Source organism: Pinus tabuliformis, chromosome 6 (genome assembly GCF_031772625.1).
Source record: "Pinus tabuliformis cultivar Carrire ecotype Pingquan chromosome 6, CPIR1, whole genome shotgun sequence".
In the NCBI taxonomy this organism is placed as follows: Eukaryota; Viridiplantae; Streptophyta; class Pinopsida; order Pinales; family Pinaceae; genus Pinus; species Pinus tabuliformis.
The window spans coordinates 493348286-493636643 of NC_142292.1; the positions used below are offsets into that span (position 1 = coordinate 493348286).

The 288358-nt window shown below is 38.6% G+C and overlaps 1 pseudogene; it reads right to left on the minus strand.

The window, feature by feature from the left end:
- Positions 1 to 192237: 192237 nt before the first annotated feature.
- Positions 192238 to 195585, minus strand: LOC149259481 (pentatricopeptide repeat-containing protein At3g16610 pseudogene; annotated as a pseudogene).
- Positions 195586 to 288358: the final 92773 nt, after the last annotated feature.

Genomic DNA, 288358 nt, shown 5'->3' on the forward strand with positions numbered 1-288358 from the left:
TTCTTGATGACTTAAGGGACCGTGCTGGTTCATTCAATATCTCAACAAGGACTGCAGGTGGACCCCAAAAAAATAGCTATCATCCATAGGGTCCCACCTCTTCAAAAGTAGAGAGATGTCAGAAGTTTCCTAGGATTAGCTGGACACTGTCAAAGGTTCATAAAGGACTTCAGAAAGTTGGCCTCTCCTTTATTTGGGTTGTTGGCAAAGGACTCTGAGTTTATATGGTCAAAAATCTATCAAGAGGCCTTGGACATCCTGAAGGACAGTTAACCAATGCCCCAATTCTCCGAGGCCCAAATTGGACCCTTCCTTTTCACATTCATGTTGATGCCTTACAAAAAGCCATAGGAGCAGCCCTAGGTCATATAGATGAAAATTTTCCTTATGCCATTTACTTTATCAGTGAAAATCTGTCAAAGGCCGAACTGAACTACACGGTGATCGAAAAGGAGCTCCTAGATGTTGTGCATTCATTGAACAAATTTAGGCATTGTATTATAGGCTATCAAAATTTGTCCATACTCACTATGCCGCAATCAAATATTTAATGAATAAACCCGATGTGAATGCTTGTATTATAAGATGATTGCTTTTATTATAGCAATTTAATCTAACTATTGTTGATAAGCATGGTAAGGAAAATGTTGTTGCAGACTTTTTGTAACTTTTCCTGTAGGTGAAGAGGGAATGGTTGATGACTAGTTATCGAATGAGCACTTGTTCGCCATTTTAGTTCTCTCTCCATGGTTTGCTGACATAGAAAACTATTTGGTATCTGCACAGTTCCCGCCGAACTTGTCCTCCAAAGAGAAAAGAAAGATTATAAGGAAGAGCACCCCCTTCACTTGGATTGGGGGTAATATCTTCAAACTTGGCCCATATCAAATATTGAGAAGGTGTGTTAGGGAGGAGGAAGTCTTTGACATCCTTCTGACCTGTCATGATGGGCCTTGTGGAGGTCACTTTGCAGCAAAGAGGACAAAATTCAAAGTGTTACAAGCAGGCTATTATTGGCCCACTCTTCATCAGGATGTGAAAAGATATACTAGTCAGTGTGATCAGTGTCAAAGGATGGGAAAGCCTACTCCAAGGGATGAAATGCATCTGCAGCCTCAAGTGACTTTTGAGACATTTGACAAGTGGGGAATGGAATTCATTGGACCTATTGACCCTCCTTCCAAGCAAAAACAATAAATCATTGTGTGCATTGACTATTTGACTAAGTGGGCTAAAACCAAGGTAATTAAGGCAACAATAGAGGATAAGGTGGTTGACTTCTTAAGGGAGAATGCATTTTACAAATTTGGGTATGCTAGAGTACTAGTCACTGATCAAGGCAGCTAGTTTACCTCCAACATGATTGAAGACTTGCTCAGCTAGCACGAGATCAAGAATAGGACCTCCACTCCCTATCACCCATAAGTTAATGGGCAAGTGGAGGTGACAAATAGAGCACTAGGGGGCATTGTGAACAAAGTGGTTAACAACAGCAGGAAAAATTGGGCAGATAGACTAGTTGAGGCCACCTGGGCCTATAATACCACCTAGAAGACCACCACTGGATTCACACCCTATGAGATGGTTTATGAGAAAAATGCCCTATTGTCCATTGAGATTAAGTATAACACACTAAGGATGGCAGCCCAACTAGATCTAAATCTTAGCAGTGCACAAAAAGAGAGATTGCTGTAGTTAAATGGTTTAGATGAGTTTAGAATGCAGGCCCTCCTACACACATAGGTAACCCAACTTCATAGGAATATATGGCATGATAAAAACATCAAGGATAAACAATGTCAAGAAGGTGATTGGGCCTTGTTATATGATTCCAGATATAAATACTTTAATGGCAAGTTGAGGACAAGATGGCTAGGACCTTATGTTATAGAGAGATGTCATGATAATGGTTCAGTGCAGATCGGAACCATAGATGAAGAGGCCATTCCTTTACTAAAAAATGAAAATAAAAATATCCCTGGGTGAAAACCTCTCTTGAGGTGCCCAAGGAAAATAGCTAGGATGAAAACCTATCAGAGGCAGTCTAGTTGTTTTCAAAAAAAAAAAGAGAAAAAAAATCATAAAAAATTCCATTTGTAGGTCAGCACAGAGGATGATTAGAAAAAAAAAGGACCTATTTCACTCACATTTTTAGTTTTCCACTCATTTTCATTCATCACACCACCATTTCTTTCATTTTTTCACTCCTTTAGTTTACAAGGGGACTGTGTTTTCTACAGGATCCCTGTAAACCTACAGGATCCCCTGAAAAGCCTACAGGATGATCCTGTAGGAATCACGGTGGCTCGAGAATCCTATAGGAAGTGACCCTAGGGAAAAAAATGACCTGCTATGTCAAAGAAATAACACCCCTACATCACCATTTCATTACCATACCTATGTCCACTTTCATCACCCCTGCATTCACCATAAAAAAAAATCAATTTCAAAAGAAAAAATATTTGTCACAGTCTTCAAGAGAAAACACAAAAGAACATGAAACAGAGAGCAAAAGGGAGCAGCACCTGAGTATGTCTCATTTCTCCACATTCCTATTCTTCCTCTCAATCCATGTCACCATCCTAAAAATCCCAGTAGAGTGTATGATTAAGAGTTCTGAGGCAGAAGTAGCTACACGACATCCTGTAGGAAATCTTGTAGCAGCCTATCCCATAGAATACAAGTCATGATTGCAGCAAGCTTCCATCATAATGATCCAAGAGCAGAAGGACCTCCAAAGCAGCACCAGCACCAGCATCTTCAACACCAGGTGCCTACATTTCAAAGGAATCATCAAAGAGCAATAAAAAACAAAGGAAAAATAGCATGCAACCAACACACAAAAAGCACCTCTGGTCTTCAAAAACTACAATAAGGGTTAGCACCACATGTAAGTATCTCGCTCACTCTCTCATTTTCATAATGTATTCAAAAGATGTAAAGGTTACGTGTAAGTTGGTTTATAAGCGAAAGGTGGTCAGTTAACTTGGCCACCTTTGTTCAGTCGGGGAGACAAAACAATTGGTCCTCCCACAAGTGGCAACAATCAAGTCAAAAAAGGAGAAGAGCTAGACAAAAACAATTATGTCTACAGAGGCATGAACTGGGAGTTGATTACGAGGAGGGGGAAATGATGAGGTGGTATTGGGGACCAACTGTCAAAAAAATAGAAAATGTACCTCCGCTTCCAGCACACCACCTCACATAACTCGGCCATAAGAAGAAATATTCGTTGATCCCCATGCACTCATGCATGCATTTCCTCGAGGCTCACTCTTGAAAAAGTCACTCTCATACCCAGGCAACCTATAGAAGAGGAAAATTCCATCTGTCTCCTGCACAGGACTTCCTACAGGATTGCATAGGAAATCCTACAGGATCACACAAGAAACCTACAGGATACAGACAGACAGTCTACAGGATTGGCTGAGAGGAGTTTCAAAGGGGAAAACACGGGGGTTGGCTACAACAAACACTATGAAGAGGTAGGCTCTATAATTCCTTCCCTTTTTCAAAGAGAATTGAACAGAAAATCACTTAGTAGAGAGTGAATTTGGCAGTTTTGTAATGGAATTGTCTCCATAGTTCTTTCAGTTATTTACTTATGCATTCAAAAAAATTGTGTCAACCATCTCAGCTCCTCCAAATTCATCAACAAAATGACAGGGGGGTTTAATAGAAGGGATCCCATTAATACTGTGAGAATCCACCAACACCCTCAGGTGTTAGAAATCTTCACAAGACATAATTGGATGGGGTATTTTGAGAAATGAAGAGGGTGTGATGATGAAGTGGCCCAAGATTTTTCTCTCTCCCTCATACCACTTATTAGAATTCATGTCACTGTTGTGGTGAGAGGCCTCTCTATAGAGCTCACCCCTGAACTCATAAGCAGAATTACCACACTTCCCCTAGGAGTTCCTTGGAGAAAGGAAGACAAGGGAGATAGCCAGATTTCCAAGAAGAAGTTATTTTTAGAGGGAGAAGAGCCCATTGAGGACAAAAATGGAGTAAGGAGAGCAAGCCTACCATACCCCTGGAATGAGGTGAGCTACCACCTTATCAAATACATCTCATGTGAGGGTAGGTATAGTGTGGTTTATGGGTATCACTTTAGGCTTCTTGAAGAATTGAGGTTTGGAGCAAAAACACCTCCTCACCACAGGCTCAACATACCATACTTCCTTCTGCAATCACTGATAGACACAAGCATAAAAGTGTAGGAGGGAAACCACCAACAGTTAGCCCACCATGGGTTAATTAGAATCATCATAGAAGATGCCCTCCACAACCTCAGAATTCCTATCCAATGGGAAATTTTCAGATACATGCAGACAGAGGAGGATATAAAATCCCTCACATATGACATCATTCCTACTGTCAGTGAAAAGGATGAGGAAGAAACTGAAATAGAGGGAGAAGAAGAAGAGAGGGATAAAGACGAGACAGATGAGGAGGAAGAAGAGGAAAAAGAGAAGGAAGAGGATGAGGAAATAGAGGAAGATGACAAAGAGGAGACTAATAAACAAGATGAGGAGCTAGGAGGAGAAGAGAGGAAAAACAGAGAAGAAAAGGGTAATGAAAAAGAGGAGGCAGAAGAAAGGGAGGAGTCACCTAGGGTGTCTCTAGAGGCCACTGAGAGAGAAGAAAAAACTTCCCTCAATGTTCTTAGCACCCCTATCAAATAGAAAGGAAAAAGACAGAGGCAGGCCCCCTTATATTTGAGGACAAGGGATATCACAAGGATAAGGCAAGGGAAACCCCAAACACCAACCAAAATTTCCATTGTGATTGAGGACTCACCTAAACAGTAGGATAAAATGCCTCCTCCTACGTCTCCTATTACCTATGTCAAAAGGCCTATAGCTAGATCCATATCATCTAAAGGAAAATAAATCCTATAGGATACATTACAGGACCTACAGGAAGCTGAAGCAGTCCTAGAGGATACTCTATTAAACCTACAAGAGACTCAAAAACTGGATAAGGAGGGAAGCCTATAGCAATAAACTAAAGAAGAGTACCAAGAGTTAAAGGAACCAAGCCCCCAACCTAACCTAGACTCCTACTGGGGGCAGGGTCATTCCACAAAAAATTGTTATTCCACTATTCTTTGAGCTTGAGAAAGAGAGAGCCAGAACTCATCGATGGATGTAGATTTCCAAATCCAAGGGGGTAGAAGACATTGGTCACATGGAGGAGAAGCTCAAGGAGATGGGAAGATAATTAAGTAGCTTGAGAGATAAAGAGGCCATAATGAGAAATCAATTAGAGACAGAAAATGCATGGTTGAAATGACAATTGCAAGAAAGGGAGAACTAATTGGCATGTATGGCCAGTCTCTCTTTAGAAGCAATACAGTGTAGGATTCCAGCTAAATCCTATGCCCTATACCTCAAGGAACAATGGTTGTAGTTCTAGATCAAAATCCTAGCACAGAGAGGCACTGTGCCATTTTAGGATTATAGACAGTTCATTGATCTTTGTGATCAAAGTACATTGGAAGACAGGGCCAAGATGTCTGAGTTTTATTTGAATAGCATGGCCTCAATAGACATGAATGTATGGGACCCTAATGCCAAGCTAGGAGATTTACAATCGATGGCTTTGGCATCATGGATGAAATATGAGGAAGAAAGGGCTGCAGAAATGAAGAAGATATTGGAAAAAGAACAAATAGAGCCCCTAATGATGAGAGCTGAGGAGTCCAATCCAATGGCCCTCATCAGCAAACATAATTTAATTTCAAATGATCCTTAACTTGCACCTAGGTATCTTGTTGCCCAAGAGAAAGCAATTTCACATTTTGAGGACATGTTCAGGTTGTTAGGGGATGACAACATACATGCTTGCCTCAGAAGATGGAACACATTGCCATACAGTTTAAAGATAAGATAGTACCACTCTCCTCGAAGAATAAGATAAGCATTGAACAAGACACCCATGTACAAGCAATCCATGCAAAGGCTTAAAGTCAATTGGATTGGCTTGAAACTCAGTCCACCACTGCTCTTAGGAATGCTAGAAGGAAGAAGGAAGAAGAAGAAAAGAGGCAGTGGAAGGAGGTAGAAAAGAAAACAGGTTTCTATGAACAAGAAGAGAAAACCACAACAGAGGCATAGGATGTTAGGGAGGCCACTTGAGCTATGAAGTACATGGATATTGATTGAGTTTCTCAGAGGATGAGCAACACTTTCAATATGGGGGTGATGATGAGCCTCATCATTGGGTAATTATATGGGCCTTAATTCACCTCCTAGCTTAGTCAAACCAACTTTTCTCACAACTTATTACATGTTTTGATTATATTTTGTTTAATGAGATGAGTTAAAGTGAGATATTATGCCTAGTGGACTAATATGCATTGAATGCAGGTTTGGAAGAGAAAATCAAGGAATTTTGGCAAAGACTAAGGTTTGAAACTCGAAAGGGACAAGGGAGAGAGATTGTAGGAGGTAAATCCTCCTCATTTACTCCTTCCCCATTCAAATATTCCTTCATTAATCCCACCAGCTCAGAGTGCAAGCAGCCAAGCCATGAAGATTAGAAGGCAGCTGAGCAAGTGATAGACAAAGAGTAGTTCATCTCGAGTTTGGGAGCCGAGCCTCCCTAAATTTAAGGAAGTCATTGGAGACTTCAGTTGTATAAGTAGAGAGGCCTAGAGCCTCATTAGGATTCGAATTTTTGTTGTAAAACTCTAGCTATTTTCAAGCTCCAGACTTGTGGAAGACTTTTTGATGTAATTTTCTGTTTTGGCAATAAGAATGAGTTTGTTCTTGATTTAGTACTGAGTTAACTCAGAGGGATGAAGCTCTTGGGTTAGGGCCCAACCCTAGCAGCAAAGGATCCTCTTCTTGTATCTTTATGCTTAGCTTAGTTTCATAGATTCATGGTTAAACTATTGTTAGAAGTATTTCATTGCAAGTAGTGTAGATTTGATTAGAAGTTTATTAGTTTGCTTCCATTTGTGCCTCACTTCAGTAGTAGGTTAGAAGGGATAAAAGAGGCTCCATAAAGCTGTCAGTAGGTGTTTTGGCCTCACTTCTTCCTTTTGGGATCATGATTTGAGGAAAAGACCCTTATGTAGCCCAAAAAGACAGATCTCAATTTCTTTCATGATATTTAGAATTTGTTGTACTTAAGCTAGCATTTGATTAGTTTTCCAAAGTAGGATTTCATTTCCATCTATTATATCTTCATTCTTGCAGTAGATCTCATCCATGATTCCATGTTATTCAGCAATTTCTTCATGCATAAGGTAGACAACTAGTTCATCAAATTCTGCTTTTCTAGTTCATGAGAATTCTTCTTGTTTACATGACTTTTTGGAAATTACACATGTTTGATGCAGAGAGGAACTTCAAAAGTAGATAGAGATCTCATAGCAAGAAACCACTTTCCAACTTCATTCACCCATAATCATTCCTCGTTTTCATCAAAACCTTCACCAATTTCATCATTTTACATAGAAAATTCCTCAAGCATTTTGAGTGAATCCAACCATCTCCTAAACTTGGTTTTGGGTTCTGAGTGATCTTAGGCCTCTTCTCACTCCATTCCACCCACCAACCACCTCCCCTAAGCTTTCCATCACCTCCAAAACTCATCGTTTTTCTCACAGCTACATCTTGTAGAAATACAGGGAATCCTGTAGGTTTCTAGTACATCTTATAGGTTTTCCTGTAGTGGCCTGTTTTGAGGCCAAATTGAGAGAAAACCTATAGGAAGCCTCCTAAGGTCACCCAAGGGTCCCCCAAACCTTCCAAACATCTCATGTACTGATCCAGGTGGATGTTGGTGGCCACCCACCTATCCCATCTGGACCCCCACAACTGTCCCTTTCAGTTTTTCAGTTTCCTTAATGATAGCACAGTTTACTATTTTTAGCAGTTTTTCGGGTCCTAAACTTCCGGAGCCATTTTGAGGCCCTAAACGACGTTTTTTGGGAAATCTATCGCCAGCGATTTCTCCATCAAAAAATCGTCTTTTCTGTCGTATTCCTCGGAGAGATCTTTCCAACGGGCTATCATGCGCGTCAAATGGAGATAATACGACCAATTCGCGACCCCGGGGAATTTGATGTACCAACTTACCGAAAAACGGGGCCCACAATTCAGCGTTTCATCTTCTAGGGTTATGTTTTCGAATGTGAAGGGTTTTCCATTGTTTCTCAACAATAAATAGTCCTTCGAGCCTCATTGTAACACAATTCAGAACAGTTCAGAGGCATGTAGCCACCACATCTCTTCTCAGAGATAAGCTACCATCGCCCTAGCTGGTTTATTTCCATTGTTGTTTGTAAACATATTTTAGTATTTTACATTAATGAAATGAAGTATTATTTCTGTTGCATATATGTGTTATGGTTATCTCTTTAATTTGTTGTGTTCCTGTTTAAGTCCAGATCAGTGGTATCAGAGCGGTCTGCTTTTTCTCTGTTTTTTTCTTTGCATGTCCCAAACGAGGTCGAGATATAAGGAGTTAGGGCTTGAACTGGTCGAACCTTTGCAAGACCAGTCTCGCAAATCTCGATGACCTCCCATCGCGGATGAGAAGAAAGATGAGAGGGTAGGAGATCCTATCAAAATCTTTCTTGAAGAAGCCCTCTAGCGGCAAAGGAACGCGATGATGGATAGTTTTGCGCAGATCCTTCAGCGGCTACCCAGAGGCGACACATCAGCTTCCAACAGCTGCTTTGGGAACGCCACACCATTTAAGGTACAAGTTAATTTTGAAATCCCCATCTTCGAGGGTCAAATAGATGCAGATGCCATAGATAAATGGTTAAATTTTCTATATGGGTATTTTTTTGTTCATGAATTTTCAAGTCGGGAAAAGATTGTTTTCACTCTTCTCAAAGCAGCCCCCCACGTCAAGGACTAGTGGGAAACCTACTGCGAGCAGAAGGATGAAAGTACAGGCTCACTGTTTTCAGCCGAACCCACTTGGAATGACTTCCAGGATGCCATCAAGGAGAAATACTACCCTGTCAAAAGCTATGAGGACAAATACATCAAATGGACCACACTGCGGCAGGGACAAGACCAAGATGTGCCGAAGTTCACAAACATTTTTTATACCCTTCGCACACAGTTGGGTATCAAAGATTCTGAGCTACATCTGGTACTCAAATACCATGGCTGCCTACACAGATACATCCAGGAAGAGATGGAGTTCCTGAACATCTCCTCGCTCAGCACGGCGTACCGATACGCTGTCAAAATCGAGTAAAAGTTCAAATAGAAGAAGCGAGACTTTGGATCTGCAAATCCGAAGCCCAAAGGACAAAGCCAAGGCGGGGTGACCCAAGACAACCCGTCAAACCCACAAGAAAAGAACAACACCACGAAGCCGAAGAAGGACACAGGAAAGTGGTGTGAGTTTCACAAGAGTCCCACTCATAACACAAGTGAGTGTCGGACCAAGCAGTCGCTGGTGACCGAGTTGAAGGCTTCCGAATCAGATGCATGTTCTGACCCTGAGCCAGAACCTGACAAGGGGAATGGCAAAGTGAATTAGATCATTAATGCGGAGCCCAGCACCACTGTTGCCACCGCCAAGATCCAGAAAAATGAGCCCGAAGATCCAGAGGAGGGGGAATGTCTTTTCCACTCACAGATGTGGGTGAAAGGTTCGCCGCTGCAATTCATTGTCGACAATGGTAGCCAAAGGAACCTCATTTCAGCAGAGGTCGTGAAGCGGTTGGGCCTACCAACTACACCACACCCACAACCGTATAGTATCGGATGGCTTCACGAAGGACGAGATCTCAAAGTTCGCCAGCAGTGCCGCCTTCCCTACAACATCAAGCCCTTCACAGATGAGTTATTGTGTGATGTTACACCTTTGGATGTTTGTGATGTACTATTAGGCCAGCCATACTTGTGGAGGCGACACGCTGTGTATGAGTCAAGGCCTCGCGCTGTCATTATTTCTTTGGACAATTCATTATACAGGATACCGGAGGTAGCCCTGCCTACCGCCACCTCTTTGATCACTGCCAAGAAATGCAGCAAGCTCATCTCCCAGACTAGGAAATTCATTTTCTGTCTGGTTCGCTCCCAAAGTAAGGGGAAGATCGTTGCTACATCCATGACCCCCGCGAAGGGTTCCTCCACGCAGCAACAACAACGGAGGGATACGGTCATGACAGAACACAGGAACAACTTCTCCTCACCCACAGGGGTACCACACAAGTTTCAGGTGGGCAACAAAGTTTGGTTACATCTGCAGAAATAACGCCTTACCAGAACCCATCAGAAACTCAGACCACTCCGATATGGTTCTTACACTAGTACCAAGGCTACAGGAAACAATGCTTGGAAGCACATCTTTCCTCCATTCCTTCGCTTTCACCGAGTGTTCAATGTGGACCGTCTTCGACCATGCTTCCCACCATTTCTGGACACATCAGAGATTGCAGAACAGCTCACCAGAGACCCAGCTTAGCAGAAGCTTCCTCATCTCAGGAAGGAACTCAACGCAATGTGGACCATTGCTTCCTAAGGGGGGAGGAATGATCCAGGTGGATGTTGGTGGCCACCCACCTATCCCATCTGGACGCCCACAACTCTCCCTTTCAATTTTTCAGTTTCCTTAATTATAGCGCAGTTTACTATTTTTAGCAGTCTTTCGGGTCCTAAACTTCCGAAGCCATTTTGAGGCCCTAAATGACGTTTTTTTGGGAAATCTACCGCTAGCGATTTTTTTGTCAAAAAATCGCCTTTTCCGTCGTAGTCCTCGGAGAGATCTTTCCAACGGGCTATCATGTGCATCAAATGGAGATAATACGACCAATTCGCGACCCCGGGAAGTTGATGTACCAACTTACGGAAAACGGGGCCCACAATTCGGCGTTTCATCTTCTAGGGTTATGTTTTGGAATGTGAAGGGTTTTCCATTGTTTCTCAACAATAAATAGGCCTTCGAGCCTCATTGTAACACAATTCAGAACAGTTCAGTGGCATGTAGCCACCACATCTCTTCTCAGAGATAAGCTACCATCGCCCTAGCTGGTTTATTTCCATTGTTGTTTGTAAACATATTTCAGTATTTTACATTAATGAAATGAAGTATTATTTCCGTTGCATATCTGTGTTATGGTTATCTCTGTAATTTGTTGCGTTCCTGTTTAAATCTGGATCAGTGGTATGAGAGCGGTCTGCTTTTTCTCTGTTTTTTTCTTTGCATGTCCCCAACGATGTCGACATATAAGGAGTTAGGGCTTGAACTGGTTGAACCTTTGCAAGACCAGCCTCACAAATCTCGATGACCTCCCATGGCGGATGAGAAGAAAGACGAGAGGGCAAGAGATCCTATCAAAATCTTGCTTGAAGAAGCCCTCGAGCGGCAAAGGAATGCGATGATGGATAGTTTTGTGTAGATCCTTTAGCGGCTACCCAGAGGCGACACATCAGCTTCCAACAGCTGCTTTGGGAACACCACACCATTTAAGGTACAAGTTAATTTTGAAATCCCCATCTTCGAGGGTCAAATAGACGTAGATGCCGTAGATAAATGGTTAAATTTGCTATATGGGTATTTTTTTGTTCATGAATTTTCAAGTCGGGAAAAGATTGTTTTCGCTCTTCTTAAAGCAGCCCCCCACGTCAAGGACTGGTGGGAAACCTATTGCAAGCAGAAGGATGAAAGTACAAGCTCACTGTTTTTAGCCGCACCCACTTGGAATGACTTCCAGGATGCCATCAAGGAGCAATACTACCCTGTCAAAAGCTATGTGGACAAATACATCAAATGGACCACACTGCGGCAGGGATGAGACCAAGATGTGCCGGAGTTCACAAACATTTTTCATACCCTTCGCACACAGTTGGGTATCAAAGATTCTGAGCTGCATCTGGTACTCAAATACCGTGGCTGCATACATAGATACATCCAGGAAGAGATGGAGTTCTTGAACATTTCCTCGCTCGGCGCGGCGTACCGATACGCTGTCAAAATCGAGCAAAAGTTCAAATAGAAGAAGCGAGACTTTGGATCTGCAAATCCGAAGCCCAAAGGACAAAGCCAAGGCGAGGTGACCCAAGACAACCCGTCAAAGCTGCAAGAAAAGAACAACACCACGAAGCTGAAGAAGGACACATGAAAGTGGTGTGAGTTTCACAAGAGTCCCACTCATAACACAAGTGAGTGTCGGACCAAGCAGTCGCTGGTGGCCGAGTTGAAGGCTTCCGAATCAGATGCATGTTCCGACCCTGAGCCAAAACTTGACAAGGGGAATGGCAAAGTGAATCAAATCATTGATGCGGAGCCCACCACCACTGTTGCCATCGCCAAGATCCAGAAAAATGAGCCCGAAGATCCAGAGGATGGGGAACGCCTTTTCCACTCACAGATGTGGGTGAAGGGTTCGCCGCTGCAATTCATTGTCGACAGTGGTAGCCAAAAGAACCTCATTTCAGCAAAGGTCGTGAAGCGGTTGGGCCTACCAACTACACCACACCCATAGCCGTATAGTATCGGGTGGCTTCACGAAGGACAAGATCTCAAAGTTCGCCAGCAGTGTTGCCTTCCCTACAGCATCAAGCCCTTCACAGACGAGGTATTGTGTGTTGTTACACCTTTGGATGTTTGTGATGTACTATGAGGCCAGCCATACTTGTGTAGGTGCTATCATTATTTCTTTGGACAATTCATTATACAGGATACCGGAGGTAGCCCTGCCTACCGCCACCTCTTTGATCATTGCCAAGGAAGGCAACAAGCTCATCTCCCAGACTAGGAAATTCATTTTCTGTCTGGTTCGCTCCCAAAGTAAGGGGAAGATCATTGCTACATCCATGACCCCCGCGAAGGGTTCCTCCACGCAGCAACAACAACGGAGGGATACGGTCATGACAGAACACAGGAACAACTTCTCCTCACCCACAGGGGTACCACACAAATTTCAGGTGGGCAACAAAGTTTGGTTACATCTGCAGAAATAACGCCTTACCAGAACCCATCAGAAACTCAGACCACTCCGACATGGTTCTTACACTAGTACCAAGGCTACGGGAAACAATGCTTGGAAGCACAACTTTCCTCCATTCCTTCGCTTTCACCGAGTGTTCAATGTGGACCGTTGTCGACCATGCTTCCCACCATTTCTGGACACATTAGAGATTGCAGAACAGCTCACCAGAGACCCAGCTCAGCAGAAGCTTCCTCATCTCAGGGAGGAACACAACACAATGGGGACCATTGCTTCCTAAGGGGGGAGGAATGATCCAGGTGGATGTTGGTGGCCACCCACCTATCCCATCTGGACCCCCACAACTGTCCCTTTCAATTTTTCAGTTTCCTTAATTATAGCGCAGTTTACTATTTCTAGCAGTTTTTCGGGTCCTAAACTTCCAGAGCCATTTTGAGGCCCTAAACGCCGTTTTTTGGGAAATCTACCCCAACGATTTTTTTGTCAAAAAATCATCTTTTCCGTGGTAGTCCTCTGAGAGATCTTTCCAACAAGCTATCATGCGCGTCAAACGGAGATAATACGATTCGCAACCCCGGGAAGTTGATGTACCAACTTACCCAAAATGGGGCCCACAATTTAGTGTTTCATCTTCTAGGGTTAGGTTTTGGAATGTGAAGGGGTTTCCATTGTTTCTTAACAATAAATAGGCCTTCGAGCCTCTTTGTAACACAGTTCAGAACAATTCAGAGGCATGTAGCCACCACATCTCTTCTCAGAGATAAGCTACCATCGCCCTAGCTAGTTTATTTCGATTGCTGTTTGTAAACATATTTCAGTATTTTACATTAATGAAATGAAGTATTATTTCCACTGCATATTTGTGTTATGGTTATCTCTGTAATTTGTTGCATTCCTGTTTAAATCCGGATCATGTACCTTCCAGCCATCCATCAGCACCGCTAAGCCACCTGCCACATCACCAAAAGAGATTACTTTGCACACTTTATTTTTCATGAAAAACATAAAAAGACAAAATAGATTCCTTACAATCCTTTACATGCATAACATTTGTGTTTGATGTTCTTAGCTTCCATGCTTAGGATAGTAGCATTTTGTCCATGTTAATTTAGCATCATTGCAAAGCATAGCTCTTAGCAGTTAATTAGGAAATGATGTGCCCTAGCATTGAATTTCAGTCTCTTTCATTATTGCAGTATATCAGCTCTCTCATAGAGTAGATTTCTCTTTCTTTCATCAAGGAACCAAGATTCTTCTGAATCCATAGAATTTTGGCTTGCAAACCCTAATGGTCTCTCACTAGCTGAACAGTGACAAAAGGCAGAACCATCACTTTTACTTGTATATACAGCACTGTCACCTCCAAGTTTGTATGAACCTGAGTTGATAAAGTAAATTTGGTATCTCCAGGAGTTGCAGCATTCTTGCTGCAATACCGGTGCTCATCAACCTGCATAAATCTCTGACGGTTATGGTTAGCACTAATCACAGTTATTGCACTAATTGCGGATTAGTGGGCAATTAATCTTGGTTTAACCATTAATTAAACTCAAGTTTAAAATGGTGACATTTTGGAGGATTCTGCTAAGCCACATTTAGCGGCCCTAACCAGAGTCATTCCAATTTCGAAGAGATTTTCAAGGGAAAAATTATGAGAGGCATAACTGGAACAATTTTCGACCAAATTGAGCTCAAGAAAAGGCGTCCCTGGCTAATTTCAACATTCTGAACACATTGGTGCAGGTATTAGTAGATATAGAACTTTGCAAAACAACATTTTTCCATAATTGAGCTAATACAAAGGCCCAAGCCATGGAAGCTGGACCAAGGAGATGTAGCCCGAGAGGGGTGAACTCTTTCATCAAAACTCTATTTTATGTGTCTATCTGATGGTTTACTGTATTTTTCAATGTTTTTATTCAACATTGATTATTTAAGCTATTTTTCTCATGAATGTCATTTTAAAGTTAAGGAAATTTACCTATTTACATACACAAACAACTAATGAAAACTCAGTACAAGAAGCAATAAGCAAGCACATGTTTATAAATCTATAATTGATATTAGCACAACAAATACTAACAATAAAAAATAGATCACAAAACAGTTTCATAAATTTTTGGACTTCACTTCCACTTCTTACGATCAAATCACAAGAGATTGCTCGAGTTCTAGCGATTGAAGGAGCAGAGGTCATTGATACAACTGGTGAGAGGGATTTGTTTGCCAGTGGTTTTCTGGAGGCATATTGTTGTGCACAAAACTGTTGATATCAGTGTGGTAATGATGCAACCTATCCATACGTAATGGTCAAGTCACGTGGCAAGATTCATGATTCAACGCTGCCTAGTCAACCGATAGAAGACCAACTCATGAAAACTCTTTTCACTTCAATGATATATGTTCGACATTCTCATGGGCATAAAAAATGTTTTTCATTTCAACGCATCATATTTTAATTGATTATGATGAAATTTTTCTCCCAAATTCGATCTTGAGCAAATCGATTAATGAAAATGCTTCAACACATTTCACTTTTAACCACGTTTCACCACTGGATATAACCAACACTTTTCAACATGTTTCACACATGAAAACGAGGCCAAAAAAGCCACCTTCTTATCTTTCACCTTTCATTAATTTTTATATTGTAATTATATTGTATGTTTTATTGTTATTTTCCAAGAAAATTGCCATGAAAGATTGTCGTAAAAATTGATGTGAAATTCATTGACATTTAGCAAATTGAAAAACGAGTTGTTGGGATGGTTCACTCAAACACACTCATCGAAGCAAGAAACAAAAGAAAGAATTAGAAAACACGAGGCAAAAACAATTGAATAAAGGCACAATACCCCACTTAACTAAAATTAATTGCAAATTGAATTTTGTTAAGGTTGAATTTTTGCATTATCAAAATCATGGTCAAAATTTATCATTGGTTTTGTCTAATGGTTTTGTCTAATGTTATGTTTTCATGCATGATGTAGGGAAGAAGAACTATAAAGGCCACTTTATCTGCAGGGTTGATTGATGAATTTTTTACTGAAGATTGTTTTGCAGGAATCATTGAGCATTCGAAAAATAATATTTCTTTATCTTTATGAAATGATATGGTTCAAAACATAAATTGGGGAAATTGTGTAGATCGTCATTTTTTTAGAAATTGGATTTATTATCGCAATTGTGAAATTGGACTAACCATGATAATTTGAAACGAATACATGTCATGAAATTGTTTTACAAGCATTAATTATGCAATTTTTTTTTCATATGTACCGAGAGAAATTGATCACCTTCTCGTTGAACACACTTACGTTTTATTGCAATATTAGTGCCATGCTTGTTTTCAGGTTCCAGGACAATCGGAGAATTGAAGGAAGCCAATTTATGCATGATTGGTTTTCTACAACCAATTTCAAGAAACATGAACCACTTAAATCCATTTCTATCATCCATAAATACCATCATTTTTCATCTCCAAACTTGCAAACTATTCAAGCATTTTCGCTAAACATCATCATCACCATTTTCCTTGCAAGTGTCACATGTTTCCTTTACATTTTCCATAATTTCCATTTTCATTAGCCCATTAATAAAAACATTCAACTCGCTTACATGTTGATTAGTCATTTTTCTTTTCATTCACTTGTTTACCCTCTTGTCATTTTCCTTTCCATTAAATAAATCCTGCTCAATGAAAATTTTCCATCTATGGTCCTTCAAAATCATTATTTCATACTCACGTTAGATGATGGGGGATTCGTTAAAGCCTCCCTTCTAACAAGTCTTGGCCTATCGACATCAACACATCTATTCACACTTCGCAAGATGTACTTAGGTACCTTGGCACTCGTTGACATTAATGGCGATTTTACCTCACATTTGTTAACGAAATTCATTAAGGGCCGGTAATCCAATGACTTCTCTTCATGCTCGACATCAACACATTTATTTTCATGACTAGAATTGTACCATCGGGTTTTTTAACGATTGAAGACAACATAATTTCAGCAGTTTGCAGTAGGAATCAATTTGTAACAACAATAATATAGATCACAATCTTATCATCAACACAAAAAGAAAAAAGAAGCAAATTAAATTCCTTTGTTTACATACTCCATGATCCAACATCAGCAGCCACACTCTTCAGTAAACACAACTCATCCACATTGAAGGTAAGTGAAGGTATGTTGTTTTCTAATTTTTAGTCATGCAATTCCTTAAAATGCTAAAATAGTAATTTTGGAAAATTCCTCACTCCCTTTCTCATATTGTCATAAACTGAAAAACACCTTTAGTTGGGGGGAAGGGACATCAATTCATATTCACATTTCATACATCATCACACATTTTCATTTCATTCCAACTCGCATATTCTTCCCAGTCAACTATTGTTACAGTATGATTCCAAAAGATTATATCCTTTGCTAATTATCAATGTTCTCATGTACTTTCATACAAAAAAAAAATTAATAATAATAATAAAAATATTGTCACACAAGAACCAATGCTCAAAAATTTCGATTGTTACACAAGAACCAACCATCAATAATATATGTTGCAATCAAATGTATTAAACTTTGCAAAAGAGAATATGATAATGCAAAGTTCACAGAGAATACAAGCAAAAGCTCATAAAGAAGCAAAGCATTTTAAAAATATCAACTTATGGATAAATGAATCAATGCAATAGTTGCATGAGGACATGCAACAACTTCAGTTGGGGGGTATGTTGAGTCTCAAAATTGTCTTCCATCTTCATCCATATTTCCATCATTTCATAACCATTTAGCCCTCATTTCATAATTATCTAGCCTAAAACCCTACATCAAGTAATCATCTTCATGATCATATGGGTTAGAATAATCATTTTCCAAAGTTATTTATTTTATGTATTTTTAAGTGAATTTATGATTAAAAACTAGGAAATTAACATGGTTTCATTTATATATATATGTGTTATGAGTTTTGTGACATGTGTAGGCTTATTTGGAGGTTCTAGAAGGATCTTACTTGGCCTCCCAAGCACAAATTCGAATTTCAACTCAAGAGGTGGACCATATTCCAAGGAGAAAGATCATGGAGATCTTGATGTGTCATGGGATTTGTATCTAGTATTTAGGGATAAGTTGAGACAAGTATGGATCTAGTAGATATTTAAGGGATTTACATTTATTGAGAAGATATCCCTAATTCATGTATAAATAAGAGGAGAATCCTTCAAAGGAAGCCAACAGTTGTCAGTTATTCATTAGCATCATATTTATGATTGTTCATTCAACATGAATAATATCATTTTCCTGCAATTATGAGTTATGAATGTTGTTTGATTCTTAAGGAGTGATAGTTGTTCATGTGTGCTCATTGAGGAATGGACGAACCCCAATCAACCACAATTCGCATACATCTGTAACATAGTTTAATTTATGTTATTTCCTTTTGTTCATTCAACGTGAATAATATCATTTTCTTGCAATTATGAGTTATGAATGTTGTTTGATTCTTAAGGAGTGATAGTTGTTCATGTGTGCTCATTGAGGAATGGATGGATCCCCATCAACCACAATTCACATACATCTGTAACATAGTTTAATTTTTGTTATTTCCTTTCATGCAGGTGTGATTTACTTTCTGCAAGTGTGTTTTGTTATGTGAAGATTGATTTCCTCTCAGTAGCTAGTTTTTATGTGTGAAGGACAACCAAGACTCTTAAACAAGAGACTCTTCTCCATGAGCTAGACTGAATTGAAACAAGATTTACTTTCGTATATGCTTTCCTAGATTAAATTTATATGAAGATTGATTTCCTTTCAGTAGCTAGTTTTTATGTGAGAAGGACAACCAAGACTCTAGAACAAGAGACTCTTCTCAATGAGCTAAGAACTGAACTGAAAACAATATTTACTTGCTCTCATTTATATGCTTTCTTTCCTGCTTTGTTAGATGTTTGGAAATGTTATTATAGAAAGATTCTAGAAGGACAAAACAGGACTCTTGAACAAGAGACTCTTCTCTATCTTCTAAAGTAAACTAATTCCATTGATCAAACATTTTTATGCTTTCATAAAATAGATCTAAATCTTTCCTTTTCAAAATAGTTTAGATTTGTAATATGTATTTCCATTATTTGCATCTAAACAACTACTTCCTGCAGTAGTTTAATCTAAGGTTCCATATACTTTGGTTTTCTTCTAAGTTTACCAACCCGGATTGATAAATAAATGAATGCTCTAATTCACCTCAATAAATTAGACCAACATTTTGGTGTCGTTTTCGGGGAAGCAAACTTAGATGTAAGCTAGTTAGGAGGATTGTTTAGGAAGAATTTTTCATTTAGGGTTAACTACATTTAGGCATTTTCATTTAAGTTTATTTTGCATTTGCATATAGAAAACATAGAAATAAAACAAAACATCCACAAATCAAAAACCCCCATTCACTAAAAAATAAAAGAATAAAAACACAATAAAAATCCAATTGCAACAACAAGACTAAAGAGATTTGTGCTATGATAGATGAAGATCAAAAACCTAAAGGTCACATTCAAATTTTGTCTCAATTAGTCATTAGGCTACAATTTTTAACATCAAATCTTCATAATCATGTCCAAGAATTCACTAGGGTTTATTTTTCAAACTTAGATATGAGTTTACTCATGATCTTGTTATGCAAATGGATGCATTGAAAATTCTCTTATACTTAAGAGAATGTTCCATTTCTTTAGTAATATGACTAACAAATAAAAACAATTCTTTGCAATTTTTAGGATAAATTTGCAATTTTGTGGTGCAGTAAGAACAACTCATTTGCCAACTCGACAAAAAGATTTTCAATAATAAAAAAGGCATGTTTATAAAGAAGGAAAATTTGAAAATTTGAAATGCAAAATCAAATATATTCACTATGTTCTAATTTCCAAATTTTAATTTGTAAAAGAACTCACGGAAAATTGATTTCCAAATTTTAATTTGTAAAAGAACTCACGGAAAATTGATAAGTAGGCTCTCGTGCGACTTAGGAAGATTTTTTTTGAATGTGTTAGCTTAAAATCGAAATTCAAAATTCATCATAAAAGAAAGATTTTTTTCTTTGAATTTGATCTAATTTTCTACATATATGCCACACCAATGATTCACATGATTCCCATTCTGGTTCATTTTTGCGGAGCTGTAGAAAAGGCTCTCATTTCGGCAGCCAAGCCTGATTTGATCCATATCACCCACATGAGAGGCATCACAATCCGATAATCTTGGTGATCTATCACCAATATGTACTGAGAGAAAAGGCCACTTCAACGCTGGACCCGCACAAGACTTCGTTGTAGGATTTCTTGGTCGGAAAACTTTTCCTTTTTGTGTCTTACTTGGCCTAAACTACCATCTCTTCCTGCACTCACATCATGAATATTAGCCAAAGGAGACATTTGAAAGATTATACATAGTAATATATTGACACAATCTGATGGTATACTGAGGCAAGGAGTTGTTGTATTGATATCCATATTCAATACCAGTATCATTGTCGAGGGAAATCTAATCCTTGGCTTCTTCAATATAAAGATGCGTTGTGGGTGTGGTCAATTTCACAGGGATTTATAATCCAAGGGTGTTATGAGCAGCTTTTAAATCTGATGTTGTGCATCTGAGGGTGATTCAAAGGGTACCATGCATCCAAATGTTTATCCAGATGGCCACATTGCATTTTTATTCTTCATGCACCCGGGGATGATCCAAATGGCTATGAGCTGAAGCCGGACTTACTCATGCAGACTTCCGCTCATCCTCATCCATGCTTGGCGGTGGACATGGAAGATTGGATTGTGGTTGCCAATTGTGTGCACTTCGTAGCCCAGATCCGAATTCTTTTTGAGTGGAAACACTTCCATATATTTTTGGACTTCACCTCCACTTCTTACGATCAAATCATAGGAGATTGCTCGAGTTCCTGCGATTAAAGGAGCAAAGGTCATTGATACAACTGGTGACGGGGATTTGTTTGTCAGTGGTTTTCTAGAGAGATAATTTTGCGCACCAAATGCTGCTATCAGTGTGGTAATGATTCAACCTATCCATATGTAAGGGTCAAGTCACATGGCAAGATGAATGATTCAACGATGCCCAGTCAAGCCATAGAAGGCCAACGCATAAAAACACCTTTCACTTCAACGATATCCATTCGACATTCTCATGGGCATAAAAAATGTTTTTCATTTGAACGCGTCATATTTCGATTGATTATGATCAACCTTTTCTCCTAGATTCGATCTTGAGAAAATGGATTAATGAAAATGCTTCAACACGTTTCACTTTTCACCATGTTTCACCACTGGATATAACCAATGCTTTTCAACATATTTCACGCATGAAAACGAGGCCAGAAAAGCCACGTTCTTATCTTTCACATTCTTCACGGAAAATTTTGTATAAATTTCGATGTTGTGTTTTATTCATGTTCATGTTATGTGTTTTATTCGTATATAAATTTTGAGTGAAGTGTTGTTTACACATGTTTCATATGTATAATGTTTTATATCTTATGTTTCTTTTTATACATATGTTTTATAAGTTATGTTTTTGTTTGTGCATATGTTTTAATATTTTTTTATGTATATATATTTTATTTTTCTTAAGTTTTGTAAATATGTCATTAATTTTTATATTGTAATTATATTGTATGTTTTATTCTTATTTTTTAAGAAAAATGCCATGAAAGATTGCTATAAAAATTGATGTGAAATTCATTGACATTTAGAAAATTGAGAAAAGAGTTGTTGTGATGATTCACTCAAACACACTCGTCAAAAAAAGAAACAGAAGAAAGAATCAGAAAACACGAGACAAAAGCAATTGAATGAAGGCACAATACATCACTTAATTAAACTTGATTGCAAATTGAATTTTGTTAAGGTTGAATTTTTGCATTATTGAAATCACGGTCAAAATTTATCATTGGTTTTGTCTAATTTTATGTTTTCAAGCATGATGCAAGGAAGAAGAACTATAAAGGGTGCTTTATCTGTAGGGTTGATTAATGATTTTTTAACAGAAGATTGTTTTGCAGGAATCATTAAGAATTCGAAAAATAAAAATTCTTTATCGTTATGAAATGTTATGGTTCAAACATAAATTGAGGAAATTGTGCATATCGTCATTTTTTTAGAAATTGGATTTATTATCGCAATTGTGAAATTGGATTTATTATCACAATTGTGAAATTGGACTAACCATGATAATTTGAAATGAAGACACGTCATGAACATGTTTTACTAGCATTAATTATGCAATTTTTTTTGCGTATGTACTGAGAGAAATTGATCACTTCTTGTTGAACACACTTACGTTTTAATGCAATATTAGTTCCATGCTTGTTTTCAGGTTCTAGGACAATCGGAGAATTGAAGGAAGCCAATTTATGGATGATTGGTTTTCTACAACCAATTTCAAAAAACATGAGCCACTTAAATCCATCTCCATCATCCATAAATACCATCATTTTTCATCTCCAAACTCGCAAACTATTCAAGCATTTTCGCTAAACATCATCGTCACCATTTTCCTTGCAAGTGTCGCATGTTTCCTATACATTTTCCATTCACATTTTCCATAATTTCCATTTTCATTAACCCATTAATAAAAACATTCAACTCGCTTACATGCTGATTTTTCCTTTTGCTTTTCGTTCACTTGTTTACACTCTTGCCATTTTCATTTCCATTAAATAAATCTTGCTCGATGCAAATTTTCCATCTATGGTACTTCAAAATCATTATTTCATACTTGCGTTAGATGATGGAGGATTCATTAATGCCTCCCTTCTAACAAGTCCCGGCCTATCGACATCAACACATTATCTAGGTTTAAGGCTAGAGTCCTTATTAGTACCTTGAGGCTTGTATGCATTAATGACAAGTTCTCTTGCTGAAAATCATGGGAATACATCAATGTCCCTTGATCATTGGATCTTGCAAGTGGCTCGACATCAGCTCATCTATTCACACTTCGCAAGATGTACTTAGGTACCTTGGCACTCGTTGACATTAATGGCAAGTTTTCCTCGCATTCGTTAACGACATTCATTAATGGCCGGTAATCCAATGACTTCTCTTCATGCTCGACATCAACACATTTATTCGCATGACTAGAATTGTACCATCGGGTTTTGTAATGATTGAAGACTACATCATTTCAACAGTTTGCAGCAGGAATCAATTTGTAACAACAACAATAAAGATCACAATATTGTCATCAACACAAAGAGAACAAAGAAGCAGATCAAATTCCTTTGTTTACATACTCCATGATCCAACATCAGCAGCCACACTCTTCAGTAAACACAACTCATCCACATTGAAGGTAAGTGAAGGTATGTTGTTTTCTAATTTTTAGTCATGCAATTCCTTAAAATGCTAAAATAGTAATTTTGGAAAATTCCTCACTCCCTTTCTCATATTGTCATAAACTGAAAAACACCTTTAGTTGGGGGGAAGGGACATCAATTCATATTCACATTTCATACATCATCACACATTTTCATTTCATTCCAACTCGCATATTCTTCCCAATCAACTATTGTTGTAGTATGATTCCAAAAGATTATATGCTTTGATAATTATCAATGTTTTCATGTACTTTGATGCAAAAATAATAATAATAATAATAAAAGTATTGTTACACAAGAACCAATGCTCAAAAATTTCAGTTGTCACACAAGAACCAACCATCAAAAATATATGTTGCAATCAAATGTATTACACTTTGCAAAAGAGAATATGATAACACAAAGTTCGCAGAGAATCCATACAAGCAAAAGCTCATAAAGAAGAAAAGAATTTCAAAAATATCAACTTATGGATAAATGAATCAATGCAATAGTTGCATGAGGACATGCAACAACTTCAGTTGGGGGGTATGTTGAGTCTCAAAATTGTCTTCCATCTTCATCCATATTTCCATTATTTCATAACCATTTAGCCCTCATTTCATAATTATCTAGCCTAAAACCCTACATCAAGTAATCATCTTCATGATCATATGGGTTAGAATAATCATTTTCCAAAGTTATTTATTGTATGTATTTCAAGTGAATTTATGATTAAAAACAAGGAAATTAACATGGTTTCATTTATATATACATGTGTTATGAGTTTTGTGACATGTGTAGGCTTATTTGGAGGTTGTAGGAGGATTTTACTTGGCCTCCCAAGCACAAATTCGAATTTCAACTCAAAAGGTGGACCATATTCCAAGGAGAAAGATCATAGAGATCTTGATGTGTCATGGGATTTGTATCTAGTATTTAGGGATAAGTTGAGACAAGTATGGATCTAGTAGATATTTAATGGATTTACATTTATTGAGAATATATCCCTAATTCATGTATAAATAAGAGGAGAATCCTTCAAAGGAAGCCAACAGGGGTCAGTTATTCATTAGCATTAGATTTATGATTGTTCATTCAACGTGAATAATATCATTTTCTTGCAATTATGATTTATGAATGTTGCCTGATTCTTAAGGAGTGATAGTTGTTCATGTGTGCTCATTTAGGAATGGAATCCTCATCAACCACAATTCGCATTCATTTGTAGCATAGTTTAATTTCTGTTATTTCCTTTCATGCAGGTGTGATTTACTTTCCGCAAATGTGTTTTGTTATGTGAAGATTGATTTCCTTTCAGTAGCTAGTTTTTATGTGAGAAGGACAACTAGGACTCTTGAACAAGAGACTCTTCTCCATGAGCTAGACTGAACTAAAACAAGATTTACTTTCTTATATGCTTTCCTAGATTAAATTTATGTGAATATTGATTTCCTTTCAATAGCTAGTTTGTATGTGAGAAGGACAACTAGGACTCTTGAACAAGAGATTCTTCTCCATGAGCTAAGAACTGAACTGAAAAAAAATATTTACTTGCTTTCATTTATATGATTTATTTCCTGCTTTCTTAGATGTTTGGCAATGTTATTATAGAAAGATTGTAGAAGGACAAAACAAGACTCTTGAACAAGAGACTCTTCTCTATCTTCTAAAGTAAACTAATTCCATTGATCAAACATTTTTATGCTTTCATAAAATAGATCTGAATCTTTTCTTTTCAAAATAGTTTAGATTTGTAATATGCATTTCCATTATTTGCATCTAAACAACTACTTCCTACACTAGTTTAATCTAAGGTTCCATATACTTTGGTTTTCTTCTAAGTTTACCAACTCGGATTGATAAATAAATGAATGCTCTAATTCACCTCAATAAATTAAACCAACAGTGGGCCTCAGAAACAATTCTGCAAATCAAATATACTTTCTAGTGTGACCACTCCTTTAGGTATGGAGTTCCTCTTATGCTCATTCACCTCTTCTTGCAGGGACCTTTCATGTTCCTCTTTCTTAATTTCTACATCTTTAAACACCTTTGTGTTCGCCATGAAATCCAATATATGTTGGTCATCATTGAAAATGCATAAGTTAGTTACATTATCAGGGACAACAGGTTTATAAATAATTTCAATTGAAAATCCATCCCTAAGAGGTGTAAACCTAGCTACAACATTTTCCATAGTATCAGCAACAACATTATTGAATCTAAGAACATAATTAATATTGAAAGCTTTAAAAGAACCGATCAAACGCCATACCTCTTGCTAATAATTCTTCAAGTGTGGTGACAGGCAATGAATTGTGTTTTGTACCTATCTTGTAATGATTTTAGAGTCACCAATCACCTTCAAACATTATGCTTTCAAGTCAATAGCCTTCTTGAGACCGAGAATCAATGCTTCATATTTTATGGTGTTATTGGTGCATTGGAATTCTAACCTACAAGAAATTAAAATTATTTTTTTTGGTCCACGAGGATGCATCTTGCTTTGGCCCCATTGTGAGTCTTGGACCCATCATAATAGAGTGTCCAAATTTCATTGCTAAGTGTGTGTGGGTCTAGTGTATTGCACCTAAAGTAAAAATTTCATTTGCATTACCTAGGTGGTGTGACAGTAGTTCCAGTTGGGTGTCAAGTGAGATGGGTGATGGCCTGGCTTGATAACATGCCATCATTTCTTCTAGAAAACAAACTCCCATTTCTTCCTGAGAAAACTAATTGTCTCATTGGAACCTTCAAGGTTCGTGACCATATGTTTCATGAAAGGTTCACCGTTAACTCTGATTTGATTGTTATTTCATTTTCAAGGTAGCCACATGTGGGACCAATCGGTGGCGAAATAACCCTAGAGCTTACTTGAATATTCCCTGCTTAGAAGTAGCCCGTATGCTTTTGGGATGTCAACCACAATGATGTCAATGCACTGGTGTACTATAGAGTTAGAAGACAACCTAATCAACACGTTATTTAGTTCACCAATAGCAGGGAATTGAGACCTATCTACTTGAATGATCTTGAAATTTGTCTTCTCGGGTTGCATGTTTAAATTTTTGAATACTAACCATGGCATGACGTTGTTTGATGAGCCAGAGTTGACAAGGAAATTTTGAATATTGTATTTGACTATTTTGAAGGTTAAGAGGAACGGGGGAGTTGAGCCTCTCAAGTTTGAGTTTACAGCACTAATAATAGCTTAGAGGTCGATCACGGCTTGATATCGGCTGGGATAGTTAGATTTGGCCAAAGAGGTAATCTTTCCAATTAGTGATGAGGTGGTGAAGGCTTTGACAATTAGCTCGCATTGGCTAGCTAACTTGGCAAGCTCATAGAGTGAAATGTTGGCTTGCATCTTCTTCATATCTTCAATGATATTATATCCCAAGTTTGCAAGTGTGGTGCCTTCTAGGGATACCTGTGGGGATGGGGTGGTTTTGGTTGAGATTCCAGATGTGGATGCATTTCCTTTACCACTTTCCAAGGAATCCTTTGGGATTTGGCCAGATGAAACCTTAGGAGAGGGGGTGGATGGTCGGTTTAGGATATTAGGGGGGAGGATTCTCCTCAATAAAGCCCTTTTCTTTTCTTCTAGGGTAGATTTTGATACTATCCCTTTGCTTCTGAGGTTGTAAGTATTTCGAGGTTTAGAGGGAGGAGGGTCTCCTACATTAGCTTATTGAAGGGATTGGACCTCTCCCCTGCGAATGACTTCGAATGTTAGAACAATAGAAGGACCATCCTCATCGGGAGGGGTGGATTCCTCTTCTGGGTCATTTGACTCTTCCTCTCCTTCCCCTATGGATTGATATTCTAAAAGGTGGGTCATCACGTCAGTCATGTTGTGGAGCCATTTTGGGGAGGTCTTCTCATAATGAGAAGCTTTGTGGAAAGTGCAAAAATTGTATTTTCCTAGCTCTTCCACATTGAAATTTGTATTGGAACCTTGAGACGACTTCGTGGGTGGATTGTTGGTCTTTCAGAAGAAATGTTTGGCTGATTTACTCCTCAAGGAGGACTCATTAGTCTTTCTTTTCAACTCAGAAACCTCATTCGTCAATTTTTTCAAGGATTTAGGTAACCCCTCAAAATCGAAGGAATCCTTGTCTTTATCAGTAGACTTGCTAGTTGAGGCTTGATTTTTCTTGCCCAATAGGTTAGCTTCCTCTCAAATATCATGCTCAACGACACCTATGGATAGCATATATTTCTCTACCACAAGAGTTGTCATGAAATTCTCCATCAATGTGGCTTTATCTTCATGTTTGACAAGCAAGACAAAATCCCGTGGGAGGGCCCTAGTGTAATAGTCTACAGTAATAAAATCGTCTAGAGCCAAGTCTGTCAGGAATTTATTCAAGATGATGGTGAATCGCTAGTTGAAATCCTTCACCTTTTCCTTCTTATGACACTTCAACATACTCAACTCAATCAAGAGCATGGAAGGTGTCTTGTCTTCCTATTGGATCGATTTTGGATGACCCAGGTTCAATCTATATTATGCACCAACAAAACCCTTGATCACTGGCCCTTTCAACAACGACCTGTAAGTAGATCACAGTATCACCCGAAGTGACTATGGGAGGATGCAAAACCAGGTTTTTGCAACCTTGAGGGACTAGGAGATGTGTTATTATTATGTTATATTATTCTTAGCATTTATAAATCACTTTGCTGCATTATATTAATCGCTTAAACATGCCATATAAAACCATAAACCATCATTGTGCTAAATAAAAATGAAACTGTAATAACTGCTACTCTACAACAGATAATAAGAAAATATACACATCAAAACACCAATGTAACATGGTTCACCCCAGTGTAGGGCTATGTCCACAAGAACTGTTGCTTAATATAATGAATCTTTGAACAAGAACCAGTTCTTGGCCTGCGCACTAAGTTGCAGGCTATATGCGCACTCAGCTGCAGACTCTTCTCCATGTCTTTGCGCACGTAGATGCAGAGTCTCTTCTTTCCTACCAAATTACATATCACAATAATTCACCCATAATACTGATCCGGATGAAAACTAATTGATTTGATCGCTTTCTTTTCTTATTATTATACCCTATATATACTATTACATTATAGGGTTATATAATCAAAATACCATGGACTCCCTAAAACAAGAAACTGTGGCCCCAAAAACATTGATCCCTTACTAAATCGCGTGCTTTTATAAAAAGGAGGGGCTTTGACCCACCCCGAAGCCCTTACGACACCGTGAAGTATATTTAATTCTTCGAAATTCACTCCGCTACTCCACTACGCACTTCGCTCCATAAAATGTGGAATCTTTTCCAAAATTAGGCCAAGTTGGGTTGTGCCCAATAGGCCCACAATACTCATATGTGACTTGTCGCAAGTCACTCAGCCGATTTCCCTCTGATCTTCACTACAATTCTGTTGTAGGCGTTGTTGAATTGTTGTAGAATTTCTGTGACCTACATCTCTTTGCTACGCACTTCCTCCGACAACGCTTCTGTCACTGGTTCCATAACATTTTCCATCATTGATGTCTCTCTCTGTTAAAGCTCTTGAAGCTTCTCATCCACTGCTTGGGAAAATTGGAGAGCCTCACCCTTCCATGGTTGATTTCTCTCTGTCAGAGTCTACTCTTCCTTCCTCAGCTCCTCTATCTTCTTTTGGAGGGAATTTTCCTCATTGATCTTTGTGAGCTTTTATCAAATTGGTAAGGTTTTGATAGTTGCCCAAATCTCCTCCAGCTTTTGCTACTTCTACTAAATATCCTCTTGTAGTTTTTGCGCATTTGGATCTTCCTGCAGCAAAGTCCAAATCTGTAAGCTCTCATCCAATAGCTTCCCAAAATCTTCCACTATTTTGGAGATGCCATCCATTGCAGCCTTAAGGTCAGCCTCCCTTTGATCTCACACTTCCTTTAGTGTGGTTAGTTGTAGCTTCATATGTAGCTCATTGATCTTCATCTCATATGTAAATTGCACGTCCACGATCTTATCCTTGTATCCTTTTACTAGCTTCATGACCTTATCCACCACTGGTTCCCCTTCTCAGACCTCAATGTCTATAATCTCACAGCATGTTGCTTCGATCACCTCCTTCAGCTTCTGTTGCTATTGTAGTGCCTGATCCCTCTCCTAGATCGCCTAGTCGAGCTTATGCTTTAGTGAATCTCACTCTCTCTCTACCTATATGTTTAACTTCGAAGTGAGTTGTTCGTGTTGCTTCAACTCATCTATGATCTCTTCATGCAGCTTGTGTAATATCTAAAGTGGAACTGTTGTGATGTTCATGTTCATGTACCTCCACTCTTTGGCCTGCTATTATACCTTGACGGAGTCAAACTTCAAGGATCTGGCAGGTATCGGTGCTATCCATGCTGCAAGTGTAGGCTCTACTGGTATTTACTCTCCAAGCTTCTCCTCTTCCTGCGCTAGCTGTCTAACTGTCTATGCCAATGTATTCAGCTTTGGAATGCACTCTGTAACACTTGTTAGAAGTGTGGTGTAGAGATCCTCTAGCTTGTTCCATGATTCTGCCATTACTTCCTGAATTTTGTCCCCAATCTGATCCAAGTCCCCATCAGTGAGGGCCAATGGAATTATGTCCTTTGTCTTGTATGCCTTTTGCTTCTTTTTTCTTCTTTTGGTAGCCTTTGCGCATGCCTTCCTCTTCTCTATGATATTTGGGTATGTCTCTATCTTTTCACACTCTTTGTTCTGCTCATCACCTTTAGGAGGATCCCAGTGACCCTCATCATATTTCTCCTCTTGTTCTAACTCTTTCTCATCCTTATCCTTCCCACTCACTTCCCCGAAATGCGTCGTGTCCTCCTCTGTCGGATTATCCCCCATCTTTGTCTCCAATGTAGTGATCCACTCCACGGGACACTATTGTATATGTGCTAGGAGATCGTTTTCTATCACTAAATATGGCAGGGGATACCGTGTCTTCCTTGTATCCCTATGAGCCTGTATGTAAATTATGTGGAATTCAACCTTACACTTTGCAACAGAGCTGTACTTCTCGTATAGTGTTGGTGAAAGGCGAGAGTGTTGGTTCACCAATATGTGCAAGTCCATATGCTATAAAATGAAAAACATTCGGTTATCCCATTCTTGTGTCAGTTCAGTGGTATACCATAATGAGGCATATCGCACGACTTCACAAACATCTAAGGCAATCGGAGGGAACTATGAATCTTCTGGTTCTCTCCATGTAAGCATCAAAATTATTAGAATTAACCATGCGTAGTGAAATGAAGTACCTTTCTCCTAAGCCTTGCAGCAGTCGTCCAGAAACTCTTAGCATAGATATGCAACCATATTGTAGCAAAGCAACCCCTCTTACATCGAGACTCCTATGAACTTCAACATAATCCAAAATGTAGTGAAGTAACTTCCTACGTCAAAGATCTCTTTGCAACATAGTTTATAGTCCAGTTCCCACTTTCAACTGTAGGTGGCACTAAGACTTTCCTCCTTTCCTCAGAGTGAAGTTGAAGGAGAAGGGTTGTCCTTGTATAGCTTCAACCTATTGCTATTTACTCTTCCTTGAACCAATTCTCCATTTAAATTTTCTGATTGAACTGCGCCTCCATTAGTAATATGCTTGATAATGTATGGGCCCAACCAATGCATCTTGAATTTTCTTGGAAATTTTACAAACTTACTGTCATAAAGGAGAACAAGCTCTCCTACATGGAACTCTTCTACTTAATATGTTTGTCATGCTAGGACTTTTCTCATGCTTTATGTACCTGTTGATCGAATCCTACTATAAATCTATCTTCCTCCAAAGAAAACAACTATGGAATTCTTTCCTCCAACATATCAGGGTCTGCCATATTTGTAAAAGTTGCAATCCTCAACATAGGCACAATGTACTCCATGGGCGTCACAACTTCTTGCCCATAAACTAACCTGAAGGGTGTATGACCTGTCAACTTATGTGGTCCTATAAGCCCATAACACTGTTGGAATTCTATGGTCCCAGTCATCTCTATTCACATTGCGTACCTTAGTAAGTTCATTATCCAAAATCTTATTAAATGCTTCTACTGTTCCATTGGCCTGAGGGTGATAAGGGGTACTCTTCTAGTTATAAACTTGGAACCCCTCAGTCAATGCTTCAATAGTCTTATTTAGGAAGTGTAAACCTTGTTCACCCATCAAAATCTTCGGACATCCAAATCTAAAAAATATGTACTCAAAAATAAACTTTGGAACAGTCTCTACACTATAGTCCCTTACTGGTTGTACTTCGGCCCATCTTGTCAAGTAACCAGTCGATGTAATTATGTACCTTTCACCAGTCCTCTTTCTAGGTGGGTTGATGGGTCCAACAAAATCAATGGCCCACTTATCAAAGGCATGCAATGTAACTTGTGGTACCAATGGAATCTCATCTCTTTTGGAAGGCTTCCCTATTCTTTGACACACATCACATGCTCGGTAGTACTCCTTCACATCTTTATGTAGTGTAGGTCACCATAATCCTTCTCTCAAAATATTCTACGCAATATCTTTTCTTGCATATTGTCCACTAGTTGCGCCCCCATGAGCCTCTACTATAATAATCTATATTTCATGTTTAGGAACATATCTGCACAGTATCTCATCTGGTCCCATCTTATATAACTGTCCTTCTATTAATGAAAAGTGAGTTGTGTTAACCACTAATTCTTTCTTTTATTGTGTAGTATACTCTAAAGGAGCCATTCCTATGGTCAAACTGAATGATATATGCAAAATGGTAATCTTCCACTCTGATTACAAATAATTGTGCATCAGGGAGATTCTCCTCTATGTTGGTTTGTTCTTCCCCTGTTTCCAGCCTTGACAGATGGTCAAGTCCTGCATTAAGTCTCCCTGGTTTAACAATGATCTCAAAGTCATATTCCTGGAATAATAGTAACCATCTGTAAATATTTCCTCCTAATATAGGCTTATTAACAAAATATTTTAGTGTAGAATGATCTGTAAACATTTTAAAGTGTGACCCCAGCAAATAGTGCCTAAACTTCTGCAAAGCATACACCATGACAAGTCCTTCCCTTTTTGTAGTGGTGTAATTTTTTTTTTATTTTTTTCTGCTTTAGATAACTTTCTACTTGCAAAAGCTATAGGATGATCAATCTCTCCTACATTAGGTTGTACCAGTACCACTCCCAAATATATACAAGAGGCATCCACATGGACATGGAATTCCTTATTCCAATCAGGGAACACTAGTATAGGCACAACTACCATTTTTTCTTTCAATATGTCAAGGCTCTTCTGACATTATTCATTCCACTGAAAAGTTACATCCTTCTTCAACAATTTCTCCATAGGCACAGTGATCTGAGCATACCCCTTGATGAACTTCTTGTAATACCCAATATGTCCCAACGTAGTGTAAAGCTTTCTTACTGTCTTAGTTGGAGGCAAGTTCACAATGATAACAATCTTAGCAAGGTCCACCATTATTCCTTTCTTACAGACAATATGTCCCAACAATATGCCGAAAGGTACACAAAATATGCACTTCTTTAGGTTCAAAGAGATTTGATACTATCTACATGTGTCGAACATAAGTCTTAAACTTCCAACATATTTTCTCAACAATCCAAATGTTGTCTAATAATCAAAATATACCTCTAAAAACTTGTGGATGTATTCCTTAAAAGTCGTGACCACCACCCTAGAAAATATAGCAGGGGCATTTTTTAATCCAAAAGGCATTATTGTGTATTGATATGAGCCCCATTCTGTAGAAAATGTGGTCTTATGCCGATATTTGGGTGCAACCATCATCTGCTGATAACCTGAGAATCCATTTGTAATGAGTAAGCTTCCTAACCTCCTACATTGTCTAGCACTTCATTTGTAAAATAGGTAGGGGAGGGATCATGTAAATATGCATCATTCAACTTTCTCAAATCAACACAGATCCTAATTTCTCATTGATTCTTCTTCTCTTGCACTAGGAATCACCCATTTGGATTCTTCTACATGTTCAATAATTCTTGTTTCTATCATCTTATCAAGCTCTACTTTCACTTTCTCCTTATACTTCGGGTTCAGCCTGTAAGGTCTTTGTTTGACTGGCTTCACATCAGGCTTAAGGGGAATCTTCATGACTCCTAGATCTCCTATTATACCCTTCATCTCTAAAAACTTGGTGGGAAACAGTTCTTGATATTCATGAAGTAACTCTGTAACTTTACTGATTGTCTCCTCATCCCAATAGTCTCTTATTGTTGAAAACTTGGTTCCTTCTCTAATCCTATGTTCACCTTTTTGGTCTTAAGTGGCTTCGTTATGTCTGGTATCTCTAACTTAGGTCCAGTTACTTCGTGGTATCCTTTTGACTCTGCTATGTCGATGTTGCGAGGATCTTCTTCTTCATCTACAGTAAGGTTATAACACTCTAGTGCATTTTCTATCCATGGAGCCCAAACAGGTTGCTTTCATGTCAGTGGGGTTACATTCTCAAAGATCATATTCGTGACTATATGAAGGGCCAAATCTATGTGTGGTAAATCATCCTCAAATATTAATGTTAGTATGAAGCCATCAACCATGTCTGCCCATTTCACTGTACCATGTCGAAGCTCTGTTTCTAGGTACCAGTTCTTAGGGATTGTCTCTAATGTATGAATGAATCCATGTAACCATTCTTGTTGTGGAATCTCCTTCCATGTTGTAGTGCATATCTAGATATGTTTCCTAGGATTAGTTTCACCATCATATTTTATCTCCATCTTTGTATCTATATGTCCAAACCTTATCCCTATCAGCCTTCGACATTCTTGCCAACTTCCTATATTCTTCTTGTGTGCACTCCACCATCTAGTAGGGGTAGCTTTCATGGCTATATCCAATGTTGAAAACATTTGATTTGATGGAACTTGTTCGTCATAATCATTAATAAAAGTATTTACATCACCTAAGCCATCATAAGAAGGCAGGTTACATACCTTAGATATGATACATCAAACTGATTTGGTAATTTTTGCACAACTTCTTGTGGATACTTCATGCAGCCTATTTTTCCAATTCTCCAACTCTTCTTCTGAATCTAAGGTACAAGAACTATCACGCTCCCAACTCAACTTTCATTATGCATTAGGTTTAACATAATCATGTTCCTTCACTGTCATCTGATAGATATTGTCTATGTTAGTTGTGCATTATTCTTCTTTGACTGGGTTTTTATATATTGCTCCTTATGATGGATCAAAGGGAACAATTACTCTCATATTGTTTCATTCAAATATCATTTGTCTCTTCTTCAAATTAATTAAGGGCATATTGTCAAGTGTCTAGTCAATTCCAAGAAATATAGGACAAGGGTTATTGCCATTGACAATCTCTATTACTTCAAAATCAGCAGTAGTGCGAACTCCTTCAATATCCATTGTGACACCTGGTAGTATTCCCAGCGGGAAGATATTTTGTTAATTTTCCAATATTAACTGGATAGTTGACCAGTGTAGCTTAGGCATACCCATTAATTCCCATGTTTTCTTCGTCAAGACATTAGCATCAGATCCTAGATCTAGAATAATTTGATCCATATCATACTCTCCTATCTATGCACTAAGCCTCGTCTCTCTTCCATTTCTCTTCTGTCGATGAAAATTATTGATTGTGCACATCTTACTTCGTGGTGTTTCTTTGCATGCACAGGAATATATCAACTCCTGAAGCCATTCTATAACCTTTTGATCCCTTAACAATTTCATACAAGTATGCGGAAAAGATTTTAAAATACTTACTTGATTTGTTGAATCCTGGTATTGTGTCAAAGCTCGATCCTATGTCAAAGCTTGGTTTTGTATCGAATCTAATTACATGTCATAGTTAATTTTCTAATCGGGCTTTGGTTGTGCACTAGAGCTCGAAGCTCCAACATCCATAAAACTTCACTTTGCTTCCATAAATACTTCTTTTTCTTTATGAATATAAAAAATAGGAACTTTCTTAGTAGTCTTTCTAACCCATGCACTTTCAGATTCTTTCTTTTCATCTGCTTTATCACTACCGATCGCAGCTCCACTTCTAGTGACAATATTAATTCTAGGTTCATCGATCCTCCTTTTAGCAGTCATCATTTGAATATTTTGCATTGGATGTTGATTTATTTTTTCTTCCATTTTTTCCATAGGTACAGGATATTCCTCAATTACATGGTCAAAGGATTCACAGTACTTACATGTCGTTGTGGGGTTATGGAAGTCTCTCACAAAATGACTTGGATGGCCGCAATTATAGCAAATGATTTGTCCATGTCCTCAACCAGCTCCACCACCTCGACCATCACATTGTCCATTGTCCTAATGTCCATGTGATCCAGTTGGATGTTGGTGGCCACCCGCCTATTCCACCTAGACCCCCCAGTCAGTTTCATATATTTCCTTGTTCATTTTAGAATTTACTATTTTTAGCAATTTTTTGGGTCCTGAACTTCTGGAGCAATTTTGACCCCCTAAATAACGTTTTTTGGGCTCTGCCACAAGCTCATAACCATACGTAGGGGCTTGTGGCGATACTTGTAGTACTTGGAGAGACCTTTCCAACAAGGTATTGTGCATTTCAAACAGAGATAATAATACCAACTTACAACCCCGGGAAGTTGGCTGCCCAATTAACCCCAATGGGGCCCACAAATGCTTTGTGTTACAACTCTTGGGGTTAGGGGTTTGGTTGTTTAGGATTTTCTCACATTTTCCAATAATAAATAGGCCCTTAAGCCTCATTGTAACAAAGTTCAGAGGCATGTAGCCGCCACTTCTCTTCTCAGAGATAAGCTACCATCGCCTAAGCTATCTTATTTCCATTCTATTTGTAAGCATAGTTCAATAATGAAATGAAGTGTTTTTCTGTTGCATCTCTGTGTTTATGATTATATTTGTAAGTTGTTGCATTCATGTTTAAGTCCGAATCAGTGGTATCAGAGTGGTCTTATCTTTCTATGTTTTTCTTTGCATGTCCTTAATGAGGTCAGGGTATAAGGAGTTAGGGCTTGATTTGGTTGAACCATTGCAAGATTAGCCTTGCAAAACCTGACGACCTCTCATGGCGAAAGAAAATAAAGATGATGGGGCAGGAGATCCTTTCAAAATGTTGCTCGATGAAGCCCTCAAGCGACAAAGGGATGAGATGATGGATAACTTTTCCCAGATTATTCAACGACTACCCACAGTCGATGCATCTTCATCCAAAAGCCACTCTGGAGGTGCCACTCCTTTTAAGGTACAAGTTAACTTCAATATTCCCATATTCAAAGGCCTGATAGATGTAGACATTGTAGATAAATGGATAAATCTGTTGGAAGGATATTTTTCAGTTCATGACTTTTCCAATCGGGAAAATATTACTTTTGTACTTATCAAAGCCTCCCCATACGTCAAGGACTGGTGGGAAACCTACTGCGAACAAAAGGATGAGAGTGAATCCTCACTGTTTTCAGCTGCACCCACTTGGAATTCTTTTCGAGACGACATCATGGAACAATATTACCCTGTCGAGAGCTATAAAGACAAATACATAAAGTGGATCACTCTACGGCAGGGAAGGGACCAAGATGTGCCAGAGTTCACAAATATTTTCCATACCCTTTGCACGAAGCTGGGTATCAAGGATATTGAGTGGAATTTGGTGCTCAAGTATCATGGCTGTCTACACAAGTACATCTAGGATGAAATGAAGTTCTTGGACATTTCCTTGCTCAGCACGGTGTATCGGTACGCTATCAAGATTAAGCAAAAGTTTAAATAGGAGAAGCGGGACTTTGGATCTGCAAATCCAAAGCAAGGAAAAGGCACCCCCAAACCATAGAACAAAGGACCAAGCTAAGGTGGGGCTACCCATGACAGCCTTCCGAAGCCGCAAGCAAAGAACAACACCACAAAGACAAAAAACGACATGGGAAAATGGTGTGAGTTCCATAAGAGCTCCACTCACAATACAAGTGAGTGCCAGGAAAAGCAGTCACTGGTGGCCGAGCTGAAGGCTTTTGAAGCAGACATAAGTTCTGACTCTGAATCAGAACCTGATAAGGGAACTGACAAAGGGAAGTAGATCATTGATGTGGAGCCTTATGCCACCATAGCCACCACCAAAATCTAGAAGATTGAGCCTGAAGATCCAGAGGAGGGGGGACGCCTCTTCCACTCACAGATGTGGGTGAAGGGTTCTTCGTTGTAGTTCATTGTCGACAATGGGAGCCAAAATAACCTCATTTCAGTTGAGGTCATGAAGCATTTGGGCCTAAAGACTATAACACATCCACAGTTGTACACCATCGGGTGGCTTCACCAAGGACGAGATCTTCGCATCATCTAATAGTGTTTCCTTCCATACAACATCAAGCCCTTCACGGATGAGCTACTGTGTGACGTTGTTGCTCTTGAAGTTTGTGATGTATTGTTAGGACAACCAAACTTGTGGAAGTGGCATGCTATATATGAGTCTCGACCTCACTTTTAGATTATTACTTTGGCTAATAAGTTGTACAGGATACTGCAACGTAATGCAGTAAGATCATTTCCCAGACCATGAAATTTGTTTTCCTTATGATTCGCCCCCAGGGAAGGAAGGTTGTGGTCACAGCTTCCAGGCAAGGCTCCTCTGCACAACAACAGTAGATGGACAAGGTCATGGAGGAGTACAAGGATATTTTCGCCTCACCCACAGGGGTACCTCTTCACTGTCAGGTCAAGAACTCCATCGATCTGACCCGGGCGTGCTGCTACCCTATGGACCAATCTATCGATGCTTTGTTTTGGAGAACAATGAGATCAAGAGGTGGATTCAGGAACTATTGCAGAAAGGGCACATCAGGCCAAGCTCATCACCTTATGGGAGCCCGATTGTATTGGTACAGAAGAACGATTGGAGATAGAGGCTCTGTATTGACTATCGGGCGCTAAACAAGATCATTGTCTGGAATAGGTACCCAGTCCCACTGATTGATGCCCTTTTGGACCAGCTCAAGGGGGGCAAAATATTTCAACAAGATTGACTTGAAGTCAGGTTATCACCAGGTGCCTATCAATCTGTCTAATGTGTGGAAGACTACCTTCAAATACAAAGAGGGCCTTTTCAAATGGTTGGTCATGGTGTTTAGATTGACGAACACCCCTGCAACCTTCATGAGACTGATGGACAACATCTTGCGACCCTTCACCAATGCATTCGTGGTAGTGTATTTAGATGAAATCTTGATCTTCAACCAGAGTTGGGAAGAGCACCTCCACCATATTCGACAGGTCCTTCAAACCCTGCGACAACACAAGTTGTGTGCTAACTTGGAGAAATGCACCTTTGGCCTAACCCAGGTTCAATATTTGGGATACATCATTAATGAGCAGGGTGTACATGTGGACCCATCCAAGATATAAGGAATTTGGGGTTGTCCAGCCCCAACCACTCTAACAAAGTTCCGTAACTTTTTGGGTCTTGCCAATTTATACCGTAGGTTCATGTTGGGGATCTTTCATATCACTTGGCCTTTAAGTAAGGTCACCAAGGGTGGAGCGGAAGAAAAAAAAATTTGGTTGGAAACCCAAAAACAAGCGTTCTCTGAGTTGAAGAATCACCTCTATTTTGCACCAATGCTCACATTACCAGACCTGCAACAACCATTTGAGATTGAGATAGATGCCTCCGACTATGTTATTGGTGCGGTTCTTACTTAGCATGGGAATCTAGTGTTGGGTTGTGTTATATTCTTTCCACGACTAGCTCATGTAGTTAACCAGGGGGTTAGAGGGGGGGTAGAGTCCCCCCTTCATTGCGTTGATTGCGTAGCAGGGGAGGGAGGTCACAGGGGGTTTGAGGTGTACCCATAACCCCACTTTATGGGGTTCGGGGCAGCACCCCAAAATTTTTTGTTTTGGACCCTATGTTAGGTTGGGTGGACCCACCTATGTTTTTGTGCATGATTTTCGCACATGTTTTTTTGGACGCGATGGTTTTCATTCCATGGTATTGGACGCGATGGTTTTCGGTCCATGGTATTGGATGCTTCGGCATGTATAAATATGTATTATAACATTGAAAGGAACATAATGAAAAATCAAGCTAGTAGTCCCGGTTTTGGGATCCAGGGGAAAATCTTTGTGTATATGTGTTTTATGTGTTATGCTCTTGCATTGTTTATTTTCTGTGTTTTAGAATTTGTATGCAGGTAATTTCTGTACGAGGTTAAAACCTACATTTGGTATCAGAGCTTGTTTTGGCTTCAAAGGGATGCCTTTGTTGCTGAGGGGTTTCGCTCAGGCCTGTGGTAGACCCTATTCAGTGGGAGATCTGCGAGATCGATTCTGGTGGTGAAAGAAAATGGCAAGCAGTGGAAAGATAGAGATCGAGAAATTTGATGGTCAAAGTTTTGAGTTGTGGAAACTCAAGATGGAGGATCTGTTGGTGGATAAATATCAGTGGATCAGGGTAGATCTGGGTACTAAACCAACGGGAGTGTTCGATGAAGAATGGAAGAAGTTGGATTGGAAGGAAAAGAGCACAATATGATTGTGTGTCTCAGATTCAGTGTTGTTGAATGTATCAAGGGAAGGTACGGCGAAGGCTTTGTGGGACAAGTTAGGGACTTTGTACCAATCTAATTCTTTGGTGAATAAATTGTTCCTGTGGAAAAAGCTATATAACTTGAGGATGAAAGATGGAGACTCGGTGATAGAGCATCTAAATGCATTTAATACTGTGGTAAGTTAGTTAGCATCTGTTGATATTAAAATTTTAGATGAAGATAAGTGCATCAGTTTGTTGTGTTCTCTACCAGATTCATGGAATAGTCTAGTTATTGCAATAGGTAGCAATGAAACTGCCTTGTAGTTTGATGAAATAGTCTCATCCTTGCTGATGGAGGAGATGAGACGAAAAAATATGGAGAGCCAGAATGGTGATGCCTTGTCTGTACGAGGATGGTCCCAGAATAGAAACAAAAATAAGTCATCGAGTGGGAGATCTAAATCTAGAGGGAGATCTAAATCTCCAGGAAAACTTATAAAGGTGGTGTGTTGGAAATGCAGAAAGGAAGGGCACTACAAAAGGGACTATAAATCTAAAGCTCCTGATAAAGGAAAGGGATCTAATGATGCTCCTTCTACAGAGGCGAAAATCACCTCAGATGAAGGTGGGGATGTGTACTTGGCTTCTTCAAGTACACATGTAGATCATGAGGCATGGTTGATTGACTCAGGTGCATCCTTTCACTTCACTCCCCATAGAGAGTGGTTCTGTGAGTATGAGAAATATGATGGTGGTGATGTCTTCTTAGGGGATGATAGGAAGGATAGAATCATTGGTCGCAGAAAAGTAAAGTTGAAGTTGTAAGGTGGAAGGGTTAGAACACTTTTGAGTGTTCTGCATATTCCTACATTGGCTAGAAATTTGATTTTTGTAAGCAAGCTGGATGATGCAGGTGTAAAAACAGTGTTCAAGAAGGATACCTGCAAAATGGTTCAGGGAGAACTAGTATTGATGCGGGGAGTTTGAATTGGAACTCTGTACAAGCTGCAAGGTAGCACTGTTATTGATGGGTGCAACAATTATGTGGTTCCTGAAAGTGGAGCAGAAAATCTAGTGGTCTTTGGAGAGAAGACCATATTGTGGCATCAAAGGCTTGGACATAATGGAGAGAAGGGCCTTTGAATACTTCATGGTAAAGGTATGTTAGAAGGTATGAGTAATAGCTCTCTGGATTTTTATTTCTGTGAAAATTGTGTAAATGGGAAGCAGAATTGGGTGAGTTTCCCCTCTGGTGGTAAGAGGGCGAAACAGATATTAGAGCTTATGCATAGTGATGTGTTTGGACCTGTGAAGGTTCCATCACTGGGTAAGTTTGTGTACTATGTATCATTTATAGATGACTTATCAAGGAATACATGGATATATTTCCTTAGGGAGAAATCTAAAGTCTTTGACAGGTTTAAAGAATTTAAGGCTCTCGTGGAAAATCAGACAGATAATGGTGGAGAGTTTTGCAGCAAGGAATTTGAAGATTTTTGTAAGAAGTGTGGTATAGCACGACAGAATACTACTCCATATACACCTCAGCAAAATGGAGTTGTAGAAAGAATGCACAAGACGTTGATGGAAAGGGCAAGAAGAATGCTCAGTGGTGCCAGGTTAGGACAAGAATTTTGGGCAGAGGCGGTGGATACTGCATGTTACCTAGTCAACAGGTCACCTTCATCAGCGTTTGAGGATAAGATTCCACAAGAGGTATGGACTGGAAAGAAACCCTCTCTTTCAAATCTGAGGGTATTTGGAGGTGATGCATATGTACATGTTCCAAAGGATAAACGTACCAAATTGGATAGTAAATCTGAAAAGTGCATCTTTATTGGTTATAAGGATGGTTTAAAGGGTTATAAGCTTTGGAACTAGTCACGCGGAAGGTTGTGTACAGCCAAGATGTGGTGTTCAGAGAGGTAAAAGACGTTATTAAACATGAATTCCAACCAAAGGAACCTAAGAAGATATAGTTTGAGCTTAAGGAGGAAGAATCAAACTCTACAGTAGAGGAGGAATCAGAAGATGAAGAGCCACAAACTCCGGGTGTGAGAAGATCAGTTCGAGAAAGAAGGTAGCTAGAATGGTATAGTCCATCTACTTTCTATTCAAATTTTGCTTTATTTGTTACTGACGATGATCCCAGAACTGTGAAGGAAGTAGTAGATTTAGAGGATGGAAAAATCTGGAAAGAGGCCATGGTTGATGAAATGGAATCTTTGCACAAAAATGAGGCTTGGGATCTGGTGGAGTTGCCGGCTAGAAGGAAACCCATTGGCAGCAAATGGGTGTTCAAGAAGAAGAAAAATGCAAAAGGAAAGGTGGAGAAATACAAAGCTCTGTTGGTAGAAAAAGGTTATTCCCAGGTGCCGGGAATTCATTTTGGTGATATTTTTTCTCTTGTCACCAAGCTAACTTCTATTAGATTACTTTTATCTGTTGCTGCTGCTTTTGATTTTGAGGTGGAACAGATCGATGTGAAGGCATCATTTCTTCACGGGGATCTGGAAGAGGAAATATACATGAAGCAACCTAAAGGCTTTGTGGTGAAGGGTAAGAAAGAACTGGTACGCAAGTTAAAGAAGTCTCTGTATGGGTTAAAACAATCACCAAGGATGTGGTATCAGAAATTTGATACATTTATACGAGGACTTGGCTTCACCAGAAGCAAAGAAAATCACTATGTGTATTTTAAATTAATTGGTGACCGTGTTATTTATCTGGTCTTGTATGTGGATGATATGTTGCTGGTTGGAAATGACAAAGAAATTACCCACGATTTGAAGACCCAATTGTCCTTCAAATTCGAAATGAAAGATCTTGGTGCTGCACACTATATTTTGGGCATGGAAATTAAAAGAGATCAGGCAAAGAGGAAGCTTTGGTTAAACCAGAGGAAGTATGTTGAGACAATACTATAGAGGTTTAATATGGAGGATAGTAAACCGGTGAAGGTTCCTATTCCGGTAGGTGTGAGGTTATCTGTTGAACAGTGTCCCAAGACACAAGAATTGGAAGAGGACATGTCCCGTGTTCCATATGCAAGTGCAGTCGGTAGCCTGATGTATGCAATGGTCTGTACTAGACCAGACATTGCACATGCAGTGGGAGTATTGAGCAGGTTTATGTCAAAACTAGGGAAGGAGCACTGGACAATAGTGAAGCAGGTTTTCAGGTATTTGTGTGGCACTAGTGATTATGGTTTGTGCTACCAAGGAAGACTAGGATTGGAAAAAGTGTTGGATATTCATGGCTTTGTTGATGCAGACTGGGCTGGAGATCTAGATCAGGGAAGATCTACAAGTGGGTATGTGTTTAACCTATTTGGAGGTGCAGTCAGTTGGATGAGCTAGAAACAATCTGTAGTGGCACTATCAACTATAGAGGCAGAATACATGGCAGCCACTCGTGCAAGCAAGGAAGCAATTTGGTTACAGAGATTGTGTTCAAATGTGAGGTTAGTACTGGGAGCTATAAGGATAGACTGTGACAGTCAAAGTGCAATTTTCTTGGCAAAGAACCCTGCTTATCATTCAAAGACAAAGCACATTGATTTTCAGTATCACTTTGTGAGGGATATGATAGAAGACAAAAAGGTGTTGCTGGTAAAGGTGGACACTTTGAAGAATACTGCAGATGCATTGACAAAATATGTGAGCTCTGAGAAGTTCTCTTGGTGTAGAGAGACAATGGGCAATTCAGGGCTGGAAAAATGACAAAGCTCTCTTGTGGCCCCCTGTGGAAAGAAAACAACAAGTGGGAGAATGTTGGGTTGTGTTATATTCTTTCCACAACTATCCCATGTAGTTAACTAGGGGGTTAGAGGGGTGGCAGAGCCCCCTCTTGCGTTGCATTGATTGGGGTCCGGGGTAGCACCCCGAATTTTTTTTGTTTTGGACCCTATGTTACGTTGGGCGAACCCACCTATGGTTTTATGTATGATTTTTGCACATGGTTTTTGGACATGATGGCTTTCGGTCCATGGTATTGGATGCAATGGTTTTTGGTCCATGGTGTTGGATGCGATGGTTTTTGGTCCATGGTATTGGATGCTTCAGCATGTATAAATATGTATTATAACATTGAAAGGAACATAATGAAAAATCAAGTTGGTAGTCCCGGTTTTGGGACCCAGGGGAAAATATTTGTGTATATGTGTTTTATGTGTTATGCTCTTGCATTGTTTATTTTCTATGTTTTATAATTCGTATGCAGGTAATTTCTATGCAGGGTTAAAACCTACATCTAGTGGCTTATCATAGTGAGACACTTTCAAACAATGTTCGAAAGTACCCCACTTATGACAAATAAATGTATTCCATTGTGTAGGCCTACCGTCAATGCAATCATTACATTATGGGGAAGGAAACGGTCATCCACACAGACCATCGACCTCTACAGTTCATACAAATACAAGGGAAGTTCCACAATGATCACCATCAGAAATGGTCCACCTATTTTCAACAGTTCCATTTGAACATTAAGTATAAGAAGGGAAACACCAATAATGTCGTTGATTTTCTCAGCTAACCACCGGTCTTGGCGCTAATCACTGTGCTTGACTCCTGTGGACACAAGACATCGGGGTGGCCGCATATTTACAAGAGTGATCCATAATTTGGTAGCATATACCAGAAAGTCTTGGAAGGGAAGCAAGTTCCAAATCTTCACCTTCAGGATGCACTATTATGCCACTTGGGACACATATGTGTTCCTTCAAGTGAGTGTGCCAAGATGATTTGGGAGGCATAATACAATCAGGTTGTTGGACATTTAGGAGTAGAGAAAGCAATGTCATTATTGAAAAAGTATTTTTGTTGGCTGAAACTTCATCGGGATGTTGGGATGTACATTAGATCCTGCACCGCCTGTGCCATTGCCAAACCAACTATCAAGAAGCAAGGCATGTATACTCTACCTACTCCTAGCCGGCCTTGGGAAACTGTCTCCATAGATTACATGTCATACCTTCCTTCTACTAAGCATGAAAACGATTTTGTTTTCATGGTTGTCGATAGATTCTCTAAGATGGCCATCAAGGCGGCCTGCAAGAAGAGTTTCACAATAGAGGCCACTGCTAATATCTTATTTGAGCGAATGTGGGTATATTTTGGGATCCCACAGTCCATTATCTCAGATCGAGACAATATATTCCTGAGTGCATTTTGGTCAAGTCTCTGGTTGATGTTAGATACAAAACTTACTAAGTCCACGACTTTCCATCCCCAAACTGATGGCCAAACAGAGGTTTTCAATAGGATGATCATACACATTCTATGCATGTAAAACTCAAAGAATCCATGCATGTATTATGTGCCTGAGGAGAAACCGATAGTACTCAAATATACCTTTCCAACAGGGTATCATATGCACCAAACTGAGATAATATGACCAAGTTACAACCTCAAGAAGTTGGCTGCCTAACTAACCCCAACAGGGCCCACAAACTCTTGGTGTTACATCTCCTGGGGTTAGGGTTTTGGTTGTTTAGGTTTTTATCATGATTTCCAATAATAAATAGGCCCTTGAGCCTCATTGTAACATAGTTCAGAGGCATGTAGCTGCCACATCTCTTCTCACAGATAAGCTACCATCACCCAAGCTATCTTATTTCCATTATGTTTGTAAACATATTTCAATGTTTTTCTATTAATGAAATGAAGTGTTTTTTTGTTGGATTTCTATGATTATGATTATATATGTAAGTTGTTGTGTTCCTGTTTAATTTTGAATCACCCTGTTGGGTCCCTATAATACTAGTGATTACCCCATTACTATTGTAGTTATACCCCTTATTTATATTGTTGTGCCCCTATTACCCCCATATTATTATTTCTGTGCCCCATAGAATCCCTCTATTGTTATTTTTGTGGCTTTATATTATTATTGTTAGGTCGGCTGGATTATATTGTGACTCCTTAGACTCCTATATATAGAAAGGAGGTTTTGTCATTTGTATCATCCAAGAATTGTTCATTTATGTAATGTAAAGGAGGTTGCCCCCTCGAAGAGGCTGAATTCTAAGGCGTGGATCTCTCTTTTCTATCTTTTTGTGAGCTGGTTTCATAACATTTGGTATCAGAGCTTTGGATTCTAGGGTTTCGCTGCTCCAAACAGGTCATCGTGGCATTTTCGCTATAAAATTTTTTCTGTGACGTTTCAGAAGTCACAAAAAAAACCCATTTGAGAAGAATTGGCACTGAACCTTGGGTCCGAATTTCAGAGCTTTTCGCGCGATATTTTCGGAGATATGATCTGAGGAAGTTTACCTTTTTGCAGACTCCTGAATTACATTCAAAACAGGTGACCTGGGGAAAATCGTCATAACTCTCTCTCTGAGGATCGGATTGAAATTTCGTAAAAAGGTAAAGAAAGAGGACGGACTGTAGTTTCTTGTTTGTGTGTTTCAGATTCAAAGGTTGAAACAGTGACTCGTGGCACGTCGTACAAGTTCGCTCTACTGAACCAGTCTAAAAGCAAGTCACTGTGGGAGATTTCACATAACTCTTCCTTGGAGAATCCAATTTGGCTCAGACTTGTGGCATTGGAAAGAGGACACAGAAGGCTACTACAGGTAGCAATTTCAGAATTGGATGATCCGAAATTACAGAGATACATCAGATTCAATATCAGGCTTCTATAAAGTGAAAAAAGGTGTGTAGTTTTTTTTTTTATTTTTGTGTAAGCTTGGTTTAACGGAATTCAAAGGGCATAGTAAAGCATTATTATCGGTAACTGATGCCCCGAGGAAAGAAAATGCAAACACCTAGTAAGGAACCTGAAAGCTCTAGCATGACTCATGAAGAAGAGGAAGAAATGCTACATGATATATCAAAATTACAAGAACAAGTGCAACAAATGTCACGCTCACAAAAGCTAACAGAAGCTAAGATAAGTGGCGTGGAATCTAAGATAAATGGCGTGGAATCTAATATAAAGGGCATGGAAGCTAAGATGGAGGATTCGATGGAAGAATTGAAGAAGTTGCTACAAGAAAGGGTCACTAATGGTGAAAAGGTAGTAAAGGAAACTCATGATGAGAACAAAAGAAATGTTAATCATGATTCCATAGACGCTAATGTTGGATCGAAGAATCACCATATTCCAAAAATCGATATGAGGAAGTTTGATGGCAAGGATCCCGCCACATGGATATTACAGATGGAGCAATTCTTCGATCTCAATAATGTGCAAAACACACAAAAGGTACGTATGGCAACTTTATATTTGGAACCAAATCAGTTTGTATGGTATCAATGGCTTTGTTCTCGTAAACAATTTATCACTTGGGCAATTTTTACGGAAGAATTGATAGCACATTATGAGGATACAAAAAGCAACACTTTTTTTAGCCAATTGATAAGTCTCAAACAAAAGGGTTCAATAATGGAGCACATTGAGGAGTTCCAAAAATTGAACATAAGGGTAAAAGATATTCCAGAGGAGCATAGGATTGATGTGTTCATAGGGTCTTTAAAGGATAATATCCAACATGATGTGCGCCTTTGGGAACCTGATTCATTAGAGAAGGCATTCAGGTTAGCAAGAAAAATGGAAAGCAAAATTATGGCAACTAGGAAGCATACCATTCACAACTATAAAGACGGAAGTGTTGTTGCCCATAGTCTTCCACAACCTACAAGGTTGACACCACAACAATTGGAAGAAAAAAGAGCAAAAGGGCTTTGTTACAATTGTGATAGCAAATACACAAAAGGTCATAAGTGTGCTGAGAAGAAATTATTCTACATAGATTGTGAAGAGGAAGAAGAAAAGGAGCAAGAAAGGTCAAAAGAAGAGGATATATTCCAGGAACAAAGCCTAGATGAAGAACAAATAAATCCGACCATATCTTGTAATGCATTGGCGGGAATTACCACTCCTCAAACCATCAAGATAGAAGGACAAATCAAGAAGAAAAAGGTAATAGTGTTGATTGATTCAGGAAGCACCCACAATTTTATTCATTGTAGGGTAGCAAAAGAATTGAATTGCTTCCTATATCCAGCACCAGAGTGTCAAGTGATGATTGCAAATGGAGGAACAATAAATTGTTCTGGAAAGTGCCATAATATCAAGCTATCCATGGGAGAATATGTATTGACTAGCCCAATGCTTTCCATTCCAATGGGAGGTGCTGATGTTGTACTAGGAGTCCAATGGCTACAATCCTTGGGTACAATAGCTTTTAATTTTCAAGAACTTTTCATGAAATTTTCTGTGGAAGGAAAGGAAGTTGAATTAAGGGGTATTGCAGGGAAACCAGGAAAGATAATCAGCTCTAATGGCATGACAAAGCTTCTAAAAAAGGAGCAAAGAGGTGTAATTGCACAATTATGTTCGCTAGATGTTTCCACATTGGAATCATCTATTTCTCCAGATCTCCAAAAAGTCCTGGACAATCATTCCAAGGTATTTGAGACTCCCAAAGGTCTCCCACCTATGCGTGATCATGATCATGCTATTCATCTGATTCCAGGAAGTGTTCCTCCAAACATCAGGCCGTACAGATATCCCTATGTCCAAAAAAGTGAAATTGAACGTATGGTTGCAGAAATGCTAGAGGCTGGTATAATTCAACCGAGTCAAAGTTCTTTCTCAGCTCCAGTAGTATTGGTGCACAAGAAGGATGGATCATGGCGCATGTGTCCAGATTATAGGGAGCTCAACAAGCTCACTATTAAAGATAAGTTCCCCATTCCTGTCATTGATGAATTACTGGATGAATTGCATGGATCAATTTACTTCACCAAGTTGGATCTTCGTTCGGGATATCATCAAATCAGAATGAAGATTGAAGACATTCCGAAAACGGCATTTAGAACTCATGAGGGTCATTATGAATTTTTGGTCATGCCTTTTGGCCTTACCAATGCACCTTCAACATTTCAAGGTTTGATGAATTCAATTTTCAAACCATTCCTTAGAAAATTTGTGTTAGTATTTTTTGATGATATACTAATCTACAGCAAGTCTTGGAAGGATCATGTTGAACATGTTGACAAGGTGCTACAACTATTGGAGGAGAAACAATTATATGCAAAAAGATCCAAATGTTTCTTTGGAGTCCAGGAGGTGGAATATTTGGGTCATATTGTATCTCATGAAGGAGTTAAGGTAGACCCTAGCAAAATTAAAGCCATTAAGGAATGGAAAATCCCCACATCCATAAAGCATCTGCGAGGATTTCTTGGGTTGACAGGGTATTATCGCAAGTTTGTTAAGAATTATGGGAGAATAGCAGCACCTCTAACAACATTATTGAAGAAAGATTCATTTTCATGGACTTCGGAAGCAACAAAGGCCTTTGAACATCTTAAAGAGGCAATGTGCCAAGCACCGGTCTTAGCTACACCGGACTTCACAAAAACCTTTATTGTGGAATGTGATGCTTCAGGAAATGGAATTGGTGTTGTTCTAATGCAAGATGAAAGACCCATTGCTTTTGAAAGTCGTCCAATCAAGGGAAAGTTTTTAAGCAAAGCTATTTATGAGAAGGAAATGTTGGCAATACTCCATGCACTTAAGAAATGGCGACCCTACCTAATGGGAAGACACTTCAAGGTAAAAACGGATCATGATAGCCTTAAATACTTTTTAGAACAAAGATTATCCTCTGAAGAGCAACAAAAGTGGGTCACAAAGATGTTGGGTTATGACTTTGAAATCATCTACAAAAAAGGGAAGCAAAATGTGGTGGCAGATGCACTCTCAAGAAAGGATGAGGATGTGGAAGCATTGTTGTGTGCCATTTCTATTATCCAACCAGATTGGATAAACGAAGCAAAGGAGGAATGGAAGAATGACGAAGAAGTGTGGGCACTTATTCGAAAGCTACAACAAGATTCCAGTACTTCTGATACATTTAGCTGGCAAAATGATTCGTTATGGTACAAAGATCGCTTATACCTCTGTAAGAATTCCCAGCTAAAACAAAAGATTCTTATGGAATTGCACACTTCTCCCTTAGGAGGGCACTCAGGATTTTTAAAAACTTACCACAGGGTTAAGAAGGAATTTTTTTGGGATGGCCTTAAATCAGATATTCAAAAGTTTGTGGCGGAATGTTTGGTTTGCCAACAAAATAAAGTTGAAACAATTAAGACACCAGGTCTATTACAACCTTTATCCATTCCAAGCCAACGTTGGGAGGAGGTTTCAATGGATTTTATCACAGGTTTACCCAAGTCTGAGGGAAAGAGTGTCATCATGGTGGTAGTTGACAGACTTACCAAGTATGCACACTTTTGTGCATTATCACATCCATTTAAAGCCAGTACAGTTTCTACTGCATTTATGGAAACAGTTCAAAAGCTACATGGAAACCCAAAGATTATTGTAAGTGACAGAGATCCCATTTTCACTGGAAATTTTTGGACAGAATTATTTTCTTGTCTTGGTACTCAGTTAGCTCATAGCTCATCTTATCATCCTCAATCTGATGGGCAAACTGAGATAGTAAACAAATGTTTGGAAGGATATCTTCGTTGCTTTGTATCTGATAAACAGACACAATGGGTCAAATGGTTGCCTCTGGCTGAATGGTGGTATAACACTTCCTTCCATACAGCAACAAAAATGACCCCATTTATGGCACTTTATGGGTATCAACCACCATCCATCACATCATATTTAAGAGAAAATTCTAAGGTTCAGGCAGTGGAACATCACATCGAACATCAACAACAAGTCCTCCAACTCTTAAAGGATAACCTCGTGTTGGCACAAAATAGAATGAAACAACAGGCAGATCAACATCGCAGTGAAAGAAGTTTTGATGTAGGTGATTGGGTATTCCTACGGCTACAACCATATAAGCAAATGTCCCTAAAGCAAGCTAAGAAGGATAATAAATTATCACCAAAGTATTATGGTCCGTACAAGGTGTTGCAAAAGATTGGTACTATGGCATACAAATTGGAGCTTCCTGCAGCTTCTCGATTGCACCCAGTTTTCCATGTTTCATGTTTAAAGAAGGTTATAGGCGACAAGCTCCCAGTTCAAACAATATTGCCAGAACTTGACGAGGAAGGAAAAATTATATTGGAACCGGAAGCAGTCACAGAAACAAGAACTCGACAGCTACGAAATCGATCAATTTCAGAGTATCTTATCAAGTGGAAGAACTTATCCGCTGAAGATTCCACATGGGAGGATGAGAATTTTATGCAGAAGTATCCAGAACTACTCAAGCGTTGAGGACAACACTTTTTTGAAGGAGAGGGGCATGTTGGGTCCCTATAATACTAGTGATTACCCCATTACTATTGTAGTTATACCCCTTATTTATATTGTTGTGCCCCTATTACCCCCATATTGTTATTTCTGTGCCCCATAGAATCCCTCTATTGTTATTTTTGTGGCTTTATATTATTATTGTTAGGTCGGCTGGATTATATTGTGACTCCTTAGACTCCTATATATAGAAAGGAGGTTTTTTCATTTGTATCATCCAAGAATTGTTCATTTATGTAATGTAAAGGAGGTTGCCCCCTCGAAGAGGCTGAATTCTAAGGCGTGGATCTCTCTTTTCTATCTTTTTGTGAGCTGGTTTCATAACACACCCTGCCCTTCTACTTGCATTCTATAAGTGTCAGCACTGCATTCCATCATTAGTTTGTAATCCCAACAATTATTCTCATCGTGTCCTACTGATTTATAGAATTTGCAATATAGATTCCTTGGAGTCTGTACATATTTTTGTAACAAGTAACAATATTTTGAATGATGTTGGCCTCTAATATTACATATTTTTTACCATAGGCTGGATCCTGCATTCAAGGGATTCAATGCCCCACCATCCATGTAATCCTTGAAGATAGGGCATTGTTCTTTAGAATGGCCCTCCGATCTGCACTTGGTACACCATACTTCTTTTCTAACTTCTTTTATTTTCTTGATGTCTTGTATATGTAGGGTTAGGTTTTCCAGTTGATTCTAAATATGTTTCATTTCTGCATTAGTATCTCCTATAGGTGAAGCTTCCAATTTCATCGCAATCTATAGAGCTTTGTCTTGACTTTCTATCTTTTCTTGCATCAATAGAAACTTGATATGTAGTAGTAGCATAGCTATAAACCATTATTAATGTTGCTATAGAGATATTTCAAAGCTTACTTGAACTAATAACACTTTAAATCTCTGATCAAACACCCAAACAAAATCAGTAGGTTTCTATTTTATCTCTTTCAACTTGGTGATGCACTGTGACTCATATTTTGGCTTCTTAAATTATCTTATCAGTGTTGTTTTAGTATTTTCCAACGTTATGTTCTGATTGTGTGAATACTACATATACCATGTCAATGCTCTATCTCGGATCGTCATAACGAACTATGCTTTCTTTGTATTCTCATCATTGATCTGCTTTGCGGTCCATACAACTTCACATAAAAACCAAAACTATTTCAGATCCTCCAATCAAGTTCCTTTGAAAATGGGTAGCTTAATATCATCAACCATACTTCTTCTTGGTGGGGAGGGGGATGGGTGTAGGGGCGATTGGGGGGGTCAAAGGGTAGGAGGAGAGGAAAAGCCAAAAACACCTTGGATATTATTGGATTCTAACATCTGCAAACTCTTAGGATGGGAGGATGAATATTGTGAAGTTACCTGGGGGTTATCAGCGTGGCTTTCTTCTCTTTCACTTTTAGATCCACTCAAAAGAGGACTATAGTTAGTCTCTACAAAGGTCTTCGGGTCTTGTCCATGAGATCTCTTTCTGGTATCTACTCTATATCTCTTTCCACTTTGTGTTACTCCGATCTCTTGCTCAAATTTATTCTCTCTTCTTCCAAACATAAGTAAACTAGCAATCTGATTGCATCCATAAAACTCCATTTTCACACAGAAGCATCTTAATCCAAAGTTTCAAAGATTTTAAATAATTACTTCGCAGTCCTTTGAAGAATTGTCATTCCGTTGCACTGTAGGACAGTGTCGAGTCTACAGTGAACGTAGTAATGAATCCTCCCAAGATGCTATCAATCTAGAAATCGACAGCTTTTCAGATCCTGTTGTTAGTGTTCTTGAGTCATTGTATCAGTTCAGGAGTCCACACTTTAGGTTCTTCACCCTTAAAACAATTCTTCCTTTTGGTCAACCTCAATACCGACTCGTACAAGGGTTTATGTTTTCTTGATCTACAAATTCTCGCTCTTTTAGGTTTATCCAGTCTTGAATCTCCTTCTTCGACAGGTACCACATCCACATATCCCTCAAACAGATCCTATTCCCAACAATGGAACCATTTGTTGGCTCGATTTGGGTTGACCTAGGTTCAATCTATACTGCGCACCAACAAAACCCTTGGTCACTTACCCTATCAGCAATGACTTGCAAGAATATCATAGTCTCACCTGAAGTGACTATGGGAGGATGTAGAACAAGGTTTCCACAACCTTGAGGGACTAGGAGATGTGGTATTATTATGTTATGTTATTCTTATCATTTATAAATCACTTCACCGCATTAAATTAATCACTTCAACATGCCATATAAAGCCATAAACCATCACTATGCTGAAGTAAAATGCAACTGTAATAATTTTTATTCTACAACAGATAATAAGAAAATATGCACATCAAAACACCAATGTAAGGTGGTTCACCTCAGTGTAGGGCTACGTCCATAAGAATCGTTACTTAATATAATGAATCTTTGAACAACAACCAGTTCTTGGCCTGCACACTAAGCTGCAGGTTGTCTGCACACTCAGATGCATACTCTTCTCTAGGCCTCTGCACACTCAGTTGCAGAGCCTCTCCTTTGCTACCAAATTACATATCACAAAAATTCACCTATAACACTAATATTGATAAAAAGTGATTGATTTGATCGATTTCTCTTCTTATGATTTTACCCTATAGATATTATTACATTGTAGGGTTACATCGTCAAAATACCATGGACTCCCTAAAACAAGCAACTATGGCCCCAAAACCATTGATCCCTTACAAAATCATGCGCTTTTACAAAAAGGAGGGGGTTCGACCCACTTTGAAGCCCTTACGACACCGTGCGGTATATTTAATTCCTCAAAATGTGAATCACTACTCCACTATGCGCTCCACTCCACAAAATGCGGAGTCTTTGCCAAAATCTAGGGCAAGTTGTGCTGCGCCCAATGCTTCCGGTAACCTATCGAGGAATGTCTTCTGAAATTCTTCCCAAGTTTGAATGGATGCCACGAGAAGTGAGTGATACCAACTCACGACTTTATTCTAAAAAATGTGAGGGAAGAGACGGAAAGCCATGTCGTCGTGTTGCACTCTCATCATTTGTAAGGCTAGGTCAACATTGTTGATATGATCGTTAGTTGAGGTTCCCTTTTCGGGGTCAAACTTCAGGAGGTGCTTTTCAGGGTGGAAATGAATGTTGTGGATGGGGCCTCAGATACCCAGAGGGGACTGAGCCATCCAAGCCAAGAGTTGTCGTCGATTTCCTCTTGGCGGGGGAGGAAAAAGGGGTCAATTTACATTCCACTCAGAATCACTTTCCGTTCCTAACACCCCACTAGTGTGGGGAGGTTTTTTTCCATTGCCGCAGGGACCTCTAAAATTCCCTAAGTCTTGAAATTTTCTTGTATTTCTTAAATTCCCCACATTCCTAAGGAACCTGAAAAGCTGCTTATTGTTTAAAAATTAATGCAGTCTCTTAGATTGTCTTCATTCCCCTATCCTTGGGGTACCTCAATGTTCCCTCTCAAAGGTTGGTTGTTGACAGGGGTATATTCTGGGGGCAGTTGATTATTTCCATGTGTTTCCTCCCATCACAGTTGATTGTTTCCCCCTATGACTATGCTCTTAGGGCCTTCTCTTTCAGATGCTAAGGGACTTTCCAAACCCTCAATTGAGATCCTTTCAACAACATCTACATAATAATCCAAAATCATCCTAATTAAATGTGGTACATAATTAACAAGGATGCCTTAACGCATGTGATGAGGCCTGGAGGTGCACGAGTTAGGCAAGGAGTTGGTGGTGGGAATGCACTTCAGACCCCTGGAAAACTGACGAGTAATAGGGCGCAAGGCCCTCAACTGGTCATACATAACTTCAAAGAGAGGAGTTTCCTCTTCTACTAGGGTGTCTTCAAGTGGAGGAGGTTGGGAATCCCCAAGATGGAGCTTCCCAAAAGGTGAGCCAAAAGAGGGATGATAGGGTGTTTTAGGGGTAACAGGTCGGGGTTGATTACTAGCTTGATGGGAAGTTTCTATGTGAGGCTGTGTATTGGTACCAACCATCAGGCCCTCCTTCTAATGTTGAGATCTATTGACGGGCTGGAATTCTCTGCCAACAATAAGAGGATCTCCCTGGTGTAGAATCCCAACTAGATTTTGCACTGTTTTATTTAGGGATCCTGTTCGGTATGTAGACTCGACTGTTGTACAGTTGGTTTGAGTTCAATTTGGATAGAGGCGAGATACTGACTCAGTTGAACGTATGGACTTCAACAAACACAAGGAAATAACTGACGAATTTTTATAATATGAATACCATAAATAACAACATTATAACTTGACAACATGAATCTCACATAAAGTAATTGTTAGCAAAACTTCAAATAAGATCATGCCTATATAAAGAATACGCTTAACAACTATAAAGTAGTTCATAATAGCTAAGCATCAATATGCATAAGTAAATGCATAGTCAATGATAAAGTCATGCCAATATTAACAAAACAATTCGTCAATACAAGCACAAAGTTAGCATATCATATACCATCCATGTGTTGCAAAACAAGATTTATAGCACAGGAAGACACATGAGGAGACTACACATCAAATAACTCATAGGAACCTTCGATCCATTGAGCAAGTAATATCCATGGTATCACAGCACAAAGTACTCATCCAATCCAATAGTGGAAAACAATTATTACTCCTTGTATTTATTAGAAGAGCACAAGTACTCTCAAAATAATATGTCCCAAAAATAATTCTCGAGCTAAAATTCCTTTACAATATGCCATGAGGGTGTATTTATAAAAAGAGAGTGAATTTTGGTCTACCCTTGACTCTTGGACTTCCTCATGACCTTTCAACTACCTCATGACCTTTAGACTTCCTCATGACTCTTCATATTCTATTACTGTCCTATTCTATCCTAATTTTCTAATTACATAAAACAAGAAAACTATATCATATCAACTTGACAATAGATAGTTTTGGGATGTCTAGGTGGAGCTGCTCCACTAGATAAGTGCGCCAAAGCTTGTACTCAGTAGCTATGGGGGTTATCAATGGTTGTTCCTCGTCATGTCTATGCAGGCACTCGAGGGCGTCTAAGATGAGAGTGTTTCTTTTGGCATTCACCTGATTGGATAGGGTCACCAACTTTGTATACATTCTCACTGGTTCTGCCATGTACCATGTGATATTCTTCTTTGTCAATTGTAGGTAGTCTGAGTCGGCAACCTACCTGAATGTGTCGATGAATGCCTGAACTTCCTGTGATATATCTTCTTGCTTCTTCACTTACCCGATTTCCCCGATAAATGGAACCCCATGGTTTTCGATCATCAACTCCAAATCATTGAAAAGGTGGACTTTAGAATTTTGCGTAGTGATCCAATCTTTTTTTGGGATTACCTTCGGCACACCTGGATACTTGGTGGACCACTCATGCATTCTATCCAAAGATGCAACGAATTACTTTAGTATATCATACCTTTCCTTTTTGTTTGTTTGTATGACCAATATTGAGGCTACCATATGATGTAGTTTTGACATTTATTCATAGACCATAACCATGGCTCCACTAAGAGTTTCAGCCTCATCCTTGATTGCATCATGTAACACTTTTGTACTAGAGTGTACCAAGAGGAGGGCCGCATTTTATTTTTCTGCTTTCTTTCTATATTCTTATGCTCTAGCAGCCTTTTGCTTTGATGTTTAAATCTTGTTCTAGAGTTCCGCGATTTGTTTGCTCATTTTAGCAAAATTATGTTTATTCGCGGTCACAAAAGCAGTCCTAGATGAGGCAATCATCTTAGGGTTCACTATAGTGTTGGGAATAACTTCTTTCTTTGTGGTCACCGATAGGGGTTATGCAAGGTTTCTATCATAACACTTCCTTCTCTCTTGCATGATCTTGAAGCTAACTTGATCAAAAGTGAGCTTTTCCAGATCCAACATTTCATCTTCCACTTCCTCGGGAATGCCCAGCTCTTTGAGAGGAAGTTGGCCTCCTGTGAGGGGAGTGGACAGGGGAACATCCAATGGAGACAACTAAAATTTCTTGGATTCTTTTTGAGCTTCCTTATCAACCTCTTCTTGTTGTTTCTTTCATCGTTCCTTCTCTTCTCTGCTCTTTTCCTCCTCTTCTCTCTTCCTTTTCTCTTCCTCCAGCTTCTTCTTCTCTTTCTCTTCTTGCTCTTGCTTCCTCCTAAGTTCCTTGGCTTGCCTGCATATCTCTTCTTGTTCTCTTTCCTCCTGCTCCAACTCTTCTTATCTTCTTCTTCTTTGGCATTTTTATCTACCTCTTCAAACAATTGCTTCTCTTCTAGCTGCCTCTGCCTTTCTTCTTCTTCTTCCAATGACTTTCTTTTTTGAAGCTAGTCCTAAGAGTGTTGGCCACCTAAATCTTACGACCGCTTGAGCTCTTCTTCTCTCTTCCTCTTTATCTCTTTCTTCTTCCATGTCAGGGCTGCATTTCCCTGCTCAAATTTCTTGTCATCCCCGCTTGCCTCTTGGTCACTTGCGGAATCTTCTACCTCTTTCTCCTTGTGTTGTTTGAGTTTCCCATTTGCCTTTTGTTGCCGCTTCTTCTTCTTTATAGAATTTGATCTCTCTTGAAGGCTCAAGTTTTCCTGGGAATGTTCATGTTTCTCATCATATTTTTCTTATTGCTCACTGGGGCTAATATCCCTGGTGGCATTGTACCAATTTCTTATCCCGTCTTCATGATCATGCTTAGAATGTGGGTATGACCAGTTGAAATTGGCTCTTTTGCAATGAGCTTCTACTACTTTCTCGGGATCATATGTATGATGGTTCAAGGTCATGAAATGACATCCCTTTAATTCTTTGGCCTCTACCTCCACTTCCTTGAAATTTTTCACCATTTAGGCCCTAATAATAAGAGGGAATGCAGGCCAGGGCTTCTTCTTTCCCTTGCTCAGTGTTTTCAAGAAACCCTATGTCATTTGGTAGCACACTTCCTGCATGAGTACCCTATTTGTGTCAAACCGAGGAAGTGCATGTGGGGTTGTTGCGGGAACTAAAGAATCTGGTAAATGTCCCCTCTTGGATTGGGAATGAATGCGCCACCTTGACGACGGTTTCCATGTCCCTCTTTGACATACAAGGCGGTTCTTCCTCGAAAAGAAGCTGATATAATGGGGTGATAAATGACTCAGAGATAATATCGAGCATACCTTTGGAGCTGAGGTTTCAAAAGATCTTGGAATGATGGTGTACTAGGTCTGCTGTAGTTGTGGTCTAGTTGTAGCTCTAGTGGTCAAATTGACACTGTGCACAGACTGTGCCTAGGAGATATGAGGCCATATAGAATTTCAATGGTTGGTACAAGTCAGGATGTTTGGCTGCAACTATGTTTGTTCTTAGGCTTGAAATGAGGATGTTGGCACAGTTGAAGACTCTACCCTTGGTAACGATAGCGTACATGATAGGGACACATGTCCCATGGAAACATCACAATCTGCTCTTGCATACAACTGGTTCAACATGGAAGCAATCGGATAATAAACCTTCTTTATCCTATCCATCCTATATATCTGGTTAGTTCTAACCCGAAACTTGGATGGGTCTTGCGACCATTCTCTGATAATATCCTTGGTAGGGATTAAAAAACTGGAGAGTTTTCAGGTGTTGAAGAATTCCTCCTTCTCAGGAAATATGTAATATGCAACGATATCTAGAGAGGAGATAGTTGTGATCGGTGCACTAGCATGATCCTTTATCATCCATTGATCCATGTATGTTCTTTGCATGATCCAATCAATGGTCTCAATGCATGGGAATACTGGAGGATGTGATTGTTATGAGGAATTTGGTATCTATAGATAAATATTAATTCCCTAGGTACGTAGCTATACCTAGAACAATAGATTTAAAGCGCTTATCCTTTTTCTATAGACAATAAATAAGACAAAGGAATCAAAGGACCTACTTGTTCTTTTGCTTTCCTTTTGTCTCCTTTGTTTGACTCCCGTCGCTCCTTCTCGAACTTAACTCACTCAAAAAGTACCTGCAAGTATAAATGAAAGACAGAGAACCAATCAAAGAAAAAGATCTATCGAATATAAGTAAATGGAATCAAATACAGTCACACATATAAACATCATATATCAAGATAAGCATATGGAAAAAGGTCTAAACTACTTTATTAAGTCGAAGGAAGAATTACAACTGTGAAGTCTGATCCATTGTCACTCTTCCAGCTTGGGTTCCAACCAACATCACATCGATAGCACAGTACTTTGACAACATAACACTACTCACTTACAATCTCAATTCTCACTCCAACAATATCTCCTTACAAATTCTCAAAGTCCAGCCCCTGATCACTTAGATGAGTGCTTAATTTATAGGCAAAAGGAGGAGGTTTGGTCATGAATGAGGGTATTGAATGGCCTTCCAAACTTAGAGTTAGTTTCCATGGAGGAAGGGATGAGAGGATAGGAGGTTACTTAACTCATTCCCTATCCAATTTTGAGCTCATAGGAGATGATAAGTGTGGGAATCTTCTAGATGGCTCCATAAGATAAGAATATCCCTAGAACCCTATATGAATTTTTCTCAATCTCACCCAGCATAGGTCAAAGTGGGCTTAGGTGCTCTGCAGAGCACCCTAACATGGGCCTACCTACATTGAAGCACACTTACCCTTGTCCACGGCTACATTGATCCCTCGAGGAGGCAATTCTGGAGGGTTTCAGGCCAAAGAACTCTCAAGGAAGGAGGCATTCAAAATGATGACTTATCTAGGGCATGTATCAATTGAATTAGGGTTTGATGAGTCCCAATGATACTATTCTGAATGATGGGAGTGATGTGACCAAAAGGATCTATAACAGCTGCCCCCTAAAGCATGAAGTCAAAAATAATGATGTCGAGTGATATGCTTTACGATGTGATGATGAGGTTCCAAAGTGGTTGGTGACCTACATCGATTACAATTCATAATATCATGATATTTTTATTTTTTCTCATGAATCATTGAGCAAAGGCATACCCATGCTCAGCATATAAACTTTCATTACAAGTACATAGATAGTCATCTATAGATATAGACCCATGATCGGAATGACCATCAATGTAAAGCCATTGTACGAATGATTTGGTACATTTCCTGAAATCGCATCCCGGATGGATGAAACTAGATCCAAGGTCTTCTATCTCATTCAATAATTCTCTCAAGTACGAGTCTAACCATGCGAATATGTGATCTGAAGTTGAACATGGGAAGACATTGTCTGACTACCAGCCGATGATGTAAGTCATTAATCGATGCGAGAGAAATCATCGATAATGATAATGATAATGATCCGCAAGGTACTGCAATACGTTCTGCATGGTGTGAATGGATGTTTTTATGTCGAACACCATAAAAAGTATTTTGGTCGAAGGCCAGTGATGTCAAACTTTTTCCAGAAGTGAGAAACCTGCCATTGATGTATGCAAGCCTCAAGGTACTGGAAGGGTGTTTCTAAGTCAACTTCTTGGATAATGTGCTGAATTCGACAAGAAGTGACTTGTCGCAGGAGGGCCTTGATGTATCCCACATCAATGACATGAAATGAGTGTAATGATTTTGGAGACGCAATTGGACTAATGACACAAGGTTCAGGAATGGCGGTCATGAAAATGAAGGTTTATGAGTATTGCAAAGGATGAATTTTAACTGAGTGACTTCTCTTGAACATTTCGGTGACACTGAATGGATTGGTAGCATTGACCCAAAACAAAATTAATGGATGGTATGATTACCATCAAGAAGATAACCCAACCCAAATAGTCACAATGATGAAATGAAAGTGTTATGTTCAAGAGCGACCTGGTGCCATAAAGTGGTTTACCCCTTTTCCCATTTTCCCTAGTCATTGCTAACCAGTACCTCTTTAATTTTATCAAGCTTGAGGAGGATAACATATTCTTGTTGTATAATTCCACCCTTCAGGTGAATCCATCACTATGTGATGTTTTAACGAGTCTAGTGAAGGTGAAACTCAGTCTTGTCATGATGGACAAGTTTTTCACTATTTGATGTTTTAACGAGTCTAATGACAATGAGAACTCGATCCTTTTCATGTTTAGAGAGTTTGAAAAGGGACAAAAAGAAAACTCCACAAGTTTTTTTCGTATATTTGTCTCTCAAGTCCCAAAAAGTGTAAAACAATACAAGAGAGAACCTATTGACCATGTTCGGTCAATGTATTCCTTTTTCGTAAATAATCTATCTCATCTTGAAAAAGGGTTAAACTTATGCTAAGTAGATGTCATTTCTAATCCGTTAACGAGCTGAAAAAGACAAGTTCTCGACAATCTTTTCATATTTCGAGAGTCTGAAAAGAGCTTAAAGAGGACTCCACTTAGAGGAATGGGTGGTGTCTAGGACAGAAACTGGTTTCGGTGATTTTGGAACTTCTCAAAACATGTTGATTTATGTGAAGAGGCTAGCTAATAAGACCACTCATTGCAACTATTCCTCAAAAAGGGTAAAACAACCAAGTGAAAGTGTATGATCGGCCAAGCAGATAGTGACGATGGAAGGAGAAAAACCAAGGCTCATCTAATGGAAGAGGTTGATAGAATGGAAATCACGAGGGTTAAAATGGAGATGGGTTCATTTTTACACAAGCTTGAACCATAGGGAACTATGCTTGGATTCAGTTTCATGTTTACACAAGCTTGAAACGAAAAACTATGCTTGGATTCAGTTTCATGTTTACATAAGCTTGAAATGAAAAAATATGCTTGAGATTATTTTACATGCCCCCAGCATGATGACTCGATTCTAGGTGCATGCCCCCTAAGCTTCATTGCATTCACCTAAGTAGACTACTCATGGCTATGAGGTGGATGGAATGAAGGTTCATTTATGAGATCAAGTGAAAGACTCGACTGGGATTTTACGATATCTACTTAAAGACTCAAATTGGAACTTTGCTCCAGGAGACCTTGTTTCATTTTTTAATGAGCTTGACACAAGACAAGGAACTCTACTCGGGAACTTGTTTTATTTTTTAATGAGGTTGACACAGAAAAAGAACTATCCTCATATTCCGTGTTTCATTTTTTAACGAGCTTGACACAAGACAAGGAACTCTGCTCATATACCAGTTTCATTTTTTAATGAGGTTGACACAGTAAAAGAACTATCCTCATACTCCTTGTTTCATTTTTTAACGAGGTTAACACAAAACTAGGAACTATCCTCATATTCCTTGTTTCATTTTTTAATGAGCTTGACACAAGACAAGGAACTATGCTCATGGACATTTTTCATTTTTTTAATGAGGTTGACACAAGACGAGGAACTATCCTCATATTTCTTGTTTCATTTTTTAACGAGCTTGACGCAAGACAAGGAACTATGCTCATACCCTTTGTTTCATTTTTTAACGAGGTTGACACAAGACCAGGAACTAGTAATCTTTGGTCTGCGAAACCAGATATTCTTGGTTCGATCCCCAGTGGAGTCGCCAATTTGTTATGAGGAATTCAATATCTATGGATAAATACTAATTCGCTAGGTAGGTAGTTATACCTAGAACAACATATTTAAAGCACTTATCCTTTTTCTATAGATGATAAATAAGACAAAGGAATCAAAGGACCTACTTTTTCTTTCGCTCTCCTTTTGTCTCCTTTATTTGACTCCTGTCGCTCCTTCTCGAACTTAACTCACGCAAAAAGTACCTGCAAGCATAAAAAAAAGATAGAGAACCAATCAAAGAAAAATATCTATCAAATATAAGTAAATGGAATCATATACATTCACACATATAAACATCATATATCAATATAAGCATATGGAAAAGGGTATAAACTACTTTATTAAGTAGAAGGAAGAATTACAACCATGAAGTCCGATCCATTGTCACTCTTCTAGCTTGGGTTCCAACCAACATCACATCAATAGCACAGTACTCCGACAACATAACACTACTCACTTACAATCTCAATTCTCACTCCAACAGTATCTCCTTACAAATTCTCAAAGTCCAACCCTTGATCACTTAGATGAGTGCTCAATTTATAGGCAAAAGGAGGAGGTTTGATCATGAATGAGGGTATTAAATGGCCTTCCAAACTTAGAGTTAGTTTCCATGGAGGAAGGGATGAGAGGATAGGAGGTTACTTAACTCATTCCCTATCCAATTTCGAGCTCATAGGAGATGATAAGTGTGGGAATCTTCTAGATGGCTCCAGAAGATAAGAATATTCCCAGAACCCTATGTGAATTTCTCTCAATCTCACCCAACATACGTTAAAGTGGGCCTATATGCTCTGCAAAGCACCCTGACATGGGCCTACCTACACTGAAGTGCACTTACCCCTATCCAAGGCTGCGCTGGTCCCTCAAGGAGGTAATTCTGGAGGGTTTCAGGCCAAAGAACTCTCAGGGAAGGAGGCATTCAAAATGATGAATTTTCTAGGGCATGTAGCAATTGAATTAGGGTTTTATGAGCCCTAATGATACTGATATGAATGATGGGAGTGATGTGCCCAAATGGATCTATAACAGTGATGCCACCTTGTGAAGCCTTGACCTCTTGAAATTTATATACACCTAGAAATCCTTCCGATCTTCTGGGATATCCTGTTTGGAGAACTCTGCGTAGATGTCATACCAAGAGAGCCTGGTGCTTTTTTTGATGTTGGAAGCAGTATCCCTGTAGGTGGGGAGTAGTGGGTCCTGGTGAATTTCCTATGAGCTACTTCCAGAGCTCTTGCGAGTACCCTTTTCTACTATGAGTGCCATCTCATTTTCGAAGGAGGAGATCGGGATGCACTCGAGATTGACATCACCTTGCATATCGAACAAACAATCCCACAATGAAAGAGATGGAATGGAAAATAAATCTTAGTGACAAGTACATATTATAATTTCCAGATCCCAAGAGAAGGCTTCTTTGGAAGGTCTTAAGATCGCAGGATGAAGGGGTCGCTTATATCGTGAGGTTGAGTGTGTGACTTGGTGACTATTAGTCTATAAGTTAGGTCATTAGGGTCATAGGTCACGAGGTCACAAAATAGGAAAGGGTTGCAGGGTTGCTAATGAGGCAAGGTCATGGGGTCATGTTGGTCACGAGGTCGCGTGGGTCATGAGGTCGAGTGGGTCATGAGTTCATGGGGTCACGAGGTTGTGTGGGTCGCAACATCGCTTTGGTCGTGAGGTCGCGCTTGTTAACCTATTGGGTCTTTCATTCGTGCAACCAACTTCCTTGGGTGACTTTAGAGCGTGAAATGAGGCACAGGATGGGTCATTGGGGCCTCTTAGGAGTATATGGCTTGTTCCTTAGGGAATGTAGGACAAATTGGGATGATAATGACCATGGAAGATGTCCAGGGGGGATCATGAATAATAGAAAGACTTGTCAAATGTTTCTGGTAAAAATGGGGCTAGAACAGAGATAAAAACCCCCTACAGTGGAATATGCAGGGTCAGGGCAGAAGAAGGAGACAACTAGCGGAAAGAAATGATTACCGGAGTAGGGGAAGAATCACCTACCTAGCAGGGTCACGCACCTCTTGCAGTGTTGAGCTCTTATGTCCTTCATGCGACTTGAGTGAGTTGCTCAAATGACCAGTCGAGGCCAATATTTATAACTTCGGTCACACGTGCGGGGCTTGCAAGGGTCGCATGGGCATGGTTTCAAACATTTGCGACCTCACGACCTCGCGAACTCAGGGGGTCTCTAAGTCGTAGTAGTTGTCGGGTCGCAAGTGTGTGATTTTGAGACCTTTACGACCTTGCAACCTAACAACCTTTTAGGTCATGGGGGTCACAAAGTCACATAAGTTGCATGATGCACATGATATAACCCTTGCGACTTCGCGGCTTAGAGAGGTCACATAGTCACAAAGGTCACATGAGAGGCAATAAGTCGCAAATTTTCACTGCGAATTTGCGATTAAACTTTATCATAAATTTTGGTTAGGTCGTAGTGTCTATTCTTTGGCTTATGAGGCAATGATTCAGGATTTTGAAGCCTTTCAGGAGTTAATTTTGTGGGATGAAGGGGGCCTAAGGCTTCCGAACAAACTCTAATAACGGAGACAACTACAGGAATGGTATAGGGGCTCCGAAATTTTGAAGGGTCGAAAATTTTGGAGGGGTTGTTGCAATAGCTACAAGGGAGATTCAATTAGGTTGGATCCTAGAGTAGGTTGGAGCCTAGAGAAGGTTGGAGCCTACTCATTATCGAGGTTGGAGCCTCAATCACGTTGGAACCTAGAGCAAGTCGGAGCTTTCTCATTATTGAGGTTGGTGCCTCAATCAAGTTGTAGCCTATAGTGTGTAGTTGCTTGCATCTTTTGAGGTTGGTTCTTCAATCAAGTTGTAGCCTACCACAAGTGGAAACTTTCATATCTTGGGGATAGTTGCCTCTAGTAGGTTGTAGACTGCAAATATATGTAATGAATTTAAGATAAAGAAGAAGAATATTTGTGGTTTTCTCACATATGGGTTTCCATGTAAATTATTGTGTCTCTTTATGATGTGATGACTTCTTGATGTTTTGATGGTAGTTTGATGATACATTTCTATAGTTGATGATATAATGCTTAAGATTCATTGATATATGGTTGTTTGATTATAATAAATTGTGAAATAGTAAAATTGATCTCAGATTAATTCACTCCCCTTCGCAACATGACTTTTGGGCCAACAAATGGTATTAGAGTATATCATCTTCAAAAACAATTAAATACTGGAAGATGCATCAAAGAAATATGGGCTTAGATGCAACATCTATTATGATCCTGGAATTTGAGTTGGAGGAGGTCAGAAGGAAAAATGAAATCTTGACAAGGCAACATGATGAAGTCAAGAAGTCGCTAGGGGGAACTGAAAAAAATGTTAGAAGAGAAGAATGACATAATTTCCCATCTTGGGGAAGATGCAGATATGGAAATACAATTAGCTAAGAAAATTTAGGAAGATATTTAGATCAAAACAAGCAACAAAGGGCAACGCTCTAGGTACCATTATTCTTTTATGGTTATTTCTATCTATGTTATGCATTCGGTCATAAAAAAACCTATTGTAATTTTGGGAGAAATAGTTTACAAAGTCACATCAAATGCTTTATATGTCATTACTTTGGACATAATTCCATGAGCTTTAAGGTTACTTAAAAAGAAGGAAAATGTCCACTTAAAGTATGGAAGGAGAAAGAAGAAAAATATGGTCTTATATTATATGCCCAAAATCGAAAGGATAAGAAGTATGTCGACAATGGTTGATCAAGACACATGTTACGAGATTAAAGTAAGTTTATAAGCATCAAGCAGATAGATTGAGGTAAAGTAAATTTTGGAAACAATGTATCTGCTAAAAGCATTGGAAAAGACACAGTTACCATTGATAATGGAAGAACTAAAGCACAAGATGTCTTGTACATAGAAGGATTGAAGCATAACCTTTTGAGTGTCAGCTAAATATGTGATCAATGTTCTAATGTCATATTCAACTCCAAATGGTGTGAGATTCGAAATTCAAACACAAGATAATTAGTAGCAAAAGTTATTAGAATCAATAATAATATATACATACTTGATGAATCAAGGACCAATAAAATCCACGATAAAAAGATAAAATAGGATATTTTGTCTCCCATTTTCTTCAAATAGACAATGCCTCCATAGATGAAGAAGCCAAGTTTGTCCCAAAGTTGAAGAAAAGAACTGGTAAGTTCAAAGATAAACTTTCTTTCAAATTTTTTGAATACGGAAGAATTGGTCATTATGCATCTAAATGTACTTATTCCAAGATGAATGATAGTGATGATGAGTCAAGAATCAAACTCAAGTATCAAAAAAAGAATCAATCTAGTAAGAAAAATATTTTTTACTCCAAAGGACTAGAGTGACAATGAAAGCAATGAAAATGTGACCAATTAAGAAAGGGGTGACATATTATCCATTTCTAAGACTGAAGAACCTGAAGAAGAAGTTGATTATGAGGGAGAACTTAAAAGTGCATTAAAGGAAATAAGGATCCTTAGAAAGAAAGAAAGCCAATTAATGCATCACATTTAATACAAAATTATAAATGAAGACACCATTCTTGCTCTCAATATTGAACTAGAAAAAGAAAAAAGGGTAAAGGAGTTCTTGTCCTAAATTGCTAAATGAAAAAGAGAAAATATGTGAAAGATTAGAAGAGGAAGTCATTCTCTTCAGAGAAGAAATGGAGTATCTCAATTCAAAGTTCCACAAAGAGACTGAATCCCTAGATCACATAATAAACATGTATAGGTCACTGCTTACTAAGACATGTTTTGTTTATCAAGGAAATTGTGAGGAACCCAAGGACAATGACCCCTAAAGCTCGTCAAATGAAGATCACTCAAAGAGGCTTGATCAGAGATTCAACTCTCTTATGTATCGAAAGCAAGTATTAAATCAAACTAAGCATGTTCATTTCAATGACACCCAAGACAATTCTAGGAAGGGACTTAATACAAGCAACCATAATAAAGAGAAAAGATCCACAAACATAAATAATGAAAGTATTGAATATCAACGAATGAACATGGCTCATCAAAAATCATATACAAGCAATAATGGAGAAATTATTCGAAATCAAAAAATAAATATGGCTTCTTAGAAAGAATCCAAAAGAAAAGATCAAGTAGATGTTGATCAGTGAGCGAACATGGCTCCTCTAAGAAGTAAATTCAAAAGATCAAGATCTACTTCTATATCTAGGTACTAAAATACGTTTTTTGGTTATTGTTTCTTATGAAAAAAGTTTGGGCACAAAGCACAAGGTTGCAAAACCTATGATGTGGTTAGGTATAGAGGCAATGATTAGGTGCCTAGATGGAGATATGTGGAAAAAATAAAGAAAATTCCTTAGCCATTTCCACAAGTGTTGAAGCCCAATGTTGAGCATCACATTTGTCATAATAAAGGTCTTATGGCACAGTATTGCAGACTCAACTCAAGATGGTACAACAAAGAGGGACTTCCTATCTATGTTAGAAGATGGAGAATAGGTCAAGGAGGACCTCTATTAGGTTTAATTCCTTAGATCTAAGTCCTTGGTGAAAGCTTCTTCAAGACCATAATTTGTTGAATCAAAACTTGAATAATAAACTCCATGTATGAGGGAACTATGCATACTATTTCATTTAATTAGGATTATTTGATGATGATATCTCAGATGTAAAGAAATGAACAAGAATAAGAGAATGCATAAATGACAGGTAATTATCAATGAAGGAGAATGATATCAAGGGGAGAATTTTAAAGTACAACAACAAAAACGTAGTCTTAAGGGGAGACTCTATCAGAATGGTAGTATAGCAGTGGGAAGATAGTATGATTCATTCAGGTCCAAAAGATCATTAAGGAACATGTTATGGATTTTTGACATGTAATTATATAGGATCATCAACATGGTAGTTTCAATAGATATCCACGGACCATTTCCATTGATTTCAAAGGGGTAGAGATTTTAGACATTGATAAGACATTAATATAAACATTGGCATTTACCAAGGAAGGAATTTCAGCAAGGAGAGATTGTAGACAGTGGTATAGACATTACCATTGACCAAGGAAGGCATTTACACAAGGGGATTTTTTGATTTGTTGACATCGATGACCATAAATGTCTAATGATTTTTCCATAAATGAAAAATGGGGGTATTCTTTCACATAAAATTGTCATTGATCACAAAAATATGTCATTGATGTCAAAGGGGATGTCTAAGGATGTAGCCATATCACTCATGATGCCTAAAGGAAGTAGCAAGACTCTCTAAGAAGAAATATGATAGATAAATCTCTTACATGCTCTCATCAAGTGAAGCTAAAGGTGTTTGAAGTTATTTATTTTATTGCACTATTTATGATGTTTAAAAGATACTAAAAACAACATGGTTATGTAGGTCTCATCGATACCTTTCCAAGAATATATTATGCTCTAACAAATTCCTCCCAGATGAGAAGTTATGGTCATTTAAATATAAACACTAAATGGAGGCCCAAAACTATATAGAAACCCCACCCCCCCCCCCCCCCCCCCCAAACATTAATATGTTAAATAGTGTGCAACTATCTAAGGATACATGGTGGATAATGTCCAAACTAGCATGATGTTTAACAAGGTTAATATTCGTGCAAATCACCCAGATCTAGGGGTGGATTCACACCAACATGTGCACTCATTATCTAGTGTGGTCTTGTCATATCAACCAATCATATTATGACACGTGGGATGATCATGCCTAGGCCCAATGACCTTTAGTGCTCTATCACTTGAAAGATCACATGGGAGGCCCAAAGGCTCATAGAGAAAAGGTTAAAACCCTGGTAATGAGTTCATTCATATGAACTTACACCTAAGCACCAAAGGGTGTTGACCCAAGGATCAAGCTGTTTTTTATAGATAATAATAATAAATAAGTTGATGTTTCCATGGCACGGTTCCATCAAGCTAACACTGAAGGGTCACAGTGCAAGGTTTAAGGTGACGGGTATATGGTTAAGAAAATAATAAGACTATAGAGATATTTGGACATGGATCAGTTAGATGTCAGCTCATATGAACATGGGAGCACATCATTAATAATATATATATATATATATATATATATATATATATATATATATATATATATATATATATATATATATATGCAAACTATCAACCTACTTTGAGAAAGGAACCATTGATTGAATATCTTTTTCTTAAGTTCAATGTGTTTCATTGTTGATTTCATCGAGGAAAACTTTGTTTTTCGATTGATAATAGTGGTTGATTGAAGTTCATTCAAGCACTTACATATATGGCCCAAAGGCCATAACATTACAGTGAAACCAAGACAGAGAGTAAGTTGAGACAATGGTGAATAATGAAGCTGAAGATGTGATTGGTAAGATTGAGACAGTGGTAGACATGGTTTTATGAGACAATGGTATACATGGTTTTTTTTTTTTTTTTTTTTTGACACAATGGTACAACATAGTTTGTTTTCTTGATATAGTGGCAATGGTGAAGTCAAAACATCTATTATTTATTTATTTATGGCTCAAAGGAATGTGACAACACCAATTCAAGACAGTGAATAGTGAATTTGAAGTTTGGTTCAAGTCGAAATAGTGGTGACTGTGATATGGAGATATGGCCAAGAAGAGACAATGGTGACTGTAATGTCGAGACATGGTTTTGAGATAGTAGAAACATGGTTTCTTTGGTAAGCTAAGATGGTGGTAACTATGAATCCAAATACACGGTCTGTTTGGAAATCAAAGATTAGGTTATACACATGGTTCGTGTGTCAAGCTTTATAGTGGAGAAGAATCATAGCCTAAAGGCCAAAACTATAGTGGATAATCATAGCCCGAAGGTCATGAATACTAAGTTGAGAGTCAACACAAAATAAGGACTATGTGATAGTGAAGATCCAAGTTGAGACTGTGAATTATTAGGAACCATGGCAATATTTGATAGTGTAGATCATTGATACATTATTTTTGTAGGGTCGAATCCCCACAAGGGTTCTATTGGAAGCATGTGATGAGTCCAGCGAAAGCTTCAAGAGTTAAGAGAAATCAAGCCATAATGTTGGAGGCTTAGCATGATAGTGGCAATAACTTGATCGTAGATATATTGTTTCAAAGGTTCAAACCCCTATGGGGATCCTTTTTGAAGACTACAGTGGTCAAATCACCAAGAATTTTTATAAGATGGTGGTCAAGATTGATCTATCAAAATATTGTAGTTGGTTGGTCAAAGGATCAATCCTCATCGACATATGTTCTTGTTTTATATGGAGGCCAATTTTGTTAATGTTTAATGTGAACACTATCAATATATATGTTCCCGATCATTCTCCTCTATGAATCATTGCACAAGTCAGTTGGTTATGTATATTGATTTGGTTTGTGGAGGTCATGGGTTCGAGACTTGATCAAGTCATTTTGCAAGAGGTTTATTGGCATGCTTAGTCTATTCATTTTATCAATCAACTAGTGGAATATTTCATTGTGCAGCAAGGTCAACTTTGTATGATGTTTATATAGTTGCAAATGGTTTTTTATTTTGGATTTGCATGGAAGTCAAGGTTTGAAGATTTTGGGATTGTCTTTATGTGAGTAGATTTTTGAACGTGTTGGAAAAAGAGTTTGATCAAGGAATGAAAAGGGTTTGAATAGATGTGTTTGTAAAGAAGAGGTGGATCAAGTTTGAAAATAACATGAAATAGAGGTCCACAAGGAAGTTAAAGAATGAGGTTGGAGCCTAGAGTAGATTGGAACCCGCTCATTATCGTGGTTGGATCCTTAATAAAGTTGGAGCCTATAGCAGGTTAAAGCCCACTCATTATCAACTTTGGAGCCTATAGTAGTTAGGATCCTTCTCATTATTGAGGTTGGATCCTAGAGCAGGATGGATCCCACTCATTATCAAGGTTGGTGACTCAATTAGGTTGTAACCTACAATAAGCAGTTGCTTGCATCTTTTGAGGTTGTGCCTCAATTAGGTTGTAACCTACCATAAGTGGAAGCTTTCATGTATTGGGGGTAGTTACCTCCAACATATCATAGCTTGCAAATATATGTAATGAATTGAATATAAATAAGAAGACTATTTGTGGTTTTCTCCCATATGGGTTTCCACGTAAAAACTTGTGCCTCTTTATGATGTGATGACTTCTTAATGTGTTGATGATAGTTTGATGATGCATTATTATAGTTGATGATATGATGCTTATGATTCATTATTATATGGTTGTTTGATTTTAAGAAATTGTAAAATAGTAAAATTGATCTCACATTGATTCACCACCCCCCTCTTAGTGTGACTTTTGGGCCAAAAACTGAGTAGGTCCTCCCCCCATGTCACATACTTAAAGTGTCAAACATGACATGTGCCCTAATGTTGTCCCAGAATTCATACACATGTTCAATGAAAAAGTGGACGACAACTTCTTAAAATCAATTTTTTGCCTCACTCTCATGCATTTTAGTCATAGGTTTGGAGATCTCGGAGTTTTTGTAGTGCAACTATCAATGATTAAGGAATGTTAGAAGGGATTCCAAGTGTTGGTAAGTGGATATGTCCAAGCCCTACTAATGTTATGCAATTAATAGTAATTTTAAACATGAAATTTTCCCTTATCTTTCGTTTTAATCCTTTTCCTTAAAATTTTAACATTACCATTAATTATTTTAGGATGTTTGATAGTGGTTCCAACCTCATTGTATTTCATATGAGAAAAGTATAATTTTAGATCCCACTCAAAATCTAGTAGACTTAACATTTTTCAAGATTCTAGGATTTGAGAGATTGCAACATTTACATTTGATTCTATCATTTATGAGGGTATGGGAGTAGAATTTAATCAAGAGTACCAAGCCCTATATATAAGTCAATTTTTATGGAAATGATTGTTGACCTCCTTTTTCATGACCCTAGTATAAATGTATGCATCACTCAAACAAAAATCTTGATTTGACATGTTAAACTTTTTCTATCTTATTTTAAATCTTAGAGGGTAATACTAATGATGAGGAGGATCCCAATATAGGAAAATATTTTTAGGATATGTAGTTATTTGTTGTTGCATGATTTTTTTATTCTTTTTTTAATTCTAGAGTCCATTCAGAGCCTCTTTCTTGATGTATTTTTGGTTTAGATATGGACTGCACTTTTGTGCTATTTTGGTTATATGCACACAAGTTGTATGATTGAATTTGTATCATGTAAAATTGTAGTTTTTTAGTTTCTAAACTCTAAAGAGATTTGAATCTTCATCTATATTTAATTTTTGTATGTGTAATAATTCACTCATATATCTGTGTGTGTGTGTGTGTGTGTAACATGATCTATGTGTCCTATTTCTAGGCTCACTGTGTCCTATGTTAAACACTTGTATTTCCATGTCTCATGTCATTGTATTAGGTGACTTAGATATCACCAATTAATTGCAAACCCTAAAAATGAGTAAATACTATATGCATAATGAACTTGAATCTCTCATGTTGTAGAATTATATAAATAGAACCATGGATTTCTTTATGGGATAGATTGTTAGAGAAGGTGTGTGTGGAACTCATATGGACTCCATATTTTGCATCTATAAAGAGAGAGAGAGAGAGAGAGAGAGAGAGTTGGCACTTTAAATAGAAATCCTAGTGTTGACATGTTTGTAAAGAGAACAAGTGTAATCATGTTGAATTTTTACCACTATATGTTTGTTGTCTCTCTCTTTTCCTCTTCTTATGTGGGGTTAAATTTCCTTAATTTTAACATGATTCCAATTTTATTGGAATTTTATTGATGAGTTGTGAGCATCTATAGTGTTCAATTGTGAGCATGATGTGATATTATTAACTTAAGTAATTGATAACATTGTTTGAAGGAGCTTCAAGTCCTACAACATGATGTGATAACATTCACTTATGTAATTAATATTTTTGATAGTCCTTGGGCATTCCTTGAAAGAGCTAAAAGTCCTCATCCACATACGCATTTTTCACATACAATCCCTCTTATCATAACCACAATAAGTATGTTCAATATTATTAGGGGACTTCAAAAGGACACCTACTCCAACTCCATCACGAGAAAAAGAACCATCAAAATTCATCTACCATATCTTTGTTTATATCGTAGTTTCATCATACTATCTTCTTTATTTTCTACTCAATTGCAAGACTACATATGTACCAATAATAGAATGTACCATGCATGGTGCATCATAAGCACATCATAAAGTGTACCAAGAAATTATATAGGATGAATATGATTTGGCTCCCTAGGTATATGTATCATGTCATTTTAGTGAGGAACAATCATGTATGGATAATAATTATTAATGAAATTACCAAGATAATAAGTCCAAGACCTCCTCAAGATAAGACCATAAGCTTAAGAATGTTGAGAATGATTATATCAACAAAAGTAAGAAGTTGGACATAATGTACTGAGTTTGGTGTGAAATCCTTGATCGTCCCATAAATGGGGAAAACACAAGAATCAATTCTAAAAATTGGCATGGATTAGTCTATATGGTAAAAACCCAACTTCTATTAATAAATGAAATAGTGAAATACTATAGAACACAAGTTTTCTAGAATGGTTGTAGCTATCTCTGAACAGAGAGATGGTGGTTACGCGCATTCATAAAAAAATATTACAATAGGTTCAAAGAATGGCCTCTTAACATAAATAAAGAACCTTAGACATCCAAAAACCTAATCCTAGATGATAAAACACCGAAATATTTTCATGCCCTGAGGTGGTTAGTTGGCACATCAATTTCCTGGGGGTGAAAATTTAACATACAATATTTGTTTTGGGTACATGATAGCTCGTTAGAAAGAACTATTTGAGAACTACAACTTTTGAATAAGGCTAGGATATGCCATGGAAACCCTTAGCCCCTAAAATTTCTAGAAAACATCATTTATGGCCTCAAAATATATTTGGAAGTTTGGGACCCAAAAATAATTGAAAAATTACCAAGAAGATAGAGAAATATTGAAATCATGGAAATGGTGGGTGGCCACCAATATCCACCTAGATCACTATAGGTGGCCTTGGCTTTGGTGTTGTATCACTCACTTTTTTCTCAAATATAGTATGTTGGAAATAATACTGAGAGGGGGGGGTGAATCAGTATTATCAGATTAATCAAACTTTTCAAATGCCCAAAACATATACGCTACTTCAGCTAAGTGAACCAGCGTGTACACGCTACTGTGACGAAGTAAAACAGCGTATAAGCAGAAAACTCACAATTTAGTTGGCTTATTCTTCAATTAAGTGCATCAGGACATTATTCATCATATTAACAGTAAACATGTGCAGTATAACAGAACAGATAAAAAGCCACACACATGAACACCAAGATATAAGGTGGAAACCCAATGTGGGTGAAAACCACCTGCTGCAAGTTGTCTCTATCTTTCTTAATATGAAACTTCAGTTTACAATCTTTTGTACTGGTGCAGCCTTATACCAGTACGCAGGCTACAACCTGCAGAAGGCTTCAACCTTCTCTCGTTCTCCAAACTTCCTTGGAAGGGAGCTCCAACCCCCTTTTCTTTTGTACTAGCCAAAATACTAGTATGTAGGTGCTGACCTACAATCTTACTTCTTCCAGGTATCACTTTTCATACATTTTCAGACTTGGATATTCCTGAAGCACAACATTACAATCTGAAGACCACAATTCATTCAATTTTCACAACAGATCATTGAAGCATAAAACAACCAACTTTGAATCACTGAACCACTGAACCCTGTCAATCACCAGTTACCAGAACACAGAGCAGACTACAGAACTCTGTAAAAACAGTCAGATCCCACTGTAAACCCAAATCAAGCTTCAAAAGATATACGCTACTTTAATGAGCAGAAACCGCGTATACACGCGCTTTTACCGAAGCCAACCTGCGTACAGATCTAAAAATAAACTTTCTCAACTTGCAGCTGTACCAGATATTAGTTAGACTCAGAACGTAACATTGCGACAATATGCAGATCTAGAAATACGCATAATCAACATGATAGTGCATTTCAAACCATTTGATCCCGATCTCTCCTTAGATCTAGTTCATCATCAACCGATGAGATCTCTCCTTAGCTCAGATCAACCAACTCAGAACCTGCATATCAGATCTCTTTCTCTCTTAGATATTCATGCCTTGTCGAAAAAGATGTTTGCCTAATGATCTTCTTCTCCTTATATAGCCTTAGGCCTTTCTCAATACCAAGAGCCAAAACCATAGTAACACAATACCATCAACTTTAAAACTAGGGATCGACACGCCCGTCGAGACATAATGGTCCGAAATCATAGGCACAACTTCCAAGGTCTAACCACCATGAACCAAAGGAACCTTTCCACATACACGCGCTTTTTCTGAATCTAACTTGCGTGTACACGCGACTTGGGCTTAACGAAAGAGCGTGTATGAGCTTTCTTGCCATGCTGTACTGAGATCTGTCTTCTGATTGAGTTGCCATCACCTGTACTAACCTTTGAGCACCTGTACCATCCACTGAGTGAGTTGCCATCAAGGACAACACTTGAACCATAATGCCAACAATCTCCCCCTTTGGACTTGATGGCAACCACCACACACCACACCAAGTGTCACTCTCCCCCTTTGACATCAAGGGCAAAGGGAGGACCAAGATATTCTCTTCCTTGGTAATCCTTCTGCTGTCCATACTGCTGTCCATACTCCCCTGAGTACATGCTGAAATCTCCAAGTGTGCTCCCCCTTTGTGAATGCCAAAGAGTACCAATCTATCCATCCTGCTCACCAAGTGCTGTTCATGCTCCCCTTGACTGTAGGCAAGATCTGCAAAAGATGTTCTTCAAGAAGAACATGACTCTATACATCATAAAAGACCTTCCTATCACCAAAGACTCATACATACATCCATTTCTCAACTAAGTGAGGATATACAAAAAAAATGACTCATCCACCCAACCAAGTGGGGATACATCAATATTGACTCATCCACCTAACCATGATAATACATGAACATTTCATCATTCATCCCAGGCATAGTGGGGAAACCAACAAAGGCCGTTACATGACCTTGACACCATAAAAGAGACAAGAGAGATACATGACATAGAGACAACAGATCTAGACCAAGACTTAGGAAAGACATCAGCAGCATCTGATAAACATCTTGTTAGATCAGCAACTAGAATTTCTTTCTGAGCTCCTTCTCCTGAAACCAACAACCAAAAACATCTGAATGCCAACAATGCTTTATGAGACTTTTGAGCTGCTCCCCCTGAACCTGTGCCTGTTGCACTCCCTGAAACTGTGCCTGAATAATTCTGACATTCCTATTGCTGTTCAGAACTTCAGAGTTTTCCCTTGCTGTTCAGAACTTCATATACGCGTTTTCTCCTGTATAAAACAGCGTATGTACGCGGATATTCTTTCTGCAACAAGCGTCCAGCATACACGCGACTTTCCCACCATGAATCCGCGTGTATACGCTCATATTACTTCCGTAACCTGCGTATACCAACTTTTCTGTAGAACAAACAAATTTCAACAACAGGATGAAGCATCAACTACTCCCAGCTTTTGTCTGAGATATTCAAAAGTTTCCCTGGGCAGTGGTTTTGTGAGAATATCAGCAACTTGCTCCTTAGAAGGAACATACTCCAACTTGACCTTCTGTTCAAGCACTTGTTCCCGAAGAAAATGGTACTTGATTGGTATGTGCTTGGTCTTTGAGTGCATGACTGGATTCTTTGAAATGCTGATTGCACTTGTATTATCACATAAGATAGAGACAGGTGGAGTGCAAGTGATTTGAAAGTCCTGCAAGGTCTGCATCATCCAAAGAAGTTGTGTGCAACAAGATGCTGCAGCCACATATTCTGCTTCAGCTGTAGATAAGGCAATCGAACTTTGTTTCTTGCTGAACCAAGATACTAATCTGGAACCCATGAAGAAAGCACCTCCACTTGTGCTTTTCCTATCATCCACACTTCCAGCCCAATCTGCATCTGTGTAAGCATGAAGAGTGAGATCAGTATTTCTAGGATACCATAAGCCATAGTTTTGGGTCCCTTGAAGATATTTGAAGATTCTTTTGACTGCCTGAAGATGAGTTTCCTTTGGGTTGGCTTGAAATCTTCCAACCATTCCTACTGCATGTGTAATATCTGGTCGAGTACCTGTCAAATAAAGCAAACTCCCAATCATGGATCTATAAGTGGGTTGGTGGACTGCTGCTGATTCATCATTTGCACTGAGGCTGCATCCTGTAACCATGGGTGTACATACTGGTTTTGACTCTTCCATGCCATACTTCTTCAAGATCTGCTTGAGGTATTTGGTTTGAGACAAGAAGATACCTCCTTCATTTTGTTGGATTTGCAATCCAAGAAAATATGTCAATTCTCCAAGAAGTGACATTTCGAATTCTTTCTGCATAACCAAGGCAAAGTTTTGACTCATAGTCTCTTCATTGCTGCCAAAAATAATATCATCTACATAAACAACAAGAATTAGCAATTTGTTATTTTCAACTTTTATATAGAGATTGCTATCTGCTGATCCTTTTGAAAAGCCTTGTTGGTGAAGATATTTGTCCAACCGATAGTACCAAGCCCTTGGGGCTTGTTTGAGCCCATAGAGAGCCTTTTTCAATCTGCATACAAGGTTTGGATCATTCCCAAGAATGAACCCATCTGGCTGCTCAATATATACTTCTTCTTCTAAGTCTCCATTCAGGAAGGCTGATTTCACGTCCATTTGAAATACCTTGAAGTTTTGAAAGCTTGAGAGAGCAAGGAACATTCGGATGGCCTCTAGTCTTGCCACAGGAGCAAAGGTCTCTTCAAAATCTATTCCTTCTTGCTGTGCATACCCTTTACAAACAAGTCTGGCCTTGTTTCTAATTACTTCTCCATTTTCATTTAACTTATTCTTGAAGACCCATTTTGTTCCTATTACATTCTTATCTTTTGGTCTAGGAACCAATTCCCAAGTGTTGTTCCTTTCGATTTGCTCAAGTTCTTCATCCATTGCTTTGACCCAACATTCATCTTTGCATGCTTCTTTCACATTTTGTGGTTCAATGGAGGAGAGTAGAGCCAAGTAGCTTGAAGCTTCTGCAAGTGTCCTTCTTGTTTGTACTCCTGCTTCTTTCTGCCCCACAATCTGAGTTTCTGGATGATTCTTTTGGACATATCTGGATGGAGTCTTCTCTTCTATTCTTGTCTGCTCCTCTGGTTCTTCTTGAGATTCTTCTTCTTCTTGAGGTTCTTCTTCTTCATCATTTCGCCTTTGAGAGTAACCTTCATCTTCTTCATGATGAACTTGCCTAGGAATATATCCCTTCTCATCAACCACTATATCAATACTGTCAACAATTCTGCCAAGTCTTTTATTGTAGCACTTGTATGCTTTGCTATGTGGAGAATAACCAAGAAGAATGCCCTCATCTGCTCTAGGTTCAAGTTTGCCAAGTTGCTCATCAGTGTTCTTAATATAACATTTGCTCCCAAAGATTTTGAAATGCTTCACGGAAGGAGTTTTACCACTCCAAAGCTCATGAGGTGTTTGAGTGCTGTTTACTCGGACATTTGTTTTGTTAAGAATGATAACAGCAGCATGTGCGGCTTCTCCCCAGAAGGTTGCAGGAGTACCTGATTCATCGAGCATAGCACGAGCCATTTGTTGGATAGTTCTGTTCATTCTTTCCACAACCCCATTTTGCTGAGGAGTTCTAGCTGTAGAGAATTCTCTTCTTATCCCATGTTCATCGCAGAAATCAAAAAATTCATTTGATGTGAACTCCCCACCTCTGTCAGATCTGAGGCACTTGATTTTGTGTCCTGATTCATTTTCGGCCAATGCTTTGAAGGATTTGAATTTTTCGAATGCTTCATCTTTGTGCTTCATAAGCCCTAACCAAACAAACCTTGAGAAATCATCAATGAATAATATCAGATATTCTTCTCCTCGAGGTGACCTTTTCCTAAATGGACCACATACATCTGTATGGACTAGCTCAAGAGGCAAGCTAGCTGATCCTTCCTTCTCTGGAAAGTTAGTTCTGGTCTGCTTTCCAAACTGACAAGATTTGCATATGGTGTTGTCTGGAATTTTGATATCTGGAAGATCGCGAACTGCCTGATATTTGCATGCTTTCCTTATTTGTGAGAAGCTTAGATGTCCCAACCTTCGATGCCATAACCAGTGCTCTTCATCCTTGCTAAGATAGCATTGTTGTTGTTCTTCTTCAAATATGTACAGATTATTTGGAGTTCTTTTGCCTTTGAGAACTGTTTTACCTGTATCAAGATCACGAACAAGACATCCATTCGATCTGAAAATAACCTCTGTTTTTTGATCACACATCTGGCTGACACTTAGAAGATTATGTTTCAATCCATCAACATACAAAACATTTCCAGCCTTGACCTTTTCTTTTAAAGGAGCAATACCTTTTCCTTTTATAGTAGCAGGAGTATCATTTCCAAAAGAGACTTTCTTTCCCTTTTCTAAAGTAGAATAAGATTCAAGTTTTTCTTTATCACCTGTCATATGTTTCGAACATCCACTGTCAATGTACCATAGATTTTCCTGTCCTTCTGCATAAAATGCTATCCCACATCTTTCTGTTTGAGGTTCCTTTATTCTCCATGTTTTGGTGCTTGTGGCTTGTTCCTTTTTCTCCTGAAACCTGCTCCTGCATTCAGAGTCTTTATGACCAAAATTATTGCAAATAGAACATTCAACTTCATTTTCAAGCACCGAAAAGTTGTTATAGGTCCTTTTTGTAATCCCTGTCATACTTCTTTGTTTTTGAGCTTCCCTAGTCATGATTGTTTTATATGCAACACATTGAGCTGCTCTGTGACCAAAGTTGTGGCAAGAAAAGCATTGTCCATTGAAGAAGCTTCTGCGGTTATTGAATCTACCAGCCAACTGATTGTAATTTCTATTTTCATCTATTCTTGAGCCAAACTGAGAAGATTTTACCTGTGGTTGGTTGTAGCTTTTGTTCATCCTTAAGGAGGATTGTCCCTGATAGTTTCTGTTTGTAACTCGTCCCTGCTTTACCTGATTATCTTCATTGTTCTTCCGCTCATTTCTTTTGCTGCATCAAGATAACTTTTTGAGGTGGATGCTTGAGAGGTTTCTCCATTATAGCCCAAACCTGTTTTGTTTAGAGGAGACCGCTGCACACTAATAATCTCATCCAAGGTTTCAGATCCTTTGACAAATTTAAGATTAATAGTTTTTGTTTTCTCAATTTCTTTTCTGAGACCAACAATTTCACCTTCTAGTTTTTCAAGATGTTTTTCCTTTTCATCAATTTGAAATTGCAAAGTATCAATAATCACATTCCTTTCTTCTATGCTTCTCTTGAGTCTAGTGATTTCATTATAGAGATTATCCACATCTATAGCATCCTCATAATCATCATCTTCAAATGCCATTAACAGCTTATATTTATTACCTTGTTCATCTTCATCACTGTTTGATAAGCCATCACTATCTTCATGGGTGTAGTAGCTTTTCCTATTTGCACTTTGTTTCTTGTTCCATCTAGCAGGTTCTTTTCCTTTATCCTTATAAGGACATTTTGCAGCATAATGACCTACTTTCCCACAAGCAAAACATTTGAAAGGTAGCTTACCTCTGAACCTTCCAGAACCCCTTTGAAGATTTCTGACAAAATTTGATTCTTCTTCCTCTTCTTCTGGAACATGGCTTGCTTCATAGTAATCTTCTTTTCCTGATGCCTTAAAAGCAGCTTCCCTTCTGTCAGATGGACCTCCCTTTCTCATTTCATAAGCGGTTAGAATTCCATGTAGCTGAGACATAGTGAGAACACGGAGATTTTCTTTTTCTTCTATTGCAGATACTTTAGATTCAAACTTGGGGGATAAAGATCTTAGAACCTTTTGAACTACTATAGTTTCTCTTATTTCTTCACCCAAGTTTTTCATACAATTAACAATCTCATCTACCCGAGAAAATAATTAGCCACACTTTCATCATTATACATCCTGAGAGTCTCATATTGAATCCTGAGTGTTTGAAGTTTAGCTTCCTTTACCTGTTCATCTCCTTCATAGCTAGTGATCATTTTGTCCCATATTTCTTTTGCTGATTTGAAGTGCATGACCTTCATGAATTCTGTTTGAGATATACTTCCTAATAGGGTAGCAACTGCTTTTGCATTTGTTTCATATGCCTTTTTTCCATCTGGATCTGTAGGAGTAGCTGAAGGAAAAGCATAGCCTTTTTCTACAATGTCCCAAACTTCTGTACCAAGAGATTGAAGATATGCAGTAACTCTTACCTTCCAATAATTGAAATTTGTTCCATCAAAAACCGGTGGCCTGATTGATGCTTCTTTCTCGTAGTTGCTCATGATGAATGATCTTCCTTCAAGCGATCAAGCTTCTCTGAAGGACCTGCTCTGATACCAATTGTTGGAAATAATACTGAGAGGGGGGGGTGAATCAGTATTATCAGATTAATCAAACTTTTCAAATGCCCAAAACATATACGCTACTTCAGTTAAGTGAACCAGCGTGTACACGCTACTGTGACGAAGTAAAACAGCGTATAAGCAGAAAACTCACAATTTAGTTGGCTTATTCTTCAATTAAGTGCATCAGGACATTATTCATCATATTAACAGTAAACATGTGCAGTATAACAGAACAGATAAAAAGCCACACACATGAACACCAAGATATAAGGTGGAAACCCAATGTGGGTGAAAACCACCTGCTGCAAGTTGTCTCTATCTTTCTTAATATGAAACTTCAGTTTACAATCTTTTGTACTGGTGCAGCCTTATACCAGTACGCAGGCTACAACCTGCAGAAGGCTTCAACCTTCTCTCGTTCTCCAAACTTCCTTGGAAGGGAGCTCCAACCCCCTTTTCTTTTGTACTAGCCAAAATACTAGTATGTAGGTGCTGACCTACAATCTTACTTCTTCCAGGTATCACTTTTCATACATTTTCAGACTTGGATATTCCTGAAGCACAACATTACAATCTGAAGACCACAATTCATTCAATTTTCACAACAGATCATTGAAGCATAAAACAACCAACTTTGAATCACTGAACCACTGAACCCTGTCAATCACCAGTTACCAGAACACAGAGCAGACTACAGAACTCTGTAATAACAGTCAGATCCCACTGTAAACCCAAATCAAGCTTCAAAAGATATACGCTACTTTAATGAGCAGAAACCGCGTATACACGCGCTTTTACCGAAGCCAACCTGCGTACAGATCTAAAAATAAACTTTCTCAACTTGCAGCTGTACCAGATATTAGTTAGACTCAGAACGTAACATTGCGACAATATGCAGATCTAGAAATACGCATAATCAACATGATAGTGCATTTCAAACCATTTGATCCCGATCTCTCCTTAGATCTAGTTCACCATCACCCGATGAGATCTCTCCTTAGCTCAGATCAACCAACTCAGAACCTGCATATCAGATCTCTTTCTCTCTTAGATATTCATGCCTTGTCGAAAAAGATGTTTGCCTAATGATCTTCTTCTCCTTATATAGCCTTAGGCCTTTCTCAATACCAAGAGCCAAAACCATAGTAACACAATACCATCAACTTTAAAACTAGGGATCGACACGCCCGTCGAGACATAATGGTCCGAAATCATAGGCACAACTTCCAAGGTCTAACCACCATGAACCAAAGGAACCTTTCCACATACACGCGCTTTTTCTGAATCTAACTTGCGTGTACACGCGACTTGGGCTTAACGAAAGAGCGTGTATGAGCTTTCTTGCCATGCTGTACTGAGATCTGTCTTCTGATTGAGTTGCCATCACCTGTACTAACCTTTGAGCACCTGTACCATCCACTGAGTGAGTTGCCATCAAGGACAACACTTGAACCATAATGCCAACATAGTAGTCTCGCCATCAGCGACAAATTCACCCTTCCCAAGATCCTAGATTGTAGAGCTCAATGAGAGGATGACATGCCACATGGGATTTTTTTCATTTGGATGTGGCATTCTCAAGTTATCTTTAATCAAAGGAAATTAGCAGGGGCACACAACTTTCTAAGGGAAGAGAAACTAAAGCATTGCATCAATTTGGACACACATTACATCTAAAGTCATATATTTGCCAAGAGGAACAAAACAGGTCTCTAAAAATATTTATCCTCAGGGGGATTGCAGATCCAAGGTTTGACCCATTTATGTGGCAACACCTTGGACATTTTTGGGTGATTCAACATATGATGTGGTAGTAGGTGGAAAGAGGCAAAACAACATGGAATTCTTCACCCAATATGATAGGGCATTGGATATCTTTAGGAGGTGTAAAATTGACTCATTAATACATGAAAATTAAAGTAATATCATAAAATAGTTTTTAAAATGGTCAACTATCCATTAAAGTTGTAACAACCTTGGTGAAAATTCCATGTAATAAAGTTAAAAACAATAACCACAGATGACTGGGACACTTATTCCAAGTTGAATGTTGGGCAAGACATCTTGGGGGTGTTTATTTGGTTGTTTATGGCTAAGGAAATGGCTAAGGCATTAAAAGGCATTTTTGGCACAATTATTTATGAAAATAATGGAAATTAGGAGAAAAGGGAGGTGAAAGGTCACAGGCTGCATGTGAGGAGGAAAATGAAGGAAAATAATGGAAAATGAATAAAATAGAGGCCTCACTCCTAAAAAGGTTTCTAAGGATCAGTTGGTAACCTTTGGTCAATTCAGTGTTGAAGTTCTCTCTCTCTCTCATACTGTTGGATACTTATAGTTTTCTTGGAGCACTCTTGGAGGGTGTGCCATACTTGGATTATTGGATAAAGAAGGCAAAGGAAGATAAGGAAATAGAAAGAAGACATCGACATCAGCAACTACATCATATTTGCTTGTAGGTATCGAGTTGCATGTATGATTTCTAAACTAGTTTTGGCATGCATGGCATATGCATGTGGTTTCTTAGTTGTGATTTGTCATTGGCATGGAGGAATGCATGGATCGACATTGGATTCCCTAGCCTTGCCATTTCCTAGATAGCCATGGTGATTGTGGGTTTACTTTCATTGCTTTTTTTGTTGGTTCTCATGTTTCCTTAGCTTGAGTTGAGTTACTAGCCCTGGAGCCTTGTGTTATCACTTAAGAATTATAATACCAAAATTTCTCATACTAGTTTGATGATAAAGGTCGGTGCTAGTCTAAGTTTGATTTTTGTTTTCCTTAGAGTTTGAGTCTTAGGAGTCTTGAGTCAAATATGCATTCTCATTCATCACTGGTCATTCTCATTCATCACCGGTCTCATAGCCATGTGTCAGTTTTGTTTAAAAGTTACTATGTGCCACAAAGCCCTTTAGGTGATTTCGTAGCGCATGTAACCATTTTGAAGTGTTTTCGCAGCGCATAAATCCTTTTTAGCAGTTTCGCAGTGCAACAGGTTTTAGGTGATTTCGCAGCGCGATATGTTTTAGGTGATTTCGTAGTGCATAATTCAAAATTTACACTGACTGCGCTACGAAATCAGAGATTCATGCATTCCGCAGCGAATCTTTCCTAACTGTCAAATCTATCACGTTAAGTTATAGTTGCGTCATTCATTGTCAGTTTATGCACTCCACATATCATGTCCAACCGCTTATCTCCATCATTACATCCGCTAGGTACATTGGTACACACGGATTGCAAGTTCCAATAAAAGCCAGGTATTCACAATCTTAATGATGATTGTACTCGTTGCATGAGGAACAAGTCTGCAAGATTTCAATTTGAATACATTGTTATCAAGCGAGGCAGTTATCAAGTGAGGCAACCATTCAAGCAAGGCAGAGATTGAAGTTTGAGCAGCGACAGTGTTTCAAACCTTCATGGAGGGATCGGCAGAAAGAAAAGACCACAGATCAGGTAGATGTTTGAGAAACGAACCTGAAGGTTTAGACATAACCTTGAAGAATAGAGAAGTTGAGCATGAATTTAAACAAGCTGGATGTTGGAATTTTTGCAAGAAACTTCAAGGAGGTCATGCACAAGTCACCAAGGAATTTTCCCTGAATTTCACAGGACTAAACTCAAAGGTTGGTATGTTGGAATTGCAGGTCTCACCAGACATAATATCCACAGTTACGGAGATTCCAAGAGGGCAAGAAAGTTGGTTCAAGAATTTCAAATTTGATATGACCCCATGCAAAGAATTTCTAAAGCAGGAGTTCATTAACTCAGATTTAAGCAAGTCTGTTCCTAGAAGTTATGTCAAAGAATCATATGCCCATTTGCTTACTTGTATACAGAAGTACCTTACCTGTGAAGGGAGATATAATAAGGTGTATTCATATCATTTAAACTTTTGTTGCATTTCACAAGAAAGACATCTATTGATCTACCTTTTTACTTATTCTGCAGCTTAAGCAAAATGTGTGACAAGGTGCAGCGAAGAAAAGAAGCCTATGAGACTTCATTGTTCCACCATGGCTTGGTTAAGTTGATTGTTCTACATGAACTTCAGAGGGTAGGTAGGGACTATCACACATTCATTTTCATGTATGGTTTCAAGAACGAGACCGGTCTCAGCCCTCAAGCTGCAAAAGATCTTCCAACAACAACTGGTCATCAGGCAAAAACAAGATCCAAGAGGTTTTCAAAGTTAAAGGCAAGGAAACAAGTAAGAGAATCTACCAGGCCACTGACTATCCAGGATACACCCCAGCAGTCCTTTAAAGAGAAAAGTCAGGTTAAAGAAAGTGCACATGAATCAAGCACAGGTGAAGGAGTTCAAAGAAGAAGGACTAGGAGCCAGGTAGCTAAAGAGAAAGGCAAATCAGTGATTATTGAAGAAAGCCCTGTTTCAAAGGGAGACTTAAATGAGTTATTGCAAGCCATTGACATTGAAGAATCACCACTAGTTCAAACAGATTTGATAGAGTCAGGAAAAGACAAGGCTAAGAGAGTTAAAGCCTCAAAGAAACTCAAGTTTTATGATCAAGTTGATCAATTTGTCTTTAATCCCAGGAGACCCATAACGAGGAAGTTTAAACAAATACAGGAGGTACCACCAAGAGCAGATGAAACAGGGGAGGTGACACGGCCTCATGAAAGAAAGGATAAAGGCAAAACAGTTGCCATTCAAGAAAAAGTTAGTGTGGAAGACTTGAAAAGGAGATTGGAATTGGCCAACTTTGAAATTGCTAGACTGAAGAAAGCTGCCAGGAAATTTGCAGTTAAGGAGGCTTATTTTAACCAAATGCAAGTTCGGTGGGAGGACCAAACATTTCAAATTCCCAAGATGGTTGATTTTAGTGTTCAATTCCGTAGCTGGACTGTTCCTGCAATAAAGGAAGCTCAATTTATCAGAAAGGTCAATACAAACCTCAGATCTAGGATCAAGGTCATGAAGAAACAAATTGAAGACTTAAAGATACAGTTAAGCCAGCTGAAAGAATCTCCTTAAAGAAATCTCACTTCAAGTAAGGCTATGTTTCAAATTTTGATGGTTTTTCTTGGTATAATCTTTCTTGAAGAATCATACATTTCCATTCAGTTTTGAAAGGCCTTGGAGCAGTTGAAAGAATGTTTAAATAGCAAAAGGCTCAAAATAGCAAAATTTTGGTTGAAACTATGTTTTTTGGAATAACACAACAGTTTCGTAGCGCGCTACAAAACTGCTGAAGATGATGACTAACGCTTAGCAGTTTCATAGCGCGCTACGAAACTGCTGAAGCTACACAATCTAATCTCAGTCAACCGATTTTGAAATACAAGTGGAAATTTTGAAAAGGGAATATCTTCAAGGGATCATCTAAAGCTATCAACTTTCAACAAGGTCAAGACAGGTGGAGGAAACATGTATTCGAATCCAACTCTAAACTTTTTGTCATAAAGTGAGCACATTTACTACAGTCCAAGATATGTCAGACAGCTTGGAAGAGCTTTTGCCTTCACACATGAAAGAGGTTGACAACACATCAAGGACGTGGCAATCTGATATATTTTGGATAATCAAAGATGAAGGGCATGGTTCTTTGGATTCGAACATTTTTGAGGCAAACCAAAGGTCGATAAACAGGGGTAGTTTCCTATGTTTCAGGGGCAATGGAGAAGATGTGACATTGAAGACCAGTATGGAGCTTTGAACATCCACCACAGCCAAACTAAAAAAGGACCACATGTCAAAGAACGAGAATGATTGTAATTAAGGCTATTATTAGCATAATATGGAGTTAGACTCCTATTTGATTTAGATCTCTAGAAAGTCTAGTTGCAGTTTGTTACATTTAATAGGCAGTTAAAAGTTGAATAGGTGTCATTAGAAGTAGATTTCGAGTTCCCCTCATGCTTGAGGAGGAATCTCAGTCAGGTAGAAGAGCTCTATATATAGGAGAAAGAGAAATGTAATAAGGGTTGGAAATTTATGTAAAAAAGCTCTGATATTTGGCTTATGTAAAGACTCTGTTTTTTGGTAATACAGTACTGGCTTATTGCTTCTCAAGAATCATAGAGAGTTCAATGTATGAGTTTCATTTGTTGTCTTTTCATGTTATCCACAGTGTTATGAGTATTTGATTACTTAGAAATCACTTGCAGTGTTCTAATTTCCTTCACATACTCGTAGACTGTCTTCTTTGTGTTTGGTGTGCCCTACTTATATTGAAACCTGAATGCCTTGACTTTTATGCAAAGCCATCCTACTGTTAATACTAGATCATATATGACTCCATAAGCCCAATGGATACTTGTTAATTTTGTTTCCACCATTTTCATTTTTATTTGTTTCACAAAGAGTTAGCCATCTTGATCACAATCAAAAACCTTTAATCCTTTGAGAGAGCCCTCTCAGGCTAAGGAGGCTAAGCGTTAGCTAAAAGATTGGTTTGAAACAGTTACTTGAAGTCTTCCTGGTATGTAGCCTTCCGGGGCTTGATTTTGAGATAACACCTTGGTTGGACAAACACTCTAGAACCCTGTACCAACTTGGGTTGAGTTACTAGTCTTAGATTGGGAAAAATTTAAGGATGGAAATTTATCTTAACATTTAGAAACCTCTCACTAGTCCATGATATGCCATCTATAAAATGTTTGGTGGTATTTCTATAAAAATATTCAAATTTATAGAAGGTTAGAAAAATGCTATGGAGCCCTTGGTGGGTTGAATTACTAGTTTGGGATTCTTAGTTGGACAAATTCTCTAGAGCTCGGTAAAAGTTGTGGGTTGAGTTATTAGCCTTGGAGCCTTAGTTTGACAAATGTTATGGAGCCCTGGAAGGCTTGGATAGAGACCGATCTGATGATGGTTTTGTGATATCCGACTATGAGGTGGAATCAGTGTTTGATGGGTTGAGGTGGATGGCCTCTGGAAGCCCTGGATGATTTTTGATTGATTTGTTTTATGAGATCCCACAATCTTGCTTGGAATATGGCACAGGGGTGAATGGCTGAAGAGAGATTTGGCTCAGCCATTCTACGGTCAGGTGGAACGTGGTAGTCCCATCTCTAGTTGGTTCATTGCATTCATTAATGAGAAATCCTTTCCCTTGATTTCCATGTGTAAAGTTATTGATGTATTTATGGATTTGATGGTTGTCATGTTTATTGTATTTTTGTTCCTATTATGCTGGTTATATGCACATTTTATGACAACAGTTGTGTAAGTCTTTCCACATGTTTTTAGATGTATGTGAATGGATAATGTGTCTATGACCTAATAGATGATAATGTTGCAAATGGAATGAGGGAACAATGGTTCATAGCGATTCTCAGATAAGTATAAAATTTATAATAATTTTATCTAGTCTCTATATAAAATTTTAGCGAATTTTAAGGTAAAATAATTTTATACTATAAAATTTGGGTGAAACATTTTTAGAAAAAATGGAATTTAACGAATATGTTTTTTGGAAAAAACATGGAAAATTAGCCAACTTACAAATATTAGCCCCTAAAATTTTCCCTAGTCCTAGAGCCTTGATTGGAAAAATGCTCTGGAGCCCTTGGTGGGTTGAGTTACCAGTCTGGGAGCCTTGGTTGGACAAATTCTCTAGAGCCTAGTAAAAGTTGTGGGTTGAGTTACTAGTCCTAGAGTCTCAGTTGGACAAACACTATGGAGCCCTAGAAGGCTTGGATAAAGATCGATCTGGTGATGGTTTTGTGATGTCCGACTGTGAGGTGGAATGAATGTTTGATGGGTTGAGGTGGATGGCCTCTGGAAGCCCTGGATGAGTTTTGATTGATGTGTTTTATGAGATCCCACATTCATGCTTAGAATATGGCACAGGGGTGAATGGCTGAAGAGAGATTTGGCTCAGCCATTCTACAGTCAGGTGGAATGTGGTAGTCTCATCTCTAGTTGGTTCATTTCATTCATCAATGAGAAATCCTTTCCCTTTATTTCCATGTGTAAAGGTATTGATGTATTTATGGATTTGATGTTTGTCATGTTTATTGTATTATTGTTCCTATTATGTTGGTTATATGCACATTTTATGACAACAGTTGTGTAAGTCTTTCAGCATGTTTTTACTTGTATGTGAATGGATAATGTGTCTATGACCTAATAGATGATAATGTTGTAAATGGCATGAGGGAACAATGGTTCATAGCGATTCTCAGATAATTATGAGATCCCTACACTTAATTCTGTTGTTTACACCTGTAGCTTACATGTCGATGACATGTTTGACGAAATGCCTGTCATGGCTAGTAGGGATCCAATCATGGTCTTGAACAAGTATTTGCTTTAGTACCTTCATTTCCATGTTACTTTACTGATTTGAAGAGATGGATCAGTTTTGGGTAGTGTCCTGGGCTTTGGGCCTAAAAGGTGGCTCAAATCCCAGAGTCGCTGGCAAAACATTGACAATTTTGGTCCACAATGGTTAGCAGGAAGGCCTGTGAGAGCAAATTTAGGTTGCTCGTATCTCCCTTTCCCATAGCATGAGAGAGACTATGGCCCAAGAGACCTAAAACAATAGTGGGACCCAGGGACAGGTTATCTGAGTGGCCGAATTTTCCTTTGAGGGTTCTGTTGATGATTTTGGATGTCTGTATGGAGTGTTTCTATCAGTTCCACTTCCTTAAGGTGACTTAGGAGGTCAAATCATATCATAGTGGTCCCTTGTTGCATGTTTACCTCGACTTGCTGGTTGCTTGGGTAGATGTGGGAAGAGGGTGTTACAAAGTGGTATCACAACATGGTTCACCCCTCAAATTGAATGGGCTATCTTTTGGTCATGCATGCATGTCAGTTTCATGTGTGTCTCTTACACTTATATAATTGTTACATTTTCTTGATGATTTATTAGGGTTGTAGTATGGTTATCATGGAGAATTTGACATTGATTTCATGAAATACATTTCCATAAGTATGTGACTATCTGTGTATGGATTGTATGTCACTTACATGTTGATTTTATGATGCCTACATACATCCTTGTATGTTAGGTTACATTCTTGAATATTTGGAGTACATGTGTATGTCTTGTAGGTTGATTACAAAAACCTATCGATTATGTTCGACTACATGCGGTTATGTCTAGGTGTAGTTGATTTGGCATTGCTTATGCATACTATTGATTAAATGTGGCAATGTGTACAATGGAGTAATGGTTATTGTCATGCATGAGGTCATAGCATGCATTGTTGATATGGCCTTGCATTGATGACTGGATCCTAGTTAGAGTAATGTTTATGAGTTGATACATTTACTCGCGTATGTCTATATGTTGTTATGATTATGTTATACATGTATCACGCTGATTTGGTAATCTTGCAGACAAGTATCCTCCCTAAGCTATACTAAGGTACATTGGTTTATTGTGATTTGGTTTATCTGACATATTATTCCTTGTAGGAAGAAATATCAAATGGCTAGCAAGATGGTTGACTATAGAGACTCTCCCTACGAATACGAAGAGCAATATGGTGTTGGGAACCCCTCTGACTTGGAAATTACATTGAGACGTTTAAAGGAGAAGATAAGGAGTCGTAAGGTAGAATATAGAGAATCATACAATCACAGGAAAAGTTAGCAGAGGTGAATGGAGTAATACTTTAGAGCTTGTCGAATTAAGGACCACTACAGATCAATCACATTAGGGGAATTTTGAGGTCTAAAATGAGCTTCCTAAGGAAAATGTACAACCAAAATAAACTTTATAAGAATGAATAGGATTCAAGATGATGATGTCAACCATGGGGGATGATTTACCATTTTTGGAGTAAAAAGTAAAAATATTAAAAATTAATAAAATAATAAAACTAGTTTTTCAACTCGCATTTTAAACTTATCTCCCTAAGGTTTTATTCAAATTCAAAGAGGAAGTACTCGTTGGATACAAAATTTAATTCCTCATCCAATGAGTACCCATGTTGCATACTTTCGATGGAACTTGCTACATGAAAAAATGTGATTGCAATAACATTTTTCATGTATTTCTCATTTTTCGTGTAGAAAACACCAACGAAAGTATGCAACATGGGTACTCCTTGGATGAGAAATCAAATTTTGCATCCAACAAGGGTTGCCACTTGAAATTTGAGTAAATCCATAAGGAGATAAGTTGAAAATATGAGTTGAAAAAATAGTTTTTTCTTTTTTCCCTCTAAAATTTAATGATGTAATCTAATATTATTTTATTATTTCCAGTATTATTTTATAATTTCCTTAGGAGGCCCATTTTAGACCTCAAAAATCCCCTGATGTGAGCAAGAAGATAAAACTAATGGTGTCTATGGTAGTAGATCGCATGGTGGTCGTCGATCAGATAGAGATGATATAGTTAGAGATGGAAGATTGTTGGACACTCTGGAGAGGAGAAGGGATAGACACAGGTATGATTCTAGTTCTAATTCAGATAGGCACTATGATCATCATCGGTATCATCCTTACAAGAGGAGTGATAGGGGGTATTTTCCAGATGAATTTAAGAAGGAAAAGCCACCTACTTTTGATGGAGAGATAAAGAGATCACAAGATGTAGAGGCATGGCTGCTTGGTATGAAGAAATTCTTCAGGTTGCATGACTACTCAGAGAACATGAAATCTAGAGTGGCTACTTTCAGTCTTAAAGGTAAAGTAGACATCTGGTGGGAAGATGTGAAGAATGTCAGAGATATAGATGAGGAAGATCTGACTTGGAGTGAGTTTGAGTGGCTATTCAAGAAGAAGTATTTGTTGGAGAGATACTTCGATGACAGGGCAAAATAATTCTATGAACTAAAAATGGGATCCATGACAGATGATGAGTACACCAGTAAGTTCTTGGAACTGTTGAGGTATGTGCCTTACCTCAAGGAGGAGAAGGCTAAGATTCAAAGATTCATTAGTGGACTACCGGTTGCATTCAAATACAGGATTGAATTCGATGAGCCTAGATCATTGGAGGAGGCCATTTAAAAGCTAAAGCATTGCTATGAACAATTGAAGCATAGAACCGAGACTAAGCCAGACTAGAGAGGTAATGTAAAGAACAAAGGAAAATGGGATAAAAAGTGAGCAAGGCTATAGGATACAGATAGCAAGGATAATGGTGCACCACCTAAGAAGTTCAATGCATCAGATAGATTACAGGGACATCGGCCTCAAGAGTAGAGTAAGGATCCTGTGCGTTGTTGGACTTGTGGCAAAGATCACCTTAGGAGAGATTGTCTGCAACATCATAATGGTAGACCTTAGATATACAGTGCATAGGAGGCATAGACTATTGGAGATGTAGGGTAGATTATTCCTTGTATCTATGCAGCCATGGACAACAGGCAGGCAGAGCATCAAGCATATATCATTGATATGGACGGTAAGCTCTGTGATCAATTTATTTCTATTTTGATTGACCTTGGATCTAATTATAGCTATGTTAGTCCTGACTTGGTGGATAAACATGGTTTGAGTAAGGAATTGCATGTAGAGTCTTGATTAGTTCAGTTGGCTACAGGTATGAAGAAGCGAGTTCATCATGGGGTAAGAGCTTGCACATTTGACTTACATGGTATGCCTATAGCAGCACATTTGAATGTATTACCGTTTGGTTCATACAATATGTTATTGGGCATGGATTGGTTGTATCTACATAGAACCAAGATTGACTACTATGACAAGGCCATTGAATGTGTTGATGACAATGGAGAACCAAGAGTCTTGCAAGGTAAGAAGAAAGTCACATATGTTAGGATGGTGACAGCAATGCAAGCAAAGCATAGCCACACGAAAGGGTGAAAGCTATTTTCAATACATATTTCTAGTGATAAGGGTAAGGAGGTTGAGGATGCAGATGTGTTGAACAAATACCCAATTTTACAACAATTCAAGGATGTATTTCCTGAGGACATCACAAAGTTTCCACCACATAGGGAGGTAGGATTTTCTATTGAGCTAGTGTTAAGGGAAGCTCCAGCATCTAAAGCACCTTACAAGATGAGCACATATGAGTTCATTGAGTTAAAGTTGCAATTGAAGGAAATGTTGGACAAGGGGTACATTAGGCCAAGTGTATTACCTTGGGGCACACCGGTCATTTTTGTGAGGAAGAAAGATGGTACCCTCAGATTATGCATTGATTACAGGAAGTTGAACAAAGTTACTATCAAGAATAGATATCCTTTGCTGAGGATTGATGACTTGTTTGATCAGTTGAAGGGAGCAGCAATGTTCTTGAAGATTGACTTGAGATCTAGATACCATCAAGTATGCATCAAAGAGGAGGACATATACAAGACTGCGTTCAGGACCAGGTATGGGCATTATGAGTTTGTTGTTGTTCCATTTGGCTTGACGAATTCTCCAGATACATTCATGTGTTTGATGAATAGTGTGTTGCGTCCATATTTGGATAAGTTTGTTATTGTGTTCATTGATGATATATTGGTATATTCTAAAAATGAGGAAGAGCATGTCGAGCACTTAGCAGTAGTGTTGAGGTTGTTGAGAGAGCATAAGTTGTATGCTAAGCTCAGCGAATGTAGTTTCTTTCAAACTTATCTACATTACTTGGGACATGTTGTCTCCAAGGAGGGCATCCTAGTAGATCTAGAGAAGATAAGGACCATCATGGAGTGGGTAGCTCCTAAGAATGTGGATGAAGTGAGATATTTCATGGGTTTGGCAGGCTATTACAGGAGGTTCATCAAGAACTTCTCGCAGATTGCTTATCCCATTACATCCTTGCAGAGGAAAGGTAAGAAGTTCGAATGGACTAAGGAGTGTGAGGCTAGCTTGGAGCAGCTTAAGCAGTTGCTGACACATACACCAATACTACAAATTGCAGGTCTGACAAAAGAGTTTGTAGTATATACAGATGGTTTCAAGAGAGGGCTTGGTGGTGTCCTTATGCAAGATGGACATGTGGTTTGTTATGAGTCCCAGAAACTAAATGAGCATGAGCATAACTATCCCACACATGATCTCAATTTGACAGCGATTATACATGCATTGAAGATGTGGAGACACTATCTTCTTAGCAGACGGTTTGTGCTTATGAGTGATCACATTGGGTTAAGGTATTTGTTTGACCAGTTGAATCTAAATGCCAAGAAGGCTAGATGGTTGGCCATGATCAACAAGTTTGATTTTGAGATCAAGTACATCAAAGGCAAGGAAAACAGAGTGGAAAATGCTCTTATCAGGCGGGCACAGGTGAATCACTTAGAAGATATGAGCTTATAAGGGACATATTTTTGGCACAGGATCTTGGGGGCAGGACAGCAAGATGTCAGGTATATAGAGATTGTGAACAAGTTGCAGTAGGGTGCTAGTATAGGTACATGTGATATTACAGGTACAGGTCATCGTACAAGTGAAGGTGTAGGTACATGTGACAATACAGGTACAAGTATAGGTATAGGTGTAGGTGCACAAGATTTGAACTATTTTCTTGTAGCAGGTGGATTGGCCAAGTTCTGAGATAGGATATATGTACTAGATAACAGTGAGCTCAAGAAGGTGATCTTGAGGGAGTTTCATGCAAAACCATATTCAGGTCACCCAGGTTATCAGAAGACACTCACAGCGGTGAAGAGATATTACTATTGGTCGAATCTGAAGAGGGATTTAGTAGAATTTGTGGCTAGATGTTTCGACTGTCAATGAGTGAAAGGAGAGTGCAAACATCCAGGTGGACTGCTACAACTGATCTCTATTCTTGAGTGGAAATGGCAGGTCATTTCCATGGATTCATCACAGGGTTGCCGAAGACATTAAAGCAGCATGATTCCATCATTGTAATTGTCAACATGTTGAAAAATGTTGCACATTTTATTCCAATGAAGTCTACATATTCAGCTAGTGATGTGGCACATGTATTTATTAGAGATGTGGTTAGACTACATGGTTTCCCGGAGAATATTTTGTCAGACAGGGACACGAAGTTCACTTCCAAGTTTTGGAATGAGTTATTTGCAGGTTTGGGCACCGAGTTGGCCTTCAGCATAGGTTACCATGCGTAGACAGATGGACAGACAGAGAGGGTCAACAGGATATTAGAGGACATGTTGAGGATGTATGTAATGCATCGGCAAAGGAAGTGGGAAGAGTATCTCCCTTTGGTCGAGTTTGCATACAACAATGATTATCAGGAGTCATTGAGGATGAGTCATTTTGAGGCATTGTATGGGTGGAGTTGTAAAACTCCCATTAGTTGGAGTGATCCAGTTAGAAGAGTATTGATTGGACCAGATATGTTGGCAAACATGGAACAAGAGATGCAGGTGATCAAGAAGAATCTCAAGGAAGCACAGGATAGGCAGAAGAATTATGTAGACAAGAACAAGTTGTTCAAGGAGTTCCAGGTTGGAGGACAAGTGTATTTGCGCATCAAACCAAATAAGAGCTCCTTATGAATTGGATCATGTGCCAAGCTGGCACCATGGTTTTTTGGACCCTTCAGTATCATTGAGAGGATTGGGCCAGTAGCCTATCGACTTTCACTGCCTCCAATAGTGAAATTCCATTATGTTTTCCATGTCTCATTTCTTAAGAAGTATGTTAAAGATGTTGATCATGTGATTGACTACTCTATATTGCAGGTGGAACCAGATGGAGAATTCCAGCTAGAGCCTCATTGTATATTGCAGAAAAAGGTGCTCATGCTCCGGAACTGAGCAATATAGCAAGTTTAAGTGCAATGGAAGAAATTTGGGCCCGATGAAGCTACATGGGAGATGGCAGATCAGATGTAGACCATGTATCCTTCCTTGTTTCTCAATTGAGGCAAAGTAGCTTTGATATGGTGGCTTGGTTATTTCTTATGGTGGTTGGTAGTTTCTTTATGGTGGTTTCGTATTTTCTTATGATGGCTTGCTATGCTTCATGGTGTTTTAGTATTTGTTTTATGTTGGTTTAGTATATTCTTTATGGTCATCGATATATGCTTTGTGATGGTTGATATATGCTATATGATGCTTTGATATATATTCTTAGATATGATGTTAGTATATGTTTGATATATGTTTTGATATATAATTTGGCATATGTTTTGGTATATATATTTTTATGATGTTGTTATATGTACACTCGTGTATGGATGTAAATATCATAACGAGTTGTGTTATAAAGCTCCAATATGCGGTATGGATGTCATGTTATTATGATTATGTTGTGATGTTACTACGCTATCATGCAGTTATGTTATCATGATGTTATGATGTCATGTGGATTGGCACTCAGCAAAATGATCATTGCAAATACCATAATGATTTTTGTTATAAAGCTCCACTATGCGGTATGTTGTCATTTTGTCATGACATTTTGCTTTTGAGTAGATATTTCATTGTAAATACTAAATCAAGATGTGTTATAAAGCTCCATGAGTACTATGTCTTCTTTCAGTAGGATGTTGAGGTATATGTGTGGTTGAACACCGAGGACAGTGTCCCCCAAGGGGGAGGATTCTGTAAGAGCCCTGGTGAAAATTCCATGTAATAAAGTTAAAAACAATAACCACGGATGATTGGGACACTTATTCTAAGTGGAATGTTGGGCAAAATATCCTAGGGGGTGTTCATTTGGTTGTTTATGGCTAAGGAAATTGGCAAAGGCAATGGCTAAGGCATTAAAAGGCATTTTTTGCACAATTATTTATGAAAATAATGGAAATTGGGAGAAAAGGGAGGTGAAAGGTCACAGGTTGCATGTGAGGAGGAAAATGAAGGAAAATAATGGAAAATGATGAAAATAGAGGCCTCATTCAAAAAAAGGTTTGTGAGGATCAGTTGGTAACCTTCAGTCAGTTCAATGTTGGAGCTCTCTCATTTTCTTTCTCTCTCTCTCTCTCTCATACTCTTGGATACTTAGAGTTTTCTTGGATCACTCTTGGAGGGTGAAGCATACTTGGATTCTTGGAGCAAGAAGGCAAAGGAAGAGTAAGAAAGCGCAAGAAGGCATCGACATCAGTAGCTACATCATATTTTCTTGCAGGTACATATTTGCATGTATGATTTCTTCACTAGTTTTGGCATGCATGGCATATGCATGTGGTTTCTTGGTTGTGATTTGTCATTAGCATGGACGACATTGGATTGCCTAGGCTTTCCATTTCTTGGATAGCCATGGTGATTGTGGGTTTACTTTCATTGCTTGTTTTTGGCTGGTTCTCATGTTTCCTTAGCTTGGGTTGAGTTACTAGTCTTGGAGCCTTGGTTGGACAAACAATATAGAGCCCTATACTAGCTTGGGTTGAGTTACTACTCCTGGAGCCTTGGTTGGACAAATGCTCTGGAGCCCTTGGTGGTTTGAGTTACTAGTCCTGGAGCCTTGGTTGGACAAACGCTCTAAAGCCATGAAAGGCTTGGATAGAGACCTATCTAATAATGGTTTTGCGATCTGTGACCATGAGGTAGAATCAATGTTTGATGGGTTGAGGTGGACGGCCTCTGGAATCCCTAGATGATTTTTTATTGATGTGGTTTATGAGATCCCACATTCATGCTTGGAATATGGCACGGGGGTGAATGGTTGAAGAGAGATTTGGCTCATCCATTCTATGGTTGGGTGGAACGTGGTAGTCCCATCTACAGTTGGTTCATTGCATTCATTAATGAGAGATCCTTTCCCTTGATTTCCATGTGTAAAGGTACTGATGTATTTATGGATTTGATGGTTTTCATGTTTATTATATTTTTGTTCCTATTATGCTAGTTATATGCACATTTTATGACAATAGTTATGTATCACTTTCAGCCTATTTTTACTTATATGTGAATGGATAATGTGTTTATGACCTAATAGATGATAATTCAACAAATGACATGAGGAAACAATGGTTCATAGTGATTCTCATATAATTATGATATCCCTACACTTAATTATGTTTTTTACACCTATAGGCTACATGTCGATGATATGTTTGATGAAATCTTTGTCATGGCTAGTAGGGATCCAGTCAAGGTCTTGAACAAGTATTTTCTTTAGTACTTTAATTTCCATGTTGCTTTATTGATTTGAAGAGATGGATCAGTTTTGGCCAGTGTCCTGGGCTCTGGGCCTAAAAAAGTGGCTCAAATCCCGAAGTCGCTGGCACAACACTGACAATTTTGGTCCACATTCGCTAGTAGGCAGGCATGCGAGAGCGACTTTAGGTTGTTGGTCACTCCCTAGCCCATAACATGAGAGCGAATATGGCCCAAGAGACCTAAACTAGCAGTGGGACCCAAGGACAGGCTGTCTGAGTGGTTGACTTGTCCTCTGAGGGTTTTGTTAATGATGTTGGATGTCTGTATGGTGTGTTTCTATCGGTTCCACTTCCTTAAGGTGACTTAGGAGGTCTAATCATATCATAGTGGTATCTCTTTGCATGTTTACCTAGGTTGGCCGGTTGCTTGTGTAGATGTAGGAGGAGGGTGTTATAGAAGGTTATTGTTTCCTGGAAGATGCAGTTGTGGAAAAGAATGTAAGAGTTAAAATTCAAGTTGCTAGCCCTATCTCATGGAGAAAATTTCTAAGGATGATCACTCTTTTTCCCAAGAGAAGAAAAAATTGTGCATGAATAATGTTGAAGGCCTAGAGGTGGATCTTGGAGGACAAATCAACATTATTATTCATTGATTTGACTTCCAAACATTTTTTTTGTGGAACATTAGACTCTATGGGAGTGTGGAAGGAAATTTAACCCACTTGGTGAGAAAACTCAATGCTCTTTAATGTAATAAAATATTGTTTGTCCCATGAATCAACTTAGTCTATGAATTTATTATCAATGAAAAGCCAAATATTATTATTATTTTAAGGCGGGAGAGAACAAGTTGTTAGCAATGAAACTTTTAAATTGTTGGCTCCTACTTCCATTAGAGGTTGTTGACTACAAGATCATTTATGCTATAAAGTAAAAAACCACAATTTTGCAAAACACTATCTCTTGTGTATTGGATTGATTTTTCTAGGCTTTCTTTTCTTAGATTTAGCCTATAAGTTATGTTTAATATACTAACTTGTAGGTATAGTTTGGATATCAAAAACTTGTTGCAATGATCTATTGAGGGAAAAATAATCACACACAAGGGGAGATTCTCATCTCACTCTTAGTAAGCGCCAACAAGATACATATCTAAATGTTGGACAAGCCCTCTAGGGGGAATATTCAACCAAATTGTGGGATATTGATGGCACTATTTCTGCAACAAGTGGGGCATCTATAAGGAGTAAATACTCCTAGTGTGATCAAATTTATTACAGGTTATTCTATACTAGTTTGAGTGGGATAGTTTCACCCCTAACTCCTCATTCTCTCCTAGTCCTCAAGGTACAACTCACAAAAAGAGTTTCATGATCATAATTTGGCAAAGTGGTAAGACTAAACAAAGGTAAAGCCTTAACTTATCAACCATTTTTTAATAAAAATTCCAAAACATTTTCCTTGCATGTTTTATTTTACTAGCTTAATAAAAAAAATTATATATTTCTAGCTAGTTAATCATTGGACGAAAGTGCGTAATTTAAATCTAAACCGAGGGAATTCATAAGACTATTTTTTTTTTTTTTTTCAGTTTTTTTTTTCCTATTTTAAATAGTATATCTAGTGTTTTGTGTACATATCTATAACTAAAATGTTGCTTAGATTACATATTTTTGACAAAAAAGTTCTCAACAAGGATTCACACCTCAAATAAGTATATTATTATAGTCTTGTTTTAGCTCATATTTTATTATAGAGTTTAAATTTTACATCTATAACTTAAACTAAGTTATTTCATGCCTTTAAAATATTTATTACATGATGATTTTTTTTTGGGTGAATACCCAAGGAGTTTTTACCCCTATACCTCTAAAACTAAATTTTTCAGTTTACTGGAAATTCGATTTTAGCATAGGTCCAAGGCTTAAAGGTGGTCTAAATTAACCATCCTGTAGTCTCTTACTCTCTAGTATTTTATTGTAGTTGGTTTACCTTTCCATACTTCATAAGGTGTCTTGCTTTTCTTCACTCTAATTTGTGCTCTATTCAAAATGTGGATCATTGTGCTGATTGCTTCTCTCCAAAAGGTGTCTAGTAGTTTGGCTTCATTCAACATTGTTCTATTCATTTCATTTATAGTTTTATTCTTCCTTTCTGCAACTTTATTTTGTTGTGGAGTCCTTGTTATTGAAAGATGTATTTCGATTCCATGATTCTCACATAATTCATGAAAATCATTAGAGGTAAAATTACCTCCTCTATTTGAGCTCAAGCATTTTATTTTTAAATCAATCTCATTTTAAACTAGGGATTTGAATGCTTTAAACTTCTCAAATGCTTCATATTTTTTTTAAGAAATGTAACCTGTGTCATTCTTATGTAATCATCAATTAGCAACATAAAATAACTCCCACCTTTTAAGGTTTGTATTCTTGATGGCCCACAAAGGTATGTGTGTACAATTTCCAATGGCTTTGATGTTGAGTACTCCTTTGATTTGAAACTAAATCTTGTTTGCTTCCTGTGATTACATGTCTTACAAATATTTTCCATAGGTTTTGAAATCCTTGATATATCTCCTACTTCTTGTGTCTTGATGATTTTCATTATACTTCCAAAGTTTATATGACCCATCCTCCTATGTCATGACTAATTTTTATCTATGTGTCCCATACAATATTTTTCTCCTTTGAATTCATCAAGTACATATACATTTCTCGAGGTTATGTTTGCATTTGCTACTAATATTCTTAAACATGATTTCATAATGTTACATCCTTTAGAATAAAATGGAAGGTTGTGAACTTGATCACACATTTGACTAACACATAGAAGATTGTGTTTTAACCCTTCAACATATAAGTCATTCTTTGTTTTAGTCTTTCCATCATCAGGACCAACCATACCTTTTCCGCCTATCCTTGTAGACGCATTATCCCCAAAGGTAACACTTCTGTATTTTTCTTCCTTTAGGGTGAGAATTTTTTTCTAATCCCCTATCATGTGTTTTGAACATCCAATATCAATGTACCATTGGCTTGCTTTGTTTTGATTATATAATGCAAGTCCACATTTTTCATTCTTTGTTCTTCTTGCTTCTTTTTCAACACTTTTGTGTATTCTTCTCTATGCCTTGTAAGAACATATTCTTCCTTGTATTGTTTAGGATATTGCATTATGTTGTTTCTATAGCCATGTTCTTTGTGCCCATATTTATTGCACTTTTAACATCCAATATTGTAATCAAGTAGGGGAGAAAATGAATTGTAGTTTCTATCAACAAACCTATGAGAACCTTTAGTTTTGTTTCTCACAACCATTTTTTGAGGTATTATAAGATCATCTCTTTCTCACATGATCACTTCTTCCATAAGATCCATGATCTATTGCTTTATGGCCGAAATTATTGCAAGAAAACAATAGCCAAGGAAGAGATTTTAGTATTAGGTTGTGATAGGCCTTCTTGGTGGAACAACTCTTCTAAAGTCATTCTTGTTGTTATTGTGAGAAGAATATGGTCTATGTTGGTCCTTATTTCCTTTCTTGTTGTTGCTTTCATTGTTGGTGGATCCTTTCAAAATATTAGCATATATTTATACTTTTCTTCATTTTCCTTTTCTAATGGCTTTGTGACCTTAATGCTTGTATCAACCTAGGGGGTATTTGTTTATCGTTGTACCCAAGATTTGTCTTAATGAGTGGTGACATTTGGCAACTGAAATTATTATCTAAGGTTTTAACACTCTTTCCAAACTTCAAGCTTCTATATGTAGGTTTTAATGCCGTACAGAAATTACCTGCATACGAATTCTAAAACACAGAAAATAAACAATGCGAGAGCATAACACATAAAACACATATACACAGATATTTTCCCCTGGATCCAAAAACTGGCACTACCAGCTTGATTTTTCATTATTCCTTTCAATATTACAATACATATTTATACATGCCAAAGAATTCAATACCATGGACCTGTTGTGGCCAGCAACAACCCCCATTTTTATTTAGTATTAGTAATAACACTAAATAAATGGGGACCCTTCTAAAATAAAAAAAACTAGCACTTAGAATTCCCTTTTAATAAAAAGCACTATCATAAACTTAAGATTCTTATCTTTCCTCGCTTTGTGCACATTTAAATTTAAGTATTAAAGCTTCCCTATAAAGAATTGCAACGTTACCATAAATGCTAGGAAAAACATCTGCAAACGCAAAGTCTTAAGTATTATGAAAAGTCTCAAATAAAATCATTCTCTTAATGATGAACATCGCATCGCAAAAGGGTAATGGAGGGCATCATATATAAAGAAACTGTCGGAATTGCGAAAACGTGATGATGCGAGATCGCGAGCCACACAGATTCATCGCATATCACAGATCCCATATATCACAGTGCCACCTAAGATAAAACATCCCGATATTGCGAAATGCGATAAAGCATCTCACAAATCGCATCTCGCAGTCGCATAATGAAGCAAATGATTGTTAACAAAAAAGGATTAGTGATATTGCGAAGAAAATCGCAAAATCGCTTTATCATAGATCAAAAGGGCTCACAGTTCGATATTTCTCATCATTCGATACTGAGTTATGGGCATTAATGTCAACTTAGTGGTTTATTGATGGTTATTTATGAGAAATGATTTAGATCTGAGAAAAAGGGTTATTTCACACAAGGTGATATATTTGATGTGATTTTAAAATTAAGAGCTTTCCTGTCACCTTATTATTTACCATCATTCGTTATCTTTCTTATTGTGTCTTAGTTGTCTACTTGTGAACTTACAGGAGCGATATGTAGAACAATACACAGAGAAGTGGGCAGAACATGATGGGGAAGAAAGGAAAAGCTCTGGTATCTGAAAAATCAGAGATGACTCCATTATTCACAGACACCACCTGTACCAAAGAAGCAGGGATATCTACTTTGGAAGACATGTATAGACTGCTAGAGGAAGAAAACCCGAGAGTCATGGAGGTTACAACTATGGCAGATGGACTCGGGTCATCCGAAGCATCACTTACAGATCTTGCATGCTCATTCCTACACCGTATCGCAGCAAGGCCAAAAATATTTCCTTATACAGATATGGTCAAATGGGTGATAGACCATGCCAAGATAACGGACAGGAAATTCAAGACGCGGAACCAGGAAGTTATAGGGTCATTTACCGCATAGAATTTAAGACGCATGTATCATTTACCAGAGCTGCAGGCTAGCTATAACAAACCGTTTGTGGAGAAATTCGCCAAGGAGAACGAAGATTTGGCGGAATGCACCAAAATCTGGTCAGCGAAAAAAGAGTCGTTAAAGAAGGAAAAAAATGGTATGTACAACACTGGTTCCCTCTCTTCTCTGTATTGTTTCACTACTGCAATGTTATGTAGGCTATTCGGAAAACCTGATATCAATAAGTTTTCGCCCAAGTGGCTACCCCTACTGGATGCGGCCACCAACACCACTATAATGGACTGGGCCCAAATATTGTCTGATAACTTAGCCTCTGCTATTTGGAATTATCAGACTAAAAGGAGTTTTGCTCAGAGGTTTTATCCTCCCTTCTTTCTAGCTGCCTATGTCATGGATGCTATCTATTTTGTTTCTAAATTTCCTCTCATGGGTTGGAAATGGATGGTACAGAATCCCTTACCCATTCAAGTCTACCATAAGGAACTGTGGGATTCTAAGTTCACCCCATATTTTTATAAAATCTGCCATGGAGTTATGCTACCCATTCACAAGATGTTGTATAATACAGATGCCCCAAGATTTTCTCCTAAAGCCGAAATTGATATTCTCCCTATGGGAAGATGGTTCGGAGAAGAATTTTTCACTTATATTAGAGTATTCAGAAGCATTGCCTCTCCTCATATACTTCCCTTGTATGTTCATGAAAAATTGATGGCCCGAGAAATAGCCTACCAAACCTGTGGGGTTGGAGGAATGAGCAGAGAACTTTTGGACAAGAAAAAGGCAATCTGGCCACAAGTCCCTGTGGTCTGTGGAGCTTTTGCATTGTTTGATTTAGGTCACGCTTTCAGGGAAGTAGACAACATGTTGAGTCTACGATTTCCTAAGTCCCCAGGGAGACAGTTTGATCCCTTTGATGTGATAAAGAATTTTACCACGACAGTTAAAATAAAGGTTTTCACTAAGGAATATGATATCTTTGACGGCGTTTTCCACCAAAAGAGCACACTCAGAGACATCTTACACATGGCCCAAATCTAGTTTGGCCCAATAGAACTCCAAGATTTTAAACTCTACAGAGAACGAAGATTGGCAAATGTCCCAATTGGACAAATTTCATGTAGAACAAATGAGGGAACCCACTCCCAACATTAGCATGAGTGGAAGCTCAGGGCAAGACAAGTCTAAATCTAAGTCTGAAAGAGAATATCCAGAAAAGTCTAGACGATCAGAGAGTGATCACAACAAGAGTGAAGGATCAGTCAGGGATACTGCCCAATCCAAGGAGAATCCTGAGCAGCAAGTGTTGTTGCCAAAAAAGGTGGAAATTCCCACTCCCCTCATCCAGCCAACAAAGACATTAAGAATAGAGCTGGAGAAAGAATGGGAAAACTTTAATGAATTGATCAACACGGAGGAGCAAAACGTAGAGACACCAAAGAATCCAGCACAGACAACCACAGAAATGGTGATTGAAATAGTTGTCAATGCTCTAGAAACTGAGCACATTCCCATAGCTCTGTCATCTGAAATTATACTAAAGATAGAGGAAATCCCTCCTCTAGATGTGTTTTACAGTCCGCAGCACAAAGTTGTGGTCAGGAGATAGAGAAAGAAGTGAAAACTAGACAACATGCTCTCACCTGAAGCAAAGCCACTGGATGTCCTTTGGCAAGACCCTACCACTAATCCGACAGAGAACCTGACTAGATTATCCCAAATCGCAGGAGCTTATGCTTCTGCTACTATTGACAAAGCATCCAAAGTTCAACTATTGCTTAAAGATAAAGAGGATAAAATCCTATTTTTGCAGCAACAGTTACAGCAGGCCAGCGTTAGCCGGGAAGCAGAAGAAAAATTGGTAAAGTTACAACAAGACTTCTAGCAAATGCAGCTGGGTTATCAAAGCAGTCTGGCCAAAAAAAAACAACATTTACAGGCCACGTTAGAAATGCACAAAGATGACCCTAAAGTCACAGAATTTGTCACAGAAGCCCTTGCCTTGAATGATCAACTCTTGCAATAGTAGGAAATGCTTTGCCAAAGAATATCACAATGGAACTCTCACTGCAAAATGAGTGACAATATCACAAGTCAAGTCGTAGATTTGCGACTTGATTATGATTTAATTTATAAGAAAGTTTTTGACTATTTGAATTGGCAAGAATCAGAGGAAGGCAAGAAAGCAGGGTTTCCCAAGATCAATGAATCCCACGAAGAAATGATGTTTAATAAATGGGATGCACAGATCAAAAAAGCAAAACAGGTAGCGGAAGAAGAAGCGACAGCAGCAAGCAATATCATTGACTGTGTCAATGAAAATCTGCATAGAGCCAACCTAATATTGGAAACCGCTCCAAGATTTTTCCAAAAAACGCAACAACTACAAACGAGTTGGAGATAGAAAGCTGAAGAAAAGGCAGAGTCAATCAAAAAGTTAACTAAGTTAAAATGGGACACTTACTGGAAAAATTTGGTGAAACCACACAGTCAGTGTATGACTCTGAGGTGCCTTACAAATTTCGTCGAGAAGATAGCGCCAGCGCTTGCTGATTCCATTTTCATAGGACAATTAAAATCAAAGGTCAGCCAACTGACACTCCTAAAGCCGATGTTGGATACTTGCGACTTGAGAGAACAAATGCATAGTTGATCTTTAGATACAGTTTCAGTTTAATTACAATTTATTTTTGCTTTAGATGAGGATGGTCATTGTAACCTCCTCCTATATTTTTGTAATAACTATTTTTAGTCTTTAGTTAGTAGTATTTAAACCCCTCTCATGTATTTAGAGAGAGGTCCAGAAATTTATCATAAACAGTTCTTTAGAACATGCACTTTTTCCCCACTGAGGAGGTTTTGATAAATGAGTGGAACAAGATTTATTTATATCTGTGTTTAATTTCTGCTACTGAAATGCACTTCGGTACTCTTAGTAGATATTGAATTATGAGAAGATAAATCTATATTGTTGAATCTCATGAGTAGGACTTATTATCAATGGTACTTTTATCTCTTAATGATTTCTACTTATGCATCAAGTGATATGTTATTTTCAGTTGTTTATATATGAAGGCCTGAATGTTCAGTTATCATTTTTGCACTTTTGTACGGTGGTAACTATTCTTTTTATGCTGAGTGTATGAATAACTTATTATGTGATATGCTTATCATAATTGTTTTGGCTAATTTGTTATACGAAACAATTTACTTTTAATGGATTCTTTTCTCATAGCAATTGAATAATCTTTATTACCGATTATTGTTGGAAACTATTTTAGATCGCATAAGTGAAGAGTTAATCCTGGGATAGTTTTTTAGAATTAGATGTTTCCATTCATTAGAATAAAATTGCATGTGTTATATTAGATTTAGATTAAAAGCATTCTCTTTAGAAACTTTTAGGAAGGAAAACATCATTCCTTAGCATCATCACAAACAAATTGGGAAACTAGTCCCATTACCCCCAGTCGGAGCCACTATCCCAAATAGAAAAGGAGCTGCTATAAGGTCCGGACCGGGTGGTTATCACCCTTGTTATAGACTCAATTGAGTCTTTAAACCTTAAGCTAGAAGTTGAGAAAACAACAACCACTGTCGAAAACCTGAACATTTCAGATAAATCTACTATCGAACCCCCTGAAGTTCAGTCTTTGATCCATAAACTTCAAGGATTTTCCATATCACCGCAGAAATCTGAATTATCTCAAGGTAGTGTGACTTCGCAATATATTCCTTCTCATCCTCTTACCAGATTACAGAGTGAAAAGCTTGGTATTGAACCAACCAAATTACCTCTGCCTAAAAGGAAAAGAGTAAGGAAGACACCTCAAGGGTCTAATAGTGAGACTCTTTCATCATCATCATCCATTTCATCTTCTCCATTGCAAAGTCAACCATCCACTCCTCCACTTCATATCGTTGTTCAACAGAGTACTGGAACTTCGACATCTTCATCCCAACCACAAGGAACTTCATCTGCTCTTTCCTCTATTAGTAGTTCAATAATGGATCAAAACCCACAGAAAAATCCAGGGGCAGTCGCAATGCCTGTGCCCTTGAGTTAATTACCGGACCATCCTGAGAAATGGCTGCCCAAGTTTAATCCTGAAATAGGCATGCTAGCAGAAGAACACATAAATAACTTTATGTTATCAATAAATTTAAATGGAGTTACAGAAGAAGATGTTGTTGTTAGACTTTTTCCATATACTTTACAAGGAGCGGCTGGGTCCTGGTATTTTTCATTACCATCAGGATCCATTACTAGTTGGAACATTTTCCAAGAGCAATTCTTGACAAAGTTCGGCGATGATAGGTCTACAGCAACATTGATCAATGATCTATCAAATCTTAAGACCGAATCAAGAGAACCTATCAAAGATTTCAACTCGTGTTTCAACAAACTCTTGAATAAAATCCCTACCGCTTCCAAGCCTAGCAAAGAAGTTCGAAGTGAATGGTACATATCTGCTTTACCATCGAATATAGCAATCTTTGTTGATAGGGTTGCCAAGCCAACATTGGCCGAAAACATGAAGGAAGTGATAGTGGTAGAAAAGCATATCTTAGCTTTAGAAAAGAAAAACACTATTGATGAAAGAAAATCTAAGAAGGTTGCCTTTAGAGATGATCCTAAGAAAAAGCAATTAAAGGACCCATTTGATTTGGAAGGATTACAGAAAGTTTTAAAAACCATGTCTAACGAAATGGTTGACATTAAAAAACAAGTAGCAGAGACTTCTTCTAAGAAACCCTACAAGCCTTTTAGGAGAAACCCTTCAACTGATCCAAAGCCTCCCAATGCTATAACAAATGCAGAATCTGAAGGAGAAGAAGAAGAAGTTTCCAATGAAGAACCTATTGATGAAGATGAGGTTGTAGAACTACAAGGAATGTGGGACTTCATTCTTCCAGATGAAGAGGATCAAGAGGCATCACCAGTCAGTACCAGAAGTAGAAATCAACTTGATCCTCCACAGCCCAGTTCTAAATAGAAGAACACAAGCTTGGTTTCCAAGGATAAAGTCACAGGTAAGAAATCATCACCAAAAGCGACTCAAACAAACCCAGTCCAATCCAAGTCATCAACTCCATCTAAAACACCGATCGTTTCCGATGAGATGGAGTATAATATTGTTGAAGACATGAAGAAGACTAGGGCCAACATTATTTTTCATGAACTAAGTAAATTAAAGCATCAACAGAAACTACTTTTGAAATAGCTGCATGCAGTACCCATTGTACCTCTTCTTGTCGCTATAATCTCGCAAGTTTCTCATGAAATGGGAAGACCTCTAACTAGTATGGCAAATAAAGTTGACCCAAATGATATTGCTTTAATTGGAGGTAAGTCAAAATCCCATACTCCTCCATTCCTCCTTACTTTCGAAATTTTCAATAAAAATTTGCATAATTGTTTGGTAGATTCAGGTGCTTCATCCGTCCAACCTCAAAAATCTGCAGTATGCATAGTTCAGCTAGACTAGTCGCAAGTTGAAGTAATTGGTGAACTAAATCAAGTGACCATAAGGCTCTCATCAAATCCAAAGGTATGTCAATTCATTGATATTTTAGTTGTAGACATTCCTTAATTTTATGGTTTAATTCTTAGTAGGGATTGGTCTGAAAAGCTTCATGGATACTTTGCAACCGACTGGTCACATATGTGGCTCCCTTACAATGGTAAACCAAATCAGATAAAGGTTGAGCGAGAAATACACTAAAAATACACAGTGATAGAACTGGAAGGAGAAAATGAACCTATAGCGTACAACAACAATATAACTAGGAACTATTCTGTTGACTCTTTCCTTGGAAATTTTAATGCTCATACTTCGCCTTATTTAGAACATTCTTTTTTGTCTCAAGTAGAAAACTTTTCTCAAACAAACAATTTTAAATGCATTAATTTTGTAGATAGTCCTGTAAATAACTCTTTGTTTTGGAAATTATTTTTTGACAGTTCTAAATCTAATGATGGAGCAAGATCAGGATGTGTATTAATTAGTCTAAAAGGGAATAAAGCCATGCCTACCTGTAGACTCAAGTTCGATTGCACAAACAACACTGCAGAATACGAAGCTTTAGTGCAAGGGCTATACAAAGCAATCGGACTGGACATCAAGTATCTACAAGTCTTTGGAGATTCTGAGATTTTTATTAAATAGGTACGAAATACTATACATTGTCTATTAGGTCATTTAAAGCATTATCAATCTTTATTACAAGATCTGACTGCACATTTTATAGCATTCAATATTTCATCCATCCCCAGACTCCAAAATACTAGTGCTGACCTCCTGGCTAATGTAGCTTCCAATCTCATTCTCTTAGAAGACTATAGCCCAGACAGATTCTCAATCGAATTGATATTTAAGCCCTCCATCCCTGATAACGTTACCAACTAGAGAATTTTTAAAGATGACCCTGATATTGTAAGTTTCCTAACTTCAGAAGGATCTTACAGTAATCAGATAATTGACGAGGACCAACATGATAAGCAGTTACAACAAGAGAGCACCAATAATGCCATACCAAAATCTGTAGTCAAGTTATAAGACCTATATGATTTAAAAGACAAATTCAAAAGGTCTACCAATTCAAAACTTTAGAGTTCAACTCTGAAATATGAATTAGTAAATCTAGGAATAGATACTAAGCCGCAGAATATCAACTTAGGTCTTGGTCTAGCCCTAGAAGAAAAATTATCCTTTGTTCGACTCCTGAAGTAGTATAAAAATGTCTTTTCCTGGAATTACGATGACCTTAAGACTTACAACACTTCAATCATTCAGCATACTATCCCGATGATAGCTGATGAAAGACCAGTCTAGCAAAAGCTGAGGAAGATCCATCCTAATCTGGAAAGTCAGATTAAGTCTGAGCTCAATAAATTGTTGAAAGCCAAAATTATTTTTCCCATTTGACATTCTAGATGGGTTTCCAATCTAGTTCCAGTCAGAAAGAAAAACAAAGACATTCAAATTTGTATTGACTTTCAAAATATTAACAAAGCCTGCCAAAAGGATAATTTTCCCCTACCTCCTATGGAACAAATATTACAAGTAGTTGCGGGATCAGAATTGATGTCCTTTTTAGATGGTTTCTCCAACTACAACCAAGTCTTAGTCCATTCAGATGATCAGCTAAAAACCACATTCAGAACCAAATGGGGTACATATGCATATCAAAAGATGCCTTTTGGGTTGATTAACGCTGGCGCCACCTTTCAAAGAGCCATGGATATTTCGTTTAAGGGATTAGTTAACAAATAAGTGGCGATTTACTTAGATGACATAACAATATATTCTAAAAAACGTAGTAACCACCTTCGAGATTTAAAGCATATCTTTCAACATTGTCAAAGGTATGGGATTTCACTTAATCCAAAAAAGTCCTTTTTTGCATTAAGTGAAGGAAAACTTCTTGGATTTATAGTGTCTAAATATGGAATCCATATTGATCCAGATAGGATTAAGGAAATTTCTGAAATATCCTTACCACATAATAAGAAATCAATGCAATCCTTCCTTGGTCAAATTAATTTTGTTAAAAGATTTGTCCCAGACTTCTCAAGAATTGTGTCACCATTACAAGCAATGATCAAGAAAAAATCACTCTTTAAATGGGGTCAGGCAGAATATGAAGCATTCAATCTGATTAAGCAAGCGATTGTTAATGCCCCATCCCTAGCGACTCCAAATTTTTCTGATCCTTTCATTTTGTATACATTTGCCTCTGAGAAGTCATATGCTACAATACTCACGCAAGCCAATCAAGACAAAGCGGAAGCCCCAATTTCCTTCTTTAGTTCAAATTTGCAAGGGGCTGAATTAAATTATTCTGACGTTGAGAAACAAGCTTATGCTATTTTCAAAGCAATCAAACACTTTAGACCCTTTCTTCTTAAGACCCATACAAAGATAATAGTGCCATTTCCAACAGTAAGAAATCTATTGGTACAGAAAGATGTGGGTGAAAAGAGAGAAAATTGATCACTGCTCTACAAGAATACGACGCTAAGATTAAGCCAGCAAATATTGTAAAAGGTCAAGGATTTTGCAGAATGTTGGCTGGAGCATCGCTTATATCAGAAATATCATCTCCCAATCAAGAGGTACAAATGTGTGAGGTAAGCCTAAACGATATTGAATTGAGATATGTTGAATCATGTTTTATTTAAAAAATGGATATGCTCCTTCAAATCTGAATCATACAAAAAAAAGAGCCCTAAGATTGAAAGCTAAGCAATATCAACTTGTAAATGATGTATTTTTTAGGATGAATTATGATTCAGTTCTTCTTCGATCTTGAGAAATCTGAGGCTAAAAAAGTGTTGCAAAAACTCCATCATGGACCAGCAGGTGGACATTACGTAGGAGATGCAACAGCACACAAAATTTTGCGCGCAGGATACTATTGGCCTACTTTATTTAAATATGCACATAGCTATGTAAGTAAATGTCAAGTTTGTCAAACTGCTGCTGGAAGAAAGAAGAAACCATCATTGCCATTGCAACCAGTTAATATCGACCAATCATTTGAGCAATGGGGATTAGATATAATAGGTGAGATCGTTCCTCACTCTTCTAAATAACATAGGTACATCCCTACAGCTACATATTATTTTACTAAATGGGTAGAAGTAGTTCCTCTCAAGACAGCTAATGATGAACATATCATTGATTTCGTAGATTAGTTCATAATTACCAGGTTTGGCTTACCTTCTTCTTTAATGCTTGATAATGCATCATATTTTTCTGGAAATGCTATGACTGAATTTGAACTTAAAAGAGGTTTTAAACGTAAGTACTACCAATTATTACCCACAAGGGAATGGATTGGCTAAATTAACAAATAAAAACCTAATCAGAATCATTAAGCAAACTATTGATCAGAATCATAGAAATTGGCACAAATTTTTTATGTATGCTCTTTGGGCAGATCGAATAACTCAAAAGGCTTCCATTGGCACTTCTCCCTTTAATTTAGTTCATGGAAAAGAAGTAGGTCTCCCAACTCATCTAGCAATTCCTTCTTTAGCCTTAGTTCAATTTATTGAAGAAACACCTTCTTCATCTTTGCAACTAAGACAATTGTAGATCCTTAAGCTAGAAGAGCAATGAGAACAGGCCAAAATTACCCATGCACATCATCAAGCATTAGTAAAGGCTTCTTTCGATTCAAACATGGTATCCAAGAAGGATTTTCAAATTGGAGATTTAGTATTGAAATGGGATAAGGCTCACGAAGAAAAAGGCAAACATTCTAAATTCCAACGGATGTGGCTTGGACCATTCCAAATTGTTGAAATCATAGGTCCATCGACTTTCATGTTGCAAGATTTAGCAGGGAAAAGAGAACCTTTACCTATTAATGAGAAGATCCTTAAAAAATACTTTCCATAGAAGATGACCTCTTCTATTTTTGTAAATTATTATTTATAGCTTTATTTTGATAATAAAATAGGTTGTAAATGGTTACTTTTGGATTTGACGAAAAAGAATAGTCTCTTGTAAATTTTGTTTTTTTCGCTTGTATAAATGGAACTGATTTGGAAAATTAATCATTATTATTGAAAAATATAGTCAAGTGCTACAAGCCTGAAAATTTTACTAGTTTCAACCTTACAAATTTTTATTAAAAACAACCTTTAGTGGGAATTTGTTTTATATCGGTCATAAAAAGCATCAATAACAAACAAAGGTTCTCTATAGAAAAGTTGTCTTCAAAAACTCTATAATTGTCGTCCAGATCTATTCTTAAGGAACCAATTACTTCCTCCCCACTTAGGGAATTACAAGTTTCAAAGAGTAATCCACCTATGCACTATAAACTTAAAGAATAAGAGGTCTCGTCAAGAGCCGGCTTATCATGATCATAAAGATTATAACTAGCTGACATTGCCAAGCTGCATACCAAAACAGGGCAATGACTCAAGGTTGTTGCAATCAAAAGAAAGGGGGTCTCATCATGAGCCAGCTTGTTCAGTAAAGTTATAAATCAAGTGAATGGCATTGTCAAATTTGGCCGCCAAACCAAGACATTGTTCTTTAAGAATTAAAAGAAAATGACAGCAATAAGTGTGAATGTGAATTTATCTTTGAAAATTGTGTGCTTCTTAAAGTAGAATATTGGATCATCGCTGGGTAATAGGTCACCCTGTCGAGGCTATAAATGCCTGCTGGTAGCAGAGGCTCTACCTACGACAAATGAGCATACTTAAAACTGATCTACAAAGATGTCTTTGTTTTTATCCTTATAAACCAAGTAGTGACTGATGTAAATGCAATGACTAGCTTTGGGAAGAAAATAATTAGAATTAGCACGGAAGGAACAAACTATTGTTAATGGCAAAGAGCATTATGCACTTTATATTTCTGTAATAAAGTTTGATTTTCCAGAAAACTTTTCTGTTTTGGAAGTTTTAGAAAATTCAAAAGATAATCAGAGATAACTGGTTCTTTCAAGTGAATTGCCAATTGTTGTGGCTAGCAACAACCCCCCTTTTTATTTAGTATTAGTAATAACACTAAATAAATGGGGACCCTTCTAAAATAAAAAACTAGCACTTAGAATTCCCTTTTAATAAAACACACTATCATAAACTTAAGATTCTTATCTTTCCTCACTTTGTGCGCATTTAAATTTAAGTATTAAAGCTTCCCTATAAAGAATTGCAATGTTACCATAAAAGCTAGGAAAAACATCCGCAAATGCAAAGTCTTAAGTATTATGAAAAGTCTCAAATAAAATCGTTCTCTTAATGATGAACATCGCATCGCAAAAGGGTAACAGAGGGCATCATATATAAAGAAACTGTCGGAATTGCGAAAACGCAATGATGCGAGATCACGAGCCACACAGATTCATTGCATATCGCAGATCCCATATATCACAGCGCCTGATGAGACCCGGAAATGGGTAACTATATGGGCTCATTTTGCCTATTATTCTCATTTAATCCACCATTCTCCATAGTTTTATGCATGCTTTTGAATATATTTATGTTAATTGTGTGAATGGGAATAGTCACTTTACCACAAAGTCTAATATGTGCTTATTGCAGATTTTTGGACATTTTTGGACCAAGATCAGGCATTTATGAGCAGATTGGTAACCAAATACAAAGAAACAAGGCTGAGGATTTGTAGGAGGGGTGTCTCCTGCACTAAATGACCCCTTCCTCGAGTTCTCCACCATCAGCTCGGAGTTCAATAGCCCACCAAAGATGATTTCAAGGGGCAACCGAGCAGGTCTAGTGAAGTGGCTGATTAACTGCAGTTTTGGGCAGCCAAGCTCCTAAAGTTAAGGAGGACTATTGGGAGTCCTCGTTTGCATAGGTAGGAAGGATTCAAGCCTTAGGATTTTAGTCACTTTTTAGTCTATATTCGCACTTTGGCACAGCCCTGTATCAGCACATTTTCGAGCTTCTTCTTGTAGACAGTTTTTGGGATGTAACTATTATTTTTTTATCAATGAAGATGAATCCAGCTTTGCACCAGCTTTGATCTTTCTTAGGAGGCTGTATCTCTTGGGGTTGGGCCCAACCCAAGTGCCCAGTACCTCCTTTGCGTACTTTTATGTGTTTTTCTTGCATTCATAGAATAATTTAGGTTATTTAGGTTAAAATCTTGCTTTATTACTTAGGTTGTTTTTGATGATTAAGATAGTTGTTCATGCTTCAGATTGATTTTACAGTTTGGTAACAGAAAAGATCCATAAAAAGGCTGCCATGCAGTCCTTGATCTCATTTCTCCCTCCTTGGGACCATGAATTGAGACCAAGGCACACTTGCTGCCAAAAAAACACTGTTCTCGCCTCCCAATGAGATTGCTAGTGTTATATTTTGAGTTGGAAAAGTTGATATCAATTGTGTTTTCATATTTAGATCTATTCTTGCTCAATTTCCATAGCTCTGTTATATGATTTTCTGTCTATAAATTTCTGTTCATCACATTTATGAGTTTTAGGGCAGATTAGGTCAAAATAGATAAATCTTTGTTTTCTTAGTCTTTGTTTGAATCAGTTTTCGAAAGTAGTGTGCAGAGCACCTGTAAGACATCCCTACCTACCCTTTCTCCACCATACAACCTGCTCCAGTCCCTCACTCAAGATTTATTTCCTTCATTAGCCACACTTTCCCAACCTGCCCTAATTTCTACATTTTTGTGCAACATTGCTTTCTTCATCCTTGAACAAATCCAACCATATTCATCACTCCTGAACTTCATTTACCAGGTACTAAACCTCTTAACACCCTTATCCACCCTTAATTTCCACTTTCCCACCATTTTTCCACCATCAATCCTCTAAAAACCACTTTTGGCCTGTTCCTATAGAACTTCCTGTAGATCCCTCGCAACCTCTTGTAGAAGATAACGCGAGAGATTTTTCGAGATCTGAGCGTGGTGGAAATATCCAGAAGGGTGCTAGGAACCCCTTAGGTCCTTTCCACACCTTCCTAACCTCCTGCAAACCCCCACTTCACTTCATTTCGCCAGTGAACCTCTACACAATCAAAAATAGTTAAAACACATGCATAATAATTCTACATAAAATTGTTCACAAATACAAAAAGATGATTTTTCCATATTGTCCTTCAGAAGTAGCTTAAAAACATGTATTTTACCTCTGCAATAGTCCATGGCATCCATTTCAGTAGTTTTACATCTCTTTTCTTGCACAAGTAGGCTTAGTCGGTAAAACTAGGGTTTGCATTTCCTTTCAGCTTTCATCTTCTTTCTGAAAGTGGACTAGCCTCTTTTGAGTTAGCTTTCATCCATCATAGTTAAAAGCTTCTTCTAAGAACTCATAGAAGTTGGCTTAAGCTTCTAACGAACTTGTGCCAACTAATCAAGTGACAGCCTGCAGTAAGAAGTAGTACTTGTGCATATAGCATCGTCGCTTCCAAGTTTGTTACGAACTAACGGGTTGATAAAAGTAAAGTAGGAAGTCCTAGGAGTTGTAGCATCATTGCTGCAATAGTGGAGCTCACCATTTTTTTGGCGTCGTTTCCGGGGAAGCGTCAGAGTATTTTGTGATTACTGTTTTTCTTCTATTTTCTGCTGCAACTTTCCGCTAAGTAGTTTATTTCATCAAGAGTAGAGTAGTTGTTTCATTTCAATTCTGCAAAAGTAGATTAGTATTTCCTGCTTTCATTTCAATTCTACAATTTCATTTCAGCAAGTGTAGATTAGTATTTCTTGCTTTCATTTCAATTCTGCAATTTCATTTCAGCAACTGTAGATTAGTATTTCCTGCTTTCATTTCAATTCAGCAATTCCATTTCAGCAACATAGATTAGTCCTTTCCTGCTTTCATCTCAATTCTACATTTTCATTTCAGCAAGATAGATTTCAGTTAGTTGCAATTTGCAGTTCAATCTATTTCAATTTTTGCAGGTACAAGAAGAGAAAAAAACAACAAAAATCACCCAAAAAAGAGATTTCATTTCATGCCTCATAGGAACAGAGACAATTCAGGAAAATTCCCACCCAACACCCCCATCACATCACTGAGTCACCCTTCTCTATTCTTTGGTGGCAGTGATCCTGAAGAACCTATAGCTGAACCTCCTGAGATATACGAAGATCCTATAACAGAAGAAGAGCAAGAAACCATTCCTCCTGAGACCATGGCTGAAAACAGAAATAGTAGAGGAAATGGGGAGAGAGTAAAAGGTACCTTTCCCATCTAAGAGACCGATGGGGACACAAAAATGAAAAACATAAGTCCCTCAACCTTACCTCACTTCCATGGACTGACTACTGAAGACCTTGATACCTTCTTGTTTGAGTTTGTTGTCCTTTGTCAAACTTATGACTATGCAGAAGACGAGAAAAAGTTGAAACTCTTTCCTTCTACCCTCAAGGATGCAGCACTACACTGGTTCATGGGGCTACCTAGAAACAGTATCACAACTTGGGCTCAAATGCAGCAAGCCTTTAACAACAAATATCGGGACTACTGTAGGTCAAAGGATACAAAGGAAGAAATCTTTCGAATGACCATGGGAAGTGATGAATCTTTAGAAGACTATGAAGAGAGGTTTCAACTCAGTTATAAAAGGGCCAGGTGCACACTTGACCCCGAATCTCTGAAGTTGGTTCTGCTCAGAGGAGTCCCTGAAGACCTTCTAGATACCCTCCATTTTCTGGCCGAGGGAGACATCTACCAGCTACCTTATGATGACATAAAGACTGTGTTTAGAAACCATTCTAGGGCAGCCAGAAAGAGAGGTAGGGGAAGTCAACTCTCAGCCAATACCCCCTTATCTAGTTCATTCCTTAAAAACAAGTTTGCAAATTAGATGGAAGATTTCAAAAAAGAGATGAGACATACCATTTCCATCCAAATGGATACCTTTCGAATCCAAAAGAAGCAAGAGGAAGCCGAGAGGGTTTTGGCCATATTTTGTTCCAGGTGCACCAGAAAGCATCTTAGGAACATTGAACTCTGTAGAAGTGTGTTTTGTCTGTGAAAAAGACCATCCTACAAATTAGTGCCCTTCCTTGCCAGGATTTAAAGCTATGTACCAAGCGGCTGAAGGAGCCACTGAACCACTCTACTTCATGAACCAAAGGAGGCCACATGGACCTAGACCTTACCAGCAAGGAATGCAAGGGACATCCCAGACTTATTACAACCCCAATCAAGCCACTTCCATGCCTTCTTGGGGTCCCCCTGCTCATCCTTCCTGGTCCACACCCCCTCCTTGGTCGTATCCTCCTCAATACCATACTCAACCAACTGCTCACTCATTTCATTCTCACACTCAGCCACAACCTCAGTGGAATGCACCTCATCAGGGGTGGAGGCCCCAATACAACTCTCCTCCTGCTCTTTTGCCTCCACCACCTGCTCAACCACAACCATTACCTCCTACTCCTCCAAGACAACCCCAGATACCTGCTCAACCAAACCCGAACCCCAATAACAGACAGGCCCAGTAGATATATACTGGAGAAACAACATGCCCTACCTATGCTATGGAGATCCAGGAGATCAACCTACAATTTGGGAAGGTCCTCCCAGATAGCCAACCTCCTCTTAAGGAGGATGAGCAAGAGAAACAAGAAAGTGAACTCAAAGCCATTCCACCCTTTCCTGAGAGACTAACTAGAACCACGCAACCAAACCCAAAAGAAACTGAACTTCTGAGAGAACTTAAACAATTATGTGTGAAAATACCACTTCTCCAGGCCATAAAAGATGTACCAATCTACAATAAGTTGATCAAAGAGAAGTGTTTCAGGCACCCAGGCAGGCGCAAGAAAGATGCCCAATTATCAATGTCATAGGACAACTATCTGACCTGATGTTGGGACAGGTAATCTGTCCAAAATATCTAGACCCTGGGAGTCCTATAGTCGATGTCCACATAAATGGCACCATAATCCCCCACACTTTGATTGATCTAGGGGCTGCCATTAATGTAATGAGCAAGGACACTATGCTCAAACTCAACCTTCAGAGTTCTCTAATAAAGACCTCAACAGTACTGCAGTTGGTAGACCTCTCCACTGTGACTCTTGAGGGGATTGTGGAAGATGTCATGGTCTCCATTGATTCCTGGGAGTACCCTGCTGACTTCTTGGTCCTTCAGCCAAAGGCAAAACTCACTGGGTATCCCCTCATCTTGGAAAGGTCTTGGCTAGCTACTGCAGATACTTACATCAGTTGTCGAGCTGGGAGCATGACCATCAAGAATGGGCATATGTCCAAACAGTTAGTCCTATATCCTCCTACCCAACCTCTGCTAAAACATGACTTACCTCTCTAGTTGGAGGAGGAAGATGAGGATGAATTCTACTCTACCCCATTGTGCACAGTGGAAGCCACCAGGGGAGGTCCTCAAACTAAGGATGATCTTATTTAGAATTTGATTCAAAATCCACCCCGCAGTGTGCTACCATTAGAAGAGTTGGTGGAAGAAATCTAAGCTAGTGCTTTAGTTGATCTTTGTGTGGTTGATCTGACCTCTCTCCAAGTTAAGAATGTGGAATCTGGCCCTGAAAGAACCTTGAGATCAACTCATCCCTATCCACCTCTCAAGAGAAAGAGCTATGTATCTTATTGAACAACCATTTGGATGCTTTTGCTTGGAGTTATAAGGAGATGAAAGGAGTCCACCCTTTAGTCTGTACCCATCACATTTACATTAAAAAGGATTGTAAACCAGTCAGGCAGCCTCAAAGGAGGATGAATCTAGCCCTTAAGGACATTGTCAAAGAAGAACTGCAAAAGTTGTTGGATGCAGGATTCATCTACCCCATCTCTAACAGTGAATGGGTTTCTCCTTTGGTGCTTGTGCCCAAGAAAAACGGGAAGTGGAGAATTTGTGTATATTATTGAGAACTTAACAAAGCCACCAAGAAAGACCATTTCCCTTTGCCTTTCATAGATGAAGTGTTAGATGGCCTAGCAGGGAAGTGCTTTTCCTTCCTAGATGGGTTTAGCGGGTACAATCAGATCCAAATCAGCCCGGAAGACCAAGATAAGACCACTTTCACTTTTCCATGGGGTACCTTTCCCTACCAGGTCCTTCCCTTTGGGTTATGCAACACTCCTACGACTTTCCAGAGAGAAGTACTGAGTATATTCGATGAGCTGGTTCATGATTCAGTGGAAGTCTATATGGATGACTTTACCCCTTATGGTTCTTGGAAGTCTATATGGATGACTTTACCCCTTATGGTTCTAACTTTCAAGAAGCTCTGACTAACCTGAGGAAAGTTTTAGCCAAGTGTATTGAAATGAACCTGTCCCTTAGTCCTGATAAATGTGAATTCCTAATAACTGAAGGGACCGTGCCAGGCCATGCAATTTCTCAGCAAGGTTTACAGGTGGATCCCAACAAGATTGCTATCATCCAAAGGGTCGCGCCTCCTAAAAAGGTAAGAGATGTTCGGAGTTTTCTAGGCTTAGCAGGATATTATAGAAGATTCATTAAAGATTTCAGTAAGCTAGCCTCTCTATGGACTGACAACTGTCAAGAGGCTCTGGATGCTTTGAAAGGTAAGTTGATAACTGCCCCAATTTGAGAGGTCCAAACTGGGCCCTACCTTTCCATATTCACACAGATCCCTTGAACAAAGCCATAGGAGCAGCCTTAGGACAAGTTGAGGAGAAGCTACCGTATGCCATATATTTTGTTAGTAAAAACCTGTTCAAGGCAGAGTTAAACTATACTGTAACCAAGAAAGAGCTCTTGGCTATAGTCCATTCCCTAAACAAGTTCAGACACTACATCACTGGCTATCAAACATTCGTGCATAACAATCATGTTGCAATTAGGTATTTGATGAAAAAACCTAATGTAAAATCTCGTATCATTAGATGGTTACTTTTATTGCAGCAAATTGATTTGACAATTGTTGATAAGCCAGGTAAGGAAAATGTTGTTGCTGATTTTCTGTCTAGACTAGATTTGCCTGCAGGTGAAGAAGGGATGGTGGATGATCAAATGCCAGAAGAACATCTGTTTGCTATTTCAGTACTCTCTCCATGGTTTGCTGATATAGCAAATTATTTGGTTTCAGCACAGTTTCCGCCATACCTGTCCTCAAAAGAGAAGAGCAAGATCGTGAGGAAAAGTGCCCCATTCACTTGGATTGGGGGCAATCTTTTTAAACTTGGCCCAGATCAGATTTTGAGGCGGTGTGTCAGGGAGGAGGAAGTTTTTGAAATCCTCCTAACCTGTCATGATGGGCCCTGTGGAGGCCACTTTGCAGCAAAGAGAACCACCTTCAAAATTCTACAGGCAAGATACTATTGGCCCACTCTTCATCAAGATGTCAGGAGATACATTAGCCAATGTGACAGATGTCAAAGGATGGGGAAACCTACTCCAAAGGATGGGATGCCCTTGCAGCCTCAGGTGACTTTCAAGCCATTTGAGAAGTGGGGCATGAACTTTGTGAGTCCTATCAACCCTCCTTCAAAACAGAAGTCTTACATCATTGTGTGCACAGATTACCTAACAAAGTGGGCAGAAACAAAGGCAATCAAAATAGCAACAGAAGAAAAGGTAGATGAGTTTTTGAGGGAAAATATCTTCTACAAGTTTGGCTACCCAAGAGAATTAGTCACAAATCAAGGAATTCAATTTACCTCTAACCTGATTGAAGACCTACTCACTCATCACAAGATTAAGCACAGAACTTCCACCCCTTATCACCCACAAGAAAATGGACAGGTGGAAGTTACTAACAGAGCTTTGGAAGGGATTTTGACTAAGGTAGTGAGCAACAGCAGAAAAGATTGGGAAGATTGCTTGGTTGAGGCCACCTAGGCCTATAACACTACTTGGAAAACTACAACAGGTTTCACACCCTATGAGCTGGTCTACGGGAAGAAGGCTTTGTTGTCCATAGAATTTGAATATAACACATTGAGGTTGGAAACTCAGCTGGACCTAGATCTCAGCCATGCACAACAGGAAAGATTGCTTCAGCTGAATGGATTAGATGAATAGAGAATGCAGGCCCTTCTCCACTCAGAGGTAGTCCAACTGTTACACTAAAAAATGTCACCACGACTATTTGCAGTTAGTATGGCTCCATCCACTGTCATACTATCCTCCTTGGCAAGTCTCATGCCTCTGCTTTCCATGTCAAACTTCAAGAAGGAGAGAAAAGTCATTTAAAAGTCAATTATCTCTGGTACGCAGTTTCTCTTAGCCTCACCTGCGGGTACGCAACCCAAGTTCACAATACCTGCGTACTTGTACGCTCTGTATGTAAAGGGATGGGTGCGTAGTCCTGTAAAGGTCAAAAGGCGCAAGTTTCACTCCAAAAAAGTTACTTGTGGTCATTTCTAGATTCTTCTAGAAGCATGTTTGACGTGTATGAAGCGCCTCCAGATGGTTCATGTATCCCTACCAAAGAGGAACTTATCCCATCAATAGGGGAGCTATCCCATCCAAAGAGGGGCTTATCCCATTGATGGTGGACCTGAATAACTTCCTCTAGAGCACTATAAATACAGGCATTGGGCCAAAGGGAGGGGAGGTTGAAAACTGAACATTCCTAAGGGTAGATGCTGTTGGAATTAGGACTTCCTTGTAGAAGCTTGTGAGGAGAGATTACCATCTTTACTTGTTTCCATTAGGAGGTGGGTGAGCTGATCAGAGTAAGGGAGAACTCTTGTGGACCCTGGGAGGAGCTTGCACAACACCAAGGCTCAAGTTGTAATGGTTCCTTTTGTTACCTTTTAATACAAATTAGTCCATTCTTCTCAACAATTTGTTATTAATGAGTTGTTTCATATACTCCTTGGTCTATATGTTAAATATGTTTTATTTTATGTGATATTCAGGTGCTATTTAATCGTTTGATTGTTGGTGAATGCAGGTTTCGAAGGGAAGGAGGAGCTCATCCGGATCAACGAAGCTGGACTACTACAACAACGTTGGATTACAGGTAGGATCTAAACACTTGATTTCTCATATTGTAAAAGCATATTTAGGGAAGGATTGCTCTTATTTGTCTTGTTTGTCATTAGAGAGTCTTAGGCTTTCTAGGAAGGTCGGTTGTGTCCGCACTAACGACTCTTTCCGCGTGACAAAATGGCGACTCTACTGGGGACTCCATGAATGTGTTTGAGTTCTTTTTGATTTGATATTTTGGTCTGAGAAAAATTGCTTGTTTTCTGATTTTTGGTTGTCTAGCTGTGGATTTGGGTGGGTTAGCTTAGAGTCAATTTAGTTTTTTATTTTTCTTAGCTTTGCCAGCAGTATGCAGTCTCTGGGTCTAATACAGTGCGTACTTGTACGCACTGCGTCTTTGTGCACAGTGCGTACCCGCGCCTGTGTGAACAGATGACCTGCGTACCCCTGTCAATTTTGAGAAAATTTCAATTTTTGCTTTTTGCTCTTTTAGATTTTGCTTTTACTTTGTTTTTACTGCCCAGATCCATCAGTTTACTGTCAAAGATCTTCACCTGAACTTGTCCCGTTAGTGTCGAGGATTTTGGTGGAATTCATAGGGATTTTGCCTTAGGGTTTGATTTTTTAACTGGTCCTGTAGTGACTTTGGCGTTAGAGGTTGTCAAACTTTGGATCTCCCTGGTTTTGATCAGTCCTCTTAGGAGTCGGGCCTGTCATAGAAGTCACCCTAGTGAGAGACCTACCTTTGTGTCTTCTCTTTCCAAATCTCGAAAAGTTTGTTTGTTAAAGCCTTGAATTCCATTCTTGAGAAAAAAGAACAAAAAGATTTCGATTTTGTTTTTTGGTTAGTTTATGATTCTGCATGAACTGATCCTTAGTTGCGTTTTGACTAAGTAAAACATCCGGGAATCATCCTTGTAGGCTTTTTTCCTCGTTATTGTTACTTTTAGGTAAATTTGCTTTTGATTTGCTTTTGAATGAATTTGATTTGATTGTCTTAGATTTGTTGAATTCGATTTGATAAAATAGTTTTATATGCTTTATTAACATAGAAAAAACACAAAAATTCTTTTGGAAAAAGTTTGCTTTGGTAGCATTTGTAGATTTTGGAAGAAAAAGGAAATTTCGTAGAGTAATTAGTGGTCATGAGTTGTGTGTTTTGAAAAGATAAAGAGAATTGTTTCTTTGATTGTCTTTACTAAGAAAGTTGTTTTCTATAAAATTTGCATTTTCCAACTCTCTTAGTTAGGAGATTCATTGAAAAGGAAAAGTAGTGTAAATCATCTTAGGTGCATCTTTGTAGTGGTTGCGAGTCGAGTCTACACACCACCAGTTTCATCTCCATCACCTTTTGTCTTTAAGAAAAACCATAAAATCAACGTAGTAACTTTTATTTACTAGGGCTCCGAAACACCAATTTAGATCAGGCTAGTGTCTTGGAGTAGGAGAGTAATTAACTCTCCAAGACAACAAAACCAAACAAGTAGCTTATCTTGTGATAGAATAAATCCAATTGTCTCATTTGTACTCTGGGAAATCTCCTCTTAAAGGAGAAGCACGAGCTCGTGTCCGAACCAGTGAGGGGATCAATCCTCCCTCGTTGGGAACGACGCCTGACACGCACGTATTACAAACGGTAAACCTCGGATTAACCATTGTCGAGGAGCCAGGGGTCACTTGTTGGTAAACCTTGGATTATTTTCAAGGAACCGGCAAGGGGATTGAGCTTGATACTCTGCCCTTGTGTGCTGTCGGAGTGTAGACTGTTCCCCCAGGTGCATTTTTTGCGGTTGGTAACCTTAGTGACCATTATCTTTAGGATTCTACCGAGGTGACGGTGGAGGGAAGATCCCACTGTACCTGGAGCAGACGTCGGCTAGACTCACTTGGATTTTCTGGGGGGTTCACTTCACTCGAGACGGTTAAAGTGGAGGAACTTGTGCCGGTCTATTCATTAAACAGGTTGCCGGGGTAACTGTTCCACCCGCCACAATCCAGCAATGTTGGGTTTCATCTCCAACTAGCGTTTTCGGTCTGGAAGGCTACTGTTTGTGCTTGGTTTGATGCCCTAGATTCTTTAGGCGTATGATTCAAATTTGTTCTGTTCTTTAGAGACTTTAGGTGGTTTGTTTTGAGATTTTACTTTGTTTTCGTGTGCAGTAGTTAAAAGTTTTTAACTGTGGCGGAATTACCGAGACAGTCCCGTAGACTTCGGGGCAAGTCTCCTGAGGTTGTTTCTGTGGCCGAATTGTTGAGAAGATCCCGTAGACTTCGGGGTGAATCTCCTCAAGAGGTCCCAAGTCATTACGAAGGTTTAAAGGTCCTTGTAACTCCTCCTAGCGGCAGTAGAGTAGGTTCACCAGAAGAAGGAGAGTCTTCGTTGGTAGTCCATCAAGATTACCAAAGTCTAGAGACAGGTTATAATCCTGAAGCAGTTGAAGTTTCTGAGCTTGCTGGTAGTTTTTCATCTACTAGTGATATAGGCGAAGAACCTGAAATATCTGAACCTGTTACTCCAACTTCTAGTGTACCAGATTCACCTAGGGTAGAAAGAGTCATCACCGAAAATCTTCCTACTGGTTTGATAGCTATTGAAGAACTTGCTCCAGAGGAAGAATTAGGCGTATCTACCCTTGAAGATCAACCTACTATTGATCTCAGGGAGCGTGAATCTATCTTTTACAGTCCTCCTAGAAGTACTACTTGGTACCTTTCATTAACCAATTATTTAGACAACTCAGGGGTAGGTTTTTCTCCACCTCGTACTCCTTTTCCACCTGGAGGTATTTATACTCTTGTAAATATGTTTGTTCAGTCGTCCGTGTTTACTCAATCTCCTGAATTTTTCTTGCACGGCGGTCCTTCTGTTCCCACCGGGTATCAATCACTTTTTGGTACCTTTGCGGGGGCATCTCCTCAACCCATTGATCATGGGTTATTAGCTGGAAACAATGGTAACAAACCGTTGGGTGTAGGGGACATTTGTTGGCATTATGATTCAAGTGTTGTCCTTGATGGCAACTCACTCAGAGGTTGGTACAGATACTCAGAAGTTGGTTCAGGTGATGGCAACTTACTCAGAAGACAGATCCTAGTACAGCTTGCCAAGGAAGTTCATACACGCAGGTTTGTTAAGCCCAAGTCGCGTGTACACGCAGGTTGGCTTCAGAAAAAGCGCGTGTATGTGGAAAAGCACCTTTGGTCCATGGCGGTTAGTCCTTGGAAGTTGTGCCTATGGTTTCGGACCATTGTATCTCGACGGGCGTGTCGATCCCTAGTTTTGAAGTTGATGGTATTGTGTTTCTATGGTTTTGGCTCTTGGTATTGAACAAGGCCTAAGGCTATATAAGGAGAAGATCACTAGGCAAAGAGTAAGTGTGTGTGGGTGTCTGACGCAGTGAGAGGATCTGGTATTGCTGGTTATCTGTTCGGGACGCTTGGCAAGGGTCGGATCTGACAGCAAAGGCAGAAGTAATCATTTCTAGATCTGCACGCGGGTTGCCTTTGGAGAAAGCGCGTATACACGCGGTTTTGGTACAGTGAAGTAGCGTATGCATGATAAGGGTTGATATTTCAGGTTGTTGCTGATTCTGGTGGTTGTTGCAGAGTTCTAGATTCTGGTTTGGGTTCTGTGTTCTTGATGACAGGGTTTCAGTGATTCGGTATTGGGTTGTTTAATGAATTATGATGCAAGTATAAGTTGATGATTGTATTGCGGTAATGTTTGCTTTATACTCTTGGATCCAGTCTGAAAATTGATGAAACGTGGTCCCTGAAGGTTGTAGGGTCAGCACCTACGTACTAGTAAATGGATCAGCTAGTACAAGAGCTGAGGGGGTTGTAGCTCCCTTCCAAAAGTAGTTGGAAAACGAGAGAGAGGGTTGTAGCCCTCTGCAGGTTGTAGCCTGCATACTGGTAAAGGACTGCACCAGTATATTGTAAAAGAAGTTTCTCATTAAAGAAGAAAGAGACGAATTGCAGCAGGTGGTTTTCACCCACATTGGGTTTCCACCTTATATCATGGTGTTCATGTGTGTGGCTCTTGTGTGATGTTCTGTTCTGTTATACTGCACCTGTTTACTGCTAAATTGCTTAATAATGTTCTGATGCATTTACTGAAGATAAGATTAACTGAATCATAAGATATCTGCATATACGCTAGTTGCTTTAGACACAGTCGCGTGTACACGCGGGTTCACTTAACTGAAGTCGCGTATATGTTTCTGAGTATGAAATTGAAAAGGTTTTATTGATCTGATAATACTGATTCACCCCCCCCCCTCTCAGTATTATTTCCAACAATTGGTATCGGAGCAGGTCCTTCAGAGGAAGCTTGATCGCTTGAAGGAAAAGATCCATCAAAATGGCTAATCCAGAAAGAGAGGCACACATCAGGCCACCAGTCTTTGACGGGAACAATTTTACTCACTGGAAGATAAGAACCACTGCATATCTATAGTCTCTTGGAGCAGAAGTTTGGGGACTCATAGAAGGAGGATACAAATTCCCATCAGCAACTCCTACAGATCCAGCAGAGAAAAAGCAATATGAGCTCAATGCCAAAGTAGTTAATGTCTTATTGAGTACTTTGACTCAATCAGAATTTATGAAGATCATGCATCTCAAATCAGCTAAGGAAATATGGGACAAAATCGTTACAAGCTACGAAGGAGATGATCAGGTAAAAATAGCGAAGCTTCAAACTCTCAGAATCCGGTATGAAACTCTTAAGATGCGAAGTAATGAAAGCGTAGCTAATTATTTCCTGCGTATGGATGAGATTGTGAATTGTATGAGGGATCTGGGTGAAGAATTTGAGGAAGTTGTCTTAGTTCAAAAGGTTTTGAGATCTCTGTCTACTAAATTTGATTCTAAAGTATCTGCCATAGAAGAAAAGGAGAATGTGCGAAAAATTACCATGTCACAGCTTCACGGGATCTTAACTGCTTTTGAAATGCGACTAGAGGTACCACCAGAGGCCGCATTCGAAGTGTCAGAAGAAGAAGATGAGGTAAATTTTGTCAAGAATCTTGAACGGGGAACTGGACGGTTCAAAGATAAGCTGCCTTTCAAATGTTTTCTATGTGGTAGAGTTGGTCACTATGCTGCTAGATGTCCTCATAACAAAGAAAGGATATATGAAGAAGATGGTAGAAGCTATTATTCCCATATTAAAAGTTCATTTAATGATAGTGAAGATATTAGAAGTCTCATGGCGCACAAGAAGAAGAATGCTTCATCCAATGATAGCGAGGATATTAAAAGTCTCATGGCACATGAAGAGAAGAATGCAGAAACTGAAGAAGCTGCCAAATTAAAAGAACTATTGGAAACAGAAACCAGGGTAAGAGAGAAATTGCAGGATATAGCAAAAGATCAGAGCACAACTATTCAGAGACTTGAATCAAAGATCCTCTCTCTAAAAGAAGATCTTGAAGATCAAGAACATGAAGTGATCAAACTAAAGCGACAAGTAGAAGAAGGGAGAAAAGTTGAAGAAGACCTAAGGAAGCAGTATCTGAAAAAGGAAGAACAACATCAAGTTGAGGTAAATATCTTGAAAGGTAAACTAGAAGAAAAGGATAAGCTTTTACGATTTCAAGATAGTTCTAAAGTCTTGGATGATATTCTTAATAGTCAAAGATCTCCTGCTATCAAGACTGGTCTTGGTTTTCATGAATATGTTGAAGGTGAATCTAGTTCACAAGGTGAGACAAGAAACTCTAATGAGAAATCTGAAATGCTCAAGGAACAACCAAGAAAAGAAATTCCTCAAGGAAGATCCTTTACTCCTAACTATGGACGTGATAGACGATTATTTCCTCCGCTGAATAAAGATGAATGATGAATGTATGTTGAGTCTTTTGGTGATAGGAAGGTCTTCTATAATGTATAAGTCCTTGTTCTTCTTGAAGAACATCTTTTGCAGATCTTGCCTACAGTCAAGGGGAGCATGAACAGCACAATTCAGCAAGAGCAGGATGGATAGATTGGTACACTTTGGCATACACAAAGGGGGAGCATAGTTGGAGATTTCAGCAAGTACTCAGGGGGAGTATGGACAGCAGAAGGTATACCAAAGAAGAGAATATCTTGGTCCGCCCTTTGCCCTTGATGTCAAAGGGGGAGAGTGACTTGGTGTAGTGGTTGCCATCAAGTCCAAAGGGGGAGATTGTTGGCATTATGATTCAAGTGTTGTCCTTGATGGCAACTCACTCAGAGGTTGGTACAGATACTCAGAAGTTGGTTCAGGTGATGGCAACTTACTCAGAAGACAGATCCTAGTACAGCTTGCCAAGGAAGTTCATACACGCAGGTTTGTTAAGCCCAAGTCGCGTGTACACGCAGGTTGGCTTCAGAAAAAGCGCGTGTATGTGGAAAAGCACCTTTGGTCCATGGCGGTTAGTCCTTGGAAGTTGTGCCTATGGTTTCGGACCATTGTATCTCGACGGGCGTGTCGATCCCTAGTTTTGAAGTTGATGGTATTGTGTTTCTATGGTTTTGGCTCTTGGTATTGAACAAGGCCTAAGGCTATATAAGGAGAAGATCACTAGGCAAAGAGTAAGTGTGTGTGGGTGTCTGACGCAGTGAGAGGATCTGGTATTGCTGGTTATCTGTTCGGGACGCTTGGCAAGGGTCGGATCTGACAGCAAAGGCAGAAGTAATCATTTCTAGATCTGCACGCGGGTTGCCTTTGGAGAAAGCGCGTATACACGCGGTTTTGGTACAGTGAAGTAGCGTATGCATGATAAGGGTTGATATTTCAGGTTGTTGCTGATTCTGGTGGTTGTTGCAGAGTTCTAGATTCTGGTTTGGGTTCTGTGTTCTTGATGACAGGGTTTCAGTGATTCGGTATTGGGTTGTTTAATGAATTATGATGCAAGTATAAGTTGATGATTGTATTGCGGTAATGTTTGCTTTATACTCTTGGATCCAGTCTGAAAATTGATGAAACGTGGTCCCTGAAGGTTGTAGGGTCAGCACCTACGTACTAGTAAATGGATCAGCTAGTACAAGAGCTGAGGGGGTTGTAGCTCCCTTCCAAAAGTAGTTGGAAAACGAGAGAGAGGGTTGTAGCCCTCTGCAGGTTGTAGCCTGCATACTGGTAAAGGACTGCACCAGTATATTGTAAAAGAAGTTTCTCATTAAAGAAGAAAGAGACGAATTGCAGCAGGTGGTTTTCACCCACATTGGGTTTCCACCTTATATCATGGTGTTCATGTGTGTGGCTCTTGTGTGATGTTCTGTTCTGTTATACTGCACCTGTTTACTGCTAAATTGCTTAATAATGTTCTGATGCATTTACTGAAGATAAGATTAACTGAATCATAAGATATCTGCATATACGCTAGTTGCTTTAGACACAGTCGCGTGTACACGCGGGTTCACTTAACTGAAGTCGCGTATATGTTTCTGAGTATGAAATTGAAAAGGTTTTATTGATCTGATAATACTGATTCACCCCCCCCCCTCTCAGTATTATTTCCAACAACATTTACATGATGTCAGGTTCAGTTCCCGTTTCTCAACCTCAAGGTGGTCAATTACCGCCTGGGGGGCAGCCTCAATTAACGCCTGGGGGGCAACCTCAAGGTACACAAATTGTGTCTAGGGGGCAGCTTCAAGGTCAGTATGTACCTATGCTACAATACATGCCTCAAGGTCAACCCCAGCCTCAATATGTACCCCAGGGTCAACCTCGGTATCAATATTTACCTCAAGGGTATCAACCCCAAGGGTATCAACCTCAAGGGTATCAACCTCAAGGTTAAGGTCAACCCCAGTATCAGTATTTACCCCAAGGTTATCAACCTCAAGGTCAATACTCGAGTCAAAGTTATCAACCACCTCAAGGTCAGTCATATGTTCAAGGTATGGGAACTATGCCTTTCACTTATCAATCCTATCCTCAATCCGGTTATGGATCTCAGTATCCTCAACCTGTTACGGGTCAATACCCCGGAATGATAGTGTGGGATCCATCACAAGGTCAACAGGTGTTGCAGCCAAGTATACAGTTGGTACCTCAAACTGGACAACCCGTAGTTTCTGGTCCACCCCAGCAACCGCAACCTGTCCAGTCAAATGTTCAACCTTCTGTAACTTCAGTGGTTACTCAGCCGCCAATTGCACCTAGTACTCCATCTCAAACGGCTGTTGCAACTACCGCAACATCTACCGCACTTACTTCTAGAGTATCGACAGCTCCGGTTTCTACTGTCTCTGCAACCACTCCTCAGACATCTTTACCGTTGTCCGGATCTACGATTCAAACCACGGTCCAGATGCTTGTAGGGCAGCCTGGTTTAAGTACTGTTGTAACAACTCAACCTCAATTTACCCACCAACAGTACCAGGGACAGTACCAATTCGGTCCTGCTGTCCAACAACCGGTTTACCAGTATCAACCGTATCCTGGGTATACTTATCAACAACCTCAACAACCCCAGTACGGTCCGGTTAATCCTGGTTTTCCAGGAGGATATAATATCCCTAATGCGATTCCTGTTCCTAGTTATCCTGGATATCCTCCTCCTGGGACTGGCCTTGTGACCCAGAGTTTTAGCGATCCTAACCGGCAGTTACCGTTTATCGCAACTTTGGATTTACCAGACTTGACGCGCCTAACGAACGATCCAATTCAATATCTTCCGTTCTGGCCGCCAATGCCAAATAAGTTGCCCAGTGATATACCCAAGTTCGAAGGTAAGTCTGGAGAGGATCCGTCCAATCACGTGATGACTTACCACCTCTGGTGTGCTTCAAATTCTATCTCGGATGATTCGATCCGCTTACGTCTTTTCCAGCGTACGCTCATTGGTCTCGCGGCGAAGTGGTACATTGAGTTACCACGGGCCTCTTTTTACAATTTTAGCCAGTTAGCTACCTCGTTCCTAACTCATTTTCAGTTGCCGGTCAGATACGATAATGGCACGGAGCTATTAACTTCATTAAAACAGTCGACCTCCACTTATATTTCCGATCATATTCATGAATGGAGACGTCGAAGACGTTTAGTGAAAGTTTTTATCCTGGACCAAATCTTAGCTGAATGGTTTGTAAAATCATTATTACCGAAGATTACTGAAGATGTAGCTAAGGTCGGAGTAGTTACTGAGGAGCAAGTCATTGCTCAAGCCCAGTACCTTGACTTAGTTTACACTCAGTGGGGTACGTTGCACGAGAAGATCCCAGATCTTCCTAAATCGAATCAAATTGCTGCTGCTCCTTCGGGGTCTCATGTTGCTGATGGCATGATTGGTACAGTGAATACTAAAACTAAGAAGAAATCCTCAAAGAATTCTTCTCCAATAATAACCTTACCGGACTCCCCGACAGGAGAATCTTCTCCTGAAATTACTGCCGATATTCATGCTGTAGAGTCATCTACAGCTAAATCAAAAAACGGTGGTAAGAAGTGTTATCTCAAAATCAAGCCCTGGAAGGCTGCAACCCAGGAAGACTTCAAGTAACTATTTCACACCAATCTTTTGACTAAGGCTTAGCTTCCTTAGCCTGAGAGGGCTCTCTCAAAGGATTATTGATTTTGACTATCAGTAAGATGGCTAACTCTTGTGAATAACATTGACAAATAATGAAGGTTGGACAAACATTACATAAGCTTCCATTGGGCCTATGGAGTCAAACATACTACAGCAAACAATGATGATGCCTTACATAGAAGTCAGGGTACTTAGCATTTGGATGTTCAGAAAACCACTTATATAAAACCACAGTTTACAAAGGCATACAGGAAGTCAGAGTATGATCAATGAATTCTGAGTGATTATGCATTTGTACAACTGTAAAAGAACACTAAAGAAAATATACCATCACACATTCTGAACAAGTAAATCCTTTATGAATCCTGAGAAATAAAGCAGTCATTTATATTACTGAACTCTGTTTTTTACATAAGCCAAAACAGTCCTCTGTTTGTAAAATATCCAACCCCCATTACATAGATGTTCCAACTATATATAGAAAATCCTTATTCTAACTACTTTGAGCTTCCTCCTCCAACATGAGGGGAACTCGAATTCTGCCTATGATGACACCTATCTGCTTTACAACAAACTATTTAAATACAATTAATGCTAACTGGAGTTCTAAAGAGTTCTAATTTGATTATGACTCTAACTCTATCTTCTTCGTAGAATGATTCCTTCTTGTTCTTTGACACTTGGACTCCTTGCAGTTTGGCTGAGATGGCTGAGATGAGTATTCAATGTTCCATGCTGGCTTTGGATGCTGAGTGCTTTAATGGTTCAGTGATGTTAGGAGAAATCCCCTGTTTTTCGGTTCCAATCTTCCACCCCTTATTCGAATATGCAGCAGCATGTCTTTAGCTCTTTAATATCCCAAAAATATAGAGCACCACCATGTTCCTGATGTGTTGGAGGCTTCATTGATGGACAGGTGTGGAAGCCAAAACTCCTCGTATGCAGCTCCTTCCAAACCCTAATGACCGGTAATAAAGTGACTTTATAACAAAACTTTAAACCTGAGTCAAAACATTTCACTTTTTTAAAGGTACACCTGTCATAATCTGAATGGCTGTGATAGCTTCATTTGGTCTCTTATATGTCCCTTAGGTGTTTCCTTTGAAAATTTCCGATCATCTTATCAAACTGTTTGTCTGCGTTAAAAAACAACACCTACAGCAGTTTCGTAGCGCGCTACGAAACTGCTGAATTGTTTAAACAGCTTGTCTTTTCCCTGAGATATTTACCGCCCAGGCATTTGATTGCAAAAACTCCTTTTGACCTTAGATATATATAGCAGGGATCTACATGTCTTCAAAACAAATAAACTAAGCAAAATTTAACAAAATTTGGAACAAAACCTCAATTTCATTCAGCAGCTAACTGGCCTAGCTGTGCCTTCAAGTCTTCCACTTTCTTTCTCATAGCTTTATTCTCTGCTCTTAGATGCATGTTTATCTTCCTGAGGAGTTTGGCCTCTTTAATAGCAGGTACTGTCCATGTGTAAACATCAGCTACTGAATCCACCTGGTTTACTAGGTTTTCACTTCCTTTCAATACAGCTTTACGGTAATTTGCATACCTGACTGCAGACTCCCTAGTGGCATTCTTCATCTTAACAATCTCATGTTTAGCTGCTTCTAGCTGATTCTTTATAGCTATGATATTACCCCCTTGAGATATGATAACTGTTCTGTTGGTGTCTTTTTGCTTAATTTTCTCTGCCTCCTCTGTTCTAGGCAATTCCTCGGCTTCCTCTGTTCTGGGCAATTTCTCAGCTTCCTTCACTTGTTTCCTTGTAATAGGTCTTCTGGGTTTGAATATGAATTCCTCACCTGGTTCATCAAACTTCAGCCTTTTTGAGGCCTTAGGCTTCTTGGTACTTTCTGGTGATGACTGTGTCAAATCAATATGCACTGGTTCAATTTGCTCAAACTCAATGGCCTCTAATAAATCATGCAGGCTTGCCTTAGATGCTGGGCTTTCTTCAACAGCTATGGCCTTACCCTTTTCTTTACTTATTTGGCTTCTTGTCCTCACTCTGGAAACTACTTCAGCTCTACTTGTTTCAGCTACATTCTTCTTACCCTGAGTCTTTTCTTTTATTGCTTGTTGAGGTTGTTCTTTGATGATCAGTGGCTTCACTGGTCTTTTAAGCTGTGACTTGGTTTGCTTTTTAGCTCTAGCCTCCTTTTGAAGCTCAGCTATTGTGAGTTCTTTGACTGGTTGCTCTCTGACTGGTTGTGGAGTAAGGCCGGTTTTGCTTTGGAAACCAGCCATGAAGATGAACGAATTCCAGTCCCTGCCTATTTTCTGAAGGCCATCTAAAACTAACAATTTAATCAAACCATGGTGAAATAAAGAAGTTTCGCAATCTTCTTTTCTCAACTGCACCTTGTCACACATTTTACTTAGACTGCGAAATAAGTAAAAAGGAATATCTATGGAAGCCTTCCCAGTGAAATGTAAAAGCAACTTGAAATGATAAGAGTAGACCTTATTGTATCTTCCTTCACATGTCAAGTATTTCTGAATGCAGGTGAGAAGAAGGGCATAATGCTCCTTAACATAGTTTCTGGGCACTGCTTTTGTTAGGTCTTCATTCACATATGCCTCTTTTAAGAACTCTTTACATGGATTCATATCAAATTTAAAGTTCTTAAACCACTCTTGCTGCCCTCTTGGAATTTCTGTTACAGCAGCTATTGCCTCCGGAGATACTTGAACTTCCAACATAGCAATTTTTGAATTTAAACCGGTGAAGTTCAAAGCAAACTCTTTGGTTACCTGCGCATGTCCTCCTTGCAGCTTTTTACAGAAGTTCCAGCACCCGGCATCTTTGAATGCTTTCTTCACGCCTTCGTCCCTCAATGCTATGTCTAAACCTTCAGGTTCGGTCCTCTGGCATTTTCCAGATCTGTGTTCTTTCCTCTCCATTTGCTTTTTGAAATCTTTACACTCACAATGACCAACAGCTTCAGTTGAAATAGCGGTTCAGTTCTTTTTAACTCGGGCTCGCTTGTAATCAGGCTCGCTTGAAAACAGCCTCGCTTGAAAACTCAAATGCATCATCCGATAAGCTGGTCACTTATGTAACACTCACGATCATCATCAAGATCCATGCACGGTACAATTCATCGGAATGATATTTCTGTGCGTTTCATCAAATCTATTGGTGGAGTGATGACTAATGAGCGCTTAGACATGCTACGGGAGGTACACAAAAACTGACATGAGAGGACAGAATTGGTGACTCATTAACAGACTTGACACTTTAGAAAAGATTCGCTGCGAAATGCACGAATCCGCGATTTCGCAGTGCGCTTAGTTTAAAATTCTAATAATGCGCTGCGAAATGGCTTAATGACAACGCGCTGCGAAATGACTAAACAATGATTACGCTGTGAAACTGGCCAATAGGAGATTACGCTGCGAAATCACGAAAAGACTCGGGGAATAGGATAAGACAAGATATGGCTTATAACACAATGATGGTGGAGGAGAACCAATAGGATTAGAGTATAATTTAAAACAAATACCTTTAAAACTCCAAATCCTAAGTATGAAACATAAAACGAAAATCATATGACACAGACCTTTGACATTGAACTAGGACCAAGGACTATATGCATAAAAATTTTATTCTATGTGATAACAAGAAGAAAGGCAAGAAGAAAGATAAAGCAGACAAGGCTCCAAAGGAGAAAAAAGAGAAGTCGGAATCTAACGACGAAAAGCGCAAACCTCGCTATCCTTGTTTAATTTGTGAAGAAGATCATTTCACAAGAGATTGCCCTCATCGGGCAGAGGTTGTGAAAATCGTTAAGGGTTCCCCAACTCCTGCTGTTTTGAAAGATCCATTTCCAAAGCAGGAGAGTAAAATGATAGGTTCTTCCTCGAGTGCTAGTGAAGAGCCCATATTGATGATGTCTCATGTACGGATTGCGACTCGATCGCAAGATTATGGTAGTAAGAATCCTGTTGATGGTAAAGAAGCAGAATCTTCTCATTCTAATCCATCAACCTCAGCGCCCGGTTCCGATCCACTACAGATCGAGAAACCTAACCCGGACTTGATAATTAAACCGCCCGCCAAGGGTATACTTCGGAAGTCTGCTTTCAATCCACATGCGAGAGCAGCTCAGAATTATAACATTGTTGAGGATTTAGCTGTTTCACCCTCAGCAATGTCGGCTTTGGAAGTGCTGCAATCATGCCCAGCACAACGAAAATTACTCTTGTCGGCTATAGGAGCTGTTGATGTTCAGGACCCGAACCTGATAATCATTGATCTAGAAAATAGTACACCGCGTCTCCCTCATCAAATGGCTTTCCAGATTCCAGTGATAGTCAAAAACAGGCCTATTCATCGGACTGTAATTGATGAAGGAGCTTCTACGTGTATTATGTCGATTCAGTGTTGGAGATCGCTTGGTTCTCCTTCACTGAACCAATCCCCGACAATTATTAAGGCCTTTGATGGCCGTGGGTTCCATCCGTTTGGCATTCTACAGGACTTGCCTATAGGGGTTGAAGGAAAAACCGTTAGTCTGGATGTGGAAGTGGTTGATGCCCCTCTAGACTACAACCTTCTTTTGGGTCGCAGTTGGTCTTACGCTATGACAGCGGTTGTGTCATCGGTCTTCAGAGTTATAAAGTTCCCACATAATGGTAAGATCGTGACGATAGACCAGCTGGCTTACTTTTCATCCGACCCAGCCTCTTCAGAGAGTATCCAGCATGTCGGTAAAACGACTATCCCTTACAGGGATGTTGGTGTAGGATTGGTTAAAGATTCTGGTTTACTGGGAACTTTTCCCTTTCCTTCCATCAATGCAGACCCTTCATTCACATCCATTCATATGATTACTTCAGACACTATTATTTACGATGATCCTTGGATTGTCCCATCTGAATCTGAAATAGACTCCTTCGGTAATGCAATGCCTTTGAGTCCATATGAAATTGCTTATGAGGCCGTGCAGTCTTTTTCCAACTCTAGTTCAACCCAATTCGACCAAATGAATGTGGTCCGTGAGGAATCATTTTTCACGTCAACCTCGGAACAGATAACTTTTCCCGAAGTGGTGTCATCTGACGAACAACTTCGCGAAATCCTAAGTGTAGATGATCTACCATGGGAAGATCTTCATCATAGATCTTCGTCTTTACCTGAGGCTGATGACTTTGGAAATGATTTTTCATCAATTTTTACAGCTGAATATGTCAAGGACGCTTAGAATCCCATGAAACATCCTGATTCAGAGTTGAATTTGGGAAACATTTCCCAAACTATTGCCATTGACATTTCATTCAAAACCGGAGTTATTGAAAACATTCATATAGGTGCCTCGTGTACAGATAACGAAATTCAAACATACAAGGTCCTATTTCAAGAATTCCGCGACGTGTTTGCCTGGTCCTATGAGGAAATTCCAGGAATTGATCCCTCCATTGTTGTTCATGAAATCAAGACCTACCCGGATGCTAAACCCGTTCGGCAACGTCTGCGTCAGATACACCCTAGGAAAGCGGCTGCGATTAAAGCAGAAGTCGAGAAGCTGTTGAAAGCAGGTTTCATTTATCCGATCCCGTTAACGGATTGGGTATCGAATATTGTTCCGGTTAACAAGAAACAAGGAACAATAAGAATATGTATCGACTATAGGGATATAAATCGTGCTTGTCCAAAAGACAACTATCCTACACCCTATATCGATCAAATAATTGATGATTGTGCCGGCAGTGAAATATTTTCCTTTATGGACGGTTTTTCCGGTTACAACCAAATCAATATTCTACCTGCCGATCAACCAAAAACGGCTTTCATTTGTCCTTGGGGGGCATTTGCTTATTGCAAATTACCTTTCGGACTTAAGAATGTCGGAGCCACTTTCCAACGGGAAATGTCTTACGCGTTTCACGACATCAAGCACATTGTGCAACCGTATCTCGATGATTTGCCTACTCATTCTTTACATCGAGCTGATCACCTTGTCCACTTACGCGCTATTTTTATGAGGTGTCGGCATTATCGAATTCGGTTGAACCCACACAAATGTGTCTTCTGCATAGAAGTGGGACGATTGCTAGGATTTGTCGTTTCAAAAGCCGGTATCCGCGTCGATCCCTCGAAGGTCGAAGCCATCATCAAATTGCCTCCTCCTTCGAGTTTGCGCCAACTCCAAAGTTTGCAGGGGAAAGAAAACTTTTTACGTCGATTCATTCCTAACTATGCCGAGGTTACAAAGGGTTTCACCCAGTTGTTGAAACAAAACGCTCAATTTTCTTGGGATGAGATAGCTCAAAAATCTTTTGATGCACTTAAGCACGCGTTGACCCATGCACCTTTGCTGCATCCTCCCAACTACAACCAGGATTACTTTTTGTACCTCGCCGCCTCCCACTCCACCATTGGAATGGTCTTAGTTCAGGAAGATGAATTCGGAACGGAACATGTAATCTATTATCTTAGTAGGACGTTAAATCCCACTGAGCTAAAATATTCGCATGTGGAGAAATTGGCCCTGGCAGCTGTGCAGGCTATCCAGCGTTTTCGTCATTACATTCTTCTCCGTAAAACTACAGTGATTTTGGATTGCAACCCTATGATCTATATTTTGACAAAACAATTGCTAGGGGGCAAGTACTCCAAATGGATTGTTATCCTGCAAGAGTTCGATTTGGAATTCGAGAAGTCCACGTCTAAGAAATCCTTAGTTTTTGCGGAATTGATGTGTGACTTCCCGCGTGCTGACACGGAGACTGTGGCAGAGGAACCCATTGCGGACGAATCTCTATTTCTTATCAGCACTTTAGATCCTTGGTATGGGGATATAATCGTCTATCTCCAAACCCAATCCTTTCGGCCCGAAGCTTCAAAGTCAGAACGCCGGAAAATTCGATTCCAGTCCCAACAATACAGAATTATTGGAGATACTCTTTATCGTCGTGGGGCGGACTTGGTTTTTTGTCGTTGCTTAACTCATGAAGAGGCAGAAAGGGTTTTGAATGACTGTCATTCTGGAGCATGTGGCGGTCATATGTTTGGGTATGCCACAGCTCAGAAGGTGTTGCGTGCTGGCTATTTCTGGCCGTCCATTTTTAAAGATTGTATCATTGCGGTCCAAAAATGCCACAACTGCCAAGTGTTTGATCGCAAGATGCGCGCACCACCTGCTCCTCTCCACCCTATAATTGCCGCTGGTCCTTTTGCTAAATGGGGTATCGATTTTATTACTTGTAACCCTCACTCGGCCGGGGGGCATGCGTATATCATCCTTGCGGTTGATTATTTTACTAAATGGGCCGAGGCAATGCCTACATTCGAGGCAAGCGGCAAAACAGCAGCGATTTTTGTATTCAATCATATTATTGCTAGGTTTGGTGTCCCACAAGCGATAATCACTGACCATGGGTGCCATTTTTGAAACATTATGATGACAGAACTTACAAGCCAGCTTGGTTTACGCCATGATAGTTCTACTCCTTATTATCCTCAAGCAAACGGTTTGGTTGAATCCATCAACAAAGTTATAGTTATCATGATCCGACGAATCATTGGTATTCATCGGTCGAATTGGCACAACATGTTATTCTCAGCGCTTTGGGCATATCGAACCTCAGTAAAAACATCAACAGGGTTCACTCCTTTCCAGCTAGTTTATGGTTTGGAAGCAGTGTTGCCCATTGAATGCGAAATCCCATCACTTCAAATCGCTATCGAATTACTCCCAGCTACTTCCGAAGAGGAGAAGCATCTGTTATACTTAGCTAAATTAGATGAGACTCGACGTGATGCTGCTTTGGCAATCGAGACTCACACAAAAAGGATGAAAGCTCAGTATGATCGTAAAGTGACCCCTCGTAATTTTTCGGAAGGAGACCTAGTGCTATTATATGATCAAGCTAACGATAAATTAGGTGCTGGAAAATTCGTTCCCATGTGGCATGGGCCCTACATTGTCAAGCGAAAGCTGGCAAAAGGGGCCTATGAGCTGGTAGATTTTAATGGGGACTCTTTGGGTAAGCCCAGAAATGGACTTTACCTAAAGAGGTATTATGCTTAAATGGTGGGTATGGAGATTTAGTTAGTTCTAGTTAGGTTAAGTTTCTTTCTAGCTGGTATGTTTGCTTAGTTTAGGCTGTGTGCTTAGTTTAAAGAGTGTGTTTTTGTCATTATTCTGGCTTATCTTGGTTTTACTCTTGATATTGCAGATGTCGACGCCTCTACAAACATACATTGGATTTGCTGATGGTGCTTGTCGTAGTACACGGAATATCTCTTCCGCAGCTTGGGTTATCTATTCGCCCTCTGACGAGTTAGTTTCTATGCATGGGGTGAGCCTCGGTCAAACAACAAACAACATTGCAGAATACAGTGCAGTGATTGAATTATTATCTGAATCTATTTCATTTGGGATTCGGAGTTTGATAGTGAGGTTAGATTCTGAACTCGTTGTATTACAGCTTAATAGAGTCTATGCCATTAGAAATCCAGTGTTATTAAGATTGTTTTTGAGGGTGCGTCTCTTGGAACGTGAATTTGATTACATTGAATATCAGCATATTCCAAGGTCTTTAAATACATTAGCAGATGCAATGGCGTCTCGAATGTTAAATAGACATTTGTAACAATCATAAATGTAAATTTATAAACATTTCATCACGCATGTTTAACAAAATAAGCCGGTAATAATGATATATATAGATAGGAGTGTGTCAAAAATATACATCGTCTTCGATCATAGGTTGAAAAACACCTTATGATCGGCAAAAATGATAAGTACAAAAAACCAAAATGTCATATGTGTCTACAAAAGTGACTAGCCAATCACTGGTGGTGCTCTCTATACGAGACCACTGCCCGCGCTACCCTACACAAGAACCTCCTGAAAGGTCCTGGGACTGCGACCACATAGCACAGAAGTCGGATAGGAATGTCATCTATAGTGGTCTCTGGTATATCCGTCGCCAGACGCTCTAGATCATGTTCCAGCTCGGCTAAGGTCTCTGCGGCCGCATCCTGTGGGGCCGGTGCTGGTACAGCTGGTACTCTCCTCTCAAAAGCCCGGAGGTTGGCCGGACGTCGTGGACCTACATCTGCATTTTGAAAATTTGTGCTGTCAGTTTTGAGACGATATATAAAAAACAAAAAAAATGCATAATTTAAAAACTTGTGAAAACTGAAATACCTCTGTCGTCCCATTGTTCTCCCTGTGGAAGAACCATGTCCAGATCATTGCGAAAATCCATTCCGGCGTACGGAAAATCCTGAATCGCAAAGACCTGGCCCTCCAGCCAGTGAAAGTAACCATCAGGAAATCGAACAACTGTTGCTCCCTCGTCAGGATGCCGGGCCATTACCGCAACCCATCTCGTCAACTTAGGCTCCCGAGGAGGCCCAACTGGAACTGTAAGATGCTAGGGGATAAGCATTGGAACTCTCTCTAGGGCAAAGCTCACAACTAAAGGCCCATATCCAAAGGTCTTCAGTTGTCCTCTCTTTGTCCTGGTTAGTTGGCCCTTCATATTGGCCAACACAGCATCACACCAGTTGAAAATGGTGTCTTGGAAGAAATCTATAGCCATCCGCATTTGGGAACCAGTGGCTATGTGCAAAGCGGCAGCGCCGCAGAGTCTGGTAACTGTAAAGGCAATTACCATAAGTTCAGGTTAGGATATATATTTGATTTCTATCCCCTTCTCCTAGTTTTGATTGTTGCACCACTCTAGCCGGAGACTAGCAAGGGATTGGCCACCCGGCCTAGTCCCGAATAGAGAGAGTCGCTCGCCCCTGTTAGGCAAGCCAGTGAGAAAGTATATGTCGGAGGACTCTATCTTGAGATGGTTTTCTCCGATGTAAAAACATTGATCCTGAATATTCCACCTTTCAACCAGCCACTCTAAGAATGGCACCTGGGCCCTCATGCCAGGTATGGCCCAGTACTTGTAGAGTCCGCATGCCTTTAACGCATCAATAGAAGGTTGATGACCTATTGTGGCCAAATCAACGTCTTCATGCTCTCTTTCACGCCAATCTAGCATGGTGAGTGACCTACACACCAAAAAACAATAGTTAGAATTCATTAAATAAAACTTGGTTGGTTAAAATTGGAGTTTGGGGTTTCAAAATCCGTGTTTCACGGGGTACGCACCCCGCGTTCAGAAGACAGAGCGGCGGTACGCAGTTGTCCTGAAGGCGGGCTACGTACCCCGACCTTTTTCCCATATACGAAAAAGTCGGGGTACGCAGGTCGCCCATAGGGCACCTGCGTCCCCCGAGAAACATATTTTAAAAACCCTAAGCCCCCCAAAAAATCAAACTAAAACTTGAAATGAAATTCTAAACGGATGAAATTGAAGAGGAGGATGTTGTGAAATACCTGAAAGAGACGGCGCTCGATTCTGACGGTCGGATTCTCCGCAAAGTACACGGGACGTTTTCTTGTCAAAAGCCCTTTTCTCAACCTCAACAGTAAAATGGTAAAAATGACATGGTAAAAAGTCTTTTTATAGGTTTTTTGGATGAATGAATGCTAAGTTTGTTTATTTTTCACCATGAAAGGACATTTTTCAATGTATTTTTACCCATCTTAAACAGGTATGAGTAATGTGTCGTTTTTGTGCAGGACAAAAGGACTTTAGAGTAAAATCATCATTTTTCACGAACCAAAACATCAGAGTCATCTTTTAAGCTCTTTTCTGACTCCTAAAACATGAAAAGATTGCCGAGCGTTTCTTTTACACTCGTTAAAACGGAACTAAAAGACGGTCCCCTTATAGCTCTTTTCTGACCGTAAAAAACAGGAAAAGATTGTCGGGTTTTTGTCGTTTCAAACTCGATACGGAAATAAAACGACGTGTCCTTGGTCGCTTTTTACTTTTCAGGTCAGAGACACTAATCATGAAAGTACTCCTTGGTCGCGAGATCAAGAAGTTCTCTCAGGTATTATTTTATACTTTTTCGGGCTTGGGAGACACAAATTTACGAAAAAGTTCACCTTGGAGTCTTCTTTAGTTTTTTCAGACTCTCTAAAAATGAAAAACGCCGAGTTTCTCCTATACTGGACTCGTTAAAATTTCACAGTAAAGGACCTGTTCGATTACAAACAGGAACGGACCACTCCTTCTTAGGGTCTGAATCTAAACTAAGTTGGACTCATCCGAAGGATGAGCTTATAATCAAGCATATGTTATCCTCCTCAAGCTTGTAAAAAATAAAGAGGTACTTGCCAGAAATGGTGGGGGAAAAGAGAGAAGAATGAACCGATTTGTTATCCTTTGTTACAGAAGAACCTTATCACTGCTCTTGAACACAACACTTTCCGTTCACCTGGGTTGGGAAATCCTTTGCCTTAAAAGTTGATCAAACCACTTTGAAAGTCTTCAACCGTTTCCGAGTATTAACTTTGGGTCAATCGTCACCAAGCCATCTGTTGTGTCGTTATGTGTTCAAGAGGTCTCTGCAAATAAACTATTCATATGCAAAATACTTGTCATCCATTTGACCATCCCTGAGTCAGTCCTTACAGCAACATTTCTTCAACTTGAACAATGATTTCGTGTTGTGGGCTTGCCTGCAACGGGTCGCTTTCTATCGACATCAACACATTATCTGGAAAGATGACTTAGAAATTGACAGTACCTTGAAGTCTGCATGCATCAATGGCAGGTTTCTCGCCTTTGACGACAGTTTACATCATTGACTTTCGATCAGAGGATTCCATGACGTGTTCGACATCAACTCATTCATTCACATTTCATGGATTGTACTGGGTACTTTGAGAACCATTGACATCACTGGTGGTCTCTCTCACACTTGTTAATGGTTTACATCATTGACTGGTAATCAAGTGGTTTCTACCATGCTCGACATCAACTCATTTATTCGCATGGATAGAATCGTACCAATTCGGGAGGTAGAAATGAAGACCCTGGATCTAGTTTCCACCATCCAGGCTGCGAGGAGTTTTGTATTCATTATACAGTAGACTAATCATAAACAGATGGCTGCGTCCATACTGTGTCTACAAAAGTCTATGATTGTGATGTACTGCAAAATCATTCTTGTATCAGAGCAGTAGTTAGATTGTTAGTTAAAGTTTTCAATCTAAGTATGGGAATGCCTACCTCAGCGATGATATCATCTTATATATGTATTTTGTGTTGAATATTTGCAGGTTCTGACCGGGTCCTCCGCAAGATACTCCTTGAAATGATAAAGTACTTCACCCTTCCTAGATCATAAAAACCCTAATCTACTATAGGCTTCGCACTTTAGGGGGCAATCTGTTACACTAAAAAATGTCACCATGACTATTTGCAGTTAGTATGGCTCCATCCACTGTCATACTATCCTCCTTGGCAAGTCTCATGCCTCTGCTTTCCATGTCAAACTTCAAGAAAGAGAGAAAAGTCATTTAAAAGTCAATTATCTCTGGTACGCAGTTTCTCTTAGCCTCACCTGCGGGTACGCAACCCAAGTTCACAATACCTGCGTACTTGTACGCTCTGTATGTAAAGGGATGGGTGCGTACTCCTGTAAAGGTCAAAAGGCGCAAGTTTCACTCCAAAAAAGTTACTTGTGGTCATTTCTAGAGTCTTCTAGAAGCATGTTTGACGTGTATGAAGCGCCTCCAGATGGTTCATGTATCCCTACCAAAGAGGAACTTATCCCATCAATAGGGGAGCTATCCCATCCAAAGAGGGGCTTATCCCATTGATGGTGGACCTGAATAACTTCCTCTAGAGCACTATAAATACAGGCATTGGGCCAAAGGGAGGGGAGGTTGAAAGCTGAACATTCCTAAGGGTAGATGCTGTTGGAATTAGGACTTCCTTGTAGAAGCTTGTGAGGAGAGATTACCATCTTTACTTGTTTCCATTGGGAGGTGGGTGAGCTTATCAGAGTAAGGGAGAACTCTTGTGGACCCCGGGAGGAGCTTGCACAACACCAAGGCTTAGGTTGTAATGGTTCCTTTTGTTACCTTTTAATACAAATTAGTCCATTCTTCTCAACAATTTGTTATTAATGAGTTGTTTCATATACTCCTTGGTCTATATGTTAAATATGTTTTATTTTATGTGATATTCAGGTGCTATTTAATCGTTTGATTGTTGGTGAATGCAGGTTTCGAAGGGAAGGAGGAGCTCATCCGGATCAACGAAGCTGGACTACTACAACAGCGTTGGATTACAGGTAGGATCTAAACACTTGATTTCTCATATTGTAAAAGCATATTTAGGGAAGGATTGCTCTTATTTGTCTTGTTTGTCATTAGAGAGTCTTAGGCTTTCTAGGAAGGTCGGTTGTGTCCGCACTAACGACTCTTTCCGCGTGACACCAACTTCAAAGAAAGATATGGCATGACCGGCACCTCAAAGAAAAGCAATTTCAGCTAGGGGATTGGGCACTGCTATATGATTCAAGATACAAGGATTTCAAGGGCAAGATGAGGACAAGATGGTTGGAACCATATATAGTGGAAACATAAAATGACAATGGTTCAGTCCTTATTCGGACCATTGATGAAGAATCCATCCCCATGGTCGTCAATGGGCATAAATTGAAGATCTACAGGAAGCCCCTTTCCAATAAGGAGTTCATTGAGACTCTTAGTAAATTAGTATTGGTAGTGGAACAGGTCTCTGTCTCCACTCCACCTACACCATGAAAAAAAGAGAGAAAAAACAAAAAAAACACAGAAAAAAGAAAAAAAAGAAAAAAGGAATAAAAGATCTTTGGGTGAAAACCTCTTAGAGGCACCCAAGGTAGGAAGTGAGGGTGAAAACCTCTTGGAGGCGCCCCAACTGTCTCAGACAAAAAAAAAAGGAAAAAAGAAAAGGAAAAGAAGTAAAATAAAGAGAAAAATAAACCTAATTTTTGTTGAATAAATTGCAGGTTGCAGGAAGGTAATTACAGGTTTTAGGAGGATTGTGCAAGACAAAGACAGAGGACATGACCACGATGCATGCATCCCTCACAATCCATTCCTCCATCATCGTTACCCTTTTCTAAGATCTAGTCTCATTTAGTCTAAAATTCCACATCCTACAGGAAGCTCTGTATCTTCTACAGGAGGATCCTGTAGAAGCTACAGACAAGCCAAAATCGATCTCAGAAGAGGACCCGAGGGTTTGAAATCTGTCTATGAGGCCTATGAACCTCCCTACCTCCATCCCTCACCATATGTCACCCTTTTCCATCTCTGTACACCTCCATTACACTCGTTTTTATGTCCCTACACAGTCACACACAAAAATCCTGTTTTTTCATGTTGCAAACAACATTTTAATGACAAAACAAAATAGCATTTTTTTTCACTCACCATACCTGATACCCTCCATCTATGATTCCTTGTCAACCGAGACCCTCGTCAGCAATTGTAGCCCTACTCATTTTAGCTTGAATTTCAAAAGGAGAAGTAGCTATAGGAAATCCTACAGGATTCCTGTAGCAGCTGATCCCTCTGAAAAACATACCACAGAGACAGGGACAGCAAAGTATAGCATATGAAACATGTGTGGAGCTATGTTTGAACATGTGAAAATTAGAAAAAGCTCGAGGTTGAGCATACAGAGCGCAAATAACAACAGCAATGAAGAAATGGGTTCCAAAATCCGAAATGTGCATGACACAGCCCCGACTGCACAGGTAAGTGCCTAAACCTATTCCTCAATTACATGAATCATATTTCAAGGCTGCGTGACTATGGGAATGGTTCAGATTGAATGGGATCGGTGGCCAGTTAACTGGCCACCCTCGGTCAGTTACACATCCTCGTGAAATCCAAATGAGACCCATCAAATTCAAAATTGTCGATCAGATACGTAGCGAGCGCATGTGGAATGTCCATTTAGGAAGAAATATTCAGGACTAGTAGTGGTGGCGGCGGATAACGGGAGTAAGGGAGGTGATGACGGTCAGATAGCATGCAGAAACATTATGACCGTGGCATAGGATCAACGGTCTGATCCGATCACCTCATCTCCTCACCACGAATCATGCCCGAAGATAAAAAACAGCTCAATTAAGACATTCACCACCCTTTGTTCATTCTTCACTCACGACGTTCTCGACTGGAGTATGCATCTACCACTTCTAGAGCAGCTAACCAGTTATCCTCCACCATATTTCTGCCTATTTTTTGAAAATATCCCGCCTATCGGACTCTACAGGAAGCACAGTTTCATTCTACAGGAGCCAGGTGACTTCTACAGGAAGGGTTCTACAGGAAAGGCAGAGAACAACTCTGTAGAAAGAAAACCTGGGACTTTCGTCGAATTTCAAGCTCAAAACAAGGTAGGCTAGGGAAAACTTCTTTGTGCATGATTTTTTTGTGTAAGGTGGTGAATTGAACACAACATTAGATTGAAGAAGAGAGTAAAAGTCTGTCTGCACATTGAAAAAAAGGTGAAAGTCTGCTTGCATATTTCACTGAGTCTACATAGTTTTTTTCTCTGCATTCGAAATCTCCTCATCATTTTTCAATTTCTCCTAGAAAGAAGATACATGCAGCAGTAGAGGCCAACCCGTATGTGTGTGAAAAAACCGAATTTGCATATCTATCTATGTGCTAAAAAGAGAACCTGTGTCCTTATGCTTTGTTCTGTAAAAAAAAATTCCTTTCATAATCAGACAGTCAAATTCAGGTTGATAGCAGTTTAAAACAGGGGAATTATTTCCATTTGATGTTGTAAGGAAGCACACGGGAAATTCCTTCTTGGGTTTAGGAAAAACCGAATTCAGCTATCCTCTATTTCAGTGATTTACTGTTTTCTTCCCACCATAGCATTTTCTTTTCTGGTTAAAACACAAACTCAACACCATGCCAGGAGGATTCATGAGGAAAGAACCCTTAAACTCTAGCAAATTATATGAGCACCTTGAGGTGGTGGACCTTTTCACCAGGGCAAACTGGATATCCTTCTTTGACAGAATTCAGGGTTATGATGAGGAGGTCACTAAAGAGTTTTTGATGTCCCTAAGACAACATTCGAAGACACATGCCATAGTTAGTTTTAGGGGTTTGACCCTAGAACTTACCCCTGATTTCGTCAGTAGAATTATCGGTCTACCATTGGGGCTCCCTTGGAGCAAAGAGGAGAAATCATTAGGACAAGGGGCTAAGCAAACATTTTTTCTGCCTGAGGAGCATCTTGTAGAAGACAAAAATGGGGTCAAAAGGACAAGCTTGCCTCCTCTCTGGAGTGAAGTCAGTTATAAAATAATGAAGTATATCACATGTGAAGGGAGGTTTAGCATCATCTATGGTTATCATTTCAGGTTGCTACATGAATTGAGGTATGGGATGGACTTGCCTCCAGCTAAAAAATTGAGCATCCCATATTTCCTCCTTCAGTCTTCAATTGAATGTGGTACAAAGCTAAAGGCAGGAGTCCCAAATCAGTTAGCCCACCATGGGCTCATCAAACTGTTGGTGGAAGATTCTTTACACACCTATACTATCCCCATAGCTTGGCAGATCTTTAGAAATATGTCCGGGGATGATAACATCAGAACTTTGATTGAGAACATCAGCCCATCCAGTAATGATGAGGGGGAGAAAAATGAAGAAATTGATAAGAACATTGATGAGGGAACACAAGACATTCAAGCAGAGGGAAAAACAGAGGAAGAACGGAAGGAAAAAGAGGAATTTAACAAGACTGCTGAGCCTAAGACAGAAAAGGAGAAAACACCAAAAACAGAAAAGGGAAAAAGGACAAAGAATGGAAAGCAAAAGGCCAAGAAAGCCCAAAAGAAGGTTGCCACAGCCAAGGCAGGCACCTAGCAAGAGAAAGAAAAGACACACCCTGAGATATCAGTGACACAAGAAGAAATATGGGGCATAGAGATTTCTACAGGAAGTGAAGGAAAAGAATAGTAGAAAGAGAAATCCCTTGAAATGTTGGAAAGGGAAGAAGCAGTTGTGCTTGCTACATTAAGCACACCTACAAAACAAAAAGGAAAAAGAAAAAGGTAGACCTCCACGTACTTTAAAGCCAAAAAAAGCCCAAGGATCAAAGTGGGCAAACCCCAGCCACCAACCAAGGAACCAATTGTCATTTAGAACTCACCCACTAAAAAGAAGGAAGAGTCTCCTTCCAGGATATCTATCACCTATGAAAGAGGAAGCCAAAAAACCTCCACATGGAAAGAGAGAACTATGTTGATGGACTCAAAGGCAATTCTATAGGAAGCTGAAACATCTCTACAAGAAACTCTAGCCAAGTTAAAAGAGACTGAGAAATTGGAGGAGAAGGCAGCCAAACAGTCACAGGGGGAGAGCAAGGCTAAAGAAATACCTGAACCTACCCCTCAAACTAATTTGGGCTCATATTACAATTTTTTAGAGGGTGGGAAAATCATCCCACAAAAAATTGTTGTACCTTTATTTTTCGAATTAGAGAAAGAGAGGGTCAGAACACACACATGGATGCAAATTGCCAAATCTAAAGGAGTTGAGGACATAAGCCACATGGAGGATAAGCTAAAATAATTAAGAGGGGAATTGGCCATGGTGAGGCACATAGAAAGCTACAAAAGAGCCTAGCTACAGAAGGAGAATGAGCTGCTGAAAAAGCAGTTGCAACTATAGGAATTCCATAAGGAAGATAGGTTGTCCATTTTGGGAGGGAAACAGTAGCAAGAAGGCCCTCCAACAGACAAGGAAACAATTGAGAAATAGAATAAAGAGGGAGAGCTACAAGCTAATGTGGAGATGCTAACAAAACTGCTGCAAGAACAAGAGTCTCAGGCAGAAAAAGAAATACAAGTTTTAAAACCGCTATTGCAAGAAAAAGAAGCCCAAATGGCTTGCATGGCCAGTTGGGCAGTAGAAGCCTTACAGTGTAGGCAACCTGCTAAATCCTATGTAGTATATCTTAAATACCAATGGTTGCAATTTCAAATTAATACATTGCCCAAAGGGGCACCACTCCATTTAGGAATTACAATCAGTTTCTGCAATTGTGTGACAGTAGCTCAGTTGAAGATAAGGCCAAGTTAGCAGAATTCTATTTACACAACTTGGCGCTTCCTAACATGAATCTATGGGACCCAAACACTGTATTAGGAGATCTGCAACTCATGGCCATGGCTTCTTGGTTAAGCCATGAGGAAAAGAGGGCAGTAGAGATTCAGAAGATTATGGCTAGGGAACTAAGTGAGCCACTCATGATCAGGGCAGAACCAGAAGATCCCTCAACTCTTATATATTCCCATCGGTACCTTGCAGACAACCCTCACATTGCACCTGACTATGTTGAAAGGCAAACTCAGGCCATTGCTCACTTTGAATACATGGAAAGGTTGTTTAGTGATAATTGCATTCATGCTTGCATAAGGAGATGGAACACCTTGTCCCATAGTCTGAAAATAAGAGAGTACCACTCCCCAACCAGAATGAGGGAGGCTATGAGAAGAGTACCCCTATACAAAAAATCAATGCAGAACTTGAAAGCCAATTGGATTGGCCTTAATTTCAGCCCTCCACTACTGCTAGGGTTGTTAGAAGGGGTCAAGGAAGAAGAGGAGCAAAGACAATGGGAGGAAGTAGACAGAAAGGTAGGTTTTCATGATAGGGAATAGGACATCACCTTAGAGGCCTGGGATGTTAGAGATGCAGTCAAAGTGATCAAAGATGATGAATTGGATTAGTTGCTCAGAGGGTGAGCAAAACATTCAGCAGGGGGTTGATGATGAGCCCCGGAAATGGGTAACTATATGGGCTTATTTTGCCTATTATTCTCATTTAATCCACCATTCTCCATAGTTTTATGCATTATTTTGAATATATTTATGTTAATTGTGTGAATGGGAATAGTCACTTTACCACAAAGTCTAATACGTGCTTATTGCAGATTTTTGGACATTTTTGGACCAAGATCAGGCATTTATGAGCAAATTGGTAGCCAAATACGAAGAAACAAGGCTGAGGATTTGTAGGAGGGGTGTCTCCTGCACTAAATGACCCCTTCCTCGAGTTCTCCACCATTAGCTCGGAGTTCAACAGCCCACCAAAGATGATTTCAAGGGGCAACCGAGCAGGTCTAGTGAAGTGGCTGATTAACTGCAGTTTTGGGCAGCCAAGCTCCTAAAGTTAAGGAGGACTGTTGGGAGTCCTCATTTGCATAAGTAGGAAGGCTTCAAGCCTTAGGATTTTAGTCATTTGTTAGTCTATTTTCGCACTTTAGTGCAACCCTGTATCAGCACATTTTCGAGCTTCTTCTTGTAGATAGTTTTTGGGATGTAACTATTATTTTTTGATCAATGAAGATGAATCTAGCTTTGCACCAGCTTTGATCTTTCTTAGGAGGTTGTAGCTCTTGGGTTTGGGCCCAACCCAAGTTCCCAGTACCTCCTTTGTGTACTTTTATGTGTTTTTCTTGCATTCATAGAATAATTTCTATTATTTAGGTTAAAATCTTGCTTTATTACTTAGGTTGTTTTTTATGATTAAGATAGTTGTTCATGCTTCAGGTTGATTTGACAGTTTGGTAACAGAAAAGATCCACAAAAAGGCTACCAAGCAGTCCTTGATCTCATTTCTCCCTCCTTGGGACCATGAATTGAGACCAAGGCACACTTGCTGCCACAAAAACATTGTTCTTGCCTTCCAATGCGATTGCTAGTGTTAGATTTTGAGTTGGAAAAGTTGATATCAGTTGTGTTTTCATGTTTAGATCTTTTCTTGCCCAATTTCCATAGCTCTCTTGCATGATTTTCTATCTATAAACTTATTTTCATCACATTTCTGAGTTTTAGGGTAGATTAGGTCAAAATAAATAAATCTCTGTTTTTTTAGTCTTTGTTTGGATCAGTTTTGCAAAGTAGTATGTAGAGCACCTATAAGAAATTCCTACCTACCCTTCCTCCACCATATAATCTGCTCCAGTCCCTCACTCAAGATTTCTTTCCTTCATTCGCCACACTTTCCCAACTTGCACTAATTTCTACATTTTTGTGAAACATTGCTTTCTTCATCCTTGAACAAATCCAACCATCTTCATCACTCCTGAGCTTCATTCACCAGGTCCTAAACCTCTTAACACCTTATCCACCCTTCATTTCCACTTTCCCACTGTTTTTCCACCATCAATCCTCTAAAAACCACTTTCGGCCGGTTCCTGTAGAATTTATTATAGAATTTCCTGTAGATCCCCTGCAGCCTCTTATAGAAGATAACGCGAGTGAATTTTCGAGATCTGAGCATGCTGGAAATATCTAGAAGGGTGCTAGGAACCCCTTAGGCCCTTTCCACGCCTTCCCAACCTCCTGCAAACCCCCACTCCATTTCATTTCGCCAGTAAACCTCTACACAGTCAAAAATAGTTAAAACACATGCATAATAATTCTGCATAAAATTGCTCAAAAATACAAAAAGATGATTTTTCCATATTTTCCTTCAGAAGTAGCTTAAAAACATGTATTTTACCTCTGCAATAGTCCATGGCATCCATTTCAGTAGTTTTACATCTCTTTTCTTGCACAAGTAGGGTTAGTCGGTAAAACTAGGGTTTGCTAGGGTTTGCATTTCCTTTCAGCTTTCATCTTCTTTCTACAAGTAGACTAGCCTCTTTTGAGTTAGCTTTCATCCATCACAGTTAAAAGCTTCTTCTAAGAACTCATAGAATTTGGCTTAAGCTCCTAACGAACTTGTGCCAGCTGACCAAGTGACAACCTGCAGTAAGAAGTAGTACTTGTGCATATAACATCGTCGCTTCCAAGTTTGTTATGAACTACCGGGTTGATAAAAGTAAAGTAAGGAGTCCCAGGAGTTGCAGCATCATTGCTGCAATACTGGAGCTCAACATTCTTTTGGCGTCGTTGCGAGGGAAGCATCAGAGTATTTTGTGATTACTGTTTTTCTTCTATTTTCTGCTGCAACCTTCCGCTAAGTAGTTTATTTCATCAAGAGTAGAGTAGTTGTTTCATTTCAATTCTGCAAAAGTAGATTAGTATTCCTGCTTTCATTTCAATTCTTCAATTTCATTTCAGCAAGTGTAGATTAGTATTTCCTGCTTTCATTTCAATTCCGCAATTTCGTTTCAGCAAGTGTAGATTAGTATTTCCTGCTTTCATTTCAATTGAGTAATTCCATTTCAGCAACATAGATTAGTCCTTTCCTGCTTTCATCTCAATTCTACATTTTCATTTCAGTATGATAGATTTCAGTTAGTTGCAATTTGCAGTTCAATCTATTTCAATTTTTGCAGATACAAGCAGAGAAAAAAAACAACAAAAATCACCCAAAAAAGAGATTTCATTTCATGCCTCGTAGGAACAAAGACAATTTAGGAAAATTCCTACCCAACACCCCCATCACATCACTGAGTCACCCTTCTCTATTCTTTGGTGGCAGTGATCCTGAAGAACCTATAGGTGAACCTCCTGAGATATACAAAGATCCTATAACAAAAGAAGAGCAAGAAACCATTCCTCCTGAGACCATGGCTGAAAACAGAAATGGTAGAGGAAATGGGGAGAGAGTAGAAGGTGTCTTTCCCATCCGAGAGACCAATGGGGACACAAAAATGAAAAACATAAGTCCCTCAGCCTTACCTCACTTCCATGGACTGACTATTGAAGACCCTGATACCTTCTTGTTTGAGTTTGTTGTCCTTTGTCGAACTTATGACTATGCAGAAGACGAGAAAAAGTTGAAACTCTTTCCTTCTACCCTCAAGGATGCAGCACTACGCTGGTTCATGGGGCTACCTGGAAACAGTATCACAACTTGGGCTCAAATGCAGCAAGCCTTTAACAACAAATATCGGGACTACTGTAGGTCAAAAGATATAAAGGAAGAAATCTTTCGAATGACCATGGGAAGTGATGAATCTTTAGAAGACTATGAAGAGAGGTTTCAACTCAGTTATAAAAGGGTCAGGTGCACACTTGACCCCAAATCTTTGAAGTTGGTTCTGCTCAGAGGAGTCCCTGAAGACCTTCTAGATACCCTCCATTTACTGGCCGAGGGAGACATCTACCAGCTACCTTATGATGACATAAAGACTGTGTTTAGAAACCATTCTAGGGTAGCCAGAAAGAGAGGTAGGTGAAGTCAAATCTCAGCCAATACCCCCTTATCTAGTTCATTCCTTAAAAATGAGTTTGCAAATTAGATAGAAGATTTCAAAATTGAGATGAGACAGACCATTTCCATGCAAATGGATACCTTGCGAATCCAAAAGAAGCAAGAGGAAGCTGAGAGGGCTTTGGCCATCTTTCGTTCCAGGTGCACCAGAAAGCATCCTAGGAACATTGCACTCTGTAGAAGTGTGTTTTGTCTATGAAGAAGACCATCCTACAAATCAGTGCCCTTCCTTGCCAGGATTTAAATCTATGTACCAAGCGGCTGAGGGAGCCACTGAACCACTCTACTTCATGAACCAAAGGAGGCCACATGGACCTAGACCTTACCAGCAAGGAATGCAAGGGACATCCCAGACTTATTACAACCCCAATCAAGTCACTTCCATGCCTTCTTGGGGTCCCCCTGCTCCACACCCTTCCTGGTAAACACCCCCTCCTTGGTCGTTTCCTCCTCAATACCATACTCAACCAACTACTCACTCGTTTCATTCTCACACTCAGCCACAACCTCAGTGGAATGCACCTCATCAGGGGTGGAGGACCCCAATACAACTCTCCTCCCGTTGTTTTGCCTCCACCACCTACTCAACCACAACCATGACCTCCTACTCCTCTAAGACAACCCTAGATACCTGCTCAACCGAACCCGAACCCCAATAACAGACAGGCCCAGTAGGTATATACTGGAGAAACAACATGCCCTACCTATGTTGTGGAGATTCAGGAGATCAACCTACAATCTGAGAAGGTCCTCCCAGATAGCCAACCTCCTCCTAAGGAGGATGAGGAAGAGAAACAGGAAAGTGAACTCAAAGCCATTCCACCCTTTCCTGAGAGACTAACTAGAACCACACAACCAAACCCAAAAGAAACTGAACTTCTGGGAGAACTTAAACAGTTATGTGTGAAAATACCACTTCTCCAGGCCATAAAAGATGTACCAATCTACAATAAGTTGATCAAAGAGAAGTGTTTCAGGCACCCAGGCAGGCGCGAGAGAGATGCGCTAGCTATCAATGTCATAGGACAACTGTCTGACTTGATGTTGGGACAGGTAATCTGTCCAAAATATCTGGACCCTGGGAGTCTTGTAGTCAATGTCCACATAAATGGCACCATAATCCCCCACACTTTGATTGATCTAGGGGCTGCCATTAATGTAATGACCAGGGACACTATGCTCAAACTCAACCTTCAGAGTTCCCTAAGAAAGACCTCAACAGTACTGCAGTTGGTAGACCTCTCCACTGTGACTCTTGAGGGGATTGTGGAAGATGTCATGGTCTCCATTGATTCCTGGGAATACCCTGCTGACTTCTTGGTCCTTCAGCCAAAGGCAAAACTCACTGAGTATCCCCTCATCTTGGAAAGGTCTTGGTTAGATATTGTAGATACTTACATCAGTTGTCGAACTGGGAGCATGACCATCAAGAATGGGCATATGTCCAAACAGCTAGTCCTATATCCTCCTGCCCAACCTCTACTAGAACATGACTTACCTCTCTAGTTGGAGGAGGAAGATGAGGATGAAGTCTACTCTACCCCATTGTGCACAGTGGAAGCCACCAGGGGAGGCCCTCAAACCGAGGATGATCTTATTTAGAATTTGATTCAAAATCCACCCTGCAGTGTGCTTCCATTAGAAGAGTTGGTGGAAGAAACCTAAGCTAGTGCTTTAGTTGATATCTGTGTGGTTGATCTGACCTCTCTCCGAGTTAAGAATGTGGAATTTGGCCCTGAAAGAACCTTGAGATCAACTCATCCCTATCCACCTCTCAGGAGAAAGAGCTGTGTAGCTTATTGAACAACCATTTGGATGCTTTTTCTTGGAGTTATAAGGAGATGAAAGGAGTCCACCCTTCAGTCTGTACCCATCACATTTACATTAAAGAGGATTGTAAACCAGTTAGGCAGCCTCAAAAGAGGATGAATCTAGCCCTTAAGGACATTGTCAAAGAAGAACTGCAAAAGTTGTTGGATGTAGGATTCATCTACCCCATCTCTAACAGTGAATGGGTTTCTCCTTTGGTGCTTGTTCCCAAGAAAAACGGGAAGTGGAGAATCTGTGTATATTATCGAGAACTTAACAAAGCCACCAAGAAAGACCATTTCCCTTTGCCTTTCATAGATGAAGTGTTAGATGGCCTGGCAAGGAAGAAGTTCTTTTCCTTCCTAGATGGGTTTAGCGCGTACAAAAATCAGCCAGGAAGACCAAGATAAGACCACTTTCACTTTTCCATGGGGTACCTTTCCTTACTGGGTCCTTCCCTTTGGGTTATGCAACGCTCCTGCGACTTTCCAGAGAGTAGTACTAAGTATATTCGCTGAGCTAGTTCATGATTTAGTGGAAGTCTATATGGATGACTTTACCCCTTATGGTTCTAACTTTCAAGAAGCTCTGACTAACCTGAGGAAAGTTTTAGCCAAGTGTATTGAAATGAACCTGTCCATTAGTCCTGATAAATGTGAATTCCTAATGACTGAAGAGACTGTGCTAGGTCATAAAATTTCTTAGCAAGGTTTACAGGTGGATCCCAACAAGATTGCTATCATCCAAAGGGTCCCGCCTCCTCAAAAAGTAAGAGATGTTCGGAGTTTTCTAGGCTTAGCAGGATATTATAGAAGATTCATTAAAGATTTCAGTAAGCTAGCCTCTCCATTGTTTGGTCTTTTGGGAAAAGATGTTGAGTTCATATCGACTGACAACTGTCAAGAGGCTCTGGATGCTTTGAAAAATAAGTTGATAACTGCCCCAATTTTGAGAGGTCCAAACTTGGCCCTACCTTTCCACATTCACACAGATGCCTCGAACAAATCCATAGGAGCAGCCTTAGGAAAAGTTGAGGAGAATCTACCGTATGCCATATATTTTGTTAGTAAAAACCTGTCCAAGGCAGAGTTAAACTATACTGTAACCGAGAAAGAGCTCCTAGCTGTAGTCCATTCCCTAAACAAGTTCAAACACTACATCACTAGCTATCAAACATTCGTGCATACTGATCATGTTGCAATTAGGTATTGAAAAAACAAACCTAATGTAAAATCTCATATCATTAGATGGTTACTTTTATTGCAGCAAATTGATTTGACAATTGTTGATAAGCCAAGTAAGGATAATGTTGTTGCTGATTTTCTGTCTAAAGTAGATTTGCCTGCAGGTGAAGAAGGGATGGTGGATGATCAAATGCCAGATGAACACCTGTTTGCTATTTCAGTACTCTCTCCATAGTTTGCTGATATAGAAAATTATTTGGTTTTAGCACAGTTTCCGCCATACCTGTCCTCAAAAGAGAAGAGAAAGATCGTGAGGAAAAGTGCCCCATTCACTTGGATTGGGGGCAATCTTTTTAAATTTTGCCCAGATCAAATTTTGAGGCAGTGTGTCAGGGAGGAGGAATTTTTTGACATCCTCCTAACCTGTCATGATGAGCCTTGTGGAGACCACTTTACAGAAAAGAGAACCGCCTTCAAAATTCTACAGGAAAGATACTATTGGCCCACTCTTCATCAAGATGTCAGGAGATACATCAGCCAATGTGACAGATGTCAAAGGATGGGGAAACCTACTCCAAAGGATGAGATGCCCTTGCAGCCTCAGGTGACTTTCGAGCCATTTGAGAAGTGGGGCATGGACTTTGTGATTCCTATCAACCCTCCTTCAAAACAGAAGTCCTACATCATTGTGTGCACATATTACCTGACAAAGTGGGTGGAAACAAAGGCAATCAAAGCAGTGACAGAAGAAAAGGTAGCTAAGTTTTTGAAGGAAAATATATTCTACAAGTTTGGCTACCCAAGAGAATTAGTCACAAATCAAGGAAGTCAGTTTACCTCTAACCTGATTGAAGACCTGCTCACTCATCACAATATTAAGCACATAACTTCCACCCCTTATCACCCGCAAGCGAATGGATAGGTGGAAGTTACTAACAGAGCTTTGGAAGGGATTTTGACTAAGGTAGTGAGCAGCAGCAGAAAAGATTGGGCAGATCACTTGGTTGAGGCCACCTAGTCCTATAACACTACTTGGAAAAGTACAACAGGTTTCACACCCTATGAGTTGGTCTACAGGAAGAAGGCTTTGTTGTCCATAGAATTTGAATATAACACATTGAGGTTGGCAACTCAGGTGGACCTAGATCTTAGCCATGCACAACAGGAAAGATTTCTTCAGCTGAATGGGTTAGATGAATAGAGAATGCAGGCACTTCTCCACTCAGAGGTAGTCCAACTCAAAGAAAGATATGGCATGACCGGCACCTCAAATAAAAGTAATTTCAGTCAGGGGATTGGGCACTGCTATATGATTCAAGATACAAGGATTTCAAGGGCAAGAAGAGGACAAGATGGTTGGGACCATATATAGTGGAAACATGTAATGACAATGGTTTAGTCCTTATTCGGACAATTGATGAAGAAGCCATCCCCATGCTCGTCAATGGGCATAGATTGAAGAGCTACAGGAAGCCCCTTTCCAAGCAGGAGTTCATTGAGACTCTTGGTAAATCAGTATTGGTAGTGGAACAGGTCCCTGTCTCCACTCCACCTACACCATGAAAAAAAAAAGAAAAAAACACAGAAAAAAAAAAAAAAAAAAAAAAAAAGGAATAAAAGATCTTTGGGTGAAAACCTCATGGAGGCGCCCAGGGTAGACAGTGAGGGTGAAAACCTCCTGGAGGCACCCCAGCTATCTCAGACAAAAAAAAAGGAAAAAAGAAAAGGAAAAGAAGAAAAAAAAGAGAAAAATAAACCTAATTTCTGTTGAATAAATTGCAGGTTGCAGGAAGGTAATTACAAGTTTTAGGAGGATCGCGCAAGACAAAGACAAAGGACATGACCAGGATGCATGCATCCCTCACAATCCATTCCTCCATCACCGTTACCCTTTCCTAAGATCTGGCCTCATTTGGTCTGAAATTCCACATCCTATAGGAAGCTCTGTATCTTCTACAGGAGGATCCTGTAGAAGCTACAGACAAGCCAAAATCGATCTTAGAAAAGGACCCAAGGGTTTGAAATCTGTCTATGAGGCCTATGAACCTCCCTACCTCCATCCCTCACCATATGTCACCCTTTTCCATCTCTGTACACCTCCATTACACTCGTTTTTATGTCCCTGCACAGTCACACACAAAAATCCTGTTTTTTCATGTTGCAAACAACATTTTAATGACAAATCAAAACAGTAGTTTTTTTCACTCACCATACCTGATACCCTCCATCTGTGATTCCTTTTCAACCGAGACCCTCTTCAACAGTTTTATCCCTACTCACTTTAGCTTGAATTTCAGAAGGAGACGCAGCTACAGGAAATCCTACAGGATTCTTGTAGCAGTTGATCCCTCTGAAAAACACACCACAGAGACAGGGGCAGCAAAGTATAGCATATGAAACATGCATGGAGCTCTGTTTGAACATGTGAACATCAGAAAAAGCTCGAGGTCGAGCATGCAAAGCGCAAGCAACAACAGCAATGAAGAAATGGGTTCCAAAATCCGAAATGTGCATAACACGGCCGCGACTACACAGGTAAGTGCCTAAACCTATTCCTCAATTACATGAATCATATTTCAAGGCTACATGACTATGGGAATGGTTCAGATTGAATGGAATCGGTGGCTAGTTAACTGGCCACCCTCGGTCAGTTACACATCCTCATGGAATCCAAACGAGCCCCATCAAATTCAAAACTACCGATCAAATACGCAGCCAGCACATGTGGAATGTCCATTCAGGAAGAAATATTCGGGACTAGTAGTGGTGGCGGCGGCCGATCAGATACGTAGCCAACACATGTGGAATGTCCATTCAAGAAGAAATATTCGGGACTAGTAGTGGTGGCGGCGAATAACCGGAGTAAGGGAGGTGATGGCGGCCAGACGGCATGCAGAAACATTATGACCGTGGCGTAGGATCAACGGTCTGATCCGGTCACCTCATCTCCTCACCACGAATCACACCTGCAGATAAAAAACAGCTCAATTAAGACATTCACCACCCTTTGTTCATTCTGCACTCACGTCGTTCTCGACTGGAGTATGCATCTACCACTTCTAGAGAAGCTAACCAGTCGTCCTCCACCAGATTTTTGCCTATTTTTTGAAAATCTCCCCCATATCGGACTCTACATGAAGCACAGTTTCATTCTACAGGAGCCGGGTGACTTCTATAGGAAGGGTTCTACAAGAAAGGCAGAGAACAGCTCTGTAGAAAGAAAACCTAGGACTTTCATCGAACTTCAAGCTCAAAACGAGGTAGGCTTGGGAAAACTTTTCTGTCCATGATTTGTTTGTGTAAGGTGGTGAATTGAACACAACATTAGATTGAAGAAGAGAGTAAAAGTCTGTCTGCACATTGAAAAAAAAGTGAAAGTTTGCCTGCATATTTCACTGAGTCTACACAATTTTTTTTTCTGCATCCGAAATCTCCTCATCATTTTTCAATTTCTCCTAGAAAGAAGATACAGGTAGCAGTAGAGGCCAGCCTGTGTGTGTGAAAAAACCGAATTTTAATATCTATCTATGTGCTGAGAAAAGAACCTGTGTACTTATGCTCTGTTCTGTAAAAAAAAAAATTCCTTTCATAAACAGACAGTCAAATTCGGGGCGATAACAGTTCAAAACAGGGGAATTATCGCCATTTGATGTTGTAAGGAAGCACACGGGAAATTCCTTCTTGGGTTCAGAAAAAACCGAATTCAGCTATCCTCTATTTCAATGATTTACTGTTTTTTTCCCACCTGAGCATTTTCTTTTCTGGTTAAAACCCAAACTCAACACCATGCTAGGAGGATTCATGAGGAAAGAACCCTTAAACTCTGGAAAATTGTATGAGCACCCTGAGGTGGTGGACCTTTTCACCAAGGCAAACTGGATCTCCTTCTTTGATAGAATTCAAGGCTATGATGAGGAGGTGACTGAAGAGTTTTTGTGTCCCTAAGACCACATTCGAAGACACATGCCACAATTAGTTTTAGGGGTTTGACCCTAGAACTTACCCCTGATTTCGTCAGTAGAATTACCAGTATACCATTACGGCTCCCTTGGAGCAAAGAGGAGAAATCATTGGGACAAGGGGCTAAGAAAACATTTTTTCTTCCTGAGGAGCATCCTGTAGAAGACAAAAACAGGGTCAGAAGGACAAGCTTGCCTCCTCTCTAGAGTGAAGTCAGTTATCAAATGATGAAGTATATCACATGTGAAGGGAGGTTTAGCATCATCTATGGTTATCATTTCAGGTTGCTACATGAATTGAGGTATGGGATGGACTTGCCTCCAGCTAAAAAACTGAGCATCCCATATTTCCTCCTTCAGTCTTTAATTGAATGTGTTACAAAGCTAAATGCAGGAGTCCCAGATCAGTTAGCCCACCATGGGCTCATCAAACTGTTGGTGCAAGATGCTTTACACACCTATATTATCCCCATAGCTTGGGATATCTTCAGAAATATATCCAGGGATGATAACATCAGCCCATCCAGCAATGATGAGGGGGAGAAAACTGAAGAAATTGATAAGAACATTGATGAGGGAGCACAAGACATTCAAGCAGAGGGAAAAACAGAGGAAGAACATAAGGAAAAACAGGAATTTGACAAGACTGCTGAGCCTAAGATAGAAAAGGAGAAAACACCAAAAACAGAAAAGGGAAAAAGGACAAAGATTGGAAAGCAAAAGGCCAAGAAATCCCAAAAGAAGGCTGCCACAGCCAAGGCAGGCACCCAGCAAGAGCATGAAAAGACACACCCTAAGATATCAGTGACACAAGCAGAAATAGGGGGCATAGAGATTTCTATAGGAAGTGAAGGAAAAGAACAGCAGAAAGAGAAATCCCTTGAAATGTTGGCAAGGGAAGAAGCAGTTGTGCTTACTGCATTAAGCACACCTACAAAACAAAAAGGAAAAAGATAAAGGCAGACATCCATGTACTTTAAAGCCAGAAAAATCCCAAGGATCAAAGTGGGAAAACCCCAGCCACCATCCAAGGAACCAATTGTCATTGAGGACTCACCCACCAAAAAGAAGGAAGAGTCTCCTTCCAGGATATCTATCACCTATGAAAGAGGAAGCCCAAAAACCTCCACATGGAAAGAGAGAATTAAGTTGATGGACTCAAAGGCAGTTCTATAGGAAGCTGAAACATCTCTACAGGAAACTCTAGCCAAGTTAAAAGAGACTGAGAAATTGGAGGAGAAGGCAGCCAAACAGTCACAGGGGGAGAGCAAGGCTAAAGAAATACCTAAACCTACCCCTCAGCCTAATTTGGGCTCATATTACAATCTGTTAGAGGGTGGGAAAATCATCCCATAGAAATTTGTTGTACCGTTATTTTTCGAATTAGAGAAAGAGAGGGTCAGAACACACACATGGATGCAAATCGCCAAATCTAAAGGAGTTGAGGACATAGGCCACATGGAGGATAAGCTAAAAGAATTAAGAGGGGAATTGGCCATGGTGAGGCACATAGAAAGCTACAAAAGAGCCCAGCTACAGGAGGAGAATGAGCTGCTGAAAAAGCAGTTGCAGCTACAGGAAGTCCATAAGGAAGATAGGCTGTCCATTTTGGGAGGGCAACAGTAGCAAGAAGGCCCTCCAACAGACAAGGAAACAACTAAGAAACAACAGAAAGAGGGAGAGCTAAGAGCTAATGTGGATATGCTAACAAAACTACTGCAAGAACAAGAGTGTCAAGTAGCAAAAGAAATACAAGTTTTAAAACCGTTATTGTAAGAAAAAGAAGCCCAAATGGCTTGCATGGCCAGTTGGGCAGTAGAAGCCTCATAGTGTAGGCAACCTGCTAAATCCTATGTAGTATATCTTAAATACCAATGGTTGCAATTTCAAATTAACACATTGGCCCAAAGGGGCACCACTCCATTTCAGAATTACAATCAGTTTCTGCAATTGTGTGACAGTAGCTCAGTTGAAGATAAGGCCAAGTTAGAAGAATTCTATTTACACAACTTGGCACTTCCTAACATGAATCTATGGGACCCAAACATTGTATTAGGAGATCTGCAACTCATGGCCATGGCTTCTTGGTTAAGCCATGAGGAAAAGAGGGTAGTAGAGATTCAAAATATTATGGCTAGGGAACTAAGTGAGCCACTCGTGATCAGGGCAGAACCAGAAGATCCCTCAACTCTTATATATTCCCATCGGTACCTTGTATACAACCCTCACATTTCACCTGACTATGTTGAAAGGCAAGCTCAATCCATTGCTCACTTTGAAGACATGGAAAGGTTGTTTGGTGATAATTGCATTCATGCTTGCACAAGGAGATGGAACACCTTGTCCCATAGTCTGAAAATAAGAGAGTACCACTCCCCAACCAGAATGAGGGAGGCTATGAGAAGAGTACCCCTATACAAACAATCAATGCAGAACTTGAAAGCCAATTGGATTGGCCTTAAGTTCAACCCTCCACTACTACTAGGGTTGTTAGAAGGGGTCAAGGAAGAAGAGGAGCAAAGACAATGGGAGGAAGTAGACAGAAAGGTAGGTTTTCATGATAGGGAAGAGGACATCACCTCAAAGGCCTGGGATGTTAGAGAGGCAGTCAAAGCGATCAAAGATGATGAACTGGATTAGTTGCTCAGAGGATGAGCAACACATTCAGCAGGGGGGTGATGATGAGCCCCGGAAATGGGTAACTATATGGGCTCATTTTGCCTATTATTCTCATTTAATCCACCATTCTCCATAGTTTTATGCATGCTTTTGAATATATTTATGTTAATTGTGTGAATGGGAATAGTCACTTTACCACAAAGTCTAATACGTGATTATTGCAGATTTTTGGACATTTTTGGACCAAGATCAGGCATTTATGAGCAGACTAGTAGCCAAATACGAAGAAACAAGGCTGAGGATTTGTAGGAGGGGTGTCTGCTGCACTAAATGACCCCTTCCTCGAGTTATCCACCATCATCTCGGAGTTCAACAGCCCACCAAAGATGATTTCAAGGGGCAGTCGAGCAGGTCTAGTGAAGTGGTTGATTAACTACAACTTTGGGTAGCCAAGCTCGTAAAGTTAAGGAGGATTGTTGGGATTCCTCGTTTGAATAAGTAGGAAGGCTTCAAGCCTTAGGAGTTTAGTCATTTTTTAGTCTATTTTTGCACTTTGGTGCAGCCCTGTATCAGCACATTTTCAAGCTTCTTCTTGTAGATAGTTTTTGGGATGTAACTATTATTTTTTTATCAATGAAGATGAATCTAGCTTTGCACCAGCTCTGATCTTTCTTAGGAGGCTGTAGCTCTTGGGGTTGGGCCCAACCCAAGTGCCCAGTACCTCCTTTGTGTACTTTTATGTGTTTTTCTTGCATTCATAGAATAATTTCTGTTATTTAGGTTAAAATCTTGCTTTATTACTTAGGTTGTTTTTTATGATTAAGATAGTTGTTCATGCTTCAGGTTGATTTGATAGTTTGGTAACAGAAAAGATCCACAAAAAGGCTACCAAGCAGTCCTTGATCTCATTTCTCCCTCCTTGGGACCATGAATTGAGACCAAGGCACACTTGTTGCCACAAAAACATTGTTCTCGCCTCCCAATGAGATTGCTAGTGTTAGATTTTGAGTTGGAAACGTTGATATCAGTTGTACTTTTATGTTTAGATCTGTTCTTTCTCAATTTCCATAGCTCTCTTGCATGATTTTCTATCTATAAACTTTTGTTCATCACATTTCTGGTTTTTAGGGCAGATTAGGTCAAAATAGATAAATCTCTGTTTTTTTAGTCTTTGTTTGGATCAGTTTTGGAAAGTAGTGTGCAGAGCACCTATAAGACATTCCTACCTACCCTTCCTCCACCATACAACATACTCCAGTCCCTCACTCAAGATTTTTTTCCTTCATTCGCCACACTTTCCCAACTTGCCCTAATTTCTACATTTTTGTGCAACATTGCTTTCTTCATCCTTGAACAAATCCAACCATCTTCATCACTCCTGAGCTTCATTTACCAGGTCCTAAACCTCTTAACACCCTTATCCACCCTTCATTTCCACTTTCCCACCATTTTTCCACCATCAATCCTCTAAAAACCACTTTTGGCTTGTTCTTGTAGAACTTCCTATAGAATTTCCTGTAGATCCCCTGCAGCCTCCTGTAGAAGATAACACGAGTGATTTTTCGAGATCTGAGCGTGGTGGAAATCTCCAGAAGGGTGCTAGGGACCCCTTAGGTCCTCTCCACACCTTCCCAACCTCCTGCAAACCCCCACTCCATTTCCTTTCACCAATAAACCTCTGCATAGTCAAAAATAGTTAAAACACATGCATAATAATTCTGCATAAAATTGCTCAAAAATACAAAAAGATGATTTTTCCATATTGTCCTTCAAAAGTAGCTCAAACACATTTATTTTATCTCTGCAATAATCCATCGCATCCATTTCAGTATTTTTACATCTCTTTTCTTGCACAAGTAGGGTTAGTCGGTAAAACTAGGGTTTGCTAGGGTTTGCATTTCCTTTCAGCTTTCATCTTCTTTCTGCAAGTGGACTAGCCTCTTTTGAGTTAACTTTCATCCATCACAGTTAAAAGCTTCTTCTAAGAACTCATAGAAGTTGGCTTAAGCTTCTAGCGAACTTGTGCCAGTTGATCAAGTGACAGCTTGCAGTAAGAGCTAGTACTTGTGCATATAGCACCTTCGCTTCCAAGTTTGTTACGAACTACCGGGTTGATAAAAGTAAAGTAGGGAGTCCCAGGAGTTGCAGCATCATTACTACAATACTGGAGCTCACCAGCGCCACCTAAGATAAAATGTCCTGATATTGCGAAATGCGATAAAGCATCTCACAAATCGCATCTCGCAGTTGCATAATGAAGCAAATGATTGTTAACGAAAAAGGATTAGCGATATTGCGATCTGCGATATTGCGATCTACGATATTGTGAAGAAAATCACAAAATCACTTTATCGCAGATCAAAAGGGCTCACAGTTCGATATTTCTCGTCATCCGATACTGAGTTATGGGCATTAATGTCAACTTAGTGGTTTATTGATGGTTATTTATGAGAAATGAATTAGATCTAAGCAAAAGGGGTATTTCACAGAAGGTGATATATTTGATGTGATTTTAAAATCAAGAGCTTTCCCGTCACCTTATTATTTACCATCATTCGTTATCTTTCTTATTGTGTCTTAGTTCTCTACTTGTCAAATAATAGGAGCGGTACGCAGAACAATACACATAGCAGTGCACAGAACGTGATGGGGAAGAAAAAAAAATCTCCGATATCTGAAAAATCAGAGATAACTCCATTATTCACGGACACCACATGTACCAAAGAAGCAGGGATATCTACTTGGGAAGGCATATATAGACTTCTGGAGGAATAAAACCCGAGAGTCATGAAGGTTATAACTACGGCAGATGGACGCGGGTCATCCGAGGCATCACTTACAGAGCTTGCATGCTCATTCTTGCACCGTATCACAGCAAGGCCAAAAATACTTCCCTATACAGATATGGTCAAATGGGTGATAGACCATGATGAGATAACAGATAGGCAATTCAAGACGCGGAACCAAGAAGTTATAGGGTCATTTACCCCCACATAATTTCAGACACGTGTATCATTTTCCAGAGCCGCAGGCTAGCTATAACAAACTATTCGTGGAGAAATTCACCAAGGAGAATGAAGATTTGGCAGAATGCACCAAAAACTGATCAGCGAAAGAAGAGTCATTAAAGAAGGAAAAAAATGGTATGTACAGCATTGGTTCCCTCTCTTCTCCGTATTGTTTCATTGTTGCAATGTTATGTAGGTTATTCGGAAAACATGATATCAATAAGTTTTCATCCGAGTGGCTACCCCTATTGGATGCGGCCACAAACGCCACTATAATGGACTGGGCCCAAATATTGTCTGATAACTCAGCTTTTTCTATTTGGAATTATCGGACTAAAAGGAGTTTTGCTCAGAGGTTTTATCCTCCCTTCTTTCTAGCTGCTTATGTCATGGATGCTATCTGTTTTGTTTCTAAATTTCCTCTCATGGGTTGGAAATGGACGGTACAGAATCCCTTACCCATTCAAGTCTACCATAAGGAACTGTGGGATTCTAATTTCACCCCATATTTTTATAAAATCTGCCATGGAGTTATGCTACCCATTCACAAGATGTTGTATAATACAGATGCCCCAAGATTTTCTCCTAAAGCCGAAATTGATATTCTCCCTGTGGGAATATGGTTCGAAGAAGAATTTTTCACTTATATCAGAGTATTCGGAAGCATTTCCTCTCCTCATATACTTCCCTTGTATGTTCTTAACAAATTGATGGTTTGAGAAATAGCCTACCAAATCTGTGTGGTTGGAGGAATGAGCAGAGAACTTAAGGACAAGAAAAAGGCAATCTAGCCGCAATTCCCTATGGTCTATGGAGCTTTTGCATTGTTTGATTTAGGTCACGCTTTCAGGGAAGTAGACAACATGTTGAGTCTATGATTGCCTAAGTTCCCAGGGAGACAGTTTGATCCCTTTGATGTGATAAAGAATTTTACCACGACAGTTAAAATAAAGGTGTTCACTAAGGAAGATGATCTCTTCGACAATTTTTTCCAGCAGAAGAGCACACTCAGAGACATCTTACACATGGACCAAATCCAGTTTGGCCCAGCAGAACTCTACAGAGAACGAAGAGTGGAAAATGTCCCATTGGACAAATTACATGTAGAACCAATCAGGGAACCCACTCCCAGCATTAGCATGAGTGGAAGCTCGGGGCAAGACAAGTCTAAATCTAAGTCTGAAAGAGAATCACCAGAAAAGTCTAGACGGTCAGAGAGCGATCACAATAAGAGTGAAGGATCAGTCAGGGATACTACCCAATCCAAGGAGAATCCTGAGAAGCAAGTGTTGTCGCCAAAACAGGTGGAAATTCCCGCTCCCCTCATCTAGCCAACAAAGCCATTAAGAACAGAGCTGGAGAAAGAATGGGAAAATTTTAATGAATTGATCAACACGTAGAGACACCAAAGAATCCAGCACAAACAACCACAGAAATGGTGATTGAAACAGTTGTCAATGCTCCAGAAACTGAGCACATTCCCATAGCTCCGTCATCTGAAATTATACTAAAGATAGAGGAAATCCCTCCTCTAGATGTGTTTTACAATTCACAGCACAAAGCTGTGGTTAGGAGACAGAGAAAGAAGTGAAAACTAGACAACATGCTCTCACCTGAAGCAGAGCCGTTGGATGTCCTTTGGCAAGACCCTACCACTGATCCGACAGAGAACCTGACTAGATTATCCCAAATCGCAGGAGCTTATGCTTCTGCTACTATTGACAAAGCATCCGAAGTTCAACTATTGCTTAAAGATAAAGAGGATAAAATCCTATTTTTGCAGCAACAGTTACAGCAGGCCAGCGTTAGCTGGGAAGTAGAAGAAAAATTGGTAAAGTTACAACAGGACTTCCAACAAATGCAACTGGGTTATCAAAGCAGTCTGGCCGAAAAAGAACAGAATTTACAGGCCATGTTAGAAATGCACAAAGATGACCCTAAAGTCACAGAATTTGTCACAGAAGCCCTTGCCCTGAATGATCAACTCTTGCAACAACAAGAAACGCTTTGCCAAAGAATATCACAATGGAACTCTCACTGCAAAATGGGTGACAATATCACAAGTCAAGTCATAGATTTTCAACTTGATTATGATTTAATTTATAAGAAAGTTTCTAACTATTTGAATTGGTAGGAATCAGAGGAAGGCAAGAAAGCAGGGTTTCCCAAGGTCAATGAATCCCACAAAGAAATGATGTTTAATAAATGGTATGCACAGATCAAAAAATCAGAACAGACAGCGGAAGAAACAACGACAGCAGCAAGCAATATCATTGACTGTGTCAATGAAAATCTACACAGAGCCAACCTAATATCGGAAACCGCTCCAGGATTTCTCCCAAAAACACAGCAACTGCAAATGAGTTGGAGACAGAAAGCTGAAGAAAAGGCAAAGTCAATCAAAAAGTTAACTAAGTTAAAATGGGACACTTACTAGCAATATTTGGTGAAACCACACAGTCAGTGTATGACTCTGAAGTGCCTTAAAAATTCCGCCGAGAAGATGGCGTCAGTGCTTGCTGATTCCATTTTCATAGGACAATTAAAATTGGAGGTCGGTCAACCAACACTCCTGAAGCCAATGCTGGATACTTGTGACTTGAGAGAACATATGCATAGTTGATCTTTAGATACAGTTTCAGTTTAATTTCAATTTTTTTTTTTTTTAGATGAGGATGGTCATTTAAACCTCCTCCTATATTTTTGTAATAACTATTTTTAATCTTTAGTTAGTAGTATTTAAACCCCTCTCATGTATTTAGAGAGAGGTCCAGAAATTTATCAAAAACAGTTCTTCAGAACATGCACTTTTGCCCCACTGAGGAGGTTTTGATAAATGAATGGAACGAGATTTATTTATATCTGTGTTTAATGTCTGCTACCAAAATGCACTTCTGTACCCTTAGGAGATATTGAATTATGAGAAGATAAATCTATATTGCTAAAGCTCATGAGTAAGACTTATTATCAATGGTACTTTTATCTCTTAATGATTTCTGCTTATGCGTCAAGTGATATGTTATTTTCAATTGTTTATATATGAAGGCCTGAATGTTTAGTTATCATTTTTTCACTTTTGTACGATGGTAACTATTCTTTTTATGCTGAGTGTATGAATAACTTATTATGCGATATGCTTATCATAATTGTTTCGGCTAATTTCTTATACGAAACAATTTACTTTTAATGGATTCTTTTCTCGTAGCAATTGAATAATCTTTATTACTGATTGCTATTGGAAACTATTTTAGATCGCATAAGTGAAGAGTTAATCCGGGATAGTTTTTTAGAATTAGATGTTTCCATTCATTAGAATAAAATTGTATGTGTTAGATTAGATTTAGATTAAAAGAATTCTCTTTAGAAACTTTTAGGAAGGAAAACATCATCCCTTAGAATCATCACTAACAAATTGGGAAACTAGTCCCATTACCCCCAGTCAGAGCCACTATCCCAAACAGAAAAGGAGCTGCTTTCAAGGTCCGTACCGGGTGGTTATCCCCTTGTTGTAGACCCGATTTATGGGGCTTCAACAGGACCAAAAACCATCTCTTCCAAAACCATGGACTAAAAACCTTCGCGTTCAAAACCATGTGCGAAAAACATGCACAAAACCATAGGTAGGTTCGCCCAACCTAATATAGGGTCCAAAACAAAACATTTCAGGGGCGTTGCCCCGAACCCCATAGAATGGGGTTACCTACACCCCTCAAACCCCCTGTGACTCCCCCCGCTATGAAATCGGCACAACGAAGGGGGGCTCTGCCCCCCTTCTAACCCCCTGGTTAACTACGTGGGCTAGTTGTGGAAAGAATATAACGCAACCCAACATTCTCCCACTTGTTGTTTTCTTTCCATAGGGGGCCACAAGATAACTTAGTCATTTATCCAGCCCTGCAACGCCCATTGTTTCTCTACACCAAGAGAACTTCTCAGAGCTCAAATATTTTGTCAATGCATCTGCAGTATTCTTCAAAGTGTCCACCTTTACCAACAACACCTTTTTGTCTTCTATAATATCCCTCACAAAGTGATACTGAACATTAATGTGCTTTGTTTTTTAATGATATGCAAGGTTCTTTGCCAAGAAAATTGCACTTTGGCTGTCACAGTCTATCCTTATAGCTCCCTATACTAACCCCATACTTGAACACAATCTCTGCAACCAAACTGCTTCTTTGCTTGCATGAGTGGTTTCCATGTATTCTGCCTCTATAGTTGATAGTGCCACTACAGATTGTTTCTTACTCATCCAACTGACTGCACCTCCAAATAGTTTAAATACATACACACTTGTAGATCTTCCTTAATCCATATATCCAGCCCAATTTGCATCAACAAAGCCACGAATATCCAACACTCTGTCCAATCTTGGTCTTCCTTGGTAGCACAAACCATAATCACTAGTGCCACACAAATACCTGAAAACCCGCTTCACTATTGTCTAGTGCTCCTTCCCTGGTTTTGACATAAACCTGCTCAATACTCCCACTGCTTGTGTAATGTCTGGTCTAGTACAAACCATCACATACATCAGGCTATCGACTGCACTTGCATATGGAACACGAGACATGTCCTCTTCCTCTTCTTGTTTCTTGGGACACTGTTCAGTAGATAAATTTACACCTACAGGAATAGGAACCTTCATCGGTTTACTATCCTGCATATTAAACCTCTGCAATATTGTCTCAACATACTTCCTCTGGTTTAACCAGAGCTTCCTCTTTGCCTGATCTCTTTTAATTTCCATGCCCAAAATATAGTTTGTAGCACCAATATCTTTCATGTCAAATTTGGAGGACAACTAGGTCTTCAAATCCTAGATAATTTCTTTGTCATTTCCAACCAGCAATATATCATCCACATACAAGACCAGATAAATAATACGGTCACCAATTAATTTAAAATACACACAATGATCTGCTTTGCTTCTGGTGAAGCCAAGTCCCCGTATAAATGTATCAAATTTCTGATACCACATCCTTGGTGATTGTTTTAACCCATACAGAGACTTCTTTAACTTTCATACCAGTTTTTTCTTACCCTTCACCGCAAAGCCTTCAGGTTGCTTCATGTAGATCTCCTCTTCCAGATCCCCGTGAAGAAATGTTGTCTTCACATCCATCTGTTCTACCTCATAATCAAAAGCAGCAACAACATATAAAAGTAATCTAATAGAAGCTACCTTGGCACAGGAGAAAACATATCACCAAAATCAATTCCCTGCACCTGGGAATAACCTTTTGCTACCGACCAAGCTTTGTATTTCTCCACCTTTCCTTCTGCATTTGTCTTCTTCTTGAACACCCATTTGCTGCCAATGGGTTTCCTTCCAGCCAGCAACTCCACCAAATCCCAAGCCTCATTTTTGTGCAAAGATGCCATTTCATCAACCATGGCCTCTTTCCAGAGTTTTCCATCCTCTGAATCCACTGCTTCCTTCACAGTTCTAGGATCATAATCAGTAATAGATAAAGAAAAATTTGAACAGAAAGTAGATGGACTATACCTTTCTGGCTACTTTATTTCTCGCACTGATCTTCTCACACCCGGAGTTTGTGGCTCTTCATCTTTTGATTCCTCCTTTGCTGTAGAGTCTGATTCTTCCTCCTTTAGCTCAAACTCTATCTTCTCAGGTTCCTTTGGTTGGACTTCATGTTTAATAAGATCTTTCACCTCTCTGAACACCACATCTCGGTTGTACACAACCTTCCTTATTACTGGTTTCCAAAGCTTATAACCCGTTAAACCATCTATATACCCAATAAAGATACACTTTTCAGATTTACTATCCAACTTGGTTCATTTCTCCTTTGGAACATGTACATATGCATCACATCCAAATACCCTCAGATGTGAAAGAGAGGGTTTCTTACTAGTCCATACCTCTTGTGGAGTCTTATCCTCCAACGCTAATGAAGGTGATCTATTGACCAGGTAACATGCTGTCTCCACCACCTATGCCCAGAATTCTTGTCCTAACCTAGCACCACTGAGCATGCTTCTTTCCCTTTCCATCAACGTCTTGTTCATTCTTTCTGCAACTCCATTTTGCTGAGGTGTATATGGAGTAGTCTCCTGGCATGCTATACCACACTTCTTACAGAATTCTTCAAATTCCTTACTGCAAAACTCTCCATTTTTATCTGTCCTTATCACCTTTACCTTCTTCTCTGTCTGGTTTTCCACCAGAGCCTTAAATTCTTTAAACCTGTCAAAGACTTCATATTTCTTCTTAAGGAAATATATCCATGTATTCCTTGAGAAGTCATCTATAAATGATACATAGTACATAGACTTACCCAGTGATGGAACCTTCATAGGTCCAAACACATCACTGTGCACAAGCTCTAATATCTGTTTCGCCCTCTTATCACCAGAGGGGAAACTCACCCAATTCTGCTTCCCATATACACAATTTTCACAAAAATCAAAATCCAGAGAGCTATTAGTCATAACTTCTACCATAACTTTACCATGAAGTATTCGAAGGCCCTTCTCTCCAATATGTCCAAGCCTTTAATGCCACAGCATGGTCTTCTCTCCAAAGACCACTTGATTTTCTACTCCACTTTCAGGAACCACAGAATTGTTGCACCCATCAACAACAGTGCTACCTTGCAGCTTGTACAGAGTTCCAATCCAAAATCCCCGCATCAATACCAATGCTCCCCCAACCATCTTGCAGGTACGTTTCTCAAACACTGTTTTTACACCTGCATCATCCAGCTTGCTTACAGAAATTAGATTTCTGGCCAATGCAAGGATATGTAGAACACCTGGAAGTGTTCTAATCCTTCCACCTTGCAACTTCAACTTTACTTTTCTACGAACAACGATTCTAACCTTCCTATCATCCCCTAAGAAGACATCACCACCATCGTATTTCTCATACTCGCAGAACCACTTTCTATGGAGAGTGAAGTGAAAGGATGCACATAAGTCAATCAACCATGCCTCATGATCTACATGTGTACTTGAAGAAGCCAAGTACACATCCCCACCTTCATCTGAGGTGGTTTTCGCCTCTACAAAAGGAGCATCATCAAATCCCTTTCCTTTGTCAAGAGCTTTAGATTTACAATCCCTTTTGCAGTGCCCTTCCTTTCTGCATTTCCAGCACACCACCTTTACAGGTTTTCCTAGAGATTTAGATCTCCCTCTCGATTTAAATCTCCCACTCGATGACTTATTTTTGTTTCTGTTCTGGGACTGTCCTCATACAGACAAGGCATCACCACTCTGGTTCTCCATATTTTTCTATCTCATCTCCTTCGTCAGAAAGGATAAGACTATTTCATCAAACTGCAAGGTAGTTGCATTGCTACCTATTGCAATAACTAGACTATCCCACGAATCTGGTAGAGAACACAACAAACTAATGCACTTATCTTCATCTGAAATTTTGATATCAACAGACGATAACTGACTTACCACAGTATTAAACACATTTAGATGCTCTGTCACCAACTCTCCATCTTTCATCCTCAGGTTATACATCTTTTTCCGCAGGAACAATTTATTCACCATAGACTTAGATTGGTACAAAGTCCCTAACTTATCCCACAAAGCCTTCGTCGTAGCTTCCCCTGATACATTCAACAATATTGAATCTGAGACACATAATCGTATTGTGCTCTTTGCCTTCTAATCCAACTTCTTCCATTCTTCATCGGACACTCTCGTTGGTTTAGTACCCGGATCTACCACGATCCACTGATCTTTATCCACCAACATATCCTCCATCTTGAGTTTCCACAACTCAAAACTCTGACCATTAAATTTCTCGATCTTTATCTTTCCACTAATCGCCATCTTCTTTCACCACCAGAATCGATCTCACAGATCTCCCACTGAACGGGGTATACCACAAGCCCGAGCAAAACCCCTTAGCAACAAAGGTGTTCCCTTGAAGCCAAAACAGCTTTGATACCAAATGTAGGTTTTAACCCCGTACATAAATTACCTGCATACGAATTCTAAAACACAAAAAATAAACAATGCGAGAGCATAACACATATACACAAATATTTTCCCCTGGATCCCAAAACCGGCACTACCAGCTTGATTTTTCATTATTCCTTTCAATGTTACAATACATATTTATACATGTCAAAGCAACCAATACCATGGACCAAAAATCGTCGCTTCCAAAACCATGGACCGAAAACCATCTCGTCCAAAACCATGTGCAAAAAACATGCACAAAACCATAGGTAGGTCCGCCCAACCTAATATAGGGTCCAAAACCAAAATTTCTCAGGGCGTTGCCCCGAATCCCATAGAGTGGGGTTACCTGCACCCCTCAAACCCCCTATGACTCCCCCCGCTACGCAATCAGCACAACGAAGGGGGGGCTCCACCCCCCTTCTAACCCCACGGTTAACTACGTGGGCTAGTTGTGGAAAGAATATAACACAACCCAACACTATATTATTGACCAATTGTTTTCTCTGGTTCCTTTCCTAAGGAAACAATTTCAACTTCTAGCTTCTTGAAAATTTCTTCCTTTTCTTTAGTTGCCTTCTACCCACTTCTTCAATCATTTTTGCATATTCTAGTTGATTCTTCAAGATGATAATTTTTTTTTGTTTCATCAATATAATGATCCTTTTTTCATATTTCTGCAATTTCTCCTTCGACTTTCAATTATTTCCCCTAGGCTTGTCAATTTTGTCTAATGCACTAATGAGTTTTGCTTCAAGATTCACTTCCTCGTCAATGTCTTCTTCTCCCTTATCTCATTTTTCTTTCTAATTATGTTCATTTTCTTTATAAGTAGACTTTGTATTCATGGCTATGAAGAGGAATTCTTCATTTTCAATAGTAGAAACATATCCATCATTTTCTTCATATGAGAAATTTCCCTCTCTAGATAAAAAACTATTCTTCTTAATATAAATTATTTTTTGTGTCTACAAGGTTTGATTTTATTGTTATTTTCTTCTTCATCATCATTTAATCTCCAAACTACACATCAAAATAAGTAAAATATTACGTGTGCCTGCAAAAATTATAATAGAAAATGTTAAGATATTTAGCTCAATAAATCTTAAGCCATTTGGTCTCAACTATGGCATTATTCTTTCACATTCTTCTAATTATTATCCTTAAGGTAATCGATTGGATGAATCAAGTAACAAGAATTTAATGACTATTATCAATAAAATGGTCGGAGACAAAAAAACACAGCTAGGATAGTAAATTGAAGCGTGCTTTATGGGCCAATAGGATAACAAAGATGGATTCAAAAATAAATAACCCATTTGAACTCATGTATGGGATGGAAGTTTAGTTTCCTATTCACCTAAAATTTTCTAGATATAAGTTGTTACAATAATTCTTCACACAAGAAGAAGTTATTGAAGACATAATTAATCAATTGATAGAGTTGGATGAGAAAAGAAGAGAGGCCTATGGCCATCTCATTCAAACTAAGATAAAGTAAAGAAACGATTTGACAAGAAGGCTTATTGGAGAGATTTATTAGTTGGAGATTTAGTGTTCCTATGGAAAAAGAAAGGGGAAGAACCAGGAAGGCATGGAAATTTTGAAATCCTTTAGCTAAGGCCATATTAAATTGATGAGTTAGCAAAAAATAACTCTTTGACTTATCCAACTTGGATGGAGAGTCGTTTATTTTTCTCATGAATGGATGGAACCTCAAATTATACTACCCAGGTGGTAACTCATGCTTTTAGGGGCATCCTTTTGTATCATGCTTCTCTATTTTCTTTGTTATGCATTTCATTTAGATAAATATCTTGAGTCTTGTTTTCATGCTATTAGCTTTCTATTATTATCATTATAGTAGGCACTTGCATTGCACTTTCATTGAATTTGTATATTAATTTCTATTTTGCATTTGTATTTTCTTTTTGTTTCAACTATTTCATTTTCATGCATTGTCATTTCAATTATTTTACTTTTAGCTTTAGTTATGTCATTTCGTTTTAGTTTTTTTTTTCCATCTTAGGAATGGATAGGAATTTGGTCCAATTCCTTTCCCACATTTGATTTATATCTTTTGAGCTTGTTTCCGGTAATAGGTGGTGGAGACTAGGGTTCTAACATCCTCCCAAGTGGATCATGTGTCCCATAGTTGGATCCAACAATAAAATCTATTTTAGTAGGGGTACCTATATATTCATTGCAGTATCCTTAAACACCATTGTAATCCCAAGATCACAAGTCAAAGCCATGTAAAAACCATGTGGGCCTTGGAGGAATCCTAAACCCTGTGTCATGTTACATCAATATTGTTATGGTTTGACCATGGTCAGTGTCTTTGAGTTCATTTTAGTTTCCTTTCATCCTAGATAGGATTGGAGGCCCTTAGGTGATTTTATATGTGGACTCGTGATTTTTTAGGAGCCTTCCTTTTGTAGGGTTGATCATTAATGTAGGGGCCAATATAGCCCATAACAATGGCATCCATGTTTTTATACATAATTATGATAATATCGAGTCTATAGGTGGACTTGGCTATGGTTTTGTATCCCTCAGATGTTTCTCAGATGTCACAGTCTCATAATCAATGACATTTTCATAATTCCCAAGGAAGTTCATGCTTCCCAATGAAAAGTAGTCCTAGAAGTAAAAAATTCAATAGGATACTAGATTGTAGAGCTTAGTGAGTAGATGCATGCCACATGGATGGGGCATTATCCAATTATGGTTGGTCAAGGGTAGCCAACAGTGGTGCACAACTTTCTAGGGGTAGAACAGCTATACCGTTGTATCATTTTAACCATGCATTATGACCTAAGTCATATATTCCTAAGAGGAACAAAATAAATTTCTCAAAAACAATTATCCTCAAGGATGTTGGATATCTAAGGTTTGACCAAGTTTTTCAATCCTTTGACCAAGCTTATGTGGAAACACCTTAGATGTTTTCAGATGATTCAACATACAATGTAGCAGGGAGGTGGAAAGAGAGGAACAATAGCGTGGAATTATTGGCCAATAGGATAGGACATTGGAGATGTTGAGGAGGTGGAAGATTCACTTATTAATGAATGAAAAGTCAAGGAAAAATAGAAAATAATTGTTAAAAGGGTTAAACTAGTCGTTGAAGGTTAGTATTTACGAGAAGATGCATTTGTGGAAAAAAAAAATAATCATTAAAAGTCAAGTTGCAATTCATATCTCATGGAGCAAATTTCCAAGACTCGTCACACTCTTTCCCAACACAAGTTGAGTTGTCCATGAGGAACATTGGAGGCCTAGAGGTGGATGCTGGAGGACAAATGAACTTCTGAACATTTTCTTTGAGAAACATTGGACTCTTTGGGAGTGTGGAAGGAAATTTGACACAATTGATGGGAAAAATCAATGCTTTTTAATGTAACAAAATATTATTTGTCTCATGGGTTGATTTAGTCTTTGAATTTATTATGGATGAAAAGTCAAATACTATTATTTTAATGGAGGAGAGAATTAGCCATTATCAATGAAACTTATAAATTGTTAGTTCACACTCCCATTAGAAGTTGTTGATTATGAGATTAATTATGCTATGCAATAAGAAACCACAATTTTGCAAAATAATCTCTTTTGTGTATTGGATTGACTTTTCTATGCTTTATTTCCATAAATTTAGCTTATAATTTAATATTAATAGAATAACTTGCAAGTATAGTTTAGTTATCACGAAGTTGTAGTGATCATTGAGGGACAGACATACATGTGGAAGGGGAGATTCTCGTCTCACCCTTAGCTACCACCAAGAAGATACAAATCTGTGTCAGACAAGACCTCCAAGGTGAATCTTTAACTAGATTTGTGGAATATTAGTGGCATTGTTGCTGCATGAATTGGGGAATCTCGATGGATTATATCCTCCTAGTGGGATCAAATTTATTGTAGATTATTTTAGAATGGTTTGAATGGGATAGTTTTACTCCCAACTCCTCATTCTCTCCTAATCTTGAAGGGAAATGTGACAAAAGGAGGGTTGTGATTGCAATACAAAAGAGTGATAAGAAAAAGAAAAGACAAGATCTCACGTTATTAACCATTATTTCTAAAATTTCAAAACAATTTTCTTTCAAATTTTATTTTTAGTTTCAATTTACAAATTTGTTGAAAATTTCATATCTTTCTAACTAGTAAACCCTTGGAGAAAAGTGCATAATTTAAATCTTAACTAGGGAAATAGATATATCTAATTTTATCGAGCTTTATTTTTCCTATTTCACATCGGTATATTTATCCTTTTGTTTGTGGATCTGCAAATACGCGTTACTATCATAAATTTTAGATTGCAAAATTTTCATAAAAGGAGCCTACTCAATAAAGCTTCATACATCAAGTATTTTATTATAGTATTTTTTTAGCTCAAATTTTATTATAGAGTTTAAATCTTACATTTGTATCTTAGAATAAGTTATTACAACCCTTCAAAATATTTATTACAAGGTGAAATCATTTTTTTGGTGAACACTGGGTGTTTGACCCCTAGACCTCTAAAACTAATTTTCTAACATGCTGGAAATTCAATTTTAATATAGTTCCAAGGCTTAACGTTGGTCTAAATTGAATAATTTAGGCTTTTAGCCTCTCCATCCTTAGATCTAAGATATAGAAGTGATCTAGCACCTTTGGGTGGCTTATTGAAGGGTTTCACTTGCTAATTTTTTCTTTTATGTAGAAGTTACAACCCTACTAAGATATGGCAAAAATCAATTTCATAAAGAAACCCCCTAAACAATTCTTGAAACTAATAAATACTTATATATTTGGTTATTATATTTTTTCTAGACTAAAATTAACTACTTACATGTTATATCTAACAAAAAAATTTAGTCTTTTGCTTGCTATTAGATAATTTTATTTATAGGTTTGCAAACCTATTCAATAGGAAAACAAGCCTCTTTGTTCAGACATTCATCTAACCAAGTAGCAATTTACAGAATAAATTAGTATTTTTTGTTTTCATATTTTCCATATACTAATTTTGATTATGTATTTTTTGAATTCCATTGAGTTTTATTATACTTTAAGGCTAACTTAATTAATTTTACAGTGAATATTTTACATTAAGCCAACAATACAATAGTAAAAACTCTTTCCTTCTACTAGTTACACCCCATAATAAGGCACTAATCTTGTATTAGGTTGGTTGTATCGTATCATGGGAAGCCTCCCATATCCATGTGGTAGGATTTAAGGTTTGAATAGTGGGGGCCTATGATGAGGTGATAGTGGCCTCTCTCACCCTGAAAGTCTTGATCCTTTATTGATTTATCATTGTAAGACATTTTATTCTAGATATTATATGACATCACATTCCTTATAATTGAAAATATGCAAAATCCTAACTTATAATAGCCCTATGAATTGCATTATTGGTCTAAGGATAGAGTGCCTAAACTATGGTAAAGATTACATCAACCCTCTAAGCTCTATCGGCATTGTATTTAAAATTATTATACCTAATCCATCATCATAAACCATTATTATTGTATATCCTTTAAGTGATCCCTTTATGAAAGCCTCCCTTGTGGTTGAATACCACTAAACAATTGGAGAAAGGATTCTATATGGAATAGTGGAAACTGTCTCTTATTTACCTAAGGTGTGTATCTACTTAGTGATGCTTTGCATAGGCCTACTAAATTTTGCGGAAACATTTTTGGCATCATTTCCAAGGAGGAGTTGAGTCCACCTCCTTTTTATTTGAATATACTGTTCAAGATTTATTGATGAGAAGATCCCAAATCCTAAGTTAGAATTTCTTATCTTCTGACTCCATTGGAAGAAGAAAACCCTAGTTCTTCATTGATCTCTAACAATTCCATGCTTGTAGGGTGAGGCAAGAATCTTTTAAGGCATTTAATTTCACCTTGGAAACTCCACAGTTGGTTGCTATGCAAAATTCAAGACAATGGTTCCTTGGGATTTGCATGAAATATACCTTACTCTGGATGTTAAGGATATTCTTACATATCCTAATAATTATGATACAAATTGTATGACAAAATTTCCAAAGTTTGATGGTGATCCTTCATCATCCATTGATCATGTGGTAAAATTCCTCAAATATAGTTCATAGATCAATGTGGTGCATGTGGGTTCTCTCATGAGGTTATTCATTAATCCACTTGGGAAAGATCAAAGTGAATGGACTAAATATTCTTGTGAACTAAGAAGCATACCATCTATTAAGGTGTTTATTTAAAAATTTCTTATTATGAACCAATGTTTCAAAGTAATGAAGACACCCTTCAAGAATTGGTTGATGATGAAGAAGATGATAGTGATTAAGAAGAAGAGAAATAAGAAGAGACCCTTATTGATCACCAAATGGAGCATATTAAAGAAAATCCAAAGGATTTATCTATGAAGAAGATCATGATCCAAGTAAATATCTTGGTAGTGAATAAGAGAATCCTATTAAAGATGAGGTAAGCTCTATCCTACTAGATTTGCGAAAATAGTTCCAATTAGTCAAGCCTAATGCTAACTATATTTCCCAGCAAATTATTTTGACCTAATTAATGCCCTCAAACTACTAGATGCAATTTGTTGGCCCAGATAGAATCTTTCAACAGTGCTTCCAAGACATTTTTGCACCAATGAAACTCAGATTTTGATATTTCCTCTTTCATTCACTATTGAAAACTTTTCCATCAAAAAGAATTAACCTCCAAATATCTACATCTTTTGTATACTCTTAAGGTAGGGAAGTTCCCTTACAGTTGTTCTTGTGTGGAGTTCCTTGTCATGCTGGATGGAAGTCATGTTGAATGTTCCTTAATGAGCCACCTATGTAAGTGTTGGAACTGGGTAGAAGTTGACTTTTATGCCAACACCTTCCTCCATTCTTTCATTCCAACTTCCTTTAGAGCTATATTATCTATGAATAGCATGATAACCATAGCCACAAATAGGTTCTAATTATAGTCATCATTAACAGAAAATTTAGATTGGTTACCTAAAGTCCCATTTTAAAGTGCCCATTAAAAAGATATCAAGTGACTAGTATTTTCATTTATCATGGATATGTTTATCCAAATTGAATCATTATATTTTTTTCACTCATATTGATGCTTTTAGAGAGGAAAAGTTGGAGGAATCAGCTTACAGGGCCATTTTTACTAGTCAATCCTAGTTTGGAGAATTGGGGTCTAAAACCATATGGAGGAAGCTTGAGGCATTAAACGAAGTTTTTTGGGGTCCAAAAACTCTCACTCACATGAGACCCGCTGACACTATTCTATACTCAACAACCTTTCTAACAATGCAAGAAATACATCTAACAAAGTCCATATGCAAAATTTATGCCACCTGCAAGTTGGCCTTCCTAATTACCCACTATGATTTGAGAGGATGCCACGTTAACTCCCGTTACACATGAAAAAGGGGCTAGATACATGAAGGATATGAAGAAGACTCTATAAGGGTCAAATTGGTAACTCTATTTGAATTAGAAAGGGAAACTTAACCCATAGTTTGTTATCAGGCTATGTTATAATCAAGCTAGTAGGATAAAAGGGTTTCCATTCATTTTTTATTGTATCTTATTCCACATGAGAGAAGAACAACTTGGGAGTCACAGTGGGATGGAACAACATAAAGGGTTTGTGTTTTGTAGGATGCCACATGCCACAGGTCTCAAATAACTCTATAGAGAGTTCCTTCTTCTTTATACTAGCCTTATTTCCATTCTAAACAAAAGAGAGGAGCAATATCACCTTCCACTTTGATTTTTTCCCAAAAGGGTTTCTTGGATCATATATTGGTGTTCATTGTGATTGTTGTGTGTTTCGATTTCATTTTATCTATTGCATACTTAAACAACAAAATCAATATTAATAAATATGGAATCTAAAGGAATTAACACTTCATAGTATAGACTTCATATTTCTTTAATATATTTGTTGTGACAAATTGTCCAATGGAATATTCATGAAAATTTATAGATCATTTATCATCTCAATATCATGTATTTCCAACCTTCAACACCAATTTAGGGTTGTTATGTATCATTATAGCAGTGTCCCTATTGTTGTCCACAACAATTTTTTACTCTTCAGACTTCAACCTTTAAAAGCAATGAATGAATCCTTGTATGAGTTTGAGCACCCAAAAAATATGGTGGGTAACATATGTCTCCTACGTGGGGACATGTGCTCCTATGTGAGTCACCACCATCACAAAAAATGTAGCACTTTGTTAAATACAAATACATTTACCCATGTGCTTGATCATCATGTAAAACAATGCCACAATAAATTCTAAGTATTTTAAGATGGAACTTCCACTATTTTAGGTTTCACTGTGAGTCCTAGCAATTTTCCCCTATGTTTCAAAAAATCCCTACTATCTTTAGACTCAAATCTATAAGTATCCTCCTTTATCAAGATAAATAAAAGCTTCACAAAATTGGCTCACCTTTCAAAGTAAGTAATTTCACAATAGGGAAACAATACTTAAATGGCTCCAATGGTAGCCAATGCTTGGACCTCTAGCAACACCACCTTTTTTCAATGTCAAGTTGTATATGGTTTTGTAAACACTTCATTGCAGAATAGTAGCCATTAATTATATTCATGACTATGAAAATGTGTTTAAAATTTTCACAACCACCTTTTATCTCCAATTGTGGATAGTTGGACTAATTAGATTATGTTTTAAAACCTTGGCACATATTTTCATCACTAAGAATGTTGAGGCCACTAAAATTAGTTCTTCCTCTCTAAGAATTCCAACACATTTTCCACTAAATTCGTAGCATGGCTTTTCAAGTGTACCCTTCCAAAATAAAAAATAGTGCTAGATTTAATTATGCTCTATAATTGAGATGTTAATGATTCACTTATACCCACTACATATGATGTTATAGCTCCAGTGTCATATCCTTAAAATTTAGCATTAGATTATTATTATTATTATTATTACTATTTCAGTTGCATTTTTATCAACAATTGATACAAAAATTTTGTCAACATTAGGAAGCAAGACTTAAACATTGACCTTAATTCATTGTTCTGATGCATTTCAAGGGTGATATCACATCCTCCAAGTAATTCAGCCTTACAATACAATTTGGGAAAGGTTGGACCTATCACTACTCAAACTAAGAGTCTTCTCAAGGCTCATACAAGATGCTAAGATGGCACATGTCGGACAAGTTTTCATTATCACCTTGGCATGAGTCCCCACTCTTTAAGCGCAAATTCTACCTAAATGGCTATAGGATGATTCCCTACACAAATTACTTCACACAAGATATTAATAGACTAGCGCATAAAAATGGAATCTAGGATGAAGGGAGAAGCTAATTCTTTATAATTATGCTAATTTAGAAATGATATTTATATAGAAAATAATGCAGACCAATAATTGAACTAACTCAAAACTTAGATATTAAACCTGTAAAAATCCCAACAGAATAATCAAACAAATTACTTACCTAATATGGAAGTTCTCCTTGAAGTGTACCTTTCGTAGGGGCTATCCCATGTGATTATATTTGTTGTTATGTGACTACAAATATGAAAAACATAGAAAAAATGTAGAAACAACAAAGTAAACCCCCTTTTGGGGCCACCCAAAAGAGTATGTACACTATAGATCGATGATTTAGGGGTGGGGAAATCTAGGAAAACAATAATAGATCAATTTAGACCTTCTTAGACTTCATATCTGCAACAAAATTTGTGTCTCCAACAAGTCAGAAACTTGTTGCAAAGGTTTTGGGATCAAATCCCCACCAGATGAAAACCCCGAATATTATTCCAACTAATAATTTAACATGGATGGAATAAGTCATAAATAGCCTCAAAACAATTATATAAACTTGAAAAACGAGTTTGAAAACTAATACAAGGGTGTAGGTGATATATACTTACTTGGAAATGGTTCGTGTACCTCAAAAATTATGGGATCTAAAATATGATTTGCTCTAAATTAACATGTATTTGCAAAATAAACTTGATATAAACTTGATATACTTTATGAAATATGTTGTTAAAATCCCAAAAAGAAGGTATATCTTTCTCTTAGATGAAATATAGAAATATATCTCAAAACGACAAGGGTTAACTAACTATCTTGGGATAAAATCTTAGAAAGTACAAGGTATTAATTATTTGTGTTTATATTTTTATAAAATGGGAAAGTAAAAGATTTTGACGTTTTTAAATAATATGGTTGTTAAGATATGCTTACCTTGACTAAATATTACCTTTCAAGTGTTGAGTTTTGAATCACAACCACTTCTAAGTTAACCTTTCACTTTGGACAAGAGATGGGCTTGGAGTTAAGAAAACTAATCCTTCCCATCTTTGTCTAGTGAAAAATCCATAGCTTCTCAAACTAAACTAGAAGTTATTCCTAGCAAAATGGCTCTAATTTTTGGGTCAACTATGGGGTTGGTTGAGATTTTCACCTAGTTAAAGATATATTGATAAGGATTTGTCCAACCATTTGGATCAAATATCTCCAACCTCCAACAAGGTTATATGTCTTGTTTCTCCCCTCTATGTGGTTATGTAGCCCCTCGATGGTACAACCCTACAACTTCTATTTAACTTGTATTTACCTATATCTATCTTATTAAGAAAAAATACTACACGTGTTAAAAAAAAAAAGGAATAGAAAGAATCAACCCACAATATACACAATGTTTGCAATAGAAAGTTCTATTATGGAATTTAATCTCACAATTCAACAACAACTAATGGGGGGAGGATCTAGCCTTTTATAATCTTAGTTGTAATGGTTAGATTGTTGTAATTCATAATTATACTGAGAGGAGGAGGTGGGAAAGAGGGGAGGATGAATCAATATAATGATATTTTTTACTTATTTAATTCCATTCAATCATCATTCAACACCAATCTCATAAACAGAACAAGTAACAAAAGATATAAGTGGAAACCCTTACAAGAGAAAACCACAAAAATTCTTAATATTAAATATCGTGTAGGCACCAACCTACCGAAGACAAAAATCCCTTGTGTTTCTTTGTAGGAACCAACCTACATGAGACACCAATCCCCTCTATTGCAAGATTTGTAGGCACCAACCTACTTTCTTACTTCTTCAAAATGTTCGTCACTTTATTCTGCATTCACCAAGTCTGCTTGTTGCTTTTGTCTTCACTAGCTCTATTAGTTCCTTCTATTTCACCAATTCTACCCACTACTTCTCTCGCAAGTCTACTTCTCCCAAAACTTGTTGATTTTTGTTGTTTGAAGCGTGTTTCATGAGCATTCAAGAACAATAAATTCCTTAAATCATATCTACGAAATTATGGAAAAACAATATTTGAAATTTCTATCAAATATACAATGAGATCTCTACTCCATCTCCTCTAAATTTCAGAGTTTGAAGAATATTTTAGGAGCATCTGGTAAGCCTAAATTTCTTCAAACATATCTCTGATATTATAGTGAATCAAGCTATGAAACTTGAACCATAGGTACATGAAAATATTCTATCTATATCCTCCAAGTTTCATGATCTTAAACATCCTAGAAAAAAAGTTACAGTGAAAATGCCCAGCGAACCTATTTGAAGGAGCATTCAAGAAGCTTAATTTCCTTCAGCCATATCTCCGAAATTATAGTGAATCAAGGTAAGAAACTTGAACTAGATGTACATGAAGATATTCTATATGTGTCCTCCACTTTTCATGGTCTGAAACATCGAATAACAAAATTTATAGGAAAAAGGTCCAATTGACTTGTTTGAAGAAGATTTCAGGAGCATTCAAGAAGCCTAACTTCCTTCGGCCATATCTCCAATATTATAGTGAATCAAGGATTGAAACTTGAACTATAGCTACGTGAATATGTTCCCTATAGATCCTACAAGTTTTAAGGTCTGAAACATCATATACAAAATATATAGTGAAAATTCCAATATGACTTGTTCACTCCATACATCACACTTTTGCTTCCACCTTTAAACTCCAAGAATCACCCCAAAAGCTATTCCTCAGCTCCTCTTGCAACCTTGGATTTGTTCCAGCAATGAATTGATGTTAAAATGAATGCATATGCCCTTTATTTATAGTGTTTTACATTCACTTATGTGGATGACTTGTAAAACTTATTAGGTCGACCTACTTGTACTTTAGTTGGGTCATCTTGACAAAATATTTCATGTCTCCTCATTCCTATGGGATTAGGAGTGTCATATATTATTGGAAAGGTATTAGAACAATATTTCAAACCATATATCCTATGCTCCTATTTGAATTAAGTAATTGGAGTAAAAATTCCTTCAAAGATAGGGTATCCAAATGGGCTCTGTTTGTACTTTGGTTGGGTCATCTTGACAAAATATTTCATATCTCCTCATTCCTATGGGATTAAAGGTCTCGGACTAATATTTCCAGCAAACTTCAGTTTCCAATCTTTATCTTGGACATAAGTAGTATCCCCTTGTATTTGACATCAATGACAACAATATTTTCAACATGGATAACTACTAGCTTGACTCTCCCCCATTCATAGATTGGAGACTAAGTCATTTTTTACAATAATAATTTTTTGCGTTAAAAATAATTAATTAACCCACTAGAGGCTCAACTTGGCTTGGAGAGGCAACAACTAGTAGAGGAGGTCGATTTAACTTGATGACTTAACTTTCCTTGACTTCTTGACCACCAATGGCTAAATTTTGTTAGAATATTGAGACATATGGATAAACATACAATAATATAAAACATGAAATCTTACAAATCTATCCTCCTATCCATATATTAACAACATCTAATCAAATTAAGAAAGAGACGAGAGAAAAAGAAAGAACGCCATATATATGTGATAAAACCTCAATGTGGGGACATATCCTTGAGAAGGTAATGTCTTTGTTATTTTTTAGAAATCTCCAATCTTACACTTGAGAGCATCTCCACAGACAATTTTACCCTTTACAAAGATAATATTTTTTCTTTGTTCATTGTGTCTCATTGGTCTCTCTTACCTCTATTATATATGAAAAGAAACAGAGGAATTACATCGTAATAATGCATGAAGCATTAATGTAATTTCATCTCTTTATATAATAAATGATAACAATAGTAATTTACTCCATGTTGAATGTGAGATAAATCTTTTACATGAGATTAAAATTTCTATCCTCCTATCCATAGAACGACAATATTTAATCAAAGTAAGAAAGAGACGAGAAAAACAAAGAACACTAGATATATGTGGAAAAACTCCAATGTGGGGAAACATCCATGGGAAGGTAATGTCTTTGCTATTCTTAAGAAATCTCCAATTACACTTGAGAGCACCTCCACAAATGCTTTTACCCTTTACGATGATAATACTTTCTCCTTCATTCGTTGTGTCTCATGTGTCTCTCTTACCTATATTATATATGAAAATACATGGAAGAATTACATCCCAATGTGACATGAGATAAATATAATTTCACATTTTTATATAATAAGTTATAACAAGGGTATTTTACTACATGATGAATGTGGGATAGCTCTTTTACATAAGATTACAGTTTCTTCTGACATAACACTAGACATTATTACCTTCCCAAGTGATGCATTCCAATTGATTTGACTTTCAAATGTGTGGCTAGGATGAGCCATCACCTTGGATAGATAAGTGATTTGCTAGATCTCCAATATCCTTGCTAACTTGAGGAATCTTACATATGGGTTTTGTCTAGAAGAAAATTTACACAACTTTTGACATAAATTTTGTATCTACATGTCAAGTATGGACATTGAATTGTCACCTTGCTCCCCCATGTCTCAGTTTGCATGTGTTTTATTAAGAACCAAAAACTACCTTATGAAGAAAACACCCTACCAACTTTGTCTAATGTTTTGCTTGAGGGAGGTAGGTCACTCCGTGAGGATTCCAACAAGCTATCACTTGCCCAATTTGGCCCTAGGATGTTACCTCCAAGTCCACTTGAATTGTGCCATGTGAGAGCTAGAAATGACATCAACTTTTTTTGTATGAGTAATGTCCTGCTTGATTGATGCATTCTAGCATCAAGGTTTTGTCCAGAACATGATTTGCTTCAACTTTGGCATGAAGTTTGTCTATGCATGTCAAGTTTTCACATTGTTTTTCCACGTGGAAGCCACACATGCCATATAGAGAGGGTATGATCACCTTTAGACTACAATTTTTGAATGATGCTTTCACCTTACATCAAAAATTTTACATGGCATGTCATCTATACATCATTTTAAGCAATTTGAGATCTTATTGACTTTTTACCCTGAAACCCCAATGCATGGGGATTTGTGCATTCCCTCAAGAAATGTGAAAGATCGAGAACGATGAACCTACTATGTTAAGAATTGTATGATAAATACTACACCAAATCCAGGGATGCATATAGACTATATGACGCATGATGATGTGGTAAGGCATAGGTGTGCATGAAATGGGCTAAATTGGCCCTACAAATGCAATCACTGCTACATAATCAAAGACTCCCTTGAACCATGACTCCCAATGAGATCCACTCCAAGTCCTCCAATCCTATATAGGACGAAAGTAGCTAAGAGCGGGGACCAAAGGGACTAGCCATGGCCAATCACAATAGGCCTAGGATACCTTAATATAAAATATCACATGAACTACAAGGCTTTAACTTGCATCCTTTGGAATTACAATGGTGTTATGAAAAATGAAGAAGTGATCATATGTACCCCACTAAAATGAGAGGTGTTGGGTATGTGTTGTATTCTTTGCATTATTATTACAACACATTGTACATTGTGTTGAGTGCAAAGGGTGGGTCATAGGGGGGGCGACAACCCCCAATGTCCGAGGTAGTCACAAGGGAAGTGAAGCCCCTCGTGCTTGAGGGCTTTGCCGGGGTGGAGAACCCTTACATGGGGGTTTGGAGGCAGTGCCCCTGAAAAGAAAATTTTGGCAGTTTTTTGTGTATGTTTTTAGTGGTTTTCAGCATACGGTTTTGATCTTTAGCAGTTTTGCGTCGCATAGTGGTTTTTCCTATGGTTTTGTAGTTTCAGTTAAAGAGCTATGGTTGTATTCTAATCCATGGTGAATGGATTAGTGGGTTATGGATGCATAAGAGGTGGTGAGTGATATTCACTGGTGTTAAATATAAGTTGCTTGAAACCTAGATTGTTGCTTAAGAATTAGTACAGAGCGACAATGAGTTCGCCAGTAACATCTGCTTTTCTCCAATCACAGCTGAGATGATAGACAAACTGGTTTTTAACCTTCTCAACTATCAGGTTCCTAAAGTTGAGCAACACAAATGTTATAGAAGCTTCTGTTGGAGACTTGGACACCTACGTCATTTCACCATTCCAAGAGCTTCAATTCATGCACTCACAACCTATGTAGTTGCCGCCATTTCTTTGTGGCTCACTTTTAATTTTCACCAGCAGGGGTGAGATTGTGATTATGAGAAAGAAACATCTGGCACAGTAGTGCAGGGTGTTGATAAAATAAAAATATAGTACCTTGGGGCACAAACTCTTTTTTATTGTCTGGTCTAATTTTAGGTGACTTAAAGTGGCCATGTTTCTGTACACACTAATCTTTTGGTATCTTGGGTTTTAAGCTTACTAAGTCTAGCAGTCTTGGTCAATAAGGTTAGCTTTGGTAGCCAGTTTTTTATTAAACCTAACTTGTGAATATGAGCAAGAATCCCATGGTGAAATTGAAGTCGTTTTAGCAATCTTTATAACTCACTCAAAATGAGGCCAACATCTTATTGTTTGTCTTTCTTGCACGATTTAGATTTGGAACATTGACTTCAAAAGTGTAGAGAGAAAAGCATGGCATCCCCAACATAGGTAAGTAGCAATTCTAACATGCGTCTTATATCCTACATTCATTTTTTTTTAAATGCCAATAACCAGCACTAGCACTAGATCCCCAAATTTTACAGTTAATTAAAATGAAATTTAAACATAGACCTTTCTACACCCATGGTTGGTTGACAACACGCATAATCTTGTTATAATGGAATCTAATGTCTGCAATTTACCATATGAGCATTAACAATAATCCAGTAGGAGTGTTGTCCATCATTTAAGTGGTGATAACAATTTGCACCCCTGCAACAATTGTTGGTGCACACTGCAAATATCCAGGCTTTGGAGTATGTTGGAGAGTTGCAGTCACCACACTCCCAAAGGTTACCAATAATTAAAATGGTTGTCCCAAATAATGTATGGTGCAAATATCCAGGTTTTGGAGTATGTTGGAGAGTTGTAATCACTGCACTCTCAAAGGTTACCCATAATTAAAATGGCTGTCCCAAATAATGTATTTGACTCAGTCACAAGAAACAATGACACGAGACAGGGAAGACATGGAAATATGAGTGTTGAACACTAGAGATGATGACTCTAAAAACACGAAAGGGAGGAGATAGCTTATAAATACATTAATTTTAAAAAATTATATATATATATATATATATTAAAAAAATAACAAATTAATGAAATTGCATATACAAAAATGAAATATAGATATAAAGATTCAAATTTTGTTAGAATTTACAAACTAAAACATTTACATGATATACATTTAATCATACAACTAGTTAGGACTTAGTATTTAGTACTAGTAGTACTATATCAGAGATGACCAAATGACAAACACAAGAACTTAGAACCATAAACTATATAGTTTTCTTATTAAGTCATCAAAATCATAATGTATTACATAGAAACTGAGTAACTGCTACTATAGGTGGAAATGTCAATGGTAAAAACAAAATAGGGTAGATAATAGAACCATAGAGAAGAATCTTATAGCTTGACATTGTCAGTTCTCCTTATCCATGTCAAAATCATCAAAATCAGCATCAATGCCGTTGCTTTCTCCCTCCCCATCTTCTATGTCCAACCCAATCGGTGAATCTGCTGAGTGGAGATGACCCCTCGGGAGGATTACCCATCATCAAAAGTGACTGACTCTAGCACCTGTTCATTAAAATCCAAGTTGGCTAATGCCAACCCAACGCTCCTGTCCAAACCCATATCATCAGGAAACACATCCTACATAGTTGTTTTTCCCTTCAACCACTCCTCCCTCTGCCTTTTCGGAGCTCGGGGGTCACTTTTTGAGAAGACACATGTCCTAAAATCAAGACACATTTAGGGCACATATTGGACGCAAATTTGGCATATATCTGATAAGATTTTGGCACATGTCCTGATGTCCTGCGAATAAGACATAGTGCCAAACTCGTGTCCCATCAAATCTGTGTTCTAGATGTGGGATACGGGACACGTAGCCCCCTAGGGGTGTCTCCTGTGACTTAACCGTTTGATGGGCCAAACACAGTTGCCAACCTATGACAATGGTGGCAAAAAGTATTCTTTTTGCCTCCACTTCATTCAACACAAAACTCAAATCAAACAATTCCATCACCTTTATAATCCAATAAAATCTCTAGGACATGGCATCAATTTCTTGTGTTGTAAGTGACCTGTCTTCCACAAGGAATGTGTGCAACTGCTTATTGATTTCAATCCAGCTGCATCCAGGTGTCTTTTTAACTCCTCTGTCTTTCATCATTTTCCGTACCTTTTCACTGTCTTCCCACCTGCCAGCTGTAGCATACATGTTTGAAAGAAGTACATAGGGTGCAGCATTTTCAGGGTCCAGCTCAAAAATGTGTTCTGCGGCACTTTCTGCTAGCTCGATTTTGTTATGTATTTTGCAGGCACCAAGCAAAGATATCAAAATTTCCACGTCAGGTTTTATTGGCATTTTAATGATGAACGTCTGTGCTTCATCCAGACGCCCAGCACGGCAAAGGAGATCGACCATGCACCTATAGTGATCCATTGTAGGCGTGATGTGATAATCTTCACTTAAGCTATTGAAGTAATGATAGCCTTCCTCTACTAGACCTGCATGGCAACATGCAGACAAAACACAAACTAAGGTAACATGGTCTGGACTTATGCCAGAATATTTCATTTGCTCAAACAGTTCAAGGGCCTCCTTGCCATATGAATGAATGGCATATCCCGCAATCATCGTTGTCCAAGAGACAACATCTCGTTGATGCATTCTGTCAAATAATTTGTATGCCTTGTCTAACATCCCACATTTCGCATACATGTCTATAAGGGCATTTTCCACGATAAGATCGCATTCTAATCCACTTCTAATTATGTCTTCATGGATCTCCATACCATGTTCCAAAGCTGCCAAGTTGGCACAGACTGGAAGAATACTGCCAAAGGTTCTTGAGTTTGGCCTCACACCTGCCAAGTTCATTTGTTGAAAAAGATTCAGGGCGTCCTCTGCTCTTCCATTTTGTGCATACCCAGCAATCATTGCTGTCCAGGAGAAAACATCTCTTTGAGGCATTGCTTGAAAGAGCTTCAGGGCCTCATCCACATAGCCATTCTGCAGATATCCTGTGACTATTGTTGTCCATGAAACAACATCCCTGTGATGCATTTTGTCAAACAATTCACGCGCCTTCTGCATACTTCCACATTTTGCATACATGTCTATCAGAGAACTTAGCGCAATCACGTCAGAGTGAAATCCACTTGTAATTATTTTTTCATGGATTTCTGCGCCCTGTTTCAAAGCTACCAAGTTGGCACAAGCCGAGAGAACGCTAGCATATGTCCTTGAGCTTGCTTTTACACCTACCTGTTGCATTTGCTGGAAGAGTTTCAAGGCTTCCTCTCCCTGCCCATCCCGTGCATACACTGAAATCATTGCTGTCCAGGCGGGAGCATCTTGTCGGTCCATGGCGTCAAATATTTGGCGTGCCTTCTCTATGTTCCCACATTTTGCATACATGTTTACAAGGGCACTGGCAACAAATAAATCAAACTGATATCCATTTCTAACTATTTCATCATGGATTTTCGTGCCCTGTTCCAGAGCTTCCAAATTGGCAGAAGCAGAGACAACAATCGCGAAGGTTTTGGAATCTGGATTCACGCCTGCCAACCTCATTTGTTCAAAGAGGTCCAGTGCCTCCTCTTCCTCACCATTATGTGCATACCCTGCAATCATCGCTGTCCAGGAGATCACATCTGGTTTGGGCATTCTATCAAATACATTGCGTGCAAACTCTAAGCTACCACATTTGACATACATGTCTATGATGGCATTTGTCAAAAATGCATTGGATTCAAACCCACTTCTTATTATTTGCTCATGAATCTCCATGCCTTTTTCTACAGACGCCAAATTGGTGCATGCTGTAAGAACACCTGCAAAAGTGAAGTGATTGGGTTGAAGGCCTGCTCGTTGCATTTGGCAAAAGAGTACCAATACCTCTTCAGGAAATCCATGCTTTGAGTAACCCGAGATCATGACAGTCCATGAACACACATCGCGTTCAGTCATTTGGTCGAAAACTCTGCGAGCGTCCACTAAACTCCCACACTTGACATACATGTTCATTAGTGTATTCCCTAAGAATCTGTCCTCCATAAATCCTTTTTTATTCATATGGGCATGGATTGCTCTGCCCTCTGATAAAATATTCTTCTTAATGCAATCCTGCAATAAATGAATACAAGTAGACAAGTCTTGGTAGTTGTTTGCAATTTGTAAAATATTGCATGATGTTCTAACATCGTGGGGAAGCGTCGAGCGCGCATCACTATTTGGTTCAATAATGGCAGTACTAGCCACTCTACTTCGAAGATGAAACCCGTGTCCAACAGACAGAGCCATTATCATCTTCCTCTGGTTGTTTTTCTTGAATGGTTGTAACATTTCCACTGCCGATATTGCTGGGTTGTGTAGTGTAATTTAAGTCCGTAAATTCCATCTTCAGATTCAAGAATGGGTTAACAATATAAGCTCTGGAATCTCAGCATTGCCTTCTCTTAAGTTGCAGGATCTCAGTTGAAAACACGGGGCGTTTCTTCTCTCACCAGCATCTTCTGGAAATGCTTTTTTGTTATAAGATTGGGAGAGCTGCTCCAAAGATGGGATGGGAGGTTTAAAAAAAAAACTTCTCTCGGTTACAATTTTGGATATTATTTGTGAGAGGCTCCTTGTAGGGTGAAGGTTATTTAGTATAGTTTAATTTGAATATAGGTTTATCTTTAACCTTTTCCAATGAGAATACAATTTATAACTTAATATAAACTAAACATCACGACCCAATTAATTTAAATCTCATCGCTTTATAAAATTGTTTATATTAATTTAAACATATATTATTTACAATATCTTATTTCTAGCTATGTTATTTTTATATATTGATTTTTACTTTGTTTTTAAGCTTGTATCATCGTTTCTTTTTCTTTATCTGGTGTTGATCATAAATCACACTAGCTAGTTCTAAACGTATGGGTAAATATTTTGGTTTAAACGTATGGGTAAATATTTTGGTTTATGTTCATAAATCACATTAGTTAGTTGTAAACTCATGGGCAAATATTTTGGTTTATGTGATTTCTACATAAAGACTCTTCTTAAATTAAAAGTAATATAAATTTTTTTAAAATTTTCATAAAATTTAAAATTAAAATAAATAGAGGTAAGTTTGATTTTATAATTGCAAAGTTTAAATATTAATATTTTTTTATTTGTTATTGGAATTGGTGATATGAGTTTTAATGATATTTTAACAATTTAAAATTACAATTTTAACATTTTTTTAATCAGATTTTTAAATAAATTGATTAAAAATTTATTCAAAAAGATAAAAAAAAATTATTTCTCTAATATTTTTTTTTGTTTGATTAATAAAATTTTTAGCTTTATAAAAAAAAAAGAGAATATATATATATATATATATATAATGGATATTAAATGAATAAAGGGATTTTCTCTCACCAACTCATCTAAGAGAGAGGAGATTCTATCAAGGTTTATAGCTTGAGTTGTTGGGTGAGATTGTTTGTTCTCTTCTTTTCCCCGGGTTCAATTCTTATAAATGACATATTGTGTCTCCTTGTGATAAAGCTAGAAAGGTAAATGTGCCCCCTCACAAGCCAGAGCCTCTTGTTGCTAAATCATATGGTAAATGTAAGCCCAGCGTATCATGAGTTAAGGGTTTTGATGCCTATCAATGTTTACCAACCATTTAATTTATATGGTTTTGCTATTTTATAATGTAAAACACAATATACTCTCTCTTTAATAACACTTTAGCCAAAACTATCAATAATCTCTTTACGAATCAACTATTCATAATTTACATCATAAAAGCATATCCAAATGTCACACAATATTTATTAACATATTGAGTCATTAATAACTTAAGGAACCCATTGATTTACAAATACAATTAACTCTTATATATATATATATTAGGCTAGTGACACAACATATCCTTTCTTCTTAACATGGTTTGAGCTCAAAGAATAATGAACAAGTAGATACATTTGTAATGGATACCTATGTCATACTTTTGTAATTGTATAAATAAGATATACTACATACCATTAACTCAGTATCACTTATTCAGTTCCTTCTTTAAGCTTTTTCCCTAATGGTATAAATTGACACGATTAATGATTGATAGCTACTATTTATGCCATTATCATTGTATTGATCTCCATAGTACCTTTCTGTTGTAATAGTTAACATGGTTGTAACAAGTGATGTGAGGAGAGGCAATGTTGTTTGTAATGTTTATTTGTTCTTCATTAGGGGCAAATATTGCATCTTCTCGCAAATCTCTTTCACAAGGAGGTTTATTATTATACAAAATATGAAACTCATCAACAAGATGAAGATATTTTTGAAAGAGAAGTTATGAAATATCTTAAACCTCTTCTAAATTGTCCTTACAAATGGATTTATAATAGATATGAGGAGATTCAATCTTTATACATCTTTAAATTTTCATATTTCATTTATGTTTTCATTTCTCCCAATGATAGCTATGAAGGTTTTAACCCCGTACAAAAATTACCTGCATACGAATTCTAAAAACAGAAAATAAACAATAGTGAGAGCATAAAACATAAAATAGATATACACAGAGATTTCCCACTTGATCCCAAAACCGGGACTACCAGATTGATTTTTCATTATACTCCTTTCAATGTTACAATATATATATATATATATATATACATGTTGAAGCATCCATAAATCCCAATCCATTAACTCGGGATTAGAACATAATCGTAGTTCCCTTGACCGGATCTACAAAATACCATGGACAGAAAACCATCATGCCCAAAACCATGTGTGAAATCTATGCACAAAACCATAGGTAGGTTTGCCCACCCAATATAGGGTCCAAAAAAAATGTCCCAGGGCGCAACATACAGAGGGGACTACCGCCCCCCCATGATCCCCTCCCTTTTGCGCGTGGGGTAGTTGTGGAAAGAATATAACACACACCCAACATTATCCCACTTGTTTTCTTTCCACAGGAGAGCTTAGTCATTTAGCCAGCCCTGCAACGCCTATTGTTTTTCTACACCAAGAGAACTTCTTAGTGCTCACAAACTTTGTCAATGCATCTGTAGGATTCTTTAAAGTGTCCACCTATACCAGCAACACCTTTTTGTCCTCAACCATATCCCTCACAAAGTGATACTAAACATCAATGTGCTTTGTCTTTGAATGATAAGCAGGGTTATTTACAAAGAAAATTTCACTTTGGCTGTCACAGTCTATCCTTATAGCTCGTTGTACTAACCCCATACTTGAACATAATCTCTGCAACCAAAATGCTTCCTTGCTTGCATGAGTGGCTATCATGTATTCTACCTCTGTAGTTGAAAGGGCCACTACAGACTGTCTCTTACTCATCCAATTGGTTGCACCTCCAAATAGGTAAAACACATACCCACTTGTAGATCTTTTCTGATCCAGATCTTCAGCCCAGTCTGCATCAACAAAGCCACGAATGTCCAAAAATCTATCCAATCTTGGTCTTCCTTGATAGCACAAACCATAATCACTAGTTCCACACAAATATCTGAAAACCCGCTTCACTGTTGTCCAATGCTCCTTCCCTAGTTTTGACATAAACCTGCTCAATACTCCCACTGCATGTGCAATGTTTAGTCTAGTATAGACCATTGCATACATCAGGCTGCTGACTGCACTTGCATATGGAACATGGGACATGTCCTCTTCCTCTTCTTGTGTCTTGGAACACTGTTCAACAAATAACTTTACACCTACAGGAATAGGAACCTTCACCTGTTTACTATCCTATATATTAAACCTCTGCAATATTATCTTGACATACTTCCTCTAGTTTAACCAGAGCTTCCTCTTTTCCCGATCTCGTTTAATTTCCATGCCCAAAATATAGTTCGTAGCATCAAAATCTTTCATGTCAGATTTGGAAGACAATTGGGTCTTCAATTCCTCAATAATTTCTTTGTTATTTCCAATCAACAACATATCACCCACATACAAGACCAAATAAATAACATGGTCACCAATTAATTTAAAATACACATAGTGATATGCCTTGCTTTTGGTGAAGCCAAGTTCCCGTATATATGTATCAATTTTTTTATACCACATCCTTGGTGATTGTTTTAACCCATATAGAGACTTTTTTAAACTACATACCGGGTATTTCTTACCCTTCACTGCAAAGCCTTCAAGTTGCTTCATGTAGATCTCTTCTTCCAGATCCCCATGAATAAATGTTGTCTTCACATCCATTTGTTCTACCTCAAAATCAAAAGCAACAACAACAGATAAAATTTATCTAATAGAAGCTATCTTGGCAATAGGAGAAAAAATATCACCAAAATCAATTCCCGACACTTGGGAATAACCTTTTGCTGCCAACCAAGCTTTGTATTTCTTCACCTTTCCCTTTGCATTCATCTTCTTCTTAAACACTCATTTGCTTCCAATGGGTTTCCTTCCATCGGGTAACTCCACCAGATCCCAAGCCTTATTTTTGTGCAAAGATTCCATTTCATCAACCATGGCCTCTTTCCAAAGTTTTCCATCCTCTGAATCTAGCCTCTCTGATAGTTCTGGGATCATCATCAGTAACAGATAAAGAAAAATTTGAGCAGAAAGCAGATGGACTATACCTTTTTGGCTGCCTTCTTTCTCGAACTGATCTTCTTAGAGCTCGAATTCGTGGCTCCTCATCTCCTGATTCTTCTTCTGTTGTAGAGTTTGATTCTTCCTCCTTTAACTCAAACTCTATCTTCTCAGGTTCCTTTGGTAGGACTTCATATTTAATAACATCTTTCACCTCTCTAAACACCACATTGCCGCTATACACAACCTTCTTTGTTTCTGGGTTCCAAAGCTTATATCCTTTTAAACCATCCTTATATCCAATAAAGATGCACATTTCAGAGTTACTATCCAACTTGGTTTTTTTCTCCTTTGGAACATGCACATATGCATCACATCCAAATACCCTCAGATGTGAAAGAGAGCGTTTCTTACCAGTACATACCTCTTGTGGAGTCTTGTCCTCCAATGTTGATGAAGGTGATTTGTTGACTAGCTAACATGCAGTCTCCACCGCCTCTGCCCAGAATTCTTGTCCTAACTTAGCACCACTAAGCATGCTTCTTTCCTTTTCCATCAATGTCATGTTCATTCTTTCTGCAACTCCATTTTTCTGAGGTGTGCATGGAGTAGTCTTTTGTCGTGCTATACCACACTTCTTACAGAACTCTTCAAATTCCTTCTTGCAAAAGTCTCCACTGTTATCTGTCCTCAACACCTTTATCTTCTTCTCTGTCTGGTTTTCCACCAGAGCCTTAAATTCTTTAAACCTGTTAAAGACTTCATATTTCTTCCTAAGGAAATATATCCATGTATTCCTTGAGAAGTCATCTATAAACGATACATAGTACACAGACTTACCTAGTGATGTAACTGACACAGGTCCAAACACATCATTGTGCACAAGATCTAATATCTGTTTCGCCCTCTTAGCACCAGAGTGGAAACTCACTCGATTCTACTTCCCATATACACAATTTTCACAGAAATCAAAATCCAGAGAGAAATTAGACATACCTTTGCATACCATTACCATGAAGTATTTGAAGGCCCTTCTCTCCAATATGTCCAAGCCTTTGTTGCCATAGCATGGTCTTTTCTCCAGAGACCACTAGATTTTCTGCTCCATTAGCAGGAACCACAGAACTGTTGCACCCATCAATAACAGTGCTACCTTGAAGCTTGTATAGAGTTCCAATCTGAACTCCCCACATCAATACTAGTGCTCCCTGAACCATCTTGCAGGTATCTTTCTCGAACACTATTTTTACACCTGCATCATCCAGCTTGCTTACAGAAATCAAATTTTTGGCCAATACAGGAATATGCAGAACACCCTGAAGTGTTCTAATCCTTCCACCTTGCAACTTCAACTTGAATTTTCTGCATTCGACAATTCTAGCCTTCCTATCATTCCCTAAGAAGACATCACCACTATCATCTTTATCATACTTGCAGAACCACTCCATGTGAGTAGTGAAGTGAAAGGATGCACTTGATTCAATTAACCGTGCCTCGTGATCTACATGTGTACTTGAAGAAGAAGCCAAGTACACATCCCCACCTTCATCTGAGGTGGTTTTCGCCTCTGCAGAAGGAGCATCATTAGAACCCTTTCCTTTCTCAGGAGCTTTAGATCTATAGCCATTTTTGAAGTGCCCTTCCTTTCCACATTTCCAGCACACCTTTACAGGTTTTCCTAGATATTTAGATCTCCCTCTAGATTTAGATCTCCCACTCGAGGACTTATTTTTTTTTCTATTCTAGGACCTTCCTCGTACAAACAAGGCATCACCATTCTGGCCCTCCATATTTTTCCATCTCATCTCCTCCGATAGCAAGGATAAGACTATTTCATAAAACTACAAGGCAGTTACATTGCTAGCTATTGCAACAATCAAACTATCCCACGAATCTGGTAGAGAACACAACAAATTGATGCACATATCTTCATCTGGAATTTTAATATCAATGGATAACAATTGGCTTACCACAGTATTAAAGGCATTCAGATGCTCTATCGCCGAGTCTCCATCCTTCATCCTTAGGTTGTATAGCTTTTTCCGCAGGAACAGTTTATTCACCAGAGACTTAGATTGGTACAAAGTCCCTACCTTGTCCCACAAATCCTTCGCTGAAGCTTCCCCTGAGACATTCAACAATATTGAATCTGAGACACACAACTATATTGTGTTATTTACCTTCTGATCCAACCGCCTAGTCTTTAGTTGACATTTCCATTGGTCTAGTACCCGGATCTACCGCGTTCCGCTGATATTTATCCACGAGAAGATCCTCCATCTTGAGTTTCAACAACTCAAAACTCTGACCATTAAATTTCACGGTCTATATCTTTCCACTGCTCGCCATCTTCTTTCACGACAAGAATCGATCCCGTAGATCTCCCACTGAACAAGGTCTACCACAGGCCCAATCAAAACCCTTCAACAACAAAGGCGTCCCCGTGAAGCTGAAACAACTCTGATACCAAATGAAGGTTTTAACCCCATATAGAAATTACTTGCATACGAATTCTAAAAATAGAAAATAAACAATAGCAAGAGCATAAAACATAAAATAGATATACACAAAAATTTTCCCCTGGATCCAAAAATCGGGACTATCGGATTGATTTTTCATTATATTCCTTTCAATGTTACAATACACACACACACACACACACACACATATATATATATATGTTGAAGCATCCATAAACCCCAATCCATTACCTTGGATTAGAACATAACTGTAGTTCCCTTGACGGGATCTACAAAATACCGTGGACAGAAAACCATCATGCCCAAAACCATGTGCGAAATCCATGCACAAAACCATAGATAGGTCTGCCCACCTAATATAGAGTCCAAAAAATTCCCGGGGCTACACCCGATGCAACATACGGGGGGGCTACTGCCCCCCCTATGACCTCCCCCCTTCCACGCGTGGGGTAGTCGTGGAAAGAGTATAACACACACCCAACAAGCTACAAGCATTGGTATCATAGTTTTGAGCAAGGTTGCAAGTCTCTTTCTACTTATAGAAGACTTATATCCTTTGGGTACACATATGTTTTCATAAATCCTCTTTAATGTTTAATTTGGATTTTTCTTCTTTTGCTCATTGAACTTTGTGGCTCAACTCTTTAGTCATACTCATTCAAATTAAAATAGTTATAGCTTTTTCATTATAAATTGAAATTAAACATACTATATATTGTTTTTAATGTAAGATATATTGTACAATAACAAAATTAAACTTAAATACTAAGTACAATAATAAGACTAATTTTAAAATTATAATGCTAATCTAATAAATACCTTTTAAAATTGGAAACTAGGGCCAAACTCCATGTGGGTCATCTTATTTATGGCAGTTGCTATTTTTCTTGGATTCCTCTCATCGAGAGGTGTAGGATTGATCTAAACATCATCTGATTCTGACAAGTATTCATGGAGATATGAATTTATTTGTGTTATGGGACAATTCGTCAAGGTTGGCCAACAACCAAATTGCCCGCACTTGTGCTCAAACTTTTAGTATAAATAGAGGTGCCTTGAAGGTCATTTGTGCACACACTTCTTGTGATCTCTTCCTCTCCACTTGTCTTTGGTTTTGGTGGGAGGAGAGATCCTAAGAAGACAATGCTGCCCTAATGGAGATGATGCCCTAAAACGTAGTCATGAAGATGATTCCCTAAAACGCAGTCATGAAGATGATGCCCTAAAACGAAGTCATGGAGATGATGCCTTAAAATGCAGTCATGAAGATGATGCCCTAAACTTAGTCATGGAAATGAAGGTAGAATTCCCTAGCTGCAGCTAGAAGAGGAATTGAAGACAATGTGGTAAGGTCACTTTAGGATAGCGTGGAGAGCCTAGATTAGAGGCCAAGTTGTTGTGGGAGTGCAGATTAGTTTGAGGGTTGTTTGAGGGTGCAAACATGCCCGAGAACAGGGCTATCTCAAGGATCAAAGAGATGGAAGTTAGGTCGAGTTGAGGAGGCTCCTCGCAAGCCGATCTTGAAGGCATTTCAAGAGAACTGAGATGTTGTAGTAAAGGTAGCTAGGGCACTTCTGTTGAGCCGCAAAAGAGAGGCTACTTCTGCATGGGAAAAGAGGTTGCATGGAGCCTTTTAGGAGCTGTGTGTAGGGTTGTTGCTTCAGCTAGGAGGCCGAGTATCTTCAGGAGCCTAATCAAGGTTGTTTGGATAGCAATCGAGGTAAGGAGAACTGGTTTTGGGGTGAGTTGTAGATGACAACTGAACTATGATAGGATGCAGGCCTAATCACCTCAGAACAAGGGCAGCGTGGATAGGTTTGGGGCAGATTTGTGCCCAGAACAACAGCACGGTTGAAGAGAAGTCTCCCTTGCCTAGGCCACAGATTATAAGGGTTGTTTGATGAATATTGTTGCAAAAAACATAATGCCCTAATCAATCACTGTAATCTAGTAGGCTGTTCGAAGACATTGACATTTCTATGTGCTAGGCCTTAGGCCATAGCACCATAGCTAGCCACCTTGATAACTTATGATGAATGTTGTAAGTAGACAACATTGTATATGACAACAGTATGCATAGTGCAACACACTGTACAAAGTAGCATGATGTAAAGATAAGATATAGCTTGATGGGCACAGTGAGGCACAATATGAGGTAGCACTGGTGGGTGCAACATGATGATAAGATACAACTTGATGATGCAGCACAAGGAGGTGCAGCATGATGATAAGGTGCAACAATATGATGTGTGCAACATGGTAATGAGGTACAACATGATGATTGGGTGCAGCACAGTGAGGAGCATCATGGTGATGGAGTCACCTTGGATCAGTGGAAGCAGTATGCCTTCTACTCAGCTCAGATCAACTACCTCATATGCTATCTTCTTAGAGAATATCTATGCTCTTATTTAGATAAGTCGATATGTTGACTTCTGATGTATATGTACTATCTCTCTCTATGCTGAACTACTGAAGAACATATAAGAAGAATTGATCAAGGGTTTCCCCACATTGGGTTTTGTCCTTGGCTAGCGCCACATCTTGTGTCCTCTTGTCTTGGCTTGTCTTCTACGATTTACATTCATGTTCTATCTGCAATTTACTATTATGATAATGTGATTTCTAATCTAGAAAATATATTAATCTAATTGGAAAAATTGAAATAAATTTCTCTAAGCATAGAACATACCTAAAATTAACATGGGATCAGAGTTGAGGTGAAGGCAAAGCCTAAGCAAGAATGAAAGATCAATCACCGAAGACAGTTGGAAAGGAAAAAAAGGCTCAATGGGTTCCTCATCCCTCTTCAAATTCACCAAGGGTGAAGTCGAAGCAGAGAATATTATCCGAGTGGCGCAGCGGAAGCTTCTGATGGTCTACCTAAAGATCACTTCAATGGGAAGTCTGGATCTAAGGGTGGAAGGAAAGGCATATTCCTTGCTTGCAATAAGTTTGGCCATTATGCGAAGGAGTGTCTGAATGGTAAAGACACATCACTTGATGATGATAACATCATTCCAGGGACATCTTAAATGATCGAAGGAATGACATGTAATGCAGTTCATCAAGGAAATCACTGTCTCTTCAAAGAAAACAAGGAACTCTAGGTATGAAGACTCAAATGTTGTTTCTAATAAAGGAATATTATCTTATATTCACCCTCTCCACTACTTCTCCTCCAGACTCTTTGGGAATCTGGCTTCTTGATTATAGTGCATCAAGGCACTTCATCAGATAGAAGGGTGCTCTCTCTAATTTGGTAGAGATGGAAACAAACGTGAGATTATACTTGGAGTCAATGCCACCTATCCTAGAAAGGGTGTAGGGAATGCTACCCTTCAATTGAATGAGGGTAACACAATTCATTTACAAGAAGTTCTTTGTGTACTTGATCTTATGAAGAACCTGGTGTCCATTTTGGCAATGGAAGTCAAAGGTTTCAAGGTGGCATTCATCGATGGAAAGGTACGTGTTTGAAAATGGAATTTTCAAAGATGCTTTTATTTTTGAGTTCATGATTGAAAATTTGTATCAAGTTGCAGGAAGTGCATTGGGGACCATGTCTGTTGACACATCTCTCTATAACACCGAAGGTCTGCTTATTATGGGACCCTACCCAATGTGAGTCAAATGGTGATAGGGATTCCTGAATTCAAGCATGAAGGTACATGTCTGAGATGTACCGAAAGAAAATCTTACAAGGGGACCATTCCCCTCATGTAGCAATTCCATAGGTTTGGAACAACCCAAGGGATTTGAGATTCATGATCATGAATCTCATGTATGCAGGTTGAAGAAAGCTCTCTATGTTTTAGAGCTAACACCTTGAGCTTGATATGAGAGGATTGATCGCTGTCTGATGAGGTTGAGATTCACTAGGAGTGAAGTCGATCCAAACCATTGCTCGAAGGTTGTGGATGATAGACCTCTCATACTGGCACCTTATGAGGATGACCTCTTTCTGACAGGTGCATACCCTCTCATTTGCAAAAGTAAGAGGCATTTGGATTCCGGATTTGGAATGGTAAACTGCAAGCCCATGACTACTTTGATGGATCTTAACTTTCATAAGTTATGTGGTAGTTTCATAAACTCATACTAGCATTGATGTTCTTGGTGAACTCTCGTCCGAATATATGTTTTGCAGTTAGCATGTTGAGCTCATATATGGTTGATCCTCAATGGATTGGTGCCAAGAATCTTTTGAGATATCTTCGGGGCACAATATCTCATGGATTTAGATACATTTCTGAAAATGTGAAGTTGCATGACTATTTGAATGTTGACTGGGCAGGCAGTGTGGAGGATTACAAGAGCACTTCTAGGTGTCGTTTCTCTTTGGGTTCTGCTACGATATCCTAGATGAGCAAGAAGTAGAAGTCAGTTGCTTTGATCACCACTGAGACCGAATACATAGCTATGAGTGTGACCTCTTGTGAAGTTGTCTAGTTGTGGAATCTCTTAAGTGAGCTGTTTGGACACATATTGGATATTATCGCGATCTCCTGTGTCAACTAGAGGGGGATTCGATTGTTGAGGAATCTCGTGTTCTATGATCGCTCCAAGCATATAGACATCAGGTACCACTTTATCTGGGATATGGTACATCGACAAGCAAGAAGGCTCCATCGCATTGGGACTGATGTGCAGGTCGCTGATATTCTATCAAAGCCCCTGAGAAAGGTCAAATTTGTGACTTTCCGAGAACGACTAGGAGTTGTGGAGAGACTCTCTCCTAAGGGTCCTATATGATATGGACATTGATCTCTAGGAGCTCCAAGGGGCTTGGGGGTACATCGTGGAGTGATAAGAAACCATAGGGTGAGTCGTTCAACCTTCCCCCAGTGGTTTGCCACGTAGGCAGGATGAGTGGTTCATCCTTCTCCTGCCGAGACACAATCATAGGGTGAGTGGTTCAGCCTTCCCCAAGTGATTTGTTGTGTACAAGGTGAGTGGTTCATCCTTCCCCTGGGATACCCCTTGCGACATGGAGGCAGGATGAGTGGTTCATCCTTCTCCTGCTGAGACATCCTACCCATGCAGTCTGGGACTCATGGGAAGTACCTCTCATCTGGCCAATGAGTAGGGAAATGAGGATAGGGACCATAGTAGTACCGATGGACGCATCGTGTTACTATCGTACTCCCTATGCTAGGATGATATTGATCTGGGATCAATGAAACTGACTTCGGGTTAGTATGAGTGGTTTGAGACACTCTCTTTTGGAACTGACTTCGGATCAGTAAGAGTGATATAACTCACTCTCTTTCGATATTGATATGAGATCAATGAAACTGACTTCGGGTCAGTAAGAGTGATATAATTCACTCTCTTTTGATATTGATTTGGCATTAATGAAACTGACTTCGGGTCAGTAAGAGTGATATAAATCACTCTCTTTTGATATTGATCTGGGATCAATGAAACTAGCTTCCGGTCAGTAAGAGTGATATAACTCACTCTCTTTTGGAATTGATCTGGGATCAGTACGAGTGGTATGATACACTCTCTTTGGAACTGATTTTGGATCAGTAAGAGTGGTATGAGACACTCTCTTCATATGGGACTGACTTCGGGTCAGTAGAGAATGGTATGAGACATTCTTGATCAATTCTTCTCCTTCATGGTTCAGCAGAGCAGAGTAGTGCAGGGCACTGATGGTAGAGATAGTACAGTCTGGCGGATGGATCAGCGGATGGAGTTCTCCCTAGTTGAGAGGGAGTGTTAAAATTGGCAACTATGGACAAACTCCATGTGGGTCATCTTATTTATGACAGATGGCATTTTTATTGGATTCCTCTCGTCAAGAGGTGTAGGATTGATCTAAAGATCCTCTGATTCCGACAAGTATTCATGGAGATATGAATTTATTTGTGTTATGGGACAATTTGTCAAGGTCGGCCAGCAACCAAATTGCCCCCACTTGTGCTCAACGTTTTAGTATAAATAGAGGTGCCTTGAAGGTCATTTGTACACACACTTCTTGTGATCTCTTCCTCTCCACTTGTCTTCAGTTTTGGTGGGAGGAGAGATCCTAAGAAGAAAGTGCTGCCCTAATGGAGATGATGCCCTAAAATGCAGTCATGAAGATGATGCCCTAAAACGTAGTCATGGAGATGATGCCCTAAAATGCAGTCGTGAAGATGATGCCCTAAATGAAATCATGGAAATGAAGGCAGAATGCCCTAGCCACATCTAGAAGAGGAATTGAAGACAACGTGCTCATGTCACTTCAGGACAACATGGAGAGCCTAAATTAGAGCTTGAGTTGCTGTGGGAGTGCATATTAGATTGAGGCCTATTTCAGGGTGCAAACAGGCCCAATAACAGGGTTGTCTCAAGGATCAAAGAGCTGGAGGTTAGGTCAAGTTGAGGAGGCTCCTCGCAGGCCTATCTTGAAGGAATTTCAAGAGCACCGAGATGTTGGAGTAAAGGCAGCGAGGGCACTTATGTTGAGCCACAAAAGAGAGGCTACTTTTTGCATGGTAAAATAGGCTGCGTGGAGCCTTTTAGGAGCTATGTGTAGGGCTTTTGCTTCAGCTAGGAGGCCAAGTATCTTTAGGAGCCTAATCAAGGTTGTTTGGAGAACAATCGAGGTAAGGAGAACTGGTTTTAGGGTGAGTTGTAGATGACAACTGAACTGTTGGAGGCCGTAGGCCTAATCGCCTCAGAACAAGGGCAGCGTGGATCGGTTTGGGGTAGATTTGTGCCCAGAACAACAACATAGTTGAAGAGAAGTCTCCCTTGCCTAGGCCGCAAATTATAAGGGTTTTTTTGATGAATCTTGTTGCAGCAAACATAATTCCCTAATCAGTCACTGTAATCTAATACGATGTTCGAAGACATTGGCATTGCGATGTGCTAGGCCTCATGCCATAGCACCATAGCTAGCCACCTTAATGACTTATGATGAATGTTGTAAGTAGAAAACATTGTATATGACAACAGTATGCATATTGTAGCCCACTGTACAAAGCAGCATGATGTAAAGATAAGATACAGCATGATGGGCACAATGAAGCACAGTATGAGGCAGCACTGGTGGGTGCAACATGATGATAAGGTACAACTTGATGATGCAGCACAGGGAGGTGTAGCAGTATGATGTATGCAACATGGTAATGAGGTCCAACATGATGATTGGGTGCAACACAGTGAGGAGTAGCATGGTGATGGAGTCACCTTGGATTAGTGGAAGCAATATGCCTTCTACTCAGCTTAGATCATCTACCTCATGTGCTATCTCCTTAGAGAAGATCTCTGCTCTTATTTAGATAAGTCAATATGTTGACTTCTGATGTATATGTACTATCTCTCTCTTTGCTGAACTATTGAAAAATATATAAGAATAATTGATCAAGGGTTTCCCCACATTGGGGTTTGTCCCTGGCTAGCGCCACATCTTGTGTCCTCTTGTCTTGGCTTGTCTTCTACGATTTATGTTTATGTTCTATCTGAAATTTACTATTGCGCTGATGTGATTGCTAATCTGGAAAATATATTGAGCTAATTGGAAAAATTGAAATAAATTGCTCTAAGCATAGAACATACCTAAAATTAACAATACCTCAATAATGTATCCACATTTGTAGCATAAATTTCCAAACATGAGCATATTCTCAACCTTCTAATCTTAATCGTATGACCTTTGGTTTGAGTAATATTTTTGGAACCAATTTAATTTTCAAGTAAAATCCATATTTACAATTTTTGTAATGAAGATTATTTTACAAATTGCTCTGAATATGTCATGTTATTCATTATATAAATTCTCCATTCATAAGCCATATTCTCACATTTATAACACTTTCCCTAGCCATTATACCACTAACTTATGTTAAATGTACCTCTTCTACCTTGTGGTTAATTATGATGGATTTCTTATCTTTTTAATGGTTAAATGTGTTTTTAACATGATTTTATCAATGACAGATTACTAATGTGATTATATGGCCAAGAAGCATGTTCAAAGATGAAAATTTATGTGTATGTACCATTTCAATTCTGATTTGATAATTTGGTACTAGTTTCTTCACCTGCACTCAATCCTGCACCTGTACGAATGAAGACAAAAAAGTCAAAATAATAAAATATGTTTTTCTTTTCCATAACATGGTAAATTAGGTGCCACATGGGCCTAATATGTTGGTACATGCATTGAAATATACCCATTGTTTGGTAAATTTAGAGTGTCCTAAATTGCTATATTAATTGTCAATCCGGGAGTCGTAAACTGTTGAAGTGTGGCGCACTATATGTGCAAGATAACCTATTTCTTACTTTTTGTCGTTTTTGATTTTTTTATTTTGTTTTGGGGGTTTTTATCTTCGTTTATCTCCTAATGTGAAATGGAAATTCTAAAAGACAAGTATGGATATAAATGTTCAAGGCAATTATGTCCTTTATAATGGTTTCCAAAACTTCAAACTTTAGAAGGTCTTAGAACATGCTAATGATGAAATTAATTCCTAAAAGAAAATGAAAATGTGCCACTATTCTAATCAAACAAACAGTGAACTATTGATCATGAAACCATTATCCCTGCTGCTGTCTAAATACAAAAGAAATGAATTAAGCTACTGTACTCAAAGAAATCCAAAAAAATTGCAAGTAAAGTAAAGCTAAAATCAAATTACATCAATTCATATTCTGACCCCTCGCCAGTTAGTCTCGCTATGGCTTTCGGAGGTAATCATCAACAACTTGAGCAATTTGATATCTAATTGCAGAAAAGTAAACTTAAAATCAAATCACATCAATTCATAGTCTGACCCCTCGCCAGTTAGTCTCGCTATGGCTTTCGGAGGTAATCATCAACAACTTGAGCAATCTGATATCTAATTGCAGAAAAATAAAACTAATATCAAATTACACACTCATACTTCAATCCCTCGCCATTAGTCTCGCTATGGCTTTTAGAGGTAACTGACAATGATATGAGCAATTTAATATCTAAGCTAACTAATAAAGCCAATGAACAAAACTGAAATAAACAAAACAGAACTGGAATTAAAAGCTAAGAAAAGTAAGTTAGCAGAAAGACTGATTCCATGTCATTAGTCATTGTGAAAATTATATGCAAATGCCCGGGCTGCCTACTGTAATCTGGAACATACACACTAATCAACGTTAACAGCAATGTAAAGCATGTAAAATTATGAACAAGAATGAAACGTTAGTACCATAGTAAATGAAATATACATAAGTGAATAACTATGGCATAATAAACATAAAGAAACACAGCATGAAACTGTACAACAAATAAGAAACAAAACCTCGGCGTGTGCAGGGGCCCTCTGCACAACCTCGGGCAACAGCTATCAATCAAGAATTATGCTCAGAAACAGAGTCTTCTCATATATTTCAGAACGCAGTCACAACAACGAAACTAGTGTCACGGCACAGTGGGCTTTTTAACAGCAAAATTACATTCCAAAAGACTAACTCCTATGCGTATAGGAACGCATTATTTATAACAAAAGGCTACATAACTGTTTTCCTATAAACTACGCTGACAGAGGACACGTGAACGACAACGTCCATGGATCTAGCATCATGGCTGCCGAGATGATGCAATCTATTGAAAGCGGCTTGTTGGATTTACATCGTGGGCAGCCTACAGGTGTCATCGTGCCTCCAGAAATCTAGAAACGGCCACGAAAATCTTTCACGTGCTTGGAAACAGAGTCCTATTGCCGTAGGACTCTTCTGTTTGACCACCGCTTGACCACCATTGACCACGGCCTCCTCTGATGAATCTGACTGAGCCAATAGGACTCGGTCCATGTCCAAGTCATTTCCAACTTGCCCATGTGGCTCGATCTGCCTGAAGACATCTGTAATGTAGACTTTAACAAAAACAGTTGCGGAAAGTTGAAGCAGCTACAGAATCTTGTCAATGAGCAAAAATCTAGTTCAAACAGCAAACACATAACATAGTTAAAAACCACTTTAAGTGCTCTTTTATGATTAATATGCAATGATGCTGATAGCTTAGGAGGTCCAGGTGAATGGAAAAAGTCTAGGAAGGTGTATAGGAAAGATGCAAGTTCAGGGCTCAACACCCATATCACATGTGTGGGATCCTAGCACATGATTGAAGTTGCAACAAAAAATAGGAATAGTTTTGAAACTTCTAAGTTACACCTCGATTTTCGTGCATATAATGGTGAATTTCAAAAATCCAAAACATGGGTTTTCTTCCAAACATAGAAAATTATTCAAGTGTCATATCGTTTCCCAAGATTCGTCATGGTTTGGAAGATACATGAGGTCTTTTGAGCCCAATTTGTAAAAAATGCACAATTTTATGAGATTTCCAAATCATGCCCAGATTTGGGGAAAATGTAAAATCAGTTATCTTAACTGTATGGAGAATGAATATCACTTATTTTAAGAGTCTAAAAATCATCATGTAATATCTCATATGTATTTTGGGGATCAAAATCACCCAATCTTGTGTTGTAAAATCTCCATTTACTATTTTAAATGTAACTTCTAGTCAAGCAGATTAGAGATTGGGGGATTGGTTTTGATCCACCCAAACCTCTTTTTGTATAAATATTCAAGCTCAAAACAGAGTTAGGGGTTGGACATTCATTCTTGTAAAAGGGCTTGGCATAGATAATTGGTTAAGAGCTTCATCATGGCAACAAACTTGAGTGTTGCCTCTATGTAACAATGTTGATTTTTCCTTAATAAAATGTTGCTAGTTCTCTAACTTTCATGCCTCTTCTTAGTATTTTGACAGTTTAGGTTTTGGTTAAATTGTAGATGTAGTAGTTTACTGAGCTCAGTATTCTATTTCCATATTGCTTTATAGGTTTTAAGTTCCTTTGAAATGTTTTATGTCTTTATTTTTATTATGCTTTGTTTCTTTATTACATAAAGCTAGTCTAGTTTGGATCTAATTGGTTTGCATTATTTTGATTTGTTTTCTTGCAGCATATGTGTGGATCCACTACAGGGAAGAATCATTGAAGGTTAAAGACACTAATGAGATACTCTCATAAAGTTGCATGAACACCCTTGTGTGTGAAATATTGCAACTTAGAGCCTTTATGGCATTAGTCATTCCACACCCAGTGTTGATTCCCTTAGTGTTAATTTTTAGTCATTTGATTATATTTTCACTACAATAATTCATTGAAGGAAATTGAAACCTTAGAAATCTCTTCATGATAGATCACATGAACATCCAAGTATGAAATATTGTGATCTAGAACCCTTATACAACTAAGTTGTTTTATCTCCTAGTGATAGGCCTTGTGGTGATTTGCCATTTAATTTTATTTATCCCAAAGTGTGCTTCACCAAAATTAGTTGTTAGCATAGGCTAGAATAAGCTCCAGTCCTTCACTTCATGTGATTTCATATATAAGTCTTATGATCCCATATTCTATAACTAAATGGTGGAATTAGAATACATATAATTTTACTAACATTTTTGGCGTCGTTGCTAGGGAGATGTTAAAGAGATTAGAGCATAATTGTTTTCAAAAGTTTTCTATGTGATTTTAGTTACAAGAACAACTTGGGGGTGGAGCTAATAGTAAGACGGGAGGTAAGAATTTGTGCATCCACTTTGGTGGGGTTGCTCCAAAGCCTCATTGTTTCCTTCTTTTTATTTGCAAGTGTGTTTTCCTTTAGATTGATTCATGAAAAGAAGAGAAGAATAACTTGTGTGAATAGATAACTTGGTGACAACAATGTAAACACCCTACCCCACATTTACCTACTTCTACAATCTCTCCAGAGTAAACATGAGCTAAGAGTTACTATACATGACCCAACATCCAAGTTCTAGTTATGGAAGTGGGGTATACTAACTAGAAACTTATTGTAACCTCACAGGGACACCTGATCACCCAGATGTCAGACAACAACCCATGGTGATATTTCCATGAGCTGTAACTATCTTATTACCTAACTTTACAACCCATTTGCATGCATGTAGGCCATAGAATGCAGTTAGAAGGCTTCAACCACACACACAAGACGCCTTCCATGTGGTTACAACTGAAATTTCTCAGTTGAGAGACTGTGGCCAATGACTTTGTTCCATATTTTTAGGGCTAACTATATATCAGCTTCCCAAAACTTTCTAGAATCCCCTCAATCATCTATAGAATTCTTTATTCATTGTTCTTTACTTAATTCTTTCTCAAACTTGTCAAATACATACTAATCATTTAGACGAACACTTTGTGAACAAGGTACATCTAGGCCTTAAATGCTTAGTTTTCATCAGAGGTTGATCAATAAGGATTGTTTCCCTCTTTTACTAGTTGCAACAATGCACATATCAACTTATGCATCCATATAATATAATCATAAGTCTATCAAACCATGGAATGGATCCATAACAAGAGAACATCATAAAATGATAAATATACAATTCATGTAACAAACATTTAACCAGAATGGAACCTTGACATTCCAGTCATAAAACCATACATAAAATCATAAATTGTGCTCATTAATTTCAATAAGAATAAACACATAATAACATATGCAAACTCCAACCAAGTTAATGAATTCCACGTACCACCCGACCATAGATTGGGTTGAATCAAATCTTTCTTTCAGCCAATCACCCTCATGTGATATTCCAAGCATTAATGTGGGATTTCATGGGATAAACCAAATATAACCAAAAAGGGACTCTATAAGTTAAACCTCCTCCACCCTCAAGTCACTGTGATCTCACCTAAACTGGTCCATAGATCACCAAACCAACACAAGATTGGATGCCTCAGAATTTCTTCACCATACCCAGAGGAATTTTCCTGTCTCAACCCACCTATCAAAGGGATTCCCGGAGAAAACCATCTCCACCCCCAACCCTTGAAATTTTCCTGAGAACACCTCACCTGGATCCAAAATTTCCCAGCAATCCAAATCTCAACCAATAATGAATCCCCACACACCATAGCTATCAAGGAAATGGCGAGGCAAGGTTGTAACTACTGTCAATCCAAGAAAATCCCATGCCAATCACAACAAAATAATCATGTAAATCAAATGCGTGCAACATGCATTCAAATCTTATCAAGGAAATCACACATGCAACATGCTATCTACAAAATCCTCCTAATGTATCTTTCTCCTAACCTTCTTGTTATTCTCCCTTGCTTTCCTTTGCTTGCTTGCTTATATCACTGTGTTATTTCTCTCCAGGTTCAAGTGAGAATGCTTCAATATCCAAGTGAATGCTAGAATGTCCGAGAGTGTAAGAGTGTAACCCAGAGTATCTATTTGTGACTAAGAGAGTCATATAATGTTCTCTCTCGTCTCTTATTTTCTTTTCCTTCATTTTCCTTTGCATGCATATTCCTGTCTCTTCATCTTCTTTTTCTCCTATTTTCCTTTATTTCTTTAATTAATTGTCACTTATTGCCCTTTTCCTTTGCCGATTTCCATAGCCAATAATTAACCACAAGAAATTCCTACTAAAATGTTTTTCCCTTCCATTCAGCTTTGAGTACGTGTCTCATGACCTTGGTCTTAATTTTTCCTTCATAATGTCCTTCCAATTACATGGAAAATCAACTCTGGGTTGTTATAAACCCCTCCCCTGTGGAGGAACATCATCCTTAGTGTTCTTATGACTCTTATGACCAACAAACCTTTGAATTTGACAAAAATACTACTTATGGAGCTTTATGACACAACTCGATGCAATATTTACAATGACAAACTATTGAAAGCCATGACAAACATACTACTTATTGGAGCTTTATAACACATCTCATTGCAGTATTTAACACACACACACACACAAATATATATATATATCAAACACATTTTCTTCAACCAACAAATAAAGAAGGATATAATGCATGCATTTGATCAACCATCTCCCATGTAGCTTCATCGAGCCCAAAGTGCTTCCATTGCACTTTAACTTGCTCTATTTCTTGGTTCCGGAGCATGAGTTGTTTCTTCTACAATATGCATTGTGGCTATGGCTATAACTCTCCCTCTGGTTCCACTTGCAATACAAACCAATCAATCACATGATCAACATCGTGCATATATATTTTAAGCAATGAAACATGGAAAACATCATGGACTTTCACTAATGGTGGTAAAGCAAGTTTGTATGCCATCGGTCTATTGTCGCTGCAATAAAAACCCTCCAAATTTTTTCCTATACTTGAATTTTGGAGCCTACTATGGATCTTGCGATCGACCTTTCCGTAGTCACTTCTAGCTCTATTAAGTCTTTGAGCTCCCTTTTGGATTGTAAGTGTCGAAGTCACCTACTAACACATACTTAGTCTGTAATGAATTCATGAGTACATTCCTTCATGACAGCTCGAATGAGCCTAACACATTCCATCAAGACAGTGCTTGTGCTATTTTCAATCCATTTCAATAGTCAGTGTGCACTAACATTGAAAATTTCTCACTTCTAGTTGAGTTTGTACTTCTATTTCGGTGAGTTTTGAAAATTGTTGCTTTTGCACACCCTTGCTTTTGTGAGTGTTATTTTCATGCCTTTGACTATCGTTTTTTCTTTATTTCACTCTAATTAGTGTCATTTTTGTGTTATCTTTTCTCTAGCATGTGTTTCTTTCACTGTCGTTTTCATATTGTAGTTTCATTCGCACTTTTCTTTTCATATCGCAAATGTCATCTTTTGGCATGGGAAGTGTCACTTATTGCGTAAAGTGGAGTTTTGGCTTGTTTCAAGGGGAAACATTTCTTATAATGAGTTTTTCTTAGCATGTAGAAATGTTTCACACTCATTTCCAAAGTTTCAAACATTGTTGCACAAGTGTCACAACTTTCGTCGCAAAGTGTATCTTTTGTGTCACACTTGGTAGGAGTCGTCGCAAAGTTGTTGCATTAAGGAAGGTATGTTGTTCAAATTTGTTGAGTGTTCCTTGTCATGTAATCAAGTGATCTAAGTGTGAGAGCATGCTTCAAGTCTCTCTTTTTCTCATCTTCATCTCACTAATCCAACACTTAGTCCAGCTAGGAAAACTCCCTAACCGGGCCACTCAACCTCATTCTACCCAGCCTGAACTGCACACTGCATAGTCTCAGCACTCAAAAAACACCCTTGTTCCTTGGCACTGCACAATGTGCAGTCTCTACCTTCCAAGATTGCGCACTACCCAATTGCAATGCTCAATATCAACCTTTGACCTCTAAAATTGTGCAATCTCTATTTCTTGCCCAGCCAAAACTGCACATTACGCAGTCTCAAGTCTTAGACCTTTGTCTTGAGCTCCTGAACTATGCAATTGCTCAATCACCTAGCCACTTATGCATTCCAAAACTACGCCATAAGCATAATTAGTGCTCAATCTCTAAGTCTGGTTCCTTCAACTCCAGAACTACAAATTTTACTTGCTCAGTCCATCCTGAACTGCACATTATGCAGTCTCAAGGCTCAGACCTGACCCTTGAATACCTGAGCTACGCAATTGCGCAGTCATTGAGCCTCTTCCTTAGTAAGTGGATCATCATGCAACATCTTAGATTAGGGGTTTATTAGACTGATATCGTCTTGTCATGAGTGAATTGCAAATGTAGGTACTCTATCATGCTATGACAAGATGATGATGAAGGATATGGAGAAGGAGACCATGCCAGAAGACACTTCATTAGCTGAAAATACAATTTTATCAATCAAGGGGAAGAAAAGGGACATCAAATTGATACAATAGCTCAAGATTAAGTTACACAAAAGACTCCTCATCTCTAAGCCATTTGGAGGACAAAGAACAAGATCATGGTACATCTTTTAGAAGACACAAAGAAAGCAGTAACAAAGAATGGCTTGACATTGCCATGTCATCTTGCAGTCTACGTCATGAGTTTCATGTCATGAGTCATCACGTTCCACGTCATTTTGTGGAATATGTAATTCAATATTGGAGAAATATAATGTAAAGTGGAAGTCCAAGAGTGATTCATGTAATGTGAAAAGTCATGGATGAAGTCAAAATGTCATAGATAAGTTGAACAATCATGAGGGTAGTCCAAGAGTCACAAGGGAGGTGAAGGATCACCCCATTTGTTATATATACACCCTCATTGTACAAGCAAAGGAATTTTCACCTTGGCTTCTCCCATAAGGCATTAGAGAGACAAATTTAGTACTTTTGGGGAGCAAGTCGTGGCTCCAACGCTCCACTATTGGAGCTAGTGATGTTTGTTGTATTCATGTATCTTGGGACTTTTACTTAATACTTGAAGCTTGATGGCCAACACGTTTTCATGCATGGATTGTGAATATTTGTAAGATTGTTCTATAAATGTTTATGATTCATGTTTTCTTTCACCTGTACTAAAGTAGTTGAACTATTTTGGTTATTTTAGTGCTTATCTAATTGAAAATGTGTTGTAATGGTTGTAACAATTGTCGCATCTATGTGGACTATTATGCTTGATGTTAGGCAATTCTCTTTTCGCTTGTGTGCACCTCTACTAGGGTGGTACTATTACCTCTCTCTTAGAGGCTCACCTTTCCTCCCTCTACAGTAGAAGAACCTTGATACACCTGCAACTAAACATTCACCGAGCACACTTAATTGCTCTTCACAAAGGCATACATTCTTCTCTCTCTTGCTGATAGCTAAAGCCAAAGAAAATATATAAGAATATATGGCAACCGGGCCGATATTCTTGATGGAGCTCCTGTTCCAAACGATGTGAGGTTTGATTTGGACTTCACATCAGGGAGACCCCCTTGTTTGATGAATTTCCAACACCTGTCAACAAATGTGCTAGAAGGAGGGTTAGATGACAAGTTGTGTCCATTGAGTCTGTTTTGAATCTCTTATCTTAAATGGATCATCCTAAAATCATACTCCCGGGGTGTTTTTCTAACCTATCCCCTAGTAAACTTTCAATCCTCGATGAGCCTCTTTATCACTTGTCCCAATTGAAGTTTGATGGTGAGGATGGAATGTCCATAACCAAGCACATTTCTGATTTTCTTAAATTTTGTGAATATTACGAAATTGATGATGAAGATTTTGCATGTGTGACTTTCTTCCTCACCCTTGAAGGTCATGTTAATCGATGGTGTCATACCTTACCATCTGCTTCCATCCATTATTTTCATCATTTCCTCTAGGAGCTTTATCAAGCCTTCGATAGGTATGATTATCGAGATGTTCTTAAAAGAATTAATTAGTTAAGAATGAATCCTAATGAATCAGTTGAGGATTTCTCTAATCGATTCCTTCACCTTTGTTTTGAATTTCCTAAAGAAGATACAGATTAGGATTTCTTGAAACAAAAGTTTCAACTTGGTTCATATCTCTTTGCACGGTGAATCTAAACCTCCTGTTGCTTTTACTTCCCCAACTCTTGTAAATCATAAGACACCTCTAATTTCAAAGGAGGAACCTACTACTCCTTTTGGTCCTTGTCCTCCTCCTTTTCCAGTTCTGATGAGGGTGCCTTCTCACGATGATAAAAAAGTTGGGAAATCTGTAAATCAAATTCCTAATCCATCTTCTCATCCTCCTTTCGCTTTTCATGACTCAGATCCCATGAAGGAAATACCAGAATGGTTCATGAACCCTGTGCTGAAAACCAATTTTTCCATTCTTCAAGATGGTATTAACACTCATATATCTATTATTGAATTTGATTTGGATTTTTGTTATCCTCTATCATCTACATGCCATGACTCCTTGTACCGTGATTTGCTTGATCAATTTTCTCCACCAACTAATTTTTCACACCCTCTCGATTTTCAAGTTGCTAGTCCAAATTTCGATAAGGTTTAAGGTAGTCACATTACATAGGTAGAGGAGCAGGGAGGTGAAGATTTTTTCAATATTTCTTTTCTTTTTCAAAATCCTCTGTGTGAATATGGTGTTTCCTCATTCTTGGTTGATATTGAATCTGGTAATCTTGGTAGTCAATCAAATGCGATTAGTTTGCATAATCAATCTCAATTCTTGGGCAACAATCATTATGATGAGGATGACTCTGTTAATATATATTATGATGGATTCCCAAGTGCTACAGCTAATATTTCGATTCCTTAATAAGATTTTGATTTGGAATATTTAGATTTAGAATCTGATCTGGTCAAAGGAGATGTTCTTACCGAAACCTCCTCTTCATCTCACTATCCCTTGTGCCCTACTGTTTGTGATGCATCTACTTGCGATGGAGACACTCCATGCTCTTCAAGTTCTTCATCTGATGAGTTAACTTCTCAATTGGCACAAGGTGGTGAGGATATCCATGATGAAAGAGAAAACAATCAAATCATTGAGTATCCTTTCCATCCCTCATCATCTCTTGTTTTGCATAAAGACAATTCTTCAAATCAACTTGCTCAAGAAATTTCCCCGATTCATTCATCTTCGAATTTGCGATCAGAAGAATATTTTGACTTGAGTAATCTGGTTGTTGAAGTTGTAAAATCAATAAAATTAGTGATATAGATGGATTCCATCTGGTTAGTAGTGGTATTATTGAAATCAGTGGTAGTAGTTATCCTCACACCGTGCACGATTTGGTTCAATATTCAAAATGTGATTTTACAATCCTTGAAAGTTTTGGGACTTGTCAGGGATTCGAGGCACTTCAACTTTCTTCGATGGTTATGTCAGGATCTCATAACTCTGGTAAGGTCCCTGAACTAAGTCAGATATGGTTTCTCTCACGAAATATTTCTCTTTAAATGGTTTCACTAGATGTAAATTCCTTCTTGAAATATGTTTGGTATTGCGGATGTAGTCTTTCGAGCTTTCAAGATTTTATTTCTAATTAGATTCATGAATCTTCTTCAGTTGATTCATCTTCATGCAAATATCTTGTATCAAACTTGGGTTTGGAATGTGTATCTCTCATATAATCATGGAACTATGAAGTTAATCATTTCAAAAATCATCTTTGGTCGAAGAAATCATGTCTATCAAATTCATTTGAGAATAGTCAACTCCTAGTTTTTCTTACGAATGTTATATGATTAATTTGTTTCTTCATCACACTTGAAATCCTCTTGAGTGCTAGTGAATGCATGCATTTTTGCGTGAATCAAATTCTTCTTCATTCACTATCTCATGGTTGGTCTCATGTGCTTTTTGTGTTGGCATTCCTATTAAATTCTTTTGATGATTACGATGCTTGTACAATTTGTCACCAGTTACAGGAAAATGGTTTGTCACTTTCAGCACATGAGGAAGTTGGTTCTATTGTTTAGATAATTCATGGCGTTGTTCAAAGTGATTTATCTCTGTTGACTGGGAATTTGATGCTTTAATCAACCCATCTGATCTTGATTATTGTCATTCACTTTACCATTTTCCCATTAGTAAATCCGATGACAATTTTCCTACATTCTTTTATCCTTATGGTTTCACATCTCATTATTCGAGTACTTTTCAATAAATTGAAGCACTTTAGCCTTCGCTAATGGTTATGTCAGGTCCTCACTATTTTCACAAGCCCTCTGAATATGATCAGATTCATTCCCCCTTGCAAAATTTTCATCTTGATATTGTGCCTTTAATTGAAAATTCATCTTTTCAAAGATTTCAGGATTCTCAAGGGGACTATTCCGAGATTCATGATCGAATCATTGAATGGTTAGAGAAACCTTACTTGGAAAGTGTTTGTCAATTTAATTGTCTTAAATTTCTTACATAAATTATCGACCGGAGTTGGTAAACTTGTGAAGTGTAAGTGCACTATATATTCTAGAAGCCTCTTTTATTCATTTAGTTTATTGATGTGATGATTGAGTTTTTGGAGATTACTTCTAAGGATGCTTATATTTTTATGTCCCTAATAAAGTGAATGGATTCAATCTTATGACTAAATTCTTAATCTTGATGAAATTAATAAAAACTCAAAGCATAATATAATTATCCAATCTAATGCTAGTTGTTAAAAGAAGAATTATTCTAACTAATGTCCTAACAATCTTTTGCATAAAAATGGAATTGAATTCTATTGATGAAAACCACACATCTTTTCTCTCATACTTCTAAAATGGAATTTTCAAGAAATGAAAACTTGTAAAGAAATTACTCTTTATGCTAGAAAGAAATCACCCATAATTAATCGCTCAAATTGCTGAAAAGGAAATCACGCATAACCTGTAATGAAATCACTCAAAGACTTGCAATCAAATCATTGATATTCTGAAAGAAAACTGCTCATAAACTGAAATGAAACTTATGAAGAAGTCTATAAAAACTATTCTGCATTTAACGCTTCAAGAGAAAAGACTTAGCAAAATAAAAATGATTCTACAACGTGTGAGAAACTACATCAAATGATAAAAAGGAAAGCTACAACAACTATGTCAAATGACGAAGGAAACATGTAAAACTGGCTAATTCAAACACAAAAATAAAAACATAGAAATGGACCTTCACTGTTTGCAGGGGCCCTCCACAAACATGAGGTTTCAAAGCGCTACATAGTCAATCAGCTATGCATCCAGATCCTCAAAATCATTTCTTCAATTAAAAGGATGAAAACAGAGTTTTAACATGTCATTGTTGCATTCAAAAATTACACACGCCTCCTTTGCTTCAATGGAGGGGTTACAATGTAACTTCATGGATATTCATATGGCTAAAGATCATAACTGAATGGACGCCTGGTTGCCACGAATTTGATGAAGGATAGTCCATTCGAACCTCTGTTTTCTTGATTGGGCATTTATTGAAACATGGGTGCACTATTTTTTCATGCAACTTGCAAAATAGGGCTACAAAGAACTTGAAATATCTCCCAAATGGTAACTAATTCGGGAAAATTGTTTGTAGAGAACTTAATTGGGCCCGTTTTGAAAAAAACCCCATGTTTTTGTTTTCTAAGATTCGCTTTCATTTGCTCATAAAACACGTTTGAAGTTGACTGGTCAAAACTACTGTGATTTTCCCTTGATCTTTGCCTAGAGGTCCACACATGCGATATGGGTGGAATTTGACCAATACAAATCCATATTGGAGCTTCTAGAAACAAATTCCAAGTGTCAGATTTCATTCTAGAGTGGTGCTACTACCTCAACCATGGAGGTAGCTATAGAAACTTGACAAATATGCAACAACTTGAACTTACTAAACTGTCATTAGTAAAACCATGCAAAATTCTTCTTAATTCATTAAAAATAATGGAAATAATAATAATAAACCATGTAAGCATGTATGTGGGACTTTGGTGCATTTATGAAGAGATATGGTTAAAAATGATGACAATGGGTGAATGGAATGATGCAAAATGGATGGTTTCATCAATAAAATTATGACAAATTGGAAGCCCAACATCTCCCACACTGAGTATTTTGCATGTCCTCATGCAAATAAAGCATTGCAAAGTTTCACATTCCAACCGGTTCCTTGCGTTCCTTTATTCTATCATTTAAACTACATCCTTGACCAAAGCTCCGAGAGAGCAATATTGACCCTCTATCTCAACAAGATGCACTTTTCTCTCTCAGTTTTTCAAGATTACAGATCTAGTAGCATAACTCTTTATTTCCACATTTTCTTGTTGTGTCGTAAGAAAGAAGAGTTACCCATCCTCCTTTGAAATTCAAATAAGTTGAAGTCTTTACAAACTAGGTTGCTCATGGATGCTATACAGGTAGAAGTGATGCTTACTTATTTGTTCTTTTCCAATAAAACAAACATCCATGTATTACTTATTAGCTCCTTGCACATTATCATATACAACTTGTGTGAATGGCAAGGGTGCCCACAAAGTAGCACATCCAAGTATTTTTTCATTGTTGTCAAAGCCTTTGCAAATTCATGTTGTTGTTGTTGTTGTTTAAATAACTTGGAAACTATTTATGAAGTTCTTGTAACTACTTAGTTATGCACAATTTGTTCAATCCTTGGTAGAATGCCATATTGTGGAGAATACATCAAGACTCTTACTACATCCATATAATGTGCTTTCCATCCTTGTGAAATTCATCCCATTAGCATGGTTGGAAATGATTATAAATTGCAACCCATAATGCTTGTCTTCTTATCATCCATGCATAGAAACATTTTTTTATAGCAACCAATCCTACTTCAACAATGTTATCAAATAGTTTCTTCAATAACTCACAAACTAATGAAATAAGAAGACTTCTCAATGTGAAGCTTTGACAAGATGAGTTGCACATAACACAAAATAAGAGTTGTAGGTGAGGGTTGTACAATTTATCAAAGCCTAAAATATACTTCCAAGTGATTTCAAGAGTGTGAACAAAGCTTTGTTGCAACATTCTTCTTCTTGTGGCTTTGTACTCATCATTTCTTGGCTTCCATTAGAAATCTGAAGATGAACAATATGACACATAATCCAAATGCCCCATGTACTTTTTGATCATGTGCTACAACCATGTACTATGATGGTTCATTAAGAAAATCATCTCCATATTTTGAATTAGTCTCATACGAAGGCCAAAAAGGTAAAATTGTTCATCAAAGAGGTATGAATCAATTTATATTGTAGCAAGAAGAAAACGTTAAACATGAGAATGGTAGGAGACAACATTATTACTAGGGCAAACATAAGACTTTATGAAAGAAAATATTATGCAATCATGAGATGGGGTTCAATGATAACAAGGTTTGTAGAGTATCCAATAAGGTATGAAGGTTGGAAACAATTATTGGGATTAATTATGCATGCAAAGTAGAATATGAATGAAGGATTGAGAAAATGGTTTGAAGAATGTGGATATGATAGGGTAAAATACATAGATCACATGTTTTACAATAGCTTTCTTATTACAATTTCCAAAAATTTTAACAAATAAAAAAGTTTAAGGCTAGTTTTACCTCAAGTTTTCTTGTTGGATTTGAAGAAGAGAACACGACCTGATGGCTGATTTGGTGTTGGTTTGGTTGTGGTATGCTGCTCCATCACTTTGACCTTGCTCCACAAAATGTACCATTTTCATGTAGCAGACTTGTTTTTCCATTTTCTCTCAAATGGTAAATCATATTCTCCTGAATTTTTCTGAGGTTGTTACCATTAGTTTTATGCATCTTCCCAAAAAATATCTCAGCTAATGGGTGCACGGATCCCGAGAAAATTGTGAAATGGTTGTAGGTGAAAGTGACCAATTTCTTGAAAAATACACACTGGAATTTTTTTATTTTTTATTTTTATTTTTTTTATCCTACCTCAATTCATTTACCATAAAAATTTCAGGACTAATAGATGCACAGTTTGAAAGATATGGTCAAACCAATTTTTGCCCTGTTTCATCCTTCATGTTGCCTAATGTTGCAACAAAAACATATGCCACGAACTCATTTTAAGGCCAAATTGAGTGCTTCAAAAAGGAAATGGTGTATTTTTACCTTTTTTAATGCCTCAAGCCTTCAGAATCCCATTTTGATGAAGAAAAGACGTTGCTATGAAAAAATACCGAAATCTGGCCTAATATGTCCACAATGGTGAAAAATGAAAATCCACCTTAAAAACCTGCTGAAAAATCTTGGAAAATTGCACTTTTTGGGAATTTTTCCTGCAATTTACTCAATTTACCATGTTCTGAGAAAACCCAGAAGCTCAAAATTTTTTATTTATGCTCCAATATCTTGCAATATTTGTGCCAAAATTGTTACAACAATAGCTGTAGAAACTGCAATTTTCTGTAGTTGTTGCAGAAAATGTCAATTTTTGCAGAAAGTTTCTTTCTCCGAGTTTGAATTGTTGATTTGGATTGTGTACTACATGCTGAAGTAGAAACCATGAAACATAATGCATATTGACTAAAATAGGCCCAATTTTATTGTTTTTCTTGAAAATGAAATGAATGAAAAAGTGTTGTAGTGGTGCCATCATGCTGCTACAAGAAACCAATAAAATGTACTGTTGCAAGTTGTTGTTGATTCCATAAAACCATTAGTCTTCATCAAAGCCAAAATTCATGGTACAATTCTTACCATGCGAATGAATGTGCCGAAGTCGAGCATGGAAAGAAATCATTGGATTACTGATTACTAATGAAAATTGTTAACCAATGTGAGAAAACTCACCGATAATGTAAATGAGTGTCAAGGTACACGAGTGCATATTGATAGGTACAAATGAATGTGTTGAAGTCGAGTCACCTGCAAGATCTAACAATCAAGAGACATTGTTGTATTCCCATTGTTGTCAATGAGGAGGTGTGCCATTAATGTATGCAAGTTCCAAGGCACTCTAAATAATCTTTGATCTTGATCCTAGATAAGGTGTTAAGGTCGATGGGACAATATCTGTTGGAAGGTGGACCTTAAGGAATCCCACATCAGCCAACTCAAGCATAGAACCTAAAATGATTTAAAGAACCATAATAAAAGATTGAAACCATCATAAAATTGTAGAACTTAGCTCGCCAATTGCCTAGTTTTCAAGCAAATCTCATGTCCAATTGCACCTGGAAGCTGGTTTTTACAATAAGACTTATTTTTCTCTTTACTTACTTTTTTTTTTAATTTTTTATATGTCCTACTCTACTTGAAAAAGAAATCTCATTCAAGTATATGAATACTTCCAATGGAACCATGTGTGTAACAAGATGATAGATAAACTCATATGCAAGTTTGAAATATACGCTTTTAGATGTACCAGTATATGAGAAACCAACTGTCTTGATTGAGATGATGTCAGAAGATACTGAAGAATGGAATATTGGGATCCAATGACTGTCTTGAACCAAGATTCAATGTAATCTCATCTTCCTTGGTTTCATTGGTTTCCTACTATCATGCCATGCAAGTATTCATAGATGTGATCTCCATTCATAGAATCTGGTGATAGGAATGCATGCAACTTTTCAATCTCAGGTTCCAACAACTGCTCTTTATTGACAAACATCCATGATTCTTGGACCTTATCTGAATCTTCTTCTTCTGGTTGTTGTTTTTCAATGGCAGCTGGTGAATCATTTTGCAATACCTAAAAATTGTAAGTGGATTGAGGTGTTTTATTGTTGGTGATATGAAATGGTTGTGTAGGTGGTGGAGTGGGAATGGATCTTTGGGGTGTTTGTTTGGATGGTAATGAGAAATTTTGAATTGAGGTTGATTGATGGTGAAATTGATGTTGTGGTGGAGATGAATGATATGGATAGAATTGAGATTGGTATTGAGGATAGTGAGGAAAATATTGAGGATACGGTGGATTTCCTCTATAAGGCTCTTCCCAACCCTGTTTCCAAGATTGGTTTTGAGGTTGGGATTGATACGGACAAGGTTTCCAAGGTTGGTTTTGAGGTTGGATTGAGATGTCCAAGGTTGTCAAGGCAAGGGTGTTTTCCAATTACTTTGAGATTGTTGTGCATAACCCTGAAATTGAGAATTAAGATCTTGCATCATACTAGGTTGATGAGGCTTCCATGGTCTTCTTGGAGCTACATAATAGGATTGTTCCAGTGTTTTATTTTCTCCCTGGTAAACTACCTTTAACTCTGGTAATGATGGGAAATCTTTAGTAGTATGTCATCCTACACAAATTTCACAAATTTTAATGTTATTAAGTGGACATTCATACAAAGCATGTTTCTTTCTACATTTAGGGAAAAATATAAATGAAGTAGCATTCTCAATGGTTTTGCATTCTTAGCATATCAGTTTGTTCATTTAAATTACCAAGAATATCTAGCAAATTGTTAAGTTCAGTTTGACTTACCAATTTTGATGTTGATTTACTTACTCTTGTTGTAACTGGATCTTGAGGGGATCTTACATACTTTGCTTTTCATCTTGATATGTTCTTGCACAATTCACAAATCTCTTGAAATGACAATTGAGAGACATATCTTTCTCCCACCAGGTTAGAAGATCAATCCATTCATCCCTTATAGCATTTATTAGGAGATTTTTTAATGTGTCTTATACTAAATTATGCAATTTAGATCTTTTTACATTATAAGTAAATTTCTCCACTAAATCTTCTAGACTTTCATCCTCTTTTTGGTTCATATTAAAGGCTTGATTTCTAAGGTCATGATGTATGCAATAATCTTTATATTTTTCAAAAAATACTCTTTTCATATCCTCCCATGTCCTTATAGAATTTTTTCCTAAAGTCATGAACCATCTAAGAGCTTTATCCTTCAATGTTGCCAGAAACAAATTCAGTTTTTGAATGTGTAATGAGTAGCCATAAGATCTACAAATTATTTCAAATTCAAAAAGAAAGGTTTCCGGGTCTTCTGATCTCATACCTTTGAAGTTAGGAAGTATGGATGGAGGGATGTTCTTCATATGAACATTGATATCAGTTTCTTGAATGGGAAAATCAAAAGGATCTTCCTCATTATCATCATCTTCAGTCATTTCTTCTACCTCCTTTGTCACCTCTTCTTCTACCTGCAAAACTAGGAATTCATGATGTGGATGTGTGGCTCTTACTACACCACATGATATAGTGGGGGTGGTAGGTGATTGAAGTTGTTTTTATTTTATTTTTTTAAAGAAAGAAAAAGGCTCCTATTTACACCTCCCCGACAATGGCACCAAAATGTTTGTCAATTTAATTGTCTTAAATTGCTTACATAAATTATCGATTGGAGTTGGTAAACTTGTGAGGTCTAAGTGCATTATATATCCTAGAAGCCTCTTTTATTCATTTAGTGTAGTGATGTGATGATTGAGGTTTTGGATATTACTTCTAAGGATGCTTATATTTTTATGTCCCTAATAAAGTGAATGGATTCAATCTTATGACTAAATTCTTAATCTTGATGAAATTAATAAAAACTCAAAGAAGAATCTAATTATCCAATCTAATGTTAGTTGTTAAAAGCAGAATTATTCTAACTAATGTCCTAATAGTCTTTTGCATAAAAATGGAATTGAATTCTATTGATGAAAACCACACATATTTTCTCTCATACTTCTAAAATGGAATTTTCAAGAAATGAAAACTTGTAAAGAAATTACTCTTTATGCTAGAAAGAAATCACCCATAATTAATCACTCAAATTGCTAAAAAGGAAATCACTCATAACTGGCAATAAAAATTACTCTAATTGTTGAAAAGGAAATCACGCATAACCTGTAATGAAATCACTCAAAGACTTGCAATCAAATCATTGATATTCTGAAAGGAAACTGCTCATAAATTGAAATGAAACTTATGAAGAAGTCTATAAAAATTATTTCGCATTTAACGCTTCAAGAGAAAAGACTTAGAAAACTAAAAGTGATTCTACAGCATGTGAGAAACTACATCAAATGATAAAAAGGAAAGCTACAGCAACTATGTTAAATGACGAAGGAAACATGTAAAACTGGCTAATTCAAACAAAAAAATGAAAACATAGAAATGGACCTTCACTGTTTGCAGGGACCCTCCACAAATAAGAGGTTTCAAAATGCTACACAACCAATCAGCTACGCATCTAGATCATCAAAATCATTTCTTCAATTAAAAGGATGAAAAAATAGTTTTAACATGTCACTGTTGCATTCAAAAATTACACACACCTCCTTTGCTTCAACGGAGTGTTTATATAGGGGTTACAATGTAACTTCATAGAGATTCATATAGCTAAATATCAAAATTGAATGGACACCTGTTTGCCACAAATTTGATGAAGCACATTCCATTCCAACCTTTGTTTGCTTGGCTGGGCATTTATTGACACATGGGTGCACTATTTTCTCATGCAACCTGCAAAATAGGGCTCCAAAGAACCTGAAATATATCCCAAATGGTAACGAATTCAGGAAAACTTTTCATAAAGAACTTAATTGGGCCTATTCTGAACAAAACCCACGTTGTTAATGTTGTTGTTGTTGTTTTTTTTTTTTATATTCGCGTTCATTTTCTCATAAAATGCGTTTGAAGTTGACTGGTCAAAATTGCTATGATTTTCCCTTGATCTTTGCTTGGAGGTCCACATGTGTGAGCTGGGTGGAATTTGACCAATACAAATCCATATTGGAGCTTCTAGAAACCAAGTCCAAGTGTCGGATTTCATTCTAGAGTGGTTCTACTACCTCAACCATGGAGGTAGCTACGGAAACTTGACAAATTTGCAGCAACTTGAACTTGTTAAACTGTCATTAGTAAAACCATGCAAAATTCTTCTTAATTCATTAAAAATAATGGAAATAATAATAATAAACCATGTAAACATGTATGCGAGAATTTTGTGCATTTATGAATAAATATGGTTAAAAATGATGACAATGGGTGAATGGAATGATGCAAAAATGGATGGTTTCATCAACAAAATTATGACAAATTTGGAAGCCCAACAGAAAGCTCTGTTATGAATAACAGGTTTCAATATTTCCTCATGCTTGCTAAGAAGTACATCACAGATGAAGATATGTTCCATGGTTTTTTTAACTATGGTCTTTGTCGAAAAGGTAAGAATGCGAACTGGTTAGAAGTAGTGGTTGTGACACATATTTCTACTGACAAGAAAGACCTTTTTTGTTGTTGTGCAAGTTCTTCAAGCTCTTATCTTTTCCGATTCACATTTTTTATCTCAGTTTTAATAGATCATATCTTTGTGATTGCAGGTCAAGAAAAACTACAGTGGCTACATTGGAAATTTCATTATACGTGATCCCGACCTTCTAGCTGGTTAGGTTAGGAGTAGGTCTAGTTTCATATTAGTGTACCTGCACATTCATCCTGCATTCATTTTTTGTAGTTTGTCTTGTGTTTTCTCATTTTGGTTTTGCATCATCTTTTTGGTTAGCCTCCTTTTGTTTTGTCCTCCTAGTTTTGTTTCCTTGTTGTGTTTTGTCTTTTGTGTTTTTTTTAATGAGACTTTGCATGAAGGGTGTCCTATTTGGGCTTGAAAGACAATGTGGAAAAATAGAAAAGGACTTTATGACATTGTAACATTTGGCTAACTCTCTTTCCTTCTTCCTTGTCTTGGTTACACCTTTTTGTTAATGATGTTTCGACGAAAAATATGATCCACGCATAAGGAAATTCTTGTGTCGAACCATGATCCCCATGTATATTACGGAAACCTCATGCCTACACTCAGGTCTTTACATTTCGGTGTTTTCATCTTGATCCAATCAAGTAGAGAAGGAAAAGGGGAAAATATAAATGAGCAAACCAATATCAGAGGTATTATATATGCTTCTCTAAAGGGACAACCTCTTCTACTCTCAATAATTTGGGATCCATCTTCTACCCATGAAATAAATAAGTGTTTATGCACAGTCCTATACAAAATAAATAAATAAAGGAAAATAAGAGAAAGGCTTCCTACACAGAGAATTGAAGCAAGCAACTCTATCAGGGTACTGTTTAGGCCTACTAGTAGCAGAGCAATACCAGAGATGAAAAACTATACTCTAAATATCTAAAGCTCGCGAACTTCATTGCCCTTTCTTGATTTGAAACATTGTGTGATCGTTGATATTTTGTTTGTGTTTAACAAAGTAAAGGAATTAAGGGGAATATGTTTATGCACAGGTAAGTGGGGAAGCCATGGTAATCTGAATGATGAATCAATACTCCCTAGAGAACTAGACCCTGCACAAAATAATTGACCTAGGAAAAGAAGTTGGAGTTCTACCAGTGTGTTGCGAAGTGTTGTTGCCGTAATAAACACCCTCCAAAATTTTTCCTATACTTGAATTTTGGAACCTACTGTGGATCTTGTGATCGACCTTTCCGTAGTCACTTGTAGCCTTGTTAATTCTTTGAGCTCCCTTTTGGATTATAAGTGTCAAAGTCACCTGCTCACACATGCTCACTCTATAATGAATTCATGAGCGCATTCCTTCGTGCAAGCTTGAATAAGACTAGCATAGTCCATCAAGGCAGTTCTTGTGCTATGTTCAATCCATATCGACACCCAGTGCACACTGACATTTACAGTTTCTCACTTCTAGTTGTGTTTGTACTTCTATTTTGGTGAGTTTTACAAGTTATCGCTTGTGCACACCCTTTCTTTCACGAGTGTCATTTTCATGCTTTTGATTGTTTATTTTACTTTATTTCACTCTAATTAGTGTCATTTTTGTGTTATCTTCGCTTTGGCATGTGTTTCTTTCACTGTTGTTCGCATATCGCAAGTGTCGTTCGCACTATTCTTATCTTATCAAAAGTGTTGTATTTTGGCATGGAAACTGTCGCTTGTCACATAAAGTGGAGTTTTGGCTTGTTTCAAGGGAAATATTTGTGATAATGAGCTATTCTTATCATATAGACATGTTTCGCACTCATTTCCAAAGTTTCAAGAACTATTGCACAAGTGTCGTCACTTTCGTCACAAAGTGTATCTTTTATGTTGCACTTTGTAGGAGCCATCGGAAAGTCATTGCATTAAGGAAGGTATGTTCTTCATATGTGCTAAGTGTTCATTGTCGTGTCTTAAAGTGATATGAATGTGTGATCATGCTCAGAATCTCTCTTTTTCTCATCTTCATCTCATTGATCCAACACTTTGTGCAACTATGAAAACTCCCCGACCAGGTCACTCAGCCTCCTTCTTCCCATCTTGAATTGTGCATTGCATATTCTTAGCCCTCAAACAACACCCTTGTCCCTTGGCAATGTGAAATTTGCAGTCTCTACCTTTCAATATTGTGCACTGCGCAATCGCAATGCTCAAGCTCAAACTCTGACCTCCAAAATTGTGCAATCACTCTCTCCTACCCAGCTAGATCTACTCATTCTACAGTCTCAAGGCTCGGGCCTCATTCTTGAGCTCCTAAAATGTGCAATTTCACAATCACCTAGCTTCATATGCTTTCCAAAACTACCGAGTAAGTAGAAACAGTTCTCAATCCCTCATCTTGGCTCCTTCAACTCCAAAATTATGCAACTGACTTGCTCAATCTAGCCTGAACTGTGCATTGTGGAGTCTTAAGGCTCATACCTAACCCTTGATTTCCTGAGCTACATAATTTTATAGTCACCGAACCTCTTCCTCATCCTGCCACCCAATTCCAACTCATTCAGTGGATCATCATGCAACATCTTACACTAGGGGTTTATGAGACTGATATCGTCTTATCATAAGCGAATTGTAGATGTAGGTACTTTATCATGCTATGAAAAGATGATTATGAAGGAGATGGTGAAGGAGACCATGCCAGAAGACACTTCATTAGTTGCAAAAACAAGTTGATCAATAAAGAGGAAGCAAAAGGACATCAAATTGAGATAGCAGTTGGAGATCAAATTACACTAAAGGCTTCTCATCTCTAATCCATTTGGAGGACAAAGAAGAACATCATGATCCATCTTTAGAATAAACAAAGCAAGAAGAAACAAAGAATGGCTTGACATTACCACGTCATCATGTAATCTATGTCATCAGTGTCACGTCATGAGTCATCATGTGCCACATCATTTTTTGGAATATGTAATTCAATATTGGAGAAATATAATGTAAAGTGGGAGTCCAAGGTTCATTCATGTAATGTAAAAAGTCATTTAGGAAGTCAAAAGGTCATAGATAAGTCGAACAATCATGAGAGTAGTCCAAGAGTCACAAGGGAGGTGAAGGATCACTCCATTTGTTATATATACACACTCATTGTACAAGCAAAGGACTTTTCACCTTGGCTTCTCCCTTAAGGCACCAGAGAGAAAAGACAACACTTTTGGGGAGCAAGTCGTGGCTCCAACACTCCACTATTGGAGCTAGTGATGTTCGTTGTATTCATGTATCTTGGGACTTTTACTTAATACTTAAAGCCTGATGGCTAACACATTTTCATGCATGGATTGTGAATATTTGTAAGATTGTTCTGTGAATGTTTATGATTCATGTTTGCTTTCACCTACATTAAAGTAGTTGAACTATTTCAATTATTATAGTGCTTATCTAATTGAAAATGTGTTGTAATGGTTGTAACAATCGTCGCATCTATGTGGAATATTTTTCTTGATGTTAGGTGATTCTCTTTTCGCTTGTGTGCACCTCTATTAGGGAGGTATTATTACCTCTCTCTTAGAGGCTCACCTTTCCTCCCTCTATAGTAGAAGAACCTTGATACACCTGCAACCGAACATTCACCAGGAAAACTTACTTGCTTTTCACAAAGGCACATACATGCTTCTATCTCTTGCTAACAGCTAAAACCAACGAAAATCTATAAGAATATATGGAAACCAGGCCAATACTCTGGATGGGGCTCCTGTTCCAAACGGTGTGATCTCTAATTGGGACTTTACATAGGGGAGACCCCATTGGTTAATGGATTTACAACACTCGTCAACATGGTCCAATCCTCTCAAGGATCTCAAAAGGTCTATAATATCGAGGTGCTAATTTGGCACATTACCCAATCCTCAAGGAGATATTCTTGGGATTGATGTGCAAGTACACATGCTCTCCAACTTGAAACTCCTTGAATTCTATGTGTTTATCTGCATAAATATTATGCTTGTCATGTGTTGCCTTTAAACTCCTTTTAATAACCTGCGTCTCCTACTCCATTTATTCCAACATATTTGGTCCAATCAGTACCATGTTCACTTGATCACTCCTGCTAATACGAGTAATACAATTCCACCCATAGAGAGCCTCAAATGGACTCATCTTCAAGGATTCTTGATATCCATTGTTATAAGAAAACTCCACCAATGGAAGATACTCCCCTCACTTCCTTTGTTGATGCATGTCATACATACTCAACATATCCTCAAGGATCATATTAATCCTCTTTGTCTACCCATCTGTCTAATGATAAGCTATACTAAAAGCTAACTATGTCCCCAATCCCGCAAACAAATCCTTCCAAAACTTGGAAGTGAACTTGGCATCTCTATTTGATATGTTCTTCTTGGGAACTCCATGCAACTTCACTATCTCCCTGATCAAGATCTAAGTCACTTCACTAGTTGAGTTAGTAGACTTCACTGCAATGAAATAAGCAACCTTGCTCAACCTTTCAACCATAAACATGATGGAATCATGCTGCCTCGATGTCCTAGGAAATCCTGTAACGAAGTCCATGTAAATGACCTCCCATTTCCATTCTTGAATCTGAATAGGTTGAAATAGACCAGTTGGATGCTTGCATTCAAATTTCACCTATTGATAGTCCAAACACTTGGCAACAAAATCAACCACCTCTTTCTTCAAATTCAGCTAATAGTAGAACTTATTAATAGCTATCAAAGTCTTCTAGTATCCTGGGTGGCTTGAATAGGGCTTGACATGAAAATCTATCAAAATAAGCTTCTTCAACTCGTTGTTATCTAGCACATAGATCTTGCTTTTGAATCTAACCAAGCCATCCACTGTGAGGTGATACTCCTCATCTTGATTACCCTCACCATGTTGTTGGAATATCTTCTTCAATTGTTGGTACCTCTCATCATGCTTCCTTGCATGCAAGATATGCTCCTTTAAATCTGTCCCATAAGAGCTCACAACTGAAATATGATCCACTTGTACTCTCCTACTGACAGCATATGCAATCCATTTCTCTTTACCTTTGATGTACCTGATCATAAAATAAAACTCACTAAGAGTAGTCAACCATATAGCTTGCCTTGCATTCAAATTGAATTGGCCAAACAAGTGCCTTAGTCCACTGTGATCACTCATCAAGATATTGAACTTCCTTCCAAGGAGATAATGTCTCTGCATCTTCAAAGCATGAATTATATCTTCCAACTCAAGATCATGAGTAACATAATTATGCTTATTTTCATTCAACTTCCTTTATTCATAACACACCACCTTCCCTTCCTGCATCGGGACTCCACCAAGTCCTTCCTTACATGCATATGTACAAACCAAAAACTCTTTATCAGGATCTACACTATTCAAAACTAGAGCATGGGTAAGCAATTTCTTCAACTAATCAAAGTTATTTTCACACTCATTATTCCATTCAAATATCATTCCCTTCCTCCGCAAGGATGTGATAGGATAGCCAATCTTGGAAATGTTCCAGATAAACCACCTGTAATAACATGCTAGTACCATGAATGATTTGACCTCATCCATATTCCTTGGAGCTGGTTATTCCATGATAGATTTAATATTTTCTGGATCCATTGTTATCCCTTCCTTGGAAACAACATGTCCCAAGTAATGAATTTGAGACTGAAAAAAATGCACTTGTTGAGCTTGGCATACAACTTATGCTCTCTCAATAATCTCAACACCGTTGTCAGGTGCTCTATAGGATCCTCATCATTCTTTGAATATACCAATATATCATCAACAAATATTATCACGAACTTATCCAGATAAGGGCGCAACAAATTGATCATTAAGCACAAGAAGGTGGTTGGGGAATTAGTAAGAAAAAAAGGAACCACCATAAACTCATAGTTCCCATACCTTGTACGAAATACAGTGTTGTAGATGTCTTCTTCTTTGATGTGCACCTGAAGATATCCTAATCTCATATCATTCTTTGAAAACACTATTGCTCCCTTTAACTGATCAAACAAATCATCAATCTGAAGCAATGAATACATATTCTTGATAGTCATCTTGTTTAGATGCCTGTAATCAATGCACAGTTTGAGAGTACCATCCTTCTTCTTTACTAATAAAACTGATGCACCTTAAGGAGACACACTTAGCCTTATGTATCCCTTATCAATCATCTCTTCAAGATGCAACTTTAGTTCCACCAACTTCGGAGTGATCATTCTGTATGGTGCCTTATGTGTTGGCACTTATCTTGGTACCAACTTAATAGAGAAATACACCTCTCTATGAGAATGCAACTTTGGAATCTTTGTAAGAAACACTTCATAAAATTGTTGCAAAACAGGATACTTCCTCAAGACTCATCATCCACATCTTCCTTCCCCTTGTCACTGGAAACATGCACTACAAAAAATACACATCCTTTTCTACGGCTGCACTTAGCTTGCATAATTCTAACCATTCTCATAGATGTAGGCTTCTTATTTCCTTGCAAGACTCTATTTTATCCATCATCATTTTGGCACTCAATCTCCTTTGCATAACAATCTACTTTGGTCTTGTGAATAAACAACCAATCCATGAGTGCCATTAAGCTCAAATGCACATGATATTACCCAATAATGAACTCTTCTCTTGGCCCCTATAGCCAACTGCACCAACCAAGGTTTTGCATGCACTTCTTTACTCAAACAAAATTGATCCACCATGTGAGGACTAACATAGTTATAACTAGATTCAGGATCAATAAAAAATGGAATCAACTTGATCACAAACCTTACCTTCTATCTAGATAATAGATGCCTGATGGTCTACCTGCCTATTATCAAGTGTTGCATAGATCCGGGGAATGCTATTGCTTACATCCACAACTGTATTTGCCTCTTGAGAACTTTACATTTGTGGCCTACCACCCTGGTACAATGCACAATCCTTCTTGTGATGGTCTTTACCACAAATCCAACACTTCAACAGTTCTTGACGACTACATTTATTTTGTTTCTCTTCAGGCTGAGACCCATGTCCTTTCTCAGTTGCATTAAACTTCTTATAAGGAGCCACATTTTCATTCTCACCTGTATCCTAAGATCTTCCTTGCTTCTTGGGCCATTTTCCTTTAGTCTTTTCATTACCCTTCCAATTGCGCTTTGACTGCTCATAACAATGCTTCAACTTTCTAATGGATTCCTCCAATGAGTGGGGATGATCAAACTTAATCCAATCTTTGAATGACAATGGAAATCCACTAATGAACCTTTGGATCTTTTCTTTCTCATCCTTGAGATAGGGCACATACCTCAACAACTCTAGAAATTTGGTTGTATACTCTTCATCTATCATGGAACCCATCCTGAGCTCATAGAATTCCTTGGCCTTTCCATCATAATATCTCTTAGATAGGTACTTCTTCTTGAAGAGTCTTTCAAACTCATCCCAATTCAGCTTCTCTTCTCTAATTCCTCTGACATTCTTAACATCTTTCCACCAGATATCTGTTTTTCCTTTGAGACTGAAGGTAGCTATCTTGGATTTCATTTTCTTTGAGTAATCATTCAATTTGAAAAATTTCTTTATCCAAAGAAACCATGCTTATAAATATTCTTATTTCTTCATTTCCCCATAAAAAGTAGGAGGATTAGATTTCTTGAATTCCTCTGAAAAATACTCGCTTCTCCTATGATGTTGGCGATGATGGCAATGATGTCTCCTGGAAGAAGAGATAGAATAAAATCCATATGTAGTCAAGGATTTACCACCTTTTATTGTGTCATCACAGTCCATCCTGTACCTTTTCTGAGACTTTCTTCCATCCGCCCCATTAGTATTTTCCTCCTACCTATCTCCATGATTGATCCCAACTGTCCTTTCTTTTCAACTTTGAAAGGCTATGAAGAATCACTACATTGAATTCAACTTACTATTCTTGATATTTTGTAAGTCTTTCATGTTCCTCTATCAACCTGTTATTATCTTCTTTTCAACTTCTAATATATGCCCTCAGACTCCTCAATGTGTCTGCTAGATCAGGAGAACATTCCTCTCCTTGTTGTTCAATTGACTTCTCCCATTACACTGATTTCACTTCGGGCCTATTTAGGGAGTCATGTGAACTATAATCCACCATTCTTCTTTTTATATTTGGCCTTCTATTATATTGCAAACATGACATGTTAGGTAAACCAAATAGAAGACATAATAAAGATCATACCTTAATGTATCTTAGGGGAGGCTATTACATCTGCACAAGTAAGTATAGATTAGCACAATATATCATAATAGCAATACCATATCAACATCATGCATGGATAAAGATGATAATACAAAATTATAATTGTAACTATATGCAAGATAACCATAACCATTTGCATCTACCTCGAGGTCCAATACTGTAAACCTCGCTTTGATACCACTGTAACACTAGTACTAGAGATACTATACATGACCTAACATGAGTTGAGAGTTACTATACATGACCTAACATGAGTTGAGAGTTACTATACATGACCTAACATCCAAGTTCCATTTATGGAAGTGGGGTCTACTAACTAGAAACTTACTGCAACCTCGTAGGGACACATGATCACCCATATGTTAGACAAAAACCCCTAGTGATATTTCCCTTAGCTATAACTATCTTTTTACCTAAATTTACAGCCCAAATTCATGCACGCAGACCATAACATGTGACCATAAAGCTTTAGCCGCACGCATAAGGAACTGTTGATGGTGCTGGACTCGCCAACATGTTAGGGGATCTACCCGGTAAGAAGTCCCAATTAGACCTTAGATTGTTTGGTGTAGGAATCCTAGCAGTGGGTCGTATGGTAATGCGTTGAACGTGATTTTTCACAGAGGCAAGTAAGATAACTCTGCTGGTAGCAAGGGTGTGACAACTGCAGTGAGTCAAGGAAGGTGCATGAGAGGTTCTAACACACAGGGGGTTGAGATGAGTGTGCCCCTTGGAAACCTGTAATAGTACTCAGCGTGGAAGGGAACAAACGAGCAAAGATACATCACAACATGGAAGGCAAGTTAGTGAGAAATCCAAAGTGATGGTTAAACCAACAACACATTTAAGAAAGATTCATATATGCTTATACAAAATAGTCCATACATGCATGTGTAAGAAAACCAATACATATATCATTTAGAGTAAACCAGATAGCATAGAATACAATACAACATAGGCATGAAACGCGCTAGCTCTTATTATATAAATAAGTTTAAGTTACAGTCATACAATACATCCATGTCCAACCACTAGTTCCAATAGTGGAACGTTACAACCACATCGCCTTCTCCTCCAAAGAGATGTACTAGCTCTGCACAGTGGAGAAGCCAAGGCTCGTTACAATACTGTCCAAGCTCTCTCCAAGATAGTCTTATCGGAAGCTTGGCTGATGAAAAGCCTTTACAATGAGTTATGAGGGACTATTTATAGCAAAGGGTGGGGTGACCCTTGACATTCCCCTTTATGACAGTTCAACTACCCTCATGACTCTTCATCTACTCTATGACTGTTACATCCAACTATCACAACTTGACTTACACTTGACATGACTTTACATTACAATGCACATGTACCCATGTGAAACAAAATGGCTTGAGTAAGCCAAGCTAGACATCACTCTGACTTAGGCAACCATGGAAGTACAACTCCTCAACATCTTCATGTTGATCGACAGTAACATACTGATGCCAAGATCGATATTCCTTGTTCGTGTCATTGTGCTCCGCGGTGACATCTGTCTAAAACCTGACTCTTGCCTCCATAACATCAGAGTACACTACTCGAGCTCCTCTATCCAACTCATCTGAACTCATGCACATCATTGTCTTCAATGCGGCCAGACCAACAACATACTTGTGCATGATGTATGCACTGATGGGCAAGTCTGGGTTGGTGGCAATGCGCATCAACTCATCGAAGTATGAGTCAAGCTCTAGTTGGACTTGTTTCTTTGTCTTCGCCTGGGTGAGAGTCCCAATAGATGGGATCACATGTGTTCGCACCACAACATCCATACTCTTGAATACTCGTGCATGGGAAGCATGTATGCTAGTGATGAGTTGCGAGAGCTCTTCATAGTTCCGGATTTGACTCCAGATATGTGCCTTTAGCTCGACCGCATTGGCTCTCATCATCTTAGGCAAGTGAAGTGGGGCTCCCTTGTATTTCATCGTCCATTTTTGCACGTCATCAACAACAAAATGCAAGTTTGTCAAGATACGTGCTCTTCTAGCACATCGTTGTTGCCATTCATTGAGATGGATGACTGTCTTATGCATAGTATTGAACTTGGAGTACAATGCTCACATAACTGTGTCAAGGGACAACACTTCATCTAGAATTGCGTTCTTCAGTTTAGCCCAGGCATACACTGTCACCGAGTCTCCTCCTTGCTTGGTCATCTATAGTTCCTTCGCCATTTGCTCATTCTCAGCTATCCGAAAGTGAACACTTGAGCTAGTGGCTTCGGCATACACTCTAGTTGCATTGGCCAAGGCTGCTAGATGTTTGCGCACATCAGTCACAATCACTCGTTCTTCAACTTGTGCAGGAGATGTATGATCCTCTAGAGTTGATACTCTACGAGACTACACAACTCTATGTTGAGATTCATCGAATGAGATGTTGTGCATCTCTCCTTCTGGCTAATCACCAAGGATCTCAGTGCCTCCTTGGTCACTTGAGACTTTCTCGTCATCTGGATGAGGTGAAGCAGATAAGTTGACCTCTTGGCAATGAGGCATGAGGTTGGTGTCATGTTCCAACTCCTACTGCTCCATGTCTGCATCCAACTGTTGAAGTGCTTGATCTATCTCATGAGCGAAGTCTTGCTCCTGCTATGGTTCACCCTGCTTGCCTAATTCCAATTTTCTTGATGAATCAACTACTTGAACTGGCACTGTTTCATTTGTTTGCACATGTTGTGCCCCCTGCTGTACCTGTTGCTGTTGCGCTTCCCTCTCCTGTTTGCACAATTCCTATTCCTTCCGGAGTTGCTCCCTCACCTCATGCAACTCCTCTGCTTCTTCCATTCTTCTCTTATCCCTCTGCCTCTGCACGATTCGCATGTCGTTTTAGTGCCTCTTTGCCTCTATAGCCATAGTTGCTTTCTCTACTAATGGATCTGCTCGGAACTTGTAGCTTTTCTCCTCCTCCATGTGATCGACAATCTTCCTCTTACCCTTGTCGCGCACTGGTATGCTTGCCTCTGCTGCTACTGTTGTTGTTGTTGTTGGTGCTCTCTGAGATGCTGCTTCATGTTGCTTCGCTAACCACTCCACAACAAAGCCAACCTGTTCATTGGGTCTAGAGAAACTGTAGCAATATCTCCATGGGTCCTCCTCAGCCCAATGAAATGCCCCATGGATCCAGTTGAACTGAACTCTCATGCAGTGATCCTTCACAATACAATGCGGGTCATACGAATTGTAACTTCAGAGGTCAAATGGATACTTCTTCATCTATTCTACTTTGACATCTACTTGCTTGATACTCCGGATCTCATATAACCTAATCTGCAATGGAAGAGCAGGACAAGGTGCCTTCTTCTTCTGATGCAGTCTAGTTGTCGATCCTGTCGAGATGTGATAAGCTACTTCCTGCATGACAAGTATTTCCAAGGAAAATTTCTGTAGAACATGCGGAGGCTTCTCCGCACTGAACATTCAGATGAAGTTGCCGGACAGTGAGGCATACCACTCAACAATGTCTAACAGTGCCTCCATTGCTTCCTTTGACATGTAGGATGGATCCTGTTCGAATATCATCTTGTAGATTGAGGTGACAAAATGATCAAACAACCGTGTGATTAGTCCTCTGAAGGTGCATTTGGAAAACAACTTAAAATATGTGTTCACAGCAGTCTCCACCGGTGACCATGCCAACTCTAAGCCTGAGAACTCCTATTGGGTACAAATTGCATCTAAGATGTAGGCAGACATGTAAATCTCTGCATGCATACCTCAGGTGACTGTCAAGCTTTTGTTACTTGTTCCTTCAGCTGATAAGCCAACATGTCGGACCAGTTACATGGTTTTCCCTCTCTAGCCTCTTGGTCCAGCGCGATCACCCAAATCTGCAGGAAGGTTTTCGTGCTTTCTTGGCCATACAGTCGACATGAAAATATGACCAAGTATCGATACGCCTTCCATAGTGTCTTCATCTTATAGATATGGTTGGGTGGCAACCTGAATAAAGCTGGCTCCTTTACCCAGTTCTTCATAATGTCTCTGGAGTTAGCACTCCTGTTGGGTAAGGTGAAGGGAATCTTCATGATAGTCACGGGCTCTGACATCTGATACATATAATCATAGTCTCATGCCCAGAAGATTGCAAGCTTCATCCCACTGGCATTGCTCAATTTCATCGTCTTGGGATCAGTGTGAGAGACGATCCAGTGTATCATGTCTGCGCATGGGAACGCGAGGTATCTGCATGTAATCTGGTACAAGCTGGACTTGTGAATGTTCACATACACCTGACGGTCTTCGAGGTCTTCCTCAAAAGTGCCTACAAATGCTTCATTGACCTCTTACCACTTGAGTTTGATGTCCTTGTCTAGAAACAACTTTGTATCTTCATAGATCGGTAGACTAGAGGACACTTGCTCAACTGCTGCTCTAGTTGCCTTCCCGTCAGTGTCCTGTGATCCCGCTCTCTTGGAAGCCATTGATCTTGTACTTCTAAGAGGTGGATGAACACCTAAAATATCTGGAGACAAGCAACATGCATGGCAAGAAATATGTCAGCGAAAACTAAAGCAAATTCAGGGAATGACATAGCACATACCTGGGTAACTGCCACCTAGTCGCCCAGAATAAATTGCGCAATCTTGCCAGGACTGTACAAAAGGCAGTCTGGGCTGTCTGGGAGGCAATACTGGCTACTGGATTTGCGCAATGCACAATCCATACTGGTTGCTAGCTGCTGGGATTGTGCAATTTGCAATTGCAGTTGGGAGCGACTGTAGGCTTAGGGACTGCATTTTGCAATTTTTTGGGCCAGCAGTCACTATCCCTCAGAAATGTGCAAAACAATCCTGGAGGATAGTGCCTAGGTAGAAATGCACATTTCTGGAGAGGAAGATAGAGCCTTCCTTCCCCAGATTGCATAATGTTGTCTCGGTGAAGGCAGAGTCCAGGCCAAGGTTGGCCAGACTCGCTGACAGGCAACTGAAAGAAAATATGAAAGTGAATGCATGGTGACACTAAGTGAAAGCAGAAGTGATTGACAGTGCATGCAAACATGAATGAAATATTCAGTAAACAGATCAACATGCATGTGGGTGAAGCGAGTTGCCAAATTGGCGACCGTTCATGCAAAACAGTTTCATGCATGCGATAGCAGTGAGATAGCAACGAAAACTGAAACAATGCTAGGACAAGCTAGTATACATGTAAAATATAACAAGCATTCAAAGAAATAAACAAACAACATTCACACAAGCGAAAACATAAAAAGCGACAGAAATGTTGAAAAAGACAAGTTGAGGCCACTTACCTGTGAATAGTTGCGTTGGATGTGTCGAAGGGTCCTGGATGTGCTGTGGGATGTCAGAGATCCAAGATTGATGTGAAAGAATGAGCTCTGATGCATCGAATAAATAAGTTTTTAGCTCATGACGTGTATGCCACAAATATAGGAAAAAGAGACACTTGGAGGAAAGTTTCTAAAACAACTTTGCATGTAACCTCCAACTGTTAAAAATAGCTCCCTAAATCATAGGATGCCTTTTGCTATTCAAGGAAAAAGCAAGCCATGCATGCAAGTCAAGTTTCCTTGGTCCCGGGTGGGACTGGTCAACCTAACTGCTCATGGATGAGGTTGCTCAACTGATTGAAGGAAATGCACATTTCTAGCTGGGAGTTGGGCTGGCTACCCAAGAGATTTACGCAATTTATGAGCAGAGCAGCTGACTGCTGCCCAGATTTGTGCAAATTCTAGGCTGAGTAGCCCTACTGGGGAAAATTGCGTAATTTTCACTGTGAGGGTTGACTGGAAGAATTGTGCAATTCTGGAGCCCAGTAGGCTGCCAGATAGGATTGCGTAATTTCTGGAGGGAAGCCTCGTTTCCCTCAAAAATTACGTAATTTCTTGGGGGCTTTTCTCAGCCTACCGCTCGACCAAGTCTGGATGAACAACCTGTGAGGGGAATGCATCAAGCTGTGATCAACAAGCTGCCTTTATGCAAGAAAACACTGAAGCTTGTATACTTGACAAAACAAGACAATGTGCTGTGAAAAGTTGGTAGGGAGGCTCCAAAACAAAGCCAAGGAAAAATTTTGGAGGGTGGTTGTAGCCACTACAACACTGGTAGAACTCTAGCTCTCCGAATGGACCTTGTTCGTGAAAAGCAAGTCTAACACCTCCGGAAGTATTGTTCAGTTCTCAACTCATCTTGGTTTCACACTAGCTTGATTGTAAGATGTAGCATCTGCCAAGCTCTTGGTCAATTGACACACATTCCAAGCCAAGGAAACACAGTTGTTTCAATTGGGGTTGAGGGGTATATTGGTGCACAAGCAGTATAGTCGTCAGAGTCTTAGTTTCATCTATGGTGTTTCTCCACTGCCAGAAGGCCTGGAAAGTACCTCGACGGAGTCACATAGGAACACAAGCATGGCTCCGTTTCCAGCGAGCTTGGTCAGTACCTCGGCAGAGCTACCTACATCATCTCTTTGCAGAGGAAGCCTTTCTCCTCTTTTGCCTTATTCATTTTCATTTTGAATTTTTCTTACTTTTCATTTTTTTCAACTGTTCATAACACTTATTCATTTCATAGGTGGAAGAGGGATCTCAACTTATTGAGAGCATAAGAGGTTGTTCCAGCAGAGAAGTAGTTTATTACATCTCTGACGTGCCTGTTAAGGTTTTCCCCCTCACCTTACTCTACTTGAATGAGCTAACAAGGGTTAACCCAAAAACAACCGACTAGAGTAGGTGGCACTAGGTAGCACACAGACATTGTGTTTTCACCAAGGTTCACTTTGAACAGTACGTATTTTCCTTTGATGTATCATGGACTAAAAGTAACAAGTTCTTCATACAAAGGCAAGATGACAGATAACCAAGTAGTGATAGTTGTACAAGCCCTCTTGTACTTTACCCATCTCGTTTCAAGAGTCACACATGGTTTCATGCAAAGCTAACCTACGAACGAAACAAGCAAACTAACAAACAACAAAACAAAGCAAGAGCAGAAGCAAAAGAGAAAGCAAAGCTAGTAAGCAAACAAGCAAGAAAACAAACAAACAAACAAAGCAAGTAAGAAAACAAGCATGCAAGCAAACTGACTGAAAGCAAACACTACTCCTACTCCTAAGCTAACGATGCATGGGCTTGATCATGTGAAGTGATATTTCCAATGTAGCCACTAGCGCATTGGTTGACCCATGTTGGTGAAGGCTTGGTCCGCGAGCAACCTAGTTGTGTGAACCAGCAAGCAAGAAATATATAACAATGAAGACAACCACACTTCGTGTTTCAAAGTGCCCATAGGACATAAGTGAGTACAAGTGTATGACGAGCAGTCCATGGACTTATCATGAAGTTGTGCGACACTGTGTGCAACTTTGAAGCATAAGCACACTCTTGACTATGACATGCAAGCAAACGAAAGAAACAAAGATAACTTGCGTCATGCATGTGTGCTTGCAATGTAAGATTCCTCAAATGCATGAGCGAAGCATGATTTGTGTGTGGGATGGATCTTTAATGCATACATATGAGTGATGAGGAGCCTTGGGTGATTGAACAATTTCCTGATTGGAAGTGAGACTAACCCCAAGAGAGCGAGGGCCTGACATAACCATCAGCTTGGGTTGAAGTGCCTTGACAGTCTTGGGTGTTTCAACTTCATCATCAGGTAGATCATCATAAACTGGTGGCTTCAAAAGATCAACTGTGATAGAGTCATGATCGTGATCAAATATGGTAGTAAATGGATCACGACCACCACGATCAGAAAAATCAATGATTTCATCGACATCCTCATGATCAGATGAATCAAACAGAGGGGTAGATCAAGTGGATTTTGAATGAATAACTTATCCTCTCTGTTGTCGAATGATGGACCAACATCTGGTGTGTCCTGTGATTGGTCAACAATGGGTGCATCTGTGGATGGAGATACACATGCGAAATCATGGATGGTAGGTTCACCAAAGATGATAGGAAAGAACCGAGGAGGCTTGGATGGAAGGGAGTCATCCTTCGCGGAGTGTTGATGCTCAAGCTCCCACTCATACTCTGATAGCGCATGTTGGTTGTGCAACACCAACTCCGTCAATGTCTTGTTCCTCATTCACAAAAAGTGAAGAGTCTGGAATGGAAAAACACAAGACAATATCATCGGGAGGAACATCTGAGTGCGAAGACGAAGGTTGTGGAACAAAATGCATATGACGACTCAAAGGACTCAACCAAATATGCGTGAAAATTAAGTGAAGTGATGTTGAGAGGATGTGAAAGCTGAAAAAGTGTGTGAGCATGATCCTCAACATCACTCGACAGTGGTGGAGCTGTTTGATGAGGGGATTCTGGACAACCACTTGTGAGAGTGACCACATCCGAATGAGATTGCGCAACTCCATCACTGAAGAATGTTGAACGAGGCTTGATTTCAAACTTCTTCTTTGGACGAGCAAATTTCTTGATGCAATACTCGAATCGGTCCCAAATATAGAGAAATATCATCTCGCTCCTCGAAGCTTCAAATTGCAAGTCACGAAAGCGCTGCCAAAAGTCCATAATCGATTCATGCAGAGCCTTTCGTTGTTGTAGTAGTTTTTGGTCAAGATGGTCTGGATCAAAATGATAGAAAGTGTCTTCAATGAAATCACAGAAGTGCTCAATTGAGTGCACGTTGTCAGCCGGTAGGCTGAACATCCTTCAAAGTGGAGATTCGCAAAGTGTGTATGCAAGCAGAAAGTTGGCCTGTTCGTCAGAACACCCACCTTCCTCGTGAAACATGGAAAGAAAGCCATGTAAGCACTCAGGCCAGGTCACTTCACCTTCACCATCATACATGTAAGTGGACAAGTGATCGAAAAACTCCCTCATGATGGTGACATCTTCACGATTCGAGAAACATAGCGGAGGGAGAAGAGTGCAAGAATCCATGAAAGATATGCAAAGGTTCAAAACCGGATGAGAAGACACAGCTTGTCATCTGGACCTCCTTCTAGCGCCAGAAATGTTGACGGTGTTTGACCCGCCAACATGTCAGGGGATCTCCCTAGTAAGAAGTCCTAATTAGACCTCAGACTGTTTGGTGTAGGAGTCCCAGTAGTGGGTCATATGGTAATGCCTTGACCGCAATTTTGCACAGAGGCAAGTAAGATAACTCTGTTGGTAGCAAGGGTGTGACAACTACAATGAGTCAGGGAAGGTGCATGAGAGGTTCTAACACACAGGGGTTGAGATGAGTGTGCCCTTTGGCAACATGTAATAGTACTTAGCTTGGAAGGGAACACACGAGCAAAGATACATCACAACATGGAAGGCAAGTTAGCAAGAAATCCAAAGTGATGGTTAAACCAATAGCACATTTAATAAAGGTTCATACATACTTATACAGAATAGTCCATACAAGCATGTGTAAGAAAACCAATACATATATCATTTAGAGTAAACCATATAGCATAGAATACAATACAACATATGCATGAAACGTGTTGGATCTTATTATATAAAGAAGTGTAAGTTCTAGTTACAGCCACATCTGCCTTCTCCTCCAAAGAGATGTACTAGCTTTGCACAGTGGAGAAGCCAAGGCTCGTTACAATACTATCCAAGCTCTCTCCGAGATAGTGTTATCGGAAGCTTAGCTGACCAAAAGCCTTTACAATGAGTTATGAGGGACTGTTTATAGCAAAGGGTGGGGTGACCCTTGACATTCCCCTTTATGAAAATTTAACTACCCTCATGACTCTTCATCTACTCTATGACCGTTACATCCAACTATCACAACTTGACTTACACTTGACATGACTTTACATTACAATGCACATGTACCCATGTGAAAAAAAATGGCTTGAGCAAGCCAAGCTAGACATCACTTTGACTTAGGCAACCATGGAATTCTAACTCCTCAACATCTTCATGGTGATCGATAGTAACATATTGATGCCAAGATCAATATTCCTTGATGGTGTTAGTGTGCTTCACAGTGACATCTGCCTGAAACCTGACTCTTGCCTCCATAACATCCAGGTACATTGCTCGGGATCCTCTATCCAACTCATCTGAAAGCATGTGCATCATTGTCTTCAATGCGGCCAGACCAACAACATACTTGTGCATGATGTTTGCACTGATGGGAAAGTCTGGGCTGGTGGAAATGCACATCAACTCGTCGAAGTACGAGTCAAGCTCTAGTCAGACATGTTTCTGTGGCTTTCACATCGTTGTTGCCATCCGTTGAGATGGATGATTGCCTTATGCATGGTACCAAACTTGGAGTACAACACTTGCATAATTGTGTCAAGGGACAATACTTCATCTAGTATTGCCTTCTTCAGTTCAGCTTGGGTGGACACTGTCACCAAGTCTCCTCCTTGCTTGGCCATCTGTAGTTCCTTCGCCATTCACTCATTCTCATCTATCAGAAAGAGAACACTTGAGCTAGTGGCTTCGGCATACACTCTGGTTGCATCGACCAAGGCTTCTGGATGTTTTCACACATCAGTCATGATCAATCATTCTTCAACTTGCACAGGAGATGTATGATCCTCCGGAGTTGATACTCTGCGATATTGCACAACTCTATGTTGAGATTCACCGAATGAGATGTTGTGCATCTCTTCTTCCGGCTGATCACCAAGGATCTCAGTGCTTCCTTGGTCACTTGAGACTTGCTCGTCATCTGGATGCGGTGAAGCAGGTAATTCAACCTCTTGGTGATGAGGCATGAGGTCAGTGTCCTGTTCCAACTCCCGCTACTCCATGTCTGCATCCAATTGTTGAAGTGCTTGTTCTATCTCATGAGCGAAGTCTTGTTCCTGCGATGGTTCACCCTGCTTGCCTGATGCCAACTGTTTTGTTAAAATTGGCAACTAGGGCAAAACTCCATATGGGTCATCTTATTCATGGCTGATAATATTTTTATTAGATTCCTCTCGTTGAGAGGTGTAGGATTAATCTAAAGATCATCCGATTCCGATAAGTATTTATGGAGATATGAATTTATTTTGATTATGGAATAATTATCAAGTCGACTAGCAACTCATGTAGGCTCAGAAGCCCAACAGTCGCATCTATTCAATCATCAACATTTGTATATAAATACAAGAGGTCTTTTCCTCATTTGGACACACTCATATAATCACATCTCTCTCTCTCCTGCATAGAAAAGAGGCTCTTCTCCTACTGCGCAGAAAGAGACTCTCTCTCACACATGTGGAAGGAAGGACGCAGATTTAGGGCTACAACTACAGATCAGAAGTTTGACCAACATTGACCATTAGACTCTCTCTCAGAACTGCGCTGTAGGTGGAACTGACTCTCCTCAGAAGGCCGCATTTTTTGGTGAAGGAATCAAGCCGATCCGACGGTCAGTTTGCAAGATATTGTCTGCCCTAGTTGAGGGCTGATCTAGGGTTTGCTGCTGCTGATGTAAATCAGATTTATGTACTATTTCTCTCTGCTGAATTATTGAAGATAAAAGAAGATTTGATCAAAGGGTTTCCCCATATTGGGGTTTGTCCTTGGCTAGCCGCCACATCTTGTGTCTCTTGTCTTGGCTTGTTTTCTGTCAATTGTTTAATGTTCTATTTGCACTTTACTTTATGTACATGTGATTGCTAATCTGTGGATAATAATAATAAAAAGAAGTAAACTGCTCTAAGCATAGAACATACCATAAATTAACATGTTTTGACGAATCCACTACTTGTATGGGCGTTGTTTCATCTATTTGCACATGTTGCGCCCCCTGCGGTACCTGCTGCTATTGCGCTTCCCTCTCCTATTTCGCAACTCTTGTTCCTTTCGAAGTTGCTCCCTTAGCTCATGCAACTCCTTCTCTGCTTCTTTCATTCTTCTCTTATTCCTCTGCCTCTGCACTATTTGCATGTCACGCTGGTGCCTCTTTGCCTCTATAGCCATAGCTGCTTTCTCTACTAATGGATCTGCTTGGAACTTGCAGCTTTGCTCCTCCTCCATGCTATCGATAATCTTCCTCTTACCCTTGTCGCGCAATGGTATGCTTGCCTCTGCTGCTACTACTACTATTACTACTGGTGCTCTCTGAGATGTTATTTCATGTTGCTTAGCTAACCACTCCACAACAAAGCCGACCTGTTCATTGGGTTTGGAGAAACTGTAGCAATATCTCCATGGGTCCTCCTTAGCCCAATGAAATGCCCTGTGGATCCAGTTGAACTAAAATCTCGTGCAGTGATCCTTCACAATACAATGCAGGTCATACGGGTTGTAACTTTGGAGGTCAAATGGATACTTCTTCATCTGTTCTGCTTCGACATCCGCTTGCTTGATACTCCAGATCTCATATAACCCTATCCACAACAGAAGAGCGGGCCAAGGTGCCTTCTTCTTCCGGTGCAGTCTAGTTGTCAATGCTTCTGAGATGTGATCAGCTACTTCCTGCATGACAAGTATGTCTAAGGAGAACTTCGGTAGAACATGCAAAGGTTTCTCTGCGCTGAACATTCAAATGAAGGTGTCGGACGGTGAGGCATAACAATCGGGTCTAACAATGCCTCCATTGCTTCATTTGACATGCAGGGTGGATCCTATTTGATCGGACAACCATGTGATTATTCCTCTGAAGCTGCATTCGGACAACAACTTGAAATATGTGTTCACAGCAGTCTTCGTCGGTGACCATGCCCACTCCAAGCCCGGGAACTCCTGTCGGGCACAGATTGCATCTAAGATGTAGGCAGACATGTAAATCTCTGCATGCATACCTCTGAGTGACTGTCAAGCCTTTGTTACTTGTTCCTTTAGCTGATGAGCCAACATGTTAGACCAGTTACATGGCTTTCCCTCTCTAGCTAGTTGGTCCAACGCGATCACCCAACTCTATGGGAAGGTTTCCATGCTTTCTTGGCCATAGATTCAACATGAAAATATGACCAAGTATTGATACACCTTCCGCAATATCTTCATCTTATAGATCTGGTTGGGTGTTAACCTAAATCGAGCCGGCTCCTTTACATAGTTCTTCAGAATGTCTTTGGAGTTAGCACTACTGTTGGGTAAGTTGAAGGGAGTCTTCATGATAGTCATGGGCTTTGACATTTGATACATCTCGTCATAGTCTCGTGCTTAGAAGGTTGCAAGATTCGTCCCACTGACACTTCTCAAGGTCATCGTCTCAGGATCAATGTGAGAGACGATCCAATGTATCATGTCCGTGCATGGGAACGTGGGGTATCTGCATGCAATCTGGTACAAGTCGGACTTGTGAATGTTCACATACACCTAACAAGCTTCGAGGTCTTTCTCAAAAATGCCTGCAAATGCTTCATTGACCTCTTGCCACTTGATTTTGATGTCCTTGTCTAGAAAAAACTTTGTATCTTCATAGATCAGTAGACTAGAGGACACTCGCTCAACTGCTGCTCCAACTGCCTTCCCGTCAATGTCCTGCAATCTCGCTCTCTTGGAAGCCATTGATCCTATACTACTAAGAGGCAGATGAACACTTGAAAGATCTAGAGACAAGCAACATGCATGGAAAGAAATTTGTCAGTGAAAACCAAAGAAAATTTGAGGAATGACATAACACATACCTGGGGAACTGATAGGCAAGATTACACAATTTCTTCTGGGAGGCTGGGTGACTGGCTACCAGAATTGCGCAAAAGGCAGTCTGGGCTATCTAGGAGGCAAGACTAGCTGCTGGATTTGCACAATGCGCAATCCAGACTGGCTATTGGCTACTGGGATTGCGCAATGCGCAATTCCAACTGGGAGTGACTGCAGGCTCAGGGACTGCATTGCGCAATTTTCTGGGCCAATAGTCACTGTCCCTCAGAAATGTGCAAAATAGTCCTAGAGGATAGTGCCTAGATAGAAATGCACATTTCTGGAGAGGAAGATAGAGCCTTCCTTCCCCAGATTGCGCAATGTTGTCTCGGCAAATGCAGAGTCCAGGCCAAGGTTGGCCAGACTCACTGATGGGAAACTAAAAGAAAATATGAAAGTGAATGCATGAAAACACTAAGTGAAAGAAAAAGTGGTTGATAGTGCATGAAAACATGAATGAAAGATTCAATAAACAGATCAACATGCATGTGGATGAAGCGAGTTATCAAATCGACGACCATTCGTGCAAAATAATTTCATGCATGTGGAAGCAATGAAAACTAAAACAGTGCTAGGACAAGCTAGTATACATGTAAATGATAGCAAGTGTTCAAAGAAATCAATCAAACAACACTCACACAAGCGAAAACATAAAAAGCGATAGAAATGCTGAAAAAGACAAGTTGAGGCCACTTACCCGTGAATAGCTGAGTTGGATGTGTCGAAGAGTCTTGGATGTGCTGTGGGATGTCAAAGCTCCAAGATCGATGTGAAAGAATGAGATCTGATGCGTTGAATAAATAAGTTTTGAGCTCATGACACACATGCCACAAATCTAGGAAAAAGCGACACTTGGAGGAAAGTTTCTAAAACAACTTTGCATGTAACCTCCAACTGCTAAAAATAGCTCCCTGAATCATGGGATGCCTTTTGCATGTTGCCTTTTGCTATTTCGGGAAAAAGAAATCCATGCATGCAAGTCAAGTTTCCTTGGTCCTGAGTGGAACTAGTCAACCCAACTGCTCATGCATGAAGCTGCTCAACTGCTTGAAGGAAATGTGCATTTCTGGCTGGGAGTTGGGCTAGTTGCCCAGGAGATTTGCACAATTTCTAGGTAGAGCAGCTGACTGCTACCCATATTTGCTCAAATTTTTGGCTAAGTAGCTCTTGCTGGGGAAAATTACACAATTTTCACTGTGAGGGTTGACTGGAAGAATTGCGCAATTTTGGAGCCTAGCAGGCTACCAGACAGGATTGCACAATTTCTGGAGGGAAGGCTGGTTTCCCTCCAGAATTATACAATTTCTTGGGGGAGCTGCTCAGCATGCAGCTAGACCAAGTTCGGATGAACAACCTTTGAGGGGAATGCATCAAGTTATGATCGATAGGCTACCATTATGCAAGAAAACATTGAAGCTTGTATACTTGATGAAGCAAGACAAGGTGCCATGAAAAGTTGGTAGGGAGGATCCAAAACAAAGCTAAGGGAGAATTTTGGAGGGTGGTTGTAGTCGCTACAATAGGAACATTCCATGTGGTTATAGCCTATTTTTCTCAGTAAGAGACTATGACCAGTGACTCTGTTCCATATTTTTAGGGTTATCTACAGACCAACTACCCGTAACTTTTGAGAATCCCCTCAATCATCTGTAGAAGTATTTATTCATTGTTCTTGAGTCAATTCCTACTCAAACTTTTCAAATACATACTAATCATTTAGACAAACACTTTGTGGAGAAGGTACTTGTAGGCCTTAAATGTTTAGTTTTCATCAGAGGTTCATATAAGATAATCATAAGTCTATAAAACCATGGAATGGATCCATAACAAGAGCACATCATAAAATGAGAAATATATAATGCATGTAGCCAACATTTAATCATAATGGAACCATGACAAACCAATCATGAAATCATAACTTGTGCTTATTAATCTCGATAGGAATAAACACATAATAACATATGCAAATGCCAACCAAGTTAGGGACTTCCACGTACCACTCAACCATAGATTGGGGTGAACCAAATCTTTCGTTTAGCCTATCACCCCCATGCCACATTCCAAGCATGAATATGGGATTTCATGGGATAAACCAAATATAACCAAACAAGGACTATAGAGGTTAAACCACCTCCACCCTCAAGTCACCATGATCTCGCCTAAACCAGTTCATAGATCACCAAACCAAGACAAGCTTGGATGCCTTGGAATTTCTTCACCATACCTAGAGAATTTTTCCTATCTCCACCCACTTGTTAAGGGCTTCCCAAAGAAAGTCATCTCCACCCCCAACCCTTGGGATTCTCCTAAGACCACTTCAGCTGGATCCAAAATATTATGACTATCCAAATATCAACTAAGAATGAATCCCCACACACCATGGCTATCCAAGAAATGGAAAGGTAAGTTTGTAGCCAATGACAATCCATGTAAATACCATGCCAATGATAACAAAATAATCATGTAAACCAAATTCATGCACCATGAATTCAAATCTTGTTAAGGAAATCAGACATGCAACCAGTTTCCTACAAAATCCTCTTAGGGTAGTTGCCCTTCCAACCTTCTTCTTCCACCCCTTTTCTTTCCTTTTCTTTCTTGCTTGTATCTAGGTGTTCTTTCTCTCCAAGTCCAAGTGAGAATGCTTCAATGTCCAAGTGAATGTTAAAATTTCCAAGAGTGTAAGAGTGTAACCTAAAGTATCTAGGAGTGACTAAGAGAGTCATAGAATGTTCTCTCCCTTATCTTATTTTCATTTCCTTCATTTTCCTTCATTTTCCTTTGCATGCATATTCTTGTCTCTTCATCTTCCTTTTCTCCTATTTTCCTTTATTTATTTAATTAATTGTCATTTATTTTCCTTTGCCTTTGCCAATGCCAATGTCAATTTCCATAGCCAATAATTAACCACAAGTGACACCCACTAAAGTAACTTTCCCCTCCTTTCAGCTCAGAATACGTGTCCCATGTCCTTGATCTTATTTTTTCCTTTATAATGTCCTTCCAATTACATGAAAAATCAACCTGGGGTTGTTACAAGTAGGGTCCTAGTAGCACGATGGCACTTAGAGTACATGATTGGTTTTCTTGTATTTGTTTAAAATGTGTTCTCGTTTTAATACTTTAGGATTTTTAATGTTTTTTGTGTTGTAAGAACTCCATACACTAATCCATTTGCAGGATAGGGATTAGAAACCAACAAAGTAGTATTCAATAATGATCAAGAGTTTGAAACAAGTTTATGGAGTTCATTTTTCCCTTGACTTCAATCCACAAATGCTTCCTTTTGATTGTAACACTATAGAATAACCATCATATGTGTAGGCAAAATCCTGGTTTGGTTGAGGCAAGAGTTTATAAGACCCTACCACTCCTTCATTCTTCATTACTTCTTGACATCATCATCAAAATAGTTGGTTATTCATACTTAGGTATACATCAAATACTATATACTAAAATTGAGTATGAATGTATTTTTATACCTACTACATTGTTGGCTTGATGGGGCCTGACCCAGGTTTGGAGTTATGTAGCCAAACAAATCCCTGTACTACTGGCCATTTCGGCAACAGTCTGCTGAGCGCGGACTGAGTTCTCACCTGAAGCAGTATGGGGGGATGCTGGAACCAAGTTTCCGTGCCCTTGAGATGACCGAGGGGTTGATTTAGTCCAACTATGAATATCTTCGAGCAGGTCACTTCGCGCACTTTCCTGGCCTGCGAGGCCTTCGCGCCCTGTTATACTCAACTTCGCGCAGCCCTATCTAGGGGCTGAGGGGCTTTCGTGCTGCTAAAGCAATGATCTGTGCTATTTCCCCAAGTTACACCACAGATCTTACTTATCTTCTTATAAAAATTAGTTATCTTCGCATAAACAAATACTTTATATTATATTCACTTATTCAGCACATTCATATAAGTTTGCATAGCAAATAAATAGTAAACTTGCAATTCATACCCAATATACTTCAATGCATAAAACAAGAAAAGATACATAGAAATATTGTAAAACTTCTCTTTATTAATGCTTCAATCGGTTATAGACTCAACCTTCCCTGCACACTCAGCTGCAGGGGTCCGCACACTTAGCTGCAAACTACTAGGCCTCTGTGCACTCAGCTGCAGAGCCTTCTCCTACTCTACTACCCAAATACTCAACTTTACACTTTAGACTCAATGCTTCCTCATTCGATCTTCTATGGATTGATTCATTCTCTTTAAACTTAGAGCCTCGCTCTATTTATACAATCCCATGGTCCGCGGACCATGGGTAGAATTCTCAAGTCAACATTACATTACAAAAGTAAGGGCGGACAACCCTATGACTTAATTACAACTTCGCACTCTGCGCCCACAAATTGCGGAGTCTTTACATCAGACTTAGTAAAAATTTGGGCTTTAAGCCCCAAAACTTGTCTTGGGGGGATCCCATGCCCAAGAGGTCCCCAACACAAACATCGTGACTCGTTCCCAACTCACTCTGTCGGTGTAGAGATCTTCGCATGGAGACCTTCCAACTCTGCTCAGACTACTGCAAGGTCGGCAGTGCACTGAGCGGTTGCCTGCTGTATCTCCTGGATGCGTTGTTTAGAGACCGTAGTATTTGAACTTATTCCCTGTATCTGTTCCTGCATCCCCTACATCTGTTTATAGTCCTGTGCCTCCTTTCAGCTCCCTGGAGCACTAAGACTATGCCTCTGTCGGCTAGTCAGATAGCCGGGCCACCCGTGTATGGCTTCAACCAGCTACCATTCACTTTGCCTGGGAAAGGTTCTCCATTTAGCTTTACCAACTGCACTGCACCTCTGTTCGTGACTTCCTTAATAACATATGGTACTAGCCAATGCATTCTGAACTTTCTCGAGAATTTATCAAACTTACTATCATATAGTAACACCAAATCATTCACCTTGAAGGTGCGCAACTTAATATGTCGATCGTGCCAGGCATTTTCGTGCTGCTTTTGTACCTGCTGATGGAATCCAACCAAAAACTGTTCCTCTTCAAGTTCTTCCAACCACGCAAGCCTCTCCTCCAGGGCTCCGTAGTCCGCCATACCTGTGAGTGCTTCTATGTGTAGACTAGGCACGATATACTCCATTAGGATTACATTGTTTGCTCCATAGGCCAGCCTAGAAGGCATCTGTCCCGTCAATTTCTTGCACGTTATCCTATAAGCCCACAAACTGCTGGTATGCGCAAATCCCAATCACTTTGTTGTGCATTACATACCCTCTTCAGTGCTTCACATACTTCATTAAATGCTTCTATGTGGGTAACCTTCTACAAACTTGTTCTTTCCACACTCTATTGTTCCAAGTGAGGGACTGTTCGCGCAATTGCCTCCCCAACACATGCTTATTGACTGTGTTCCCCAACGCGAAGTCCATGTGCATCCGCGCAAGTTGTTTACCATATGCCTGTACCCACCTGGACAGATGCGCACGCGGACCATCCCGTACATTGTATTTATCTGTTAGTCACATCTGAGGCTTCCCAAAACGCATGCGCATCATTCTCTTGCATTCACGCCAGTCCTCAAAGCTTCCTTGGTGCATACCCCACCACCTCGCGGGCGTAGCGCACAGTACCCACTTCAAAGCCTCGAAACGTTGTTGTTCTGGCACCTCCCTTTCAAATTTGTTCAAGAAAGCATCTACCTCACTTAATCCATCATAAGTAGGCAAATCCCTCACTTTCGTCGATACGAAACGTAGTGATCTTGTCATTATATTACAGTTCAGCGTGGTCACCTCATGCAACCAGTTCTGCCATCACTCTATCTCTTCATCCGAATCCGACGTACAGGAGCTTTCGCGCTCCCATGAGATCCGCCCATCTGCGGTGGGATTTACCCAGTCTTGCTCTCACGCGGTTATCTTGTAAATGTAGTTCAAATCATCGTCGCTTTCATAGTCACGTACCAGCTCTTTGTAACGTGATCCTTCTACAGGGAAAATCCTTGTACTACTAGCCCTTTCAGCAACAGCCCACGGAGCGCAGACTGAGGTCTCACCCGAAGCAGTATGGGGGATGTTGGAACCAAGTTTCCGCACCCTTGACATGTCTGAGGGGTCGATTTAGTTCAACTATGAATATCTTTGCGCACTTTCCTGACCTACGAGGCCTTCACACCCTGTTATACTCGACTTCACGCAACCCTAACCAGGGGCTGAGGGGCTTTCACACTGCTAAAGCAGTGATTTGTGCTATTTACCCAAGTTACACCATAGATCTTACTTATCTTCTTATAACAGTTAGTTATAGATACTTTATATTATATTCACTTATTCAGCACATTCATATAAGTTCGCACAACAAATAAACAGTAAACTTGCAATTCATACCCAATATACTTCAATGCATAAAATAGGAAAAGATACATAGAAATATTGTAAAACTTCTCTTTATTAATGCTTCAATCGGTTACAGACTCAACCTGCCCTACGCACTCAGTTGCAAGGGTCCGCGCACTTAGCTGCGGACTACTAGGCCTCTACGCACTCAGCTGCAAAGCCTTCTCCTACTCTACTACCCAAAGACTCGAATTTACACTTTAGACTCAATTCTTCCTCATTCGATCTCTATGGATTGATTCATTCTCTTTACACTTAGAGCCTCGCTCTATTTAGACAATCCCATGGTCCGCGGACTATGGGTTGAACTCTCAAGCTGACATTACATTACAAAAGTAAGGGCGGAAAACCCTATGACTTAATTACAACTTCGCGCCCAAAAATCGCGGAGTCTTTACATCAGACTTAGTCCAAATTTAGGTTTTAAGCCCCAAAACTTGTGTTGGGAGGATCCCGCACCCAACATACGCACATGGTTACATTGGAAATACTCCTATACTTGAGGAAAGGAATTTATTTTTCTCAGGTAAAGTAGTATAGTAAATGAATAAATAAATAAATGTTGCATATAATAGTTAGTTTAGCTCTAAAATATAGTGCAACATCTTTCTCATTTTTTTGTATAAGTGAGAATGTTAACAGTTAAAAATTAACTTGTTGAAAACGGGAGATCTATGTTCCTATAGAAGATTTCTATTGAGTTTTTTTTCAACTGTGTATTGTTTTAATGAAGATTTCCACTCAATATTATTTCAAACAACAACATGGTTCAACTACTACAATTCTTTCCCACTTATTATTTCTTTTTGATAGTTAGACTTGTTTCTAGTTTTTCTTTTCAATAAAGTAAGCTATGAACATTATGTTTGGAATTTTATGTGAAGGTAATCTTCTTAATTTGAGGATCATTTTAGTTTGGATGCCTAAAATAAATGGAAATGATTGAATTTCAACATCTTCTGATACTGCGTACCAATTGTCTGATACCATATTTCAACCAACCAATACCTAGAATTTCAATTTCCAGAATTTCAGTACTCAATTCGGTAGCAGTGCCCAAAATTCCAATTTCAAGAATTTCGGTACTCAATTCAGTACTGGTACCTAGAATTTCAATTTCCAGAATTCTAGATCTTATCATGAATAAGAAAAAATATTCAAGATGGTAGTTGTGCACACTCAATGTACATTCAGTTCACGAGATTTTAAAATTTTCCATCTTCATGACCGAAGCTATTTTGCAAGAAAAATTTGGATTCAAGGATCTTATTAATTTGGGAGGGTTAAATACTGGAAGAATATATTCAAAAGTGGAAAAGACATCTTCGTTAATGGAATGGAACACATAGGGGATTATTTGATGACATATTTCCTTTTTCCTTAAGTTGTTAAAAATTATGCATTCATGCTTTATCATTACTTATCTGTTTTAAGACCATTATTTCACAAAGATGATTAAATAAGCAATATTTTTCATAGAAGTTGAATTGAATGATAATTCCAAGCTATTCTTAGCTTATATACTTTATCTACTTTGGAATTTCATTTTTCTTATTCATATAGATTTATGATTATCAATACAAGATAGTTGCTAAAAATATAGTTACCAAAACATACATAGGGGATTCAAACAAAGTTAAAACGTACATATAATGATACCATTGATGAAAAATGAATATTATAACCAAAACACCAAAGCATGATATTTGAGAATCTTTATTAAGACTTGTAGAAGAGTTGATAAAGTATCTTCTCATAGTGGAACACTACTTTAAAAAGTGAAAACATACATGAAAACTATGATTGGTAGGAATTTAGGTGTCTTTTGGTTATTATTTGGTTAGCCTCATCCATCTCACATTAAAATGGCTCATTCATGCTATGTCCTTTAAGTACCTATAAGTACCTTATGTGTCTAAGACATTATGCAGGTAATTAAAGTCACTCTGAAAGGTGTCATCCTATGCCTTTAAGGGGCTTTCTGAAGCCACTCCCCCATCTACCAATTGCAAAAGCAATGTCCATAATATAAACCTAAATTTGTAGGAAACATGGGGCTAGAGCCTTTAGTGTAAAATAGGTTTAAGAGGTTAACCTGTCGAGGCTATAGACACATGCTAGTAGTGGGTACTGACTTGTGATACCGCTAGGTAAACCCATCGTGGCTATGGTCGCTCGCGGGAAATGGGGCATTCTGACTAAAGAAGCCTCAAACCAAACCAAGGATTTTGTCTACACATATGATTGTTATTCTATAGTGTTACAATCAAAAGGAAGCATTTGTGGATTGAAGTCAAGGGAAAAATGAACTCCATAAACTTGTTTCTAAAGAATGTCTTTAATGTAAACTTGAGTCCTCTATCATTGGTTTTTCATGCTATATCTAATATTTAATTATCTTAGAAGTGAGGCCTAAGATCACAGAGAATTAATAAAACTAAATTTCAAAGTTTATCTGTAGCACTTGGATAACTATAAGACTTTGAGATTTGGTTAGTAATAACCAATTTTTCATTGGATCATCATTTGTTGTGATCATAAAATCCTCCTACTTTTCTGTCTACAAAGAAGGAGAGCCCTTTAAATTTATAAAAGGTTTCTTTTTCTTGAGCATCAAATTGTTAAGGATTGATGAAATCATATGTAATGAGTGATTTGGAATTCTCTTATGCATGTTGTTAGTTTTGAATCATTTTAATAAATCTAGGATGACCTATTTTTGTTCAGTATTCATCCCATTTTTTTATTTTCATTTTCTCAGTTGCCTTTTTTCAGTACCTCACCTTGTTTTCATGAGGACATGCAAAACCTCAGCGATGGGGGAGTGGTTATTGGGACCTTTAGATTCTTTTCAACATATTCAGTTCATTCTCTTCAGCTTCATTTAGTAGATTAGATCAGCACTCATCAAACCCTAGTTTTCCAAATCATTCCAGACTTTCAGCGTTATTCTGCCTCATCTTCAGCTTTATCCAACATATACCATGTTTTATACAACTTCCATTGTAGACTACAGTACAAATCAAAATTAAAAAGGTATACTTGAGGTAAAACATGTTTAAAGACTCTTTAACTCATTAAGAATTTAAGGAAACTTTATGATTAAACACTTTCTATTCCATAAATCTTACCTTCCTTAAACGACCATTAAACCCCCCATTTCCAAATCCATCAATGTGTATTCTAGTAAGACCATAAGAATGAAAATATATGTATTGTGTTACATGAACACAAAACAACATCTACAGTGACTTCTCCCTATACATCATAAAGTTGTTGATGGTGTTGGAACCCGCCAACATGAAAGGGGGTCTCCTCGATGAAAAGTCTCAATTAGACTTTGCACCATTTGGAATAGGAGCCATTTCGCAATTAAGTCCTGGATGTCATTATTCTTAAATATTTTCCTTGGATTCAATGGTTAACATGAGAGAGAAATGCACGCATACTTTTGAATGAACAAGTGAGTATGCCTTGTGAACTATTCAGTTGTATAATGTATCAAGGTTATTTCACTGAAAGGAAAAATAAAGTGAGCCTTTAATAGAAGCGTAGTAGTTCTAATTTAATAAAGTCACACAAACATATGTATGAAAGAATTGTCAGACAACTAGCGAAATATTTCACATAGAAGCAATGATTGTTAAAACAATTATAAAACACATTCAACAAGATATGCACCAAATCCATTGAAATAGTTCAATTTATTTAGTATAGAGTGATAACAACATACATTGCAAACATTCAAAGAATAGTCTTACAATATTTACGATATACACATGAAAGTGTGTTAGCTCAACGAGCTTCAATTATTAAGTGAAAGTTCCAAGATACATAGATACAATGAACATCACTAGCTCCAATAGTGGAGTGTTAGAGCTACCACTTTCTCTCCAAAAGAACTATCTTCCTCTCTAATTCCTAATGGGAGAAGCCAAGGTGAAAATTCCTTTGCTTGAGCTATGAGGGTGTATATATAACAAATGAGATGACTCTTCACCTCCCTTGTGACTCTTGGACTCCCCTCATGACTCTTGAACTTCCATTTGACCTTTTCAAATTCTCATGAGACTCTTTTACTTCCACATGAATTTTCACATTCTATAGGTGACTCTTGGACTTCAAATTTACATTACATTTCTCACATTATAGAAAATTACATAATTACATCCACAAATGATGTGGCAATTGATGACTCATATGACACCTTGACAAGACATGACATAACACTAATGACATGGACTTGATGATGATGTGGAAATGTCAAGCCACTCTTCTTGTTTCTATCCTTTTGTCTTCTTGAGAGATGGAATGTGCACTTTCTCTTCCTCCTTCATAAGGCTTTGAGATGAGGAGTCTTCACAACAACCTTAATCTTCTATCTTCTTTTGCAATCTAGCGTCCCTTCATCTTTTGTTCAATGATAAATATTTCCTTGCTGCTTCATAAGTGCCTTCTAACATTGTCTCCTTATTCTCCTCTTTGTTCATAATCATGCTATGTCAAGATACAATACCTGCAACTAAAAACCACTCATGACAAGATGACATAAGTTTAGAAATCTCCTAGTGTAGCTTGCTTTGTGTAAATTGTTGATTGAGCTATAACTAGGTGTTGGGATGAAAGGAAAACTTAGGAATTGGGTAGTGTGCAATTCCAAAGGCCAGGAGTGAGAGATTGAAGCTTTACATTGAGAAATGCCCAATTATGGAGTCCTGGGAAGGAATACTTCACAGTTGGGGAGCTTAGTGAAGCAGGCTTGAGCCTTGAGACTGTGCAGTGCACAATTCAGGAGAGGGAGAGGAGCATAGGTTGTGTTGTTGTGCAGCTCAGGAAGACAGGGAGACAACTTGTTGCTCACCACTATGCAATGCACAAAAGGAGACTGGTTGGAGGGAAAAATTATATAATTATGGAGGACAAAAGGATATCCTTGAGCACTATGACTGTGCAATGTATAGTCCTTCGAGGTAGGAACTACACATTGCATGGTTCCAGGAGGCAAGGGATCAACTTGAGGCTTTCTACTGCGCAATGTGTAGTTCAAGGAGGCTGAGTGAAGTAAAGTTGGTCAAGCAAGGAATCTTCCAAATTTTGGCTAAGTGTGGGATCAATGAGGTAGAAGTGAAACCAGGATAAGGATTATGCATGATCATGCACTCAGAATAATAGATGACATACCATTGAACACTCAGTACACAAGAATAACATGATCCCCTTAATGTGACGTAAAACTAACAACCTCCCCAAAGTGTGACCCATAAGATATACTTTGCGACGATAGTGATGACACAAGTGAAACAATGCATGAAACTTTGGGAATGAGTCTAATACATATGTGTATGATAAATATGACTCATTTGTACCAAAATTTCCCCTTGAAACAAACCATAACTCTGACTTTTGCAATATTTGACACTTCCCATGCCAAAAGACAACACTTGAGTTTTCACCACAAAGGGACTAGAAAACTTAGAATATATACATGGAATTCCTATTACTACTAGAGATGACAACTTACAAGGTCAAAGTAGGCTCCGAAATTTGGGTATAGGCCAAAATTTTGGAGGGTGTTGTAGCAGCGACAACACTTGGCGACACATTAGAAGAACTCTAGCTTCTCTGCCTTGCTACAAATTTTGTGTAGGGTCTATTTTCTTAGGAAGTATTGATTCACCATGTTGATTAATTTGGATTTCCCACTTAACTCAGTTATAGATATAGCCCCCTTCACTCCTTTCTTATTTAAAAACATTCACAAAACTAGCTATATCACAAATTTTTTTATTCGGGAGAAGGGTAATATATTTGTGATCTTAATAATCAGAGTCTTACTTTTCATCTTTTGTGTTACTTCGCTGCTAGTAGGCATGGAAAGTACCCCAACATAATCACTACAGGAACACAAGCATTTCTTCGTTTCGAGCAAGCCTGAACACCCTACGAATTTGATAGCTTCTCCTCTTTGCACATGAAGCCTTTCTCTTCTTTCACCCTTTATTTACTTTATTTATAAGACTGTGCTTCGACACTTATTATTACATGAGGTCGAAGAGAGATCTTGAATTATTGAGAGTAGAAGAGGTTGTTCCTTCAGATAAGGATATATATATATACCTTTGATATTGACATGCTCACTATAGATTTTCTTGTTTCCTTTCTCTACTCAATTGGATTATCATGCAAAACATTGAATCATAAGAATCGAGCTTAAAAACAAGGTTCCTAGAATAGACACAAGTGTCATGGTTCTACACAAATATTTCCTTATGCATGAATCATATTTTCTATCAAAACATCATCGACCAAAGGACATGAACCAAGACAAAGAATAAGGACTAAAGATTAGCCAAATGTTGCAGTGTCACAAGGGCCTTCTTTATTTTTCCACATATGTTGGAACCATACCAAACACTTTCACACAAGAATTTATTCACAAAATAAAACAAAACAATGAATAGGACTAGACGCAAGAAGAACCAAAAAACAAACTATCAACAAGGAAATAAATATGTACAAGGGTAGGGACACAACCTTAGACTATTGAACATATTATTTAATATCTTGGCTATTGACAAGAAGTGAATCCATCTTCCCATCCAAATATTGAAGATGATAATTGTGGTGCCCAAGCTTGTCATGAACTAGGTAGGGCTTGATCCACAAGGATTAGAACTTAGTGTTTTTCCCTTCTCTTTATGGGCTTTATCCCACTTCAATACTAGGTCTCCCACACTAAATTCCTTCTTCCACGCAGACTTCTTATCAAACCATCTCTTGATATGGTTTTGACGAAGAGAAATTTTTTATTTTACTTTCCTCCTTTATTCTTGTAGTTTCAATGGAGTATTTATCCTACTCTAAACCAAAAGATAAGGTTTACCCTCAGACTCTTGAAAAAGTTGAAGGGAAGGAAGGTAGATGTTTTGAGGTAGGATGAATTCTTTTCCATACACCAAAAAGTAAGGAAAGGTTTTGAGAGAGGGTTTAGGTGTGACACGGTCATCCCATAGAGCATTCAAAAAAGAATTGTGCTAGTACCTTTGTTCAGAGTAAACAATTTTCTTGATGATGCAGATAAGGTTTTTGTTCGTTGATTTAGCAAGACTATTACCCTATGGATAATAGTTAGATTAATGTTTCAATACAATGCCATTTTCTAATGCAAAATCATAAATTTTAAGAGATGATAAATATGTTGCATTATTGAAAACAAGTAATGTCAGAACGTCAAACCCAGTGACCATGTTTTGTTTAAAGAAATTGATGACTTCCTGATCATTCACTTGCTTAAGAGAATTGATTATCTCCACCATGTGAAGTAATATGTAGCAGTGAGAATATATCAATGTTTCTTTGATGAGTGTGGAAATATCTTACCAATAATTTCTAGACCCCATTGTTTGAAAGGTTCTTCTACACCAATGGGATGCAATGGGCTAGCTGATTTTCTATCGCAACCATCACATTTCTAACAAACTAGACACTTGTGGGCATAAGCATGAGCATATTTGAATAATGTCAATAGTAACTGGCCTACATAACTTTGTGCGTTGCTATGTCTCCTGCATAATTTCCAATTGTTGTTCTGTCATGAATATCACGCAACACCCTTTCTCAATAAAGTGTTTCTAGACATCTGAGCAAGACCCCTTTATGATGCTTTCAAAAAATCACTCAGTGTATCAATTGGTATGATAGATCTTTCAGTGGCGTAGCCCTCTTTTGTCATGCTGATAAGTGTGAGGGTAAGGTATCGTACTCAAGATATTGTCGCACATCCGCGTACCAAGAAGTGGTTGCATTAGTGGGGGTAGCTTGTTCGATATTATACATCTCGATTTCTTGCTCCCAACTAGCAGAATCATCTTTTGACACACTTGTTTCTTCTATTGCTAGCTAGCATAGACCGTCATCCTTTATTGTTTGAATTGGATTGAACTCAAGATCAACTCCTATAAACTAGTCATCCATTTCGCTCTTATTTCACCTAGCTCTTATTGAATGAACAATGATTTGACTGTCAGGTGTGGCACAAAGATGATAACATGATTCTCTAGAAGACAGGGCCTAAAGTTTTTTACTGCCATATAAACTACATGAGCTTGTTTATTGATGGCGGAGTAATTTAATTATGGTCCCTACAAGATGACACTCATGAGTGAAATAGGTCGCCCATTCCCTTGATCATCCCTTTGCATAAGAATGATCGCAAGAGAAGTGTCAGAAGCTAAGGTATACAACAAGAAATATTTGTCGAAATTTGGATTGTATAACGCTGGAGCTTCAGCGATCACTTTCTTAATACGGGAAAATGCATTCATTTCACTGTTATCCCATTTATAGATTGGATCCTTCTTTATCATCTCTTGTGATGGTTTTACGATCTGTGCATAGTGCGAGATGAACTTATGAAGGAAATTGATTTTCCCTAAGAAGTACTGCATATCTTTTTTACTCACCAAGAAGGGAATTTGAGTGATTGTTTTGACCCACTCTGGGTCAATGTTAATACCAAATTTCGCAATGATATGGCCTAAGATATTTCCCTTGGACACTGCGAAAATGCCCTTTATAGGATTTAACGATATCCCGTATTTGTGACATCGCTCAAAAATTTTCCTTAGATGACGCAGGTGATCAAATCTCTTCTTTGAAGACACTGTCACATAATCCAAGTAAACTATGAAACTTTTCCCAATCAATCTGTGAAATGTGATGTCCATCACATGTGTGAATGTAGCTCCTGCATTGATGAGACCAAAAGGCATTCTCTTAAAAGCAAAAGTATCCCACTTTATTCTAAAGGTAGTCTTAGGTCTATCAGGCTCCACTACTAGAACCTGGTTGCATCTAGGAAAACAATCCAACAACGAGAACATTTATGACGCTGATATTATTTGCAAAATCTACTCCATGGATGGAGCATGGTAATTATCCTTGTTCGATGCTCGATTCAAACTGCGAAAATCAATGCAAAACAAATTTCCCCAAACTTATTTCTTATAGGTACCAAATTTGAGACCCATGTTGAATGATGAACTTTAAATATGATCCGAGCATCTGGAAGCTTTATTATCTCTTTCTAAATGAGGGGCTCAAGCATAGGATGAAATTTTCTTAGTTTATGCTAAAACGGATTGACCCCTTCCTTAATATGAATCACATGTTGGATTAATCGCGTGTCATAAGTTTTCAAATCATCGTACATTCATGTGAAGACATCTAAATACTATTTGAAATGGCGATAAAATCTTGTCACTCTTGTGGTGTACTATAAGTACTGAGATTTACACACCAGATCTTCTTTGGTTTCAAGATTTACTTGTTCATGCGAAAGAGTAGAGTTATGAGTCTTCACATTGATTGGCCCCTTAAATTGGTTTTGCAAGTCATACAACTTTTCCAATTATACCACACCTTTGGGCATGGGGTTTTTGTTACTTTCTTGAGCTAAACCTTGCAACGCTTTCTCGTGCTCGTCCTTGTCAATAATTGCATCATTGAATACATCAGCGTTCGCCATAAAATCCCGTATCTATTGGTCACCATTTAAAATGAAAAAGTTAGTAATGTTATCAGGAACAGATGGCCTGTAAATAATTTTAACTAAAAATCCATCCCTTAGAGGTGACAACCTAGCAACAATATTTTTTAATGTATCAGCATTTCATTACAAATTCGAGGAACATAAATAATATTAAAATCTTGGAATTACGAAATTGAATGTCATACCTCTTATTGATCATTTTTGAGATTAGGTGACACACAATGTATTGTATTTCGTACCTGTCACATGACAATTTCAGAGTCACCTATTGCTTTAAGCACTACAACTTTGAGGTCGATGGCTTTCTTCAAACCAAGAATGAGAGCTTCATATTCAAAAATGATATTAGTGCACTCAAACTCCCAGCGACAAGAGATCAAATGTTTGTTTTGTCATGGGTCTATTAAAATGCAACCAGCTTCAGATCCCTCCTGTGTCTTGGGACCATCAAAATACAAAGTCCATATATTAGTGAAACTAGAGCTATTTCCTTCATTAATATTTACATCTACTATACAAGATTCATTATCACCAGTTTGATTTCGAGGAAGTAGTTCCAACTATGTATCGGGTGGGACAAGTGAAGGTTGTGTAAGATAACATCTGTGATCTACTTCCAAAAAATAATTTCAGAAAATAACATCTACAAATCCTATTGGCTCATTATGACCCTCAAGTGGTGCCATGGTATGTTTCATGTATGGCTCGCTCTCTACTCAAATCTAGTTATTTATGCCATGGTATGGAAGCCATAAGTGTGTCCAGTCAGATGAAAAGTACCCTTGGAGCTTATTGAACCAATATTTACTCAGAAGTAATCATTAAGCTTTAGGAATGTCCACAACCACAATGTTTATACACTAGTTAAATCTATGGTTTGATAAAAAATGAATGACAACATTTCTAATATCACTAATGTCCTGGAAAAATGATCTATGTAGCTGTATTATTCATGCATCAGTTTTATCTGCTTTAGCATTAAGTTTCTTAGCAACAAATAATGGAATGGCATTCACAGATGCACCAGGTTCAACTAAAAAATTATGGACATTATAATTAAAGATTTCAATTGTCAATAAAAACGGGGGCAAAGAGAATTAGTATTCAAATTAACAACATTTACTACAAATTTGAATATATTGCGAGAGTTACTGAACATTACCTGAGAAACTAAAACTTCCTTACCTGCCGATGAGTGTGATGAGAATGCTTGGAAGATCAAATCTCGTTGACCTGTTATCTTTTCAAGCTTAAAGAGTGATAGGATAGCGCGAGCTCTTTTCATGTCTTCAACGATGTTGTAATCGATATTCTTAGTCTAAACGAGTTGTGCTGATAAATTGAGTGGTGTAGCTTTACTTGAAGCTTCAAGAGTGGTGTACTTGCTCTTATTATTGGTGGAAGTGCTCTCAAAAGGTGGACCGCTTCCTGACTTGGTTTACGAACTCTAAGCTAAATTAGATGGTTGAAGAATTCTTTGTAACAATTGCTTCTTTAGCTGTTGCTCAAAAATAGGTCCCTTTCTCCTCAAATTATAACAACCAATTAACTATTGAGGAGGAGCCTCACTCACTGATGGTTTGTAAAAACTTTTCTTATCAATGTTGTATATAACACCCAACATATTCATTGAGTGTCCAAAATCGGAATTTTCATCGGTCGCGGTTGGTTCATTTGCTTCTTCATTCTACTTAGACTTTTCTTCCAATAATGAGGTGTCTACAAGATTAGTCATCATGGTGTTCATGTTATGGTTCGTGGGCATGTTTTTTTTGAATTCTTTTCTTTGATAGAAAGTACAAAAATTGTCCATGCCAAAGTTTCAATGTTGAACACTACGATAGAACTTTGAGAATATTTTGATGCCAGGTAACTGAAATCCTTTAAAATCCCATGTGGACCTATGATTTATGGCCACATAACCTCCAAAGTGAAGCAAGGTTACACCTTGTCATAAATTCGGAATAAAACTTAATTAATCCCTGTTCACTTAACTTAACAAAACCCCATCAAAATATCAGAGGTCAAAACAATAAAAAAAAACCCAACTATACATGACCAATGAAAAACAAAGATATCACCTGTCAACGAGCCCGGTCCCACTTTGAACATGCAAGGCCGAACCCCAAATAAAATAAACCCGCATCCATAAACTTCTCGGGTCCGCTCAGGCCCAAGCCTTATCATCTTCAATCTCCGCCATTGATCTCACCCTTCAATCCGAAAGTTGATGATACTCCTGAGCATCACACATCGCAAATTGCATTTTCTTAAGGCTAAGGTTCGTCCACTCATGAAATATTGCGATGTGAAACTAATCAGCGATCCTCCACCATTGATCAAAGCACACTTGATCCAACGGTTAACAATGATATCGGGTGAGGCACTTGCACGAGGATTACCCGCCCTTACGGAGCTGATAAGGAATATAAATCCTTGATTTATAAATGTTCGGGTCCAGTTTTTAAATTAACGTCCGATCACTTTATGACCCGATATCTGTTGTATATAAGAGGCCATCGAATCTACGGCCGGAGGGACTCCAACTAGGACATGGTTTAAAAATGGGCTTAACTCCCGCAGTTGACTGTGACCTAAGAGTTGACTATGGTATCGATAGCTAGGAGTGAGTGCGGGGCTTTAGCCACGATCAAGAAATCCATACACTCTTGCCCCCACAATTTCTAATCACCGTCGGATCTACCAGCCAACGGACAATCCTGATTTATTCTGGGTTTTCTTCACAAATTTAACAAGTTCCGCCAAGACTTAGTGCTTCTGCCAAGTTAGTCGGTCTCTAAACTATATACTCTGGTTTCTTAAAACATATCCAGGCTCTTAACTATTCACTGTAATTACAGAGGATTCAGCCTACGATCTAAGAAGCCAATCACATAACAAAAGACCATGCAAAACAAGCTTTGTACACAAACTCCTTTTATTCATAACAGTCTTTACATAATGCACAAAACATCTCGTCCTCTGATCTGTTCTCTCTTCCACTTAGCTCTCTCTGCACTATCTAACCTCTATGTAACACACTCTACCTACTCAGACACACTTAATACTAAATTACACAAAGAGATACACAATCCACACTGTATTCATATTGATAACTATTTACAGAAGAAACAGTCACACTCGACTGTTTCAATTCTCCCCTCGCTCATCCATCCTATCTTTCCATCTGAATCTAAATTCGTCACTCATTCCAAAAGATTACAATTTATACAAAATGCAGATTCATGAACCCATTTAGTTTAGATCCATAAATCTCTCATTCTTCCCTAAAGAATCTTTTCACTCCACTCTTTTCTCAAACAAATGCTAATTTAAGCTTTCAAATCCCTCATATCCTATTCAAACCAGATAATCTAACTGTTTGGCCTGATCTCCATGCGGGGAGGATCAATCAGCTACTTATACCCTTTTCTGCTCAGCTGTTGGCAACAAATAAAACACTCTCATACATTTAAATTAATAAAATTAATTAATCTCTTGTCTTCCAACCCTTTGTTAGCCACAACGTGTGATCATACCATCACATTACTGACTAGGTCTAAATGCTCCTGCATTAGAATCCCAAAGTTGAAAGTTTTCATGACCTATTGGTCATGTGTTTCTTCTGTTGATCATCCAATGTCCCAAACTTTACTTTGTAACTGGTCATCACTTTCATCATGCTGCTGATTCAATTCTTCTGCCATTGTCACTTCTGTTCTTCCAGGATTCCAAATCTTATGTTGTTGCTGTCCACTTTCCTTGATGATACAAATTTCTTTTGTTAATTTCTCTTCCTTGTTGTTCCTCTTCTTAATTGACTTCATCTTCCACACTTTCTCAACTTCCTCTTTACAATTTTTTTCTTAGCTAAAATCCACTGACATCTGTCTGCTGTACTTTCTCCCTTACCATAGAAATTATGAATTTTTTGTCCAATTCTTCTTCACCTCTGTCATTTACAAACTGTTGCTTGTACTCTACAACTTCCCTTTCATTATCATTAAAGATAATCTTTCCCTTTATCTTATCAAGTTCATCTAATAACTTTTCCAATAATTTGAATCTTCCCTCATCTCCAATAAGCATATCATTTGCATATGACTCCTCTTTCCTATATAAAACCAAATTTCTGCCACAATTATCAGATTTAAAGTTACTATGGATTTTTGTCTCCACAGATAACTCTACCATCAAGTCCTTATACTGATCCTCTGCAAAATTTATAAAACTGTCAATAAATTTCATTTGAGCACTTTCCTGTTCATTACAGAATATTCCCTGTTTTGACACAAAAATGTCATTCAACAATTCAAGAATTAAATTCTCCTGAAATATATCATTGTGAAGTATCCTTTCACCTTCTATACAACTAATTAATGTTGTTTCATCTTCACCTACAATAGAAACAAAATTCTGGTTTTCTAAAGCTTCTTCATGGTTTACAGATTCATAAAAATAATCCGCTTTAAAATCACAGAATTCCTGAACTTCTTTATTTGTCAACATCATCATACATTCCTTCACATTTTCCACACTGTCTGGATTTTCTACTGAAGATACTTCATTCTGGTTATCATCACAAATTTCCATTTGTTTTTCTTCAACTTCCTTACTCAAGACAATTTCCCTGTCAATACCATAATTCTCAAAAGTATTAAATACATGCTCAAAATATCCTTCTATTTCAACCATTTCCTCAAATAGTTTCACTTCTTCATCAACATGCATGAGCACATTGTCCAATTGTTGTTCATCATCTGTCAAACCTGAAAATATACACATCATGTCAATTTCAAAAATACAAGGCTCTTCATTTGAACTCTCATTGACCAGACCTTCATGCTCCTTTGAACTATTCAGATAGTTCACTAAGTTATTGAGAAATTCTTCCTCAACATCTCTGATTTCCTTTTCATCAAAGAAAACTTCTAGGACTGCAACTTCTTGACTTTGCTTGACAATTTCATCATAAGTCTACATAACATCCCCCTGTCCTTCACAATTTTCTCCAGCACTCAGTTTATCCAAATAAGACAACAATGTCTCCTTCTCTTCTATGATAAGACTTTGATCTTTCAAAGATTTCCTTGACTTAACTTCTTCAGCTGAGTTCTCTGTGTCAGCTTCGCTTCTCTTCTCTTCACAACCCTGCAATGCATTAGCTTCTCTCCCTTTGTCCATTTTCCACTGGTTTTCTATCCATGTTAATATTCCTTCTAACATGATCCAATAAGTTTTCACTAAGAGAAGACACAACCATTTACTCATACCTTCTAATTTTCTCCACCAATCAAAGCCTTGAAAGTCTTCCTGCACCTCCTTTTCTGTTTTTCTTGTCTCTGCCTCTTTCACAGAGCCAATTTCATTTGGCTGCATACCTACAACTTTACATTCACGCAAATAATTAATCCAAAAATTATGAGATTTTCTTGCCTGTGAAGATGCTACCAGCACCTTTCTCTCATGTTGATTTGTATAGATCATCTCTTCGTCATTATCATCACTGTCATCACTGTCTCCTTCCCCAAGGTGAGATCCTTTCTCTGGTTGAAAAATGTATTCTACTCCTTCATCCTCAACTTTTCGAAGCATTAATTTCTCAGAAAAAAATTCTCTGATAAACCACTTAACTCTTTTCCCCACATAAATTCCTTGTTCCAAATCTTCTCTGATTCCTTTCTGTACTAGCTTCTTTAAATGACTGAGTTCTGCCTTCATCTCAGCCAAATCTATGTCCATTTCTTCTTTACTCATTCTTTTGAGTCCAACTGCTTTGGCACTCTTTTTCCTCTGTACCCCTGTTATGACTATCAATAGTCAATTCCATTTCTTCCTCTGGTGAAATTTCCTTGTTCACTGGTGAGCTGCAACTAGCCCTTTCTTTCATCTATAACAAGTCTCCTTCATGCCTCACCAAACTTTTCTGAGTTTAGCCTTTTGGAATCTATTGGTTCTTTCCTTGAACCTTTCACTGACTAGCAATTCTACCCAGCACTCCTCTTGCTGGAATTGTTATCTTTAAGACAACTCTACCCACAATCACAATTGTGGAGTTGCCTCAACAACTTCTACCCAACCACAGTTGGAAGTTGTTCTCAGCTTCTCTTGAACACTCCTTGCTCTAGGCTGCTGCATCTTCAATTGCTCACTTCCTTCTTTCATTCAGTAATTTCATTTACTATTGGGTACTGTCACCTTTACTCATCTGAGAGTTCTTCTTGCTTCATCTTCTTTAACATAGCTCATGTGCTATGATGCTGATACAATTCATTCTTCCTTCTAGCAATTTCGCTGCTTCCATTGACCTGTACAATCTTATCTCAAGATACATCAAAGCACCTTTCAAACCTGCCAATTTTCCTTCAAAGATGTCTTAAAACTAATTCCCATTCCATCAGTTAAATCTTTGCCAAATGATTCATCTATTCACTATTTCATTTAAACTTCTCCATTCAAAAGACTCCATACAGTCAACAACTATTCTTCATCTTACAATTAAGATTCAATTTGAAATTCACCTATATTTACAAATTCATGACACACTACAAATTCCTTCTGATAATCTGTTGTAAGCAAATCCTGTCTTGCTTCTACAAATTCCAAAATTCATTCCTTGTAGTGGTTCTTCTTTCAGTCCTATTAAACCCAATCTTTGTTCTTTCAACCATCAATATCATTGTCTTCAACAATATTTTAAGCAATCCTTAATCATTAAAATTCTTCAAATCATTTAAATGATTTCAGTCATAACAATCCACTCTTCTATTTGACTTTAAATTCAAAACCTTTTACTTCAATTTACCTTTTAAATCAAACCAATCATTCAATCAACTTACATGGAAATTTCATTTTCCTGAAAGGAAAACATCTTCTCCTCTGAAATTTCACTCCCTTGTTCTTCAGACATTCAAAACAAATCTCTGTAAAATCACAAAATAAATCTTCTTACCAGATCTACAATATCTTGTAGTAATTCCCAGATTTCAACAATTCTGACAGAATATCAAACTGCCTCTAATTAAGAATTCTGACAGGTATCTCCAATGTCCTTCTGATCATTCCAAGACTTTTTCCTTATAGTTTCTCTGTTGAAATTGCTTCATTTGCTTCTTTGTCACGACTACTTGCTGAGAATAAAATTAATCCCTTCAACCAAACTCCACAGAGCATTGGTCTAGCTCTGATACCAAAAATGATGCCAGGTAACTGACATCCTTTAAAATCACATGTGGACCTATGAGTTATGCCCACATAACCTCCAAAGTGAAGCAAGGTTACACCCTTTCATAAATTCGGAATTAAACTTAATTAATCCATGTTCACTTAACTTAATAAAACCCCATCAAATTATTAGAGGCCAAAAAAAAAAGTCAACTATACACCGCCAATGAAAACAAAGATATCACTTGTCAACAAGCCCGGTCCCACTCCAAATGTGCAAGACTAGACCCCAAATAAAATAAACCCGCATCCATAAACTTCTTGGGTCTGCTTAGGCCCAAGCCTTATCGGCTTCAATCTCCACCGTTGATCTCACCCTTCAATCCGACGGTTGATGATACACCCGAGCATCGCACATCGCAAATCGCATTTTCTTAAGGCCAAGGTTCATCCACTCATGAAATATTGCGATGCAAAACTAATCGGCGATCCTCCACCGTTGATCAAAGCACACTTGATCCAACGGTTAACAGCGATATCGGGTGAGGCACTTGCACGAGGATTACCTGCCCTTACGGAGCCGATAAGGAATATAAATCCTTGATCTATAAATGTTCAGGTCTGGTTTTGAAATTAACGTTCGATCACTTTATGACCCGATATCCATTGGATATAAGAGGCCATCAAATCTACAGTCAACGAGACTTCAACTAGCACACGGTTTAAAAACGGGCTTAACTCCCACAGTTGACTGTGACCTAAGAGTTGACTATGGGATCGACGGCTAGGAGTGAGTGTGGGGCTTCAGCCACGATCAAGAAATCCGTACACTCTTGCCCCCGCAATTGCTAATCACTGTCAGATCTGCCAGCCAATGGACGGTCCTGATTTATTCTGGGTTTTCTTCACAAATTTAACAAGTTCCACCAAGACTTAGTGCTTCTGCCAAGTTAGTCGGTCTCTAAACTATATACTCCGGTTTCTTAAAACATATCCAGGCTCTTAACTGTTCACTGTGATTACAAAGGATTCAGCCTACGATATAAGAAGCCAATCACATAACAAAAGACCACGCAAAACAAGCTTTGTACACGAACTCCTTTTATTCATAATAGTCTTTACATAATGCACAAAACATCTCATGCTCTGATTTGTTCTCTCTTCCACTTAGCTCTCTCTACACTATCTGACCTTTGTGTAACACACTCTGCCTACTCTGACACACTTAATACTGAATTACACAAAGATATACACAATCCACACTGTATTCATATTGATAACTATTTACAAAAGAAACACTCACACTCGACTGTTTCAATTCTCCCCTTTCTCATCCATCCTATCTTTCCATCTGAATCTAAATCCCTCACTCATTCCAAAAGATTACAATTTATACAAAATGCAAATTCATGAACCCATTTAGTTCAGATCCAGAAATCTCTCATTCTTCCCTAAAGAATCTCTTCACTCCACTCTTTTCTCAAACAAATGCTAATTTAAGCTTTCAATTCCCTCATATCCTATTCAAACAAGATAATATAATTGTTTGGCCTGATCTCCACACAGGGAGGATCAATCAGCTACTTATACCCTTTTCTGCTCAGATTTTGACAACAAATAAAACACTCTCATACATTTAAATTAATAAAATTAATTAATCTCTTGTCTTCCAACCCTTTGTTAGCCACAACATGTGATTATACCATCACATCACTGACTAGGTCTAAATGCTCCTGCATCAGATTTAGTCGGTTGAGAGTTATTATTCTTTTTCAACAAAAACAACTTGAAATTCTTGCCACCAGTAGATGCCTCGCTTGACCTCCTCTTGAATTTTGATACTTCGTTAGTTAGTGTCTTCAAATACTTGGCCAAGCTTTCCATATCAAATGAATATTTCTCTTTAGATTTGGAAGAGGCTTGAGTCTTCTTACCAGTCTCCTTGGAGTCCTTAGAATCTTTCTCATCACTAATTGCTCCAATAACATGCAAGTCTTTCTCTACAACAATTTATTCTGCAAATTTTAAAGCCAATGTCTCCTTTACAACTCTTTTAACTAAAACAGAAATTTTAGTTGGCAAGGAAACCATGTAATAATCTGTTATGAAACCAGCTCAAGAAAAGATAGAAAAGATAGATCAAAGCCTTAGAATTCAGCCTCTTCGAGGGGGCAACCTCCTTTACATTACATAAATGAACAATTCTTGGATGATACAAATGACAAAACCTCCTTTCTATATATAGGAGTCTAAGGAGTCACAATATAATCCAGCCGACCTAACAATAATAATATAAAGCCACAAAAATAACAATAGAGGGATTCTATGGGGCACAGAAATAACAATATGGGGGTAATAGGGGCACAACAATATAAATAAGGGGTATAACTACAATAGTAATGGGGTAATCACTAGTATTATAGGGACCCAACATGCCCCTCTCCTTCAAAAAAGTGTTGTCCTCAACGCTTGAGTAGTTCTGGATACTTCTGCATAAAATTCTCATCCTCCCATGTGGAATCTTCAGCGGATAAGTTCTTCCACTTGATAAGATACTCTGAAATTGATCGATTTCGTAGCTGTCGAGTTCTTGTTTCTGTGACTGCTTCCGGTTCCAATATAATTTTTCCTTCCTCGTCAAGTTCTGGCAATATTGTTTGAATTGGGAGCTTGTCACCTATAACCTTCTTTAAACATGAAACATGGAAAACTGGGTGCAATCGAGAAGCTGCAGGAAGCTCCAATTTGTATGCCATAGTACCAATCTTTTGCAACACCTTGTACGGACCATAATACTTTGGTGATAATTTATTATCCTTCTTAGCTTGCTTTAGGGACATTTGCTTATATGGTTGTAGCCGTAGGAATACCCAATCACCTACATCAAAACTTCTTTCACTGCGATGTTGATCTGCCTGTTGTTTCATTCTATTTTGTGCCAACACGAGGTTATCCTTTAAGAGTTGGAGGACTTGTTGTTGATGTTCGATGTGATGTTCCACTGCCTGAACCTTAGAATTTTCTCTTAAATATGATGTGATGGATGGTGGTTGATACCCATAAAGTGCCATAAATGGGGTCATTTTTGTTGCTGTATGGAAGGAAGTGTTATACCACCATTCAGCCAGAGGCAACCATTTGACCCATTGTGTCTGTTTATCAGATACAAAGCAACGAAGATATCCTTCCAAACATTTGTTTACTATCTCAGTTTGCCCATCAGATTGAGGATGATAAGATGAGCTATGAGCTAACTGAGTACCAAGACAAGAAAATAATTCTGTCCAAAAATTTCCAGTGAAAATGGGATCTCTGTCACTTACAATAATCTTTGGGTTTCCATGTAGCTTTTGAACTGTTTCCATAAATGCAGTAGAAACTGTACTGGCTTTAAATGGATGTGATAATGCACAAAAGTGTGCATACTTGGTAAGTCTGTCAACTACCACCATGATGACACTCTTTCCCTCAGACTTGGGTAAACCTGTGATAAAATCCATTGAAACCTCCTCCCAACGTTGGCTTGGAATGGATAAAGGTTGTAATAGACCCGGTGTCTTAATTGTTTCAACTTTATTTTGCTGGCAAACCAAACATTCCGCCACAAACTTTTGAATATCTGATTTAAGGCCATCCCAAAAAAATTCCTTCTTAACCCTGTGGTAAGTTTTTAAAAATCCTGAGTGCCCTCCTAAGGGAGAAGTGTGCAATTCCATAAGAATCTTTTGTTTTAGCTGGGAATTCTTACAGAGGTATAAGCGATCTTTGTACCATAACGAATCATTTTGCCAGCTAAATGTATCAGAAGTACTGGAATCTTGTTGTAGCTTTCGAATAAGTGCCCACACTTCTTCGTCATTCTTCCATTCCTCCCTTGCTTCGTTTATCCAATCTGGTTGGATAATAGAAATGGCACACAACAATGCTTCCACATCCTCATCCTTTCTTGAGAGTGCATCTGCCACCACATTTTGCTTCCCTTTTTTGTAGATGATTTCAAAGTCATAACCCAACATCTTTGTGACCCACTTTTGTTGCTCTTCAGAGGATAATCTTTGTTCTAAAAAGTATTTAAGGCTATCATGATCCGTTTTTACCTTGAAGTGTCTTCCCATTAGGTAGGGTCGCCATTTCTTAAGTGCATGGAGTATTGCCAACATTTCCTTCTCATAAATAGCTTTGCTTAAAAACTTTCCCTTGATTGGACGACTTTCAAAAGCAATGGGTCTTTCATCTTGCATTAGAACAGCACCAATTCCATTTCCTGAAGCATCACATTCCACAATAAAGGTTTTTGTGAAGTCCGGTGTAGCTAAGACCGGTGCTTGGCACATTGCCTCTTTAAGATGTTCAAAGGCCTTTGTTGCTTCCGGAGTCCATGAAAATGAATCTTTCTTCAATAATGTTGTTAGAGGTGCTGCTATTCTCCCATAATTCTTAACAAACTTGCGATAATACCCTGTCAACCCAAGAAATCCTCGCAGATGCTTTATGGATGTGGGGATTTTCCATTCCTTAATGGCTTTAATTTTGCTAGGGTCTACCTTAACTCCTTCATGAGATACAATATGACCCAAATATTCCACCTCCTGGACTCCAAAGAAACATTTGGATCTTTTTGCATATAATTGTTTCTCCTCCAATAGTTGTAGCACCCTGTCAACATGTTCAACATGATCCTTCCAAGACTTGCTGTAGATTAGTATATCATCAAAAAATACTAACACAAATTTTCTAAGGAATGGTTTGAAAATTGAATTCATCAAACCTTGAAATGTTGAAGGTGCATTGGTAAGGCCAAAAGGCATGACCAAAAATTCATAATGACCCTCATGAGTTCTAAATGCCGTTTTCGGAATGTCTTCAATCTTCATTCTGATTTGATGATATCCCGAACGAAGATCCAACTTGGTGAAGTAAATTGATCCATGCAATTCATCCAGTAATTCATCAATAACAGGAATGGGGAACTTATCTTTAATAGTGAGCTTGTTGAGCTCCCTATAATCCGGACACATGCGCCATGATCCATCCTTCTTGTGCACCAATACTACTGGAGCTGAGAAAGAACTTTGACTCGGTTGAATTATACCAGCCTCTAGCATTTCTGCAACCATACGTTCAATTTCACTTTTTTGGACATAGGGATATCTGTACGGCCTGATGTTTGGAGGAACACTTCCTGGAATCAGATGAATAGCATGATCATGATCACGCATAGGTGGGAGACCTTTGGGAGTCTCAAATACCTTGGAATGATTGTCCAGGACTTTTTGGAGATCTGGAGAAATAGATGATTCCAATGTGGAAACATCTAGCGAACATAATTGTGCAATTACACCTCTTTGCTCCTTTTTTAGAAGCTTTGTCATGCCATTAGAGCTGATTATCTTTCCTGGTTTCCCTGCAATACCCCTTAATTCAACTTCCTTTCCTTCCGTAGAAAATTTGATGAAAAGTTCTTGAAAATTAAAAGCTATTGTACCCAAGGATTGTAGCCATTGGACTCCTAGTACAACATCAGCACCTCCCATTGGAATGGAAAGCATTGGGCTAGTCAATACATATTCTCCCATGGATAGCTTGATATTATGGCACTTTCCAGAGCAATTTATTGTTCCTCCATTTGCAATCATCACTTGACACTCTGGTGCTGGATATAGGAAGCAATTCAATTCTTTTGCTACCCTACAATGAATAAAATTGTGGGTGCTTCCTGAATCAATCAACACTATTACCTTTTTCTTCTTGATTTGTCCTTCTATCTTGATGGTTTGAGGAGTGGTAATTCCCGCCAATGCATTACAAGATATGGTCGGATTTATTTGTTCTTCATCTAGGCTTTGTTCCTGGAGTATATCTTCTTCTTTTGACCTTTCTTGCTCCTTTTCTTCTTCCTCTTCACAATCTATGTAGAATAATTTCTTCTCAGCACACTTATGACCTTTAGTGTATTTGCTATCACAACTGTAACAAAGCCCTTTTGCTCTTTTTTCTTCCAATTGTTGTGGTGTCAACCTTATAGGTTGTGGAAGACTAGGGGCAACAACACTTCCGTCTTTATAGTTGTGAGTGGTATGCTTCCTGGTTGCCATAATTTTGCTTTCCATTTTTCTTGCTAACCTGAATGCCTTCTCTAATGAATCAGGTTCCCAAAGGCGAACATCATGTTGGATATTATCCTTTAAAGACCCTATGAACACATCAATCCTATGCTCCTCTGGAATATCTTTTACCCTTATGTTCAATTTTTGGAACTCCTCAATGTGCTCCATTACTGAACCCTTTTGTTTGAGACTTATCAATTGGCTAAAAAAAGTGTTGCTTTTTGTATCTTCATAATGTGCTATCAATTCTTCCGTAAAAATTGCCCAAGTGATAAATTGTTTACGAGAGCAAAGCCATTGATACCATACAAACTGATTTGGTTCCAAATATACAGTTGCCATACGTACCTTTTGTGCGTTTTGCACATTATTGAGATCGAAGAATTGCTCCATCTGTAATATCCATGTGGCGGGATCCTTGCCATCAAACTTCCTCATATCGATTTTTGGAATATGGTGATTCTTCGATCCAACATTAGTGTCTATGGAATCATGATTAACATTTCTTTTGTTCTCATCATGAGTTTCCTTTACTACCTTTTCACCATTAGTGACCCTTTCTTGTAGCAACTTCTTCAATTCTTCCATGTCTGTCTTCAAATCTACCTTCAAATTTGCCATCGAGTCCTCCATCTTAGCTTCCATGCCCTTGATCTTAGATTCCACGCCATTTATCTTAGATTCCACGCCACTTATCTTAGCTTCTGTTAGCTTTTGTGAGCGTGACATTTGTTGCACTTGTTCTTGTAATTTTGATATATCATGTAGCATTTCTTCCTCTTCTTCATGAGTCATGCTAGAGCTTTCAGGTTCCTTACTAGGTGTTTGCATTTTCTTTCCTCGGGGCATCAGTTACCGATAATAATGCTTTACTATGCCCTTTGAATTCCGTTAAACCAAGCTTACACAAAAATTAAAAAAAAAAACTACACACCTTTTTTCACTTTATAGAAGCCTGATATTGAATCTGATGTATCTCTGTAATTTTGGATCATCCAGTTCTAAAATTTCTACTTGTAGTAGCCTTCTGCGTCCTCTTTCCAATGCCACAAGTCTGAGCCAAATTGGATTCTCCAAGGAAGAGTTATGTGAAATCTCCCACAGTGACTTGCTTTTAGACTGGTTCAGTAGAGCGAACTTGTACGACGTGCCACAAGTCACTGTTTCAACCTTTGAATCTGAAACACACATACAAGAAACTACAGTCCGTCCTCTTTTTGTACCTTCTTACAAAATTTCAATCCGATCCCCAGAGAGAAAGTTATGACGATTTTCCCCAGGTCACCTGTTTTGAATGTAATTCAGGAGTCTGCAAAAAGACCAACTTCCTCAGATCATATCTTCGCAAATATCGCGCGAAAAGCTCTGAAATTTGGACCCAAGGTTCAGCGCGATTTCTTCTCAAATGGGTTTTTTTTGCGACTTCTGAAACGTCACAGAAAAAAAGTTATAGCGAAAATTCCACGATGACCTGTTTGGAGCAGCGAAACCCTAGAATCCAAAGCTCTGATACCAAATGTTATGAAACCAGCTCAAGAAAAGATAGAAAAGATAGATCAAAGCCTTAGAATTCAGCCTCTTCGAGGGGGCAACCTCCTTTACATTACATAAATGAACAATTCTTGGATGATACAAATGACAAAACCTCCTTTCTATATATAGGAGTCTAAGGAGTCACAATATAATCCAGCCGACCTAACAATAATAATATAAAGCCACAAAAATAACAATAGAGGGATTCTATGGGGCACAGAAATAACAATATGGGGGTAATAGGGGCACAACAATATAAATAAGGGGTATAACTACAATAGTAATGGGGTAATCACTAGTATTATAGGGACCCAACATAATCTCTAGTGATAGAATCATGAGGTTGCATATTTGGGGAAAAATTATTTAATATGCGATTAAATATTTGATTAAAATCTTTAACTTTACCCTTTTCTCACATATTAATATTACCAAGTTCCTTTAACAACAAGGTAGGAGTTTTATCATCAACAAACTTTTCCAAAAACAATCTTTTAAACTCCCTCCAACCATAGATTGAATTAATAGCAAAACTATGGTACCATATTGCTACTCCACCTTCTAAAGTGAAATGAAAGAGTCTACAAGCATCATCATCATATCATACCTCTAGCATTCGCAAATGCATATAGAAATTTTCAATATGGTCCTCCACCTTAGTTTTCTTGTTAGGATCGAACTTAAATAAAATATTCTCTAGATGTTTAGGCATTCTATGAAGATTATTCGGCAGAGAGAGTGGCCCTTTGGCCATCCAATCCAATTACTGATCAACCATGTCTTTGTCTTCCTTTTCTTCCTCCTTTTCTAAATATGTTGAGCCTTCTCCTTCTCTATTCAAGTCTTCATTGTAATCAAAATAAACTCTCAGTTGTTCTTCATCAGAAAGAATAAAATATTCCTTGTGCCCTTCGTTAATAGGTGGAAGTTCCTCTTATTGAACTATTTATTTTGAAGATTTTTCTAATTCTTCAAGTGTGGAAAAAACCAAATCTTCCACCGATGTAACCAATACATCAATATGAGTTGATTATTTCTTTCCAGGGTGGTGAGGAAGACTATGAGAAATAAGATGTAAACCAATATCTTTTCCAAATTGACAGGTAATATGATGAATTTCCAGGAGTTGGTAGTAAGTAACTTCGTAAGCTAACTCCAGAATAGGTTGAGAAGACCCTCCTACTTCAGGAATAGGAGTTGGGGTGGAAACCAGAATATTACTTCCTTTCATGGAAGATGAATGGTTAGGATAAGATGATTTATCAGCCATAAAAAGGTGGCTACCCTCCTTCTAGCGCTAGATTGTTGACGGGGCTGGAACTCGCCAACATGCAAGGGGGTCTCCCCAATGAAAAGTCCCAATTAGACTTTGCACTATTTAGAATAGGATCCCTTTTGGAATTAAAGCCTGGATTCCATTATTCTTAAAGATTTTCCTTGGCTTCAATGGTTAGCACGAGAGAGTAATGGACACACAGTTGTGAATGAATGTAACTGCCTCCTCCCACATTTACCTACTTTCACTGGTTCACATGTGTTAAACATGAGCTGAGGGTCGCTATGATAAGACTCAACCTCCTATGTGACCTTAAGGAAATGGATTTGAAAACTTAAGACTTTACTCACGTTCTTCAGGTGCTACAAGACCTCCCGGAGTTACTCAACTCCTCCAAGTGTCCAACCCCTGAGCTGACTCTCTGTGACATTGACCTAAAGCTTTAGTTGATCCCTTTTCAGGGCATGCAAGCGATTGTAGCCCTCCATTCGCACTGATAGGCCCGCCTCCATGCTACTATAGACTTTTCCAGTCAATTCTATGTCAGCGACCCCGAATTATGAGCCATTTGTTTAGGGGCAGGACTCAGGCCTCCATCCAAAACTTAGTGAAACTTCTAGAAATGATAAATGACACATAAACCAAGCTTATGAACCAAAAATTGAACCAAGAATTGACCTGACCTCTCCCAACTAGGAAATACATTATGTCAAACACATGGTGAACATGCAACCTACAGGTCATAAATGCAAATCTTAACATAATGATCTGAAAACGTATTTGAGAGTAAACAAGAAGGAACAATGCCTTCTCACTATAGTTGTCATAACATCCATTAGGTCTTGCATTCATTATCCAGACACTCATTAATAGAAATGTGTTAGGAGCTATCCTTAGATCTGTCAATTAACCATGCTTATAACCAACATATAACCAGATAAATAATAATGGAGAAAAAGCCATTAAATCCACAAAATAACAAGTACATTTACTCATCAAAAGAAATAGGAACTTAGGTCTTATTAACCATATTCAAAATCCAACCAAGTCAGGGACTTCCATGTACCACCCGACCATAGATTGCGCTGAAAAAAAATATTTCTTTCAGCCAATCACCCCCATTCCATATTCCAAGCATGAATGTGGGATCTCATGGGATAAAATCATCCATAAAAAACCAAGGGAATCCAGAGGTTAAACCACCTCTACCCTCACCATACCTTGATCTCACCTAAACCAGTCTCAAGATCACAAAACCAAACCAAGCTTGGATGCCTCAAATTTCCTTCACCATCCCTTGAGGAATTTTCTTGTCTACACCCACTTGTTGAGGGCTTCACAGAGAAAGCCATATCCACCCCCAACCCTTGGGATTTTCCTAAGACCACCTCACCCAGATCCAAAACCTTATGAAAATCCAAATCTCAACCAAGAACGAATCTTATCACACCATGGATATCCGGAAATGGAAAGACAAGGCTGAAACCACTGTCAAAATCTGGAAAAATTCATGCCACCGACAACAAAGAAACCAAAATGCACACATGTATATGCCATGTATGACACAACCATCTAGGAAACCAAACATGCAATCGGTTACCTGCAAGTGTTCCTGCTAAAGCTATTTGATCCTTGCTTTCCTTGTTTGATCCTTGTTTTCCTTTTCTTTCCTCGTCCTTCATTTGCTTTCCTTGTCCTTCCTTTGATTGCTTTCTTTCCTTCTCCTCTTGGTGCTCTTTTCCTCTATGAGACTAACTCAAAAAATAAACTAACAAAAGTCTATCAACTGATGCTCTAATGTCTTTTTATTATTGATGCCTCTAATTTCTTCATTTTCCATTATTTTCCTTCAATTTCCTCCTCAGATGCAACATGTGACCTTTCACCTTCCTTTTCTCCTAATTTACTTCGTTTTCATAAATAAAATGCTAATAATACATTTTTTCCTTTTCAAAGTCTTTTCCATTACCTTTGTCAATTTCCCCTTAGCCATAAACACAACAAGTGATGCCCACTAGGATAATTTTCCCAACATTCAGCTGGAATAAGTATCCATTGACCTTGGTCTTATTTTGCCTTTATTAACTTTTATTACATGAATTTTTACCTTGGGGCCGTTACAAATCCCTCCCCCTTAGGGGAACACCGTCCTTGGTGTTCTATGACACCTACAACCAGAAAATTCGTTGAAAATAAAAACATACTAACCATGGATCTTTATATCTTAGCTTGTTGCAGTATTTAAAATGAGCAACATGATCAAAAGAAAAAACCATGATAACAAACATGATAACATGAAAACTATACTGCTTATTGGAGCTTTATAACACAGTTCATTGTGGTATTTACAATAGAAACCATAAATAAATATGTACAAATATCAAAAACTCATTTGCTTCCACTGGAAAACAATGAAAGCTAAATAGCCTGCATTTGATCAGTGATCTCCCATGTAGCTTCATCGGGCCCAAAGTGCTTCCAATGCACTTTAACTTGATCGATTGTTCAGTTTTGAAGCATGAGTTGTTTCTTCTGCAATATGCATTGGGGTTTCGTATAGAATTCTCCTTTTTGTTCCACCTGCAATACAGACCAATCAATAACATGATAAACATCCTTTACATATATTTTAAGCAATGAAACATGGAAAACATCATGGAATTTCACTATTGGAGGAAGTGCAAGTCTGTAGGCCACTGGTCCAATCCTCTCAAGGATCTCGAAAGTCTCGCAATACCGTGGTGCCAACTTGACACATGATACAATCCTCAAGGAGATCTTCTTGGGCTTGATGTGCAAATACACATGCTCCCCAACCTAAAACTCCTTAAATTCCCTGTGCTGAACTGCATAACTTTTATGTATATCCTGTGTTGCCTTTGAATTCTTCTTTGTAACCTACATTTCTTGTTCCATTTCTACCAACATGTTCGGTCCAATAAGTACAATATTCATGGGATCACTCTAGTTGATGGGACTATTACAACTTCACCCATAGAGTGCCTCAAATGGACTCATCCTTAGTGACTCCTGATAACCATTGTTGTAAGAAAACTCAACCAATGGAAAATACTCCTTCTATTTCCTATGTTGTTACACGACATACATCCTTAGCATATCCTCCATAATCCCGTTGACCCTATTTGTATGCCCATTTGTTTGTGGATGATAAGTTGTACTGAATTCAAACTCTACCCCCAAACCTGCAAATAGCTCCTTCCAAAACTTGGAAGTGAACTTAGCATTCTTGTCTAGCACTATCTTCTTCGAAACACCATGTATATCGCGATCTCCTTGATGAAGACTTGTGCCACCTCACTAGCTGAATAAGTAGTCTTCACTGGAATGAAGTGAGCTACCTTGCTTAACTTGTCTACCACAACCATGATAGAATCATGTTGCCTCGATGTCCTCGGAAGAGCTATAATGAAATCCATGGAAATGACTTCCCATTTCCATTCTGGATTCAAAATAGGCTTAAGAAATCCACCTGGATGATTACACTTTGATTTCACCTGCGGACAGTCCAAACATCTAGCCATGAACTCGACCACTTCCTTCTTTAGATCCAGCCAATAGTATAACTTCTTCACCGTTGTCAATTTTTTCTGATATCTTGGGTGTCTTGAATAAGTATTGACATGAATTCCCTCAAGATAATCTTCTTGAGCCCACTGTCATCTATCACATATATCTTGTACCTAAATCTCACCAAACCATTTTTCATGAGATGATAGTCCACATCTTGATCACCTATACCCTACTGCCGTAACTTGTGCCTAAGCTCCCTGTACTTGTCATCTTGTTTTCCTTCTTGTAAGATCTAATCCTATAAATCTGTCCCATACGAGCTCATTATTGCAACGTGGTTCATCTGCCATCTCTTGCTAAGAGCATATGCAACCCTATTCTCCTTAGCCTTGATGTATCTAACCTCAAAGTCAAACTCACTGGAGGTGGCCAACAATCTAGCTTGCTTGAAATTAAGATTCGGTTGGTCCAATAGGTATCTCAAACTCCTACCAAGAAGATAATGTCTCCACATATTCAATGCATGGATAATAGCTTCCAACTTAAGATCATGAGTCACATAGTTATGTTCATTCTTAGTAATTTTCCTATGCTTATAGCATACCACATATCCCTCCTGCATCAAGACTCCACCAAGTCATCTCTTGTAGGAATCTGTACACATAACAAACTCTTTATTTGGATTTGCAATTTAAAGAATTGGAGC